This window comes from Anthonomus grandis, chromosome 2, assembly GCF_022605725.1.
Source record: "Anthonomus grandis grandis chromosome 2, icAntGran1.3, whole genome shotgun sequence".
Lineage (NCBI taxonomy): Eukaryota > Metazoa > Arthropoda > Insecta > Coleoptera > Curculionidae > Anthonomus > Anthonomus grandis.
Window position 1 is genome coordinate 28,875,622 of NC_065547.1, and position 225,022 is coordinate 29,100,643.

The following is a 225,022-nucleotide window of genomic DNA, read 5'->3' on the forward strand; positions in this document are numbered from 1 at the left end:
CAAAATTGCATTCCTTGGATATTTTATTTAGAGAAGCTACATTCTTGCAAGTAAATCAAATTTATTGAAAGCAGTGGTTAGTCTTCTGTGTAAGAATCTGCACTACTTGCATTTCATATCTTTCATATCATATATAGGCAATCTCATCTTTGAGCAAAGAAGTCAACACTTTCTTTCATGTTTGAAGGTTAAGTGGCAGTCTATTAGCTTCATCAGCAATAGTAGAAACTTATTGCCAATACTCATGGAAGTATCATTAATAAAAAAAAATAAGTAAGTATTAAAGATAAGCTTTTTATTGACAATAAGTGCAAATTAAGATCATGAACAGATTCACAATTTTGGAAGTATGGTATCATAACACCAAAATCAATTTCACTGTTGAGAAAAGAAATCAGCACTTTCTTACAAGTATGAAGGACTTTCATGTCATCAGCAAATAGTAGAAACTTACTGCCAATACTCATAGAAATATCACCGATAAAAATTAAAAACAAAAATGGAGCAATATCAGGGAGCACCACTTCTAATATATAGGAGATCATCAAGTTGACATATAGTAGAAAACAAGAAACAATGTTAAACCTGGCAGTCTCCTTATTTTTTAGGTTTTTTTAGGGATAAAAATACATCCACATTATTTTATTCATTGCATATGAATATTTTAAGAATCAAATTGTACATGACTGGAATAGGCAGATTGGCATGAACTTGTTAAATGCACCAAAGAAATCTGCAAAAGTATTCACAATTTGCAGAGGAGTAGACAAACAATCTTTATTGTAGTTAAAAATATTAATAAATATTATTCATGTTATATAATATTTTCAATAGTTATTATATAAACCATATATGCTCGCAGGGCTTTATAAGCATTGTACATCAACTAGTGATTTAGTTCTTTTCCACCTATTATAGAACTTGTACTTTTCCTTAAGAGCTGCAACAATATGGGCAGTATATGAGCTGAGATAGTAATATACAATGATATACAATGTCTATAATGAGAAACTGATACAAAAAAAAATATCATCCAAAACTCCATAGAAACTGGAAACCATCCCATTAACATCATCATGTTATAATAATTTGTATAAAAAGTATATAAATAATTTTTTAGATTCAACATGTGAATCAGGTTGAGCCATTAAAACTAGAACTCATCAAATTTGTTTTTTAGATAGTATATCAAATAACTTGAAGAGTAAGAAGTTAACAGTTGTGTTTAAGATACCAATACAGAAAGCATAACACCCACTATAAGCTCAATATAGGATTGGTATTTCATAGTAAATACACATTATTTTTATTTGAATCAATCTTTGCTTGTTGTCTTTTTAAAAAAAAAAGATCCTATTATTCTATAATTGTTTAGAGTTTTACCCAACTTCCCTTGTATTCCCTCCATAATACTTGTCCACATACATAATATCAAAACAAGAGAAATTGAGCAATAAAAGGTGAATAAACCAGACTGATAACAAAGTAAAATATTACCTAATAAAAGGATACAGTTTTAATGAGATAAATTAGATTAGTTTTGTACGAATAAAGCCAAAAATATTGGTTAAATGGAAAAACAACATAATTCCTACCTTAGCATCAAAACTCAACGTAACAGCGCTTTACGGTGTTGAGGTAGGACAGGCAGGATTTTCGTTAGTGTAGCACTTTTAATATAATCCCTACTGTTTGTAAAACTAATTAATTATCGTCAATAACACCAATAATCGCTTTTCCGACGGAAGAATCGTTATTTTTGTTAAACAATTAACATTTCTCGCGAAGAAAAACAGGGACGCTTACATATCGCAAAATTCAGTAATAGTCTACCGTCAATGACAAGTGACGGATGTCAATGTCACCGTCACCAAAAGTGACGGATGGTAATTATCAGCAATGGCAACGTTGCCATATGCAAGAAATGCACCTTAATTTACGTAACATAATGAAGTAATTTGTTTTTACACATAAGAATGAGTAAAAGCTAAATATGTAGTTTACTCGACATACCATTAATAAAAAAATGTCTACGTTACTGCTGTCGATCGGTTATCCCAATCCTAATAATAATATTGGGAGCAAAAAGACTAGATTAAGGAGAGCTATCTTGCCAGTGCTGAGTAGGCCAAAACCTATTAGCCTGTGCAAGCGTTAGTGTACACACACAAAGAAAGCAGGTTTCCTGCTTACTGGCAGTCGACGCCTATAAGCGCCGATAATTAAGTGTACTTTTAAATTTGCCCACACATAGAAAAAGCCGGCCGGAGCTTGTTGCAAGCGTGAATCGGCACCGACTATTTTACCGGAATGAATTTTTAATTCTTGGTCGCTTATTATCGGAGTCAGAAGTGCGGTTTTAGTAGAGTTTTTGATTTATTTTATAATAATAGATGTCGAAATTTTTATATCTGCTGTATGTACAAGACCTGCGCTGTGGAACAAACGCCTAAAGTCTCACAGCAATAGGAACGTGACCCAAAGTTTGTGGAATGAGATAGCAGCTGAAATGGGGATCAATGGTAAGTTTTTATTATTAATAATAAAAGCCTGTTTATTTCTATTATTTAACAAAAACTACAATACTGTAAGTATAGATACCTCTATATTACTCAAATACACAAATGAGACAAGAAGAAATTACGGATATGCTTACATTGTTTAATTACGATAACTTAGTGGATTATTAGAGAAAAAGTGGGTAAATATATCTCTAATTGTTTTAGCTGTATTTGGTGGTCTCCCAGCACCATGATTTTCATGATTTCTTTGAGCAATTTCTACGTTAGTTAGGTGTCTCTCAAAACCTTCTCTATTAAGAATCGTGTTATGTAGAATACAAATACATGTAATAATATTGTCAGCAACACGTATATCCGTTTCGATGGGTTTGAACAAGATACGCCATTTTGCAGTTAGTATCCCAAAAGTGCATTCGACTGTTTTTCGAGCTCTGGAGAGTCTGCTGTTAAAGCACTCATGATCCAGAGGCAAATTTATTCCGCCGTAAGGTTTGAGTAAAAAATCTAAAAGTGGATAGGCTTCATCACCTATAAAAACATACGGTGACTTCGTATTTGTCCCTGGAAGATTAGAGGGTTCAGGTATTTCAATTTCCTTGGTAGTTAATAGTTTATAGAAATCTGAGGACTGGAAAGTGCCGCCGTCACTTTGCTTTCCATAACCACCTACGTCTATAGCAATAAGTTTGTAATTGGCGTCTGAAATCCCTTGTACAACGTACAACAGAGAAATATTTTTTATAGTTAAAAAACATAGATCCAGAATTTTTTGGACAAATAGCACGGACATGTTTTCCATCAATAGCACCTATTACGTGGGGAAAGTTTCATATATTGTAAAACTCTTCAGAGATTTTTTTGTTGGAATAGGCATATGTTCGGGCTATAACTCTTGCCATATTACTACTACAGTTTCGGCTATAATATTCCCTACAGTCGAGGCTCCCATTCGAAAAGAAAATCCCAGAGACTTAAATGAACACCCTGTAGCTAAATACCTGAAACAAATAATAAACGTTAATCAATTCCAACACAAACATTTAAGCAAATTTTATTTTTCAGAAAATGTGTTACGAAAAAAATGGAAGTATTTGCGTGACCAGTTTGCAGTGGAGTTAGAAAAATTCCAAAGATAGATAAGTAAGATATATAGATAATAAGATAACGCTATCCCAAAAACAAATTAAATAAATGACGCCGAAGCAAACAATGGTGGAAACAAAACAGAACGCCAAGAAGCATTAAACAAAAAAAAACAAAATCAATTAAAAGAAAACGGGAAACTGAAAGTTGGAATGAACAAATGATAAAAATTGAGAAACAAAAATTGGAATATTTACAAGAAAAGACTAAGCGACCACGAGTGATGGAGAAGGAGGATGATGATCACATCTGTTTTTTTAAAAGTTTGCTTCCTTATGTACGACAAATTCCAGTAAACAAAATACTATCATTTAGAGGGCGCGTTCAACAAATTGTCGAAGAATATGCATATTATGGACATGAATCACCTTTTGTACCAAATTATATATATATATATATATATATATATATATATATATATATATATATATATATATATATATATATATATATATATATATATATATATATATAAATATATCTGGCGGTTACACCGATGACGTCTCTCAGTAAATACCAATGTCACTTGTATGAAGCGGTAATTACTTTTGGTTTTAATCACCCTTCGCTTGGACAGGCTATATATGAAAAGTTCGCCCCCACAATGCCATTCTCGAACAGGGATTTGCGCAGTAACGTAGTGCGTAACGACCGCCCGGCAAATGTAAATACAAATTAACACGTAAACCAGCGCCAAACATGAAGAGGGAGAACATGTGAAAGCGAAATTAACAATGATACATGGGAGGGAAAGAGTTAGAGGATGACACGCAAGCGAAAGTGAGGGAAAAATTTTGGAAAAGAAATTATCGATTTCATCAGGAATTTACATGCAAGGTTCTAAATTTATATAACCTGTATATTATTTGTCAGCAAGATAATTATTCTGAAAACGTTTAGACTCATCGTCATTTTACCACGCTACGTCAATAGATATTAAATTACATAAAAGGTTTAATAACGTAATAAATATTAAAACTTAAATAATCTTTAATAAACAATAATCCAATGAATCTAAGGATTAAAATGTAAGCAGCTTAGCTCGGCTTAGTTGGTTTGTATAGAAAAAAACTGTATGGCTTCATACTTCCCTTCCAAATTTGTTGTTAAATGTGGAATGGGGGAACGAATCCATATTATTAAATGAGGTGCAATAAAAAGAGTTAAATATGCCTTTTTAACTCTTTTTATAATAATTCTTCAAATTGAAATAGATTTTAGATTTAGAATTTTCCCTCACTGTCAATTTTTTTCCATCGATACGACTTATACCCTCCTATGTAATATTAGACCAAACCCAAAAAGACTGAAAGGAGGAGAAATATCTTGCCTGTGATATGTGTGCCATACAGGATGGCAAGTTCGGTACGGACAATATGAGATGCGTTTGAGAGTGGCGGAAACAAGGTGTTTCCTGTAGTCGGCTCCAGCGGGATGCATGGAGCAAGCATAGGAGATACCGCTCCTCTCTCCAGTCTTCTTGGCCAGGCCTTTTTTTTAAATCGAAACTGAGTTGCCGGATTGGGAGATTTATCTGAAATCCACTTCCAGATTTCAGTTTGTGTTTTTCTTTAAAGAATTATGGGTGTTTAAAACGCCTTCTTTAAAAATATATAATTAAAATTTATTATTATATATAGTTTGCCTACTTAAAGCCGCTTTCAGACGGGTCGGTATGGCAGCGGTACAACAGCCGTGCGGTAGACGTTCAGTATGCAGAGCAAATGTCGCTTCTATATAACCAAATGTTTAACTGCACACGAGTCGACGCAACAAGATTTCGGCAGGACATGCTTTGCTACATGCTGCTTATTTGCAAGTTTTTAGGTGGTAAATGGTTTATACCGCATGTATGTTTGATTATTTACGTTTGTGTTTGGAAGTTGAAAATGTCGAACGAAAAAATAGTAATAAATTTAGTAATAAATTTAGTACAAGAAATAGAAAAATATGACTGTATCTATAACTACAAAATTTCAGAATATTCGCAGAAAGATATTACGGATAAAGCATGGGAAAGAGTGGCAAAAAAAACAAACCTCTCAGGTAATAAACATTTTTTATATTAATCTTATAAACAATAGTTATACTGCCATGGGATGCTACCATTTGGCTTGATAAAATAATTTGCTAAATAATTACGAACAGTAGCTCCAAAAGATGCAGGGTTTATGCGAATAATCTCTTCTAGCAAATTATAGTTTTGAACTGCGATATTCAGTCGATGTTCGGATGTTGGTGTCGAATACCACGTCCCGTCTTTAATTCGTATAAAATTATGTAAAACACAAACACATTTTATTATATTTATAATATTTGAGATTTTTGTACACCTTATGGGGGTTAGCAACACTTGAAATTTTTGCGTTACCATGCCAAAACTAGATTCTATGGTTTTTTGTCCCCTGCTCAACCTGTAGTTAAATATACGTTTCTTATTATCCAGTGTTTGTATAGGGAATGGTCTCATTAAATATCGTTTTAAGGGAAACGCGTTATCTCCTACGAAGAAATATGGTACTTTTTCCTGGCTCTCATTATGTGGCAAACAAGCACTAGCGGGCAGATTTAGACCATTTCTTTCCAACCACTGACCTAAATTTGATGCACGAAAAATTCATCCATCATTATTTCTGCCTGCATAGCCGGTTTCTATCATTGTGAATAAGCCATCTGCATCACAAACCGCAAGTAAAACAATTGAATGGTAGTGTTTGTAGTTGTAATTTGTTGATCCAGAGTTGGGAATTTTTTGTATTCTAACGTGCTTGCCATCAATTGCTCCTAAGCAGTTAGGTAAGTTCCATAATTCGTAAAAGCGATTTGCTATTTCTTTCCACTTCTCGTTAGAGGGAATTTTCATATACATATTGTAAAGAGTTTTCCAAATAGCTAATGTTGTTTCATTTACTATATACGATACTGTCGTAACTCCTCTTGCAAAATATAAGGCCAGAGCAGAATAAGTGCATCCCGTGGCAAGATACCTAGAATTAATAAGAAATAATCAAACATATACCTTTTGTATTTCTACAAATTGATTTGTTTTTATTTTATTTCAGTTCAGGAGTGTAAGGAAAAATGGCGCAACATCAGGTCTTCATTTCTTCGAAGTATGAAGACCCCTCCAAGTGGTTCTAAACCAAAAAAACCGTATTACCTCAAGGATTATTTGCAATTTATACTGCCTTATGTAAAACCAGTAAATACTTCCGAAAATAATGGCAATGTCCCAGAACCTATTCCTGATGAAGACCGTAGTTGTGAAAATCTAGCAACAGAAAACTCACCTTCAAATGAAAGTTTTAATGAAAATTCTCGGAATGACGACTTTAATTTAACAGAAGAAACAAATCGACCTGCATCATTAGCAAAACAGAAAACAACACAACATTTATCAGCGACGCCAGCATCTACCTCAAGGAGTACCGTTCGATGTCGTAAACGTTACAATACAGAAGGTGAGCAAACATTTGTCAACTACTTAAAAGTAAAAACAAGAAAAGTTCAAGATGTGGAGGACTCTGAAAATAAAGAAAAAATCAGCCACATGCATCACTTCTTACTAAGCATGCTACCTGACCTGGAAAGTGTGACAGAAGAACAACAAAGGAAATTTAAAATCAAACTGATGATCCTTGTTGATGAAATAAAATCGCAAAATGTTCAACCTACATTCAATCCATCCTCCTCATCTTCATTCGAAAGACCATCTACCAGCCACTCTGTACTAACACCTTTAGTGTCTCCTGATCGACCGATTCACTCTCCAGAAGAAACTTATTACAATGAAATTCCGACAGCGCAATCAGGGTCAGCCGTAGCACCAAATGTTTACTCTTTTTTCTCGAATTTCAATACAGATAATGTAGAGTAGTGTGTGTTGTTTTATTCATAGTACTTACCGCAAAGTTATTAAAATCCTTTCTCCAGCACTTACACATTCTCTCATGTTCGTATTTTGTCTACGAATAATTGGACTAATAAGTTGTTCAAGTTCTTGGAATTGACTGAAATTTTCCATCCATTTAAAGTTAATTCTTGAGCGGCAACAAATAACCTACAGTTAATGTTTCTTTCAATGTATGGATGCACCCAATATTTTCATTTTTTTTTCTCTGTTGTAATCTCTTAAAATACATATATAACACCATGTCCTCTTCATCACTAGACGACGACATGTTCACTACACTGCTGTGGAACATGTTGCCTCATGTAAATAGATAATGCGGCAGAGCATCGTTACGGTAATTGCTGCGCCGCTACCAGACCGCTGCTACACCGACCCGTGTGAAAGCGGCCTAAGTTGGCAACATAACGAAAACTTTTTTATTATTAGTTTTATGGAGAAAGTTATTGTTTAAAAAGTTATAGATGGTTCAAAACCTAAAATGCAATAATTAAATATCATTTTTTATTAGTTGTTTAGAAGGTTTGTCAAAAAATGTGAACTTTGCTCAAGACTAAATACCTTCATTTTTGACCATACCCAAAATTGTTATAAAGAGAAAATGATCAGAACTAAAAACGATGTCAAATATGCAATTACATTCTGATAAACAATTTTTTTTTCTCAAATTATCTAGGGATACCGAACATTTAAATCTTTTATTTATTACAAACAGGATAACCTTTCTATTGAGAAACTAATGAGCAAATTTTCACAAAACAAAATAATTCACTATACAAAGAAATCTTAATTTTTAGTGAAACCTGTTGCACTTATAACCTTTTCATTAATTAATGTCTATCTTGTAACACTTTAGAGATGCATGTAAATGAATAAATGCATAATAATTGTAATAATTTGAACGAACACACTAAAGAAAACATGCGAGAATGATGAAAGGATGCCAAGGATCTTGAAGAAAAATAGTCATAAAAGAGGAAAACAGTCAAAAAACTAAATATTTATTGTCACAACGCTGGTGGTGTCAAGACTTTAATATCTTTAGAATGCAATTTATAAGCTGATGTAGATAGTAGTTTTTGTGGTCAGTAAATAATGGTTTGAAGCTTAATATTAAGAAATGCTCAAGCATTTATTTTCGTCGTTCCCTAAGATCGGATGTACAGATTACACAATAAATGGCTTGGTTCTCAAATCTGATACTACTGTTACAGAGTTAGAGACCTATGTAAGTTACTGGACAGTAAATTGAAATGGATTCCTCATTGCGATGAGATCGTCAATAAGGGTATGCGTAATCTAGTTTTGTTGTAACTCTGATAAAATATCTTTTCTTTCAAGATGTTCTACTATTTAATTATTCGTTCGGGGCTTGAATATGCCTCACCTGTATGATCAGTTTTTTATTCTAACCATGTGAAAGCAATTGAAGCCGTTCAGAAGGCATTTCTTCGTTCCCTATGCTTTAAGGCTCATATTTTACCACCATTTTTATATTAATTATAAGATAATGCGATGGCTTAGAACCATAGTGACGTAACTACAAAAAAACACAATTTTGAATAAAGCAAAAAATAGCATTTCAAAACAATATTCTAGCTAACTGTTTAATATTGAATGATAGCATATCAATCAAAAGCAGTTTTTCTTATGAACTAACATTATAATAAATAGGATTAACAGTAAAATGTGTGTTTTCTTTTTTTTTGTAAAATTGGTATAGGTTTTTGTTACTCCTATAAGTAGTTACGTTTTTGTTGCACTAAAAAATGTAGATATGTGTACTGTTGGATACTTTTATTAATATAAAAAATTAGGAAACACTTATGAAATAAACAGTATTTTATTCAGTTTAATCACCATCTTCATGGTCGCTGAAGTTTTCAGTCTCCTCTGTTTCATGAGATTGATTTAAAGATGTATAAAAAGCATGATACGTCTTAGGAATAATATCTTGACAGAGCTCCATAAGATTTTTGTGTTTTTCGGCGGAGATAGCAATAGTACTTGTATACATTTTTCCAAGACTTTCAACTTCTTCCACTTTTTGCTCTTTTCGTAACCTTCGTCTTACAGGCATCATCGAGATTTCAAACTCTAGGAAGGTTTCCGAATCCATTTCGTATTTAAAAAACACTGTCTTTGGGCTCTCTTTTTTGAACTGAAACCAAACGATTTTGAGGCAATTTATTTTGTTTCCATTTTTATCTAGTTTTCTATTATGTATTGTTTTCTTTGTCAAACTATTAAAATCTAGAAAAGCTGATTGATCCATTTCAATTACTTCATACTTTAACTTTTTGGAAGCTGTCCTTATAATAGTGTACCAACCAGATGGATGAAAAATTTCTACATTTTTACTTTGTTTTTCAATTTGCGCATGGACAGAATCGCATTCCATCATGGAATGACCAGGCTCAAAGAAAAACTGATTAATTATAAAAATGTTGGCAAACATATTCACATTTCGATGGCAACCATATTCACATTTCGATTTTGCCCACTGCATGTGTCTGAAAAAAAATTAAATCCCTATGCTGCTGGTTTCCAGATAAATATTTCCAGATACAGGAAGCAATCTCTACGGAACCGCGTTTAGCCATTCCTTCATGCCAAACATAATTGTTTGCCTGCCTGGAAGCAACATTAAAAACTGTTAAGTTATAGACAGCCAATCTGCGTTTATAAAATATTTTTTTGCATTAGTTTATGGGCAATAGCGTACAGCGTCTAGGTCAAATTCGGCTAATGAACAATCACCAGCAAGTGCCTTTTCTTTTATAGAGTTCTTCATGTTTCTGGCTAATGTTTTTCTTTTTAAATAACTGTCGTACTCATTCTGTTTTATGACTTGTTGGTCTTCGGACAAGTGATCAAATGTGAAACATTTGTCACACATATCCTTTCTGGGAGTATGAAATGACAAGTTAAACTCGGTTTTGAAAATATTTCTGTAATACCAGAGCTTTTCTGGAATAAGGTTTTTTTTTGAGCAGTCGTCTTTATAGAGGTCATACATAATTTGAACATTTAAATCGGAAGCCAGATATTCCTAAGGGTGTCCTTTCGGCAGTAGTGAGATGGTACTCGAGGAAATAAATTGATGTGATCAATAATATTTTGTTTAACATTTTCAGGGCGTTTATTTCTAGGTACATGATGACCTCTTTTGTCAGGTTGTACTATATGCTCCTGAGTCCGTTTAAATACGTTTCCTTACAAAAGTGTCAGATATGTCTAGGGTTTAAAGAAAAAATCCTTGACATACTGAAATTTTTTTCCTTCCTTAACAAAACTGTAAATAATAGTAATATACCGTCTGGATACTTCTGCTTCAGTTCGTTTGAATTTCGTTTTTATAACGTCTATCAATGAGCTGATGTATTGACGCTGCTTCTCAATATCTCCAATATTCCAAAAAGCCTTATGAAGTTCGCCCCTTGTCTCTGGACTAAAATTTGTGTTACACTTTTTTGGGCACTTACTGCAGTCTTTGTCCTTTACTTTTTTCGCAGACATATTTTTTCCACGAACAGAAACGTAGGCTTCACCTTTTTGTCGTTTAATTTTTTTTTGATTTTTTTTCCACATTGCAGGCTCCGCAATCATTCTCCTTTTTTTTCGTTCCCCAGTGACTGTCTGCGATGATTGAATGTTATTTATATCTATTTCCTCAAGTTCTTCATTTCCAGTTTCATCGAAAATAAAAAGCTTTTAAAACACCTCTAATAAAAAACATTAGTGCTTATTTTTAACCTGAGTCTGAACTGGTCGGATCAAAATCTGGATCAGCTAAGAAGTCATCGAAATCCATGATATTATCAGTTAACCCTCGAAAGCGCCAACAGTTGTTGAAGATTCAGCTTCAACCATTATATTGCCATCTGTCGTTATCTCAGATTCTGCTCTAATATGCAGATGTTTCTTTATATCCATGTTTCGTGCATTTTCTAACAAGAAAATAGTGATTTTTTTTATATTAAAAGAATATTTTCTTAATAGGCTTTTAGATTCAGATAGTTAATTTGTAACTTTTTTTAATGTAATTCTTTTTTTTTTTGTAAAAACATTTTAAGCAAGCAAACAACTTCTAACACCTCCTTCCATGGAATCTTTAGAACTTACGAAAATGCATAAATATAAAAGGTATTTAATTTTTTTACTAAAAAACCGTTCGTCGGACAGAAAAAAATAAAGAATTTATTTTTATTAGAAATTAATGAGAGGTTATGAAAATAATTTGTATACTTTAAAAAAAGCAGTGGCGTATCGTTTTTTAGTTCGATTACCATATGGCATTTTTCACTTTCAACACCCTGTATCTTGAAAATGGAGCATTTCAGGACCTATGTTTATGTGAACTTTTCATCTTAAAACTACTCATAGAATCAGCTCCTGGGGTTTGGACACGTACTTAAATAATACCCTGTATACTATATTATACGTCGATCTGCGTAGGAATAATAATAATTATCTTAATATTTATAATATTAATAACTTCCGGTTATACCGGATGTTAATGTCAACTTGCTTATTTTAAATGGAACACCCTATTTATTATCACACTTTAGCTACTTTTAACTTACCGTCGGTGTCGCTGCATACCAAAACAGTTGAATTTGAATTATGAAGCTGTTCCAAGGTACTGCCATCAAACAAATCCGTGGGAACTTCTATCCCAACGTCTATATGACTGTTTCTTATATTATCTTCAACTAGGAGAGTGTTTTCTAAAAAATTTGGTTAGTGAGACTTTTTACAATTTTTAAGTAAATTTAAGAGTAAAAAAAAGTTTTGGAAGATAACAATTTAGACAAGAGCAGTTTAAAATCACAGTAAAGTATTTGAAATTAATATAACAATTATTATTATTTATATTTTACATAGTAAATATTTTATAGTTGTTATGCAAATTAAATACTAATATTTATATTTGAAGAAGTATACTTACGATTTTTAAGAACCATATCCACTAATTTTTTTCCTCTTGACATGTTAAATTATAGTTGTTTATTAGTTATTCTTTTATAATTAACTTGGTATATAAGCACAACAACACTTAACAGCACTTTTCTACTACTTACAATACCTACTACTTAATATTATATTAAAATTTACAGGTTAGAACAGCTAGCGCGCAAGGTAAACATTTCGCAAGGGACGGTTAGAGCCAAAAGAATGTATCGCCGCTTACGTGCTAGCTGAAAAATATTTAATTAGATCCCAAATGACTTAAGCGCTGTTGCTTCACTATGGCTCCAAACAAAAATGTTTTTTTGTATTTACGCATGACGGCAACTTCTTTAATATTAATAATAACTCTTCCGTTTCTTTGGCACTAAACTCTTGAAGAATTGAACATCCGTTTGGGTATATTAACTCAATTTCGCCAATTTTGTAGTTACGTCACTATGGTTCTAAGCCATCGAATGGAGGATATATTGAATATCGGTAGTCTTCAAGCAATGAGGACTCACATTATATAAAATATGAAATGGAATTTTTTATTGCCCTGATATTTTGGAAAATATACGATTTAATGTCAATATCAATAATACATGTCAGAATCCTGCTATGCTTCGTTTGCCTTTCCCTAATGTTAATTGCGGTTTCTTTTATCCAATTATCAGCTGATAAGAGCATTTAATGAGCTTCATCTTGACCCCTCCGTACATAAATCTGTTAATTCATATCAATTAAAACTTAAAAAAATATGAAAGATGCCAATCCACAGGCAAACCTGAGTTAACTACAGTGCAGATTTTTTGAATCTCAGCCTCGTCATAAACAACGTTATCTTGTGACCACAACTGGGACTCCCCCTTAGAACATTGAAAGGCCTCCCCATACAGCCCAGTTGGATCCTCTTACCATTTAGACCGACACAACTGTTTTGGTGAACAACCACGGGAAGGAAGTTCCTCAATTTTCCTTGCGCTGTATCCAACTCAATACGATCGACGAATCGCTCCAAAAATAAATTGGAATTAATTGATTCGACAAAATCAAGGTCTTCCTTTAAAGAGGCAAACAAACTAGCAAACAAACCTAGCTCCAATCAAGGCTGCTCAACAGTTCCAAACGCGAGATCGAAATCTTTTTAAAAAGAGATAAAATCCTAGACTTAGCTGCTAGTAATTTAATGAAAACTTGATCTTCTACAACATCCATCAAGAACATTAGTGCAGCACAAGCATTCTTACTCGCATCGCAAAAAATTTTAAAACTTCCCTGGTCAAAATTAGAACTCTCTTTGGGAATCCATCTTGATATTTTAATCTCTGGTAAGACATGCAATTCGCTTAACCAATGACGAACCTCAATCTCTATATCAGCATCTACTGGAGCATCCCAAGTTAATTTTTCTCCCATGTCTTCTGTAACAACAACTTAGGCAGTAACCTGAAAGGAGCTGTAAAACCTATAGGATCGAATATTCTCTGGGCTAAAGAAACCATTACTCTCTTACCAATGGGTTTGTTCACAAGTTAATTTGCTCCTTTAAGACAAGCTTCATTTACCCTCAAACTGTGCTTTTGTTTATTCCAAATCATTCCCAGAACAAAAGTGCCCGGTGAAGCATCAGATATATCACAGACCTGACTGGTAAACTCCCACCCTCTTAAATCAAATTCTGCTTCATTCATAAGAACTGTCGACTTTCTAATAAATCTTTGAGGCTCCTTCTCGTCCGATAAACTTGTAACACAATTGTCGACATAGAAGCTTTTTTGTAGCTTCAAAACTGTCACTTTACCATAAGCTGCATTTCCATTACTAGTGCATGTTTTCAACGACTCTGTAAGGTGGTATTTAATAGTTGCCCCTAGCAAAAATAGGCTACTACTTTATCCGAACCCCATACGTTTATGTCTAAAAATCCTTTATCGGCCATTGGGATCTAGCCACAAAAAACGCAAGACATTTCGGTCCGTTTCATTAAAACTGATGTGTAGGAGAGTTTTTCGAATATCTGACACCCCTATTTCGTTTAACCTAAATCTCATCAAAATATTCGGAATTAACTCGGAAATAATGTTCGGACCCTTGTCCAAGCATTGATTATGGAAGGGATTTTTCTTGATCCTGGCTGACGCATTAAAAACGGTCTGATTCTAGTGGTACTACCCTCCTTAACTACTGTTCGATATGGCAAAAAGTTAACATTAATCATCAAAAGTTTTTTTTTTCTTAAAAAAGTTTTTTCTTTCATTAAACCATCTTTTTCTAATTTATGGACAGTATTTTGCAGCCTAGATTTAGTAATGCCAAAAAAATTGGGTAAGGGTGGATGACCCTCTAACCATCGTAATCGAACCTCATACCTTCCCTCATTATTGATGTCGACAGTCTCTAAGAACAGTGTTTTAGTCGCTAGGGCTAATTCTTCCCGTGACTTCCTCTCGACCGGATCTTTGATACGCAAAGTGTCCATTTCCCAAAGCTGAGGCAATGACAGCAATCCTTATTAAAAAGGGCTATAAGATTCATAGAGGTACTATAATGCTTCAATAGCAGATTCTTGCCAATCTTCTGTGGAACCTTGGAACAGATGATAGACTGGTCTAAAACTTCGAAGACAAATTAAAATCACCATTTCTCAATTTGATATAAAAACAGTCATGACACTGGTCGGACAAAGAAGCTCCAAAAAGACCATCTATTATTTTCTCGCTGAGCGGATGTTTTTGTTGGTTATTAGATAAGACCATTGACATTTCCATCTGTCACATATTTGGGAAAATAACAAATACATCCCAGAAAACCTAAATCAAATACAGGGTGTTTCAGAACTATGGGATCAAACTTCTAGGGGTTGTTCAGTGCAACAGTAGAATCCATTTGAGTATAGGAACCCATGTCCGGAAATGTGTCACTACGCCACTACGGCCCTAAGACGCGTTTAAATTTAGAAAAAATATTAATTACTTAAATAGGATCTGATGCATTTATTTTTACCTTTTGTATATGATACCATCACAACAATTGTTCAAAATGTCTTTCTCCAACCTCAATGCACCGATTTAAACGCCGCACATGAATTCGGCGGACTACGGCAGACTAAAAATTTGATCCTCGTTTTGAATAATTTCAAATGCTGCTGTTATTCGTCCAAATAAGTCTAACTCTGATTCTACTGGAGTTTCGTAGACTAAAGACTTTACATGTTCCCACAAGAAAAAATCGAGCGACGTTAAATCGGGTTTCTTAGGAGGCCAAGAAACTGCTCCACCTCTGGCAATCCAACGGTACCCAAACCGCTGAGCCAAATACTTGCGTACTTGTACAGCAAAGTGAACCGGCGTTCCATCATGCTGAAACCGCATTTGCTGTGTAACGTTTAGTGGAACATTTTCAAGGAGTTCTGGAGAACTTCCTCCAAGAAACGTAGATAAATAGGTCCTGGGGGATAGGTCCTATTTAAAAAATTAATCAATGATTCTGATGTTTTCTTGGAAAAATTGCATAAGGATTTTCTTCGTCCCAAACATGGCTATTCCTACTATTAAAAATACCGTCTCTTGTGAAAGAGGCTTTATCGGTCTACAAAACATATCGTAAAAAATTTGGTTGTGCAATGATGTGATCCAGAAGCCATCGACAAAATTGAACTCTAGGATGATAATCGGCTGCAGTCATACCTTGAACTTTCTGGAAGTGGTAAGGATCGAGTTGTTGCTCGTGTAGTACCCGTCAGACAGAAGCGTTTCTCGTATTCATATTCTTAGCGTCGTCACGTGTGCTATTTGATGGTTCATCGGCAACTCGCTAAAGCACCTCTTGAGCCGCCGATGAACCGCAATAAACTTTTTGTATCCAGGATGCTGTCGTTCGGGATAACGTTCATGATACAACCGTGATGCTGCTCGTGCATTGCAGTTTGTTGCTCCGTATGCCAAATGCGTATCCGCCAATTCTTGATTGGTAAAGTTTTCCATTAGCAATAAATGTTTAAAAATAGTACGCTATAAAATTTTTAAACATGACATTGAGAATTGTCATTGATAAGCGTTGATTTTAAACAATTGTTGTTATGGTAACATGTACAAAAGGTAAAAATAAATGCAGCAGATTCTATTTAGGTAATTAATGTTTTTTATAAATTTTAACGCGTTTTAGAGCCGTAGTGGCGTAGTGACGCATTTCCGGACATGGGTTCCTATACTCAAACAGATTCTTCTGTTGCACTGAACAACCCCCAGAAGTTTGATCCCATAGTTCTGAAACACCCTGTAGAATAAAACGAGTTTAACCTACGATTGAAATTTAAATAGAGGTTGAGTCATGATTTTAATCCCTGTGCATATTCTAAATTAAAAATTATGTGCCAGAGATAAATAGAACTCCATATTGTTGAAATGGGTATAATAAAAACTAAATGATATATGGTTTCAGTAACCTTTGTTTTTAACTATAAGTTTATTAAGTAAACACACAAGCAAAAATTTAAATAGAGATAATTATTTTCATGATATTAGGATTTGTAAGATTCAAGTTTATGAGAATAATAAGAACATATTTTAAAGTGCAAAAATCTATCAAGTTAATTGAAACTTTGTTTCATTTTAGGTGAGGATTACATTCTTTCATAAATTTTAACGAAATTTTTATGAAAGTACTAGAAAAATCTCAAATCTAACGCAACTATCTTAAATTCCTAACTAAATGTAACTTTACATTTTCTTTTTAAACATAACCTCCCAAAAACCTTAATTGTTTTGTTTCCCTACAATTGGCACCACTGAAATTTGTCAGCGTGTCCAATATCTAAAGGACACAATCACGTAAAATGGCGGCCACCTAGTAGCGGTCATTTACTTTTTGATAGATTGGCTATCCAAGTATATTGATTATGTTCATGCTTTCTTCCTAAAAGACTTGGTATGGTCCAACATTTACGGATGCGATTTGTTCTTGTAAAATAATTACAATTGCAGCTGCCTTTCAATCTTCCTCGCACCAAATTCTTCAGAAACTATGAAACACTGCACTGACTGCTCTCGTGTAGACACACGTTTTCTGTTGCAGCAATAAAACGAAACATTCACAAGAATGACCTACCTTTGTGTGGACCTGTGTTCACCGATTAATCGAGAAAGTGTGTTTTTGCAGTCAACATTGCCAAAACTAAATACTATTGGTACGAATTATAATGAGAAAAATAATATTTAAAACTACTCAGAAAATCACATTTATACATTTTTAAAGCGTTTTTATGTGACGACCATTTTAATTAATTCAGCAAAGCCGATTTGCCGATGCGCAACATTCACTATGACATCTGTCAAAACTGACAACCCTCTTCAGTTAGGCCTTCCCTTTTACATCAAACTAATGTAGCCACGTTAAAAAAATTAAAAAGGAAGCACTTTACGGCAATACATACGACTGATCTGGCAACACTGAAACAATTACTTAAAATAACAAAGACGGTCGCTATAATAATCGGTACAATGTCACTGTCGGATACGTTATGATATCTCAGTCAATATGACATGTGCTTTACAAAATATGCTACAAAATAATTCATAATTCCAAGTGCTTTTCGTTAACCAGCGCGCGCTTAGAAACTCAAACAGAATAAGCTCTATATTTTAGTATATCGATTTGGCCTACACAATCCTATTTAAAATATTGAAATGTCGGAAAAAGTTCCGATACCTTCATCTCTAATATATAGGCGAAGATAGGGTTGCCAAGTTGGAGAATTTGTCAAATCTAAAGGTTAACGCGGCAGTCCATTCCATTGTAGACTTCTGCGTCACCTTTTCACCTAGTCAACAACGTCGTTGTTCTTTGTCCTTACCTTTCCTTATGAACCAATTCCCAAATCCCTTCCAACCCCTAGCCGGTGGTTAACTTATCTCATTCAGGCCCAATGATTCAGGATGCGTCGTGGGAGAAGAACCCTTAACCTCACTATACAGTGGAGCGTGGCCCGTGGGGGTAAAAGAATGAATAGAACCCCTCGCTCAGTACATAGAGAAATTAATAAAAATAGAAGGTTCAACTTGGTGCGCGGTAGTTGGCACAGTTTGCTTATAGCGACTGCAGCGATTCCGAGCGTGTTCTTGAACTAACAGGAAACGGAAACGTCAAAAAATTAGCGGGGGATTTAAATTTATTTAGTGGTGGAATATTTAAATGTATCAAAAATAAATTTCGCTGAAATCTATTGATCTAAAATATTTGGAAGCAAACAGAAATATCCTTTTTTTTAAAAGGTCAATTAAATAACTGAAATCAATAATTTTTGGTACCAAATTAAGTAAATTCTAAATGAGAAGTTAAAATGTTATCATAATATATTATTTATGTTTTATTGTATTATATGATTATGTAAGTTATAATGGAAAAGGAACATTTTATTTTCCAACCTTATAAAATGGTTGGTTTGCATTCAAAGTATTCTAGAAAGTCCCCAGAAATACAATTTAGAAATTTTAAGAAAAATTTGAAATTTTGAAGGGAAAAAATATTTATTTTTCTTTCTTAGTCACAAAGCACCAAGCATCGCTTTTGTGATATCTAAATTTTTTATATTTGAGATGTATTTTTATAACTAGAGAGGTATATAGTTTTTTTATTTCTCGATGTTAAATTTTGGAGTCCGGTTTCATTGATTTTTCCTAAAATACCTAATTTACTTCTTTTAACTTTTAAGTTCTCAGTACTATTATGTGCACCACTTCGTTTTTGTGAAATGTGTAGTTTTTATATTAGTAGGTAAATCCAAACGTTCAAACCATTTCTTTCGTTTTTCGTGATCAGTTGGAAATTTAAAAAAAGTTTTTTATTTCTGTAATTTTTTGCACCACAATAGTAATAAGTATTTGAGCAGCTTGGAGCCATAAATGGGTTGTTGGGAAACGACATATGCTGCGTTCTCGATTTGGTCGCTGTATATCGAACGGACGCTAGCTCCACACACATGCGAAAATATCTAAAGAAAAACACAAAGTGGCAATACGTGCATTCTAAACATATGAGATATTCTACGTTGCCAAGCTGTTTTTTTTTCATTAACTTTTTTGTTAAGAATATTTTTTTTAGTTTGTTGGTTATAAATAATTAATCTAAAGATATATATTAGTAGTTCAATACAAAATAGAAAGTTACATATAGGTAAGAATTTAAGATAGTTACGTTAGATCTGTGATTTTTCTAGTACTTCTTTAAGAATTTCGTTAAAATTTATGAAAGAAAGTAATCCTCACCTAAAATGAGACAAAGTTTCAATCAACTTAGAATAGATGCGTGCACTTTAAAATATTTGTTTTATGATTCTGATAATCTTGAATCTTATAAATCCTAATATCATGAAAATCATGATATTCATTTAAATTTTTGCTTGTATTTACTTAACAAATTTAAAACACTTAAAACACTTATTTTCTTTCTATTTTTACTATTACTAGTTTTACTTTCCTTCCATGTACAGTGTTTCCACATTAATAGGTACAACCATATATAAGAATCCAAATATAGATGATTTTATGAGGGTTTATAATTATAAAGGGTTTATATAGAAAAAATATATTATTCTGTCAACAACTCAATATATTATTCTAATATAAACAACACAGACGGACAAGTCACAATAACTCGGTTTTGAGAAACTGAAGTAACTGAACCAAATGCCTTTAAATAAAGATGGTGATACAATATTCACGTATTAAAAAAAGAGAAAGATACATCGCCTGTTCCAGACGATATACCCAAGCGTCGTTTACAAATCGTCAAAAACTAGGCAATCCGCTATACTCACACGTCAAATGTCAACTTCATTACCGTTATTTAATATATTTTTGTTGGCAACACCAAAAATTTTCAGAGTGACCAACATCAAAAGGACACAACCACTACAAAAATGGCGGCCACCATGCTGTGGTCATTTTTGGGTATCGTGGCCATATGCATTAGCAGTCCAGGGCTGGGATTCTAAAATCACGACTCGATCTCGATACGATCACGACTTCGAATTCGATCGCGACCCAGTCGTGACGACAAGGGTGATTCTAAATTTCAATCGTCTGCTAAACTCGTTTTATTCGATTTGATTTAGGTTTCTTGGGATATATTTGTTATTTTCCCTAATATTTGACAGATGGAAGCGTCAATTGTCTTTTCTATTGATAAACACAAGAGTTTTCATTTATTTTGTTAATTTTTTTCGCCTTCGTGTTTTTTTATTTCAATATATGCCTATATTATTTCTTTAAAATAAAAAATTGTCGTCACTATCCATTGGAAAATCATAATTGAATTCATGGAAAATCACAAAAACTTGTTGTGTTGATCCACTTTTGGTATGTTTAAACGTTTTAATATGGCAACATGTATGCAATCAATAGGACCTAGAACACCAGGGAAATTGGATCTCTCTATAAATGTTAATTTAATAATTTCTCTAATCGCTTATATTTGAAAAATTAATGAATCGGTCAGCAAGGTGACAGCAATAATTTCAGTAATTTTATGGATCCAATGACTTGTAGTAGTTTCGCTAATTTCAAATTTAAAATCTTGTCCAATGCTTCTTTAGTAATAATATGTGGCATAAAATCTTGATATATGTACTAAAACTGCCCATTCAATGGTAACTCTATTTCCTACGCCTCTATTATTAACAGAAGGTTGTGGAAAATAGGGTCGAATTAAATCTATTAGTTGTTGTGTTTAAGAAAGCTTCTTGATATACTAATAAAAACCTGGTATCATAGATAATATAATAACTAAAAATGCCTGGTATGACTATTGGTAAACAATAAATGAAACAAATACGTTTAAAAAAGGATGCTGCTACATTATGCACGTATTAAAAAAGGAAAAAGCTATATCGTCTGGTGTATACGATATATCCAAGCGTGTCGTCGAGAAATCGTTAAAAACTAGGCAATCCGCAAGACACTTACGACTGAAACGTTTATTTAGAATCAGTCATATCGAGTAATCGTGTCGAATCGTGATTTTAGAATCCCAGTGCAGGGCTGGGATTCTAAAATCACGACTCGATCTCGATACGATCACAACTTCGAATTCGATCGCGACCCAGTCGTGACGACAAGGGTGATTCTAAATTCCAATCGTCGGCTAAACTCGTTTTATTCGATTTGATTTAGGTTTCTTGGGATATATTTGTTATTTTCCCTAATATTTGACAGATGGAAGCGTCAATTGTCTTTTCTATTGATAAACACAAGAGTTTTCATTTATTTTGTTAATTTTTTTCGCCTTCGTGTTTTTTTATTTCAATATATGCCTATATTATTTCTTTAAAATAAAAAATTGTCGTTTAAAACCATCACTATCCATTGGAAAATCATAATTGAATTCATGGAAAATCACAAAAACTTGTTGTGTTCATCCACTTTTGGTATGTTTAAACGTTTTAATATGGCAACATGTGTGCAATCAATAGGACCTAGAACACCAGGGAAATTGGATCTCTCTATAAATGTTAATTTAATAATTTTTCTAATCTCTTATATTTGAAAAATTAATGAATCACCTTGAATTGACAATCACCTTGCTGACCAGCAAGGTGATTTTCAATAATTTCAGTAATTTTATGGATCCAAAGACTTGTAGTAGTTTCGCTAATTTCAAATTTAAAATCTTGTCCAATGCTTCTTTGGTAATAATATGTGGCATAAAATCTTGATATATGTACCAAAACTGCCCATTCAATGGTAACTCTATTTCCTCTGCCTCTATTATTAACAGAAGGTTGTGAAAAATAGGGTCGAATTAAATCTATTAGTTGTTGTGTTTAAGAAAGCTTCTTGATATATTAATGAAAACTTGGTATCATAGATAATATATATAATAACTAAAAATGTCTGGTATGACTATTGGTAAACAATAAATGAAACAAATACGTTTAAAAAAGGATGCTGCTACATTATGCACGTATTAAAAAAGGAAGAAGCTATATCGTCTGGTGTATACGATATATCCAAACGTGTCGTCGACAAATCGTTAAAAACTAGGCAATCCGCAAGACACTCGCGACTGAAAATTTTATTTAGAATCAGTCATATCGAGTAATCGTGTCGAGTCGTGATTTTAGAATCCCAGTGCAGGGCTGGGATTCTAAAATCGCGACTCGATCTCGATACGATCACGACTTCGAATTCGATCGCGACTCAGTCGTGACGACAAGGGTGATTCTAAATTTCAATCGTCGGCTAAACTCGTTTTATTCGATTTGATTTAGGTTTCTTGGTATATATTTGTTATTTTCCCTAATATTTGACAGATGGTCAATTGTCTTTTCTATTGATAAACAGTAAACACTAAGAATTTTCATTTATTTTGTTAATTTTTTTCGCCTTCGTGTTTTTTTATTTAAATATATGTCTATATTATTTCTTTAAAATAAAAAAATGTCGTTTAAAACTACCACTATCCATTGGAAAATAATAATTAAATTCATGAAAAATCACAAAAACTTATTGTGTTCATCCACTTTTGGTTTATATATGGCAACATGGGTGCAATCAATAGGACCTATAACACCAGGGAAATTGGATCTCTCTATAAATGTTAATTTATTAATTTCTCTCATCTCTTATATTTGAAAAATTAATCGGTCAGCAAGGTGATGTCAATAATTTCAGTAATTTTATGGATTCAACGACTTGCAGTAGTTTCGCTAATTCCAAACTTAAAATCTTGTCCAATGCTTCTTTGGTAATAATCCGTGGTATAAAATCTTGACATACGAAAACTGCCCATTCATTGATAACTCTACTTCCTCTGCCTGTATTATTAACAGAAGGTTGTGGAAAATAGGGTCGAATTAAATCTATTAGTTGTTGTGTTTAAGAAAGCTTCTTGATATACTAATGAAAACCAGCTGGTATGACTATTGGTAAACAATAAATGAAACAAATACGTTTAAAAAGGGATGCTGTCACATTATGCACGTATTAAAAAAGGAAGAAGCTATATCGTCTGGTGTATACGATATACTCAAGCGTGTCGTCGACAAATCGTTAAAAACTAGGCAATCCGCAAGACACTCACGACTGAAAATTTTATTTAGAATCAGTCATATCGAGTAATCGTGTCGAATCGTGATTTTAGAATCCCAGCCCAGGTATATTTTTAAGTTCGTGGATTAACCTTATACCATTAGTTTTGTCAACTAATAGGTGACAACTGAGTTGAGGTTAGGTGTGGTGTTGCCAGTTTTGTTGCGTTTTGTCACTCTGTAGCTAAAGCCTTGTCTCCTGTCTGGCTTTCTCTAAAGTGGAGAATTCACTCTGTATTTGAATCCCATTCCATTCCATCAACTTACCATATCACTACCTCAACTTACATAATCAAGGAGCTTACGCTCCCCGTTGGGTGTTGATGAACTCTTTTTGTTGAGTTCATCGTTGTTGATGAATTCTTGGGTGTTAATAAACCTTCCAACGGGGAGCGTAAGCTCCCCGTTGGGAGTAGGTAGGTAGGTTTGGCTTGGGCTGGGTTGGTTTGGTTCGGCTTGGGTTGGGTTGATTTGGGTTGGAGTGGGTTGGGTTGGTTTGGGTTGGGTTGGGTTGCGTTGAGCTGGGTTGGGTATATCTATGGTCTGTGCGCAGCGCCTTATGTTCCCCTCGCGGTGATAGAGAAACGGAACAAATCAAAACACTGCACACATACTCCCAGAGTCGACCACCCACCAAGGAAAGGTAAAAACAGTTTTTGTGAATTTATTTTACGCATAATACCTAACATTTCACGTGACTAAAAAATATAGAGTGAATTCGCCACTTTAGAGAAGGCACTCATGAGTCAGCCACACTGGGGACAAGGCTGAAGCTACAGAGTGACAAAACACAGTAGACGACAGAACTGGCAACACCACACCTAACCTCACCTTAGTTGTAACCTATTTGTTGTCAAAACTAATCGAATACAGGGTTATTCTAATGACGTTATTCTATTCATGTCCCAAAGTGAGTGATTTAGTGCGCGATAACACCCTCTTCGTGATAAAATTTGGCTTTCCGCCACTCTTAGTGAAAAATATAAATCCAAATAAATCCAAAAATAAATCCATTTTGCAAAAAACCCGACCATTTTTCGTTAGTTTTAACAAAAGCCGCTAAACTGCAGAATTACCATAAAATCAGATCAGGATTACGCAGCCCGTATATCTTCCAAGCAAAAGACAGCAAAAACCAAAATTATAACATATTTAAAACATAGAATTCGGGACGCAATTTATTCTATGTACGCCAGAAAAGAATATGTAATATTGGCAACAATAAGAGAAAAGTTCAGGGAAGAAATTGAATATTTTGAGTTTTCCATTGACGCCTTAACAAGATGGATCAATAGTATAGGCTTCAAGTGGAAAAAATCAAATAACAGAAAATATTTGATGGACTTGCCAAATATTGTTCATAAAAGAATCAATTTTTTAAGGGAGTATATCAAAAATAGAAATGTAGGTCCGGAAGGTTTTACTCCAGTTTTCATTGACGAGACGTGGATTTTTAGCAAGGGATCATTTCGTAGTAGCTGGCAAGATGACACCAAGCACATGGATTCAAGGAAAAACAGTGAAGGTAAAAATTATCTGGTTATCTTTTTAGATTTTTTTTGAATAAAAACTATTGCCGTTGTAAGGGCCCTCAAACTTCATGATTTCATCTGTTTCATAGTTTCATATAATTTCTCTCTATAAGACAATATGAGGGAATTTAACTCCATACACTACTCGTATGTGCATGAAACATTACTTATTAATTATATTAAATTTATGTTCTGGAAGAATGATTTCTAAAAGAAGAGAATTGAATTATCTTTTATTTTTAAGGTCCTCATTATATCGTGGTCCACGCCAGAGCCAAAGATGGCTCCATCAAGGGTGCAAATTTAATATTCAAGAGTGGATTAAAGACGGGAGATTATCATGACAATATGAACAGGAAAAACTTGAAAACGAAAACTGGTTTAAAACTAAGCTGGTTTCCAAATCTTCCCCCAAAGTCATTTATAATCATGGACAATGCAAGTTACCATTCTGGTTTATTCTAAGAAATCCCAAGAAAATCTTGGACAAAGCAGAGACTGACCGAATGGTTGAAGAAAAAGAATATTGGCTTTCCAGAAAAAGCCACGAAAGATAAAATATGAAGTATTGCATGCAGAAACTGCCCTAGTGAAAAAAAGTACTTCCTTGATGAATATGTTAAACCTTTAGGACACAAAATTTTGCGACTGCCACCATATCATTGCCAGTTTAATGCAATTGAAATGGTATGGTCGGAATGTAAACGAAAATATGATCAATATATTTCCAATTTTAAGGGGTCACCTTCAGAAGTTCTGACTACATGGGAAAGGGTAATAAACGAAATTTCTATAGATCATTGGCAAAAATATGTTTTACATCCAGAAAAGGTAATTGAAAAGGCTTGGGAGGCAATCCAAGTGTGTGATGCCTATGACATTCTGCCACTTGTGATTACGACTGACGAAGACGACGATGACGAAGACAATATCTCTGATTTCAGTTCTGACTCTGACAATACTGACGAGATTGATTAAGCTTTTTTTGTTCTAGCAAATTTTATTTTATGATCGTCGTTTAAGTATTCAATCATATCGTTGCAATTTCATTAACTTGGTAATGCAATATAGCGTGTTTTTTTTTGAGTTTGTATGTTTTATTTTTTGGAATGGTATTTTCATTTTAATGTGTTAACATATTCCTTCAAGCAGCATTTTTTTTCATGAACAAGTAAATTAAATTGTCAGTATTTACATTTTTCCCAGTGAGTTAAAATAATTTTATACCGTTACTCACAATTTTTGTAAGCTCGGTTTTGTTACGTCTACTGCTCGTGCCGAATTCTACTTTTCAAATATGTTGTAGATTTGGTTTTTGCGGTCTTTTTGCGTGGAAAATATATGAGCAGCGTAATCCTGATCTGATTTTATCCCATTCTTCTTTATATTTGCGATCGTTGTTGTGCTCAATTTTGTTGCATCTGCGGCTCGATCTATCACATTCTCAATTTGAAGTGCAATTCCGTTTCGGACTTGTTGTTTATGGCCCATTATTTATGATTAATTATAATAATATTTGTTAATTGTTAAGTTTGTTAATAATACAATAAATACTACAAGATTTTTTTAAATTTTTTGGGAATGAAAGTATATACACGAATATAAAAATATAATAATATGCTGCTAAAATAAATCATTTGTTAATTTCTGAACGTATAAAAATACATAGCAGACTATTAATTTCTAAAGGCGATGGTAAAGTTTCTAACCTAATATTGATTGGCAAAAATATCTACGTCATACGTTTTTTCTCACCTGAATGACGTAACTTACAAATGGGTATAATTTCGACTTTAGACCGATTTTCCACTAAGAAAACATTGGTTTACTACGTAGGAACAATTATCGGGCAAAAAGAAGATAAATATATCATTAAATTTTTAAGGAAAAAAGGACGGAAATTTTATTATCCCGTAGTCGAAGATATAAGCACAGTAGCGGCTATGGATGTAATTAAGAAATTACCTGTTTCGCATCAAAAAGGTACTGAGAGGACATCTTCATTACTGGAGTTTAAGCTGCAATTTAATAAATTTAATTTAAGATTTTTTGTAATAAAAATCAATAAAACTTCCAATATATATCTACTGTTTGTTTGTGCCCCTTTGCCTGTTCAAATATACCCCACAGCTGGGGTACATTTGAACAGTATTACATTTATTGTTTATTTGCGTGTCAAACAAAACACACTAAAATTTCAATAGTTTTTTCAGTCCGAGCTTAAAGTAAACATATTCTACATCTGGAAAAGCTGTTCCTTACATTAATTTTGGAATTTAGATTTTTTCAGGACTTGAATTTTAGGAAATATGTTCAAAAGTGCCCCCTTCTCCCCTACTTCGTGACTCCAACAGCCCCTACGTAATTGTTAGGATGCGGAAAATTAGGCCATTTAATCCCACACAATTATATTATTATTATTATTATTATTATTATTATTATTATTATCAAATCAAATTTACTCGTAACGTTGCGTACCTAAAAAAAGTAAATCTCCTGTTATAAAAGAAGGAATGGCAACACCGGATTTTTATGACGACCATCCTTATTATCTTGTAATATTTATCAGTGTTGCCATGTCTGTCGGATAGATTTCTTTAGAATGTACTTGTACATAATATACTTAGAATTAAGTTGAATGCCTAGAATAAGCCTAACTGCAAACATAGGCTAACGAGAGAATAGACGCGTAATCTTACCACAGAATAAACGATCTCAGAATAAACGAGATTGTTTATTCTGTGATTCTGTTACCAAGGGACGTGGCGCACGCCGCACTTGGCGCTGTCATCGGCCGGCCTTATTAAATTGGAAATTTTTAAAATCGCGCCGGTTTGTTTCGACGGAGCGATCAAGCGGATTGCCGGATTGTGCTAAATTTAACAAAATTAAACTACTGCTACAGATGAATGATCAGAAATTCGCCCAGTAAGATATTTTTATCTGTATTAGCGCGTATTTTTTTGTAGAGTAGATTATTTGATTAGTTTTATTTTTATTTACGTTTATAGTGGAAATCATATAGTTTAGGTATTAAGGTTTTTAAGATATTTAGATACTACATTTTATTAAATAAAATCTAAATTGTTGAGGCGAATTCATGTTATACAGAAATTTATTTTATTGCGTAGTATTGCGCCTTCTAAAAAATGGTTAATAGAAAATTATCAAATTCCTACAAATATCTCACAGTTTCAAAAAATGTTTAGAGAGAAGATGAAGAGAAGATGGAATGAGGAAGTTGCATCAATTTTTTTTATTTTTGATTTTGATAGGGAATGAAAAATAAATAAACACGTGTTTTTTCTTTTTTTCATAGTTCCAAAATTGACAGGGTTACAGCGGTTTGAAATGTGCCTGTGACGTCACAAGACGATAGTTCAATGTCGTCACTCCATGCTTTGTATATCTATATATACAAAACTAAAAACTCGAATATCTTTTGAAATAATCGGATTTAAGCAAAATAAAAAAATACGTATTGATTATTTTACTTTGTTCTTCGGTTTTTAATACTAAAAAACCGATTTTGTTTTTCATGCAACTTCGTCATTGCACACTTATTCAAATATATGTACATATATGATGTTTAGCAAACTTAAAACCTAAGTGATTTAAACCCTTGATTTTAGTAATTTTGCTATTATTATTGATACTTTTTATTGGCTATTAGGTAATTCTTGGCTTTATGGGTAGAACGTATAAATAAAAAAAAGATAGGGTAAATTTTGAGCGGTTTTATATTGCAAAAAAAAACTATTTTATTCGGTGAGGAACATTCAAAATTTTTGCTTTTTATTTTTTTACATAAAAAATAAGAATAACATAATAGAACAGTTTAACCAATCGAATAATGTTTTATTAGGCATAGGTATGTGTCTACTAATAAACAAATAGACGCTAGTGGATAAACAATAATATTAAAGTCTGATTAATCATTCTGGGGGATTTAATCTTTAATAATGAAACCAAGGTTATGAAATTGTTTGGTGCCCTCATTATGACGTGTTGTAATCCTTCAGGGTGGTTGGTCAGAGTCATGAAATTCTACCTCTGTTTTTACAATTTTGGTATACTATTTTCCACACCACCCCTAAGGTAGAGTTCACGGCGCGTTTTTTTTAGGTGGTTTCTCCTAGAGGCCTAGTCCACAAATTAAGTTCGATTATTTAAAAATTTAAAATAAATGAAATTTTCTATTTAATAATAATTTCTGAGCGACTCTCTTTAAATTCTGAGGCACTGCTATAATAAAAATTGGTTTATGAAATTGCTTCATTCAACCAATTCGAAGATAAACTCATTTGTTTAAAATTATAAATATCAAGATCAATAAAATAGAACCACACTGCAAAAATGCCGATAAGATAATTATAATACTAGTGCGTATTTAATGCCCCAACTGTGATGGAATAATGCGAAATTAATTTAAACAAAGCAAATTTTCATTCTATAATAAAATTATTATATTTAGAAAATATATAGAATTCAATAAAAAAAATCTAAAGAAATAGAAACTAAAAGTAATAAAATTCTTCTTACTTCGGACTGTATTTTACTAGAAACTCAAAATTCACTTTTTCTAGGTATTTTATATAAAAACATTAACATCAAGAAACAGTTTTACTTTACATAATAAATAAATCGCTAAAATGGCCCCCTAACCTCTTTATAATTAATATTTTGGTTTTAATATTTTAGTTCTTGACCATTTGCAAAATTTAAATAGGCTTATCTGAACCAATTTATTAATTAAAAATAGCTTATGAGGATAGCACTCATCGCTGTTAAGACCCAACCAAATCATGTTTTTCGAAATTACTTTATTTTTAATTTTTGTAGCTACTAGTTCTTGATGCTTATATTTATTGTAATAAATATTAAATGTGGCCATTGATCTGATAATAACTTGCTCGAGTTCGGGGCTTGGAATAATGAGTGATGTCCTTTCTTGCCCAGTGAAGCTCTTATTAAGGAGAAATGATTGTGAAGGCTCTGACAAATTTATATTAGTCTGGAAATTAAGTTTGCATTTTGAACACTTAAATTGTTCTATAACACGTCTTACTAAATATCCAGCATAATAATGATTTGCAGATTGTTCTAAACTAATTTTTGATGTTACAGCTTCTCCTATTTTGGCAACCTCCATTGATTCATTGGACATATCATCATTGGAATTATCCTCATCCATGTGTATGTTAGTCTCGTTAGGGTTAGAGGTGTCAATATTGGTGTTTTTAGACAAATTTGTGGTTCTTGTCAACTCCGTTAATAAAAGGTCTGTGCCTGTGTCTTCTTCGCAATTGGATAAAGTAGAGGGTGCTAATAAACCTGTTATACTTTTGATTCTAAAAAATAATCTAAAAGATTTAGCAGTTGGGTGTAAATTCCACCCTCCCCGTTGTCTAGCCATGGAAAATTAATTTTCTAAAAAGTCTTGATTTAGTCTAATCGTGAGTATAAACTGGATCTTATCCCGCTTTTCGCTATTAAAAAGTTGTTCTATTGCATTAATAGTCTGTACCATACCATTGAAACAAGGAGGCCTTGTTTCAAAAATGCCGGACTTACCCTTTTTACGCCCCAGAACAATTTTTTAGACAAAACAAAATTTAGATAAAGAACCAAAAACAGATTTCCCTTGTTCTAAAATAAGGTTTACATAATTATGTGCTATGCTCATTTAGGGCGCAACTGTAAGGATTCTTTGTAAAAGGGCGCTTGCTGTTCAATGCATCAAATAAATTGAAAACATCTTGTCGGACTTGCATTGTCTTATTTATTTAATGTAACACGACGTTTCGGTTGGTAAGTATCTCCAACCGTTATCAAGTGTAAACTGACAGCAAACTACTATTCTATAGGCTTATATACTAGATGTGTGCAGCGATGTGGAAGGGTGGGGGGAGGGGGGGAAAGTCATCCGTGAAAAGAGTTGGGGGGGACGGGGGGGGGCACGCGTCTCTCTAGATCCTACACTGTCCTGAGAGTAGAGGCTTCCAGATGTTGGGTATATCGACGCTTGGCTGGCTGAAGATCCTCTGATTCTGTGAAATGAAAGCTGCCTCTACGAACTTCCTCTTCCGCCAGTGCTGTTACTTGTGCAGAATCTTGGCTTCTGACCAATGGATATTGTGTCCATTATGCCACGCGTGCTCTGCTATTCCGGATTTGGAAACCTCTCCTCTTTGGGTCCAGCTGCGATGTTCCTTCGCTCTGATTTCTAGGGGGCGCTTCGTTTCACCTATGTATGAGTCACCGCACTCACATGGGATCCGGTAGACGCAATTTTTGGTATCCACCATGCCATCTGGTTTGGTCTTTGAAACCACGCTTCTGATAGTGGTGCTAGATCTAAAGGCAGTTCTAATATTGTACTTGCTGGCAATGCGTCGGATTTGTTCCGATGTACCCCTAATGTAAGGTATGGGTAGAAGTCTGGTTGTCGTGGTGGCCTCGTCTCTGATTTGATTTGGACGCGTCCTTTGGATGGTCCTACTTATTAGCTTCTTTGGATATCCATTCTGTTGTAGGTCTTTGTAGATGGTATCCACTTCAGTCTTGAGATCCTCGTCGTTTCTACAGATGGTTCGAGCTCTATTGTAGAGGGATCTTATGATGCCTACTTTGGTGGTTGCAGGATGGTTGGACTCATAGTGCAGATACTGGCCCGTGTGTGTTGGTTTTCTATAAACTGAAGTTCGTAGATTTCCGCCGACCTTTTTAACGAGGACATCTAGGAAAGGTAGAGCTGAGTCCTTTTCTGTCTCCATCGTGAACTTGATTGTTGGTCTGAAACTGTTGAGGTGAAGCAGACAATCCTGAAGTGCTTTTTCCTCTTTGTCCCAGATGATGAAGATGTCATCCACATATCGAAGCCAGAGCTTGGGTTTGCAACGGGAGGCATCTATTGCATGTTCCTCGAACCATTCCATGAAGATGTTTGCTATTACTGGGGAAAGAGATGAACCCATCGGAAGTCCTTCGTCTTGGGCGTAGAATCTATCCTTGACCTGAAAGTAAGAATTACGAAGACAGATCTCCAAAAGTTCCATCACCCCGTCCAGAGGCAGTGTGGTCCGAGTTGAGAAAGCTGCATCCTTGCTTACTCCTTGCCTGCGTCTCGGATGATGTTAAGAGACTCTCCTATGGGTACATTGGTGTAGAGACTTTCGACATCAAAACTCACCAATCTGTCATTGGTCTCGACTTCGATCCCTCCAAGAAGGTCTACAAAGTGGGCAGAGTTTCGCACAAAAGACGCTGCATTTCCCTGGATCGGTCAAATGATTTCCAAAAGGAATTTCGAGAGTTCTGATGTCGGCGAATTTCTAGAGCTCGTGATGAGCCGCAGAGGCATTTGCTCCTTATGAATCTTGGGTAGTCCGTATAGGTGTGGAGGTTTGCTGTAATGTGGTGTCAGCCTAAAGCGTACCGCATCCGACAATGTTGAGGAGTACTTTTTAAGTGCTCTGTAAATTCGACCTTCTATGGTTGTCGTCGGATCCTTAGATAGTAGCCTGTATTCGCCTTTGTTCAAAACTTCCTCAACCTTGTTTTCGTAGATTTCCAGGTCCATAATCACAGTTGCATTGCCCTTATCTGCAGGAAGAATTTTGATGTTCTTTTCTTAACTTCTGAGGTTCCTGAGAGCTGTTTCTTCTTCTTTGCTGATGTTCTGCGAAGGTTTCTGTTTTTTAAGTGAGTCTAGCACTTCAGGATTTTCTGCTTCACCTCAACAGTTTCAGACCAACAATCAAGTTCACGATGGAGACAGAAAAGGACTCAGCTCTACCTTTCCTAGATGTCCTCGTTAAAAAGGTCGGCGGAAATCTACGAACTTCAGTTTATAGAAAACCAACACACACGGGCCAGTATCTGCACTATGAGTCCAACCATCCTGCAACCACCAAAGTAGGCATCATAAGATCCCTCTACAATAGAGCTCGAACCATCTGTAGAAACGACGAGGATCTCAAGACTGAAGTGGATACCATCTACAAAGACCTACAACAGAATGGATATCCAAAGAAGCTAATAAGTAGGACCATCCAAAGGACGCGTCCAAATCAAATCAGAGACGAGGCCACCACGACAACCAGACTTCTACCCATACCTTACATTAGGGGTACATCGGAACAAATCCGACGCATTGCCAGCAAGTACAATATTAGAACTGCCTTTAGATCTAGCACCACTATCAGAAGCGTGGTATCAAAGACCAAACCAGATGGCATGGTGGATACCAAAAATTGCGTCTACCGGATCCCATGTGAGTGCGGTGACTCATACATAGGTGAAACGAAGCGCCCCCTAGAAATCAGAGCGAAGGAACATCGCAGCTGGACCCAAAGAGGAGAGGTTTCCAAATCCGGAATAGCAGAGCACGCGTGGCATAATGGACACAATATCCATTGGTCAGAAGCCAAGATTCTGCACAAGGAACAGCACTGGCGGAAGCGGAAGTTCGTAGAGGCAGCTTTCATTTCACATAATCAGAGGATCTTCAGCCAGCCAAGCGTCGATATACCCAACATCTGGAAGCCTCTACTCTCAGGACAGTGTAGGATCTAGAGAGACGCGTGCCCCCCCCCCCAACTCTTTTCACGGATGACTTTCCCCCCTCCCCCCACCCTTCCACATCGCTGCACACATCTAGTATATAAGCCTATAGAATAGTAGTTTGCTGTCAGTTTACACTTGATAACGGTTGGAGATACTTACCAACCGAAACGTCGTGTTACATTAAATAAATAAGACAATGCAAGTCCGACAAGATGTTTTCACTGTACCATTGTCTACCACCTTCAAAAACAGATCAAATAAATTGTTCATTAACTCTACAAACTCCGCTGTATGAAGGCCTACTTTTTTAGGTATCAATCCCTTATCCACGCAAGTTTTTATGGCAGCCGCCATAGTTTTGGAAAATACTTGTAGAGCCAATGAGCAAGACATTTTCTCGAAAGCGTTGGGGTTTATATGCCTGTCCGTAATTTTGGGAAGTGTTCTAGCAGTCAGAGAACATTTGTCAATTTCGTACGTTTTTCTAATTACGTTAAAAGCTATGCTTTTTTGTGATGGCAATTTAAAAGTCCCTGATATCAAATTATTTCTTACGCTTTTAAAAAGATGTGGGGCATCAAACAAAACAAAAATTTGAGAATCATTAAAATGGAAATAGGGTTGTTCTTTCGTAGCCTTCAATAATTTATATGCTGCCCTGTTCGAAGTACCTTGGTCACAGACTAACGCTTTTGGTATAAATCCTATTTATTAATATAGTTAATGTTTTAAGAATATACAAAATTAAACGCTATAGATTTTTGCCAGTTGTCGCTGAATGAGAGAAAAAGTAGGCCAGGGGATGCTTCCAAGATGAATATATACGTCGAATTGAAAAAACTAAAACATGTGAAGCCTCTTTTGGCTGAGGACCCAAAGGACCTAAGTCTTCGAAACCTTCAACAACGTCAAGTTTTTTATTATTTTTTATTCGAGGCATTTTTTTTATTAACATTTCATCAAAAGCCACCAGACATTTTTCTTTTTTATCCATGCCATCGCATTTTAGTTTAAGACAGGTTTTTATATTGTCATCAACACCAGTCTTGAATGTATTTTGTCCAATCCATTTTTGAATGGTTGACGTAGATGGTAATATGACGCCTTTTTTTCTCAAAAATTTATAACAAGATGGCGATTACAGTATAGAGATATTGCCAACTGTTTTTCGAATTGAGAATATAGAGTGCGTCGTTTACCTCTTATTTGCATAACTACAAATTTTTTAAGCTTCAAGGTAATGGGAGAAGTTTTACTAGATGGAAGGTCGATATTTTCATCTATAAAATCAGATTCCTCATGTTCAAATATGATAGGGCTATTGCACGGAGTAGCGCAAGGACTATTTGATGTTATTGTCGGTCCATCATAATTCCTTGTGTTAGCATAAGCCTTTTTAGGAGTCAAAACGTGTAAAGTGCCATCATTATTTAATAAAGACTTATAATGGACGGGGACCGCATTATCTTTTAACCTATGTTTTTTTAAAGTTTTCAAGTCATGGTCAGTAAAATGATTTGCGCAAATATGCTTGTTTTTTAACAAGTCTTCGGTTAGACCGACTGGTTGTGAATTTCCTAAAAAAAAATAGATCTAAACAAAGCAAAAAGTATGATCTTTCAAATAAAACTGCAAATAAAAAGTTTCTCTACATCACTTCAGATATTTTTTAACTGTTAGCAAAATTGATAAAATAAAGTATGTACCTACATATTGTTGCATTTAGAAGAATACCAGGTTACTTCATTTCTAAAATTCTTAAGAGTCATGCTAAGAATGAATTGAAATATGTATATTGAAATTTTATATTTTTGTAAACATAACCTCTCAAAAACTTAATTGTTTTGTTTCCCTACAATTGGTACAACTAAAATTTGTCAGAGTGACCAACATCGAAAGGACACAATCACGCAAAATGGCGGCCCCCTAGTAGTGGTCATTTACTTTTCATTGAATTGGCAGTCTAGGTATATTTATAAGTTCGTGGGTTAATCTAATGATTAATCGCGTCCTATAGTGAGTGATAACACCCTCTTCGTGATAAAATTTGGCTTTCCGCCACTCTTAGTGAAAAATATATATCGAAATCTACCTACTTTGCAAAAAACCCGACCATTTTTCGTTAGTTTTGACAAAAGCCGCTAAACTGCAGAATTACCAAGAATTTAGAATTTGGCCTGTATTCGTCTAAATTTTTTGCAGTTTTTACTGTGAGGAAGTGTGTTATTTATTTGTGTTTGTGGATTTGTTTTGGTATTATCACAGATTTAACTAGCTAGCGTAGCTAGTTAAATCTGTGGTATTATACCTAAAGACTTTAAAATGTTTCGACCCTGGGAAAATAGGAAAAAAGTGTTTGTGCGGGCTTATGGAGACCGTGGGTGTACAAGAAAGACAATAACATTTGTGATAAAAACAATAAGAGTGATCTGGACAGTGATTTAGACTTACATAGTTCTAATAGTTAATTTTCTAGAATTGAGGAAGCAAAAAGAAGCAAGGGAAGTAGAAGCTACAGAGGAAATCAAGCAGTTTTAAAACGTAATTGTTTAAAACTGCTTGTTAAAGTACAGACGCCAAACAAATTTATCTAAATATTTATAACAATCTAAGGAATGATCCTCAGTTCACAAATGATTGTAGTGCTTTGCAAAAAACAGCGTTTTTAACAGGGGTTCCCTATAGTACAATATGCCTGTAAAAAAAAAGATTAAAGACAGAATAAAAAGGAAAGATGCAGGACAATCAAAGGGACTTGACACGGATATTGCCAAATTGCCAAGGAAAGGTGTGTATTCTAAATACAAAAACAATGAGGTTCTGACCATAGAGACATCTTATCGGCAAGGGACAAACATTTCTCAGTCTCAACCTTGCGGAGATACCTGATAAAACTTGGATTTAAGCTTAAGATGGTTAACAAAAGAGCTGCTGTAATGAAATTGTCAGGTGGTTTATAGAATATTTGAGGAAAATTTAAAAAAATTGGGAGGAAGAAAGATCCATATATTATTTAGCCGAAACATGATATGATACATTTATGTATTTTTATTTTAGTATAAGCATTTATTTTTGTTAATTTTTATCTAATCTCTCCTAATATGCATAATAACTAAATACGAGGCAAACAAATTAATAAATATTACATTCAGGATGCAAAGTGTGTTTTTTTTTATAAGTAAAACTTGTGTCTTTTAAACGCATAAAGTTTAGACAGCTAGTTGATTTTTAATGTAAAAGTTTATTTTAAAAAATATACTTCCAATTTTCTGACTGACCTGACATAATTACTTTTTATTCAAAGAAGTTGGTACCAAATATAGAGATGGGGGGTTTTCATGAGTATATTATTATAATATATCATAATATGTATTAATTAAAAAAACTATAATAAAGGACATTGAATATGGCAGCCACAATCCCCATTAATAATCACCACCATGTAAAAATAAATCTCAATTCCAAAAAAAAGGAAATATATAAAATTTGAAGACAAACCAAAACATTTTACACTTTTGTGTCAAAAAGTAACTATTTAATGCCTTAATCCAGAGAATAAATGGGCCTAAGTAATTCGTATCACCTATTCTCTCATCAAACTCAAAAATGCTTTATTGTCAATATAAACGTAGAAGTTGTAGACAAAGCCAATAGACTGTACATTAAAGGAATAAAAACGAGAAACTAATTTAAAATAAAATAAAATTATATAAAACTTTGAAAAATACTTAAATGCTAATCATTAAAAAATTCACCTAAACTATAGTACGCTTTACTAGCAAGAAATATTTTCGTCCTTGTACGTAGGCTTTTTTCAGTCTTAAGTTGTCTTATTTCTAGTGGAAGTTTATTAAACAGCTTTCTACCTCCATATATGATAGAGCTACGGACAAGTTCAAAATGAGGAATGGGTAGCCTTAACAAATAATTTTGTCGCGTATTATAGTGGCTTCCTAAGTGGAGTTCCTGTTTATATTTTCTAAAAACTAAGCAAACTGTTTCCAAAATAAAAATACAACACAGGGTTAAAATATTATGACTTACAAAAAGCGGGCGACATGAGCCACGAGGCTTTGCCCCACATAGATATCTAATGGCCCTTTTCTGGAGTACAAACACTGAACTAAAAAGTGAATTTGAACATGAACCCCAAAAGCAAATTCCATATCGAAGGTGCGACTCGATAATCGGTCGAAGTATGCAGATCTGGCGATGGAGAAATTAAGACTGGTGGCAATAACCCTTAGGGCGTAGCAGCCTGATAAGACTTTTCTACATACATTCACAATATGGTCTTCAAATTTAAGGAACTTGTCTATGGAAAGACCCAAAAACTTACTGAACGGTGGCATTGTGATGGCTTCATTATTTAAACATATATCTTTTGTATTACATTTAAAATTAAGGATATTTGTTTTGGAAACATTAAATGTCAAAAAATTTGCATCACACCAGTCTTTTATTTTTAACAAATTTGCACGTATATTGGCCTCCATTTGAGAAACATCAGAGTCGTGCCAGAAGATGGTGGTATCATCGGCAAACAATGTAAATTTGCCAGTTACCTGCAGTTGCGGCAGATCGTTCACATAAATGAGAAAAAGTAAAGGACCCAAGTACTGATCCTTGCGGAACACCCACATTTATATTAAGTGTTCCTTAGAGATACCACCATTAAATTTGACAGCCTGGACACAATTTGATAAGTAGGAACGAAACCACTCAAGGGCAGTTCCTCTGAAACCATAGAGCTCCAGTTTCATCAGCAGCACTCTGTGACTCACGCAGTCAAATGCCTTGGACAACTCACAGAATACCGCTGCTGCAACTTCACCAACATTCAGTCGGTTGTACAGGTGCTCTAGAAAGCTAAAGATAGCATAGATTCGGCTACTACCACATTGCTGAGATAGCTCCTGGGATCTATTTTTTGTAAGAGATTAGCTGCAAGGTTACTAGCAATATCACAGTAGAAGAAATTAAGGACATTGGAATCTAAGGTACTTGGAATAACCAAGACACTATTTTTGCCCCTAAGCTCATTTAAAATCTTCCAAGACTCTTTTGCTCTGTTGGAGGAATTATTTATCCTCCTTTGAAAGTAGGTCCACTTAGCCGTTCTGATTGAGTTTCTGTAAATCTTGCGGTATCTGTTATAATAATTTAAAAATGTTGCATTGTTCATAGCGTATTTCCTAATGTAAAAAAGCGCATATTTTTCCCAGATACTCGTAAACCCTTAGTATATCAAGGTTTTCTATTTCGTTTCGTAATATTGACAACAGGAAAAGCAGTGTTAAAACTGTTTAATACTATTTGATGAAAGCTATGCAGTGGGTTAACAGTAGTCAATACATTATTCCAACTTGACATATTGCAAAGCAAAGAGACTTGACTTGTTATAAGGGACTGATGGCGCTAAAAACTAAACTTATGAAATTAAAATTTTTGGTTAAACTCATTTAACGTACTTAAATCTTATATTTAAATTAAATATTATCTTGCTATCAACTATCCTGAATTTCTAACTTAATAAAACTAAACTCAAAAATCCCGAATAATAAAGTTTTAAATACAAATAAATTTTAAGGTCAGGCGTTTAACAAAATAGTACGTGGGCGCATGTAGTCACATTTTACGAATCAAATGTATAAATTCTTAAAAAAATGCTTAAAACATTTATTTATTTAATGAAATGATTAAATATCGCTTAGAATATTACTTTATGACTCTTTCCACATAAAATTTTGCGACTTAAATATGCATGTCATGTGACAATACAAGCAACACCGGCACACGGACTATTTTCGGTACATCAAAGATTCTAATAGATCTCTGAACTGAACTATACCTAGAATCATGACGCATTAGGAGCACAAAACTCTTCCAAGTACAACAGCGCTTAAAGATCCTAGACATATGTCACGTAGTTTTTTCTAAAATAAAAAAAAACCTGAAACCATAAAAAAATTATTATTTTATTTATTTAAAATACAGCCACAGCCAGATTCTTAGCAATACTACTAATGCTAATAAACATCGCCAAAAATTAACACATTTACTTATCCAAATCGAAATTCCCATCCATTTTCCCAAAGATGCTGGTCATATGTCTTTATAAAAAGCAACAACACAAAATTATGCTGTAGATAATATGGTACTTTAGTAACTATCAATTTTTGGACTAGATAACCTTATACAAAGTTAACCTTATTTTTAATTATCTTTATGAAAAAATTATAAAAATAAGGGGTTTCCATTTACAAAAATTGACTTTTAATGATTTTTTCATTTTAATTTTTAATGCTAGTTTTTGAGCCCCCTGTATCTTTTTTTTAGCCAAATATTAAAATAGTCTTTTAAAGTGGTCATTCCTCTAAAATAAAACCAAAACTAATCAATAAATAAAGGCTACTAAAAGGGAGTAATCGGTTATTATGTTAGGGCTTATAAACATAGTTTTTCACATGAAATTAAAAATATGTCAAAAACGCTTACACTTAGGTATAGGACATTATACATAAAATATACTTAGAATTTCACGTAAAAGCCAAAAATGTAAAAATATACAGGGTGTTCCATTTAAAATAACGAAGTTGACACCTACTTCCGGTATAACCGGAAATGTCACAATTGTCAAAATATTTTAGTTGTGTAGCCCCCATCGACTGTGCCATGTTGCCAAATTTTCAAAATTTTTGAAAAATTAGTTGCCAAGATATCGATCGCGTCTATTCGTCGTGAGACACCCTGTATAGTCAAGGAGTCTCTAGGTAAAATATAAATACACACCTGCAGCCAATTTTCCTTTAAATGAATTTGGATTTAAGTGAATTAATTTTTTTATAGAATTTCAAAGTTAAGATTTAAGGTTGACTGAAAACTGTTCAGTTAGAGTTTTCACTAGGTATTCACCCTAATTAACGTTTTTTCACAAGCCTGTATTTTATTTTCCTATTTCAATATTCTGTAAAATTATGCCAATCTCGTTAATCTGTTTTATATTGGTATGATTCCCCGGATAAGATGTGTATTTTCCCATCCCCAGCTTTTTAGTAGTAATTTTTATTTTTGGCTGTTTTCTGTCCCGTAGCTAAAAAGAATATAAAAATAAAAAAGTAATTTCCTGGTTTTCAACGTCAACCATAAACCATAATATTGTACTCTTTTATTGACCCGTCCTCCTGTCGACGCAAATATTCATCTGGCAACGTTGTAACAATCGATCCCATCTGTCAGTATCGGATTTGTTATGGTGTTGCAATCATTATGAAAATGTACTTTCCAAAATATGCCACAAACTTAAAAATTGCCAGTGATTTTCCTTAATAACAAGCGACAGATTAGTGACTCGATTACATCCACAAGCGAACTGCACCTGAGGTACTTGATTTAAAACCGATGAAATTCCGTTATGTCTATTCCCGTCCTTTGTCCCAGTTCAATTCTCAAGGAAACAAGTTTTAATTTTAGGTCTACGGAGCCCGAGTGATGTTTAGACATTTACTTTACATGTCCGGACTAAGCTCTAGCTGCAATAGAGACTGTTCTGGACGGGGAGAGTGTTGGAATGGCACCTGTATGTGCAATATCAGGTTTACGGGGGAGCTCTGTGATGACCCCAACTTACCTTACCACACTGGAATTGGTGGAGTGTTTTTCTTTATAGGTTTGATTTTTTGTTTATTTTTGATATTAAGTTATTTTTGTTGTTTTTATAGCTTTGGTATGTGCTGTACAGCTGATTATGTGTTGCATCTCAGAATATCAGAGATTGAAGGCCCCCACATTTTTCAAGGCATGCAAAATCACCACTCAAAAAATGATTTATTTGGTTATTTTCCTGGCCAGTTTGATTCGAGGGGCCTATTTTATTTTCCCGGTAAGTACATGTGATTTTTTGATTAATTTGTTTTCTTTTTATGGCCTTGTATTGTCTCTGATAAAGACTGATGTAAATAAAGATTATAAGTGCAAAACTTTAAGTGCACATGTACTTAGATTATCTATTAGTAATGTTAGTGCATTGTTCAATTACTAGTTAATATTGTATAAAGAAAATGCTGGTGATGACCTCATTCGCCACATGATACTTTAATTATACAGTTATGACAATTGTTTTGTTAAGGGCATAAATTTAATTTTTCCTACCAAAACAGTTTTATTACATCAATTATTCATTAGGTTTGTTTTGCGTCAGATTTAGTCTTTATTGGTATTCAAAGTTTTTTTCTTAATTAACTATTTTATAATTAATGAAGCAATTATTCAGGGCATAATGATGTAATATATAGCTTGGAAAAAAATTTAATAGGCACTTTGATTACAATTTTAAGAATTGAGACTTATTTACTTGGAAATTAAATATATAGCAATATATTTCTTTAGTATGCCCTAATTAGGGTGTTAGGTATGTATGTGGCAAAACTTGAAGAGGTGTGTTCTTCAGGTGCTTTTAATATGAAAAAGTACTCATTCATAGAACAATTTATCCCTCTAAAGAATTACAAAACTTTTAATTTTCTGTCTTAGTTTTTTCAGAATTTTGCCTTTTGAAAAACAAATTCTTAGGAAATTTAAAATTAGGGGGTTAAAGTTGTAATATGAGCTTTTTGTGTCCTTATATCACTGTGATATTTTAAGAGATGCTTTTTATGAACAGTACATTCCATCTGTATCCAAAGTGATCCAAAGTATTTTTAGTAATTTATTCAAAGTAAGAGATGCATTTCTAAAATGACCTATAAGAAGGTTGACTAGGATATTAAGGACACAGCAAATATGTTTGCTCAATGCTTTTCAATGACATACTCAGATGAACAGCTCAATAGTATGAGCTTATACCTTTTTTTTATTTTGAAAATTCAATTAATTTCAGTACTGTATCTTTGTCTATAGCAGCGGTATATGATGTTATTGCTTTCTCTAAGAATAGGATGTATTCTGGACTAGATAGAATCCCACCATTTTTGGAAACAATGCTTGTATACAATTGCAAGACCAATATATATTATTTTTAATTCATCTCGTAGTTCAAGTTGTTTTTCTGCCTTAAGGAAAAAAAAATATTTTTTTTCCCAGAAGGAATAGAAGTGATATATATAATATAGAAATTATACAACTCAAACCGGAAGGACCAACTATTGCACTATATGTAACCAATCAGAGTTACCAAAATTGATTTCTTATTAAGAGATTAAGGTCCAGTTCAAGAACTGTTTTTAATCTGGAACAATTTGGACTTATAAAGAGCAGATCTAGTAATGTCAATTTGATTTTGTATGTTATTCACATCAGAATAAATTGTTTTTGTGTTTTATAATAAAATCTATGATTCACTATTCAAATGTAATGTTTATGTAGAATAGGATTTCACTTTTTGCCACGCAGATGGCCGGATCCGAAAATTGATTATGATATTGACTAACTCAATCCAAAGAGGTTAAGCATAAAATTAATAAAAGTTGTAAGTAAAAGCTTCAGTTTTAAATTATTTTGCTTCTTACAAGCAAGACTACCAGACTATCTAAAGAAGGTTTTCTTATATCTGTTGTATATAAAAAGGGTATCGGCAGGATCTTTGCAATTTTTTTGTTGGCCGTAATTTCAAAGTTTATTGACACAACTATGACATTAAAAGTGCTTAGTTTTTTTGGGGACAGTGGCAGTTTTTTGACAAGTCAGTTTGGGTTCTCTGATAGCAGGAGTGCAATTACTGTTTTGTGGCCTTTTTAAAGTGTTCTTCTGTTTTGACTCTCAGCTCTTGACATGAAATTTGACAAATTTTCAAAAGGGAGCTTAGAAGTATTAAAATTGTATCTATCTGACACAGAGAGTCATATATACATACAGGAGCACTACAAGGTTCAATCTTGGGCCTATTCTTTTCCTCATATACATAAGCAACCTGCCTTCACAGATCTTTGCAGATGACTCCACCACATGTCTGTCAGCAAGCAGTAGAGAGGTTGAGGGTTGTACAGGCAAGTCCTGAGGGCTTGGTTTGATATAAATAGGCTGTTGCTGAATGGTGAGAAAACTAAGACTGAGTTCAACAACTAGGATGAAATTCTTGATTGTTGCCCTCAGGAATATGGAAAATGTTAATGTATATCAATACTCTCAAGTAAGACTCTCATATTGATGAACTTAGAAAAAAGTGAAGAGGCTTCCTGTCTGCCCTCTGTACTCTTTCAGAATGCTTAACTCTTTGTGCATTAAAAACTGCATATCATGTCCTCTTCCACTCAAGCATAACATATGCTGTATTGGCTTGCCGCCTCTCACTGGGAGAGTCTTCAGTCTGCAGAGAAAAGCTGGGCTGGGGCATAGCTAGGGTTGAAGATGGGCATTTGTGAATCTTAAATTCGAGACATTGCCATATCAATATATCCTTGTTTCTCTTCTGCACATTATTGCTATGACACTAGAGAGAGAAAACTTATTGTGCCAGCATATCGACGGCTGAAAAGATGTCAACGTGTCCCAAACGGCCTTGGAATTAAATAAAGTTATATTGAACTTTAAGTAGTTTACAATAAGTATCTAACAGTAGTATAATAATTTAAAAACATTTCTTTTACAAAAATAATTAATGGGTAACAATTACAGCATTGGTAACTTAACTATGAGTATGAATGTTAACTTAATATTTAATGATCAGTCATATTTAATGTGTAAAGCTTAGATACATACACTTAACCATTTAATACACAAGTAATTATATAATTTATGTGCATACATCCCCTTGCAAATTTATGTGCTCACTTAAATCCGTACTACGTATTATGTTGCTGAATCGCCAGCGTAATCGATTTATGAATATTGACTGTACTATATCTCTAATCTCTAAGGATCTCTTCAACAGAACTGTTCTGTGAAAGGGTATTTATAATATATTCTCATTTCCTGTATTAAACCTTCTTTTAAGTAGGCTTGGCAGATGAAGCATTCTTACTAACTAAATTTTAATATCTCTGAAGCCAATAAAATGCATCAAAAATTTGATAAGATCAATAGTTTATTGAAAAAAAAATATACAGTGTTTTTTTAGGTAAAATATTGTTTTCAAGGCCCTAGAATCCTACAAAGAACACTTTGTCACATTGGTGGTATGAACGAATATTAATAAACAACGTTGATTTTTCAGGAATCCTTTGAATACGGGTGGTCAAGCAGTTTATTATCCTCCTACTACCCACTTCTAATGTCAAGTGCATCTTTAATTGTTTGCTTTTGGGCGGAGGTAAGTAAAATTTATTTATTTTAAAATTATTCTAATTATATGACGGAAATTAATATAGCAAAACGATATACTTTCTCATTTTTCATTTTTGGGTATTAAATCATTTTTTAACACTTATCTTTTTAAGAAACTCTCATAAAGATCAGATCAACTTAATTTCCAACTCAGATATACTGCCTATATAATATACAGGGTTACTGGTAATTCGACACATTCTTTTGGAGATGTGATAGGGGAGGGGGTAAGAAGTAAATTGAACCCTAATATGTATTATGCAAAAGTTGATAGTTTTCGACATATTAAATTTTTTCTGTTTTTCTTCAAAATGTAGACCTTAGTGGTTTAAAAGGCAGTTTCCAGAAAATCCGCTGTATATTTTTTTAACTTTTTAGGCAAAATACATGCTCAACACAATAGTGTTACGTTTGTAATGGCAAAAGTCCCGCAAATAGTTGTAACCATAGGTAAATTCTTGATGCAAAGTGTAATTTTTTTTTCTTAATTAAAATACTACACTTTCTAGTGGATATTTTTTGAAAAAAAATTATGCTACATTCTTCAAAATTTCCTTAAACTTCCTTATTACCTAAGCTAGCTCACAGGATACAAATGCTTAAAAGTTAGGTGACATGGTTTTGTATTTTTATTATAAATTGTAAAGTAACGCATTTATCAGTATTTACCTTCACAAATCTTGTTCAAAATGAGAGTCTCTATTGCGAATACAGGCTCGGCAGCGCCTTCTCATTTCAGTCTTTGTTGTTCTAGTTGTTATGGTATTCCTGATCTGCTGGGCAGCGTTGGCTATTCTTTAGATAAAATCTTCCCGGGTAATTATTGGGGTTGCATAAACCAGTGCTTTCATTTGGCTCCATATGCTATAATCAAGCGGGGTTAAGTCAGGGCTTCGTGCTGGCCAAGCTATTGGACCTGACCTACCAATCCAACGATTCGGGAAACGTTCATCCAGGAACTGCCGAACTGACCGCCGAAAATGAGCTGGACAGCCGTTATGTTGAAATGTCATTCGAAATGAAAAGATGAAAACTGGTTTCTCTTGTTAAACGGGGATTTTCTTCGGCCCAAAAATGAAGGTTATGAAAATTTGTAATGCCCTCATGACTAAACTTTGACTCGTCCGTCCACAAAATGTCGGTTAAAAAAGTTCTATTGTCTGCATCAGAATTTATAATAAATCTGCAGAATTCTACCCTTCTTGTCGGGTCCCCTTCTTCCAATCCTTGGACAGGCGTATAATGGTAAGGATGGCTTCCCATTTGCCGAATCGTGGACCAAACTTTCCATTGCGATGATCCTGTTTGCTGCGCTACGGCATTAGTGGATGTGGTTGGATCGTCTTCAAAATGTCTTAATATTTCCTCCTCATCTTCTGCTCGATATACGCGAGGAGCGCCAGCGTCACTTCACGTCTTCTTGGTTTTACGGATCCAGTTTCAGCGATAGCTCGGTAGGTCGAAGCGAAAACACGGACATTTGGAATGCGGCGGTTCGGAAAGCGACGTTGGTATTCTCGGCGAGACTCCGCGGCATTACCATTGCAAAACCCATAAACAAACATAATATCTGCATATTCAGCGTTTGTAAACGTGGCCATAGCGCAGAAACCAATAGAATACCTTCTTTGAAAACATGAGAAAAATAAACTCGAAACTCGTAATTTAACTACTTTCCACAACAATTATTGCTGTCAGACTATCTACACATCAAATTTTTAACAATAAAATTAAAAAAACAAATTGTTGCTATAGTACTTAAATACCATAGAAGTAAATCCCACTTGGCATTTTTCAAGTGCGTTCTTACTATTAATAATAAAAATACAAAATTCTGTTAAAATTTTTGGTAGCATTTATAGCCTATGAGTTAGCTTAGATAATAAAAAAGTTTTACGTAAATTTTGAAGAATGTAGCATAATTTTTTTTCAAAAAATATCCACTAGAAAGTGTAGTATTTTATTTAAGAAAAAAAAATTACACTTTGAATCGAGACTTTACCTATGGTTACAACTATTTGCGGGACTTTTGCCATTACAAACGTAACACTATTGTGTTGAGCATGTATTTTGCCTAAAAAGTTAAAAAAATATACAGCGGATTTTCTGGAAACTGCCTTTTAAACCACTAAGGTCTACATTTTGAAGAAAAACAGAAAAAATTAAATATGTCGTCAACTTTTGCATAATACATATTAGGGTTCAATTTACTTCTTACCCCCTCCCCTATCACATCTCCAAAGGAATGTATCGAATTACCAGTAACCCTGTATATACTTATATATAATAATAATAATAATAATAATTCAATCAATTTTATCAGTAATAACACCAATTTATCTCTTCACAGTTCTACAATACACCTAACAATTATTACTACAAAAGTGTGTTTAAGACAGTAAAACTGATTTTAAACAAACTCCATTATAATTCAGTAATACAGCTGCAGCTGTAAACTAGAAAAAACTGAAGTAAAATTGATTCAATGTTAGAACAGTACCAAGTAATATTACTAAATTTTAACAAAAATTTAATAAGTAAGCTTGCACGTTCCCAAAATACAGGCAACCATACCAAAAATAGATAAATAAGATTTAACTGGATATGAGTAATTTATTTTTGTAAACATACTTGAATCTCATGACTTTCAAGAGAAATTAGCATATATAACAAGTAAATATTGTGATATATGTAAGAGAATGGTTTCGTAAATAGAGTAGTTTTTTTTGTAAAGGAGGAGATAACAAGCTGCTAAATCTTAAGTTCAAGGTGTGAACATTGCTGTAAACTTTATTGTATTGTATAAGTATGATGGACTCTTATTAATTATTATTCTATAAAAGAAGACATCCAAATGAAGCTTATGAGTAACTGGCTCAAACTTTGTTACGCCGAATGCAAATTGCAAGCAAGACCTGTCCTAAGTTATTTAACCCAAGGGCTTCTGACAATTTAAGTTTTAGTTTTTAACTCAATGCCCGTTGATGTGGATACAACCACTTTTAATTTGCATACACCCTCTGAACACATGCAGATACATATTCATGAAACCTTAATTAAGTCTTTATCTAAAACTAACTTTAAGTCTCTAGCTTTCTTTTAACAAATGATAGTTCTGCATAATTTAAATTTCATTTTTAGGATTTTAGGTTTTAATATAAAATAATGTTTTTCTGAGTTTTCACCAGTTGATTAAAATGTGATGGTGAGCTTGACTATATGGTGGTATTCTTGACTACTATTGTAAAGTAATTGTTTGTCATCAGCAAAACTATAGTCAGTGCAGTGTTCAAGTGAACGTGCAAGATACCAATTATACCAGCAAAATAGTAATGAGGATAGCTCAAAGCTAAGTAGAATACCACAAAAAAGCGTTCTCTAATTTTGAACCCCGTTAAATAATTAGCATTTTATTAAATCTATGGCGCTTTGTGACAGTCAGATAGGCAATAATAATAAGTGAGAATCTGGTGAATAATCTTATTGAACGCCCTTGTGTACTCTAAAATTACTAAACTTTATGAGTTTTCTGAATCCATACTGGATACTGTTGAATCACTAAGGTCAATGCTGTACAACATGTTTATATATTTTCTTCTTGTAATTCACTTTAATTCAAATTCTTACAAGAGCCAACTTAATTTTAATCTGTTTCTTGCTTCATGGATCTAAGTTTAAAATTAGACATTTGATTTTATTATAAATGGAAATAAGTTTAAGGTTTAGTGGAGGAATATCTGACTGCCATGGAAAAAGGTTATGATCAGCTAAGCTTAATTTCAAAATCAACATTTATTAAAATAAAAGTCAAATTATTATTCTTATTCTCTACCTACTATAAGCAGCATTGTGTTTTTTTATTACAGCATAATAATGTTTTTTAAGGTTTTCGTTAACTTAAATATGGTATATCACCTTCAAACCTCCATTAAAAGATTAATATTTTTTTGGTAAATTTAATGTTCTCACTGTGCAATAAAATGCTTACTTCTATTGTCTACCATGGCACTAATTTTATAACATAACAATATATCATATTTACCAAAGAATCATTCTAAATATCTTGCTAAAAATTTATGTTTGCTTGTCATAATGTACCCAAAATATGTAGATTATGCATGCAGTTGAAGGTCTGACTTTGACCACAAACTCATTAAATATTATCAGTAATTGAATAATTTTATGTTAAATACATTCATTGGGTTTTCGATTTTTATTATGCATTACATAACATAATTTCATAAAGTACATAAATAGGTAATAAGCACTCACATAAATTTGAATATCTGGTGGGGCTGTTACTACCAAAGTCTAATGTTTCTTGAAATTCTTAACATGCTAATACTTATCGAATTGTATTAAATGAGGGCGAGTTTCTACATTTAGTAAGAATCCATGGTAAATGGTAGCAATATATATCGGAATTCACAGCAATATAATCAAAGGTTTACATACAGGGTGTTCATTTGAAAACTTCCCACCACGGATTTATCGAAAACCACTGTTAAATAAAACGACGAAATACGTCAAAAGGTTTGTCAAGTGGAACAACTTTCTAACCTAAAATTACTTCACCCTCTTTCACCAATTGCCCCCTAGGGTCATCCCCTTCAAAATTTTAAATGGCAAGGGGTATCGAGTAATAGCTTGTCTAAAAGGTCTTTCGAAGTCTTTTATTTTGACGTTTGATTTTTTTAAATCGGTCGATTCGTTTTCGAGAAAATTAGAAAAATCTTTGTTTATCTTAATTTGTTCAGATAGAAAACAAAAACATGAAAATATCAGTTTTTATTTCAATAAGAAGTGTTCAAAATGTTGCCCGTTTTTGGCCAAACAATGATATAGGCGATGTTCAAATTCCTGACGGACATTTTCAAAAACATGTTGTGGGATACTGTCGATGATGCGTTGACGAAGTTCATGCAAACTTTCAGGTTGGGGAGTAAAAACAATAGATTTCAAATGAGCCCATAGAAAAAAGTCTAACGGCGTTATATCACGAGATCTAGCAGGCCATTCTATAGGCCCTCTTCGACCTATCCATTTATCTGGAAACTCGTCATCTAGCCATTGCCGAACAGGAAGAACCTAGTGAGGAGGAGCGCCGTCTTACTGGAAATATATTTCAGCCTCATCAAGCATAGGATGTCCATCATCATCGATTTGGTTTTCAATGGATTCAGTGACAAGCAGACTGATGGTATTTTCCAACATATCCAAATAAATGTCTCCATTTAAATTTCCGTTAATAAATAATGGCCCAATCACTTTATTTCCTACAATGCCTGCCCACACATTAATTTTTTGAGGGTACTGGGTATGCCCTTCTACAAATGCATGAGGATTTTCATTGCTCCAATATCTACAGTTATGCTTATTAACAAATCCATTTAGATAAAATGTGCATTCATCGCTGAAGCAGATATTCTTTACATGAATAGTATTATCACAGCATAAAGAAACCAGCAGTCGCACTCCGCTCGAAAATGTAAGCGAACTAATAGCATCCTTAGCCATGCCGCAGCCATGTTCTCCGGATGCCGAGCTCACTGTTTATCGAACTGTGTTCCTAGGTGTATCGCCTAGTTCAGCGCCGTACTTAGTGACTATTTTGATAGCGTTTTTACAAAGCGTAGCGTTTTTTATAAAAACTTTTGTGATTTTGATTAAAATTACTCAAAGAATGGTCTCTTAAATTTACGGTACATACCTAATTAACTTCCTGCAGGTATTCTTCTATATCGTCGTTGTTAGATGTAGAAATGCGATGTTTATTTTTGTTTAAATATTTTGTTAATGTATGGACTTTATTAATATTAAAAAATAAATATTTGTACTATGTAGGTATTTTTATTTTACAAGATAATAATATCTAAAAAAATGTTTAAGTCCGGCTCTAGCCAAGGCAAAAGCTGCGTCGACCGTAGCGAGTGTCAGCGGCATCCCTACTATAAGCAAATATGCCGCTCCTGCGTTAGTACACATGCACCGAACTCGCTTATTCAAGCCAATGTATTTTTATTGAAGTGCGACTGCTGGTTTCTTTATGCTGTGGTATTATCATTAATCGCTTCAGTCATTTTTTCACAAAATTCAACTCGCCTATCGAAATCGTCTTCGAACTCTTGCAATATTTTCATTTTGAATGGATGAAATTTATGAAGTTTGGTAACTGTGTGAACAGAGCCTAAGAAATATCAGTGGCAGCAACAATTTTGCGTAATGAAGTATTAGGATTTATTCCAAAATGACCCCAAACTTCAACTTGGCGGCTTCATCCAAAATTCGCCGATGATCACGTTTTTTATTTGCAACAGGTCTAGTTTCAGTAAACTTAGTAACAAGGTTCAAAACATACCTATGCGAAGTTATCTTCTCCGGATGTCTGGCGTTAAACGTGACGGCAGTTTGCCGAGCACATTGATTTTGGGCACCATAAATTAGAATAATTTCTCACTTTGCTCACTCGGCTAGTGTGTAAACCATTTTAGAAGTAAAATCTTCAATTCAACAAATAAATTTTCACTATTCCAAGACTGTCACAAATGTAACTGACGGCAAAATAAATTCTTTATTTTCCTTAGCAACTATAAATAACTAAGCAGGTATAACAATAAATACAGTTCGCCCAGGATATCTGTGTTGATGAAAAGAATGCGGAAAAAAAATTCAGGTTGTTTAGTTTTTTCCACGTCTAATCTTCGGAATTGCTGTTTATGTTGGTAGTTTCCTTTTTAAATTATAAACGAATTGTGGATTTGGCAAACCCTAACGGGCAACATTTTGAACACGTATTGAAATTGAAAGAAACTGATATTCTCATGTTTTTGTTTTCTATCTGAACAAATTAAGATAAACAAAGATTTTTCTAATTTTCTCGAAAACGAATCGACCGATTAAAAAAAATCAAACCTCAAAATAAAAGACTTCGAAAGACCTTTTAAACAAGCTATTACTCGATACCCCTTGCCATTTAAAATTTTTAAGGAGATGACCCTGGGGGGCTGACGGTGAAAGGGGGTGAAGTAATTTTAGGTTAGAAAGTTGTCCCCCTTGACAAACCTTTAGACGTATTGCGGCGTTTTTTTTTTTTTAAACAGTGGTTTTCGATAAATCCGTGGTGGGAAGTTTTCAAATGAACACCCTGTATAACAAAAATAGGATCATTCTGAAGGACATTGGTGATCAAGAGGAAAACATGCCTTGTGTCTTTCCTGCAAACGAGAAAAGTGGAAAGATAGATGTGCCAGAATTGGCTATCTGTTTTGTTATTAATGAGCTTCTACGAAAAACTGACTAAGTGAAGTTGTACGTGGAGCCGGAGATTCACCCCAAAAACAGCTTAATTAATGCCCTGCCCTGGGTAAGTTCCATCCTCCCAGTAAGCCAAATACATAAGAAATCTCTAACCCTACTCAAAGAACTGGCCTGAATTTCAAACAATTGAGCCATATTTAAGCCATGATCTAACAATCCTATAAAAGAGATGCTTAATTGCTGAAAGAGCATTAATAGGCGGCAACTCCGTATTACAAAAACCAACATTCTGGAAGCTTCTGAAACAACTTCCACAATTCCAACAAATGTGAGTTTGCTATCAAATATAACGCCAAGATGAAATTTTGGACTTTTTCTCGACTGAAATATTACCAATTGGGATCATTAATCATAATATTCAGCTGTTTTACTTCTATGATACGATACAACGCAACATTTTGTCACATTTAAGCTATGAACCTGCTACAAAAAATCACAGTCATCAATAGTGGCAATACTCTAATATAAAAAAAATCTTCGGTGTAGGCGCCAATCTGTAGCAAGAAATATTGTTTACAAGATCATTAACAAATCAAGGTTAATAAGAAGTGGTCCAACATTAGAAACCTGGGGTATATTAGAAATTGTGTTAGAGCTGTGTCATTTAAATTAATCAATTTCTATAAATTGCGTTCAATCAATAAAATATAATTAGAACAATTTGAATTAAGCATACGATGCAATTTGAATTACGTTTTTTATGATCAACTTGGCCAAAGGTTTAGCTAAAGTCTGTGTAAATAGCCTCTAGTTGACCTCTTTCATTTAAAACTTTGGAAACATAAGAAAAAAAGCAAAGATTGGTTATACAAGATTTCAGATTCAAGACTCAGAAAAGAATCTCTACTGATAAACTGAAAGAGGTTTAGAAAAGTTACAATGAATTGATATAGGTCGATAATTTTCAATTAAGCTGGAATCTCCCTTCTTCCACCTGTCAGAAAACACTCCAGTTTTAAATATCAGATTAAAAATTTGGGACAAAGATGGTAAAAGTATGTCAGCACAATCCTTTACAACAAAACTAGCAGTGCCATTTGAACTAGCAGTGCTTATGGTGATGTGACATCTTAGAAGTAATTAATTGTAGGGGTTGCTTGATGAAATTGGATTCAGAATTTATATTAAAGTCCTGCGGTGGTAAATCCAGCAAGTCGAGGTAAACGCCGTTGAAAAATTCAAGTAAATTCCATAGCCATTTGTTGTAGACCTTGATAGGTACCAAATGCATCACTTATTATAGCATGAATTCTTGATTACATTCACTTGATCTGAATGAATGACCGAAATGTTGAGATTCCGTTGGGCCTATTTAATATATGGACCCCTATTTCTCTCAAAATCATCTATGGCGGTGCCGCTTTAATCTTGGTGAATCGGTTCCGCGTGCTTTCTGGCTTGCTGATTTGATGGTACCTACCTCATAAAGGAAATTTATCATCACCCACTCATTACTGGGCTACCTCAATCCATATTCGTTGCACCTAAGAAGAAATATCTTATTTGTAAAATGTTGTACGAATTACCATGATCTCTACATTAAATGTGAAAATCTTCAAAAGATCTTTTAAGGACAGATTATGGTCATAATTTATCCTGCACAAAATTCATGATTCTCAATTTGGCGGGAAAGCACATTAAATGTAATTTTGGAAAGAATGTATGGATAATCTGATTAAATATTAATAATCTTAACTGTTGTCTGTTAAAATATCAGACCTTTCCTTATTTAGCTCCAGATCACTAAAATGTGAAATCTTTATATGTATACGTAAGACATTAAAAGACATAATAGTCCAATATCCAACTTGACATCTTCATGAGCCAAAAAATGCTGAAAATTTTAAATGCCTTGTACGTAATAAATATTCATACAAACATATGTATGTCACTGTCATTAACTTTGATTCTTTAAAATTGTATCTACAGACCTCTCTCTAGCCGATACTTGCCATCATGCTGACTGCTCGATAGTGATCCATGCAATAATTGCATATTTAAAATCCGAATGGATTAAGGGAAAGTATCATGTGCGAAGTGCCTTATCAGAATCATTTTTGAGAAGGCCATGAAGAACATATAGACTTTTTCCAAACTTCTTAGTAAGAACACTTGCATGTTTTCCCCATTGCAGTTGAGGTCCAAAATAAGACCCAAAAACATAACCTCACTGTCAGTGTGAATATTTACTTCTCTCATTGACATTAAGATTTATTGAGTTTCAGCATCAATAAGAAAAAACTTATTGAAGGCAAACCATTGTTCTGCTCTTGTTTGGGTTTCTTTACATAAGCCGACGACTTCTGTTAGGGATTCGTGGGATGTGGAGATTGTGGTGTCATCCGCGGAAGGGGTATATTTTACAAGGGTTTGATGGTATGAGAGGGATTTATGTAAATAAAATGGGTCCTAAGCTTGAACCTTAAGGAACTTTTACTGAAATCTTCCTTGTTGTCATCAAAACGATCTGACTCCACTATCTGATGTCCATTTTGATGATACAATTCTGGAAGCTGGATACTGCCTGGAAAAAAAACTATTAAAAAAAACAGTTTTTAAAATGATGTCGAAATCTTTACTCAAGTCACAGAATAGAAATGAACTAAATTGAAATGAGGTCTAAAATGGCATGAAGTGGTATTTTTATAATTTTGGAAACCAAATGGACTGCCAGTAAAGAGCTTATTGTACTCAACAAATATTGTGATTTGTAGAACCATGCATTTTCTATGATTTTTGACAGCTGAATTGCTAAACTTGCGGTCTGTCTCAGTGGCGAAGCGTACGAGTAGACAAGGTAGACACTGTCTACCCAAAATTATCCAGTTATTTGTCATTAATTTATCACGTAATTATTTCATGTAATTGTTGAATTAAAATTAAAAAAAAAAATTAACACAGAACGTAGTCGCTATCCTTACTATTATTATATAGTATCTAAACATGATGATTAATCCGAAGGCGCGCTCCGCCTGCCGCACCGATTAAGATAAAAATACAGGGCTGACACCCAATTAATGTATATGAGCCCCAGGAAGACACATTGATATTTTGTCTTCCGAAATTTGGAGCATCTAATCGAACCAAATACGCATCAAGCAGGCTACAGAGGTCCGGCCGCATTCAGCCTATTACGTATGCAAAATTTACTCGCGGAGAAGACATTCGAGCTTTTGTCTATCAAAGTCGACCAGCTATTTTATTATGCTGTTGAGGGTGTTATTGTTTATGGACACGCTTGATCTGGTTGGCCGCAATACATCTTCAGTTTTGTTTTGATGAATCTGCATTTGGTGGGGGCGCGTGCTATAGTAATTTAATAATTAGTATTTTTATTTTTGGGTGTATAGAAAAGGTTTTTTTAGTGGTTATTTATGAACGACTGTTCGATATTGGTAAATTTTATTTTAGTTGTGTTTTTTTGTAAGTAGTAATTATTTTTATCTATCTATCTTTTTATGCTAGTAGTAATTATTTATTTCGTTTTTATATCACTACATAATTTTTCTCTTTGAGTTAATATTTCATGCGCTTTCATTCTGTATTTCATTAAAGTGAATAATATTAAATACACAATTTTTTCTAATTAACGATTTTTATTGTTTGTCTACCCGAAAAAAAAGTTCACGCTTCGCCACTGGTCTGTCTATAATTTTCCAGTAATGCATTCCTTGACGGTTTCAATTAAGCTTACATTTAGCCCATATATGTCACAACTAGGTTTAAAAATCTGTCTGTGGAATTTTCTGCCAGATATGTAGGGCTATATTAGTAAAGAAGCGAATAAATTCATTACATAAAATGTAATTTTTTTTTGTTTGTGTTTTTTTTTTACCTCAAGAAGCATTGATAATTTAACACATCGTTTTTGCTGGGTTTGGATAATTGAGAATAATGCGATTATTATTATTTTTGTTTGCCCCTTATGATTTTGAGGAAAAGCTGCATGGTATGCATCCAATTTATCTGATATAACAGCGGACTCACTATGTTGTAAAATAAAAATCTTTTCTTTTTGGTGATTTTATTTTCAACTTACTGATCCATCTGACAAATAAGTCAAAAAATTTTACAGCATACCGCTATAGAATTAACAATAAAACTATAGTGTCCTACTGGCTTTATATCATGTATTACAAAATTAACAATTTATGAATAAACAATTTTTCGAAGAAATCTCTCAAGCTTTTAAAAAAAACGTTGCACAGTAAAGATAAACTTATTTTATTTAATTGATTAAAACATTTCTACTATTTTTTTATATCTAAACCTGTTGGTGGCAAACCTCCCAATAATTATACTCCATATATATCACAAAAAAACAGTAACTTACATTTCCTAATAATTACTAATACACCATATGAATATAAAAACCGTAATTGTTTTTTCGCCAAAAGAAGAACTTACTCAAGGTTATAAAGTGTATTTGTTGTTCTCTCTGCACCAGTAGTATATTTAGCAAAAATTCCTGCTGTTGTACATTATTAAAAGTGCACAATCAGTGATTAATTTCAGTTTTATAATGAACAATACCCCATTAGTTAAATTGATAAAACGTTTTCTTCGATAGGTTTTCCACTTGCAAGGAATCCGTTACGAAAAACCCCAGTTCATATCAAAGTCATTTCTGGGATTCATCACCTTCAACATAATCTCTTACGGATTACTATTCGCCGAATTTATCACCACTCAACTGGCTGAGCCTCCGGCAGGCGATCCAGGATTCTACAATCACCTTTTTAACGGCTGTTATGCGGTGCTGATGTTCATTGTGGTTATTTTTTTTTTAATTTACGGCGTCGAGGTGTATTTTAAGGTAAGCAAAATAGTTCTTTACTTCGTTAAGTTAAATGTTGATGAGTCTGGGGTTTTAGGTGAGAGGCGGATTTGTATCGAAACCTCTTCAGATTGCCAACACAGCGCAGGAATCTGAACCGCTGAAGAACGTAAACGACTTGAGGCCTCAGATTAATGTGTCTCAACTGCATCAATCCAGAATTGGTAAGAATTTTTCTAGCAATTATATTTGTGATAATTCTACATAGTTACAATCCCAAAAGTTATGTCTAAATTCATTTAAAATTCAGGGGTGTGTTTGAAAAAAAAACGCTCGGACCCGTCAATTTTTATTTCAAGTTGCGCATTTTTGTCGTGAAGTGTGTATATACAGGGTTGCTCAAAAATAAATTACGACCATCAACTTAATTTTTTCAAATGAAAGCACATGTTTTTTATTTAATTTTTGAATTTCGTGTGGAATTCTACGTATGTTTTATGCATCATGTCCTATACCTAAAGACAATAGTTATCGAAAAAAAGACGACCAAACATTATTATTGCAGTGCACCTTACGAGTCACCTTATCTCTGAGAATTTTTATACAGAGCAAAATTCCATTCATTCGTGTTTTTTTATTGTTGGCTGGTGACCATGTATTTTCATAGAAACTGTATGACAGTTGTACGCCAAACAGATATTGTGAAGTGTACGAGCAAAGTTGCGGTTTTCACAATGGTAAAGTTAACGAAACGAGAAAAAATAGAAATTCTGTGCATGGTTGGGTTTGGTGATAGAACACGTACTCGAAGAGAAGCTGCTCAATTATTCAATGAAATCCATCCTGATCGTCTTCCGATATGTCAAGAGGTGGTGAGTAGAATAGAGGCTAAATTTAGAGAATTCGGTCATGTTAGAGATCTGCCGAAATCTGGTCGTCCTGCTCGAGATGAAAATTAACAACTTGACGTTTTGCTTTCTTTGGAAGAAAATCCATGCACTCCTCTGTCGCAGATTGGGGCAAATTTACACATGGCGAAATCTATAATTCACCGAATAGTTAAAAAGTACAAATATCACCCCTACAAAGTTATTCCTGTGCAAGAGTTATTTGATGACGATTTCGATAGGCGAAATGAGCTTTGTGAACGCTTACAAAACATGTGCAATCTAAATAATAACTAAGTAACAAATATTATTTTTTCCGATGAAGCCACGTTCTGTTTAAATGGAAGTGTGAACAGACAAAATTGTCGATATTGGCAATAGAAAATCCGCATTGGATGATGGAGGTAAATATCCAGTACCCTCAAAAACTAAATGTGTGGTGTGGAATAGTACGCGGAAGAGTAATAGGTCCCTTTTTCTTTGAACAGACTTTAACGGGACAAGTGTATCTCGATTTTCTCCAATTTGAATTAGTTCCAGCATTACTAGCTTTATTTCCAAATCCATTTGACCCATACTATCCTGACGAAGAACTAATTTTCCAGCAAGATGGCACTCCTCCGCACTATACTGCCATTGTGCATACATTTTTGGATGAAACCTTTCCCAATCGGTGGATAGGAAGGAGAGGACCCATCGAATGGCCTGCTAGGTCGCCTGACCTAACACCAATGGACTTTTTTTTGTGGGGATGCCTCAAGTCGAAGGTATTTGTTAATAGGCCAAATAATCTAGACGACTTGAAAGAGAGAATTCGCAAAGAAGTGCGCGCCATAACTCCGGAAATGATTGAAAATGTGCAACGAGACTTTATTGATCGCCTTGGATATTGTCAAGCCGTGAATGGCAACCATTTTGAACATTTAACTTAATTTTTGTTCTTTTTTTATTTGTTATATGAATCGTCTTTTTTTCGAGAACTGTTGACTTTAGGTATAGGACATGATGCATGAAACATACGTAGAATTCCACGCGAAATTCAAAGGTGAAATAAGAAAATGTGCTTTCATTTGAAAAAATGAAGTTGATGGTCGTTATTTATTTTTGAGCAACGCTGTATATACAAAATTCACGTACAAAAATGCGCAACTTGAAATAAAAATCGACGGGTCCGAGCCTTTTTTTTTCGAACACACCCCTGAATTTTAAATGAATTTAGACATAACTTTTGGGATGCACTGTATATTTTCAATAATATTTCAAGCGTATAGGACATAACAAGAATATTCTAACCTAATGAGCACCTAGGGCGACTTAACACAGATGCCCCAATCAAAAACCAATTTCTAATCAGTTCCTAAGATAGATATTGAAATATAAATAATTATTTAGGGGACGACCTGGTGCAATATTAAGCCTGATACCAATTACTTTTAGAAATTTAGGTTAGAGGTGACTATTATTTCGGTAGATAAATAAACGATTTTTAATTTTTCACCACCTGTTGTCTTAAAAGGGGACTAAGGTCAACAAAAGCACACTTTCTTTACTAATATACTATGATCCACTTTGTGTTTCGCTGCAAATTAATGTAGATTGAACCAACTTGAAATCTGTTCTTGAGTTAATCCTTCCAAGACCAGTGTCATATGGCAAGGTTTTTTTGAAATTTTATTTGGTTTTGTTTACATTATTTTTTAGGTCTCATGATGTTCACGAGGAGCGAAACACTTGTCACCACTTTGACTAATAAAATTAATTTTTTGAGACCGAGACTTTGTGTTGTTGTTTTTTGATTTATTTATATCAAGATCTCTTTGAGAATATGGACGACTCCTTTCAATTATAATATAGTTAGGTAGTTATAAAAAAGGATAACTCTGAATGTACAAGCTGTTTTTACGGCAACTTATGTGAAAAATGAGTTCTTTTTTACTAAATGGTCGTAAAAAAAGGACGATTTCAAATTTTGGTTTATTTTAAAAGGTATATTTGGAGGAATAATATTTTATTGGAGCCCAATTTTTGTATGGCATCTTTGATACAAAATAAACAAAAAATTCCGCATTGGGGTTGTGATGAGTAACATAAAATTTTTTTTTAATCGTACAAATTAAAATATTTCCTGAAATATAGGGATTATTATTAAAAGGTAATGGTGTTTTTTAGATAACCAATAAGATAGGGAAGATTTTTTGATTTCGGTCACTTTGATTCTATGCCTGTATACTTTATTTTTCCTATTTCCGAGATATTTTTTGTGACTCAGTTGGTACTCATTTACTGAAATCTACTGATTACAGCACATGAACAGAAAAAAATTGTTTATTTATTTATGAAATCATAGACATGTGATATTTATTGTAGGATTGCTCAGTCAAGCTCTGATGCTCATTGTGATAGCCGGCTTCCTATTCTCCGAAACCCTAAGTGAATTCTGGAAAACTAAGGTGCCCATCAACTCAAGAAATCTGCACGATGTCATATTTAGAGTAGTCGAAATCGGTGTAGCTATATGGTAATTATTTCACATTTCCACCTTATCTAAACAACTGAATCCACCTTTTGTCCTTGCCTCAGGTTTCCGGCTGTATTGTGGAATTGCATGCATCCATCAGAATTATGGATTTTGAACCCGAGAAAGCTTTTGGCTAAGTTCGACCAGCAGAAAGGTCCGGAAACCGAACTATCACAAGTCGATGGGAAATCAACGGCCGGTAATAAAAAACTATTTTTAAATGAAATCGAGTGTATTTTTTATATTTTTTTATTAACATTTTAGGATGCGAAGATGACGAAGCTTTCCTGGACAAGCGAGAATGCTGGATTTGTTATGATGGGGACAAATGCGAGCCCCTTATTCAGCCCTGTGACTGTACCGGTGACGTGTCTAGTGTGCATCACGAATGTCTTAGAAGGTAATAAGTTTTATATTATGATGTCATCATCATCAGGCTTTTGTTTGCTTGTTCGAATAGACCATAATTCATTCGATAATTCCATATTAAATAATTAAATAAAGGCGGCTCGTAAATTTCGGAAGAGGTGAAGCGCAGAATCCAAAATGTACTATAAGCCGCAAAAACAACATATTAAATGATATGATGAAAAATAATCTCTAATATTTGAGAAGTACTTACGTACATTTATTTTTACATCTGAGGCAGTATCTATTTACTTTTTGAAGATAAGGTCTATTCTTCGGTCTTTCAAAGCAGCAAATTTATCGATGATATCGCAATGAAATGGTTCTATCCTTTAAGTTCATTTAAAAGTTTCTTTTCAATAGAAATTTTTATCAAGTTAGTAAGCTTGTTGTGTCATTAAGTTCCGCAGATATGGATGACAACCTGAACCCTGAAGTTGACCCTGTTTCTCACATTGAAAAAACCGAAGTTTTATATTTAGATATGCACTAAGCTGGTAACTTTCATTTGAGAATTACAAGTTAAGCTGGAAAGTCAGCTTCAGTTCAGGTCATGGTCAAACCTGAAAGTTTATCTGAAATAAGTCTCTTGAAAGCACATATTTTTACTAATAGGGAGGAGTCTTAAAACATTGAATGGTGTGGTGTCATAGGTGAGGTGTTTGAGTTTACCATCTCTTAGACAATGATGAACCGCTTGGCGGGGGTTGCAACCGCCCTCAAAATCTTAAATAGGAGTGGTGTCAAGTGAGCTTATTTTAAAGGTCTTTTTATTCTAGTTACAACTGCCAAGTTTGAAATTGCTAACTTGAGTTTTCGCAATATGACAGCTTGTCAAAGATTTTGAAACAATACTATTGTTTAATACTTTTAGCGCTAGTTTTTAGAGGTTCTTGATTTACAAAACAAAAGCGCTCGCACTCGTCGATTTTTGATTTTAAAAGAACGATTTTTTGTTTAAATTTTTAACCCCACAACTTCAACCCCTTAGCGGGGGCGACATTCACCCTTGTTGTTTAAATGGGAAGGGGTATGTTGTGATACATCTTTTGAAAGGGCATTCAATTTTCTTTCCAATAGCGCTTTGTTTTAATTTGAGCTACGCATCGCCAAGCTATGGAATTTCAAGCATTTTACTGAATATTTTAGGTGTGTGTAAAAAATTGTTTTTAAACTATCAAAAATCAGTCAACAATCCGACTGTATTTTCAGTAAACAAGTTGATGTGAATTAGTTATTTCTGTGCTTTTCTTTGGATTCGATAAAAATTGTTTCGATAAAAAAGTTATTGAATTATATTTTATAAACAATTAATGTGCAAGACTAATGGCAACTTTGTTTAATGAGCAATATGCAGATAAACACGTACATCATGGTTACGTTCTAGAGTTAGTGGCAAAATTTCGGTAAAATGGTTCGGTGGCAAATAAAAAACGGAATATTGAAGATCCAGTGACAAATAAGGCAGTAGAAGTCGGTGTTCTCGGTGAAGTTAGTATGAACCCTACATTAAGTACCAGAAAACTTTCTGATGTACCGGGAGTCTCGCGGACCACTGTACAAAGAATTCTAAAACATAATAAATGGCACCCATATAAAATTCAACTTCTTCAAGAATTAAATGAAGATGATAACGACCGCCGTTTACAGTTTTGTGAAATAATGTCAAAAACTAATTTCAAATAATCCCAACTATCTTTTAAATGTTTGCTTCTCAAACGAATGTTCATTTTTTCTCAATGGCACTGTCAACCGTCATAATTTGTCGGTACTGGTCCGACACGAATCCAAGGATCTACCATGAGGTTCATACTCAACACCCTCAAAAATTAAACGTTTGGGTTGGTATTTTTGGTGATCACATAATTGAACCATTTTTCTTACCGGGAAATTTAAATAGAGATACGTACTTAGACCTTTTGGCGAATGCCGTTAACCCAGCTTGAAATTATAGAAAACGACCAACGCTACCATCAAGAAAATGCGATATTTCAGCAAGACGGGGCTCTTCTCCATTATGCATTACCAGTACGGCAGTTTCTGGATGAAACGTTTCGTGGTAGATGGATTGTGAGAAGGGGTGCTATCGGATCGCCCGCGAGATCACCCGATTTATCTCCTCTTGATTTCTTTTTGTAGGAATGGACATCTGAAATGGAAAATGTATGCCACCCAACCTGAATCGTTAGAAGATTTACGGAACCGCATCATTGCGGTGTATCACAATACAGCTCTTCCCATAAAAAAATAAGGGTGAATGTCGTCCCCGCTAAGGGGTTGAAGTTGTGGGGTTAAACATTTAAAAAAAATCGTTTTTCAAAAATCAAAAATTGACGGGTGCGAGCGTTTTTGTTTTGTAAATCAAGAATTTCAAAAAATTTGCGCTAAAAGTATTAAACAATGGCATTATTTCAAAATCTTTGACAAGCTGTCATACTGTAAAAACTCAAGTTAACAATTTCAAACTTGGTAGTTGTAACTAGAATAAAAAGACCTTTAAAATAAGCATCACTTGACTCCCACTCCTATTTAAGATTTTGAAGGTGGTTGCAACCCTCGCCAAGAAAAAAAAATTCCCCCTAAAATCAAAAATCGACAGGTACGAGCATTTTTTTAATTTTTGGGAATTCCAGAAGAACGGACTATCGATTAAATATCAGCGGACGCGGACTATAAATAGATTGCTGGCAAACTACATATACTGCGTTCTTGATTTAGTTGTTGGATATCGACGGAACACTAGCCTCACACACATTTTTTTGCAGCGTTTACCTGTTCGAATAAGCGAAAAATTTTCCAGGCTATAGCAATATACTTAAATATATGTGTACATTGTTATTGATATTTTTTATTATAAAAAAATTAAGGAAAAAGCTTGATTATGGTATCCAATTCTCAATAGATACTTCACAAATATGTCATCTTTTATGATATTGTAACCCATAAGGAATTAACCTAACTCGCCTGTAAAAGAAACGATTTGAATATACCTTTTTCCCAATATATTTATTATATACTTCAAACTTCTTTATCATTTTTCAGCAAAAGGGACGTTTTTAATTTTATTACTAGTTAAAAAAACGCAGTAACATCACTAAAAATACCATTTTAATACTAATACTATACGAAAGGTACACCATCCAAACGTAAGCAAAGAGCGTACTTGCCAAATACCTTTATCGAGAGAATATTTCCGGGCGAAATTTTCTTTCTTTCCGATCTGTGTGGAAATTTGGCGATTTAAAGGATCCAAATTAAAAATATTAATTATTATTAGTGATTAGTACAAATATAGTTCAAATTGGTTTTGAGTATTAAACGAATTTCGTTGTTTATTTTGCTTTATAATAAAGAATGTCATTTAGTTTTTGCTAATTGCAATAATTTATTAAATAACTTTATTAGATTTTTATTTTTTTCTTATGTTAAAATTGAGTAAATCACTGGCAACATGTAAAATATCTCCTCTGCCTTCCGTGTAGATGTTGCACTTAATCCAAAACAGCCAATGTTTATTATAGTGTATTCAGTGTTCTAAGGGAGGAGTCCAACTTGAGGAAGGAGTCAATAATATAATTGATATTAAATGAATACATCAAACTTCGACAAGTTCGACTTTTTTCAAACCCGTACAATAATTTTTTTCCGGTTGCTTGGTTTTTATTCTTTTGAATTATACTCCACTTAGAAAAAAATAGGTATAGATTATGAGCTAATACCTCTGAAAAGAATATCGTCAACATTAATAAACCTCACAGGATTTACTTTTGTCCATCAATATCAGAACAGCAAACATTAAAATGACAGTCAATAAAACCGCTCTACAAAAAGAAAAATCTTAATAACACAATAAGCAAAAACATAGCACAAACAAATACCAAGTAAATTTTTTGACCGATGATCATACGTACCGGCGCGATAACTCATAGTTCATAACGATACGTAAGGATAACTCGTTTCGGACCTGGTTAGATTATAACTGAATTCATTAATTAAATTTAGAAAAAAAAAATTAAAAAATAGTTACTAAGGCCAGACTGTAGTAAATAGGGACGCTGCTCCAACATAGTGAAATGAAGGGACTATTCCTGGATGAAAGACGCACTCTTAGCGATTACGTACCATGAAATTATGTAGAATAACGGAACAAAATGCAATTAATGAAATAATTAAAGAAAAAATGTAAAGTACATGAGGAGAAAGTACTCCACTCCCTTAGTAGTATTAGTGACTAGATTCACAGGATGTGAAGCAAAGGAAACATCTCAATTAACTCTGTTGTATCGGGGGCTATACACGTGACGTATCGTATTTAGGCGTATTTATTTTACAAAATTTACTTAGTGCTTGATAGATTCTGCACTACTGGTTCAATCGGTACTGCTCACCGGTTTATAGCTCACTCCTCTTGGCCCGGGTCCGATAAGGAGAGTCCATAAGTTAATAATAATTATAGATAATCCAGAGTCCATAAGGTGAAGTAGGATGCAAGATATAAGGTTTAGGAAAGGAGCATGGGAGTAAAAGGGTAATGAAATGTAACATATGTAGGTCGAGTAAAATATGAATAATGTATTAAAAAACACATGTGTTATACCACGCAATCTTTCTTGGAAATCAAGTAGACTAAATGGTGTGTAAATTATTATAACAAAATAAAGATAAATTATTAGGTATTAATATAGTTTATGACTAATTAAATTACAAAAAAAAATATAGACAGATACCCCTGTAATCGAAATTCGTAAAAACGGTTTAAGTTTGCAACGCCCTCATAATATTTTTCTTTAATAATTTCTAGATGGTTGATGGAAAGCAGCTCCGCCTCTAACGAGCCCCTTCGTTGCAAGGTGTGCAATTGCGAGTACGAGATTTGCGAAAACAGCGAACTGAAGTGGGACAAGGGCTTCACCCCGAAACACTGGGGAAGCACCGCGATGATCGTCACTTTTATGTGTGTGACGGTGGCGTGCGCCTGGATACTGATCCAATTGTACGACAATTCATACATTAGGATGGTGGCGGCTAGTGTCGCTTTGATCATTATTTATGTGTGCATTAGGTAAGTGAAAAAAGAGATCTTATCAACTTGAATGAATGGAGAACAGCCTTCTTTTCACTGGTAGACCCTATCCAATACATCTAAGACAATGGAAAAATATTTCTTGGTTAACTAAATATCAAATCAAATATATTAGATTAAAAATTTTAAAAAAGCAGATAATATATGCAATATATAACATAAATAAAAAAAAAACAATTAAGCAAAAATATTATTAATTATATATTATACAGGGTGATTGATGGTCAATGGTACGTTAGCTGTATATGGAAAACGGAACGTAGCATTTTTCTGAAAATTTGGTAGCTATGGTAATAGACAATGCTCTATCGCTCTAAAATATTTTCATTACTTCAGCGTTGCGTTTATATAGAAAAATGGCAACACCTTTGACTTTTTAAATATACCACCCTATATATTTTTAGATATTTTGATTCCCTGTTTGGTTTTGAGTTTTTTTTAAATCATACTTCCGTACATCTACCTCTAGCGGTTTTCGAGAAAAATAGTTATTTATGTAACAAGTGTGTAAAATGATCCTTTTTTTATGAATGGGAAACTTGACATTTGCCTAAGGCTCATGCGACAATTCCCTTAAACAAAAAAAGGGCATTTTACTTACGTGTAACATACAACATTTTTTCTACTTCCGAAGAAAACATAAAAAAAATTAAAAATATCAAATTACTTTATGCACTTAAACGACTTTACGGTAAAAAAAACGTCGTACTAGTGCGTAAAAAAGTGAAACTTTACACATCCTGGGAAGTGTGTAAAGTGAGCACTTTACGCACGGTAGTAGGAAAAAATCATTTTGCGTGTTTTTTTTTGAAACCAAGGGATAACTAATTGTTTATTTCTCAGTTATTTAAGTTCCTAAAAAGCTCAAATTTTAAATACTTTAAAAGACCATCTTTCTTTCCATTGCCTGATTTAATCAGTATTATACAGAGTCGTCGAAAATTACATTAAAATTTTTCATTAACTAAAATGGCGAAGTCTTTTTTTTTTAATGGCACACTTTTAGGACAGTATTTTAACTGTCTTTTCTAATACACAATTGAAATACCTTTAATTTAATATAACACATTAAGTAATTTTGAACTTTGTTTTTAAATTACTTGATGAAAATCTCAAAATGGTTTAATAAATAACAGTGACTCTTAAGTTATAGTATTACCATTATGTTTTATAATAAACTTAATTTAAAAAAAAAATTATAATGAAGTACCATCGGTTGTCAATCACCGTCTATACTATGTATACCGGAAAAGTAATAGACTCTATAGTGCTTTCATTTCAAAACGAACCATTCTTAACTTCTTAAAAAAAAATACGCCAATTTAGAAATACAGGAAATTTAATTTTATATTTGACAAAGGTCTGTCAGTCACCTCCAGCTAACATCACTTTGATATGTCAAATTGGAACCTCCGTTGTGTAACACATCATTGTAAGCAGCATTAAAATGTCTATTTAATAGGTACCAAGAAAATTAAATTGATTGACGTACCAGCGAATAGGGACCAAAAATGTCTGGGAATAATGAGAATAAAAATAAACTTTTGTATTTCAAATACCTACCCTAAGTGTGATACATCATTTTAAAGGGAATACAATCTCCTATCCAACCAGGCCGAAAAAAAACAACATCGGTTGACGTATCAGCGAATAGTAAGCAAAAATGTGTGGTAATAAAAGAAGAAAAAACTTGGTAGGGCAAATTATTAGCTGTTGCCTCATAGTGTCACACATTATTTTAAATGACAAACAATTTTCCATCTTACTTTATCAAAAACATTGATGCAAGTTGAAACTATTTACCAGTAAAAGTGTATGATAAACAGTTCATCGATTCCAAATACTTTTGTGTTGATGAAATGGTGAAAGATGGAGCTTCCCATCACTAAGCTTTGACAGTTCAAGAGTGGCTTAATGAACACTATGAACAGTTTCCAGGGATGTGGCGTGGTGCAATTGAATGGCCCGCACGGTCGCCAGATATAATACCACTAGATTTTTTCCTTTGGAGGGTATGTAAAAAGTAAAGTTTATAAAACTCCACCTGAAAATAGTAAAGATTTAAATGATCGAATTAGTCGCGAATATAGAGATATTAGCGAACAAACATGTGGGGAGGATTTTTACTGCCCCAATCACTTGTAGCGCTCTCCTATGTAAGGAGAGACCTTACTTACAAATTTAAGGATTTAAGAAGAACTGCTCCACCATGGGGGCCGATTACTGCTTCACTCAACCGCCTTCAATTTCTGCAGCGGTTTTTTGTTGTAAAGTTAAATTAGTTCAAGAGAAAACAACAAAGTTCAATTTTGAATTGCTGCGAGCGTGTCTTTCATCTTACAACTGAACGGAGACGATACCGCGAGACGGCTCAAAGGCGACTCGCTGAGAGGTAACGAGCGACTGGCACAAAGACGCCGCGCTGGTGGCGGTTATTTATAGAACATCAAAAAACTGGTAGCGGCATGGTAGAAAAGCGACGTTGCCGCGGATTAACTTATTTTAAATTGTGTTCAGTTTTAGATTTTACAGTTTTTATCCGTTGTAGAATTACAACAAAACACTTGCCAATGTTGAATTTGGTGAGTGAGGAATTTCAAAACAAACTTTATTAATATCTTGCGAATAACGAAGCACATTTTAAGCACTTTATAAAAGCATTTTTGTGAACTAATTAAATTGTTTATTTTTTAAACACCTTTTTACACTCTTACTATTTATAGGTCTATAAACTCACATTTTTTATACACCGCTGGGTGGTAGATTGTATGCCCTTTAAAATTATGTATCACACTATACTCTATAGGATAGCCTTAGGATATTTTTTAACCACTTCAAGAACAATACCACCTTATATCCTACATTCCCCAATTTTAGCATTAATCGTTTTGAATGCATAGTTTCAAAAGCCTTTCTGAAATCTAAAAAGATTTGAATGACATGTTTTGTTTTTTTCACAGATTTTTAGGGCAAAACACACTGAGCGCCTACCAAAGGGCAAAAGTAGCCGCCCTTAGTATCGGCAACCATGTGACCACCATAAGCGGCAACGTGGATCCGAAAGACCCCAGTGATGGCCACGTGGCCCCGGCTGCCGAAGCTAGTCTTTAAGTCCTTTTCCTTTTTTTATCTTGGAGGATCTCTTCGTATTTATTTCGTTGTATATATTTTACAATTTATTAACTTGGATAGTTATATTCTTTGTATTTTTGTTTGCATTTGATGCAGCCGGGTAGTTTAAAAAACCCATTTTTTTTATTTATCACATAAATAAGCTCAAAAAACTGTTCTCTTTAGGATGCAAACGTGTTAAAATTATAGTGTCAAAGTACTAATGTAATATTAGGGTAAACTAGCATGTAGGTTTGATTGTTAGTTAATTATTAGGTACATCACCACAATATATATAGGGCAGAAATTAGAAAAGGGCAAGTTGGGCTTCTTCTAAGGATGTTTTTGATAATTGACCCCTTTTTCAATAATGTGATATTGTTTCTAGAAAGACTGCGCGCGGTATATTTTTGATATTTTCAATGAAATTTGAAAGTTAATATTTCAACCCTTTTAGGCGAAATTTCAAGGTTTGAATATCAACCAGTTTCAACTAAAAGTTCTGAAGTAATCATCTTCTTGATGAACTAATGGATTTGTAATGAGTCTAATGATTCCAGTATTATGTTTTGTTTGTAAGTAATCGAACGTTTAGTTGGTCGAAATTTGTGCGGTTTCGCGAAAGAACACATGGTTTAGCCAAAATCTTGACGTACTTTATACATATAAGAACTATAAGAACCGCTTTGTATATAATTAAGCTTTAAAAATCAATAAAAGACAAGTAAATATTATGTTGGATTTTTTATTTTACTTATTCACTAAGTACATAAGATAACTTAGTATTTTTAATGTTTTCTTCGACAGAAGAAAAAAATGCGTATGTTATTCCTGTGAATTATATACTTTGTTGTGAAATACTCGTTTCAAAAAATTATATTTAAGTTTAAAAAAACAGACTGATATAACGTTAGGCATAACAAGGAATGAAAAATAAAATTACATATATTTATAAGTTTATAAAAGCTAATCTAGTACAATGGAAGGTCGCTGCTAAGTAAGTAATACTGGGCGTTATGTACCCATCTAACTTGTGTAAAATATCCTTTTTTATTAATGTCTAGGAGACAAGGAAAGAGGCGTTTTATTTTTAGTCACTAAAATTTGTCGATAAATTGTGTTTATTATTTGTTGTAAATTTATTTGAACAGACCTTATTACATTTGAATTTTTTTTATTGTGCGTGCGATACAGGGTGGCACATGAACATCCGCAAGGTCGCCGAACCTCTAAACTCTACCAAGAGCATTATAGGAAGGTTGTGCCAGAGATTTGAAGAGACTGGTGATGTGAAATGAATCAAGGTTTCGTTTAGGTTCTGATTCAAGAAGTTAAGGATATGGCGGCGGTCGAACCGCGTCTCGCCTGCAGACCATTCAACAATCTGACAGTTAAAGTAAAGTTTCGATACGTTTTTGGACTAATCTGTTTAACAGCAAACGAATATCGGGATCAAATTTTGGATTCAATTATTCATCCATGGGTTGCAGAGTTTGGTGACAATTTAGTATTAACTAATCACGTCCGCATGTTGCAGAAACCCCTAAAAACTTTTGGAGCAGCACAATATTCAGGTGACACAATATCCATGGCCTTCACTGTCTTTTAAGGCACGTTTGAGATATGTTGAAAAGTCGTGTTTTCAAATCAAAGTGAATAGTGTTCTACACAAAAAAAGAGTTGCTAAACTCTATGCAAGAGCAATGGCTACAAATTGAGCAAAACGACGTTGACATTTTAATCGCATGCCAAATAGATATCATACATACATAGATGTCATACATCACTAGCAAGTAGTTTTTCTTTTCTATTAACTCTTTCTAAAGTTTGTTATTTCTAATTTTCGATATTTATTTTATTACTTCTATAAATTGACATACATTATTAATCCCCCGCTATATTTCGATGTTTTTTGTTTTTTTTTTGGTAAATTATTGTTCGAAAAATATTGTTTTGAAAATGAATCAGATGTTTTTATTTCTAATATTTTCTAAACTTTAATTTAATTGTCTTTTAATACTTTTGCTCCTTAGACCTATTTGATGTGTGTATATATTTTAATAATATTATAAATATCAAAATTTTAAATTGTAAGTATTTGTTTTTCTCATTGTTGTAATTTCTGTTTTTTTTCGTCTATATTATAAATGTGTGTATAGCGTTGGTTGTACTATAATTATATAAGTCAATTTTATTTATAATTACATTTTAATGTAGTTAAAATTGTACAAACTCTTTTTTTGTTGTCTTAGTTATTATTATTATATTTTAGCGTCCTGAAGGTGAACGATATATTTATCATATATTTTGTGAAACGTCGGTTAGTTTAAATAGAATTTTTATTTTTGCTGATCCGTAAACATAACAATATTACAAACCAGATAATCATATTTTAGAAAGTCGATAATACTCAAAGGGCTGATAGAACAACTGCCAAGCGTCCAGAAAAACATACAATGGACCGTTTCAAGTTATTTCAAGATATTGGCATTTCAATGAAATTCATCAAAATCGCGTTCTTGGATAGAGATAAGGATTTCCAAACGCATAAAATTCTAAATTTTGCAGGTTCATAAAGAAGCCGTTCTAAATACTACGTACTCTTATCCGATCCTCTTAAACATTCTGCAGTAAAACCGTAGACATGGCTCGTAGTCCCGATATAGGTGATATTAAAATCGCCTAGTGGTCTCATTCGGGTATCCCTGTTCGCCTTTCGATTGCTCGTGACGACGTAAGTAGTCGAGTCATTTTCAATTTCTTATAAAACTTGGTCAACACAATCAATGCTCCCCTCTCGAACAGGAGCGTAAGAGATCACGTCATCATTTCCTCTGCATTTTTCGTATATGACAAGCATGTTTGCAATCTCCAAAACCAAAAATCGAATTCGTAAGGTAACGGACAAGTACGGATATAAGTTGTTAACTTATACTCGTGGAACCAATATGGACCATCAAAAAACCAAAGAAACTCTTTCTCCCCTTCGTTTCCCCTCCACTATGGCGGGCTCTGATACATCAGCTTTCAGCCCACCTTTCCTTCAGCTCCTGTTGCGGGCCTTTCCTCTGATGGGCCCGCACATTCTCCCACCCCTAGGGCTCTGTCTCTGCAGGGAACCCGGTAATCCCCGACGTCAACATTGACGATCTAGCTGGAGCTCTCAAAAGGGCACAGCTGAAAAGAAAGAACCTCTGCGGTTCTGACAAAAAAGAAGGAGAAGGAAGGCTAGGGCTGCAGAAGAGGCCAAGGGCTCCCTGGGCTCGGCTTCCGCGGCGGCCCTGGCACCTACTCCCTTAGAGGCTTGCAAGCCTGGGGCTTCCACTAAGGAGGGACCAGGCACCAAAAGGCTCAGAACACCCGGGTCTACGCCTACTGAGCGCGCTGGCAGGGCTAAGAGACCGTCCTTGAGTTCCGGCCTCAAGTCAGCTATGCGCGATCGGTCGGCAGCGCCAAGCTGCAGCTGGCAGGGTGCCGAACGGGACAGCCCGAAGTCGGTTTCACTGGCGAACAGCTGCTACAATTCGTGGACTCGGTGACTGAGGCCATACTGCGGACTTCGTCCGGCAGTGAGGCACAGTCACTGCAATTCCATCCACCGCGGCTGATCAGGAACCACATTCTGTTAACGGCCGCGAACCAGGAAAGTCTGGAGTGGCTCCGTCGGGCACTCCCAAGTCTTTCCCCTTGGGAGGGGGTCACGCTGACAACAGTGGATCCCTCCACGCTTCGCTTACGCCGGGCCATCTTAAGGATCCCGGATATTAGACATAAGTCTGACAAGGACACCCTGAGGCTTCTGGAGCTTCAAAATCCTGGCCTCCCGTGCTCCCAGTGGAGAGTGTGGGAGCGCAAGGAAGAGGCTAAGAACCTCAGGCTGGTGGTGGGGGTGGATGAGGGATCGGCCAATAAGGGAGAGCCAGGGCTCGCTATTTTATAGCATCACCAGGGCTTCTATCTCCCTTATCGACAGCAAGAAAGCGGCTGATGACACCAGGGTGGCTACTTCCACAGTGGCCTCTGGGCCCTCGGCCGCCGACTTAGAAAAGGTCACTACTGCTGACACCGCAGCTTCCGAGGGGCCAGGGCTATCCGTAGACGATGGCCCTTCCAGCTCCAAGGACTAAGCGTGCTGGCAGTCACCTATCCCCACACCATACAGCATGCCTTTCTGCAGGCGAATCTACAGCATGGAAAAGCGTCCACCGCTGTTCTGTGCAAAAGGCTCAGGTCTCTGTACAAGGGACCTACTAGCCATCAAACTGTCAATGGACACGGGAAAGGATCTGGTAGTCTGCTCTGCCTACTTTCCCATCGAAATTGAATCACTCCCCCCCCTCCCGGCCCTCCCTGCGGTGGTCAAATACTGTGAATACTTGGGTCTTCCGCTTCTTATGGGCTGCGATTCGAATTCACATCACGGCCTTTGGGGATGCGGAGATGAGAACCCAAGGGGCCGCTCGCTCCCTGGTTGACTTCCTGTGCTCAAATGGCCTAGAACTACTCAACAGTGTCCGAACGAGTCAGTGTCCCAACTTTCTACTGCAATAGGGGTCAATCAATTATTGACCTTACTATCTGTTCACCTAGTACTGTGAACCTTTTCAGGTCATGGAGAGTGTCCCTTGAGGTCACAATGTCGGACCACAGGTACATTCTTTTTGAATTAAAGAAGCAGGCTCGGTGCGATACCCCAGCCTACAGAAACCCAAGGTGCACTGACTGGGACAACTTTCGAGAGGAACTAGTCGGTGGTCTTGCGGACATGCCGGCAAGGTACACACTTCCGGCCGACACAGAGATCGGGACTGTCAATCTGAATCGTGCGATAGTCGCGGCATTCGAGGGAGCTGTCCCCTCAGACGGAGACCCGCCAATGCCAAGAATGCCTGGTGGAACAGGAACACGGAAAAGCACCGTGACACTACGCGTCGGCTCCTTCGCAGGGCTGACCGCACTAAGCTTGCCACTGACTGGGATGCGTTCCACGCAGCTCAAAGGCAATAGAAAAAGACACTCAGGGACTCCAAAAGACAGTGCTGGAGGCGGTTCTGCGATGATGTTGAAAACACACCATCCGCAGCACGACTGTGCAAAGTACTGTCCAAGGAACCTGGAACTAAATTGGGGTCGCTGTCACTTCCAGATGGCGGCTTTACTACCAATGAGCGGGAGTCACTGGAGGTCATGCTACGCACTCACTTCCCAGACTCCACCTCATCTCGCGATCCTCCTAGCTGTTCTCGGGCTCCGATTCGCTTAGAGTTCGAGACTGCTAGAAGAATAATTGCCTACGAGAGGGTGAAATGGGCAATCAAGACATTCCCCCCTTTCAAATATCCGGGCATGGATGGATTATATCCATGCCTTTTGCAAAACGGGTTAGAAGTACTAACCCCACACATAGTCAGACTATTCAGGTCGTCCCTTGCTCAGGGCTACGTCCCAAAGTTATGGCGTCAAGTGAAAGTCGTCTTCATTCCGAAACCCGGAAAAAGCGATTTTACAGATCCCAAATCGTACCGACCTATCAGCCTTACCAGCTTTATGCTGAAGGCGATGGAGAGGCTGATTGATCGATACCTTAAGGAAAGCATCCTGGTCAACAAACCACTGCATGTGCACCAATACGCCTATCAGGCGGGCAAATCCACGGACCTGCCCCTACACCACCTCGTTAGGAAGGTGGAGGGTGCTCTGGGTAGTGGCAATGCCTGTCTGGGTGCGTTTCTAGACATTGAAGGGGCGTTCGACAATACCCCTTTTGCATTAATCTGCCAAGCACTCGAGAGCCGCGGCTCAGAACCCTGTTTGGTTAGCTGGATAGAGGCCATGCTCTCGAAACGTCATGTATCTGCCCAGCTCAACAACGAGATTGTCGAAACGTTGGCGGCTGGGGGCTGCCCGCAGGGAGGAGTATTGTTCCCTACCTTGTGGTCGACAGCCTGATAAATCTTTTAAACAATGCTGGCCTATACACACAGGCCTACGCTGATGATCTGGTAATCCTTTGCCCAGGGAAAGACGCCATCTCAATGCGGGGCCATATGATGAGAGCCCTGGGTATAGTGGACATATGGTGCCTCTCGGGGGGTCTCAGGATTAACCCTAAAAAAGCAGAGCTCCTACTATTCACGAGGAGACGTAACTTTGGCACGTCCCCTGTTATATCTCTAGGTGGCGTGCAGCTGCAGACCAGGACAGTTCGATTTCTGGAAATCAAGTTGGATCCCAAACTCTCCTGGCACGATCATGCAAACATCAGAATGAAGAAGGCCACCTGCGCGCTATGGGCCTGCAGGCGGGCTTTCGGCAATGCCTGGGGTCTGTCTCCTAAGATCCTCCACTGGATCTACTCGCGCATTGTGAGACCTCTTCTCACATACGTTTGGTGGCCATGTACGGAGAAAGCGAAAATTCGTGCTCAACTGGACAGAGTCCAACGTCTTGCATGTCTCAGCATAACGGGTCCATGCGGACGGCGCCAACTAGAGCGCTTGAGACTCTGCTGAGCCTTCCGCCTCTGGATCTCGTTGTGCAATTCGTGGCAATGAGGACTGCGTACAGGCTATACGTCCTCGACGAATTACGTGCTGGCGAGACCGGTCACGCAAAAATTTGGTCACGGGCCATATAGGAATGTCCTCTCCTTCTGATGGGCAGTGACTGCATGGCTCCAGTGACTGTGGACTGCGAGGGATTCGCGACGCACATTGCAGGCAGAGAGGAGTGGCAGCATTCCAACAGACCTGCATTCGTATAGTCGTCATGCCTACAGTCGTATCAATATGCTCGGATAGCAGAGCTGCCATTAAGGCTATCACGGCCGCAAAGGTAAGCTCCAAGCTTGTACTAGAGTGCATAAAAGTCCTGGAAAAACTGGTACAGGTTGGATGCAGGATCCAGCTCGTCTGGATACCTGGCCACGCAGGTAATGAGGAAGCGGACTCTCTTGCCAGACTGGGATCCGCGAATGTGCGGATGGGGCCGGAACCGGTATCGCCAAATGCGTTGCGGTCGCGTCAATGAAGGGTCTGCTGGACAAGTCACCCACCGAAGATGGACTGCGTCCCCTGGTATGAGACAGGCCAAAGCGCACATAGGTGGGCCCTCTGCCTGTCTCACCAAAAATCTACTACGCCTAAAAAGAGGCGAAATTCGGCTAGTGACAGGTTTTTTAACCGGTCACTGGCACTTAAGAAGCCATCTCCATACTATCGGTATTGCGGACAACCCGGAATGCCGATGGTTCTGTGAGGATGAAACCGTTGACCATGTAGTCGGGGAGTGCTCAGCACTCACGCGCGCCAGGTTCAAATACTTGGGTAACACTTTCAGTGTACCGAGCGACTTTAAGTCCTTCAGACCAGAGAGCCTTATCGGTTTCTCTAAGGTCGTTGGGCTCTGGTAACCCCCGGTGGGGCATGACGGGTCCATCAGGAGACCTATATGCACAACTGCCTTGGCAGCCCACTGTTTCGTCAATTCCAATTCGTTAACTTATAATTAGTACTAATGTGAAGCAATGCAAAGCACTTGGAGTAGTCTAAACAAACTAAGTGCCAAAATTATTTTTTGGTCGGTGATAAAAATAAATCTGTTGTTTTTTATTCTTCTTTAAGTCAAATAAAAACTTTTTGTTGAATAAACATAACTTAATTCTTATGTATCTCCTTCACTGTAGGATAATAAGAGTAAACTGTTAATTATTACAAATAATAGCTTTAAAAAGCAAATTAAATGAACAAACTTTCTTAGGCTCTTAATTGAGGAATTGAAAATAAAAGTCATACTTCCTTTAAAATAGAGTTCTTATTAAAAGTTTTGACGGTTTAAAAAAACACATCAACTGCTCATTAAAAAAGTTTATTCACTACAACTTTACCTTGCAGCAATGTATAACTGCACCAAAATGCGCTATAGGTATATCCTAAATTTTATATAAAATGTTTTATCACTTTTAAGTTACAATTTCAGGATAATTTGTGCTAAAAATATACATACAATTAACATAAAGATAAAAAACATCCTAAAATCAAGAATATAGCACCTCGATTTAAAAAGTCACAATTGGGTGCCGGAACAATCTCAATTTAAGCATAAAAACAATATATACAAATGGTTAAAAAAAAACATTTACTAAATTACCTAAATCTAAAATGTATACTTAATCATAACTTAAAATCCAATTACTGCAACGTTGTCTCACCATCTTCTCTACGTCCTGCTATAAATAGTATAAAGAGTTACTATGATGCGAAAAGGGCAGATGTATATTACTTACAAAATAAAGTGTAAACTCAGATCGAATAATGCAATTTTTATTGTTGTATCGTAATATCCCATTTTCCAGTAAATGTACTAAAAAAAGCCATGAAAATATCTAAAGAAGAAGAAAAGAGAGGCGAAATCCACCTTTTTCCGACTCGATGAAACATTCTTTATATTTGCCACTATAGTACTATATACTAGTTTAGTACGTACATACTAGCTTTATCGGATGTAGTTTTTAAATGTTGATTACAGACAGATAAATTTAACATTAAACACAGACATTGAAATTTGTTCAAATCACAAATAAACAATTTAACTTATTATTATTTTAAAAGGTTTTGAGGGTAGTCTTATAGTTGTTGCGACATAAAGATTTTGTCATTTTTTCCTGGACGAGGTGAAGCTGGTCCTTATAGGTAGGCAGGCATGTTTAAATTTATTTAAATGAATCAATAATATAAGTGTTACAGGAGTCAATAATATAAGTATAACAAGGTCCCAGAAAGAGTTTAAGGGCTAAAAGGAATGAATGAAGAGTCTGCTGCTGACAAGTGGAACCTCCGGAGATGGACGGAAGCGTCTGACTAAGCCACATATAGAGTTACCACTCAAGGCTCGGAGATAATTACGAAAAAAAAAGTTAAACGGTTGCAAGTAAATTTCCAATTGCCCTATATTGAACATAATAAGCAAGAGCCGACCAAGATTTAAGAGTTACCAAAAAGAGTCTCCATTATAAATAAAATTTACGAATCTAAAATTTAATATTAAAATCTAATATTTACAAAAAAAAAAACAGGTAGGGCCCATGATAATCTCTCTTGTTCTGTATATACGGTGCATTCACGACGAAAGGAACAAATTAATTTAAAATTCAGGTTTTTTTTTTCTTCATTTATTTTTTAGACACATCGATTAATATTGTTACTTGCGTGTTTTTTGAAATAAAAAATTGCTATACAGGATGCTCGAGTGGAAATTATGGCGTCAACATTTTAAATAGAACACTCTCCATATAATGACGTTTTACAATAATTCTATGATATAGTCTGAATACTTTTTGTATAGCCAACCATATGCCTAAAGTAAATAGCTTACCAAATATGACCAACAGACTAACGAAACATATAAAATGAAAACATAAAAATTTATTCTATATTTATTGCAACTAATGTTTAATTTGTTGTCCACTTGACTCAATGCGTCCTTTGCAATAAAAATAAGAGAAAATGTGGATTAATAATAATTATTATCCCCATATTGCAATTAGTACAATTTGTTACTAGTGACGGTGGCAAAAATACTTCGCGAAAACTAGTATCACCCTTATAAAGTACAACTGATACATGAATTGTTAGAAGACGATTTTCACCGCCGAGTGCAGTTTTGTGAGCAGATTCTTGAGGCTAAAAATGAAAACGGAAATTTCATTCGAAATATTATTTTTTCTGATGGGCCAATCGTTACGTGACCATTTACCACGTTAACAGGCAAATTTGGACATTGGGCAACCGAAAATCCTCATTGCATCCAAGAATACCACACAAAGCGCCCTTAAAAAATGAATGTATGGGTAGGTATTGTGAAATATCGAATCCTTGGACCCTTTTTTTTTCGAAGAAACATTAAACGGAGAGCGTTACTTGGACTTTCTACTATTTGAACCTATCCCTGCTTTAGTTATTTTATTCCCTGATCCACAAGAGGTTGACATACCTAGTAAAGAGGTATGGTTTCAACAAGACTGGGCACCTCCTTAGCCATCGCCGTTCGACGATTTCTTGATGCACCTTTTCGTAACAGATGCATTGGAGGAAGAGGACCGATTGAGTGACCACCAAGGACACCAGATATAACCCCATCACATTTTTTCTTATGGGGCTATATTTCTAAAGTTAATGAGAAAGACCAAATAATGTTGATTTAAAGCAAGGAATTCGACAAGAAATTAGGCAAATCGATCCACATCCAGTGATTGAAAATGTGCAATTGGCAGTTATTTACTGCCTTAAAAAAACATTGAAGTAAATGGACAACAAATTGAATCAGTTGTATCAGTTATATAAAAAATATTGTATAAATTTTTATTTACGTTACGTAAAATTTGACAAACTGCTGACTTTAGGCATATGGTTCGCTATACAAAAAGTATTGAGAAAATATCGTAAAATTAGAAACTCTCAAGATATATAGGGTGTTTCAATTAAGACAATTAACTTTTCCGCTATAGTTTCTACTTGAGGTACCCTGTATAGACGATTTTTATTGCAAAAAACGCGTGAAGTGACAAAGCTAATCGACGTGTCCGCAAAATAAAAGAAAAAAACACCGGAATTGTAAATGAAGTTGTTGATTTCATTGTGAATGCACTGTATTTACTTATACAGACGGTACGATGTAAAACAAACCTTAAAATATTCTGACGGTGTCAGATATTCTACGACCCACTAGACATACTTAAAGTAGTGATTGGGGACACCTAGGTATTCAAGAATTGAGCCCTTAAGTTGATTAGTATAGCTTTATTGCGAATAACGGTGGTAACGAGAAACACCGGTGGTTTTGTTAATTTTGTATAAATAACAAGCCTCTAGCTTCGTCAATAGTTGTAATCGTAATAATTTTCATGGCATAATACCCTAGTATAACTAAGACGATATGAAGTTAAATTAAGTCTTAAATAATTGCTACTAACAGTGAGATTGGTCTTCCACTGGCAAAATTTGCAAATTCAAATGAATTTTTTGACCTGCGCATCATATCTATTCGACCTAAAGCTTCAATTTCACAACTTTATGAATTTATGAATATTTTCAATCTAAAGACTTATTATTATTTTTACTAATATAATTTATTTTGAATATGTCCTTAAGTGTGCAACATGGGTAGAGGTCTATAAGGAAAATAATTTTAAAGTTAAATTTGACTTATTTTATTCGCCATACTTATGGTATTTTAATTTATTAAAATCGTGGGTAACAGATTGGATTAGAAAATCCAGTAAAAATTCAAAATAATTACACCGGCGACGACGTGTGATCCCGGAATTGGAAACGACGTATAATAGGAGTAAAGGTGCTAGACATAAAATATGAATCAATCATAGTAAAAAACAGTTAGCAAGAAAATATCGTATAGCGTTTGAGTTTAGTGTAGAGAATAATGGTTTATTAATTAGAATTATTTTACAAGTGCTATAGAAGCAGCTAATTATTTTAATAAATCTTTTATTGAAAAACCTAAAAATATTTCTTTTGCATGTTTTTTGTATAGTCGTATAGTGTCTTTTAGTGAGCCTAAAGTCCTAAATTGTAAGATTATTCCTGTTTTTAAAAAAGAGGATCCTAATTTGATTGACAACTATAGGCCTGTAGCACTCCCAATTAAGTAGATCTACCTTGTCTGCTTTTATATTTTCTGTTTTTATATGTGGTTATCTACGCACTTGATATCTTTTGTAATCTAAGCAATCACACGGTATTAGGAGTGTCGTCTTAAATTGGTTCGCCTCCTCTTTACTCAATCAGACACAATACGTGGAAATAAGGAATGAATCAGGTTCATATTATTCCCACAAGCTTCGCAGTAACTTGGGAGTATCTCAAGGTGAGCTCAGGCCTGTGTTATTTCTTAAATTTATAAATATTTTGTCCACAGGTTTACTGCAAGTCGCGTTACATATGTACGCGGATGATACGTCAGCCCTTGTAACAAAAAAAAAACATTACATGAGCTAAACAATTGGTTTAAAGGAACTTCTTAATATCAAGAAAACAAATGTATGATTTTTCGCACCAGTCAATTAAATCTTGATCTTACCATGCGTATTTAAGAATGGTAGTTTCTTGCAACGTCAACAAATAGGGGAAATATGCCTATGATGGATCCCTGCCCATGATGGACCACTAGTTAAATATTTAAATTTACCGCGCAAAATACATTTTCGTCGCATTGGTTAGGTTGATTTAAGCTTTTCTTTAGTTGTTTATATGTACTCGTGCAAATATAAAGTGATTTTATGAAAATAAACAGAAAAGTTAAAATTGGTAAGTACTGATATAACAAAGTAGGTTAACCTAATGTTAGACAACTTTTGTTGTATTATTTGCTAGAATCTATTTTTCTCACTGCTGTTTAGGAAAACTGTTTCGTTTTAACTACCGGGAAAAAATTGAGGTTATGGCAAAGAATTTTTTATTTTTATTTGATTTGTGCTAAACAGCCTATGATGGACCCCTTGAAATTGTCTTATGATAAACAAGGGGTCCGTCATTGGCAACAATATACAAATTTAGTCATTCTATAGATATATTTTTTTCTATTTAGGTTTAAATATGGCATCCAAAAAAAGGCAACAGTGGGATGAGGATGACATGCGGCAGGCTATTAAGAATGTAAGAAATAGCAATATGGGCTTTAAGTTAGCAGCCAAAACCTTCATTGTACCGAAGACAACTTTAAGAAGACGTTTAGCTAAGCGGGACTGTTCTAAAGGATATTTGGGAGGACGAAAAGCAACGTTCTCTAAAGCCATCGAAGAGGAGATTGCCGAACATATTATTGAAATGGAAAAACGATTTTTTGGACTAACTTCTAAAGATTTGCGACGGATGGTATTTGTAGTAGCCAAGAGGAATAATATAAAACATGATTTTAATCGGGAAACAAAAATGGCAGGTTGAAAGTAGGTTAGGCGATTTTTAAGACGTAACCCACGAATATCTTTGCGATGCCCAGAAAGCACGTCATTGGCCAGAGCCCAAGCTTTTAACAAGCCAAATATTCAAGCACTATCTAATACTCTAGAGCAGTTTAACTTTCTTCCGGAAAACACGTCACTGTAGTGTGCGCACTGAATGCCATAGGTACTTATATTCCACCTGCTCTTATTTATCCTCGTCAAAGAATGAATGATGAGCTTATGAATGGTGCTCCCGCTGGTAGCATAGCTTTTGTGCAAGAAAAAGGATGGATGAACACTGACATTTTTTGTAAATGGCTAAAGCACTTTGTAAGGTATTCAAAAGCATCAAATGAGAAAAAGGTTCTTTTACTTTTAGATGGCCACAGTAGCCATAAAAGCCTTGTTTCTAGACAGTTTTCTAAAGAAAACGGGGTTGTAGCATTTTGTTTTCCGGCGCACTGTTCCCATCACGTTCAACCATTAGAGTCAGATTCTTTCGTCCTCTTCACACCTATTTTGACCAGGAAATCCAATTATGGCTGCGTCAAAACCCAGGAAAGGCAGTCACACAATATAAAATAGCAAGCCTTCTTAATCGAGCCTTTTTGAAGAATGCTAATCCATCTAACGCAATAAATTCATTTAAAAAGACGGGAATTCATCCATGAAGATTGGGAGTTTGCGCCAGCTTTAGCAACGGATAGGCAGATTCCATTGGAGGCTCAACTCAGTACCATCGAGTTAGACATTCAAAATCAACCAAGTACTTCTGGTCTTCACACCTCTTCATCTTCAGTTTTAAATGTGTCACTGAAAGAAATTTTACTTCCACCTCAAGCGGTACCTGGGGGCGTTGAAAAAAGAAAATGCAAAACTCGTGCAAAAACTGGTCATTTAAATTCCACTACAGAAATTCAAGAACTCAAAGAAAAAGTTATTGAAAAGGAAACGAAACTAAGAAAACAACAAGGTAGGGCAGTAAAACGGCTACTTGTCATTGAAAATGACAGTTCTGACGAAGATGAGTCTATCTTGGAGGAATTCCTTAAAAAAGGTAAAGAAGACACATATGATGCCAGTTGCATTTACTGCAACGAGTTATTCTCTCACTTACGTAGCAAAGAAAAGTGGATTCGCTGTCAAGTATATAAATCGTGGTGCCACATTGAGTGTGCGGGTGTTAGTTACCGTTGAAAATCATTTATTTGTGAATTATGTACTTAATTTTTTGAGTTTATATGTATATTTTTGTACCCCACAAATTATTTTTTTATTAAAGCTTAAAAAAGAAGTTAATAAGATAAAATAATATTTATTTACAACAGGGGCCAACATGGGCACATAAGGTGCCATTGATGGAACCCTCATATTTTTTTTAAAGGCGTTCATTATTAAAAAAAATATATATATTATTACAAAATTCACTCTTTCCTATATTTGACATCCAGTGAGATTGTTTTTTGTATAAAAAAATGGAAACAACAAAACTAAAGAAATGGTACCAATAATTTCTTAAGGGGTCCATCACAGGCACACTTCCCCTAATAGTCATAACAAAGTTTCTTGGCATGGCTGACACTCTTTCATGGGAGGCTCATTGCCATGATTTGTCATTAAAATTAGGGAGTCTTTGTTATGCCATAAGAAATATTAGATCCTTCATGGATAAAAACCAATTGCTGTGCGTGTACTATGACATAATTCACTCTAGGGTTCTGTATGGGATCCAGTTTTGGGGTTTTTCGGCGTATATCGTAATGTACCATACATCAAACACAAATATTAGATCTGTGGCAGGAGTACCCCTCAAAACTTCCTGCAGATCGCTTTTTAGTCAGTTTGAGATTTTAACTATTCCGTGTACGTATATACTTCAAGTGTGTTTATTTGTTTTTAAAAAATTAGTTTATTTGAGACATAGTTTTTTTCACATCCAACTTTTTCAACAAATATGATTCTGAATTCATTTCCAAATGCCATAAAACATTGCAATAGTTTGTCGCCAGTTAAAAAGGAATTGAAACCTTTTTTGATTTTTAAATATTACTGCTTTATATGCTTAATCGTGCTTCTTAAAATGTAAACTAGGTTTAATAATAGTCTAGTAGTATTAATATAATGTTTGTAACTTTAGCTTCTTTGGACATTGTCTAATTCCATACACTGTATTATGTCAATTTTGAATTATAAATATTTGAATTTTAATTACAAATGGTAATTCAAATTCAAATCGATTTAGATTTAGGGCTTCATTAAGTACATCTACAGCGCTTGCCAAAGTAACTAATCTTTAAAAATAATGCTGCTCGACTACTAAAGCATTGGACACGTTAAACCATAGGCTTCTAGTATCTAAATTGAAATATTCTAGGTTCTCTCAAAAATCATCTTCTTTAAATTAAATTATATATTTATCAAGCAGATAAATATATAACAAACATTTAAGGAATAACATACATTTAAGCAATAACTTTAATGATATTACCCGATCTACAACATTTTGTAAAATTTAGATGTACGTAATTCATGTATTAATTTATACATATTTTTTTTCCTTTTTTAGTATGACATCAATAAATTTGTTGGGTTTGTTTGTATTCTGAAAAATTGGATATATTATTTGGTGTTCCACAAGAGTCTATGTGAGGGATTTTGCTTTTTATTCTTTACACTGCTGTTATCTTTAAAGAATTGTTATATGATGGTTTATGCAAATGAGACGCAGCAATAAATCTCTTTTGAGCCTACTGAAATTAACGCTACCTTTATTGTTGCTGGTATAAATGCTGATTTAAAATTTCTAACTGAGCTCTCATAACATTTACAGAAGCTTACTCTAAATTCGATAAAATCAAATACCACAGTCTTTTTGTGTTAGTTAAATTATGTCTCCTTTTACTAACAGACACTTTTTAAACTTTAAGCTTAAAAAAAATTTTAACCGAATCACTCGTTCCTTCCATTAATTATTGCAATTTTAAATATTCTCCCCTGTCTTGATATTCTTCATAAAAACATAATCTTTGATCTAAAAAACGCGATCACATTTCTAATAAGATTATTAAATTAAAATGGCTTAGAATAGAAAATATTTGGAAACATCACTTATGTAATTTTACACAGAAAATATTAACAAATTATTATCGTAATTTTAATATTTTATGATATGATGTTCTGCATATCCCGTAAATATCAGAAATATGACGAAGTTTTCAATACTGCAATTTCCAATATAGTACACTGCTATTATTTTATTTACTTATTATGATTTTGTTATTTTTTTGTATTGCTTTCTCCCCCATTGATTCATGTATTCCTTTTTAGTTCAGTGTACTGATTCTGTTCCTTTTGATTTCATTTCAGTTTAATATAGTTGTATGTATGGTTAAGTAGAATATCATTTGTTTGCTAAATGAATCAAGATCATTATTTATTTTCAAGAGCAAAGAAAACTGGAAAAAAACTAAATCCTTTTAATTTATTTTTTTTACCATTTTCTTCTGGTATGCTAAATGATTTTGTTATCTTATTTAATGTATACTGTTTTGTTTATAATTTGATGTAGTTTTACAGACGATTGAAACAAATACCAACACCAAGTCTACAGAGGGTTTTTTTTACATGGGCAACAAATATTTAAATATTCCAGTCCGACCTTCTGTAGATACATCTCCATTTTTAGCTCTACTAGCGTATTATGGCAAAAAAAAATTATGCGCAAAGCCACAGGGGCTTGTTATTTATTATTTTTATTTGCAATAAATTCGAAATAACCAATTCTATCGCTCTTTTTTTTTGAACATCTTAGGTGTTACCTATCACCACCTTAAATATCCACAGTGGCACCTAAAAAAACCCGATATGGTTAAAATCTTTAAAACAATAAGTTTCCATGCATTATAAAATTTCCCTATAACCACTCACTCCAATATGTAAATACTGAATATACGCCAACTACCCACCAGTCAAAAAATCCAGCATAGTCGAGACAAACTATTAAAAAAAATTATCTATATCCTAAAAAAATAAAAACACAACAACTAGTTAGCTATAATCATTGTCAAACCTGTCATCGTGCTCCCAACCCTTCTTCATCTTAGGCTGCCCCTTCTTCTTATCCCCCCAATCCTTTCTATTATTCTCAGGTTTTTTCTCTCTCCAATTAGTTTCGTTATCTCCCTTACTCCCTTGGCTCCAATTACTTGAGTTATCATCTTGTTGCTGCTGATGGTGCACTCGGTTCTTCTGAAGCCGCGCGCCCGCACCTAAGATCGGACGTCCAGATTTAATTGTATTATTTAAATTAACCTGATCGTTAGTATCCTTGCCGATGTGACTTATGAAATCGCTCTGGATCCCGCTACTATTATTACTCTGACCCGAAACGTTATTCTGAGCCGATTCAGAAGGCGGATCCGATACTTGAAGTACGTTTATGTGACTTTGGTAGTTCTCTAGTTTTTTACTGTGGACCGGTTGGACGGTTAAAGCGCCGTGGGAGCCCTGGAAAAAAGCCATCGCGTGATCTCCAAGGTGTTCTTGGTAGAAATTGTGTACTTCAGCCGGTAAGAGGGCGAATCTATTGTTGGCCATTTCGATGGCTAAAAGGAGCCAAAGTTTTGACTCGCTGGTGTATTTCTGGTCTGAGGTGAGCATCAGTCTTATTTTTCCTAGGATCTCTGTGACGCGGTCTGGGCATTCTTGTTTGAGGGTGTTGCCATTTAAGTATAACTGAAAAAACATTAGAGATTAATAAGATAAACTAACATAGTTATAAGATATTAGTGAAGTAAAACTAGAAGTAAAACTTCCAGGTTATGGATAATTTAACAACGTTCACATGATGGCAATCTAATCTAAAGAACTATAGGAAGAAGCTTAGAATCACTTCAACTGACTAGAAGAGAAAATTATCTCAAAAACCTGGAAATCATGAAGAATTAATATGTATTTATCATATATCATTTCAAGCACATATTAATAGTAAGGAATAACTATAATAATAATAAACGATACTTGGCTAAGCTTAATCTAAATAGTGGGGCACTATTCCAAAATAGTTTCTCTAGCTGAAGTCTTAATTCTATTTAACAAACTTCCACAAAAATCAAGATCTTTTGCAATCACTAATCACTGTAAAAGCTATTCTGTTAATAGGACTCCTATATAAAATTATTATATAAATAGATTATTCTGCAAAAGAGAATATGGAGAATCACCTAACTTCATGTTGCATAAGAGGTTATATGTAAAGAAAAAAGGTACAGGCATTCTGGATTTCTAGCAATCCCATTCCGAACTTTAAATGCAAAGCAAACTTCAAAGAACTTCTGCTTGATAAGAAGTTAATACTCAAATAGGACACAAACCTGCACTGAATATTTTTAAGTTTGTTAATATGGATCAGAAAATGAGGTGAATTTAAGAAAAGATTTCACTAGGTGTAGCCAAAAGATTTAAATATACAGTGTTCTAAAAGTCTCGGGTTTTTTTATATCATTGATTTTCAGGATTTTCAAAAAATTATGCCTTTTGACATCTTAAAATTTTTCCAGCATATTTTTCACGTTTTTTTTTACATTTGTATTTAGTCTGTAATGTATCCTGAATCTAAAAAAATCAATATCAAGTACAAATAATACCGAAATAATTCGTTTTGAGCTCAAAAAGTTATGAAAGGTAACTTTAACTTGACGCAAAAAAAAACTAAAATCTACCTAGATGTTCAAGTAGTTTTAAAAACATCTCCAGTTAATACTCTTTTCAATGATATACGATATGTAACACAAAGCCGACTAACTTGCCACAATTCATGACTTTAAAGGAAAATAAAGAAAAAAAAAATTTCTTTAAATGTCATGTATTTATTTCAAAATTACAAATTTTGTTGAAACTGCGCTCCCCTGGCTCTTATACATGCCCTACATCGCCGTCGCATTTCTACTGTCGTAAGGCGAAGTCGCATCTCTTCTCTGACGGTTAGAAAAGCGGCATTGATTCTTTGAATTAAGTGGTCTAGATTGTCAATTTCCACCTCGTACACGAGTTCTTTCGCACGTCCCCATACGTAAAAATCGAGAGGGGTTAAATCAGGAGACCGTGGAGGCGATGCGATGGGACCTGCTCTTCCGATCCACGAATTGGGAAAAGTATTGTCCAGAAATTCTCTAACGGCGATCCGATAGTGCGCAGGACACCCGTCACTCTGGAAGACGATTGGCTTTATTAAATATCGGTATATCAGCCAATAATTGTGAGAGATCATTTTGTAAAAAATGTAAGTAATTGTCCCCGTTGAGGTTTCTCGGCAAGTAGTGTGGACCGATGAGGTGTCTCCCAATCACACCTGCCCAAACATTAACACTGAATCTTGTTTGGAAAGACTTGGCTCTGGTGAAATGCGGATTTACATTTTTGTTTTCCTAATAATGTAAATTATGTTGGTTAAATATCCCCGCACGTGTAAATGTTGATTCATCTGTCCATAAGATGCTTTTTAAAAAGTGTCCATTTTCAACGTCTGCATGAAGCAAAAAGCGGCAAAATTGTACCCGTCGCTCATAGTCGGCTTGTTGACCTAGAATAGAGTATCACGATGCTAGTAAAAATTGCGGAATTAAGTTGTTGATGTAGTATGAAATTGCCTTGCACTGGGGTGTAATGGAAAGGGTGCCTTCCTTCTGCCTTGACAACTGACCATGCTTTCCATGTAGAAATGTTCAGATCTGTAGCTACTTTCCTTGTACTAGTGGTGGGATCCTCATCGAATGCGCGAATTACGTTTTCATCTACAGCAACATCATACTGCCTCCGATTGATCCTCGGTTCTTGAAAATTTAGATTGCCTGTTTCTCTTAATTGACGAAAAGTGTTAGCAAAAGTGTTGTGATGAGGCACACGCCTATTGGGCTATTGCTCCTCATAAATTCTTTGTGCTTCTCGCGTATTACCATTGGCTCTTCCATAAGCAAAGACAATATCGGCGTATTCTTCGGTAGTGTATGCAGCCATTGTGGCAATAATGATACGAAAATAAGGAAAGTCACAAAAACAATATAAAAACTCAATTAACAGCAACAATAACAACAGTATTAACAATAACAATAACAACTAAAGAAACGATACAATACTAAATTAACGACTTGGGTACGTAAGAAAGCTAAAAAGTTACACCACGACAAATGACAAATGTCAAATGACAACAACAATATGTAGCACATATTGTTGTTATCACAACAACAATCCCATAACATGTTCCACGATCTCCTTATTTGACCATTCAAATCGATGCCGCTTTTCTAACTATCAGAAAAGAGATGCGGCTTCGTCATACGACAGTGGAAATGCGACGGCGACGTAGGGCATGTATTAGAGCCAGGGGAGCGCAGTTTTAATAAAATTTGTAATTTTGAAATAAATACATAAAATTTAAAAAATATTTTTTTTTACTTTATTGTCCTTTAAAGTCATTAATTGTGGCAAGTTGGTCGGCTTTGTGTTACACATCGTATATCATTAAAAAGAGTATTAACTGGAGATGTTTTTTAGAACATCTTGATAGATTTATTGTATTTGAAATTGATTTTTTTAGATTCAGGATACATTACAGACTAAATACAAATGTAAAAAAAACGTGAAAAATATGCTGAAAAAATTTAAAGATGTCAAAAGACAAAATTTTTTGAAAATCCTGAAAATAACACAAAATCAATGATATAAAAAAACCCGAGACTTTTAGAACACAAGTTTATTAAGAAAATATCTTCTATCTGAGCCTATCTATATGCCCACCAAGTTTGGCTAACCCTCCGCCAAACACCCTGTATAGTTGTTAAAAACAAACAAGTTTGTATGCACTAAACGACCTCGAGTGAATTCATGTTGTTGATCTCTGAAATATCTCTGAATTATTTCCTGAAATATGCCAGACAGAACACCACCACAGAGAGAATTCTAATCTGGCGATAATTAATTTTATTCTTAGATTTAAAAATATGGCAAATGAGATAACTTGCAGTCATCTGGAAAAAAATTCCAGAAGTTAGGGACAGATTAAAAATTTGAAAAAGTGGAAAGAAAAGAAAATGGCAGTACTCTTTTAAAACCCTTTTTGGAATTCCATCGATACCTACTCCTTTCCTGTAATCCAATTTAGCTAATGCTATTTCAATTATAGCAGCGCTAAGGGACGTCTGGTTGATATGCTTAAATTGACACGAGGTGTCAAAACCTCCTGAGGATTGCCTCAGGTGGTTTGGAAGGGTTACTATTCTTGTTAAATACAGATATAAAGTGGATGGCAAAGCAGTTTGTTATAGAAATACCAGTATCAGCCTAGGCCGTATCTAGTAATCTATCTTCTGTATGATTTTTTACGAATAACTAGAAGGATATAAAAAAATCGTCAAATGCCTGGAAGTAGGTATTTTAAATATCTGGACTAAAGCATGAAACACATTTAAAAATAATTATTTTATTATAGTACTGGACAAAATAAAACCTCGACCAAATGACTTAAGGGATCAGGAAGAAATGAAAGTGTCTGAACAAAAATAATACCCGGAAAATACTTGAAATGACAACTACCTGAAATAAAAACATGTAAGGAATTACTTTAAACGCCTGAAAGATATTAGAAAAAAACGATTGAAAAAGCCTGAGCCTTAAAGATAAAATTTAAATATCTTGAAAAATATATAAAACAACAGCAAATGTCCAAAATATGTAGACACGAGTTTATTTTAATTATATCAACCCAACTGAAAAGTAATAGATTGCTAATAACTAAATCATGATTTGTCGTTTTGTAACAAAACTGCAGAGGAGTTATAACAAATTTAAATCTAATTTGCGATTAAATAAAAATGACTTCATCAGTTCGACTGAAACTTGGATAAATGAATTAATATAATATTTCAAGTAGTTTTAATATATGCTAATCCAGTAGTTTTTATTATATATTTTAATCATAGGTTTGAAAATCTCAAGACAGAGGGATATTACTAGGAGTTCAAAATTGCTTTGGTGCAAAATGAAGGCAAAATCTTTGATGTCAAAATAGCACTCACTGTTAAAATTTATACTTAATAGTAGTGTATTTTGTTCCTAATAATACAACTGAAACGTATGAGCAATAAGAGTTGAGGCTTAGTTATCTAACTACTAGTGGTGTAACTAGTGGAGTTTCTGCAGCAGTCTTTTGTAATCTATCAAAGGTACTTGATTGTGTCATAATTCTTACATATCATCATATCTCTTACTTAGGGGGTACCACAAGAAACAGGTGTTAGAGGCCAGTTTTATTTAGTCTACAATCGGTTATCAAGGTGTGTGCTATGCCGATGACACAGTTATGACACAGAGAGGCTGTGGTATACATGTGGGAATAACACCTTTCATGAACCAGAAGAGTGTTTATCAAAAGTTTATTTATGGCTAGATCAGCATCTTTTAACAATTTGTACTTGTTGACTTTGTAAGAAGAAAATTCCGCCAACATTGAATCTTTAGCCTAAATTGCTGGGAAATACTATAGACAGAACTGGAAGAAAACTCCACACTAAGATAGATCTATGCCAGGTCGAAAAAAGATTTTGGAAAACAAAAACGATTTAAAAGAAATAAATCCTGGAAAAACATTTTCACTGAAAAAGCGGATACTTTCATTGGCGAACAGGACCCAGGATGTTCAAAACAAAATTGCAACATGACGTCAAAATTACCGATGGGCTCCCCTGTAGACCTTCTGCAGTGGATAGCAAGAACGAAGCTTGTCGACATACCGAATCTGTTGAGCTGATACAGTTCAAAACACCATCATAGTATTGGCCTTGAGAGGAGATGCTGCTGCCATCCTACCAAGAATGTTCCCTGAAGAACAAGACATCTACCTAGTGAGGCATTTGGAAATGCGTTATGGCCAGTCAGACGTGCAACATGTCTACCACATGCAGTTGAAAAATCGGTGCCAAAAGACACACAAATCATTGCAAGATTTCAAAGGCAATATTGCACGTTTGGTTCGACTGGCATATCTAGATGTTCAGGAAAGGATCATGGAACGTTTGGCAGCCCAAGCATTCCTGAATGGCCTTCGCGATGGTGAAGTGAGTCACATTCACCTAAGGAAGTGTATGCACTAACATGGGCTCTTGAATTTGAAGGTGCCAAGAACATGAACAGAACCCAGGCTCGTGTCCTGCAAATGGTTCCAGGAGAGGAGGACTTATCGAGGGGTCGATACATGTCGACAAAGACAATTATAAAACCCAACATAGTAAGATCTACAGCTAAAATTCGGCAATCAAAATGGCGTATACGATTAGAGACGGCAAATGTCCATAGTGAAACAAACATCACGTTTAACATAGGAAAAGCCACATTTGAACATCCTGTGATAGTGGTTGAGGTTAAGGTAATCATCGGGATCGACATAATGGACACTAAAAGCTTCGAGTAGAGCTTTAAGCAGGAAGACAGATGATGAGGAAGGTGTTTTACATCGTGAAAGGAACTACAGTGTTGGAGTCCAATGAAATAATTATGTACGAATCTGCAATGAACGACGAGTCTGTTGGTCGAGAGGCATTAGCCGAGAACCCATTCTAAAAGAAGAAAGAAGAGCTGCTATCATCGTCGGGCACCGTTCTAAGGCCAGACCAAAGAAGGAGGCTGAGGCATTTGGTCCATAGATATTCAGATATTTTTGATACTGGGGACAAATGTGGTCCTCACTTCAGTACATATTTTAGCACAAAATCAATACAGGAAATTCTCATCTCACCTGACAGACAGTTTAAAGAGACCACAGATTTTACGTAGATTACCGGCAGCCTAAAAACGTTACTAAAAAAGACAGCTATCCTCTTCCTCGGCATATACACTATATATCTGTATAATCTGAATATATTGTATCCTCTTCCTCGCGTTGACGACACTTTGGACACCCCCGCTGGATTGATGAAGATATTTCGCTAGATATGAAGATGTGTTCCTAAGGCTACGAGGTTCTGAATTAAATTTCAGCCCCAAAGAAATTTCATCTGTTTCAAAGATACTGCACAGCTCTTTGAAACAGATGAAATTGGGTCACGTCTTTTCCAGTCAAGAAGTTGCGATTGATAAGGCAAAGCTCCAGATTGTCAAAGATGGGTCGGTTTCCGACAGACAAGCATGAGCTACGCATCTTGGGATTATAGGAGGGATTTGCCACCCATCGCAAGACCATTGACCAGTCTCACAGAAGGAGAACGAACATTCTAATGATTCCAAGACTGTCGGGAAGTCTTCGATCACCTAAAAGAGTCTGTACAAGCGCACCTATCCTGAGCTATCCACTACCTGAAGGAAAATTGGTACTGGATACCCATGCTAGCAATGTGGGCATAGGAGCCTAGCTGTTCATTAGAACTAGAAGTTATTATTAACCAAGTACGCATTTCCATTCAAGATGCCAGTGATCGGACGAAGGATGTATAATAATATGTCAAAGTTAAAGACCTGACGTACAACAACGGTGACTTAGTTTTGCTCTATGACCCTAAGAGATGGAAGATCTGTCACCGAAACTTCAAACATCCTGGGATAGACTATACAGAGTGCTGGATATAACGATGTTCTGTACAGAATATAAAAGCCGCCAAGGGACAAAACTCGAGCCATTCACGTTAACCGACTGGCTCCTTTTTTTGGAAACCATGAAGACGCTGAGCCGGCAAATCCAACCAGAGTCGGATTTGACATTCAATAAATTCATGGCTAATGATTCTAATGCCCGAATGAGTCGGTACGGCGTGACTGCGAAGTGCAGCAAGACCTATATACTGCTCCAGCTAGATATTTCCTGGCATATTGTATAGCTAGAGAATTACAAATGTCTGGAGTAGTGGAATAGCTGAAATTTTTCAGAAGAAAGGTGGGCAGAATTTAGGAGCTGTGTCGGTCTATTCCCGGAACCGGGCAAGCATTCAAGATAACTGATGAAGAGAACGATGGAAAGAATCTTCTATCTAGTTACTAAAGAGGCGTATACCAGAAGTCGACCTATAAGGACGTTTGGGATGCTTTCTGTTCTCTAAAGGAGGAGTTGCTTGCCGAGGATCTGAGAAGCTTAGCAAATCCCAAACTCGCATGCGGGCTGAACCGGGACTGAAGGATGTTTCGCAGCATGTTAAAAGTGGTCTTAAAATTTTGATAGGTAGAGAAATTACAAAGATAAACAAAAAATAAATCAAACCGGATATATTTTGAAAAACTCACCTGAATACCTACTGAATCAAGTTAATCTTCCTTTTAATTTTTAAATACGCTAACTTCATCATCATCCTCATAGACGGAAAGTCAGCAAAGCCATACCATTTACGAACAATTGGTTCTAAACATTATATAAAAAGTTATAGGCCAATTAGCATTAAGTTCCAAAATATTCGGATTGCTAATCATGCCAACATGGTTAATCTCCTTCTGTCCAAATATGCTATGAGGAACAAATCTCAGGAGGATGTTTTTTTTTTAATTCATTTATTGACCTTGTGCTGAGCACATTTAGTCACGACAGCCGTCTATATATAATTTTTTATTTATTTTTAGTATTTAAAACTAAATCGAACATCACAAACGACCATGCCAAGTCTGGGACTCGAACCCAGGGCCACACGACTGCTAGGCAGGTATATACCCACCGCGCTGCTCTGCCCGGCAACAGGAGGATGTTATGCACAACAATATGAAGAAGACATTTGACAGGGTAAGACGTTGCATGATAGTTATGAAAGCTCTATCAGAGTTCTCTATCTTAACCCTACATTAAAATTAAAGAGTGAAAGTCAGCATTCTTTCTTCAGGAGTGCATCTAGGATTCATCAGGGCTCCAATTTCTCTGGTCTCTCCTTTTCTTAGTTGCTATTAATGGCATAATTAGAAATATTGACAATGCAAAAGTTTTACTTTTTGCAGATGATTTTAAATGTTTATCTCTTTGACAGCCTTGTTAATCTTAAACGTTTTTACCTGTTGAGGTAATTTCATGATGCAAAAATGTGAAGAAAATCAATTTTAAAAAACACTCTTTTATGAATTGACTTTTATGATGAATGGCACAATGCATCGACATAATTGCAGATATTGGTCAGATGAAAATCGACACTGGATGCGTGAAACACATACACAGTATTCTAAAAAGGTAAATTTTTGAGCAGATATATTTGGTAATAGGTTGATACGTCCAAAATAATTTAAATGCCACCCGCTACCTGAGTTTGCTGGAAATTCAGAGAGTTCCATAAAAAGGAAGACATGGTAATGCTAAGTTCCATTAAATATGGTTTCAATAAAATGACGCCTCTTCTCTTTTTGGAGTTAATGTAAGAATATTCTTAGATATGACTTTTCCAAAACATTGAATTAGCAGAAGAGGTGAAATTGAATGACCAGCAAGAAACCCTGATCTTACACGCTCAGACAATTTTCTCGGGGGGAATTTAAAAAATAAAGTTTATGAGACAAAGCCGAAAAATATTAAGCTACTACAAGACAGAATTAGCGCAGAATGTTAATTTCAACTCCCGATATTTTAGAAAACGTATGAAATAATTTTTTTAAACCGTTGTATCATTTAATCTGTTTAAGTTAGGTTTAGCATATCTTACATGAAGTTATTAAAATTTTGTGTATAATACATTAAAAAAAATTGCACAAAAAACCATTCTATTTAAAAAAAGGCGACTTTGGTCTCTACTCCATATACATGAGGTATCACAAAGTTATTTTCCTAATGTAGATCTGAAAGAAATCTATAATTTTTATTTGGGACACTTTTTGATTAAAGTACCCATTTACGAATTATTAAAGAGGTTCTGCCTTTTTAACACACAGTATAATATATAATTAATATGACTTTCTTTTCACCATTCTATGGTCTATTCTATAAGGAAATGTGAAGACGGTATTAAATATGAAATAAATAAATACATTTCAGTTTTCCCTAATTTAAATTTAAATTTCGGTTTAATATCAGTTTTTGTATTCCTAGCAGTTTTATTATGTGTAAAATTTAAAAATATGGAAAAATGGCCTGTAGTTTTGCAATTTTATCGGTATTCTAGTAATTAAATTTAACTTGCTATTATTTATATAAAAGAACATTTTCCTTACCTGTGTAGTAAAAAGTTTGAGATCTATACAATCACCAGAATCAAGCAGCATGTCCAAATAAGACAATAATGGAGCCGACATGAACGTAAACTGTTGCCCGTTGGCCATCCTGGCTTTGTTAAAAAATTCCCCCATGAGTTGCACACTATTTCTAAATAAATTTGGGCTGGCGGATTGTAATTGGACGCAAGCTAAAACAAGGTTCCAGTTATAAAAACGACCATTAAAAAAAAAAGTTTTTATACCTACTTTCAAAGCTTTGTTGTAACTTCCGCAGAAACATCATCCTGATATTTTGTTCGTGAATTTCTTGCGACAAAAACGTCCTGGAAGCGATTAGTAGCACTAGTTTGCCGGCTGTTTCTGGATCTGCCAAACTGGCTTCGTAAATTAAATTAAAACTCTGCCTGGAAATGTAAAAATTAGTACTACATTCAATAAATAATATACTGACTAAAAGTCAGTATACTATTTAGTTTTTGTTTATTTTTTTTAGTATGTAAGAAAGTTTTAGGAATGCTAACTATTTAGCGAAAGCATTTATAGTTTAGTCTAGTTCTCCAGAATTTTGAAAAGACTCTTGAACTTAATGGCAAAACCCAATTACATCTTAATGAAAATCAAGGAGGAAAAAGAGCTAATATTTTTGGTGCATGTAAGTGCAAAAGACAGAATTTTATTTTGTTTTTCTAAATATGATTCCCATGTTGTTGAATAAAATAAATGATTGAATAAACGATTACTGAAAAATCATTTATTTGTTCAGCTGTTAGTGTTAACAAGCAAAGCACTGTTACACAAAGAAAAAATATAAAATGCAAACATATATATCTAAAAAATACAATGAAACGTCTAGAACTATTCAAAGCTAAGAACACAACTACACCAATAAGACACAACACAAGACATAAAACAATTGGGTCACAAAGCCAATAAAGTTGAACCGGAGGTACTCCTCAAATGAGTAAAAGACATTTTAAAATAAAGAAAGGAGCAAATTCTTAACAGTCAGGCAGTACATTGAAAAGCCGACTCTATAGGAAGATGTGCCATTACAGGACCTGTAAGGCCTCTGATACCGCAGTACCAATGAGCCATTGTTCATTTATAGTATGAGTGAATATCAGCATGGGTCATAAATTTTTCAGCATTCCTCCTTATAAATCGGAGGCATAGGCAATTATACTTCTGCGTTATAAGGCAAATATTTTAAGCATTTGGGAAGAGTGACCCCGATTAAACAAACACTATACATTATAACATATTAGGAATATACATCTTGATAATTTAGATGAGAGATTCCCGACATGGGTCCGCCAGGTCAATACGTGAGTGACACCAACGAAAATTACAACTTTCTCAAGACTGTTGACCATGACTACAATCTCTAAGAGAAAAAATTATTTTTTTGGTTTTTTTCTGATTTAAGCATAATCAATTTAATACCACTCACTCCCTCAGATCACTGCAAGACTGATCAAGTGTAATATACAGGCTCCTATTAGCAATCAAGGATGTTCTCATCGTCTTAAAGGTGAAATAAAGAAGATTACAGCTGAGAAAATTCCATTTCCATGAAGCACATGCACTCCACATGGAATGAATGTGTTATTTGTTACGATGCGATCTACCCTTAGAACATTGAATACACTAGAATAAACATTGGCTGCTTCGGATTGAGCGCAACATCTACACAGGGGGCAGAGGGGATATTTTGTTGATAAACATGCTAGTGATTACTCAATTTTAACAGAAGAAAATAAAGTGATATAATAAATTGTTATAATTAGCAGAAACTGAGTTGCATTCTTTATTATAAAGGAAACGAAAGAGTAAAACTCGTTTAATAACCAAAACTATTTTGTACTATGTTTACACTAAACACTAATAATAATTAATATTTTTAATTTGGATTCTTTAAATCATTAAATTTCCACACACAACGGCAACGCTGTAGATTTTGCCCAGAAATATTCTCGCGATAAATGTATTTGGCAACTGCGCTCGTTGTTTACTTTTGGATGGTACAGTGTTGCCAACCCTACGGATTTATCCTTAGATCTAAGGGTTTTTGGTTTTGATCTCCGATATACGGATTTTTGAGAATTTTGATATTTCATTAAAAATTGCAGAAAAATAATAAGTCAATTCCTAAATTATAGATAATATCATAAAAAAATTATTTATTCGTCATTTCCTCATAAAATAATTCCAGTTTACGAGTGCGACATCTTGCGCTTTTATCTTGGTGGCTCGATCACTGCTTATATAATTACACACAGAGTTATCTGGATTTGAACTTGAAAAGTTTAGAATTTCATGCCTTAAATTCTATCAAGAGCTGCTAGACCAAATAAAAACTAGAATTTCATTCTCAAGAAAAGGTTTAAAATACATGACTTTCATTATACCCAGTAATATATATAATAAAGTTTCCCAAAGTAAGTAGTACCAGTTTTTCCAATTTAATTACTGAAAATAACTACAATAGCATAGACAGAAAATGGCGCCTTTTGCTCAATGGTTTGGGAGACTTTGAAGAAAAGGATTTTCATCTAATTTAAAAAACGGGAGGGTCAAAAAATATTTCCAAATATTTTAAAGCTTGTGCACCATATTCAAATTTTGCCACATAGTAGTACTTGTGTCGAAAGAGTTTTTTCGGTTATAAATTTAAATAAAACAAGAACTCGAAATAGATTGAGTTCTAATTCTTTATTAGGCATTTTGCACTCAAAAAGATCATTTACCAAAACTTTGACTTGCTTTAATTGAGAAATAGATAAAACAATGGTAACCAATATGGGTACATCTATTTTATATAAACATCAGCGACAGCGTCCAGAAACCGATTCTGTAAATCTAATTTTAGACGAAGAAAAGTGTCTTATGTTTTTTTATTGGCGTGCATGTGTTTTCTATGCTTATTCCTGTTATGTTATTTTTAAAATTAATTAAGTATTTTTTTTCTTAATCAAAACGTCAGTTTATCAAAAGTTTACTTATGTAAGGTTATATTAAAGTAGGACAAAATATATGTATAATCAATAGATATTATATATTATATTTCTTCTATTATTGTTTTATTACTGCGTCGATTTTATGCTACGATTATTATGTTATTCCATTCATACCAGACAATATTTTATGCAAAAATAATTGTTTATATAATTTATTTCCTTGGAAAGCAAGTCGACAACACTGGTGCAACAAATTGAGTGCATTCAGCATAGGTTTATGAATTATCTTTGATTTAGAGAGGGAGGAGTAAGAGTTTTGGGTAGTCAATTATACATAAATAAATTTAATATTATACCCTTAGCAAAAAAATACAACCTTTTGGCTCCACTTAATTTTCTGGTACCAAGAATAAACTCTAGGCATTTTAGGTTATTTTAAGTAAATCCTGCTAGGATTAATATTTTCCTTAAATCCCCTAATATTATAATGTGCAAAATTATAATAATAGTTTTTCTGGTATATAGTCTGCTTTAGCATATAGACAGTTTTTTTTTCATTCCTCTGGATATGCTTAAGTACTTGACATAGTTTTACTTTTATTGCCTCTGTTTTATTTTTTACATCTAATTCTTCCCTGTAAAAGGAGGAGTGAAGAAATTCCTCAAATGAGTAAAAAGTTGTTAATTAAGAAACTTTAACTTTATTTTTGAATATACAAAGTGGCAGAACCCTTACAGAGGCTGGCAGGGCATTAAAAAATTTTACTCTGTAGTGTGAAACCCCAGTTCTTGATGTGGAGAGTCAATTGAAAGGTGGAATTAAGCAGTCATTATTTCTGGTATAATGCCGGTGGGTATCAGTATATGTTGCATAGTCAGTCACATTTTCCCTAACATATAATAGGCACACTAGAATAAATGCATAGGGTAGAGGGAGAATTTTCAATTTCCAGAAGTGGGATTTACAATAGCCAAACAAGCAATCAGCCTCACACATCTTCTTTGCAATGAAAATATCTTAGATATGTGCACTGAGTGCCCACAGCTGATAAGAGAGTATGTCATTATAGAAGAGAATATGCATCTTGAAAATTTGGATGACAACTCTTCAACTTGACTCAGCCAGGTTAAGTCACCATCAAGAGTGACACCAAGGAAATTGACTGTTACATTCAAGAGATACGGGAAAGAACCAAGATCTTGAAGAGAAAAAATAATCTGCTGGGTTTTGGTTTTGTTCAGACATAATCTATTTGAAACAGCCCAGTCTTTCAAGTTTGCACATTTTTGACTCTTGAAATATGCAAGAAATATTCACTTCACCAGCATCAGAAAGAAAGAAAGAAAGAAAATGTGCTATATTACGTAAGAATAATCTTGTGTACAAGCATCCTAAAGCTAAAAAAAAACAAAACAAAAATTGACAAAACAATGAACAAAATTAAACACAAGAAGACAAAACTTTTTGAACATACTTTGAACATACTTGAACACACAGTCAAATGCTTTGGATAGATCACAAAACACTGCCGCCGATGACTCTCCAGAATTCAAGGACATATAGACGCTCTCCAAAAAGGTAAAAACAGCATCATGAGTCCCTTTACCGGCTTGAAATCCAAACTGATTTGCAGACAAAATGCCAATATGATGTAAAAAGGACAAAATTCTGCTTTTTGCAAGTTTTTCAACTATCTCAGAGAGGGCAGACAAAATAGAAAAGGGACGGAAATTACAAGGCTGATCCAAATCTCCACCCATATGAAGAGGGATAACCACTGCCTCTTTTAAACATGAAGGAAAAATGCCAATATGTAAAGAATTGTTTATGGCAGAAACTAAAGCATTTAAGGCTGAATCAGGCAAAAAGAGTAACAACCTCGAAGATATCCCATCAGCTCCAGATGGTTTATGGTTTTTTAGGCGTTTGATTTCATTTTTTACTTCGGTAAGATCGACAGGATGAAAGAAAAATGAATGCTCAACCGACACTTGTTGAAGATAGTGTAAGGGATCAATGTTACTACGAATGCCCTTGAGCAAGATATTAGGTATATCACAATAATAGTCATTTAAAATGTCAGGTCTTAACTCCGGTTCAGATACTTTTCTATGGCAATGTCTAAAATCATTAATAATCGACCAACACTCTCTTTGCCTATTCAATGACATATTTAAACGATCCCTATAATAATTAGATTTTGCTGCTTTAATTGTCTTTCTGTATAGACTACGGTATTTCTGATGATATACAAGGATATTTTCATTTGTGGTATATTTGCACAATTTAGTCAAAAAACGGAGGTTTCTAGCTGAAATTCTAAGGCCTCTTGTAACACATGGTTTTCGTTTCTTAGTTTTAAGCCTCATTTTAGGAAAGCACTGATTGATCTTATCACACAGAACTTAAAAACTTAAAAAAATAAAGTAAGTGGGTCAGAAGCCGTTTCAAGTGCATTCCAATATACCGAAGCTGTAGCAGCAGAAAAAGCAATGAAATTTCTCCTGCTGAAAATTCTTCCCATATAATGAGATCAAGATAATACAGTATTATATGGCATTTTAGCAAGAATAGCTTTATGGTCGGAAATACCAGATGGGAGTACTGAGGCATAAGATGTCATCAAAATTTGTACAGAAATAGTCAATTGTAATTGCAGATGAAGAAGTTATTCGTGTGGGAGAAAGAACATGCATTTTCAAGTCGTAAGAATTTAAAATACTTAAAAGAGAAGTATGTGGCAAGGTTTCATCAGTGTAGTTGATATTAAAGTCACCAGCTGATATTAAAGTCACATACTGACTTCTATCATACAGATAGGACAGAAGTAAATGAAAATTACTGGTGTCAAATTTGTAGTAATTCAATTTTTGTAGAAGAATGTCATGCTCAACACAATCAAAGGCTCTCAATAAATCATAAAATGTGGCATGAGTGTGTAAGCCACCCTTAAAGCCCTTGAGCGCCTTCTCACACAAATCCATAACTGCCAAGCTGGTTGAATGTGATTTCCTAAAGCAGTGCTGTTTTTCATAGAACAATGAATTGAGTTCAAAATACCATTCAATCTGCATCTTAAGCAGAGATTCGAAGATCTTTCCAAATATAGGAATTAGCAAAATAGGGCAATGATTTTCAAGAATAAACTTAGGCTCCTTCTTATGAATAGGAATCGCCTTGGCAGTTTTAAGGCAATTAGGGAAAACTCCTTATTGTTATTATTTATCAATCAGAATGCTCAGAAACTTTTTTATTTATTTATTTACGGGCATTACCCATTTTTACAGAAATAGCATAATTTACAATAACAATAATTTATAACCTCAAACAATTTATACTTAGTATTATTTTATATAATTATCATTTGATATTCACAACCCATCACTATCACAGTCATAGAATAAAACAGGATTAATAAATAATGGCAACAGGAGAACTTAAAAAATATACAACAAAAGAACACAATAAAATTAATTAAATTCAGTTTTCACTCCCTTGAACCCAATTATCACCTCCAAAATTGGTTTAAACCAGCACACAATAGTATGAAGTATGAATAGTATGTACACACAATTAAACAGAATAGCAAAAACCCCACAACAATATACAAAGTCACACATGAAAATCCTCAACAAACTTAGCAAAGCGCCTTGGACTTATATTGAAATCTATGTTCAGAGATGTACTATTATCATCAAATCAAAAAAAAACTTAGTTAATATCAGCTTTTTTTTTTATTCTCTTTACATTTTTTAAAATACTTCTTTAAATTTTATGCTTTAGAAATATGTATTGGTTCTTCTATGAATTTGTAATTTTTTGCTCTAACCTTTAGCAAAGAGTTACCATTTGCAAGCAGACTTGCTATGTCACACCTAAATCCCACAATATGTGTTTCTCTTTGATTAAAAAAAAAAACAATTGGATATGAACCATTCATTAAAATATTCATATAGTTCCTCATGGATTGCTGCAAGAGCTCCCTTGCCTTAACTCCTAATAATATTGATGTATTGTCCGCAAACAGGGTGAATTCTCCAGAGATATTTCAGGTCATTTATATATCCCAAAAACAAGATTGCTCTTAAAATAAATGCCTGTAAGATGTAAATAAATAGATAAAAGCCACAACTGGTTTCTATTGACATTTCTAAGACTTTTGATGGAGTTAACTAAGATAAAGCAACTAATAACAAAAGTAAAAATACTTGGTTTTATTGGAATGAAACCAAATTTCTATTATACTCAATATACAAGGTTTCATTATATGAAATATAAGGTTAGATGAATGAGTGCATTACAATAAACAATTATGAACATGACATTAGAAAGAAGCTCAATTACTGTATAAATTTATATTAATAAATTCTCATAAAATTAACTATTATAATACTTACTCTACTTCAGGTGCATTTTGGCAGTCCTGGTACCAACTCTCAATAATATGCTTGATTTTCTGATTAAACATGATCCCATCATCATTTATATCTAAATGCTTTATTTTGCTCACCAGACTTGAATAATCATTCTGGGCATCTGAGAATGTATCAATTACATTAGAATTAACCTTTGGAGGCGGTAGATTATTCAAAGCGGGAGGGCTCTGAGCATTTTCTGAGCCCGGAGCGTTTATAGTCTGATTCTGAGCCTTCAGGTTAAGCCAACCTCTGCCTCTGCCTATACCGTGCGACATATTGAATATAAAGAAGTGTTTTAATAAAATTTGAAACCTTATGTCCTATGGTACTTCTGCGGGTACTTGTTTCAGATTTATTCTTTAAAGCTTGCTACTTGTTCGAGCGGTATTTATAAAATATTGTTGTTTGTTCCTTGTTTGAACTTTTCTAACCTATGAACTTTTTTGACAGGTAAACGAACTTTTGACAGCTGTTAACTGTCTATTCCGCGTGGTTAGTCAAACAACTGTCTGTATATACGACAAATTTTTATATAAATAAAATCCTTTTTGGAAACGTAAATATCTGAAAATTAAATATTCACTAATAATTTTTAAATAATTAATACAAATATTATTATTTCAAAAAATTAAAATAATTAGATATAATATAAATTAAATTTGACACAACTATGTTTTTGTGCTGCTCTCAATGTTCCAATAGTGAATGTCATAGATAAACAGTTTATAGGGGTTAATGTATACATTAATAATGTCAATCATAATAATAATGTCATCAATAATGGTGAATGTATACATTTTTCAACTAACTTTTGAGAATAAAAAAACATTCTTACAAAAAAGCTAATGAAAAAAATTAACTTGACAACGTAAAAAACTTCATTATTTAACAATGCATGTATCCAATGTTGCCATTTTGTGTTTTTTGTAGCAACCAAAGTCGAGAACGCAGCATATTTATCATTTTCAGCAAAAAGGGAAGTCTTTAATTTTATTATTAATTTAAAAAACGCACTGCAGTCAGTCAAAATATCTATTTTTTAATACTAAGACCACATATTAAATATAATTATTAAAATTTCTTGTGAATTATAGGAGATACGGGCATTATATCGATAAAATAACAGCGGGCGCGGACTATAAATGGGTTGCTGGAAAACGACATATGCTGCGTTCTCAATTTGGTCGTTGGATATCGTCGATCGGACGCTATAGCTTCACACACATTCAAAAATATCTAGAAAAAAACACAAAGTGGCAACATTGGATATATGCGTTGTAAAGATATGAAGTATTTTATGTTGCCAAGTTGCTTTTTTTCATAAACTTTTTCTGTCTGAGAGATGGTGTACTCAAACACCTCCCCTCTGGTTTGCAGGTAGGCTTATTCTAGGCATTCAATGCTCTAAGATTATTACCTAAATAACACCAGATTATGAAATTCTTCGGAAAAATTTAAGTTTGTAGTAATTGAAATGATGTAGACGTTCTATTTTTAATAATAAATGTAGATTGACTTAAGAAATATACATCTTTAAAGAATATTTATTTATTAGTAAAATAAAATCTAAAAGTACCAAAAAATGCAGTAATTTCCGTAAAATCTGGAGAAATTAATTTATACTACCTGGCAACATCGCTACAAATCAACAGCTGAGTTTGACATGTTCTTGACTCGTTCACACCTGTCAAAGCTTCCTTTTTATAAACAATAACAAGAAATGCATTTACCAGGCACCGTATTCACCACTTCTTCTTGTGATATGTAATGTAATCAAACACAGTGATCTAAACATGTCCCTGACCGCACCCGACTGTGATATACCCGAACCAAGACAACAATCAAAAATAAGTGACAAAAATTTAATTTCTTATAATGAGGTGGCCGCCAGGCTGCTCGATGACAAACTGTACCTCACGGCCCTCGAATTGCACTCTGAATTCATCGAGGCCGGCAAGGAACTGAAAATATTATCGAATTTCTTTTCAAATCCCGGAAATTTCGAGGGACAAACCCAAGAGTTTAATTCTCGCCTTTGTAAGCTACTTTGCTAGTTAAGGTAAGGCTGTGTATTATTATGTTATGTTATTTTAGCACGCTCAGGCAGTCAAGCCACTTTGGATAGTTTGGACTTGACAAGATATTCAGAAGATGGAGCTATTGGGGATGAAAGAGTGGCTGTGTTGGAGTTTGAGCTTAGAAAGGCAAAAGATACAATAAATGCCTTGAGAAACAATTTAACTTTTGCAACTGGTACTAGAGACTCTCTTTTTAATTTTGTAAATTATAATATTGAATTCATTTTTAGAATCAGAGACTAGCACCCCCACCAAAGGGTCTTTAAGAAACATAGCAGGAACATCAATAAAGCCACATGAACAAAGGGCATTAAACTTTTTGATAAATGAGTATTTGTTATTGCAAGGATATAAACTCACTTCTATTACCTTTGCAGATGAAAATCAACAGCAGGTAAAAGCTTTAAAAGGATTGTTTTCGGAGATCCAATAATTTAGAAAAAATTATTTTCAAAGGATTTTGATGATTGGGATGATGTAGGGCTCAATATCTCTAAACCACCTGAGCTAGTTTATTTATATAGAGAGGGGCTGAAACAGAGTGGGCAAAATGGGGTTGCAGTTGCCACCCAAACTGACTTTGAAAATGAACAGGAGAACATTATTAGGGAACAGGTGAGTGGAAAAACTATTTAAAGGTTATTTTATTATTGTTATGGTCAATTTTGGACTTTGTGGGTATACAAAACATTGTAAAATTTATTCTATTATAAAATCTCTCTTATTTATCTCTTTTATTACCACACATTTTTGCTTACTATTCACTGGTACTTCAACCAATTTTACTTTTTTTGGCACTGTTGAATACACATTTTAATGCTGTCACACAATGGAGGTTCCCATTTGAGATTCAAAGTCAGGTGACCTGGAGGTGAGGAGGTGATTGACAGAACTTTGTCAAATATAAAATTAAAAGTTCCCCTTTATATGTAGATTGACATGTTTTTTTTTATTTAAGAAGTTATTAAAGGCAGTTTGTTCTGAAATAAAAGAACTGTTATTTATTGTGATTACAGTTGAAAAATAAATCGGGCCAAAAAGCTTGGTAATCTTCTTTGGATAGAATAGTTTGAGTCCAAGGATTAAAAATAATTTCACTATTAAAATAAATAACATCATCAATCTTTCTGTCAGTGAAACTAAAATTTTAGGTATAATATTTGATTCTCAAGTTTCAAAACAACCAAAAAATAGCATACATGTGATTAAAAAAATTATTTAAATTAAAAAACATAGTACCTAATAAAGTAAAATACTACCATGTGTAACCATCGTACCCTTTCTCTACTTGATTACATCAATATAGTTTATTCTGATTCTGCAAAAAGTAAGAAGGCCACTTCCTGAATGTAGAGGGAGAAGACGGTGTGTATGCCCAGCCTAACAAATAATGGGCGACAGGAATCTCTTGGTTTAGCCCCACAGATGTAACGTACAGCACGCTTCTGTAAAACAAGCAGCATTTGTAGAAGGTAGGCAGCTGCATTACCCCAGAAGCAAATGGCATACCTAAGGTGGGATTCAATTAATGAAAAATATACAGATCTTCCAAACTCCATGACAAGCTCCAGAGTAGCCACTCTGCAAAACAACCTGCAGACACCTTTTTGCAAGTACCAAGGATATGCTCTTCAAATCTGAATCTCTGTCAATGAATATACCCAAAAATTTTGTATTATCAAACTGCTGAATTAGAAAAAGGCACATAGTCTAGAGCACACTTAAAACACAATAATTTGGTTTTTTGAGGATTTAGTGACGGCAAGTTTGATTCAAACCAGAGATTTACTGCCTGAAGATCAGTTGCTAATGTAGTTCGCAGAGTATCTGTGTCTCGGCTATGCCAAAGAAGTGTGGTATCATCGGCAAATAGAGTAAATTTCCCCCGTACATTAAGATTGGTAAAATCATTTATGTATAGGAGAAAAAGTATAGGCCCCAAAACTGAACCCTGAGGAACTCCCAAGGTGATAGGATGATAATCGGAGTACTTAGATCCTACAAGCACTCGTTGTTGCCGATCTTGCAGATAGGAAGCAAACCAAGAAGATGAAACTCCCCGAAATCCATAATGAAGCTTCCGCAGCAGAATCCTATGGCAGACGGCAATCGAAAGCCTTCGACAAATCACAAAAAACTGCCGCCGAAACTCCACCATCATTTATCTGGGAGTAAAGCTCATGAAAAAAATTAAACATGACATCATTGGTACTGGTATTTTCACGGAAGCCAAATTGAAGTCTGGTGAGGATGTTTTTGGACTTTAAAAAGGACATTAATCGATTTTTAACCAGTTTTTCGATTACCTTTGATAGCGTAGACAAGAGAGATGCGACGAAAGTTGGAAGGATTATCAAGAGCTCCACCCTTGTGAATTGGGATAACTTTAGCTGATTTTAGGCAAGATGGAAATATCCCCTTGCTCCTAGAAAGGTTAATTATGTCAACTAGTGCTTTTAGAGCCGTTTCTGGAAGGTTGAGAAAAATCTTAGCTGAAAGGTTGTCTTCTCCAGTTGAATTTTTATTTTTTTCAGTATACAGAATATCCTTGAGTTCGTTTAGGCTTGTAGGTATAAAGAAGAAGGAATTTGGAACATGAATGGCTGGCATAAAGGAAAGAGGATCCTCTAAAGGGTTAAAATTTTGCTGAAGTTGTAGAGCAATATTAGAAAAAAAATTGTTATAATCATTGGGAGAGACTTCAGGGCATTGTCTTGACTGCTTACCACAATTGTGATGAATGTCATTAATAATTTTTCAACTCTCCTTATATTTGTTAGATGAACCACTTAAACGGTTGGAGTAGTAAGTTTGCTTAAAGATTCTTATCAGACGACGATATAAGGCTCGGTAAGAATTGAAATAGTTATGAAAAACTGGAGAGTCAGTGAACTTTCTTATTGTGTGAAGAGATCTCAGATTTCTTGAAGATACTTTCAAATCCCTCGTGAACCAAGATTTTATAGGTTTGGATTTAGGTTTGATTTTAATCATTGGGAAGGAAGCATCAAAGACCTTAACAATTTTTGTGTGAAAGGAAGATAAATCGAAAATAGAATTCCAGGACTCAAGAGCTGAAAGTTGACGAAACTTATTAAAGTTATTAATACCAAAAATTCGACCATATTGCTGTGCAGATTCACTACATTCCTTTTGTATATTTGCTATTTTACATAGTATAAACTCATGGTCTGATAAAGCAGAATTGGCGACTGTACACTCCACGGAGTCATCTGGAAAATTAGAACAAATATAGTCAATAGTGGAGCTTGTTGACTGTGTTATACGAGTAGAATCTTTTACATGCATATGTATATTAAATGCCCCCATTAGATGATCGAGGCGCAGAGTAAAGACAGAATTTTTATCATTAAAGTTGATATTAAAGTCTCTTGTAAGAATACGTAAGCCGCCGATGGAATTTCAAATAAAAGTTCCTCTAATTTTAAAAAGAATTCGCTGCAGTCTCCTAGAGGAGATCTATAAATACAAATTACATATAAGTTTATGGATTTGGAGTAAATTACAGTAAATTCAAAAGTCATTTCCTTTAGGAGATGGTTAAATTTATCTACCTGTTGAAAAGAGTTATGTTCTAAAAAGTTTTTATATAATAATATCATACATCCACCATGAGAAGACAAAATCCGACAAAAACTAGACAAAATAACATAATTTGGTAGATCAATAAGCTCACCCGGTTACAAGCCAGTGCTCAGTAAGTAATAATAGTATAACTTTTGATATTTCTAAAAAAATTCAACTACGAAACAGTTATATAAGATTTTTTTATAATATACCTTTCAGGTCACATAAAACCTTATTTTTAAATGAGTGTCAGATATTAAATATGAGTTATCATAGGAAACGTCACATGTACAATTTTATTTTCAAAATTCTAAAATCAGAACAACACCCATATCTGCGGGCTATTTCTAGATTTAGTCACCAGCACACCAGTATAAGGGTATCTCAACACTGATCAAATTACATGCATCAATATTTTTCAGGGTTACAAATGTGGACTAATTAATAATATTATACTCAACTACGTAATACAAAGTTTTGTAAAAAATGGCCAAAAAACCATGGGATAGCCATTTGACGTACCAAAGTTTGGCGTAAATAAAATATTCATTATTTTACGATGGGGGTTCCCATTTGACATATTAAAGTGAGGTTAGCTGGAGGTGAGGAGGTGATTGACAGAACTTCAGTAAATGCATAATTAAACGTCCCCCTGTATATCTAATTTGACATGTTTTTTTTTTTTTTTTTTTTTTTAAGAAAGTTATTAAGGGTGGATCGTTTTGAAATGAAAGCACTGTATAGTTTAAAAATTAAAAAATTTAATAATTAAAATTAAAATTAAAAAATATAATAATTTGGAATTTAAAGGACATAGTGTGTGACTATGCTTATGAAAAATTATAAAACATATTTTTATAATGATGGAAATAGTGTGTCTTCTGGTTAAAAGTATTGTAAAAAATAGACAAAATAAAACAGAATCTTTATTTTTTATTAGTTAATATTAGATTATCAGTATGCGGACAACAGGTTAGTCTTCGTCAGTACTAGGGTAATCGTTATTTTCGAGTTTGTTATGCCTAAGATTCTTATAGAAATCATGACAGTAAGAGTTGGTAAATGGGAGCAATGATCAAAGGTCCTTGTACTTCTGTTCAGTGATATATATCTTTTCCTCTCTCAGTAACAGGTTGAAGTTTTTCTGGTAGATTTACGTCCAATGATCTTGCATTTTTTTGAAGATTTACTTTTCGGAAATCATCCTCAAACTTTGTCTTAAAGTACAAAATTCCAATCTCACCCATTCTCACTTGAAGTTATACTGCATTTGAGATTAGACAGCCTGTTTGTCTGTGTCGATTTTCCTGGCGATAAATGGTGAGTTTTTGAGAGTCCCGTAAAGTTCTTTTTCACGTTAAAAAAATCTTGCACCATATTTTCTACAATGAATTTTGGGGAGCATTGCCTAATGAATTGCTGCCAGTCCCACGGAGTCATAATTTCTAGACCTAATAAATTCTTTTTCTTCCATTCAATAACAGCATGCACTGTGTCTGCCTCCATATGGGTGTGGCCTTTCAATAAAAATTGATGATTAATTACTTAGTTTCATCCCACATATTATCCATCATATTATGCGCCAGACCTGTAGTTGCGTCGTAGATTGTGAAATTCAGTGTCCATAACTTCCTTTTGTAAAAGCTAAGGCCACAAGTAAGAAGAGGAGTGGGTAAACATTTTTGTAAATCTACTGTCAGAATTCTTACATGGTTTTCAGTTTTAGACCTTTCTATGTCATCATGCTTTAGATGGTACCGAATTTTCGATTCCTGTATGTGAGCGTCATGTTGAATCTGCAATTGATTTTTGTCAGTTTCCGATTTGCTTGATGTAATTTTTGCAATTAAGGTATCACAATCATCACATGTGTCATTTTCTGGTGACTTAAAAGATAAATTATATTCTGTGTTGAAAACCTTTGAATAAAACCATTTTTTGGCAACCAATTCCTTTGAAATGTCATGTTCTGTACACCACTCAAGATAAAGCTGGTATAATTTTTCCAGTGTAAGATCGGAGCCCAGATATTTCTTTGCAGTCCGTTCTCTAGAGTAATGACTCTCATAGGATGGTATGCCCTCGATGTGTTGTTTAACATGCAGGCGTATATTTTCAGGTGTTTTATTTCCCGGAATATGTTTACTCCGTTTATCTTCTTCCACCATACCTCCCTCCTGACTTTTTAAAAGTATTAACAACTACTGTATTAGATGTTGCTAATGTGTTCAAAAACATTAGCTTACAAACTTTGATGGTCACATTATTTCTAATAACAAAACTATAGACAAGTGTATTATTCTTTGTTCGGACGCCATCCCTGCTTCTATTACGTTGAGTATTTTTGACTTCAATGCGCATGAACGAATGTATTGTCGTTTAGTATCCACGGACTTTTCCTTGCTCCAGTAAGTTCCAAAAATATTTTGCCTCTCATCTTTTGAAATTATTTCAAAACCTTTCATCCGACATTTGCATGCATCTTTCATTTGTCTTGCTAATACTTCTTTGCCTTTCTTACTGGTATAGGCTTGGCCACTAGCATACCGCTCTTTCCGGATTGATGATTGCCAATTTTCTTTGTGGCGCATCCTTTTACGCCCACTTTGTTTAATAAGAGTTTTTTGTTTTACCTTTCTTTTTTGAGTACTCTCTGACATCGAAATACTTGGGTTTAGATTAGCTGGTGTTGCAGGCAGATTATCCAACTCCTCTGCGATAGATGAACCACATGATGGCGACGAAGTTCGTGGTGAATAATCCCGATCTTCCAAAGAATTGTCGCTATCATAATTGTCCAAATCGTCACCTTCGAGAGTCACATTTGAATTACTTGAAGCTCCTAAAAAATTAATGTCTTTAGTAAGGATAATCCATGTTGTGAAAATGACAAATACAGTAGAACCTCATTAATTCTACATCTTTCTTTAATTACGACATGCGACAGTGAGAAAAACAATTTACAAAAAAAAAAGTATGTCCTTTCTTAAAACTGTTGTAAGTGGCATTTAAAAAAATAAACATTAAATACGTTTTTGGTCATCACCATGGCGTTTGCTCAAATGTGTACGAATTATACTTTTTTCTGTGCAAAACTATTTGAAGCAACTTTTTTGTATACCTTTTAAATTATTTTTTAGTTAATAAACTTACAGGACAAATTAGTTCATAAGTAATTTTATTTTGTACACACTATTTTACTCGTACTTTTTTCATTATACATAATTTGTACAATTTTATTAGGCGTTTTAACGGGGTATGAATTAGCGAGGTTCTATTGTAGTGATTTCTTAAAATATCATACAAATGGTTGGGATACATACCAAAAAGTGGAACTTCTACATTCCTTAGAACCACTAGTGAACCATCAGACTTGATACTCAAATTATCTGTGGTATTAACATCCATGTTTTGCGACTCATTTCTGTTTGTAACTTTAAAATTCACATTTGGATTACTTGACAGTTCTAAAATGATGATACATTAAATAGGCATATACGTAAATACTAAAATTGCGATTAAAAAAAATGAAACATTCATGTGAAAATGAAACTCAGAAACATAGATAGTATTTCTACCTGTAGATAAAACCTTCTCATTTCCTAATAGTGTACAAGATTTTATTTTCTCTCTCATTCGAAATAACATACTCATAACATAACGTTTCGAGTACTTACGGGGTCTGGGATGTATATAATGTAAAAAAATGATTAATAGTTTTTTGGCCAATTTAAAAAATAGCGTTTTTTTTTGATAAATAATAATTAACCTGTTTTTTTCAAAAACCACCTAAATTGGCTAAGCTGTACCATGTAAGCATCTAACTTAAATTTTTGAAAACGGCAAGAATGCCACAAGTTATTCAGGATAAGCTGATGTATATGATGTACTTATAAAACTTTAAAGTTACTTATACCAATAAACACTTATTATTTTTTATGTTTTTAATTATTTTTTTGTTTCCTATTTTATTTGTAAATGGTGTGCATGGTTTTGCAATTTTATAAACTTGATAAAAGTTTACCAGTCTTAACACCATATACTTACCTGCATCATAGGTAGTAACCGTATTTTCTAGACCCAATGATGAAGGAGTCTCTATGCACAGTCTTTGATCAGTAGTGTTCACAGTCGTGGCTGATAAGCATCTATTAGTGGTAGTGCTTAATTGTACCAATTCTAAAATTTAATAAAAATAAAAATGCATCTAAAATGCATAAAAGTTTTACAATAGGTTTTTATAATTTATTAGGAATAGAGCAAACACTAAAAAAATGTCATCATAAAACATTTATATTTTATTATCTATATTATATCCAAAATAATGACATTCAAATTGATTATAATAATTAAAATTTAATTTTTTAGCGACAATCGCGCCAAACAACGCTAGTGTGTGCTCAACCTTACCTCCACAAAAACGTTTGTTATAACCTCACATTTCGACGAATTCATTTACGTTATCTATTACTATTTCTTAAATTAATTTAAAAAAGTAGTCTTGCTTGTCTTGCTTTTCAAGAAGTGACAAGATTCGTTTTCCTCTTGATTCCATTTTTTTAAAGCTCTTTTCCAAACTATTGTAACTAAGAATAATAAACGCAGTCAATAATAAACATAGCACTCTCTAATTTGCCGCCTTGAAAGCCTAAAATCATACTGGCACGTGGCACGCGTTTAACATTATGTGTAATCCCCACCTACTATTTTATAGCTCTACTTAGAGGCATATGACACCAAGTGATTATGGTGTTCTATGCCGCTAAATGAGTTACCAAAGATAGTACTAGAGATTCGAGGCATACAGATATTATTACTTTGGTGTCTTAAGCCTCTGATTAAAAATGCACATAGTGTTAAAACCTTATGATGTTTCTCGGCTATTTTAATTATTTGGACTTGGTGTTGTATGCCCCACAAAAGATTTTAGTTTTCTGCATAAAACTACATAACATACTAATTTTTGGTAAAAATTGGACATAGTGTTCTTTGCCTCCCAGGTACAGATATTATAAATGGTCTTTCAACTAATCAGGATTTATAGTATCTTTATTACACCAAGTTTGTGATATCTTGAATTAATTTGTTTGAATTAATTACGGCATCATCTCTAATTTTTATTGTTTATAATTGATTTGTAATGTGTTGATGCTCATTGGATTGGAAATTTACATTTAAATGATAATAATAATGATTTAATATATTGTGTTTGCGGTTTTCTTGTCTAAAAATTTATTACCAAAAAATAAATGTATTTTTATTTTTTGGTAATAAATAAATTTTATTTAATTTGACTTGACTTGACTTTAAATAATTATAAAAGTTTGTTTTTGAAAGAACAATTGCACAATTAATTTTTTCTGCAAATTTACAAATGTATTTAATTAATTTATTTTTATTTTCTTGCAATTTGTTCCTGGTTTAATTTTGATATTACTACTTATTTATTACAACATTTATAATTGTTATTAAGGTTGAAGCGTAGCTTCATAAAGACATATTTGTTTATTCATAACCATATTGGCACATTCACTTAAAAAAAAAGATCAAAAAAACTACATGTCCTATTTTGTTAAGGTTATGTCACTTTTGATGAATGTAAATGAAAAGGAATCAATAAATCCAATATTTCCAAATGAATTAAGAACATTTTGGCCGCGCCTTAAATGAAATAAAATCCAATCATTACATGGACTCTAATAAAAGCCAAAGACTCAATTCGGCAGATGAGTACAAAAAAACGTTTTTGGTGAAATCCACCATTGTCATAACTTTAGCGACACCCAAATATATAATTGTCAAACAGTTTTAAGGTTATGTCACTGTTTTTATTTCAAGTAAATAAAACATTTATTTATTCTCCTCTTTTCCAAATGAATTAATAATGTTTTGGCCCCTGTTAGCGAAAAAACCCATGAATATATGGGCCCCGTTGAGAGCAAAAGTCTCAATTTGGTCCCCCTTGGCAGAAGCGTTCAATACCCGTCCCATACCGAAAATAAGTTTGCGTAGTAAAGATGTGGGGCTCTTTGGGGTGCCCGAGCTTACCACCCATCACGGTTTTTACGATATAAAAGACAAATGCGTCCAAAAAACAAATAATTTAATAGATGAGGCGTTAAATGGGTCTAGGACTCGTAAAATGGTAGAAATATTTGATGAAATATCAGACAGTTTATGTCAAGTGGCTGATTTAGCTGAATTTATACGGTTGGCACATCCAAATTCCCAGTACAGTTATGCAGCTCAAGTTGCTTGCGGTACAGTTAGTGGTATAGTGGAGAAACTCAACACTAATGTAGAATTATATCAAATATTAAAAACAGCTGTGCGAAGAGGTGATTTGGTAGCAACCACTACCATAGACAACCATGTGGGTGAGTTATTTTTATTTGATTTCGAACAGTGTGGTATACATTTATCCATGGAGAATCGGAATAAAGTGGTAGCACTAAATGATGATATTTTAAATTTGGGACAGCAATTTGTTGCTGGTACTGCAAGCCCTCGCCTCATTAAAAAAGATATTATATCACAAAATATTCGACACCTGTTTATGTTAGATGGAGACACCATTATTATTAATGGTCTCTACACTGACTCTAATAACCCTGTTGCAAGAGAAATGGCTTATAAAATCTTTTTACACCCAGATCCTGACCAAGACAGGCTTTTAACTAATCTATTATTATCCCGAGACCAGCTTGCCAAGCTATGTTGCTTCAATTCCTATGCTGAAAGGGCTTTGAAGGGGGCCACTATTGACACACCCCAAAATGTCAAACAATTCTTAAATAATCTTAACACAGGAATATGGGACAAAGCCCAGAATGATTTTGAACATATGAACAAAATGAAGCAGAATGAAGCTTTTGTTCAAGGAAAATTAGCCTCTTGGGATGTGCCATATTATACACAAACAGCCAAGAAAGAATGGTTTAGGGTCTCGGCCAAGGAATACTCACCATATTTCTCTTTGGGGGCTTGCATGGATGGACTTAACATGCTCTTTCAATCTTTATATGGGATTCAGCTCATTAATACAGAAGTGGCACCAGGGGAGTGTTGGTTTTCTGATGTGTACAAGTTATCAGTGGTACATGAGAAGGAGGGCTTATTAGGTAAGTTCACATAAGTTAGTTTTGGCAGAGTTGGGCTGACTAGGAATTTATTAAGTTTATTTCTTGTGAAGTAATTAATCATTTATGTAATCTACAGTATACAAAATAGGTCATGTAAATTAAGACAAAGCAATGAAGTAAAATGGGTAATATATTCTATTATTATACAGTACACTGTAATGAGGATTTTTTAAAGTAGTTAGGGCTTTCTACAGTACTTTCTGTCAATGCAATATTTTACGGCTCTTTTTGTTTTTAATTCAGATACATTCTCTTGAATTTCCATTAATGTTGACATCATTTCTATTTCATAAAACAGATTTACTATAAATAAAAATGCAGGTAAACTAATGCAAGCCCAGCCCTGTTGGTTTGTTACCCAAAACCACTCAAAAACTATTCTATTATTTACCAACAGGCTACATTTACTGTGATCTCTATGAACGGAGCGGAAAACCCAATCAAGACTGTCATTTTACCATAAGAGGGGGCAAACAACTATCAGATGGTTCCTATCAATTGCCTATAGTGGTTCTAATGCTTAATTTGCCCTCCCCAAGATGGTCCAGCCCCTCATTGCTATCCCCAAATATGGTTGACAACTTATTTCATGAAATGGGACATGCCATGCATTCTATGTTAGGCCGCACCCAGTACCAACACGTTACAGGTAATTGTTTTTATTATAAGTGTGACATAACATAACATGCTCCATTAGTAATTTATTTTATTTAAGCCTTTATTTCCAACAAGCAATTTGACCAATTTGCTTACATGGAAAAATAATGAAACTAAACTTAACCGAAACAAAAACAGAGTAAAAGAAGAGAAAACTCAAATAATATATAGATTTTATTAAAATTTTGAACACAACGGACCAATAAACCCTAATCAAAGTCACGATAATGTACCGGGTGACTCAGTAAGACTAGTCCCCGGCGATATCTCGGGAACCGTTCGTTGTATGACTACATGACGTATACGTACATGTAGAGGTAAAAATAAATTATTAGGTAAATCGGTCATGAACAATCGATGAAAAATGTTTTCAAGTTCTAAAAATATTTATCAGATCGCCTAACTGCCATCTTAAATTTTAAAATTTAATTTTCTTTAAATTTTGCACAACGAATTTTTTTTTCTCATTTTCACAGAGAACCGGTTTATCTATAATTTTCGTAAAGATGGTGGTTGAACGCCCGTTCAATTGTTTTTGCCATAACGTGATTTAACTTCTTAACGGTTTGAACGTTTTTGACGAATTTGGTATGTTTGAAAAGAGCATTCCTTGAGCAGTAATAATCAACCAAAATATAGTGAATTTGGTTAAATTCTTTTCCGCCAGGGGGCTAGTTTTGACATCATGATCCAAAATCCTATATAAATCTGATGGAAATGATATGACTTTTTCTTTATGAAAAAGGACACCAAAAAGCGAGTGAATTTTTAAAATCTCGTTCTTAACCTCAAATAGTGGATAAATGAGATTCACGGATCTTTAAAGGCGAAGGATCACGCAGTAAATTTCCTAAAACTATTAAAAATTTAGAACAATTATAAAAAAATTAAATAAGATGTTCAAGAGGAATTGTGAGTCTAAAAAATATTATCGTCAGAACATTCGTGTCTCTCCAAAGGGTCGAAACGCATTCTGAACTTATTAAGTCTCTTTATTATTATAGGTATAATCGAGGGTATATTATAGTTAGTTTACTGAAGTCTTTTTATGATCTGATCTGTGGCTCTAAGAAAAATCGTTTTTCAATAAAGCGGATGAAAGGGAAAAGAAAGTGATCTGTTGGCGATTGGTTGGGGTGTGCAAAATGGCCCCCGTTATTTTGGATGCACATTGCAGACGCTAATGAGTTGAAAAAAGAGCAGTCTCAATTTCAGCTCTTGTGATGTTCCAGATGACATTCCTAATTCTTGCAATCATCTCTTCGCGGAATATTAGCCTTATTGCAAAGACTATATCCTTAATCCTTCCCCAGAGATACAAATCAAGGCAGGTTAAATCGGGAGAACTAGAAATATTCGTTACAAGTTTTAATATGCGCGCCATTATAAAAATAGAATCATTCCAAAAGGCTACATCTACAAATCTTACAAAAAAAGCAAATCTTGTGTTAAATATTTGCTTTGGAGGCCAAGGGAATAGGTTAGGAATAGGCCGAGCCAATTTTTCGCACAGTAGTTTCAGAATTGATTAATATTAGGACAAGTAAAAGTAGCAGTGGGCACTAATGATTTTATGTACCAGTAAAATGTGAATTTATTTAAAATGTTTTTGTTTAATTTATTGATATGACTGAGCTATTCTTTCGTCATAAATAAAAGTTTTATTGGGCTTTTTAGGATCAAAGGATAGTTGGACAGGGATGATTTTGTGAGGTATTGTTTTACTAACTTTTTTATCATTGTTCTAATTTAATTGAAACTTGGCTCTTAGAATTTCTGTAAGATACAATTAATGAATTTTGACATAATTAGATTTTTTGAAGTTATGTTTATTGTGAATGTTAGTAGTTAAGTTAGGTTGTCAATTATTTGACTGATTTTATTATAACTTAGTATTTAAGGTAAATTTAAGATACAATTTAAGCATTTTTATTTAATTTTGATTTTAAAGTTGTATTTTGATGGAATTTGGGTTTTTAGACTTACTTTTTAAACTAAAGCTAAGAATTCCGAGATTAATATTAAAATAACTTAATATAGGTTTAGGATGCGTTTAATCCCTTTATTCTGATGATATATATTTTTTAATGATTTAGCGTCACAATTGCCTCCAAATTTTTAATAGTTTTAGAAGTTTTACCGCGCTATCTTTGGCCTTTAATGATCTATTAATGTCATTTTCCCAATAAATTTTAGGTTAAGAAGAAGATTTTGGAAACCGGTTTTTACTGGCTTCTTTGGATATTGTTTGGCTATTATTAAAAGTCATACCATTTATTTATTTATTTACGGAATCCATTTACAAAAGTGTTACATAGTATACCGATACAAACATATATATACAGATACAAAACTATCTATAAATCAATGAAAGGTGTTGAATTAATTAATTAAAGACCATTTGCATACTAAAATATTAATGAAAATGTATATTTAAGTATATTCTTATAATCTAATTTTAATAATTGCTTATTCGAACTCGAAATGCCGCAAAATTAATGTGTGCAAAAATGAAGTTAGATTCTTTTTTTTAAATTTCAATAATCTCAAAATTCAATAATTTTTTATCAAAAAAACATTTTGTATCTGCAACTATCTCAAATGCGTTTAGATATTTATTATAGAAAAAAGATTCGTTCAAATCTTTTGGATCTTTTTTCATTTCTTTAACATTCGACTTTTTAAGTTATTTTCACAAAAAAACTTTGGTTTGTTAAGGTTTATAACCACTATAAAATGATTTAGTTATTGATTGTTAATATTTGGACAAAAAAATATTAAAATTCCTTGGGAATTTCAGGAGATATTGATTAAATAACATCGGGCGCGGACTATAAATAGGTTACTGGCAAACGACATATGCTGCATTATAAATTTTGGGTGCTGGATATCGATCGGACGCTAGCTTCACACATATGAAAAAATATCTAGAAAAAAAATGCAAAGTGGCAACATCGGATACTTGCATTTTAAACATAGAGGTATTCTACGTTGCCAAGTTCCTTTTTTTTACTTAACTTTTTTGTCAGGAATCTTTTTTTATTCTGAAAATTTTGTTGATTACCCTCAAAATATATATTATTAGTCAGCAAATAAACAAAACTTTTAAAGAGTACATTTTTTACCGGTTACAAAATACAACACTGTAAAAAAAATATGTAATGGATTAAGAAAATTATATATTGAATGAAAAATCGGAAAGTCGATTTGACATTGTCTGAGAGATGGTGAGCTCAAACAACCTCGCCTATGGTTTGCAGCTAGGCTTATTCTAGGCATTCAATGTTCTAAGGTTAAAATTGATCAAACTGTTAAGAAGTTAAAGCAGATTATTGCAAAAACAATTACACCGACTACCACCATCTTTATTTTTGAAATACCTGATTTTTTTTTTACCAAAATAATAGATGAAAACATGAAAAAAAATAGTTATTAAGCCAAATTTAAAGGAAATTCAATTTGGAAATTTAAGATGGCAGTTACGCTCTATGGTGGTAATTTTTATAATTTGACAATATTTTCCAGCGATCTTCATTACCGATTCACAAAATTTTTTTTTTACCCCTAAGTCATACAAAGAACGGTTCCCGAGATATAGCCGAGGAACAGTCTTATTGGGTCACCCATTATATCGATTATAGCACCATTAATCATATTTATTGGAGAGAGATTTACGTCCCGCAAACGAAACTTCCTTAAATATATCGCACATTTTATATAAAGGGGACTTTAACACCATATTGGAGTGAGGCCTCCGTAAGCAGAAGATTTGAGCTATACAGTGTTAGACTAGGGACCAAGAAAAAAATATATGAGAGGACTGTCTATTAAACCATTAACAAACCACATAAACACTTAACAAAAAAGGTACTTCTTCTCAGACGCAATGGATGAAGACTAAACCGGCCTAATAGCAGAAGTCAACATCCAATTTTGACCTTAGAAAGCAGTGTAGACAAAGACTCCGCAGTAAAGCTCTGAGAGTTTCTAATTAATTATAAACCCAAGTTTCTGCTTGGCTGACATCACAACACTATTAACATGTGGTGTAAAGGCAAATTCGTAATCGAAGGAGATACCTAGATCAGTAATCTAACCAAGTTTGCTCAACATTCTATTGTTGATAGAGTAGTTGGAAGTGATGAGGATCTTTGAAATAAATTGAATTCTGAAGCAATAACCAGTAATTAATACTTTTTTGGATTAAGGAATAGCTTTAAGTCATCGGCAAAAGCGAGGCAGTTGAGTGAGATAATCACAAAATAAATAACGACGGATCTAGGTTTAAACTTTGAGATGAGCCAGATGGAGTATTAAATACTTTGGATCTTATAGTCCACAAACTGCGATCTACCAAGCCTATTAGCCTTAACAAAATATAGAGATCAATTCTGTCAAAGCTTTTTTAATTAATAATCTGTATAATTAACATCAACCTGATACTGGATATCAATGGATTCATAAATATAATTAGAAAGATAATAAAAATTGGTAATATGCTATTCAAAACCTATTTAATTTAGAAAAGAAGAAGTTATTAAGGGTCGTTCTCTTCTTATATGTGTATTCATTAGGTATCGAGAATAATAAGTAGGAAAACTTCATTTTTCGCTTCTGCTTAAATGGCACGCAGCTAACAAATATTCATTATTATTCAATATATCATACTTAACGTTGTTAAAATTGGAGGATAAATACACATCCTGCTTAAAAAATCAACTTGTAGAGGAGATAAAAATTAGCTTTTCTGAAATTGAAGGCAAGAAGAAGTGATTAAGTTCAAAACTGGCAATCAACCGGCTGGCTGGAAAAGGTAAGATCAATTTCAGGTGAATGCAAATCTTCCATGATGAAAGGCACCTCGCTACGAGAAACTGTGCAACGAAAAGTCGAGACAAGTTCTAATAATCTATTATTGCAAATAAGATATATATGCAAGTATAATCAGTTAATATACTGAAAAAGATTTAATGAGATAGCAAAGTTATTTACGACAGCACACTGTCCTATAGGTGAATTGAAATAAAAATCAGATCTGTTCAAATGACCAAGCATGATTGCATTTTGAACGATTCGAAAATAACAGGGTAAATTGATCAAACAAATGTTCAAAAGTTTCGAGATCGTGATTGTTGGTATAATGTAAAATACAAACGATATCAATGATCAATCAAGGAGCAACATTATTGATACCATTTTATCTGCCGCCACGAATGTGCTATTCGTGGCGGCAGATACAACAGCTTAAAATTTACCGTCGGACCGATACCACTAGTAATATAAATTAAGTGAATAATAAAATACAATCACAATGGGGCTTCATCTATTGGTAATGGCAAAATAAATATCATATTCATGTTAATCACTACAAACTTTTATATTTATTAAAAGATTTCAAAGAAATTAGTTTCAACGCCCTATAAAAAGCAAACCAAGAAATTGCCAAGTTATATTAAACTCAAACGCTTATTTCGATGTCAGATGTGGTACCTACATTAACATTTGTCCAATTATTTACGGGACACCCTGTATATTGAAAAGTTAGCCTTTGTGTAGGTGTAAAAATAATTAACCATCTCTGTAATGATTTTAATAAAGTTGTTGTAGATGTATGATTCTACTAAAAATATGATTTTAGGTACCAGATGCAGCACGGACTTCGCAGAAGTACCTTCCATCCTGATGGAGTACTTCGCTTCCGACCACAGGGTTCTAAAACATTTCGCCCGTCATTTCCAAACCAAACAACCGATGACAGACGAGATGTTGGACCGACTGTGCGCCTCCAAGCATTTATTCACTGCTAGCGAGACTCAGTTACAAGTATTTTACGCCGCACTTGACCAAGAGTACCACGGAGGTCATCCTCTAAAAGGTTCCACCATAGATGTACTAGAAACGGTACAAAATCAGTACTATGGATTGCCCTATGTGCCGAACACGGCCTGGCATTTGAGATTTAGTCATTTGGTCGGTTACGGGGCGAAATACTATTCTTACCTGGTGTCCAGAGCGGTGGCTCACCTGATTTGGAAGACTTACTTTGAAGCAGATCCTCTGAGTAGGGCTAGCGGGGAGAAATATAGGAGGGAATGTTTGTCTCATGGGGGCGGGAAGAATCCTAAGAAGCTTGTTGGTGATTTCTTGGGGATTGACCCTACTCCCGACGCGTTCGCAAAGGCGCTTATTGATGAGATTGAACACCATCAGAGTCAGGTTGATTTGGTGGTGAAGCGGTGATCTCGGTTATGAATATGGTTATTTATTATTTATTTTTTAAGTCTTTATTCTAATAAAGCGCTGTAAAGTACGGGTGCCGATGTTTTATTTAGACCTGACAAATTTTCGTTTCAATTTTTTTTATATTGACTTTTGATTGGTTTCTGCAACTACAGTGTCCAAGGAAACATTTTCAACAGAAGAACGTTGTTGGGAAGACCATTATAGAGTCGTGATCACTAGAATATCAATAGAATTGTTGAAATTAATTTTATTTTTGCATTAGCCTAACTATAGTTACATGGGAATTAGGTAGGTTAAGTAAGAGTAGCCACACGGCTAGACTTTGCCTCGCTTATATTCCTATAGAAATGTATGTATGATATAATTCATAGCTGTAAATTATTTGTTTGTTAAATAAAAGACGTTTATTATTATTATATCATTATAGAATTTATTCATATGACAATTTTTTATGAAAATCCTATCGTGTATTGAACCTTAAAACTTCATCATACTGTTTCCCAAATTTCACGAAACTGCTTCGCATATTTTTGGATAAAAAGGAATTAGTATTATAATAACACTCGAACTTGCCACATTGCCGTATGTCGTAAGTTTGAGTGATATACAGGAGTCTCGAGTCGACCGAGGTATCGGACGGTTGACCGCGGATAAGTAACGTCGAGTATTCGGAATACTTTAAAGTACAGTGAATATTTATTTAGTTGCATATTTAAATAGGATTAGAACAAAGACAATAAAAAAAGGCAAACAACAACAGAACGGATTATAATACACAATCGCCCCTACGATGGGGGCGAATATTTGGGAAGATCAGAACAAGGAAGAATGGAAACAGAAGACAGCTTCGAAAGCAAATCCAGTTCAGAGGTCGACAGTAACACCACAAGCAGCGAAAACATCTTGTCGGACTTGCATTGTCTTATTTATTTATTGTAACACGACGTTTCGGTTGGTAAGTATCTCCAACCGTTATCAAGTGTAAACTGGTTAAACAGTTTACACTTGATAACGGTTGGAGATACTTACCAACCGAAACGTCGTGTTACAATAAATAAATAAGACAATGCAAGTCCGACAAGATGTTTTCACTGTACCATTGTCTACCACCTTCAAAAACACCACAAGCAGCAGCATAAGAGAGGGTGACACTACGGAGAAAAAGAGAGTAAAGCAAAGGAAATTTGCAGAAAGAGCAGCACGGGACAAAAAAAGATTAGAGCGGGGTAAGTCTGGGGATCCTATATCCGGGCAGTTCAAAAAACCTATCCAAAAAGACCCTACAACAAGTAAGAACCCCATCAAACCCACTCAAAATCCCATCCCACCCCCTCCACCCGGTAATTCCAAGGGTGTCCGGGGAATTGAGCTTCCGCTCCAACTGGAGAAAATGAAGCAAATGACTATTAATGAATTGGCAATGTTGAGAGGTCACAACCAGAGAGAAGAAGAAAGAGAGAAACTCTAGAAAACGAATGCGCAGCGCGCAAGCCTCCTCACCTGACGTCCCCCAAGGGACGCCAGATGTTGAGATGAGCATACCGTCACAAAATACAAACAAACATTGATGACTTCCCAGCATTGCTAGGCACGAGCCGAGAGTCTAATAGTAACCCTCTTCAAACACCACTTTCCAATCTGTCACTTTCAAACCAAAACAGAGCTAAGCCTAACCAGGATAACAACGCGGTCAAAGTTCCAAAGATAGTATTAAAGGATACGACAAATTGGGTGCAAAAGCACAAACTTATCATGGATAACAAAATCCAGTTGAAAGAAGTGAGAAAGGACAGGATGGGCTTAGCTCTGTTCCCTAAGACATCTCAGGACCAGATACCTTACTAAGCTTCTCAGAGAAAATAACCAAGAGTACCATTCGTTCTTTTTGGAGGATGATCGTAAGCTTAATTTAATATTGAGAGGATTTGATCATAACTTTAATTTGTCTGAAATAGATGACGAATTAAAAGTGCTGGGTTTCACCCCCTGCGAACTGGGCTGGTTTAAGACTGGTCCACGGCGAAGGAGGGAAACCGACTTGATCAGGTTCCTTTTGCCTAAAGAGCAACAAAAAATTAACAAAGTGAGCTCACTCCTAAATATAAGGGTCAGGGTCGAGAACCGTAAGTCAAAAACCCGAGAAGATACCAGACAAATTGGGCAGTGCCATCTTTGTCAGGGGTTCGGTCACTCACTCAGCAATTACAATATTGCGCCAAGGTGCCATAAGTGCAAGGGAGCAGATTTCTACAAGAATTGCGATAAGGAAATGGATAAACCGGCTGAATGTTGCATTTGCGGTGGAGACCACTCTGCAAACTATTGGCAGTTCCCAAAGAACCCAAATTTTGTAAATAGTCAGAAAAAAAGGCTACGGCAGCGTCATACGCGGAAAAAACTCGACCCGACCGCGTTCAGGGGCCAGAGCCAAAGAGGGGGGTGGCCACGTCACCAAACATCGATATCGCGGGGAATAACCCACTTTTCTTTTTATTGAGGCTCCCCGAAAACGAACTGAATCAAAACATCGGTAACCTTCTCAATAAGCTTAACGTCTTAACTTTACTTACTGTCTAACCAGGCTTGAATGTCGGACTTCTTCGTTGCAGACGTTGGGATCTTCTCAAACTTTCTGGTATGATAGGATGCGTTATCAAGCACAATAACGCAATCTTCTGCAAGACGAGGTAAAATTTTTTTGAACCACGCTTCAAAAACTTCAGAATTTATTTCTTCGTGATAGTCCGTGGTCTTTTTGGATTCAAAAAGTAAGCTTCCAGTAAGCCTTCCGGAACAAAACCTTCATCTGAACCGATATGGAGAACTATTAACCTTTTTCCTTTACCAGATGGTGACGTCAGTCCAGTCGACAGTCCTTTGACAAAGGCTTCTCCAGCAGTGGCTATGGTCTCGTCTTTCCATACTTTTTGAACCACATGACCGGCGTTGACCCAGGCTTCATCCAAAAAATAAATGGTTTCATTTTGCTTTCTATATTTCTTAATAGACCGCAAGTAACGTCGTCTCTAGCAATTTAAGCATACAATTTCTACTCCTTGTATAACTGCAATTAAAAAAAAAGCGAAAATTAATAATATGATCAAAAGGGTTTTATCGAGGGTTTTATTTATCTTAAAAGCCATTTAAACTTACCTAAAACCGATTTCTTGTAGTAAGCGTCGAAAGGTGCTTTTTTTAAAAGAAATAGAAATTGCGTCGTTTTCTTCAATTGCGGCTAAAATCTTTTGATCGTTGGCGGTTCATTTCTAAAAAAAAATTCATGGATTGTCCTGCGGATCGCACATTTTGTGTCATCATCTACATGATCCAAAATGGCTCGGGGTCTATTGTACTGTTTTGGCGCTTGAAATTGAGGAGAAACGTCATGTTCCAGAAGAATGTTATAAACACTACTATGACCAACTCCTAAAAAAAAACTTGTGTAAAACGTATATTCTAAAAAAACATAATTTTGAAAGAAAATTAGCTTTCTTTAAAAATTATAATAAATTAATTGGATAGACGCTGTACAGTGTGTCCCAAGATAAGCGAATTTATACGAAAAATGACGAAAAAATTTGTAGTTGAAATTTGACCGTTTGGCATCCAGCCCTGTTTGATTAAAAAATTAAATTTAGCATATTTTTATTTTTTTAAAATCAAACCTTGGTACGAGCATTTTAAAAATTTTATGAGTAGGTAAAGTAGTATTTCTAGACTTGATGTAAAAAAAGTTTATAAGAAAAAGTTGTTTAGAATGCAAAATTATGCCCGAATACCGAATTTCATAACCATAGGCCTACTTTGATTTTTATAAATTTCAATCTCTAATAATTAAATATGAATAAAAAAATTCATTGGTCCACAAAACGTAAAAATCAAAGTAGGTCTATGGTTATGAAATGCGGTATTCGGGCATAATTTTGCATTCTAAACAACTTTTTCTTATAAACTTTTTTTATATCTTGCCTAGAATTAATACTTTACCCTCCACTTTACCTACTTATAAAATTTAAAAAATGTTTGTATCAAGGCAAGGTTCATTTAAAAAAAATAATAATATGCTAAATTTTATTTTTTAATCAAGCAGGGCTGGATGCCAAACGGTCAAATTTTAACCACAACATTTTTTGTCATTTTCACGTATAAATTCGCTCATCCTGGGACACACTGTATACAGGGTGTCCAAGATAAGAATCCTAAGCATGGGGATCTCGGTACCTGTTGGAGATACAGCTTCGGTTAAATCAGGAAAAAGTTGTGCTGTTTGAAGCGGATTTACATGCCGTTGAGAAAATTCAAAAATTTCCATGGCCTGCTGAGATATTTGGAAAAAACGGAAATTTGCCAATATCGATTTTATTTTTTCTTGGCTTTATTTTAAAAGATATCAAAAAACTATTGACACTTTCTCATTGACACTTGTTTGAAATAAAAGCGACTCAAATTTATCTTAATCGGATTTTTATTTCGTTAAAAACACAGACTGTACATCACTGGTTCAATTAACATTTATCACGGTATTAAACACATAAAATGGTAAATTCTGCTGATATAAAATATCATTACAATCCACGACGGCCACGGACTTAAACTTATGTCATCGCAACGAATACTAATCGACAACCAAAACTTAACTAAACTACCAAATACGTACAAATATTATTTTTCAAGCCGGGAAGAAGATACTCGGAAAACCGTCTGGCTCTTTTCGCAAGAAGAAGGAGTTTTCGTACGGTCAAAAATGTATTAAACTTAAATATTATTTAAAGTAGCAAATTTTCTTAACATCCCCCCCGCCTTGAAAGAATCCAGACTTTCAACAAACCACAAAATACTTGTAAGATAATAAACCCTAACACCTAACATATCTTACTTTCTTCTTACATAAAACAGTTGCAAACATGACTATGTTGACATATACTAACATAGTCTCAAAACAACTGTAAACCTAACTAAACGTAATTAAATTAAAATTAACACATTACACAAACAACATGCACCCGTTATTTAATATCTGCTTCGATTGGAAGCGGACACAACTTAGAAAAAGAACGAGTAACTTCACCACGTAAAGTTTTAAGAGTTGCAACACGACTGGTTCCATCGACACCTGGATAAAGCCGTAATACTCGTCCCATTCGCCAATCCAAAGGTGGAATATTGTCCTCCTTGATCAAAACCAAGTCACCCTCCTTTAATTTGTCCTTACTGTGCTTCCACTTGACACGATTTTGAAGTTCAGCCACATATTCCTTACACCACCTAGACCAAAAGCTCTGCTGCATTTGTTGCAGCTTTTCAAAACGCGCTAACCTGTTTTCACTAACACTAAGTAAGTTCTTATCAGGTACCGAGGTAAGCCGCCTACCTATTAAAAAATGTGCAGGGGTAATTACATCCAGATCGCGAGGATCGGATGACATCGGAGTTAAAGGACGTGAATTGACAATGGCCTCTATTTGACACAAAATCGTTGTAAAGTCTTCATAACTTAAATTATGATTGCCAACCACCCTTTTTAAATGATATTTGACAGTTTTGACGCCTGCCTCCCAAAGGCCTCCAAAATGAGGCGAGTAGGCAGGAATGAAATGCCATTCTATACCCTCATCTTTGACCAACCCTTCCAATTTGGATTGATAATCCTCTAAAAAATGACCAAATTCTTTTAATTTTGAAGAGGCTCCCAAAAAGTTTTTACCATTATCAGAGTGAATTTCACTTGGTTTTCCCCTGCGCGAGACAAACCTTCTAAGTGTGGCTATAAAAGCCTCTGTTGACAAACTTGTGACAACTTCTAAGTGTATGGCACGTGTCGTGAAACACACAAATAAACATATATAACCCTTATATAATCTATTACCGCGACCTTGTGCAATCTTTAGATTAAACGGCCCCGCAAAGTCCACCCCTGTAATATTAAAAGGAGGCTGAATCGTTAAACGTGATTTTGGAAGATTGCCCATTTGAATCCCAAGAAATAACGGCTTAACTCGCGCACATACCACACATTCGTAAATTATTTTCTTTACTAAATTTCTCCCCCCAATAGGCCAATACCTTTCTCTTATGGAGCTCAATACCGTCTGAGGACCAGCATGTAGCAATATTTTATGTTCGTGCCTCACAATTAGCCTGGATAAAATATGTTTACTACTTAATAGGGCAGGAAACTTCTTGTCATACTCAAAACCTGACAACATCAACCTACCACCGACTCTCAAAATACCATCTTTGTCAAGAAAAGCATTTAACCCTGACAATTTACCTTTTTTTATGAATTGACCTTTCTTTAGAACAGCCAACTCCTTAGAAAAACTTTCACTTTGAGCAATTTTCACTAATTCCCTCTCAGAATTTCTTAATTCGTCCACAGATAACTCTCCAAAACGACGCAATTTCCCAAGTTTATTGCTCCTACAGTTATCCACAAATCTTTTACACCAAGCAAAAATCCTCTTTAATTTATCAAAATCTGAAACCTTATTAAGTAGCTCAAAGGGAATATTCTCAACACAAACATGAGCCTTGATCTTTTTTCTGGTTTCTGGAAGTTTATCCAAACTCACAATTTCTACATCTTTAACAAAATATTCCAACTGTCCCAACCAATCAGGACCATTAAACCACATCTTGTTGTTTTTTAACTTAGATGGAAAGACACCCCTGGACACCAGATCAGCTGGGTTATCTTCAGATTTTACATATCGCCATTTGTCACAATCTACCAAAGTTTGTATCTGAGCCACTCGATTTGATACGAACTGATTAAACTGATTTGCCGGCGACCTAATCCAACTTAACACTACAGTTGAATCACACCATAAAATCATTTCATCAAAATGTAGCACCTTTGATTCTAAAACCTCCTGAACCAGTTTTGAGAGTAATAATGCAGCTGACAGTTCCAATTTTGGTATAGTTAAAGCTTTTATTGGTGCCACTCTACTTTTAGCACATAGTAATTTAACCTGCAAACAACCTAAACTGTCAACGGTTCTGATATAGACGCAAGCCCCAAATGCATTTTGACTTGCATCAGAAAACCCATGCAATTCCATCCTTTTTGGATTTTCACATGACACAAATCTGGGAATTAAAAGACTATTAAATTCCAACATTTCACTTTTAAACCTTAACCACTCATTCCTTAACTCTATTGGAATTTCATCATCCCACGACAATTTAAGCAACCACAGTTTCTGTAAGATGATTTTAGGAATTATGATACTAGCACTTAGCAAACCCAACGGGTCAAATATCTGAGCAATGTCAGAGAGTATTTTTCTTTTACTTATCACATCATTATTCAACGAAGATCCAATTTTATACGTAAACACGTCCAAAGAACAGTTCCAAAATAGTCCTAATGTTTTGGTTTTTTCACCTTCACCTAGATCCAACACAACATTATGCCCTTCTATATCTGGATTATCTGGACCCATCTGACTCAAAAAAACCTTGTTATTGGAGCAAAACTTTCTTAACTCGAAACCTGCTGATATTAAAATACTAGAAGTCTCTTTACACACCTCTATTGCCTCTTCTAGAGATGACGAACCGGAAATGAGATCATCCACGTAAAAATCAGCATTTATCATTCTAGAAGCATTCGGATGACTCGCCTGGTAGTCCAACGCAAGCTGCTTTAGACACCTGACGGCTAAAAAGGGGCTAGATGTTAAACCAAAAAACACCGTGTTTAAATCATAGATCTCAACCTCTTCAGATGGATCATTTCGCCACAAGACCCTTTGTAATGACCTCTGATCATCCCTCAACCAAATCTGCCTGTACATTTTCGCAATATCTGCGCAAAATGCCACCTTGTTTTGCCTAAATCGTAACAGAATCGACAACAGATTATCCTGTATTTTAGGTCCAATGTATTGTAAGTCATTAATGGAGACGCCACTGCTTGACTGTGCCGACCCATCATACACAACTCTTAATTTTGTTGTAGAGCTGTCCTCTTTAATCACTCCATGATGTGGAAGAAAGAAAGACACCTCATCCTCCTGAAAATCACTAGTCTTAGTCATGTGGCCCACTCTTTCATATTCGGCCATATATTCGCCATATTGCTTACGCAACGACTCACTTTTTTGAAACCTTCTTTCTAAGGAAAATAATCTTTGCAAAGCCATCTGCCTTGAATCTCCAAGTTTATCTACAGAATCTTTCAAAGGAATAGTCACCACAAATCGACCATCCTCCCCACGAGAAGTTGTAGAAACAAACAAATTTTCACACATTACCTCCTCAGAAGACAAATTCTCATTTTTTGTCAATCCTGGTTCCTCCCATTGCCAAAACTTTTGCAACTGATTTTGCACATCCAAATCCATTGCAAAATTACAAATAGTTTTAGAATTTTTCCCACCAGATATATTATTTTGGAACTCTCCAGAAATAATCCAACCCAAACATGTATTTTGGAGGCATGGCATACCATTGCCCAACGATATTTGCCCATCTCGCACGAGTTTCCAAAAAAATCCAGCCCCAATCAGCATATCAATCTCTTCTGGGATATGGAAGCCTGGATTTGCCAGCTGAATATTTCCAGGGATATTCAGTGCCTTCAAATTGACCTCATAAAGTGGAAGTTCCTCACTTATGCTCGGAATTATTAAACATGAGATTGAAGCCTTAAAGTTACCCAAACTAGACAAAAATTCAACCTCACACCTTTTTTTTACATTGCATGCGCTTTGACTAATCCCTACCACAGAAACGTCGACTGGTTTACCCTGCAACCCTAACCTGTTATACATCTTTTCCGTCAGAAAGTTGCTCATCGAACCCGAATCCAATAAAGCCCTGCATTCATGTAGTTCACCATAGACATCCTTAACCTTGACCACCGCTGTTGAGAGCAAAACCTGTTGGCCGCGATACCCACAATTTTTACCGCTACTCGTAGACATAGTGATACTAGTCTGCTCTGTACCTCCACTCGTAGTACTAACAACAACTTCCTGGCCCTTATTTACCTGAGCACTACTCCCCTCTAAGGAGGCCCTAGAGTAGTGTAATAATGTATGATGATCCATACTACATTTTGCACACTTAGGTGCAGTACACTTCATACTAAAATGATTAGAGGAAAAGCAGCACATACAAAGCCTATTTCTTTTTACAATACTAACTCGAATTGGAACAGGGAAATTCAAAAACCTTTTGCAATTTACCAGTTCGTGAAGGTCTTTACACACTGGACACTTCTTACCAACGCTTAAAAATGCCTTTTGTTCCTTGGGTTTACGCCAGTTACCTGAAATGTGATCTTTCTCTACCTTGGGACTCCTAGAATGTTCTAGAGTTTCCAACAGATCAGCCCTACCTTTAATAAACTCTTTAAAATCTGACAACAAAGGAGTTTCATTTTTAACCTTAAGGCTCTCCCACTCTTTTAAACTAATACGATCTAACTTAGAGGCTAAATGATGAATTATTAAATCATCCCAAGATTGCACCGGTCTACCCAAATTTTCTAATGCCCGCAAATGTTTCGACACCGTATCACACAAGTTTCTCAAGCCCTCAGAAGACTCATGTCGCAAAGGAGAAACCTCAAAAATTCCCGAAATGTGGTTTTGGATAAGTATTCTTTTATTATTAAATCTTTTACATAATGACTCCCACGCTATGTTGTAATTTACGGCGCTAAACTCAATAGATTCGATTACTTGCTTAGCAGACCCCAATAACTGCGCCCTCAAATAATGAAATTTCTGTACTTCACTGATACCCTGATTTTTATGGATTAAACTCTCAAATGTGTCTTTAAATTCCAGCCATTTATTATAAGATCCATCAAAAGTTGGAATATTAATTAACGGTATTTTAACACTATTTGAAAGATTTTCCGTAACCACATTGCGAACCGCGTTGTTCACATTTAAACTTGCCCCAGAATTCATGTTTGAGGGTGCCTCAGATACACTCGAAATATCGCTTTTATTATCCCCGTCCTTACGAGATTTTAATATCTTTTTTGCCCTACTCACCGCTTTAAAATAATCATTTTCAAAAGCATCCCTCTCACTAAGCCTCAATTCAAAATCTTCTTCATTAGAATTTAATTCTATCTCAGTTTGATAACCCTCAAACTCCCCAAAGATTTCCTCAATTTTGTTACATCTAGTTTCTAACTCTATAAGAAGGGTTTCATCTAAAAGCTCATTTTCCCCCAAATTAGAAACTTTATCCTCAATTTCTGCCAAATATTTTCTGAAAAGAGTGATTCGCCCCTTCACAGCCCCTCGCTTTTTAATTAACAATTTAAGCTCTTCCTCCATTGTACAATTTTATATAAAAGCCCTGTATCCTAATACGTAACGCAAACACAAATATGCACCAAAATTTATAGTAATATAGAGGCCACAAAATTCTTAACCTATGTTACCTGTTCTTTACATTTTTCACCAAATCTTACTCGCCACACTCCACACTACGAAGCACTGTCCAAAAAAGTCCACTTTTTTAAGCCACTTGCGGCTTAAGAGCCCACCCAATAAGGAATAAGGCCACCAGCACCAGCTACCAACACCTCCTGGGTCCCCACAAATAAACCCTTCAAATAGCGTACAGCTCTTCACAGCGCGTTTAGTATCCACAGCAAAACGCTTAATAAGCCAGCTATTTGTAACTTGCCTCTCACAATAGACAAATTCCCAAATTAAACAAATTCCAAGTCCGGGCCTGACTATTTACGATTGGAAAGTCCACACTGGAATTCACACATCAAATTCACTTTCCAATCCCCAAATTGTGTTTACCAATTTATACCGTTTTATCCAAGAACCAATCGTGCAACACCATGCACGAAAACACTAAAAGTTCACATGGAAGGACCCAAAAATAATAAATCCGAGCTCGAAGACCAAAAATGTTTGAAATAAAAGCGACTCAAATTTATCTTAATCGGATTTTTATTTCGTTAAAAACACAGACTGTACATCACTGGTTCAATTAACATTTATCACGGTATTAAACACATAAAATGGTAAATTCTGCTGATATAAAATATCATTACAATCCACGACGGCCACGGACTTAAACTTATGTCATCGCAACGAATACTAATCGACAACCAAAACTTAACTAAACTACCAAATACGTACAAATATTATTTTTCAAGCCGGGAAGAAGATACTCGGAAAACCGTCTGGCTCTTTTCGCAAGAAGAAGGAGTTTTCGTACGGTCAAAAATGTATTAAACTTAAATATTATTTAAAGTAGCAAATTTTCTTAACAACACTTTTGATGTAGTACGCGATGGCGCTTTTAAATTTTATATCCGACGTTTCGTTTTCGAGAAACCATCATCAACTTTATTTTTTTATATGGCGCGAAAAGAAAGTACACCCTGTATCTGATTCCATTTTTTATTACAAATTCAACGATGTATCACATGTCACATTTTTTTTTGTTAGTTAAAAGGAAAAATACAATTTTTCTTTTTTTTTAACATATAAGTAGGCTTTGGAAACAAATGCTTTGACACTTTGACGTAAATACCTTTTACCCTGTCACAGATTTTTTATTGAATATTAATTGCCGTTGTTGTTACCGTGGTTGTCGAGGTGTTGTTTGTTGAGTAATTATTGTTATTATTATTTACTGTTGTCATTATTATTGCTAAAATTGTGTTATTATCTTCAAATATGCCTGGTGGTCATTATAGTCATGAAGAGAAGTTTGACATGCTGTCGTGCTACATTTTGTGCTACAAAAATACTGTAAATACAGCAGCAATGTATCTTAATAAATTTCCAGATAAAAAGCAACCATGTAAATCCATTTTCTTAGAGTTGGCTCGAAATTTAAAAGAATATGGTTCGTTTAAAAAGCCTGTTTTATCTCGAAAAAAGGAATCTCTTGAAGAAACTCAAAATAATGTTTTACAAGCAGTTATTGAAAACCCCGAGATATCAACCAGGCAAATTGAAAAAAATATAGGAGTGGCCAAATCTACAGCTCAGTTTATTTTACGTAAAAACAGATATCACCCCTACAAATTTAGAATTTGCCAAGGACTTAAACCTGGGGATTTCGAACGACGGCGGCATTTTTGTGAGTGGTATACACGTGCCTGTGAAGAGGATTTTAATTTTCCATCAAAAATAATATGGTCCGACGAAAGTATGGTCACTAATAATGGTATCTTTAACCGCCGCAATAGTCATTACTGGGTCCAACAAAATCCGCGTGTTAAGAAAATATCTAGACATCAACAACGTTTTGGGTTTAATATGTGGTGTGGAATTTTAGGAACCAAAATACTAGGTCCATTTATTTACCATTATTCATTAACAGCAGAACGATATCTTAATTTATTGCAAAATGATTTAGAAGACTGCTTAGATGATTTACCTCTGGCACAAGTCAATAGCTGTTGGTTTCAACAAGACGGGGCTCCTGCACATAATGGGCAAGTTCGACAGTACCTTTCGCAGCGTTTTCCTGAAAAGTGGATTGGAACCTCCAGTGAAGTGTCTTGGCCAGCGCGATCCCCGGACTTAACCCCTTTGGACTTCTTCCTTTGGGGATTTATTAAAAACCGAGTCTATCAACATTCTTTTGGAACTGAGCAGGAGTTACGAGAATGTGTGACGGCCGCTTTTCAAAGTATTACGCCAGAGATATTGCGTGATGTTTTAACTGCTACTGTAAGAAGATCATACTTATGTCTAGGAAATAACGGAAACCTGTTTGAACACCTGTTTTAAATTAAATTTATAAAATGCGTTAATTTATTTGCTTTTTTCGTTATTTTTAAAATGTATTCATTATTTGTTGCATATCGTTAAAAAAATCATAAAACATTTGTCTATTACTGGTTACATTTTTTTATTTATAAGTAGTACAATGTACAATGCAAATAAATGCTTCATTTAGCTTCATCACTCTCTAAATAGATATTAAGAAAAATGTGACAGACTCGGTAACAGGTATTTACATACGTCAAAGCATTTGTTTCCAAAGCTTACTTAAAAAATATGCTAAAAAAATAGAAAATTTGCATTTTTCGTTTCAACTAACAAAAAAAATGTGACATGTGATACATCATTGAATTTGTAATAAAAAATGGAATCAGATACAGGGTGTACTTTCTTTTCGCGCCATATATAAAAATAAAGTTGATGATGGTTTCTCGAAAACAAAACGTCGGATATAAAATTTAAAAGCGCCATCTCGTACTACAAAAGTGTCAATGAGAAAGTGTCAATAGTTTTTTGATATCTTTTAAAATAATTCCAGGAAAAAATAAAATCGATATTGGCAAATTTCCGTTTTTTCCAAATATCTCAGCAGGCCATGTGTATATGGCAATTTTTGAAGTTTCTCAACGGCATCTAAATACGCTTCAAAGTGCACAACTTTTTCCTAGTTTAACCAAAGCTGTATCTCCAACAGGTACCGAGATCCCCATGCTTAGGATCCTTATCTTGGACACCATAAAAAATATTTATTTTCTGTTGTAAACTGGACTTTTTGCACTTTGTTGTATGCTGGATGCTCGTTATCACATGTTTTATATATGTTCATAATCACTTCCTTTTCAGCAATGGTCTTGGGGGGTGACAATGGGGGTGTACGTACTAACAAATTAACAAAAAAATAAACACAATCTCAACTTTTCAATATTGCGAAGATTCAAATATTCGAATAGCAGAAAATTCTACCAAAACGATCTAAAGCCGCTCGACTAATAAAATTAAATAAAACCCTAAGTCATAGGGTTCATGACGAGGCTCTAGGCCACACCTCCGGCGCAGAACGATCACGTGACCACTCCATCTGTTCGGTAACCCAAGTATTATATATATAACCTCTATATATTAACGTTATAAAACCTCTTGATATAGTCCAGTTCAGAGATCTATTAGAATGTTTGATGTGCCGCGAATACTCCGTCTGCCGGTGTTGCTTATATTGTCACATGGCATGCATGTTTAAATCGCAAAATTTTATGTGGAAATAGTCATAAAGTTATATTCTAAGCAATATTTAATCATTCCATTAAATAAATAAATGTTTTAAACATACTTTTTTAAATTTATACATTTGATTCGTAAAATTTGACTTCAGACGTCCACGTACTATTTTGTTAGATGTCTGACCTCAGTCCCAGCCACTCAAGCGTGAAAAGTTTCGCTGGTCCGGCCTTAAAATTTATTTGTATTTAAAATTTTATTATTCTGGATTTTTGGGTTTAGTAAATGGCTAAAAGTGATTGGGCAAGATAATATTTAATTTAAAGATAAGATTTAAGTACGTAAAATCAGTTTAATCGAAAATTTTAATTTAATTTATTGAGTATGGGAGAATAGGTGGTACAAATTATTTAGGCCCATTTATTCTGTGGATTAGCATTAAAGATTTACTTTTTGACACAAAAGGGTAAAATGTTTTGGTTTTCTTCAAATTTTATATATTTGCTTTTTTTGGGTATTGAGATTTATTTTTATTTGGTGGTTATTATTAATGGAGATTTTAGCTGCCACATTCAATGTTCTTTATTATTGTTTTTGTTTTTAATTTTTCTATATTTAGTACCAACATCTTTTGATAAAAAGTAATTATGTAGTCAGAAAAGTGGAAGTATATTTTTTTACATTAAAAATTATCTAGCTGTCTATATCTTATGCGTGTAAAAGACACAATTTTTACTTATAAAAAAAAAACTTTACATCCTGAATGTAATATTTATTACTTTGTTTGCCTCATATTTAGTTATTGTGCATAATAGGAGAGATTAGATGAAAATTAACAAAAATAAGTGCCTATACTAAAAACTAAAAATCTTATACAAAACACATTATACATTTTAAGTATACTGGATCCTAAAACTACAGCGAGGATACTAAATACTTTTATAAATTTAACCACTCATTTGTATCTGGCCCACAGAGTTAATACAATTTTCTAAACTCTGTTTTTTTGCCTTTGTTCTTAAGCAGTTTCTTCCATTAAGGAAGGAAACAGTTTCTCTGTTGCCGCTATGGATTCCAACTTCATCTCGCACTGAAGCATATGGATACTAAAACAGATTTAAAAAGTGTACACGAGTAGCAGAAATAATTTTTAAATTTAATTAATAATAATAAATTTACAATGATTTTTTTTTTATAATTACAACTCAGATGTAAAATAACCTTTTTTCTTTCAGTATCTTATGAAAGAAGTAGTCTTGCCTTTCTGGGACAGGACAAGTGTGGCAATAATTGGAAAAAAATAATTAAACTGGTTTTATAGCGTCTCTATAAGGCAAATCATGGACAAAAAACTGTAAAAAACAAAATTTTAAACTTGTTTTCTTAATAAAATGAGTGTTTTTTTTTATCATAGCAAAAAAGGGTTTTTTCTCAGAGAATGGAGGAAAGGGCAGACTTTATTGTGTCGCCGAAGAACAAACAGGGGCAGTAAGCTGAAAAAAACAAAACTTTAAACTTGTTTTCCTTATAAAAACATGGTTTTCTTACTATGACAAGAAAGAGACTTTTTCCAGAGAATAGAGGAAGAAGCGGTCTTTATTGTGTCACTCAAGGACAAATAGGGCAGTAAGCTGAAAAAAAAAACAAAACTTTAAACTTGTTTAATTAATAAAAACATGGTTTTCTTACTATGACAAAAACAGGACTTTTTCCCAGAGAATGGAGGAAGAGGCAGACTTTATTGTATCGCTGAATGACAACAGGGCAGTAAGTTGTAAAAAACAAAATTTTAAATTTATAAAAATATGGTTTTCTTACTATGGCAAAAAGGGGACTTTTTCCCAGAGAATGGAAATCATACATCAATCATAAATGTATCATACCATGTTTCAGCTAAATAATATATGGATCTTTCTTTCTCCCAAAAATTTTTAATTTTCTCCAAAAATTCTATACGCCACCTGACAATTCCATTACAGCAGCCCTTTTGTTAACCATCTTAAGCTTAAATCCAAGTTTTATCAGGTATCTCCGCAAGGTTGAGACTGAGAAATATTTGTCCCTTGCCGATAAGGTGTCCTTAATCATCTCTATGGTCAGAACCTCATTGTTTTTGTATTTAGAATACACAACTTCCCTTATCAATTTGGCAATATCCGTGTTAAATCCCTTTGATTGTCCTGCATCTTTTCTTTTTTTTCTGTCTTTAATCCCTTTTTTTACAAAATAGCAGATTGTACTATAGGGGATCCCTGTTAAAAACGCTGTTTTTGTAAAGCACTACAATCATTTATAAACTGAGGATCATTCCTTAGATTGTTATAGACAATTAGATAAATTTGTTTGGCGTCCGTACTTAGACAATTACGTTTTAAAACTGCTTGACTTTCCCCTGTAGCTTCTACTTCCCTTGTTTTTCTATTGCTTCCTCAACGCGAGAAAATGAACTATCAGAACTATGTAAGTCTAAATCACTGTCCAGATCACTCTCATTGTTTTCATCACAAATGTTATTGTCTTTCTTGTGCGCCCACGGTCTCCATAAGCCAGCACAAATACTGTCCTCTTCGTTGCCAAATTTTCCTGCCTATTTTCCCAGGGTCGAAACATTTTAAGGTCTTTCGATATAATACCAAAACAAATCCACAAACACAAATAAAAAAAACACACTTCCTCACAGTAAAAACTGCAAAAAATTTAGACGAATAGAGACCAAATTCTAAATTTACCACTTTCATAAACGTGTAAAAAGCAAAACCCATCAAATAATAATAACCTCACATGGCCTCCCTCCCAACTATTAAAGGCGATAGACCCATCCTTAAAGATCTCTTTAAAAACACGACGAAAGTAATACAAAAACAGCCCAAAAATTTATTTGGGTACGGCCCCGTAATCCTCAAAATCAGTGGGATAGAGAGAGATACACAATCACTTGCACAGCCTAAAGTAGGAATCGCCAGAACGCAGGTGTTTTATCTTTGATTAATAGACTGGCTAAAAAAGAGGTGAGAAGTCTGTGAGTGCTGGAAGTGTTTAAAATATTTTGTAAGATGCTTGGATTTTAGTCCACGGTCAATTTTTTGATATTATTTTCTTGTGATATTATTTTCTTTCTAAAAATGGACATTTTCAAAAGAAAAATAAAAAATAGTGTAAAACATGGGGTTTTACGTATATTTAAAATGAATTCATAGATAAACTACATAAAATTTTGCCATTTAAACATGTATATCATGCTACAATAAATACGACATAGGCGCACGGACTAGTTAGTGCGGCATCTGCGACACATCAAAGATTCTAATCGATCTTTGAACTGGACTTGGAGTAAAGATTGGTAAATATTTCTTATTATTTCTTTAGCATCGGAACTTAACTGCTTCCTTCTAAAGGTGTTACTACAGGATGGCCCACTAAATCACTTGCTTATAAGAACAATAGCCACTTAAGTTATCTCGTAAGGAACTTAATTAAAACTAAATTGTTACACTGAATTTCTTTTTATTTATATTAGACCCTAGGTAGGTGCTTTTAGACGTTAAGGTAGGTATAATACTTACAGATCTAACATCGAAAGTTTTAATTCGGACTAAACTACTATTATTGGTGTAGAGCAGCATGGATTTTACAAGGAAAAATGTATTGACACTAACCTTTTTGTTTTCACATAGGCATATGAATAACCGGTCTCAGGTCGATGCCATCTACACTGACTTCAGTAAAGCATTTGACAAGATTATCCATAATATTCTCCTGGCTCGACTCACAGACATCGGTGTGGGTGGCAGCGTCTTGAGATGGGTGGAATCTTACATTAAAAAAAGATCCATGTACGTCTCACTTCAAGGATTTTGTTCTGAGTCTTTTATTCCATCATCTGGGCTCCAGAGCTCCTCATTCCACAGGGCTCCTATTTAGGACCCATTTTTTTATTATATACATTAATAATAAAATCTTGTTTACGTTATATTAAATTTCTATTATACGCCGATGATCTTAAAATCTACCGCACGATATTTAACATCGCCGACTGCCTTGAAATCCAAAGTGATCTGGATCGACTACGAGCCTACTGCAATGAAAATAGTCTCTTTCTTAACATTAAAAAATGTCAAAGTATAACCTTTTTAAGAAATAAAAATAAAATAAATTATCAATATAAATTTAATGATATTTGCTTACCTAAAGTGAACTACATACGCGTTCTGGGAATTACATTGCACTCTAAACTGATGTTTGACATTCATATTGATCTAATAGTAACAGCACTTAGGTTATATTTTTCGTAAATGTGAAATGTTTTCTAGTTCTCGAGCTATTAAATGTTTATTTAATACTTTTATTCTTGGCAAATTGAACTTTGGAAGCATTATTTCGAACTCTAGGTATGGAATTTACATTGATCGATTGGAGAGTATTTAAAACAAATGATTTCTTTCTTTTGAAACCCGCTTCGGTTCATATCATGATGTCAATTCAATTCGAGAGCTTTTTGGCGTGATTTTACTTCTCGACAGACGTTTGATAACTGATGTTTCGTTTTTATATAAAGTAATGAATTGTCAGCTAAACACTCCTCCTATTTTGTCACTTTTTAAATTTAACATTCCTCAAGTCAACATCAGATCGAGCGAATTATTTTTTATTCCATTCAGGAAAACAAATCATGGTCAGAACTCTCCATTATGTAGAATAACAAAAACTTATAATTTGTACTGCCGTTCATTGGACTTTTTTAACATGTCACTTGTACTAAGTCAAAAATACTTTATAACGAAATATTGTCTTTGAAAGTTTATGAGGCTAATGTAGAAATTTAACATTAGAAAGTTGCTTTTTTTTGAGTATATTCTTTATATTCTTTAAGTATATTCTTTTATATTCAAATTATTTTGATTTATGTACTTGACCATTTAGTCTTATTATTACATACCATATTATTCTTAATAAAATAGTATATTTAAGTTAGTTAAGATAAGTTTGTGGATACTTTTTTGGGCTTGTAGCCTGTTGTAAAAACTCGGGTATATACACATATTTAAATTTTTTGCCATTAATCGTACCTGTACTTAATATTTTGCAATGCAGGTAAATATTAAATTTCTAGTCCGGCTCTGACCACAAATAGGATTCTTTTGGGTTTTTTGATGACCCCACAGATAATTAGGGTTTTATTGCGGTCAAAAGATCAACGGCATATCTTTGAGTGAACTATATAATGGTTGATCTACACCTACAGGCCATTTTTAAGTATTCAAATATGTTTTAATGCTAAGAATAGCTCATTTTACTAATTGTTTATTTTAATTTTGGCAATGAACCAATTTATAGTAGCGCTTAGTAACAAAATTGAAATATCTACTAATAAATCGATAGGCTTAACAACATTGGTAAACTGGGCAATTATTTTAAATCATCCACATTCAATAATTCAAGGTGGCATAGTCGCTCAGCGAAATAAACACCGCGTCTCCCCACCGCTTAAATAAGGGGGGATAAAATAAATTAACCGCGTTTCGCAATTTTGACGAGTTGTTTCCCGTTTCATTTTAATATTACTTATTGTATTTAATTGAAAATGAATGTCATCGATGATTTAATAAACGTTAAAAGATTCGTAAACTACACTTATGAGGAAAAAAATCAGTTAAAACAAAATGGCCGTCCATTACCGGAACTGTCGATTGTAAAAGAGGGTGCCAGCCGTGGAAAACAGTACAAAAGACAATTTAATTGTGAAGTGTACTCACGAAACGATTGGATATGCGGGTGTAACAAGAAAAATGCTTTATTCTGTTTTCCTTGTGTTCTTTTGGGTGGGGATAAGTCATGGACGCAAATTGGGGTGACCGATTTAAAACATCTAAATCACAAAATAAAAAAGCACGAATCGAGCCGACACCATTTACATAACGTAATGGAATTCGCTGTATTAGGAACGGTAGATATGAGGCAATAACTAGACCCTGTCTATTGGGTAAATATTCAAACATTTAATGAAAAAGTGGCTAAAAATCGTTACATTTTGTCTAAAATTATTGACTGTGTTAAATTTTGTGAAATATCTAAGTTCGCACTTCAAGAACCCCATGATTCAATAAGTGTCTCAGGAGTTTTGCATGAACTATTAAATTTTAGAGCAGAACTTGACAAAACTTTGTTAAAATATTTAGAAAAATCGACAGCTTTCAAAGGGACTTCTAAAGAAATTCAAAATGACGTTTTAGCTTGTATCTTAGACGTATGCCAGGAGAGAATTTTGGAAGAAATTGCGCAAACTCCCTATTTGGCGTTTATGGTAGATGAAACAGCCGATGTATATGGGAAAATACAGTTAGCCGTAATACTCAGATATACACGAAATGGCGAACCGGTAGAACGGTTCTGGACTTATCTGAACCCTCTTAAGTGCCTCGCGGAAGATATTTTCCAAGTTTTGAATACAATATTACGATATACGCATTCAACTGACAAACTAATAGCTCAAAGCTACGATGGCTCACCAGTGATGAGCGGAGTGCAGGCAAGGATTAAACAAAAGTTTCCATATGCCCATTTTGTTCACGGCTACGCACATCGGTTGGATTTGATAATGTCTAAAGCTGCCTCACAAAATTCGCAGGTCAGACTTTTTTTTGGAAATTTGCAGGAAATACCAGCTTTCTTTAAAAAATCACCCCAATGTGTAGATATGCTGACTGAACTAGTCCACAGAATAATTTCTCAGGATGCACCAACTGACTGGGATTTTAACATCCACACTGTTTCTGAACATCGAGAATCTTTAATATCATGTATGGAGTACATAGAAGAATCTTTTAATAATCAATCCGTTTGTAGTGCCGCATCGTCTCAGAAGAATACTTCTAGATGAAAATTTTACTTTCTGGCTTAGCTTTTTCCATAGTGTCATGTCTCATGTTGATATTTTATTTAACGAGCTACAAACAATAGATCATCTGGAAATAACCAACAAAATTGACATTTTTGAAGAGAATATAATGTGAAATAAGGAAAGCGATACCTGAAGTTAGCGAAGCTTCTTCATTTTGCGCTGATGAGCCCTTGCCCACTAAAAGACTTCGTAACAATCGTGAGTTTGATCATCATATTGCAGCTATAGAAACATGCCATGTAATTTTAAACTGTGCCAAAGATCGATTTGCTTTTAAAGAACATTTATCTGCAGCGACTCTATTTCACTCAAATAAATTTCAAACCTACTGTGGTAATTTTCCTGATGAAATTTTAGATTCAACTTGTTCCGTTTACCCAGACTTAGATAAGGAACATTTGGAAGCTGAATTATCAGTTATTTATTCCAAGGCAGACTGTAGATATATGAAAGGGGCAGTACCATTTTTAAAATTTATAATCGAAAATAATTTATCTCGGTCATTTCAAGAAACTAAAAGGGTATTGGAAATTCTTATAACCATTCCAATGACGACTGCGGAAGCTGAACGATCACTTTCTACCTTAAGGCGCATAAAGTCTTTTTTACGTAATTCTATGTGTGAGGATCGTTTAGTGGCTTTATCAATGAAAAGAACATGATTCGTGAAATTCCGAACTTTAATGAGAGGGTTATGGATAAATTTGCTGCCAACAAGGACACAAGAATTAACTTAATTTACAAAAAATAGTCTTTTGTGCATTATATGAAAAAATTGTTAATAATGTTAGTGTAGATTGTAGTAACAAATTTTGTAATAATTGTGTTTATAGAAACAAAGTTATATGATTATTTTTTAACTATGGTAAGTCTACATATTTAAAAAAATAAAACTCAAATATCAAAAAAAAACAAATCTTTGAGAAAGAAAAAACAAATTTCATTCATTATTACAATGTTACAATTACGATGTTAATTTTAACAAAACCTAAACGTTAATGTAACACGTTAACCCTTAAATGCGTAACTTTTTTGTTTTGGGTTTAAAAATTTTTTAAGCTTAAAACATAGAAAACTGGGCAAAATAATTAAAAAAATATTTAATAAAAAATTACCTTTATTCCAACTTTTTTATTGTTGGTATTTTTTTGCAATATTGTGCCTTTACAGGCAAATTAATTTATTTACTCATGAAATGTTTTAAAACATTTTCTTTAAGCACAATACCACTTTTTCCTCGCACTTTTTAATCACATCGCAGGTCTTTTGTTGGTACGCTATGCCTTAGTTTGAATTGCCCAATCTAATGAAGTTGATAGTGTACCTCTTTTGGCGGTAGAGTTTTCTACATTACAAAAACAATTAGCAACGCAATGCTTGTAAATTTTTATTGTTGCACTATTTCCGACTGCTTTGCGCTCATAACCTTTTTATATAAAAGCCATGCATTTACCATAGCTAAATCGGTCTATTAGGTCAACCTCTTTCATGTAACAATAGTATTGCCGAATAATATTGAAGCACTCTATTTCAAAGTTTTTGCCGTCTTTTTTGTCATTTCTTTTGACAGTACCAAGAGGCTGCTTGCAAACTTAAGTTGACAAGAGGGTAACGCATTTATTGTCCTTCCAAATAACAGAACACAACTCAACCCCGTCGATGGTGGTAACATATTCAACTGAGCTACCACGCTTTTTTTCTTTTTTATTTCATTGGTAGTTTATAATCTGGATTTCTATAACGGCGAACAGTTCCAAGAAAATATATGCCCATTTTAGCAAGATATGTTCTAGAATAGTGAAATAATTATCACAATATAGTCTATAATTCTGCATGGTATAGGTATAACCCGAGATAAATGAACTACGGTATTTGCAGACGCTCCAATATCAGGTTCTTGTCCGGTCTTGTTAGTTGATTATCACTCACACCCGCCAAATCAAAAAGTTTAAAACCCATTTGTAAAATTTCAAGGGCATATGTTGCTTCATAAAATGTCGCATTTTAGTCGGACACATTTGTTCATTTACACATGGGGCTATTTTCAGAGGGATGCTTGAAAATTTTTCATTTAGGTGCTCAATAAATGGACGCAATTGTGAAGTCTATCGTGGTTATGATCGTCAAGATCGTTAAAGATTAGGCTGCTTCCAAATTACGGTTCTTTTTACGGATTCTTATACTTCTTTTGCATTAGATGGCCCGGTGTGACACTCTTTCATTTCAATCCCGTGGTCCATCGCCTCCATCTGCACGTCTGCACCTTATTCCTTCTCAAATAATCTAGGCTCTGCTTGATCCTCATCTGAATCATTCAAAATGTAATTTGGGTCTGCTACGCTATCAGTATCCCAAAAGCCATTCGATCTTCACTATTTAACCAGTTTCCCCATTAGGATTATCACTAAGAATGAAACTCTAATAACAAAAAAAGAAATACATATATTTCTTATAATATAATAGCAGTTTAAAATCGGTATGTTGCATTTTTACAACACAATACATTTAGAAAACTTATATTGTAATAGAAAATATATTGTGGCGTTTTTAATATTCGTTTAGGTGTGAATTAAAACACTCGATGGCTAAAAATAGTCAACTCATTTATTATATACTTCCACACTACTAGAAACATTATTTACCTATTATTTACTACTATTTACCTTGATTTAACAGCCACGCCAATATTCAGATTTAGAGCCAAACTACAAGAGCGGAATAATCGCGGCATATTTCACGCGGCGGGATTTCCGTTGGAATTGGCAGCAAACAGAAAGCGTTTTCTCCGTCGCGGCATCGGGTAGGTACATTCACAGTTAAAAAATGGACCCCAATGTTAGGTTGCGCTGCTGTTGTAAGTGCAAGTTTATATTTAAAAAAAAAGAAAAAAGAAACGACGTTGGTGGGTCCATCCAATATTAAGAGAGAGATTATCAACAGAATATTTCCAGCAAACGTTTCAGCAGCACAGAACGTATCCAGAAAAATTTTACTCATATTATCGAATGTCCATAAAAAGCTTTCATGACCTTTATGGCCTTCTACGCGAAGACTTACAGAAAAATAATACCAACATGCGGGTTGCAATTGGTCCAATGGAAAGACTTGTAATTACATTAAGGTAAGTATGTTTTATTTATTCATTTTCATAGTTTTGTGAGTTTGGATACAAATCAAATGGTGGAGAGTCTTGAGACATATACTTATAAGATGTAGTAGTATTATTTGACACTTGACTTTGTACTGACATTTGCGATTCAAATGCATCCGATGCTGTTGTTGATGGTCTATCTGTAGCACAAGACTGAGGCTCAGCAGGCTGAAGCACTATATAAGAATTAGAAACCTTTGACATCGAGCTTTGTACTGAACTTAGCACTTGGAATGATGCGCCTGATGCTGGTGTTAATGGTCTACTTCTGGATGGAGACTTAAGCCCAGCAAACTGAAGCACCCCAGATGAAGTAGATGTATTTTGCAGCGAATGTTGTACTGGACGCGGAGACCAGTATAATCGAATAGTGTCCATAAAAGACACCCTGCACTCGAACATATTGTCTTCTGACATCGCATCTAAGAATGGCACAAGTGATATTAAAAATGCTTTGTTGCCAAACGTATCTTTCTGGTCTTCTTACTTTGAAGTGCAAAATTGTCAGACAATAGCTTCGTCATTTCCCGAATCTCAGTTACACCCGAAGAATCATTCCTTGGTCTTTTTCTTGTGATTCCCTTAGTTGCGGCTGTAGGTGTCTGAACAGGAAATGAATGCAATGGTGGTGTCTCATCTGGAATAGCCAGCTCAGTATCATCCCTTTGCACTATTGTTACTATTTTATTGCTACTTGTATCATCGCAGAAGTTAGATGCAGTTTCTTTTATATCTAATGTAGGCAATAGAAAAAGGAGGTTATCAAAATAAACATATTTCTTCTTTTTCTTTGCTGATTGCCCACTTTGGGTTAGTTTCATCGCTCTTACCTCTTTTCGAAATTGATCTCGTAACGATTTCCATCGAGTTTGCAGCTCTTTTCCTATAACAATAGAGAATCCGTTTTATTTATTGTTAAAATTTATATCTATTATGCAGTGTGGCCCAATTTTTTTTTCAAAATATTCCAGGAAAATTACAAATAATGGTGCCACATTTTTGTTGGGCCACCCTGTACTTATTAGTGAATAATATTTTACATTACTTAATAAAAACAAGAATTGTTTTACATATGTTTCTATTGTTTTAGGTATATTGCAACGGGAGCAGATTTTGCAGCTTTGGAATATGTATTTCAAGTTTCGAAAAGTGCAATCAGATTGATTGTTCGGCAAACTTGTGTGGCAATATGGAATAAACTACAGCCGTTGAAAATGCCACAGCCCAATACTGAATTGTGAACTAAAATAGCCGAAGAATTTTACAGAAAAAGTAATTTTCCCAATTGTGTGGGAGTCATCGACGGCAAGCACATCAGACTTGCTTGCCCTCCGAATACAGGGACGCAATATTTTAACTACAAAAAATATTTCTCCATTGTTTTATTGGCAGTATGCGATGCAGATTATTGCTTTATCGCAATTTTAATTGACGTGGGAGCTTACGGCAGAGAAGCTGATACTAATATTTTAAAATCTTCGGTTTTCGGTCGAAGATTAGCACAACAGAATCTTGAACTACCAGGAAACAGACCGCTTCCAAACGCCCCAAATATTTCAACCCCTCATGTTTTTGTAGCTGATGAAGCATTTGGTTTGGGTGGAAACGAGAAGAGACCTTATGCACGAAATAATCTGTCAATTGAAAAGAGAGTTTTTAATTATCGATTAACTCGAGCTCGCCGATATGTTGAATGCACTTTTGGTATACTCGCCAATAAGTGGAGGATTTTTCATACCAACATACTGGTTTCTGAAGATTTTGCCACTGACGTTACAAAAGCTGCTTGTGTGTTACACAATTTTGTACGAAGAAGAGATGGAGTTGATTCAAATAACGAATCGAGTTGCTTGATGGAAAAAATTCCAGCCATTGGCACAGGAGGGCCGTCTGTGGGGATTGCGATTAGAGAAAAATTTAAAGATTATTTTGTAAGTCGAGAGGGAGAACTTTTGTATCAGTATGACAAAGTGTAATTACTGCTTTTACCGTAATGTATAAATTATGCAAAAAAAGAATAAAGTATACCTAGCTTGTACCTACCTAAATTATTTCTTTCCTTAACCGGAACTCGTTCCAGTTTTCGTACATAACCATGGCCACTTCTTCTCACATTTTCGCCTTAACATCCCTATTGCTATAGTCTTTGCTTTTCATATCGTAAATTCCAGGCCGTTTTTAAATTTCGCAAATAAACATTTCCATGTCAAACATTGTCTTCGCCTGTACTCTCAACGAATCCGTCGCACGCACCATCACCTCGTCTAGTTTACTTCGTACTGAATAACGTGTTACGTTGCGGCGGCGACGATATGAACGCAATCAAGAGCGTTCTCTACGCTCACCGCCGACGGAGATAAACGCAACACGACGGATTTTCCGTTCGTCTAGTTGCGCTCGTTTGATAGCACGGTTTTAATTACGACGTGCAAATCGCCATGTCCCGCCGCATGAAATACGCCGCGATTATTCCGCTCGTGTAGTTTGGCTCTTAAACTTACCTCCTAGCGGCAAGGGTGCTTATATACTAGCTAGAAGGTTAGCGAATCTTGTTCAGGAAGATTTGCTAAGCTAACCTTCCATGTGTCTCTAGATAGTGCCCACTATGCATGCCATTTCACCACCGAGATGTTTCTCGAATGACGGCGAACAGCTGATATATCGCGGTGGTTTAGATCATTACAATTTCTACATTATTGATTAGTAAACAAGTATCTATCTGATTGTTAGTGGCATGTAATGTTCTATACAATGGAATATAGAAAGTTAAAGTGGAGGACGAAGGCCTAGATAGGATAGAGCATTTATATAGATCTTATTTAAGAGAGTACTACAATAAATATTTCCATGAATTAATTTGTAAATAAATAATATACCAACGCTATTTCTACGACTGCTGAGTGAAGCCAGTGACAACTTGTTGTTAGGAGATAGTTACTATTTATTTTTATTGAAAAAATGTATGCTGCACTATCTCTAACGTATAGAGATGTGACTGATAGAATAGAGACTTAATAACAGAACAATAATAATAATAAGAATAATCGACTTTTATTTAAAAAAAAAACAACAGATTGACAAATATTACAAGTGAAAAAAAAGGCGAAGTCTAGCCTAAGTCTACTTATACTTAACCCTAATAAATAATAAATAAATTTCGGTAATCATGCATAATAATAATAAGAAAAATAATGTAAAGATGAAATATTATAAAGAAATAATTGTTCCCAGCAAAAAAATACTTATACCCTTCTTTATACCCAACACGGGGGAGATATAACACTCACAACCCGCACCAACACAATACTGTACACAAACAAATACCCTTGTATGCAATCGTATATAACCATCATGCTACCTCTGAGGAGGAGTACACGATACTAGTGAGTTGGAAAATAAGAGCTCAACTGTTCTCTAAACAAATACAACCTAAATCCTGACTTCATCATCAAAATTTGGAACAACTTCAGATAAAATATTATCAAAATCTTTCAAAAGAGGACCTATGTTTATATTAGGAGGGCGATACAAACATCAAAAATTACGTTTTTTATGTCAACCTACAAAACATCACCTTTTAACTATTTTTTATTGTCTTTTGTCCCGAAATCTGGAGGTCCACTTTGAGTACTGATATTTTCCCACGGGCGAAACATTTTTAATTTGCAACAAGTAACTTCTTAGCCGCACGAATACAAATATCTCACTGAATTCTAAAATTAACCATTGGCATATAAACCTTTAGTACCTTTTTTATCTACTTATGCCGAATTTTTGAAAATTACGTAGAAAATAAACAATATTTAGTGCAATCCGAACCAAAAATAATTGCAGGTATAATTATCGACTTGTAATTAGGCATTATGTTCTTGACGTGCAGTTAAACCGCTACATATTTAACGTAACTAAAGATAATAATCTCTTATAGTCTATAGAATTTAAAGATAAAATAAAGACAGTAGGGAATATTTAAATGGTGTTATTGTTGTCTTCTACGTCCGTATCTGGACTTCCCAGATGGAGTGGCCGAATTTCACATTTTTTATCATAGGCCCTTATTGCGAAAAGAAATTAGCAAATTACCTTCTTAGATTTATGGTACGACTATATTTGTAATTTTAAAGTGATTCTAGTAATTAATTAACAGTTATTTTCTATATGATGTGTAGTACAAAGATTATGAAGATGGAGCTGCTTGATAAGTGGAAAGTAATGAACAATATTTATTTATGTACTGTGAAGTGTGTGGATGGCTTCTAAAGGCCTGATGATGCTCTAACTAGAGCGAAACACGTGTAGCCCGTTTTATTACATGTTTTGAGACCGTGACTTTGTGTTTTTCGTCAATTTTCGATTGCATGGTTGATACAATATGCAACCAGACGGTATTAACTTCCATAACATCATTATACTGTTTGTTTGATTGTGTCACGTCTATGGTAATACTGCACTCTGCTGCTTTTATCTTTTCCATAATATCCTTCAATGTATTTTTGTAATATTGCTTGAAGTAAGAAGTAGGAAGATTTAGGTATGGTCGTTGTTGACCAATGGTTGGGGCACTCTTGCATGCACGTTGGTGGGGCTCAAGGAGACTGGAACTAAGAACACTGATCTCCGCGTTTCCCAAATTAGAACGCGTATGCAAAATTGAACGATAAAAAGAACTCTGTAAGATTGTTAAGGTTATTTTAGATTTATTTTAGGTTATGTTAGGTTTTTTTTTATCCATCACAAGTTTATTAGCGATACATTCATTGTAGTTTGCTATATTTTTTATTTGCAGGTCTGTTTCCCTTAATGCCTGTTCTGTTTCTTGTTCTCTGCATCCATCATCATGTCTTCATCATGTTAGACATCTCAAAAATATATACAGGAATTTACAGGGAGCTTTGGAAAAAAAAATGAAATATTGGTAATTTTAGCGTTTGGATGTATTTTCACCTAAACATAATGGGTGCGACAGCTTCTTTTTAGAAAGAAAACTCGGCAAGATTTAGTTTAAGTAAATATATTTTAAAAAACACAATTATACTAAAAGATAAATAAAAGAGAAAATGGAAAAGTTTAATGTATACGATTATCTATATGACTTATGACGACGAGCGTTAGTTTGAGAGTGTTATAATATATAAAAACGATCCTATATCAGCACACATAAAAGTAGGTTACATGAAAAAAGGCTGATGCTGATACAACTGAATTTTATTACCGACAAAGACGGTTCTTTTCCGTTCCTCGAAATTAACACGTTTTGTCAATTCGGCTAAACAGCAAATTCGACGCCGGTGAGGCAGTTAAAAATCGTACACATAAACGTAAAAAATAATTGCATGGCTAATGTAATAAATATTAAATATACACATGTATTTTAGTAAAACATCATAATACTTTATATGCATTTTTTATAGTGGCCTGGAGAGTGACAAGGTCTTATATTATTGCTCTAGCATTGTTTGTTTATGTTCTATAATTTCTCGTTTTTGTTGGCATACTTTATAGGGTTTTTTATGGGTCTGGCATATCTGACAACAATATGATGTTCTGTTAGGTGTGGTAGTCCAAGGACCTGGGTAACAGGCACACCTAGCAGACAGCATCATACATGGCACATCATCACTGGACATCCATAAACTGCGCTACTAGGTCTTGTATTTTTTCTCTCCTGTTGTTTATTTTCTATGCTTTCCCAGAAGAAATCATTGGCTATGCATGTTTTATTTGTAAAATTTGGCTATTTTAAAATTAAACTTACGTGAGTATTGACAATGTTTGACATTGACAAAAATCATTCAGCGAGCTCCACCTTGTATACAGCAAGAGATTGAGAGTACCATGAAACAAAAATGTTTACGATTTACTGTACTGACCCATCTAACAAGGATTAAGTTTACTCACCGGGGAACCTCGGTCCCCTTGATTCAGTCATGCCTTCTTTATGTTTGCTAATAATTTACATATATATCTTCTTTCTTCGACGACTAGCTAATGTCCCCTAAAATAGTTAAGGCTACCCCAGACGCTCCACTGCCGCTAAGCAGTAAGCATCTCAACACTCGGACACTAAGATAACATATACCGAGATCTTAGAATCCAAATGAGAATCTTAGAACTCTAGCCATGGACTTATACAACAACAATATAAAACATTACTCACATGTCGACATGATTAACCTGTGCACAAAACAATCACAACCATTCTAATATCCACCTAGTGGACAAACACCACCACACCTGGTCAACTATGACCACTCTATATGCAAGGCTCTTTATAGGCCGAAGTGCTAGCACTCACTGCCTCTTTCCTTTTTTTTCTCTCTCAATCTCTGCTTATATTATTATTTATGTTTAGGGTATAGATTTTCAAGGATGTAATATAATTCTCGGGCGGTTGAGACACTTTTAAACGAATACAGGGTGTTTATAAAATTTACGTTTATTAAATATATTAAATTACCTTAGGATATTTTACACATTATTACTCAATGTCATGCAAAGATCTATTAATTCGGTATCTGTGTTTCTGAGATTTGATGCCCCTTTGTTGTGTTTTCGTGTAGTGTTGTCGATTTTTCAGCTTTGGAGTGCATATGGATTAATAATCATTCTTCTGAAGGGCTAGTTCTATAGTTTATTTTTCTTTGATTTAGTTGCCTCTATTTGCTGTAACTAGGTACAGGGTGTCTTCTTGTATATATCCGTTGAATTGTAATTTCGCCATTTGTGGTATTGTGTAGTCTTCTACTTTTAGTTTGAGCTACTCTTATGCTTGATGGTTTATTGCTATTGCTCGCAGTGCTGCCCTTAATTTTCTTCTCTAGCATTGTCTTCAGATATGTGTAAGTTTTGCCTTCCGCAAGGATTTATCTTCAGTCGTATGAAATTGCTTGTTGCCTCATTTTCCTCTATTTGTAATTTTTTAGTTACGAACGTCATTATTGAGTTCTCTTCCAGCTGGTTTGGGTTCAATTGGAACTGTATACTGTATTTGAACTGCCAGATCTTTCTCTGTGATATTTATGATGACTTCTGGCTTAATAGGAAGTCTATATTAAATATTAAAGGGTATGGTGACTTTTCGATTATCTTCGTTATAAGTTTGCCATGTGAGGTTTTTGGTTTTGCCTTTATTTTTATGGTTATCCGGGTGTCTCCTAGGATTGATATGGAGTGTCCGAGTGCTGTTAGTCTGGACTGCTTCCGTGTTTAGTTAGTGTGTTCCCTTACATTTGCTTGTTCCATTATAGAGAATCTTGAGCAGGTATCTATTGTTGCGGTCATTATGCTGTTGTTGACTTTTGCTGTAATTGTTATGACTTTAGGTTTGATTTCTCTTCTAGGTTTTGCTAGGTCCAGGATGATCGAGGATGCTAATTCAGTCATCCTTGAGAGTTTGGGGAGACATTAATTCTTTTTTAACATATAGCCGCCAGATATTATGGCCTCAGTAAGTAAAGTAAAATGTTATGAGAACTTATCCTTTTATTGTATGGTATGACTCACTCATACCCTGTATCAGGTAAACATCATTTAGCAAAGGATCAGTAGCTCGGGCAACCTTCAGTTGATTAACTCAAGCAAAGCTAAAGAGCAAACTAAGTACAAAAATATATTGCTGTATGTGATTGTATTAAAAAAAATTTAAATCTTTGGTTCACTTGATGCGTCCTGTAGATGGTAGCCAACAGGGCATCTGAACTCATCATTATCAACGCGCATTGGGCAGATGGTAATTATATGGCGGATATTGCAAGGTTACAATGTTAACCAGAAACATTTGCTGATAAAAATGGTGGTATATACACAACAGCCACATAAACTGTATATTATTTGTTTTACACAATACACATTTTTGCTTCACTCTACCTTTGGCAATTTTTAAACAACATAACCGAATCCTGTCATTAACGAAAATAATTACTCCACCTCACTCTATAGATAAATTGCTTAGTATATAATATTAATTAATGCTTTCACTTTAGCAATCCGTGTTAGTTCTTAGAACCTACCTAGTTTTTGTAGTTTCATTTATTATATTATATGAAATGGTTTACTGTTGATATATAAATAAATATGCGGTAAAGGATGAAAAAAATATTAAACCCGTTTTTGAACATGAAAACCCATCTTAGACCCAACAATGATTCTTAGTCTAAGATAATCGTATAGAATGACTGATGTTTAGCGATAATTAAAATATACAAGGTGCATTAGGTTAGTTTATTGTAAAATTAAAAGGTGTTCTTTGCTGCTTGTTTAATTATGTAATTGATATATTTAATATTAAATATTTGTTTTTCAGGACTGCGAACTGGAAAAACTAAAATCCAAAGTGTATTTTCTCGAAGCAGATTTAGCAGAGCTACAAGCCTTAAACGAAAGCTATTTGAAGGACACACCCGACCAGAAAGTCTCCGACTGTAGCGACTCCTCCCCAGAAAAGTTCCAAATAGTCCACGAAACCACATTTAAAAAAACCTACACCGAAGACAATTTCTCCTGCAATAGTCCGAACTGGACCAAAATCAACATAAAAGATAATAACGAATCATTCACCAAACACGTCCACAAGTCATGTTACCTTGATATCAACCCCGCAACCCACTATGACATACATCACTCCTTGACCAATGATATTGACGTCGACAAGCTGATCCATAATCTGACACAATCCTTACTAAAATTAATACCAAACATCATACTAAACAAACGTGAGGAGGCCATTCCATTGTTGATGATGGCCGTGCAGTTGAATACCAAAGCAAGCGAGAGGGATAAATTGTTGCAGCAGTTGTTTCATTTGAAGAAGCGCCCCAATGAAGAGGAACGGGCGGTTATTTTGGCTGGTAAGGGTTTCGAATTGTATTTAGGGTAGATTAGTATAGGTTTCTTTTTTCTAGCTGTCATTGCTATAGCTAAGAACGCTGGAGAACAAATGGTGGAGAATGAAGTTTTGCCGCAGTGCTGGTTGCAGTTGACTCATAAGCACGTGGAGAGACGGCTGTTAGTGGCTGAGGCGTGCACTGTTTTAATACCATACGTTTCCGTAAGTATACATTTTCTTAACACTCTTTTATTATTGGCCGTTTTGATGGGAATATTTAAAGAATAATTCGCTGAATAGCCATTTTCGCGTGTTCTTTTATGATTAAGAAGTCTGGTATTTCTCTATCCGATTTATTTGAAACTGAGTTACAGGCAATTTAGTGGTTCTTTGTTGACAAAATTGTCTAGAATATAGAAATTTTTTGAGGTACAAGAAATGTTGAGTAATAAATGATTAAATTATTAGATAATAAATACACTTTCTTTGAGGAATTTTAGGGAAAATGTGCTCAGAATCATTCGCTAATAATTAAACTGTGTCCACTGATGGATATAAGCATCCCCCATTTTTGTCCATTCCTTTCTGTCTTAAGCTCTTTGTATCCAATTGCCTGCACACCTCTTTAGATCGTCCATTCAACGTGTCTTCATCCTTCCCTTGTTTCGTTTATCCAAGTTATCCAAATTCGTGCCACATGTGCTTCCCACTTCCAACTTAAGGAAGCAAAGCCTTTGCGAATTTGAATCACAGCATCTGTGACGGCAGTTCTGCTTTGTAAATCTTCATTTCTTATATGATAAGCAATAAACACCTCGAGCTTGGAACTTTCCATCTTTCTCTGCGTTACCATAGGTTTCTTAGCAATTAGTGTTAAGGTTTCAACTCCAGAAGTCATGACAGGCAACACGCATGGATCAATATTTTCCTCTTCAAACATTGTACTCCTCCGTATCAAAGGCCTTTTGAAAGTCTACAAAAGCAAGTTCTCGTGATCTATTGTATTCGATGCTTTTTTCAATTACCTTTTTTGATGCTTTGGAGATGGTCATTTGTTCCAAATTTAGCATGGAACCCCGCCTGCCCTAGAGTGATAGAAATACAGTTTTTCGTGTAAAAATAACATTGTGCCATTTGTATGGTATTGTGCTATTGTATATGAATAAGTTCAATAGCACTGTGATCTTTTCTAGTAAAGGTGCACTACCGATTTTTATTGTATCTACAACTACATTGTCTTCTCCGGGAGCTTTGTTATTTTTTGTTCTCCTTATTTCAATATGCATAACAGTGCATGGGCGTTCTAAACCATAACCCCTTCTATATCTTTCTGTTACTATATCCGGTATCTTCTACAATTTTTGAGGATTTCTTTTCTATTTGTTGTTGTTATACCTTGTTTTGTATTAAGTTTGATTACACGTTTTCTCCTGACGTTCTCTCAAGTTTTCTTATCATAACCTTCATAATTCGATCGTTTGTTGGATATGATGTGTGTGGCCGTAATGTCACGTAGTAAGGTTTTCGCCACCTTTTTATTTGCTCCTTTTTCGCTCATTGTTGGCAACCTGAGTCAGTTAGTATTTAGCTTGACTTTGTAGCATGGCACTGGTTAATACATCATTAAGAATGGTGACATCTTCTATGTGTCATCTATAGAGCGGCAGTATCCTTCTATATCTGCTAGTCTCGTCCAAGGTTTATTTAGACCATTTTGTGGCATTCTTTATCGATATCAAAAACCACTTTAGCACGTACGAGTCTGTGGTCGTTTCTAGTAAAGAACTTATTCAATACTGACAATTTTTTTTCTGGTATAATATAATCTATTTCGTTTCTTGTGTGACTGTCTAGGCTTTGTTATGTCCATCTTCTATTTTTAACTTATTAATTTTTGTTTATAAATGCGTTCAACTAAAACAGATAGTTCAGTATTACTTCACCTACCGTGTTTCTGCCTGATGTTCTAAAGTTGGCCAAAAGGATTTGATTCCATTTCAGCATTGAAATCATCCCCATTTCCACATAGAAACTGTCCAGATGACCTTGATGTTGTATCTCGAGGTCAGCTGCAGAACAAGGCAAATTACTCTGTTAGAAATTTTCTTTAAGGAAACTATGTTTGCGTTAAGGCACTTATGTATTAGGAATTTCTCCACTGGACTTGTCATCTTCGCCCGCGTGGTTTAAGTTATATTCTGATTTTAGCTAAGTTATTTACCGGGAGTTCTGCCTTCGCTCAGGTCTATAAGATCTCATTTAATACTCTCAGCTTTAGATTGAAGTTTTCTAGCCGTCCCTATGACAATAGAGATCGTGCGTTTTACGTTGTAATGTGTAGTGTCCGGTTGTAATGTGTAGTGAACCTTTCTCTTCTTCACCCCTTGCCCTCAAAATGCATATGATGGACTGATTATCAGAGATATTCTCCTACTTGCCTGGGGTAATTTAGTTTTAGCAACTAAAGGGGATAACTAGGGGATACTTCCAATCTAGAACAGATGATGTCTTGGTTGACAAAATTGCTTCTCAGAATTTTTTTCAGCTTTCAAAAATAAAACAAGAAACATTTTTGAAAACTAGATAGAAAGTTATCTTTCTTATCCTAAATTCATTTTAAGAATGTTGCAATAAATGGTAAAATCATTATCAAGAATAAATAAGATTCGTTAAGAAAATAAGGCTCCAAATCTTTTGTGGCCAGTGTAGTATCATATTTACAAAATATAATGCAGATGATGGTGCAATCATTATAGCTGAAGATAACTGGAAATATTATTTAAATTATTATTATATTACCATTATTAAAACTGAGAAGACATAGGCAAAGATCAGAAACTGGTTGGACCTTAGTTCATGTGGTTTTTTTTTCATGTTTCATTCCATCAATGTAGATAAAACAAAATTTTTCGATTTAGCCTATAACCTGTTTTTAGAGAAAACTTCCAAAAGATTGCTGTGGTATATTCCACTAGTACATTAGTCTAGACAACGCAAGAACCATCTGTCTGCAATCTGTGTAATAAATAATACACCGTTTTATCAATAAAGTTACTGCTGATTTGGCATAGTATTTACTTAATGGTTGCATTATGTTTAATTGGTGGTCTTTAGAGTCTACACAACAGCCCAAATCTGCTTTAGTTTTGGAACCATCTGAGTAAATGTTAGTAATACCTGCCATTCGATGGTACCAGTCGTGCAGAGTTTTTTAAACACAAAGATTGGCAAACAGAGTCCACTCTAGCCGACTCTTGCATGTCACTTTCTGCATTTATATTCAGTCCTACAGAGCGGAAGCGAGTCATTGTAAGCAAAACTACTTAAAAAATACTAAATTCAAAATAAGAAAACATTTAACCATCATTTAACATGCATGAAAAGGAACGTTAAAAGTGGCATGATATCTAATACTTTGATACGAAACATTAATTGTTATACATAAAAAAAGAGACAACAAAATCAGCTTGTTCAAGGTTGAAGATAAACATTGCACCTCCTAGAACCACGGCAATATGAGACCTACAAGCACAATGTCTCAAAGTTTATGAGTATTGTTATGAATTTGACGATAAGGGAACCATACCACAGAATAGTATTCTAAGACTGGTCTGACCAGGAAACAATAGAGTCTGCTTGCCTCAACAGATGATTATAATTTCTAATATAAAAATCCAGCAATTTGGAAACTCTCACAGCAACATTGTTAATATGCTCCACAAAACACAACCTCTCGTCAAAAGTGACACCCAATTCTGTTATAGACGAGTATACTATCTAAGAGGATGGTTAGGTATTTATTGTATACTCGGAATCTATTCGATTCAATTTACGAGTGAAGGGGGTGAGATCAGGCCTATTTATGTTGCACCAAGTGAAAAGGCTATCCAAGTCATCCCGCAAAAGCTTCCGATTACTAATACTGCTCACCACTCTGCTATAATTTAGATCATCGGAAAAAGACAAAAACTTTCTGTTTTTGAAGCAAGTCGAAAAGTCATTGACAAAAACATTGAAAAACAAAGGAGATGTGTATCCACCCAGAGGAACACCTGAGGTAATTAGGTCACAGAGACAGCTTCCTATCTTGACTCTCGGAACGCGCCCCTTTAATTAACTTTTAAACTAATTAACCAATTGAGTATGAAAACCTAGAGACAATATCTTCTCAAATAAAAGTTTATGATCAACCCGGCATCTACCTGCTTATCTTCCATTAGTAAGTTCATACATTCCTAGTGGTTTGAGAATCCCAATTTTGTTTGCGATCAAGTGCCATACCAAAATACTTGATTTTGAGTTTAGTTTTCTCTTTCTAGTGAATATCAATTTCTTTATTATTTAGAAAACCGCATCCAATCTCAACCAGTGCTCGAATATTTACGCACAGGCAGAATAAATAAATATAGTGGCGATTGTATAGACGATGTTTATTATAATTTTTCGAAAGGTTGTCAAAAGCGCTCTATGTAAATAAATAAAAATATATCACGATAGCTTTTTGGAGATATAGCCAGACATAACTTATTTTGGTGACCTACCAATGAACCTGCTTGAACCTGTGATTGCTAAGGAAAATTGAAGCGGTAAGACAGAAAATGATGTACTTACGTTGGTTTCCTGCATATGAAACATTGGATGCTGTTAATCTATTTCGTTAAAGTTAAACCGAAGAAATTAAGTGAAATTATGTGACTATTTTCCAAAAAATATTTGAACATGTAAGCCAGTATAGGTGCCAAATTGCTTTTCGTGGCCAATCCATCAGGTTGTTGGCATATCCTGTTATGAATGAGAAGAAATCACAATTTGAGTAGATCGATTATAGGTAATTCAGTATTAGGGTTAATCTTACCAGTAATTCTGCACCAGAAAATCTCAATAGTTTCTAACTTAGCCGCGATGGTGTAAAGGTTATAATTACTTCGATGTAGGCTAACAAGTTTTTTAGATTCTTCTATTTACAGATCCATTTTAGAACTATATTGCACTTTCGATCGATCAATCCTTATTATGACATTCTAGGATAACTATAGCTGTTCTAGAATGTCCCCTCAACATTATTATTAAAATCTATATTGAACACTACTTTAGAATCAGCAGCAGAACTTATTTGGATGACTATAAATATTTAATTTTCATATCTGATTCCGTTGCGTTATGCTTTCAAACTTCCATGACGTATTGTAGCTATGCAAATTTAAAGTACAGTAAATTTTAGGGATATTCTAATGCTTACTTATTTAAAATTGGGTTTTTTACATTGAATTTAGTTGAAGGCGACTCAGAACTCAGCCCTATACATTCTTAGTAGCTTTTGAAAAACAAACATAAAGTCAAAGTCTCATTCTCTTTAGAGCATTATCAGGCCTTAACAAACCATGCCTTATCAATTAAATAATGTGAGCGAAACACGGATAGCCACTCATATGCAAGTGAGTCGTTGATTTGCTTTTTTGTTTGTTTTTCAAAAATATTTGTTTCTTTTCTTAGAGAAAATGATCTAATGGTGTAAAATTTTTTACAGGTCTACAAATATTTTGTCCAAGTATATTTATATACAAGGTGTACAAAGAGACAATTTTTTTTCAGGGCCCGATCCGGAACTCCCTGGTGCTCTCTATGCTCCAGCAAATGCTCGAAGATAAAGAGGAAATAGTGAGACAGCAAATTATCAAAGCGTCCGCCCTACTCTTTTGTTACTGTTGCGATCCCGACAAGTATCCACAATGCGAAACGATTGCGTTCAGTAGTTTGAAGGACTATAGCAACGCCGTTACTCATTTGAGTATACAGGTGTTGTTCCCTGTGCTTGCCAAATGGGCATTAAATGATGGTAAATTTATTATTTTTAGATCTTTGTTTGAAAAATATAATTGTAATATGAGGTATTTCAATTAAACATTCATTTATTTATAAGATGCCCAAATTCCAACATAGTACGTTCTTAACGATCTTAACATGAAGTGAATATATCAGCTGTTCGCCGACATTAATCATTTATTCCACCATGCAGACCCGAAGGTGCAACAAGGATAGAGCGGAAAGCACATCTCGCGACATAAACAATAAAAATCTACCCAGGATCAGAGGATATAATGTATTTTTTCTAAATAGAGAAGCCCAAAATAGAAGAGGTGGAGCCTTATATTATAACAACCAGATAAAACCCATTGGACAATATATAGAATTGAAGGATATAGAAAGAGTCTCAATAAAAATAAAAGAAGTCTAAATAAGTGCAGTTTATAATAAACCAAATAATTTAGAATAACACCTGAATGACGAAAAAACAAAGGTGATAGGCGATCTGAACTGTAGAAATACCAAATATATAAATAATCACTATAGAAACCAAAAATAGAAATAATCAATATAATAACAGAATAGTCCTATGGCTGGAACCTTTGGTGAAACATGGCCGAACAAATCTTGAACGCTAACTAAACTATACAATTGACTATAAGGGATTGGACCTTTATCTCTCTTAAGAGTAGCTTTTCTTGATTTTGTAGTAATATTTAAAAATATTATATTCACAGTACATATCAAAGTACAACTAATAAAACCAATTCAGCGAATTAATTATCACAAAGCAGACTGGAACAAATTCAAAAGAGATAAATAAGAACTTAACAATAAATAGAGAACTGAACAACGAAGAAGACATAAACAAGGCAGCCAAAAATCTAACTAAAATAATAACAAAAGCAAAAACAAACTATATACCAGGATATAAAAATAGAAAGGAAGAAGAATTACCAGAAGAACGAATTGTGGAATAATAAACTACAAAAGGTCGCTAGCAGAAATGAATTATGGAAAAATATAAAGAATTACAGAAACAACAACCGAAGATACCCGCCAAAAAAATCGCAGAAGGAAATGACACATAATGGATAAGGGATAATAAGTAAGGAGATAAATTTCCACATCTGAAAAAATATGCAAAAAGTAACAGGACTTGTCAGCCCCTAAAACAAAAGAAAAATAAAGGAAGATTACCAAAATATAATAAACCAACCACCAATCATATTAACGATGGGAAACAGAACAACACCAGAAGAAATAAGGAAAATAATTGGAAAAATAACACCCTATAAAGCTTGTATACATCTAAATTTTTTGGGATTGGGATTTTTCCCAAATGTCTGGGAAGTAGCTACAATAGTCATGATACCTAAACCAGGGAAAATTGACGAATTGACCAACTATCTGTGCTCTTTCTCCAATACTATTTAATATCTTCTTAACGTACCACTCTATACCAACAAATACAATACAGGAACAAAAAAAAATTAAATATATATTGCCAGAACTGAAACTCAATCTAATAATAACACGTACAATCACAAATAATTCAATAATAAGAACATAAGAAGCCTAATAATAGATAATGTAGAAATCTTGTGTCAAGAGGAAGTTAAGTATAGAAAAAACTAAGGATGGCAAGAATTCCTAAGAAACGAAGAAGTACACATCAGAACAAAAACACTAGAAGAAATACTGACAGAAAAAAACAATCAAATTTTATAGAGACAACTAGAAGAAGCCCCCTCACAAGAAATTGGAGAACCTAACATAGACAATATCAACTTCTGAAAAATTAACAGAATTATTAATCAAGCGTTATTGAATTAAAACAAAAAATCTAATAGTGGAAGGAAAAGTGGTGAACCGAGTAGCCCTGGATACTATTAACTTCTGAAAGCAAGATAAGGAAAACCAAGAATGGATAAGAAGACCAAAAAAATTTTTTATAGAAGAAAACCAGGGCAAACAAAACAACCAGGACCATACAGAAATAACCACAATCTTCCGGATGCAAAGCGGAGTTGGACAGAAATCCAGTATTATTTATAGTTTACTGTATATATTAACTATAATTATATGTAATCGAAATTGTAAAGGCTGTACGATAATAAATAAATAAAGGAGGCCAGTTCATGTGTGTCCGACGTATGAGAATATTGGTCCGACTTTTAGATCGAAATAAATATATATGGTGTAAATAAGTGTTTTCAATAATCTTGTCATTATGTTTAGTGTGTACGCGTGTAATAAATCAGTTGACCTTTTTAGTGCATCGAGTGTTTTAATTCACACCTAAACAAACAGTAAAAACGCTACATTGAACTCAGGTGTGGGGTGTGAGTTGAACGTCAGTTAACTGGACATGGTGAAAAATAAATAATAGTCAATAGAAGTAAATTGGATTATGGATATGTGAAAATGGCAATGCTCGTGAAGCTAAAAGTTACCGAGCTGAAATAGACTTCTAGAAAGCCGTTACTGAAGCCACGTATATTGACTGAAGGATGCAGATGGGTTATTCCTTTAGTATTAGAAGATCATCCTTCATTTTTAATCAAGAGAAGAATTGACAGATCAAAATTTGTATTGAGAGTGGAAAATATGTTTAGTAGACTTAGATTTCTATATTACGAATAAGTTCGGAAGTTAGAATCAAAGTTGTTGTTGCTCGAAATGTTTTATTGCCAATGTACAAAATTGAACTTTAGTGTCTTGCCATTCGTCTGCACTAGATTCAGACTAGGGATTAAAACCGCTTGAATATGCGTTTATGTCATAACGTAATTTTTATCTATAACTTACAAAATTTTGTTAATTTTGCTATTTCTCAGATATTATCGAGACTACTACTTTCCAAAAGTTCAAAAGTTGTATATTTTTATATCAAAGTTTCTGGTACATGAATACTTGGGAACAAAGAGGATAGAGATAAGAAGTACATAGTGCAAAATAGAAGATCAAATCATGTCTGATTTAAAGAACATGTAGCTTATGTGAAATATGCAAGAGCTGAAAAGTCAAAATTGGCGGAACATGTTTGAAATCCTGACCCCTTTATAGAAATAGACAACTTAAAATTACTACAAGAAGTTATTAACAATCGAAAATTGTCAATATTCAAACATCAAAAAACCATTATTAATAGGGATAAAATTTCTGAATTCCTTATAGTAGGACTACAAGGAATTTGGATATCCTTAAGACTTCAGTTCACACATAAGGCCAGACACTGGATCATTATACTGATTCAGGATTATACTAGCAGCGTCTCTTCAGGACTTTTAATTTCAATACGTTGACAAGCAAATGTCTCTGGCTGATTTCTTTTAAGATTCCTAAATGAACGATGAGATTTCCTAATATAACGCCGTCCTTAATTTTGCTGTAATATTCTCAATCCAACGTAACTTTGGTTTCATGTGGTCGAATGATCGGATACTTTTTCCATTTGCTGACTCCATTAAGTTTTGTGGTGGTAACATTCTGCAGCGAGCTACAATATTCGACTTCACGAGGGCTTAACTAGTTCCTACCGCGATCTTACATTGCCGACATACATTCTTGGGACTATCTACTTCTTTCCAGGTCGAAGTTATCAGTTTAATCTTAAACTTGTGGTTTGGTAGCATTCAGTCCGCTTGCGCCTTATAAAGGATAAGTTTTCCTGGTTTCCCGATTCTGCCAAAGATTTGCAGCATTGCCATTTAGGATTTCCCCTTTCGTTGCAATTCTTGCAGTGAAATGGCCTTTTACGCAAGCCTTAAGAATAAGGCGGTTCTCGAAGTCACTCTCCGAAGTCCTACTTTGTGTTATGCGGCACTGTGTTCTAGTTGCTTGAAAAACTGCCCCATACGATCGGATGCCATGAGACAAATATTTTACGAAATATTTTTATGACGAGCCATCCTCAGATCATCGATAATATGAGATCTCGAACATATCATTAAAGTAATTTAAAGATATTTGTTCTGTGAACTTGGTTAGAGAGGAAAGATAAGCCACATTTATTCAGTTATTCATATCGGCCTCAGATTGCTGGAGGTGTTAATCAGGTTTTGCTGTGTCGAAGGTGTCAATTTCACCAGGTATAATTGCTGGAACTCGCCGTATCTCATCTGTACCCTAGAGATGAGATACCAGCACGTCGCAGTTTCTTATTATTTCGGTAGCTTTTCCTCTTAGGCACAGTTTAAGATATATTGCTTATACTTATCGGTTTTCATTGGCAGCACTCTCGAAATAATTTAAGTACTTTATACGTGTTTGCCGTCTATTTCATTACTATTGGCATTCCGAGGTTATGATGCACCTATTCATCAAGACCTCGGACCAATCTTTAATTTTATCTTAAGTTCTAGTACCAATCTTTTTTTATATCTGTCGCATTAATTTGCTTCAAGTTGTTTATAATTTGCCCTCGTTTCGTCTCAAGATATTTTCTTACTCGTGAATCTCGTTATTTTTGTTCCTTTCTAAGATCTTTTAAATTCAGTAAGATTTCTTTCATAGTCTTTATCACATATTCTTGTTTTCTATCTCGCTTTTAATTTTTTTTCTTCAGATTATTGCGTACTGTCTTGAACAGTTCTTCTATCTTTTTCGTTCAAGGCAACATTATAACTCGTGCATTAAACGAGTTATGAATGTTGCCTAAAACTGTTAAAGCCTGAGGGTAGCACAAATTTACCAATTCGCGACTTTATTTATTACCCATTATGGTTTAAAATTGTTTTAATTCAATATACATTTGTTTTAGGTCTCCTATGTACGAGCCTTTTAAAGAAACTCCTGCACCAGTTAAACCAACTAGTAAAAAACATTGAATCTCATGCAAAAATCGGCCAGGAAATGGACCAACTGCACCGAATTTTATCCGTAATCGACAATTTGCTACCCTATTTGCTTACGAATATCGCTTACCACGACAACGTGATAAGCAACATTGAAAAAGATGTGATAATACCTATTAGTAAGTAATTTTATGAGGGTATATAGTTTTTCACAGTTGCACTTTTCTTTTAGGATCTGATTTCAAGAATCTCTGCACCGGATTAACCAATCCCGAAATATTTATGAAATCCGAATTAAATTTCGGCACAGTTCTCTCTGAATTTGACAGATACGTCTCTGATAATCCTAATATAAGCTGGCCAGAAATGGATTGGGTCGTCGATGTTATGTAAGTCACCCAAACTAAACATGTAAAACTATTCATGAATATATTTTGGATTTAATTTTTTTTCAGATACGTTTAATACTTAAATATTGTGCCAAATAGTGATTTAAAAAACATTTAAACAGATAACAAGATATACAAAACAAGATACACAAAAAAAGATGCCTATCAACAATGTATTGCAATTCTATAATGAGTCAGTCCCAATAAAAGGTCTTCTAGTTTGTTGACTTGGTCTTATTGACCATATAGCTACTAAGTCCTCTAATAGAGAAGCGACCCTCATACATACACTAGCGTGCAAAGAAATAGGCCCACTGTAAACCTTTGACTTCTTTTTTTAAATTATTCGTCAAATCAATAAAAATAATATGCCGTTTAAGAGGTACTTTAATATGAGTATAAATTTATGAAAAGGTTATTTCTATTTCCCATGTTTAATATAGTAAAATTAAGCCGCTCTTTTACTGCAGCAATAAGTTCTGCGATCAAGTTAGAGTTATGAAGTCTAGCTCAATTCTTTCTTTTAGCTCATCCCATAAATGTTCGATCGGATTTAGGTCAGGGCTGTCTAGCACGCAGCCCTGACCTAAATCCCAACATAACCCGAAAACCAGCTTCTGCAATGTAATCTTGCACGATTTTTGCGGTGTTATGGCCTAAAAACTTGTTTAATAATACCAATAAATAATTTTTATGTTTTCGAAGATCAAATTAGTATAACCCATATATTTATATTAAGGTAAAAACTATGAAAATATAATTTAAAAAAAACTATAAATATTGTTCAAAAACAACACTATTAAATGGTAGCCTCCAGGGCTAAACCATTTTGTTACTTAAGAATTCGTAAAATTATCAGCAGCACTAAAATTTTTAAAGGCGTTTTTCTGCATTTGGCAATTTTTTACTTATACTATTTTGCCCACTCTCGCGATAGCCATATCATAAAGAAAAATATAAAGAGTCCCAAAAAAGTATATTGCTGAATAACCAATATAAATAATTTAGAAAGGAATTCTATATTATTCAAATTTTAATAAACGTAATTTTTTTTCAGGCTTCCAGATCTTCTTAATAACCTCCATCACATCGAGCTGGCCCAACAAACCCTCCTGGAGGGTTTTCTCAACCTTTTCAAACATATTTGCATCGTTTTCGGGCACGGCTTCATCAAATATAAATTGCGCCCTATCCTGCACAAAAAAATCCAAAACTTAGAACAACTGATAAGTAGCTTCAATCAGTTCTGTCCCAGTTTGAACGTGGTGCCCATATACATCACCTTGTTGACCTACATGAAGGATTATGACGAAATATCCACCGTTTTGAGGAAATTTTTATGTGCGTTGCCATTATGTGGAAGTCCTCTGGACTGTTTGGATATTACTGTGAGAAAATTGTGTGAGGAAGGATTACAGGTAAAGCCGTAGACAAGTAGCAAGTTGATCTTAACATAAATACTCTTATCAATTTCTAGGGTATTGTGGTGGATTGTCTGTGGAGCGGTGTGGTACACCAGCGCCCTCTAGTAAAATCCGCCTCGGCAAATTTATTTTGCGCGATTATCAGTAATTGTGGTGAAGAACTGCTTAAGTCAAAGGTGGTCGGTGCTATTGTGACTCTAGCTAATGATAGTGACATGTAAGTGAGCGCCATTTATAGACCAGCTATAGTTGCCTACTTTCTTCAATTTGATAACGTAATAGTTCGGACGCATATGTTCTTTCACTGTAATATATTCAGAACATTAAAATGTAAAAATGTAAATACTAAGAAGGTCCGGAGAATCAAAATCTTCGTTTAAAACAGTGGTTAAGTAGTAGTATCTAGTAAAAAGTGATCTTTTATTAATTTTTTTCATGTTATAATTCAAATTCTCTCAGTGAGTACAAATTACATTATTGCTTAACTTTCTACCAAAACTCTCGTCTTAAGATATGTTAGTTCTCCTTATTATCGGACGTCACGAATATTAGTTATTTTATTTATTCGAAACGAAAATATTCAAAAGTAATAACACGATTAACCAGAGACTTCAACTATTGCAAATTCCTAATATAATAATAATAATAATATTTCAATTATAAAAATACAGATATTTAAGGTATTTGTCCTAAAAGGCTCTTCAGACACCTGACAGTACAAGTAATGTAAGGTACTGCTTAAGCCTACAAACAAGAGAGATTAAATAAGTTAAAACAATATATTAGGTTCACATACTTAAAAAGTAATAACTAAAACTAAAATAAGAACTAACTAGGTGCACTTACAAGCTAAAAGATAAATAAATTACAGAAATGACAAAAGCCAACCTGTATTTTAAAATACAGTCTGAAAAATATTATAATAAGAATAATTTCAGTTGTAGTTCTAAATGTATTTTGTTTTAACACACAGAGCAAGCAAAGGTTATTAAGTAACAGAGCAGTAAAAAGTACTTCGCATGTTAATACAAAACAATTCTGGCATTCACAAAATTTATTTTTAAGACAAATTGTTGAGCAATCAGGCTTTGCTCAAGTTTTTTCTTAAAACTGGCCAGTGAAGTACTTAAAAGATATGGTGAAAAAGACTTGATAGTTTTTGTGGCAAGATAAGAAAAAGACGTTTTAAATATGTCTGGGTATGGACACTCTATTATTAAAACGTAGAGGGCGACTGTGAGCATCAATTCTGAATTCTAGTTTTTCCAAAACATATTTTGGAGATCTTTTTAGCTTGGTTCGGACCGCAACTATTCCAGCTCTGGGTCGCCTAATAACCAACTGCAACGTCAAAGAAATCCAGGACAAATCGTACATGCAACTTCAAACCCTATTAAACGATTCGACGTTGAAGGACAACCACACGTTATCCAGACAACTGATCGTTACTCTGGGGAATATTTTCGTTAGTAGTAACAGCAGCTTTAGAAACGATGGTAAGGATAGTGGCGGAAAAGATCAGTCAAGAGGTAGCGCTAAACTGTATTTGTGTGTGTTGAACTATCATTCTCACAATAGTGATTACGAGAATATTAAGGGGCCTTAGAGTCTAAGATAGTTGGATGTGTTACGGCTCTCAGTATGTGTTCCGGATGAATTTCAGAAATCGTGAGTTTAAGGTAAGGGAAAGTAGAGAAAACCCTTAATAAAACTATTACTAACATTTCTTTCCACTTTGAAGTTAATTCAATATATAAGTTACTGTATTTGATTATATACATTGTAGATGTCATGATATAGTTTTGTTCCTTGTTGAAAGATCAAAAAATTAAAAACCCCGTTAATCGGAGTTGATAGTTTAACCTCTCTTAATTACATGGTAATATCAGAATTTACTCAGCAATGAAGTATGGTTTGTAAGATAGGGATAGACTGAAACACTTAAAAATAAATTGTGTAACATTGACAACAGTTCAGCGCCACTTCTTGGTTTTTGGTTTTCGTAAGTAGGACATGCAAATCTTGTAATTAAAATATTCTCTTTTAGTAATCCTTCCTCAGCTGACGACTTACGCCATGTTCATGTCACAAATGTCAAATCACACCAGAAAAATCGATATGGCGCTCGCGCTGGTCGAAGCGTTTACTCACGTGGTCTACAGTCCATTGATGAGTATCAATAATGTCGTCAAGCCTGGATTAAAGTAAGAATATTTTCAATTTATGACTTTAGTATAGTTGTTGTTAACGATAATCTATCTAGGCGGAATAGTCCGGACTAAGCCGCTATATATTAAAGCTTATACTAAGCCATTTTCTGTGTCCTCGTCCCTAGTATACTGAGCGAGTCATTCTATTTCAATCTTTTACACCTATGTCTCACTTTGCAGTGCAGTTGGGGATTCTCAGTGTTTTGCCTCCTAAATCCTTGAATTTTTGGACGCCAAGACTAATTTTTAAAGCAGTTTTGAGTTTTAGAGTAGGGCAAATATTTTATTTCGTGTAGTTTTTTTAGTTTTGCATTTTTACTCTTGGCTTTTGAATCCCTGTACTCAAAGATAATGTTTTAAAGTATTTTTGGATATCCAGTCCTGGCTGTTAAATCCTTAGGTTTTTAGACGCCAAGACAAATTTTTCATTTTTAATCTTGGATCATGAATTCTTAGATGCCAAGGCTAAATTTCTAATTCCGTGAAGTATATTTTTTTAGATTTTGGATTTTTGACCCTTTGGACTTAAGGGATTCTTGCATTTTTCTCGGATCTTCAATCTTTAAATTATTGTATTCTATGACAGATTTTTTTTAAAGATTCTTAAATTTCTAGTCCTGGTTAAACCCTTGGATTTTCGGACACCAAGGCTAAATTTGTTAATTTTAGTCTTTTAGGCTTTGGAATCATTGTACTCAACAATTTTTTTAATATTCTTGAATTTCTAGTCCTGGCTCGCAAATCCGTCAATTTTCCTAATTTTGTATAGTTTATTTTTTCAATTTTGTTTTTTTAGCCTTGGCTTTTGAATGTCTGGATTATTGGTAATTAGGAATATTTTATTAATCATCTGAAACTCTAATTGCTTAAGCATTTTTTAAATTATTAGTGTCGACTCTTGAAACCTTCATTAATTGCACTTCAAGGCTAATTTATTAAGTATTCTTGCGTTTTTAATTTTAGACTGGCTTGACTGTACTTGGATTTTTGGACGCCAAGACTATTTTTTAACTACTTTTGAGTTTTAGTCTTAGCACATGAATCCTTGGATGCCACGGCAAATTTTTTAATTCCGTAGAATCTTTTTATTTTTAATTTTGAATTTTAAAACCCTGAACTAAAAATCTGAAATACTCCTCAGTTCTCAAATTTATTTCTTATTTCCTCTCGACATCATCTTGGAAGTTAGTGATAAGATGTCTTACGACCTCAACTCACTTGCAGAGGCTTCAAGTGGCCCCTGCTTAAGTTTAAAGTCAAATGTAAAGTTCTTCTTCTTCTTCTTTTAGTAGGATGCAGTCTAGCAAAACCTAGAAATTTTTTCGGTTTATGTAGTGTGGCTTAAAATCCTGGAATACTATTAGAGGTGTGAAAAAGTCTCTCATCAACCTGATGCTACTTTACAGTCAGAAGCAGCTTCTTAATAAAGATCTAAGAAATGTTTTATGTGATGGTCTTTTGTTGTTTTATTTAACTTATCGTAATGTTGTCTGTGCCTTCTAGCAAGTGATTCAAGACAGGTCCAGTGTATTTAAAATTGTTGCGTAAGATTTATAAATAGCATAAGGAAATTTGATAGATGTATGAGTAGTGAAATGCACCATGAAGTGGTTAAATTTCACTGAAAGAAGGTTACTGCGTAATCTTAAAAGTCATCTTTAAAAAATGCCCCAATTATTTTTTCCTGAAAATTAATTTAAAATATGATATTCTTGATTTACTCTTGATCATTTCAACCTTTTTTTTAAGGCATTTAGAGTCTGTAATCGCTGAGAACCCCTCCCTTTCCGTACACCACGAGACGGTTTTGTCGATGATTAAAGAATGCGATAACAAATCGAGCGGGAGCGGACCTGCGTCGCCCGTGGGTCTCAATGCAAACCAGGGAGTGGAGGACATGCGCCAAAGGATGAGCAAAATTTTCAATAAGCCCAACGTGCACACAAACTTACAAGGGATCTTTAAAAAGAAGTAGTTGTCTAAGCTTTATGTAGTTTAAGCTCAAAATGATATACGAGTTATTTTTTTAAAGTTTATTAATGCGGTTGTGAATATTGTTGCATTTTAGAGGTTTGGATAATGCCTAGTATTGTGGCACCCGAATTTCACCACTGTAAAAGTCTTTATATTTGCTTTATGAAATTATCAGATGTACTTAACTATTTTTTACTTATTATTATTAAACGGTTATATAGTTACCTCTTTTATTTTTGTTTTATTTATACTCCCTCTGAGTAGACATTTTAACATGATAACGGCTCGATGTAAATGTGTTTTCTTCTATCACAAAAGTAATATTTGAATCGCATTCTCTATGCAATGATAAAAGGTCTTCCCAGTCATGCTGGGGTACAGCGGACTTCGAGCCACACCTAAAAAATGTCTTTTAACGTTCCCCTGTACCGAGAAAGCAGCCAGGCCGTATTCGCTTGCAAAAGATGATTTGTGTGTCGTAAATTTGTCCGATCGCTGGTTTTCCTTCACTACTCTGTCCCGGAACCGAGCTGTTCAGAGCATTCTTGCACTGTTGCGCCAGTTTGGAACTGGTTATGTGCGCTTGGCCTTTAAGGCATCTGACTGTCTTGAGTGAATTATAACGTCCTTTTCCTGTTCTCTTTTAACTTCCTCTCTTGTGGCTATGTCTTTGAAGATGCCGCCTCCTAATGGCTTCTCGGCCTTTTAGATTAGGTTCCCAACGTCCGATCCGCTTTTATCAGCGTATGCTACCCACTTAGAAGCCAATTCGTCGATTTTCTTATTCTTTGCGGTAACCAGAAAAAGCTCTGCCTCGGTTTTTCCTAAGTTTTTGAGGCGGAAATACGTTGAGTGTCGTTTTTAGCTCTTAGAAAATATGTCTTCTTTTTCTTAGGGGCTTGGGTTCCTCTGTGGCACTAGAAGTAGTTTCCAATCTATTAATTAGAAGGACGGTTAGATTACATTCTAAAGGACCCAGTCAGTTCCCGGGGATTACTGGAGAGGGACTTTTAGACTCACCCGGTGACCTTTGGTCCTCTTAAATTGCTGCGATTTGACGGAAGGATGCAATTTTTGTCTTTGAGAAAACTAATCTGTTACCATAATACCCCCTCCTTAAATTAACCATTAACTTGCTTAGTACTGTATTAAGAGCAACTCCTTGTATAATAGAATACATTTCAAAATTGACGCCAGAGGCGATTTTCAATGAACATCAATTTTCTATAATTTCTATGCATTTCAAAACCTATTTTTTCAAATAAGTAACTTTGTGCATGTGCTTAGACGCATAAAAGACACGTGATGTCATCCATTACCGATAGGGCGGACTTTGCAAACTTCATTCTAATTTCAGTTTTAGCGCAGTCAAACGTTACTGTTTACAAACTCACGCGTAAATACGATAATAAAGAAAGATTTTTGTAAAATAAAGTGTTGTTTATTACTGATGGTAAGTACAAACTGTAAGGTAGTTGGTTACATAAAGTCGTTGGTGTATGAAACTCCTGTAAGCACCCAAGAAGTATTACTAAGAAAAGTGATGGCCGCCTGTCATCACATACAGTAAAAGCCGCCTTTTTTTTAAACGAGTATGCCACTCCTTGAGGCGAAAAATGAATTACGTAACCGGGTTGGAAGTCGTCATTTTGAACCGTTATTATAAGTTTTATATTATTAAAGTACTAAGATATTGACGTTTTTTATATTTAAGCAGTAACAACTTTTTAAGCGAAAAATTACTTTGTAGCCAAAACGGATGATTGTTGACTAAGAGTACCTATCCAATTATTGTTCACAATAATGTCCCAAACAACCCCCTTAAGTTTAGCGCCATCTTTTTGGAACACGGTATAAGTAGCCATCAGCCCCAGGCGGCCCTGTTCTCTCTGTTTGTCTAAATATTGCCGCGACTTTTAAATCGAAATAAATAGTAGAAAATTATTACAGTGTAAATAAATGCTTATGGTAGTGTTTCCGCGTAACTGAAACGAAACAATTAAATTGGAAGAAATTGATTGTATTATAATAAGACTTACCGATCTGCTGTTGTTGCTACTTTCTACCTGCTTTCTTGACACTCCAGAACAAAAAGGGGTTTAAGGACAAGGGTGGGAAATAGGATAACCGGGAGGGAGGGGGTAACAACCACGAACAGTTGATTTTAGATAAATTAAATAAATTTATAAAACTTTTTATTTGCTTCGTGTAATTCTGAGCGACCGTATAAAAAAGCTTTACTAAAAGGAATTTTTATATGAATACCGACTTGATTAGTTTTTTTTCTACTAGCCGTACAACCTTGAGTAATTTTAGGAGAAATAATTCTGGGCATATTATGCGTGTTATCACCTTTAATCCCTAAATTTCCTTTAAAATGGAAATAGCGCAGGTAGTCTTAAAGTCATTGAATGTATACGTGTTTCATAAAACTGCGTTTCAAGCGTGCAACAAATCAGTTGATTATTTTCGGTATCTACCTAAGCTAGTAAACGCACTAACACGGGCCCTTCAATTTAAAACTGCCAGGAACACGGAACAAGTCCGGCAAGTGATTCCAAGACTACCTTGAGGATTCGATCAGGTGGATCATTAGAAAAGGTAATGAAGGGAAATGTGGCAAAGCAGGTCAAATAAGACACTGTACAGAGAATTTAAACCATTATCAGTGGGCTGAGCAGAGATATTCATTTGTTAAGAATCATCATAGTCAACGATATTTGGCAAAACGAGAATTTATAAAAATAATGGACAAATTTACTTATGCCTCCTTTCCTATTAACTTTTTCCACTTCATATCTCTCATTGGGAAACACTGTTATGACTGTATATGGTCCCCTAAAATTACTATCTTATTTTGATAAACAAAATAACCTACAACAAAAGATTTAATTTTGTCTTTATCCTCATTAAACATTTGCTCATGATTTTTACTTACTTCATCGCTTATTTTGAATAAAGAAGACTAGTATTATCACCATTTAAAAATTAAGATATCAAAGTATTTAATTGCATTGAGTTGTTCTTGCGGTGGTTTTATGTCTTGAACTATTTTAAATTGAATGTTTTATTATTAACCAAGCCATCGAACGCTGGATACCAGAGTTGCAATTTTAGAAACACTTAATATAGACTGTTGAAAGGATGAAGCTTAGCCTAAAAACTAATGAACTTATATACGACTTTTGGGAAATTGCAAATAGCTAAGCGCAGAAAGTTTAAGTGTTTGGACAAATCTCACCACTTCGAATCAGATATCCTAGGTACTAAACTTCACTTGATTTTTTGATTTCAAATGAATATTCGGCATCTGCTAAAACCGATAAAACAATTTCTAAACGATATATCCGCTCAGAAATTAAAGCAGAAGGAATTAGCGTACCGTAAAACCCCAAAACATTGAACACTTTTCGACTTTCGTCTTTTGCAGATTCTTAACAATATACAATAGAGAAATAGTATTGTAGTATTGGGGGCACCAACAATACCTTTAAATATATAGAATAAAATGTTTACATTTAGGCAAGTAACACCCTTTTTTTTTAAAAATAGGGTGTTCAATGTTATGGGTACAGAGACATAACTTTGAACGAAGCTTTAAAATCACTTTAATGTTCAATTTATTGCGCCGTAATTGTTTCATTGAACAAAAAAAAGCATATATGTGTTAATATTTTGTGTATCTACATAAAAAAAACTTGCAATGAAATTAAACACTCATAAAATTATTAATAGATATTTATTGAAATAAACAAATAAACGAATTGTTTAATAAAACGCAAATGAACAAATAAAAGGTGCATAGGTTAGATATTATCTAAAGATACAAAAGATTAGGTATTAATTAAACATAATCATAACATTTTTTTTTTTTGTTAACAAAAAATAACAAATACCCGTAAATACCACTCACGCCAACTAAATCTTAATTATTCATATATTACCTAAAAAAATAGCATAAATAGGTATTACCTAGGTTAGATACTAATTAAAAGGAAACAAATTTTCTTTTTTCGGCAGAGGGCAGGTTGAGATCAGAAGTGAAAGGACCTGTAAGAAAAATTATAGCAGTAATAAAATTATATCCAAAAAGGTAATAAAAATAGTAATACCTATTAAATATTTCCTAAATCTTCATTGAAAGTAAAATGCCCCCTAAACTCTGTAGGATTTCTTAATGTGCATTTTATTTAGCTACAATCAATAGAAGATATGTCTTCCACTTGAGGGAAAATAAAAGTTGAGGGTTTTTGCCCATATCGTCGAAGACAACTCACTTTAAAGCCGCTTTCATCCTTGGAAATGATTTTTGAGACGAACACTTTTTTTGCCTCCTTTTTTGTTCCTTCGTTGTATATAAATTCGGCCAATACAAAATTGTAGACAGGAAAATCAGAAACTGTTTGAAAAGAAGGGCTGTAGGTTGAAGTCTCTAATAGAGCGCAAACCTTTGATGTCTGCCCAGGGGACTTCGGTGAAACAGAAGCTAAAGAAGCACTTTCTTCAGAGCTGCTTAAGCACAAGGTTTCTTGTTTCTCTTGTCCTTCTGGACAATGGTAAGAAGATCTTCTTCCGACGAGTCCATATACACAATATTGTTAGAATCGCTGCTATCGCTTTCTTCTGACGAGACTGACGATCGGTTATAATTTTTTAAAGATTGCTTTTTGTTTTCCAAAGTTTTTCTGGCAGCTCCTTTGCTGGTTGATGGGATGTTATTCTGTGGGGTGAGATCTTCAAAGGCGATACTTTTTCCAGGAGCTACGTCTATTTTAGACCTTTTTCTGGCAGGGGCATTGGTATTTTTTTCTCCGTATCTCATGTTCATTAACATATTTAAAACGACATCCGAAACCACCTGAGAACTACTAGGATCATTATTTTTACTGGGCTTTCTCGGAAACCGACCTAATACTTCCTCAGGGTTCCATGGATAAATCCCGCACTTCTTGAATCCGGATACCAAGTTATCGGACTTGCAATCTGGTGCAACAGCATCACATAACGATTTCAATAATCGAGGAAATATTTATTTTGGTAACACTTGCGACTTTTTTTTAGCGACTGTTTCCATGTATCTAATATGGATCTCCACTTTCGCTTTAAAGGCCCATAAAAGGCAACATCTAGCGGCTGAGTGATGTGGGTAGAATTTTTGGGAAGACAACAAAATGAAATATTGTTTTCTTAAACTGCTCGCATTACCTCTTCAGAGAAATGACTTGAGAGATTATCTCCTATGAGCACGACTCGCCCTTCAATGTTTTTTCGAAAAGGTATAAATGAATTTAGGAACCAATCGGCAAAAATAACTGCTTCAAACCAACCGCTCTTACTGCAATTATATCGGGTATTTTTTGGTCCTCCTTCAGTCCAGGTTTGCCACAAATTTTCAGCCTTATATACTACGTACGGTGGGAGTATACGTCCATCCGCAGATCCACAGAACATTACGGAAATGCTACTTTTCGATGAATCTCTGATGCGTTCGGGGTATTTTATGCCTCTTGGAAAAATACATTTTTTCGTCCCCGAGTCATCTGACAAATTTGGCTCATCATAATTAAATATCCTGTTTGGAGGTAAAAGCTCACCGTTTTCAAAAACTATTTCTTTTAAATTGGAAAAGTATTGCGTCATTTTCCCAGGTGTTATGCTTGCCTTAGATTTTTTCAAATTTTGACAAATTCTTAAAGTGAGATAATTTTTGTGTCTTCTAATAAATCTGAGACACCACTTCTTACTGGGCAACTTATTTTCAGGCAGTTGAGGAGCATCTATTCCGTGCTTAAGGATTAGTTGCTGTACCAAGTGAGACAAATCTGTATAATCAAATGGAAAACCCCATTCACTTACAAGTAGGACGTGTTGCACAATAGCATTTTCCAATTCTACCGGAAGGACAAATGGTTTTCCAATTTTTCCAGTGTGGCGGTTGTTTAACTTATTGGACAATGTGCCTTTTGGAAAACCGTATTGTTTACTCGCCTGACAAAAGCTAATTCTTTTATTTTTTATCATATTCAGCACCTTTTCAAGATTTTCTTTATCTTCGGCATTATTATAGCGCCGGTATTTAAGTTTTAGATTTTCCGCCGACATTAATGCCGTTCAAAGTTATGGGCAGTTTTTGAAATTTAGAGGTTCGGTTAAAAAATGTAACTTTAAAAATATTATACCCCAAAATTCAAGTTTACCCATATACTTACCTTTTTTACTTACTTCTATACTTACCGGTTTTATAAGACCCTAGAGCTCCCAGCAAATACAAAAAAAAAGTGTTTACAACAACTGTGTGGTCAGATACAAGTTAAAGTTTTCGCACTACAAATTTACCGGCATTTTTAGACAAATCGTTCAATGTTTTTAGGATGAATAATATAAATCGAAACGTCCAATGCGCTGAAGGAATGTATTCGTGTAGGATTGGTCTAACGTATCGACCAGTATTTGTCGATATTATAAATTGTCTAGGCGTGATGTTAGAGATAATATGTTTTTATGGCTTTTTGTTCAAAGTTATATGACCGTTCAAAGTAATAGGGTTTTACGGTATACTATCGATACAGACAGCAGCAAATTTGATTTGTAGATCTTCAAGAGCTTTATCAATAGGCCTTCAATAAACAGAAGGATCATTGGCAAGTCCAAATGGTATAGTCAAGAACTCGTATTGACAATCTGGAGTTACAAAATTCGTTTTCTCAATACTATTTGGCCTAACATCAGCTATTATATGGTAAAAACTTGAAACCATATCAAGAGGCGAAAAGATAAAGGCCATTATTGTGACTAATTTTTTAATGGTAATGTGCGTGAATTGAATAAATAATACACCATTGAATATATAACTTGTTCGGAATACGATTTTGATTGAGCTCACGAAAATCGCAAAATATTCTATTAGACCTTAGAGCCATCTTTCTTTCTTACCAATATAATGGGACATGGGACTCATAAGTAGATCATCTGGGTCGAATATTATTGGCTTAAATAATAATTCTAAAATCTTAGAACGAACAATTTTAACTTCAACTAGTGCCAAGCAATAAGATCTAGGCTTAACATATCCCAGTCAAGATAAGTCGATTCCTTGGACGTCCAATTGACACATATTAAATTCCACGGACGTGCCGTTAAATCTCGTGAAGTCTATGGGACGTCCTATGGACATGCTTTTGGAACAGTACGGGCCATAAATAGGATCATCCCAGCTTCTGCTTAAAATTTAGTTAAACTATAACCCTAGCTTGTCAAGCTAGAATTATTACTAAGTAATAATTTTTAATTCCTCAAATAGCACGTAGACACATAGACACCCTTTGGATAGTACCATAAACGTACAGGAGATTTATTTAGGCTGCCCAATAGATGTTTATGGGACAACGATATTTACGTTTCTCGGATATTTATAGGATATAAAAGGGATGGTAAAAAAACTATACAAAGAGAAAAATTTTAGAAAAAAAATTATTTTAATAATAACAATAAGCAATCATTTTTATTTTCCCCTTTCAGCCTTTTAGAGGCGTAGGGGAGAAGGGGGCACTTTTGAACATATTTACTAAAATACAAGTCCTGAAAAAATCTAAATTCCAATATAAAAGTGAGGAACAGCTTTGCCAGATGTAGAATATGTTTACTTTAAGCTCGGACTGAAAAAACTATTGAAATTTTAGTGTGTTTTGTTTGACACGCAAATAAACAATAAATGTCATACTGTTCAAATGTAGCCCAGCTGTGGGGTATATTTGATCAGGCAAAGGGGCACAAATAAACAGTACATATATATTGGAAGTTTTATTGATTTTAATTGCAAAAAATCTATCGTAAATTAAATTTATTAAATTGCAGGTTAAACTCCAGTAATGAAGATGTCCTCTCAGTACCTTTTTGATGCGGAACAGGTAATTTCTTAATTACATCCATAGACGCTACTGTTCTTATATCTTATACTATCGACTGCGGGATAATAACATTTCCGTCCTTTTTTTCTTAAAAATTTAATGATATATTCATCTTCTTTTTGCCCGATAATTTTTCCTACGTAGTGAACCAATGTTTTCTTAGTGCAAAATCGGACTACAACATATATACAATCGTCAATTTGTACATCCGACGACAAATTTGGCGAATCTTCATTTTCATCAGATGACCTTGACAGCTCGAACTCATTTTCAGAATCATCTTGTAGGGATGTGGCATCATCACATGATGAGTCACTTGGCTTCTTGGCTACCGTTTGTACTCTTTTCTTAGCTTCCCGAGCAACTGCTTCGGCTTCAATGGCATCTTTAATCATTGTATCTGTAAGACACAGAGACTTTTTTGTTTTGCGACTTTGGCGACGCTTTTTGGAAGTCGAACAAATATCGGGAAATGGTCTGACCACCTCAGGAGATATATCAGGACTTCAGGTTCAATTAATAAGGTCGTGGAAGCTGATGCTACAGAAGTGATCCGAGCTGCAGATAAAGTAGACGGTAGAGAGTCATTTTGTTCCTTTGGTATTTCAGCAACATCATTAGTAGATGTTTTTCCTGCTCCAACAAAGTCACTATCTGAAAAAATATTTCTATTTAACGGCCAGATCCCTGTTTTTTGAAACCCAGATATTATGTTTTTTGGAGTATCATTCACTCCAACTCCTTGAATAGCTCTATATCTGCCAGCCCAGTCAGGCCAAGGATTGTTATGGCTTTTCCGAGATTCGAAATTAAATAATCATGTTGCGCTATTTTTAATTTAGCCTTAAAAGAAGCCATTATTGGAACGTCCAGTAACTGAAGGCGATTACTACAATGAGGCGGTATAGTGACCACCTCCAAGCCATTTTCTTTTGCAAGTTTAATGATATTTAGCGAGCAGTGGGATTCGTGGTTGTCCATTATTATTAAAATTTTTTCATTTTGGGTACATTTTGTAAAAGATTTTATATGTTCTAGAACTTTTATAAATAACGATTTTGTCATCCAACCGCTAGGAGGATTGTTTATTAGTCCTATGCTTCCAGCTGGAGCACCTGTGAGGAAACTGCTCGTGGGAATATAAAAACTGGTGGTAAACTATTTCCATCTGCACTCACGATGGCATACATAGTTACAAGAGTGCCCCTTTCCGCGGAAGTAACTTGACCCACTTGCTTAGTTCCCTTGTCAGCAATAATGTTTACATCTTGCATTGGCGCATCTACAACAGTGGTTATACCCGTTTCATCCAAGTTAAACATTTTATGTGCAGGAAAATTGTATTTTTCGTAACAGCTCACAAGATTATCTTGAAACTCTGTTAATGCAGTTTGGTTAAATGCCGTAACACGTGACATACTCGCGTTTTCAGGCCTTTGCAGACTAAGATTTTGATGGCGTTTCATAAACCCTTGAACCCAATCTAACCCTGCCATTTTGTTATTATCCCAACTAGGTGGATATTTTATAGACATAGTGGTCCGTCCACATTTAGTTTGTGAACGTCCAAATAGTTTAGATTTTTTCTTTTTATAATATTTATTTGTTTTGCTCTCCAAATTAAAACTACCATTTCAATTAATTTAATTTTCTCCTTTATTACCAAGTTAATTAATATTTTCTAAGTCTTAACAACAACAGATCTACGCGTGTACGATAGCCTTTAAATTTCTGAATTCCTTTGGTTTGTGCCGAACGGAGACCAGAGAGAAGACGACTTCCTTGTTAGCACTTGATCATCGCGCATTGATTCCAGTGTCGTGATCTATACATTTTTTCCGCAACTGTTGTCTTAATCTTACCGCATCACAGATCGTGATTTACTTATCAAACCCGCAACCACTCTTAGTGATTAAACCCGAATTAGAAGACCCAAGAAGTCCAGAGCAGGCCTGCTGAAGCCGGATACAGACACCTCAAGGTAAGGATCTTTAAAGGCTGGTTTTTCGACCTTTCCACATTTACTTTTATTCACACAAATACAGTCCACTTTAAATCTCTCACTGAATTGTCTAAGTCCACCTTGTGCTTAAATAAAAAATATAAGTTACAATTTTAATTAAAAAAAAAAAAAAAAAAAATTGGTTTTCTAAACGACCACACATAGCTTTTACATAATCAAATGCCAATACCTTCAGATTTTTATACGATAAGCCATATTGTAGTTTAGAACACGTTAAAATATATTTTACCAACATAAGTTCTTCATTATTATTAAACACTTGTCTGAATGTATGCTTAGAGGAAAACACCTGCTCCCTGGGTTGTTTTTTCAAGCGGTAAAACAAATCAGTATGTTTTACGCCGTAAACCTTTTTTTGCAAATCTGGAAAAACAATGCTCCTTAGAAACATTTTTTACTACTAATGGGGTACCTTTGAACAATGTTCAACAGTGCCCCATTTTAAAGTTCAAAGACACCCCTTGTGCTTACACTCGAATTCAACCACGTTTGCTAAAACTATCCTAACCTCAAAAGTCACATATTTTCACAAAACGATTTACATACCTAGTCTAGTTGACGACGTATTGCAGACTAAATGTCCTCTTTATAAAGTTTAGTGTTGAGCCTAATTTGTTGAAGTAGGAAATATTACAAGAAAAAAGTTGAATAACAAGGTTTATTCGTATTTGCGATACAACAAGTCGTGGAAGCCGCTGCACAATACAGTTGCCTTCTTGCACTAGTTACTTCAACCACGTGCCGTTTTTAAACGATTATCGCGCCAGAGGCGGGAAATTTGAATGAAGTTCAAATGTGCCCCACGTTCAAACGTGCCCCCTTCTCCCCTACCACCACATAAGTAATTCAAGCTCAATATCTTTTCGAGCAACTTGTAGTTTTGGTTTAACCATTAATCCTTCCAAAATAAAAAAAATATTACTTAGTACAATAATAATTAGGATGGTCATAATACGACACGGAGTATCTATCACAAAAGGCACCTATAGTGTGCAAGGGACTTAAACGAATACGAATACAGTTAACGTATCATCTTTATTTCTTTAAACTTTAAGAAATTTTCTGCATTTTAAACTTACCATTTACTACCTCACAAACTCTCAAAGCCTTTCCTCCCCTATTTGCCCTTCCATCTTTTACTGGAAGCATTGTTGATAAATATTCTGGATATAGACCTACTTGCAATACGATACTGTGACACTGTAGAATAAAACTGAAGTACAGATGCCATTCGAAAACCTTCAAGTTAAAATCACTTTTGCTTAGCGTCGCAACTAACACAGATATAGCGACGAAATCGAAAGTCTCAAAATTAGTTATGACGAAAAAGCATGGAATCCACTAGGTCTCAAACGTCCTAAATCAAAAACGAAAATACAGGACGGAAAACATCAGTCACAACAACGCTAGGAACTGTACATCCCCAATGTGCAATAACAACTTGGGGACGCGCCTTTCACTTACACGCAAGCCTTAGTGTGCCCACAGAGTGGACGCGAGATTCTCGCATACCGGTGACTCGCGTCATCTCGCGTTTATCGCTTTAAGAATTATTTCGAATGTTTATATGAACGTATACACAGTTAAAACCGGTTAAAGCAGGTCCGCGCAGATAACCTGCTAGCCAGCGTTTAAAGTAATAAAAATTTAGTTTATTTCCGCGCTTGTCGTACGCGTGTCCACGTGTTTTGCCATGGATAAGGAACTACTTATTGCTGCGGTTTTTGAAAGGACAGCTATTTGGAACAAGAGGGATAAATTACATTGCAATCGCAATGTGATTGACAAATACTGGAAGAAAATAAGCGTTGAAATGAAACAAGATGGTAAGTACTTAAGAAGTATGTTTACTACACCATTATTTCTTAACATTATTTTGCAGTATTATTATTTAATAAGATTAATTTAGGTTTTGTATAATAAAGGATACTGAGAAAAATACGTCATAAAAACATTGCGAATATTTTTTGCTTCATTTGGAGGTCTTTCCGTCGTCTTTTTCCTGGCATTTTCTGAGCCATTTTCAATAGATACTTCACTAAGATGTTTTTCAAAACCTTCCTTATCAATCATTGTGTTATGTAAAACGCAAATACCTTTAATAATATTGTCTGCTGTTGTAATATTGGTTTCAATGGATTTTGAGACTATACGCCATTTTGAAGTAATTATACCAAGCGTACATTCTACACATTTTCTAGCACGAGATAAGCGTTTATTAAAACATTCCTCTTCAATACTTAAATTTTTTCCACCAAAAGGTTTTAAGAGGAAAGGCAAGAAGCACTTATTAGTACAAAAGGCACCTTTATTGTTGTTTGGGATAAATAAGATGGTGGCGGGATTTTTAATATGTCATTTTTTAATTGACGATATAGTTCAGAGACCTGAAATGAACCACCGTCGCTCTGTTTACCGTAACCGCCAATTTCTACAGCAATAAATTTGTAATTAGCGTCGACTACACCCTGTAAAACTACAGAAAAATAGTGCTTATAGTTATAGAACATTGATCCTGAGTTTTTGGGACAAACAATTCGAACGTGTTTCCCATCAATGGCTCCGATACAGTGCGGAAAATTCCAAATAGTATTAAATTCTTCTGATATCCTTTGAAAATCTTTCTCATTTGGAGTTGGCATATGAATGGGTTGTTAAACATCCCATATTATACACACTGTTTCTCGAACTATTTGTCCTACAGTTTGTATGAATCTGCAATTTGTATGAATGATGATCCTGTTGCCAAATATCTGAAACAAAATCAGAAAAAAGTAAAAAAAAATATTAATTGCTTCATTACAATTTGATCGTCATGAATTTAATTTTTGTAAACTGTAATAAAATGGAATAAAAATATATATAAAAAAGTATAGCTTGTATTTTTATTTTTTAGAGTCCAAGATCAGAGAGCAATGGAAATATTTGCGGGGCCAATTCTCTGTTGAATTGGGAAAATACCCTCCATCAAGATCTGGAGACGCTGCTGAGGATGTGCCCACATCCAAGTTGCCATATTTCGAACAACTTCGTTTCCTAAAGGACGTTATCAATCTTTGGACGAGAATAGCGATAAAGAGAAATCTTCTCAAGCTAGTCAAAGTTGCGTGATACTACCTACTCGTATTTTAGGGCAGACTAATCCTATTTTGGCACCTAGTAAATCACAGAGAAGAAAAAGAACTACTGATGCATATTAGGAATCAATTCTGGAAATAGAAAAACGCAAAGTCGAGTATCTGGAAAATAAAGCCAAAAAAAGTTGCACTGATCAAGATGACGAACATCTGTAATTTTTTAAAAGTTTGCTTCCACATGTAAGGGAAATACCTGAAAACAGAGTATTATCTTTTCGTTGCCGCTAGCAAGAATTAGTGGATCAATATTCCTACCATCATAATACTTTCCTCGTTCCTCCTCCTTTATCTTCTACATCGTCCCATTCTAGTGGACATTCTTTTGGCGATCCTAACTATTATACCATACATGAAAACACCCACTCTTCCATTCCCTTAAACCCATCAATCACGTTCCAAAGGCTTTCTGCTAATGTTCCTACACCTATTTATAATAACCAGGAGGAAAACTCAACAAAAGTAATAAAACAATTTTATAACCTAAAAATAAGTTTGTTTTATATTGGAAATGTATACTACTATCTTTCATTTATACCACTAAATACCTACGATTTAAACTAAATTAGAAGAAAATTGTACTATTAAAAGTAATTTAAATTATTTAATAAAACTTACCTTAGGGTTATAACAAGTCTTTCTTCTGGTAAAATAGGCTGCTTATGTAGATTGCACCAATTTTTGGTTAAACGACATTTCACTTTTTCTATAATATAATTAAAAGTGTCCTGACTCATTCTCATATATTGGAAGAATCTTTCATTATCATTCTTTAAATTTGGAAATAAATGATGGTATTCCCCGTAAGTTTTTCTTTCACGATTAATAGAATGAATTCCAACTTTTTTTCTGTTTAGTTTGGTAAAAATAAACTCCGTAGCAATAAAATCATCATCAGACGACGACATCTTGCTAGCAGTTGTAAAACGAAACTGGCGAATTTTAAAACAAAACTCGCTTTTACCGGTATTAACTGTGTGTATCTCTCCGCGCGAGAAAACGGCGCACATCGGCTTTCAGTACCGGAAGCGAGAATCTCGCGTCTACTCTGTGGGCACACTTAAGGTCCCCCACTAAGTTTAGATTTGTAAGATTCAAGATTATCAGAATAATAAAACAAATATTTTAAAGTACATGCACCTATCTCAAGTTAATTGAAACTTTATCTCATTTTAGGTGAGGATTACTTCCTTTCATAAACTTTAACGAAATTCTTAAAGAAGTACAAGAAAAATCACAGATCTAAGGCAACTCTCTTAAATTCTTAACTGAATGTAACTTTCTATTTTGTATTTGTAAACATAACCTCTCAAAAACTTTAATTGTTTTGTTTTCCTACAATTGGCACTATTGAAATTTGTCAGAGTGACCAACATCGAAAGGACACAATCATGCAAAATGGCGGCCGCCTAGTAGTGGTCATTTACTTTTTATTGAATTGCCAGTCCAGATATATTTATTAAGTTCGTGCATGCAATACAGTTGGCAACCTTACTAGTTTGTACCTTCAATTAATAATATAGTTAGTTAAGAAACGCTTATGTATGTGATATCCAGCATCCCCACAAAATGTCGACAACAGCGACCTCTCCATGTCGTGGAGTAGAACTAACCGGAAACTAAGTTTGACTGTGAATCCAAAATAAGACGTCAAATTGAATTTGAATTTTATTCTATAGTAGCATGCGCTTAAAATTAGTTGCAAATGTATGGCTCTTATAGGGAAATTACGGTAGATGTACCATAGATAAAATGTTACATGGAGGCCATTTCATGCATGTTTGGTGTCCTATTTATTTCTATATCAATTTGAATTTATATCAATTTGAATGTTAAAATGTTTCTAAAAATCACAAAATGTTGGAAACACTGTAATATGTACATTCGCGATTATTGCTTAACTAACATTCAAGATTAAAAAACAAAAAGTTTTTAGATTCTATAATGATATACATATATTTAATTAGGGATATAAACATAAATATATCCAAGAAACTTTATGTTCCACTCTATCTTTATTTGGACCATCATACGCAGGACATTTGCGACCAATATAGTACGTCCCCAGGACAGTTAGTGGAGCCCCTTAATTACTTAAATCTGTATCGATTTGTTCAATATTAGCCGCACGGTTTTTGAAAGCCAATACACAATTTTTACGGGATATAATTAAACCTTTGTTGCTAAAAAAAATTGCAAAGATTTTACTTATTAAATCTCTCAATAAAACATCAAAGGAAATGCAATTAATCATTAAATTCAAATAAATATTTTAATTAATCAAAAAACAGAAATGAATCAGACAGAAAAGGAATAATTTTACCATTTGTGGTTTTCACTTTGCCTCGCGGCAATTCCTGCACCTGCACGAAATAGACTTGCCTTTATTCATATCTGTATTTGCTAATAAAAGCTTATTTTCTTTTATCAGGATAACAAGTTAAAATTTGCTCTGGTTTCCACAAGAACGCATAACAGGCATCGTGGCCTTTATTCATAGATGCAAAATTCACTCAATACTACATACAACAAGTCTTTCTGTCCAGTGTTGCCTCAGACACGACACTTGCCCATAAATGGTTGTTTTTTTCCTGCAGAGTAAAATCATGACGCTTCAAACTAATTCGATCATAAGTTGGAAGTAGCGCCGACTGTTTGCCTGTAGAACCTCTTCATGCCAGGCAAAAATCCCATAACTTTTGCATTTTAACAAACTCATCAACCAAACAGCAGCAGCCTTCCGGATCTGTCACATTTGCTTCTGTTTCAGGCTCATTTGTCAGGATATTTTCAGTAAATTGTAAGTGGGCCGATCCCAATTCTAATAGTGATCGGAGAATCACGATTATTTGTGAGATTTTTTCCAATAAAATAATGTCAAACTATCGACCCGTAAAGATATGAATCTGCGATCCGTAGCGGGTTACCGATCTCGACCAATTCTCTTTAGAAACTGTCAGCCCTTGCCCTTAAACTCAATAAGTCTGAATATTCGCGACTTTTAATTCGAAATAAATACAGTGTAAATATATGTTCCTAGTAGACATTGTGTTTAGAGTGTAACAATTGTGTGTAATTAATCAGTTAACTATTTTTCTGTATCGAATGTTTTAATTCACACCTAAATGAACAGTAAAATCGCTGCAATATTCTAATTAACAGGTGCGTCTGTATTTTCTTACTAGGCTCTTGATAAATTGTACATTAACAAAAAAGTTGGTATAAGAAAATTTGGACTAGAAACACCGGAAGTATATTTTCCGAAGCACGTCTATGGGGATCCCAAATAAAACCATCACTAATAATGAATTGTATACTTTAAGAGATTCAATGTACATTGTATATATTTTTCAGTATAATTTAAATACAAATTAAATGGTTGGTGCTCTACAAAATATATAGATACATACGCATCTACATAATTATAACTAACTATTTTGTATAACTTTCGGGACCGGTGTATGTCTCGTGGCGACTACAATTTTTTTTTCACTAAAAAACTACTCAAAAATAGGAATTGGAAGCCTTCACATTGTCTTGATGTTACTTTACGCATATAAAAACGACTAAAATGCGACGGTGGTTTTTGGCAAGTGCGTTCAGCGGCTAAATTTAGATTTTGATTTATGCGGTTTTGGAAATCAATATACGAATATACCTTAAACTGAATTTTATGTCTTGGGAGTGGGTCAAACGATATTAGCTTAAAGGGATTTAATATAACTTGCTTTTAGGGTGTCATTACGAAAAAGATTTATAGTGGTGTCCCTGGACTGACAAAAAAAATAATAATAATTATAAGCCAGTGGAATATTCCTGAAATCGCCATAGATGTTCCTAGGATATTCTGCAGTGCATGCCATATGATGGTTTGAATGTTCGATGTATGCTGGAATATTTTGATAAGAGTGTTTTGTTTGAATTTATCCGGGATATAGGAATAAAATGTTATAAGTGATTTTCAAAGGTGGCTCACCCTTAGTCTAAAATGAATAGTTTTATGCCAAGTTTACCACGTTGGCATTTTTTTCAATCTAATAAAAAAATTATAGAGGTTAGACCTTTTAATATTCACCAGGTCAATATTAATAGTAAAATTCATTATTGAATTTTTTTGTGATTTTTAAATATGAATTTTAATTTTAACCATAATATTTTTAGTATACTTTTTTAATCTGGAAATTTTTAGAAATATCATAGAATTATAGAGATTTTTTTTATTAATTGTATACAAAATTCGAAGAAAAAATTAAAATTCGGTTAAAATTAAAAAAATTTGCTTTTTTTTCAATTTCTTACAGACTGCCTTTTATGCAATAAATGTTTTTAAAAATTATTTATAAAAAGCAAAACGAAGCATTTAAATTCATTAACAAAAGGTATTTTAACTTTTAATTTTTTTTTGTTACATCTCGTCTGCTTAAATATTTTAATTCTAAAGAAAAATGGTTTTAGAATTGTATTTTATAGAAGCACACGGATTTTATTTTAATTCCGCTTTTTTAAGGTTTTCAAATTTATCCTTTATATAATTTATACGTTACATTTTCCCAAATTTTATAAAATAAAAAATTAATTGTCAAAATATCTTCTATAATTCTTATTACTTATTAGCATATATATATATATATATATATATTTTAAAGTATATAAAAATTATTTAATTCAAGTATGTATAAAAAATCGCAAGAAAAAATAAAAACTAAGTGGGAACTAAAAAATTTCATTTTGATTCAAAATAAACAAATAATTTAAGTCTTAAAAAAAATCCGTAAATTTTTTATAAAATACAAATTTAAGACAATTTTTAATTAGAATTAAAATAAAACATAGGAAGTGTAACAAATAAATAATTAAAAGTAACAGCTTTTGACCATAAATTTTAAGGGTTCTGTTCTGCTTTTTAGAAATAATTAAAATTCAAAATAAAAAAAATCATCATTGCATAAAAGCTCCTCTATAAGAAACTCAGAAATTATATAAAAAACTAGCGGAATTAAAGACGGTTCTGCAAAATTAAATAAAAAACAACTTAGGGATTTAGGGGAGTGTAAGGCAAAATGACATACTTTCCCATTCTACTGAGATTTTAAATATATTCGGCAACACTGTACCCAATTACTATAAGCTTACTCGCGGATGCGACTATTAGTATATTAGTAATGATCCGGCTATCAAACAGGGTTGTAGTGCTTGTCAAAAAAAGTTTTTGTTTACACGTGTTGGAGCAGGCAGAAAAGATTAAGGTAGGTATGTTATTACGTTTTTGTCGCTTTTTGGCTAAATATAAATAAAACTGTTGACATTTGCATATAGTTTTGCAACCATTAAAGGGTTGTATTTAATGTAGTGAAGTAGTTTTTTAATAGTGTTTTGTTTCAATAGATTTTAATGAAATAATTTAAAAAATGTTACCAAGAGGCAAAATGACATATCCCTTTGGCACGGCAGACATGCAAAAGGCAATTGAGGCAGTTCGAGAAAAAAGAGTGGGTTGGTTAAGGGCTTCTAAGGCATTCAATGTTCCACCGGCAACCCTGCGAAGGCATTATAATAACAAGAATTTGTACGCTCGTGAAGGGAAGAAAAGTCTGGGAAGATTTAGAAAATCCTTAAATGAAGAAATGGAAAAAGCTTTATTAGAGCCCTTTTTGGATTTAGAGTCAACATTTTTTGGGTTAACACAAATAGAGCTCCGTACGGTTGCATACGAGCTTGCCGATCGTAGTGGTATGCCACACCATTTTAACAAAGTGAAAAAAATAGTTACTAGAGGGTGGTTTCGTGATTTTATGTCAAGACATCCAACAATATCGCTCAGAAGGCCAGAAGCAACGTCGGCAGCACGGGCCCGGGCCTTCAATAAAGAAGAATAATAAACCCGACGATGATTTATAACATGGATGAAAGTGGAATACCCAATGTCCAAAAAACTCAAAAGATTGTTGTTCAAAAAGGCAAGAAGCAAGTAGGGTCACTAACAAGTGGAGAACGCGGATTTCATACAACTGCTGTGATTTGCGTAAGCAGCATTGGTAACTATATCCCTCCAGCTTTAATTTTTCCTACCACAAAGAAAAATAAACTACTTTATGATGGAGCACCTCAAGGAACGCTTAAATTAACCTATATAATAAACCTGCCTATATGATAAAACCATTATTTTTTAAATGGATTAAACATTTTGTTCAATATGTTAGACCCACTTTCGATAATAAAGCCCTGCTAATTTTGGATGGGCATACAAGTCACAAAGATTATAGTGCCCTAAAATATGCAAAAGAAAATTATGTAGTGGTTTTTTGTTTACCAGCGCATTGTACCCATAGACTTCAACCACTAGGTGTGTCATTTTTTGGACCTCTGGGATCCTATTATGATCAAGAAGTAACGAACTGGTTAAAAGCAAATCCTGGGAGGACAGTGTCGATGTATCACATTTCTTTACTGTTTGAAAAGGCGTACAATAAAGCAGCCACTGTAGGAATTGCTGTTAGTGGTTTTAGAGCAACCGGTATTTGCCCACTAAATCCACAAATTTTTCCGGATCGTCTTTTTGCCCCCAGTTTAGTAACATCACTGGTTGAGGATACCGAAAACACGGATATTGAAAATGCAGGTAAAAATTCACCTAACAAACCTAATGATGATAAGGATGACAATAACCAACCCGGATGCTCGAAGGACAGTGGCTGTTCAACTTTCGGTAAGGTCCCTACTTCGAATAATAACGGAAATAAAATGGCAAATATATCGAAAATAGATAAAATTTTAGAAGAAATACACCCCAAACCTGTAGCTAAGATAGCAATAAAAAAATCAAGAAAGTAGTCTCAAAGTGTCTTAACAATTTCTCCATTTATTAACGAGTTAAAAGAATTCGAAATAAAAAAAAGAGAAAAAGAAGTCAGGAAAAGTAATCGAGCCCGGGTTACCAAACAAGTTTTTCATGATTCAGATGAAGAACTTGAACCTTTTGGAAATGAATCAGAGGACGAGGATGATCCAGCGTGCATCTACTGCAATGAAGTTTTCAGTAGATCTAGGTCCAAGGAGCAATGGATAAAATGCCAACTCTGCAAAATGTGGGCTCACACTGACTGTGCAGATGTGTCAAAAAAAACCAAGCAATTTATTTGTGATGCATGCAAAGATTAGTTTAAGCAAATGTATTTTTTGAAGAGTGGGATCTTTAGAATAATGTTTTCCTTTTGTTCTTTATGATTTTATTTGTTTTCATTAAAAGTTTACTTTATATACATTTGTTTAATAAATGTTTTAAACCGTACATATTTTTTGTTTTGAAATTTGAGGTCATTATGAATATGTATGTCATTTTGCCTACCTGCCTATGTTATCTTGCCTCCACATTGGTGGGCAAAATGACACTTTGAGGTATTTGTTAAATACTTATTTTATTTCTGGTGAACATGACCTGCTTTTAGTCTTAAACTTTTTTATATATAGTTTACATACACCAATAATATTTTAAACATTAGAATAATGCGTTTAACATTTTTTGAAAAAAAATTATGCGGTCTTAAACACAAAGTATGCCATTTTGCCTTACACTCCCCTAATTTGAATTAAGGTTTTGAAAATAAGCATATCATTAAAATCATGAAATCTTAAACCTAAAAAAGTTCTTATTTTTCTTTTAATAATGAGTATTCAATTAAAATACGTATAAAACACAATTTTAGCAACAGTATTTCAGATAGACAAATTAATATATTAAATCTTAAGTTTAAAATAAAATTTTAATGCTGAAAAAAAATTATAGCCTGTACAAAATACAATTATTTTAATCAGAAGTGAAATACTTAAAACAACAAACTGTAATATTTTGTTTTATAATTTAAATTGTTTTTAAATGAAAAAAGGAAATGAGCAAAAAATTGTTTCTTAATAGTTTTCGAATACAAATTTTAATTTTGTGTGTAAATGTTTGGATTTATGTCGAATTTGGAACTCCCTAGAGATTAAAATGTATTTATTTGGGTAGTGGGTAGGTAGACTCTGTGGTCCTGATCTACTTCAGGGATGTGAAACTGCCTAGGCGAAAGGGAGACATTATCTAGAACTGGAGATACTCGGGTCTTAAAGAAGTGAAACTATACTGCGTTAGTCCGCCCCAAGAAATATCATGAATGAAATGAGCTATCAGGAGAGTAATATGCCTTGCAACCCAACTAACAGTTGGCGTTTGGAGTCCGCATCTGTAAAAACAGGCAAGTGGAACGTTCTTGGTCTGCTGGAAACAGGGAAGCTGAACGTACTGGAAAAAGTAATAAAATCAGATGGAATCGTAGTTTTATCCAAAACCAATATATAACCAATCCAAAAATGCCATGGCAGTAGTAGTTAACAAAGATATTAAACATAGTGTAAAAGAATACGTAACAGTCAGTGGTCGTATCACTGTTGTAATTCAAGGCCAGTCCAGTTAAGCTGAATGTAGTCCAAATATATGCTCCAATAAGCAAAGCGAAAGAAGAAGAGATTTATGCGTTCTATAATAAATAACAAGACGCGAGAAAAACTACCAAATAGAGAAATGTTGTTAGTTCGAGGTGATTTTAATGCTAAGCTTACTGTTTATATACCTGGAAACATACATGCATCAGATAGATTACATTCTAATAAATCTCGCTGGAAAACTAGTCAAAGACGTGAAGACCTATCTGGGTATAGATTGCAACAGCGATCATCAACTTTTATCAACGGACCTAGAGATAAAACAGTTTTGAAAAAGAACTTGACATACTTAGAACTGAAGTTGAAATAGCAATAAGAAGACAAAAGAGCCATAAAGCCACTGGTATAGATAATATACCCATCGAAATAATTTGGGCTCTAGATGACATCGAGGTCGAAATAATGCACTGAATCTGCCGACAAAATATAAGAGAAATGCACGTGGCCTGGACTGGAATACCAATCCGAATTAATAAACATGAAGCAGGAAGAATTTATCTTGACATCAGGAAAATGAAAATCGATAACGTGGGTGGGAAATTTAATTGGCTTAGGCGTTCCAAGTATTTATTTTTTTATTAAGAAGCTCTCTAAAAGACGATGTTGCTTTTTATGAGATATTTATTGCAAAAACTTCGCGAAAGGAAAGTCGATCTGGTTACGCAAGTGACGACTCCGATTTTTTTTTTGGGTAGTTTCAATGAACATTTCACCCTCGCTGATTAGGCAAAAATTTACACATAGAAAGAGAGCGGCAAAATAAATCTGCAGAAAAAAAATTGGAATTATATAAGGAAAGCATACGACTTAACGGTGAATTCCTTGCTACATTGATTCTATACAAACAAACTGGAAACAAATAAGAATTTCGAAAATTTCGCTGAGGTATATGAAAAGGTATTTGGGATATTAGATAACTCGAGTCAATCTGATAGTTAATTATTTTATAGAGAAAGAACAAGTCTGTGTGAGAGCGGCGTGTTTCAAGAGAATATAATTAATATTTAACTCTAAGTTCTATTAAATTAGCATGTAAGTTAAATATAGGGGAAAGGCTGGCAAGATGGGGTAGGCGGGCAAAACGGGATGCCGTGATTATTTTTAGTACAGCCAGCTCCATCTATCCGAAAGTTCGTACAGCTTAGTTTAAGACGATCCTGATCGATGGCAAAAAGCGCTGTCACTTCAGAAGCTGCGTGAATATCGATCAGTCGAGCGGTGTTTGTTTTAGAGGTGCAGGTATATTTTATGCTGTAATAGCAGTATTATATGGCAAAATGGGGTACTACAGAGCATCTACCAGTTTTATGTGCCTCAATCTACATTAAAGCGCCACGTTAAAAAAGCTAGGGAAAATCCTGGGTATGTTGTTACTAAATCTTTGGGACGATTTAAGGCAATATTCACTCCTGAACAGAAACAAGACCTTGCAAATTATTTAATGCACATGGAAAAAAGATTGTTTGGATTAACGATGACTGAATGCAGGCCGATCATCCGTTTAACAAAGAACTTGCCATGGCTGGGAAGGATTGGATGCAGAGTTTTTTGCGTCGACATCCAGAAATTTCAATCAGAACACCAGAAGCAACATCTGGAGCTCGAGCAATGGGGTTTAATAAAGTGGCTGTAGGTAATTTTTTTAACTTACTTATCGAAACTGTTGATAAATATCAACTGACAGCCGATAAAATCTATAATGTGGACGAAACCGGAGTGTCAGTTAATCCAAAGGGAATATCTAAAATTATTGCCACTAAAGGGAAAAGACAAGTCGGAGCGTTGACGTAAGAGGAGAAGGCTGAGACCGTCACTGTTGAAATATGCTTTTCGGCTTTTATGGATGGAATTGTTCCTGGCGGTTGGGTAGAGCTAAATGCGAGTGGGTGGATGGATAAAAATTTATTCTTTATTTGGTTCAAAAAATTTGTTGAATTTGCTAAGCCCTCAAAAGACCGACTAATTCTGCTTCTTTTGGATGGACATTCATCCCACACAAAAAACATGGAAGTTATTAATTACGCCAGGGAACATGGAGTTATTTTGATCTGCTACCCTTCCCATTGCACCCATCGGCTACAAGCCCTAGATGTAGCTTTAATGAAACCAATAAGTGCCTATTACGCTGAAGAAGTACGCAAATGGCTTAGAGCTAATCCTGGTCGTGTATTTACCTTACAACAAATAACTAAATTATTTTGTGTAGCTTACCTCAGAGTAGCTACACCGCTTACTGCCATGAATGGATTTTTAAAAACTGGAGTTTGGCCAGTTAATAAGGATGTTTTCACTGATGCAGACTTTTTGCCTTCCGAAACAACAAATATTGAACAAAATGAAAACTTACCACCTAAAAACAATAATAGTGAAACTATGAATGAAACACAACTATCGTAAATTAATTTAGTTAAAGGAAAAACTCCAGACCCAATTGATATTTCCAAACCAGGTACATCAAAAGATTCAGAGGTAAGCCTTAAGATTGTTAGTCCTGAGGGTATAATTCCAATCCCTAAAATAAAACAAACTGAGAAAAGAGTTTCTCGTAAAAGAGAAAAGACTGCAACTTTATCGTCTTCGCCTTACAAAAACGAGCTAGAGGAAGCTGAGCAAAAAAAGAATAAGAATTCTAGAGGGAAAACTCTTGTGAAGAAAAACCTTGCACCATCACCAAAAAAGAAAAAAATTACTAAAGCCTCCACTATTCTGAAAAATAAATGACTCAAGTGACAGTGAAGTTAGTGATGCGGAGTGCCTCTACTGTGGAGATTTTTACTGTTCGTCAACGGAAGGATTGATAGCATGCTCAATGTGTCACCACTGGACCCATAACTCATGCGCAGGATTTGAAGACGAAGATGACGAAGCCGTTTTAGTTTGTGAGTTATGCAAGTAAGGTCCAATCCCATTTTGCCCGACCGTGCGGGCAAAACAGGGTAATTTGCATTGTTTTGCTAAAATTACTGTAACAAAAAACTTGTATATTTTTTATTTTATTTTAAGCTCTTAGGCATGATATATATGTAGAACTTATTTTTTCGTTAATTAAAGTTTCTGTGTCAATTAATACTAAAGTTATCTTTATTTGGCGAGAAACTACCCCATTTTGCCCGCCTTTCCCCTACCAGTATTTTTATAGCCCAAAAATCTTAAAAATGTATTTTGTATTGTTTCCAATCTGTTAGCATGCACCGCATATTGCGGAGCCCAGAGGACAGAGGCAAAACTCATAAGACTATAAATATAGGCAAAATAAGATGCTTTTAGAGGTTAGTAGCCTACTGTTTCTTTCAATTAAGATTTAAAAAATCAGTAGATTTAAAAAATTATAGATGCTTATAAATCGGATCGCTCACAAAAATTAATAAAAAGAGGCGAGGCTTCCTGGAAGGTGGCCAGCTAGAAAACCCAATCTATAAAAAAATTTGATCGCTACAATGATGTGTGCTACACATCACCGTCACTGGAGTGCTAAGGACTGAAACAAAATTTTATTTAGTGACGAGGCTAAGTTTGATATTTTTGGAAGTGATGGAGTTCGTGCATCTTCCAGTAAATAAAAGACTTGATCCAAAATATGTTTCTGGTACCGTTAAGCACTGAGGCGGCAATATAATGGTTTGGGGTTGTGTTTCGGGTTATGGAACGGGGTCCAATCTACGAAGTTGATGGCACTATGGATCGATTTAAGTATCGTACTATATTGGAAGATGTAATGTTGCCTTACGCCAAATGGGAAATGCCGCTAAGGTTTACATTCCAACATGATAACGACCCCAAACATACTGCCAAACTGGTGAAGGAATGGTTTGTGAAAATAAAATATGAGTTTGAAAATGGCCACATCACAATCTCCGAACTTAAAAACCCAATTGAGAATTTGCGGGAGAATTGAGAAATGGAAATCCGGTTGTTATTTCCAATCTCATTGGCTCGATGCCAAAAAGTTATTGAGAACAAACGGTACTGGACGAAGTATTAGTTTACGAGGGCGGTACAGATATGATGGAGACAAATAATGTAGATGGCGCGCATGTATGTTTTGAAGGTCGTGGCTCGAGTATGTGACAGGTGGGTCCCTTACGAACACAATGGAATGATTTTCGTCGGGAACGCATGTTTTACGCGCATGCTAACGACCATGAGTGAACGTCAAGTACCGACTGCCGTTGCGCAACGTATTGTTATTATATTTTAGTGTGGAGGCAATAAGACAATAAAAACACGAACATTTTTCTGCATTTCCGAAATCAGTTCGGCAGTGAGTGGCTTCGTAGAGCTGCTGGGTCTAAATGGACCAAAGCATTTAAAGATGGCCGCGAAATCATCGATAATGAGCCGCATGATCGTCGACCGCGAAGAAGCATCACATCGGGCAGCATTCGCCGCGTAGAACAACTCATTTTGCAGAATAACGCGCTCCCTTATAGTGCGCGTCTCACGCTCCCATACAATATCGAAATTAGGGTGGGAGGTACTGGAACACCCCCTCTACAGCCCAGATTTCACGGTGCAACTACCACATGTTTGGATCACTCAAAGCAGCCCTCGGAGGTTAAAGCTTCAACACCGACGACGAGGTAAAGGAGTTCGTGCACACATGGCTGTTGCCCAAGGAATTCTTCGATATCGGCATCAAAAAGCTTCTAGAAAGGTGAACAAAATGCATAACTAGGGTGGTGAGGTACCTAAAAAAACTGTAATTTTTTTCGCTGGTAAGTAAACGTGTCAGAGCATTTGTCTCGATCATATTTGAACCACCCTCGTAGTTTCATTAGTATACGAAACAAATATATTTTAATTTTTTTTTCTTTTTTGGTCTCAAAGAATTTGTTTTCTTTTTTCTCATAAATCTTAGGAAACAATGTTTTTTAATTTATTTTAATGGCATTTTAAATTATTTATTATAGACATAATAAGAATTCCATACATTTTCGTATTGCATGAAAGTCATAATTAGTCCAGTCTCTCTAAATTTGTCCGATACTGTATGCCTCAATAAAAATAATAATTAGTATCTTTATAAAAACCTTTATTTCCCTACAAGATTTGAACAAACCAAATTTTACCATTTTCTCTATCGAGTGACGTACACTGATTGGCTTCTAACCCTCCAAAAATTTCATGATTGATTGAATAGAAAACAGGATTTTTCAATAATGAGAAATCCTATTATATGAGCCCCGGAATCGGCAATAAATGCCTTTAGGTGGGTTTTTTTTTAAATGTAATTATTTTTAAAACTGGGGATTGCTTTTACTATGCAATTCATCATTTTCTTGTACAAACTCAGATTTCAAGTCCTATATATCTTTGTATAAATGCCTTTAGCCTATAAAGTGCATTAGGGTCATTTTTAATTTGCATCATTCAAAATAAAACTAAAAGAAATTAGAAGCAAAATAATACAAAAGTGAAATAAGAAAACTGAGAAAACTTCGAGCAAAAAACTTAATAAATGATAATCCTTACAGCGACGCTAGTTAATTCTACTAAATTCCATAAAAAATAACTTTATTGAGTACTCAAGGTTCTTTCTTTTTTAAATTTCCTAAAAATGAATAAAAAAAACATTCAATTGAACATTAGAAGAGCCACATGATCATTAAATTTATTATTTTTCAAAAAAATAGTATTGCCTAAAAAAAATAAAATTTCATCAGATCGACTTCTGAAAACGTTGCACGCGCATAAGGTTTAAGTGTGTCCCTATTTTTGAACAGTTTTACCGTACGATTTCTAACATAAATAAAACAAAAAAAATAAATTACTAATAACCACAAACAATAAATTAAAGGCAGCCTAAGAGGGACGTTATATTGTCTATAAAACACATACATCACAAGTTCATCTATGAGTTATATCTATGTACAGGCCCTATAAGTTGGTCGAAATTAAACAGTAATAATAAGGCGACAACGCAATTAATTTTCTCTTGACAATTTTTTTTTTATGGAAAGCAAAAACTAAAATATAAAAATAAATAAAAAAATTCAGTCACCTACAGAGAGCTGCGCCTCGCATTTATTATTTAACCACGGGTGTTTCAGACATTCGGCCGCCGTGGCCCTTTTATCCGGATCGAAATCCAACATCGGTTTCAAAAACGCGGCGAAATCGGCGGCATCTTTACGCGACCAATCGTACTTTTCCTGTAACACCTCCTCCAATCCCCACGGTTTCAAACCGTTTATGTGCCGAAGCTCATTCTTCTTATTAAAGAAAAACTTGGAATTGGTGCCGCTCTGAGCGATTTTCTTCGGAATGTTGCCTAGGAGCTCGATGATGTGGGCCAAATGATCCTCGTCCCGGCAATAATCTTCGCCGGAATGCGGTTCGAACAAGTAATCACCGGTAGCAAGTTCGAAGGCCATGCAAGCGGTGCTCCATATATCCGCCGACGTGTTATAGCCCGCTCCTAAAAGCACTTCTAAGCTCCTATACTGTCTCGTTTGGATGTCTTCAGTGAAATGCTTGTCCACCCAGCAAGCGTTTCCCAAATCCGCTATTTTCACATCGAAATCGCATTCGACAAACGAGGGATCCAGCTCCATTTTGCTCTCACTTTTCGAGGTTAAACTCGGGGAGTCGTCCTCTGACATCACCACCACGGGATCGGAAATGTTATTCGGTTCATCGCATGGGACGATGCTCTCGCCTCCTCCAAGCTCGTCAATTCCGTTGCTGAGTTTCTCCGATGGTTCGCCCATGTCTTCTGGACTGGTACCGTTACAATCGAGGTCCCCGTTCACGTCTCCGTTCTCTTTCACCTTCTTTTTTTCCTCGATCTCGATTATTTGCTCCATTTGGCGTTTAAGTAACTCATTTTGTCTTTTTGCCTTCTTTTTCAGTTTTTTCTTTTTGTTTTTGCTCATTTTTTGCGGCTGGGCTTCTTGGGGGGGCGCCGTGCTGATCAGTGAGGTGGGCAGTTTGACGCCGAGTTGATGCATCTCGGTCGCTTCGCAGGCGAGCCTTCTTATGTAGTCTTCTGAAATGGGAGAAATTTATTTAATTATTTTTTGTTTTTATTTTAATATGTATTAAACACTATACGCAAAATGATCCGGATCATCTTAAAAGTTCATGAACTAAATGATCAAGATTTAGTTTATGAATATCTTTGCATGTATATACAAGGGGGCATTACAACAAAGGTATAGAGACAGGTTGACTTTTTTTACGTAATTCTGGTCTATGCCATCATTGTTATGTCCCCTACAGGCTATGCCCACAAAAAGATGTTCTGGTCTTATACCAATTGTGGCTCATATGATCCGAATTCAAATTCAAAAAGTAGTTTTATTGTCCCAGAGTTATTGACAAAGCCTTATTAAATCTAAATCAGTAAAACTTAGTACTAATAGATATCAGAAAGCAAATAGAGTTACAATAATTTTTTCTCAAATCACAGATACATATTTGGTAATCAGGACAAAACAACATTAAAAAACTCATCTAATGTATAATATGCCTTATTAACTAACAACCTTTTTAAATCTAATATAAGAGTTAAGTTTTCTTATATGAAGAGAAAGGTGACTGAAAATTTTTTTACCCATGTAAATAAAACAACTTCTCCCTTGCTCTGAATGTGGAATGGGCAATTGAAGGGTGTATGTAAGACGAGTTCCCAACGAACTGCCTCCTACAATTTCCTGCTGATGACCATAGTTATTGTTTTCAGTATATATAAGCAAGCAACAAAGGGTCAAAGTTCTATTTTGCACAAAAAGATACACGACACCTCACTCCACAAAGGGCTCTAATTGCTCTTTTTTGCAGAACAAATACTGTATTAAATAGATAGTGGGCACATGATCCCCAGAAACAAATCCCATAACGAAGATGTGGCTCCACAAGGGCATGATAAGCATTTTTTGCAATGGAAACATCTAAGTTCTTAGAAATTATTCAAAGGGCATAGCAACCTGATGACACCCTACTGCACACTTTAATTATGTGTTCCTGGAATTTGAGTCTGCAATCAATTGTCAATCCTAAGAACCTGCAACACTGTGGAGATGAAATCGGCTCCTCATTAAAAAATTCGTATCATTCATATTAAAACAAAGCCGATTTGCATTGCACCATTCCCTTAATCATAAGCAAGTCAGCATCCAGAAACATTTTCATTTAGTCAATGTGTCTTCCATGGCAAATGATGGGGGTGTCATCTGCAAACATAGTAAGCCTACCCTTTATGGGGAGCAAAGGAAGGTCGTCAATCGAACCTTGGAGAACCCCTGTAGTAGTCGGTAGTTTTTCAAAGCAATGACTACCAAAGTTAGCCCTTTGGACACGACCCGATAGATAGGAGCTGAACCAACCCAAAGAAGACCCCACTAAAACCATATCTCTCCCATCTTTCAACAGTATTCTGTGATCCACACAGTCAAAAGCCTTGGATATGTCACAGAACACTGCTGCAGCAACTTCACCAGAATCAAGTGTGCTATAAAAAAATTGAAGAAGATCAAAAATAGCATCACCCGTGCTCTTGGCCTCTTGGAACCCAAACTGTACTGTGCTTAGAATGTTAAATCTTACATCTGAAAAAAGATATTCTCACCTTCCCCAATCCTTCCATCACTCTTAAGATATATATAATGAGATATAGTAGGGAGGAGGGCTATTGGTCGAAAATTAGAAGGACTGTTGCAGTCTCCTCCCTTATGAACTTGAATAATAATTGGGTTTTTAAGGTAATTGGGAATTGTATTTGAAGTGAAAGATTCATTTAATGAATCTACAAATGCCTGAAGGGTGTTGAGTGGTCTTGCCGAGAATACCGTTAAAGAGACATGATCCTAACCTGCTGATGTTTTATTTTTTTCTCATAACATCTCTAACACCTTGGTGACTCATCAATTCTCCTACGATAGTATAAAGCTTTAGAAACAGCAATAGTGTTCCTGCAAATCCTCCTATAATTATTGAAATAGATCCCAAATTAATAATTGTCCGTGGCAAATTTACGTATGTGATGCAAGGCTTTCATATTTTTTCCTGAAACTTTTAAGCCTCTTGTAAACCATGGCTTGTTTCTTCTAATTTTTTTATTAACAATTGGGAAGGCTTCATTGAATTTGATCGAAATAGAAAAGTGCAAATTTTTTAGTTTATTATCCACATCCAAAACTCTATTCCAGGTTCCTTGGCAGAGACCCAAACTTTGTAAAATTACTCTTAGTATAAAGTCTACCACGTCTTTAAACACTGACATATAAAATGAGACAGCTTCATGGACAGATAGTCCTGCATTTATACAGTGACAAATAATTTATTTATTTATTTAAACTGCAATCAAAACACATAAATAATTTAATTACAATAAAGAAGTACCTGCCAACTAATAAAACAAAAACAAACTTAGCTAATAAAAAAAAAAATATTATGAAACTATAGGGAAGTTACAGGTCAATAAAGACCAAGATACATACATATTACTAAGATACATACCAAAATAAAATAAGATCGAGTTTAATAATAAAGACTAGAACAGCTGATTATAAAATTAATTTAATTCCATGCTAAGTAGTTTTAAGAGTTAAAATATTCATATTAAAAATATCTATATCACAGAGTTTGATCACTTTGTTGCACTTAGTTAGCATGATTTTAAGAGGTGATAGACTAACCAAATTCACATTAAATAATTTAGTGTTTGTAGGTCTAAGTGCTACCTTGGGGACATTAAAATCTATTCTACTGATTAAATTCAGATTATTATATTTTTTGTTGTTCGCCATATTATATATAAAAATAACAGACTGGGAATCTCTCCTTTGCCTTAAAGATACTATGTTGAAATCAGTCAACATACTTCTGTAAGACACCATATGTGTATACATATTATATTGTTTTACATAAAGATACCTTAAAAAACGCTTCTGAATTTTTTCAACATTGTTACAATGAACCTTTTCTTGGGGTGACCATATTATAGCTGCATACTCAAGGTGAGGTCGAACTATTGCATTGAACTGTCTAAATACAGTATCTATTTTAAACTACCTTGAGTTTCTAATAAGAAAACCCAGTGCCCTATATGATTTTTTAATAATTATAACCTGGTGCTTATTAAATTTTAGGTTTGACTGCAAATAAACCCCCAAGTCTTGGCATTCAGTCTTTCTACTTATTACAATACTATTTAATTTATGGTCATATAATATAGAGCAATTTTTTCGGGTAAAGCTGATTACATGACGCTGAGATTAACACAAATTTTATGGTCCACAAACCATTTGTTGATATTATGTAAATCCTTCTGTAAATCTTTAGAATCATTAAGAGAACTAATTTGTTTCAATATTTTAAAATCATCAGCAAAAACTAGGTTTTGGGAAAATTAAACACACTCAGGTAGATTGTTGACTGCATAAAGCCACATGCCAATTCAGAAACGCCAATTGCACATAATTTATCAATTAATGACCCATGATCAACCCTGTCAAATGCCTTCGCACAATCAGTCATAACAACATCCAGTTAAGCCTTATTATTACAAACTGCTTCTGAGGCAATATTGGTGAATATGCAAAGCTTTGTTACAGTGGATCTGCTAGTAATAACTCATGTGTTGATGAATAGCAAATTTGTCATTAAAAGCTTGTAATATATCATTAAATAAAATATTTCTAAAAATTGTTGCTATTACACACAATTTTGCACTGAATTTATATCACCAGAACATCTATAAATTGGAGTAATGACTGCGGTCTTAAGTTCATTAGAAAATTGATTATTTTTAACTGCATTATTAAAAATTTTGGCCAAACACACAATAATCAACAAAAATCACACACACAATATATGTGGGTATGTTGTCAATACCTGTGGCTTTTTTTAAATTTTAATATCTTTATACTATTTCTTATTTCATCTTCTGTACTGTAGGAAAAATTGAAACTGCAATAAAAATTATTTTTTTAGGCATACCTAACTGAGTAGAAACAGATGCAAAATACTGAGCAAAGGCATCCGACACAGCTTGGGATTCCTCAAAAATTGCAGAACCACTTTTCACCTCATCCAGAATGCCCCCAGCAGATTTTTTTTACATAAAAAAATGCCAGAAATTATAAGAATTGTTGCAAATGTTGCTTTCAATATTCTTATTGTATACACGAAATTCATATTTAGTTTGGGATTTGATATCTGATTTTAACTCCAAATGAACCTGTGGGGAAGCACTCTTAATATTTTTATGTAATCTGTTTTTTTTTTCTGTATTTTTTTAAATAAATTTCTAATTAAATATTGAGGGTACTTTTTCATTTTATTATTACTAAAATATTTCTATGGTACTGATCAATACTAGAATACAATTTACTATGGAATATTTGAAAATATTCATCAACATTATCACAATTAAAATTTATATTGTTCCAGTCTATATTAGCTATCAACTCATACAACAAATAATAGCAGCCCTTTAAGTAATCATACACATGTACTGGTGTCAAGTTGTAACTTTCACATGAGTCATTACATTTGACTGAAATATCAAAACTGAGAGATTGCTTGCCAAAGTGTTTGCTTGGTGTAAATCCTCTTTTACAAGAGAATCCTTACAGTGTCTTAAATTGTTGATAGTAACATTAGAAAGTAGTCCAGTTTTCTTTGCATATGATTAGAAATAACATTTTGCTATTTCAGGCCATAAAGTTCAAGAAAGTTTAAGAAATTAGAGCAAAAGAATACCCTTATCACAGTTCCGTATCCGATAAAGTGGTATATTAAAATGGGTATAATAATATTACCACTACCCAAATTTGAGCAAACATCAAAATTGAGTAGACAGGATGACTGACCTGTAATGCATGTTGGTTGATCAACATATCCCCTGCATAACTTGCCTGCTCTCTCAGCAGATTACAGCTGTCGGGCGTCTGCTCCTCCTATTTCCGCTCCTAGCACGAGTGTCACGGTCGCGCCAATCGACGAAGCTATCCTAAGTGAGCTGCATGAGCGCCAGAAAAGGGCCAACAACATTATACTTTTTAACTTTGATTCGAAAGAAGACAGAGCTGATGTTGTCCAGACTAAGAAGCTGCTGACTGACTTGTGCGAAACTACCGTCAATGTGCTGGCTGTTAGTAAATTTGGGAAGCCGAATCGTAACGGGCGTCAGGCTGTTAGGGTGATCCTTGGTAGTACAGACGATGTTAGGCTTGTTTTGAAGAACAAATTGAAGACTGTCGGTAAATTCTTCATCGAGACGGACATGACACCTCGGCAGCGCAATGAGCTTAAGGCAGCCAAATCGGAGTTAAAGCGACGCAAAGAGGAAGGAGAAAATAATCTTTATATAAGATACATCAATGGTTCCCCCAGAATTGTAGCAAAAAACTAGATTCGCCTTTATTTTCACATGCTAGTGATGCCCACTTAACTTGTTTTTATCAAAATGTTCGTGGTCTTAACACTAAAACCGAGACTTTTTTTCTTGCCGCCATTGCTCAGGATTTTCACACCATATGCATCACCGAGACATGGTTGAAGCCAGAGATATCTAGTGGTGAAATATTTCCAAAGACTTGAATCCGTTATTGCCACACGTGGTGGCGGAGTTCTCTGTGGAGTTTCTAAAAACATTGTGTCTGAAAAAATTAGTTTGTCTGATTTTTGCAACAGTATTGCGCCCTCTATCGATGTTGTTGGCTGTAAATTTACTATTAGGTTACAGATATTTTACATGATTGTTTTGTATATCCCACCATCTATCACATCTGTAATTTTCAAGCAATTTCTGGATCAGTTTACACTTTTAATATCAAAGCTAAACCATAATGTAATAATAGTGGGCGATTTCAACGTGTCTGATTTCTCTATTAACTCACCTACAGGTATAATCATGTTAGTCAAAAGTCTATTGCTGTGAATAATTTTGCTAACACTTTTAATCTTGTTCAGTGTAATCACATCCTAAACTATAATAACAGACTATTGGATCTTGTTTTATCCAACTTCACCTGTACTGTTTCGCGTAGTGACGTGCCTTTTGTCTTGGAGGATTTGCATCACCCTGCACTGGAAATTGATTTTACTGTCTCAGGCCAACGTATCCATAATTTTCAGCTTAATAAAAACTTATCTCATTCTTTTAATTTTAGAAAGGCCAACTTCCATCTCCTTTATGGGTCAATCCTTGAAGCTGACTGGTCTACTGTGTATTTATCCTCTAACGTTAATGATGCATGTGGAGCCCTATATGATATATTGAATGGCATATTTGCAGCAACGTAAAAGAAGATTTCCAAATTATTATTCTCGAGAGCTGATTAAGAACATTTATAGGAAAGAAAAGGCTTTCAAGGACTTTAAAATGTACAATTCTCCATTCTTTTAAAATAAATTCCATTCTCTTAGTCGCCTTATCAAACTACAAATACGCAATGAATATAAGTTGTATATATCAAACACCAAAAGGAATATTTCTTTGGACCCATCTAGCTTTTGGAATTTTATTGGTTCTAAGAAGGCTGGCCCCAGGATTCCTGGTATGATGAGGCTACCCGATGACGAGGTAATTAAAGACCCACAAGACATAGTTGATGCTTTTGCACTGTTCTTTGGTGAGGCATTTATACAATCAAATTTCATTAACCATTCGTCGACGTCTAATAATGTGCCCCACTTTGACATTTCCAACGTTGATGCTTCCCAGATTATTTTGGCTAGTAAAAAACTCAAAAATAAGTTAACATCTGGTGTAGACGATGTATCTAGCTTCTTGGTCAAAGATTGCATTGGTGTCCTGGCTGATCCGCTGACCTACATTATCAACTTAATACTGTCAACAGAACAAATTTCTGAAATTTGGAAGACTGCTAAAATAATACCTATTTTAAAAGCTGGGGACTCTGATCAAATCGTGAACTACAGGCCAATCTCATTACTCTGTAACTTCTCAAAAATTTTCGAAATTATCCTGAATCGGTCGATATTTAGTCACGCAAAAGCACTCATCTCTGTAGACCAGCATGGATTTTTTAGCGGGCGATCTTGTGTTACTAACTTATCCTGTCTGTCTAGCCACATCTGTGAATTACTTGATGTTAATACTCAAGTCGATGTTATTTATACCGACTTCCAAAAAGCCTTTGATCGGATAGATCACTATATTTTGCTGCATAAATTAACTCAGTATGGTTTTTCAGGGAGATTATTTAGTTTATTTAATTCCTACTTGATTGGTAGATCTCAATATGTGGAATATGAGGGCTTTAAATCGAAACTTTTTAACGTAACGTCGGGTGTGCCACAGGGCTCGAACCTGGGTCCGCTCCTGTTTAGTTTTTTTATAAATGACTTGATTGAGTCACTCACTTGTCAGTCACTTGGCTGGCTTTTGCCGATGATTTGAAGCTATATTTAAATGTTTATGGTTTGGAGGATTGTGTTTTTCTTCAGAACTGTCTAAATACATTGGAGGTATGGTGCGCTGTTAACAGGTTAGGCTTGAATGCGGCTAAATGTAGTGTGGTCAGTTACTCTAGATCAAAAACATCCTTCAATTTTAATTACTTTATTAATGATTCTATTTTGAGTAGATTAGAGCAAATTACTGATCTTGGTATTACCTTTGACTCTGAATTTACATCGTTCCACACTTCAACAACATAGTCAAGTCAGCCCTGAGAAGGCTTGGGTTCATAACTAGAAGTTCTCAGAGTTTTACTTTGGAATCTACATTAAGACTGCTTTTCTGTTGCTTTGTGAGATCAAAACTGGAGTTTGGCTGTATTATATGGAACCCGCTCTATCAGAATCATGTTGGTCTCCTTGAATCTGTTCAGCGTAGATTTGCTAAGTTTTTGGCCTTCAGGCAGGATGGCATATATCCGGTAAGAGGGTTTGATCATCGGCAACTATTGGAACGCTTCAATCTACATCCATTACATCTCAGAAGAATGATCTTCTCTGTAAAATTCCTGCATGGGTTACTGAATGGATTCATTGATAGTCCTGTACTTCTTTCTGGTGTACGTTTCATGGTGCCTAGGCTTAATGCTAGCCATCCCCTAACATTCTTTCTGCCAAGGCCTCATACTAACATCCTGTTGAAATCGCCACTATATACAATATGCGCTATATTTAATCAGATCTGTCACAAGTGCGATATAAATTTCTCTCCGGTTCATGCGATTGTCGATATCTTGGTGGATCATTACTCGTGGGATTAAGACCCATGTGTTTAAGTTATAGTTAGTAGGTATATTGCAGTTAATTTAATTTAGTTTTGTTGAATATGTGATTATCTTGTTAAACTTTTATAATTGGGTTTTTATATCATATTAATAGTTATTTATTCTAATTTATTGGATAACTTTTGAGATTGTGACTTTACTTTACTTTTTTCTTTTCTTTTCATTCTTTTAGGTTTGTTTGTGTGTGTTTTTTTTAACTATATTTTTCATTGTTTTGTAACTGTTTCCTGTTATTGGGCAAGTTGCCTGTTGGAAATAAAGGCTTATTATTATTATTATCATTATTATATCGTGCTCAAATCAATTGACTTACCTTTTAAGGTCTTATAGTTTAAATGTTGTAGTTAATAATCCAACTAGAATAACTTCTAACTCTACCACTCAAATTGACTGTGTGCACCAACATAGATGCAAATGATTTTAATTGTAATGTTATAAATTCAGGGCTCTCTGACCATGAGGCTATTGCATGTGATTTTTGCATAGGTCACAAGTTGAGTCAAATGAGGGGAAAGAGAAGGGGCAGAATTTATAGCAAAAAAAACTAGAGTAGCTTCTTGCAACTGGGTAGATCAGAGGATTGGCAGCGCGTTTTGTCTACTGCAAGCCCTTTAGTCATTTCACACAATTATTTGTGAAAATTTTAATAAATGTTTTCCGATAAAAACCTTAAAAATGAAAACAAAAAAAATTGTATTACCAAGGGTCTTAAGGTGTCTGCTTAGGTCTGCTTTAAAGTTGCTTAGGTAATTCAAATAATGTTTAGGGGAAGGCTTGGAAGATAGTAAATGGACTAAGAGGTAAACGGGGCAACATTGTAAAGGTAAATATTGAACCTGATAGGCTGAATAACTTCTACTGTACCATAGGTAGTAACATAGCAAGTCAAATTCAGTGTTTTTCCAACTATGAACAGTTTTTTGAGTATAGGGCTGGACCAGATTCTTTCTTCTTTTTGCCAACTGATCTAGTTGAGCTTAACTCTACTCTAAAGGAGATAAAAGAAGAAAAATACGTCTGGCTATGATCAACTTAATGTACGGTTATTTTTCAATTTACCTGATTCGGCACTGGAGGTACTTGTATCTGCAATTAATCATTCTTTCAATAATGGCCAATTTCCCCATTGTCTTAAAGTAGCCAGAATCATGCCTTTGTTTAAGAGGGGAGCTTCAGAATCACCCTCTTCTTACAGACATATAGCATTGCTTTCCACCCTCTCAAAAATCATTGAGAAATTGGTTAAAAAGCGACTTATGTCATATTTAGCTGAAAAGCAAATTATAAGATCGGAGCAATTTGGGTTTCAAAGTGCCAAGGGAACATCAGATGCAATCTTTTCATTCTTTGAGTCTTATTTTTGAACTTGAACAGTGGTGATATTGCTGCAGCACTGTTTTGTGACTTGACCAAAGTATTTGACTGTGTTAGTCACGAAATACTGCTGTGGAAGCTTGAGCGGTATGGATTCAGAGGTCTGGCTCTTCAGTGGTTTGGGTCTTATTTGCATACTAGAATGCAGAGTGTTTCTGTAAATGGTGCCCTTTCAAGAGAGCAGCTTGTGACTCATGGTGTTCCTTAGGGTTCAGTTCTTGGGCCACTTCTATTCCTCATTTATATTAATGACATGGCCAATCTTAGGATCTCAGGTAAATTCATTCAGTTTGTGGATGATTCAACAATTTTATGGCATGACACGAGTGCGATGAATCTAAATACCACAGTGAACAGAGATATTGTTGAAATTAAGAAATGGTGTGATTCCAACAAACTGTGTTTAAATATTTCAAAAACTAATCTGTTTTTGGCGAATCACATTCTAAACAACTTAGACGAAAATACATTTTTAGGCTTATTTATTGATAATAAACTAAAATTTGAGGGCCATATCACGCAATTGTGTAGAAAAATATCAGCAAGTTGTTATGCTCTTAAAGTGGTCGCAGGAGAGGTTGATTTTGACATAGCGAGAAATGTTTATTTTTTTTTAATTGAGTCCCATTTAAGGTATGGTTTGTGTTTCTGGGGTGCATGCACACATTACTTATTTAATAGTGATTTTGTTTTGCAAAAGAGAGCGATCCGACGTCTGTGTAATGTGAGTATGAGAGAGTCTTGCAAACAGCTATTTATCCCACATAAAATCCTAACCCTTCCTGCCTTATTTATATTGGAATCTGTTTGCCTCGTTCATAAGAAATTTAGAAATGTGAACACAACTGATAGGCATGAATATAGCAGTCGACGAGCTAATGATGTGCCTATGCCTACAAGTTCACCAATCAAAAGAACTTTTATATTTGATGGTAAAAAACTCTTTAATCATCTTCCTGCAGATTTGAAAGGTATAGGTAGCTGGAAACTTTTTAGAAAATGTGTTTAAAAACTCTTCTCAACTTGCTTAGTTGCAAAGGGCTATTATGAAATAACTGAATTTTTGTCAGATAGATTTTAGTCATTTTTACCTTTTTCTTGCAGGACTTTAGGTATATTCTTTATATTTTTTACACCATATCATTTCGCCTATTTCATTCTTTTTTTTTACAGTTTTACATTTAATAAAATTGTATATTTCGGGAGTGAATAATATCTGTTTGTGTTATACAGATTGATACTCTTGACATTACATTAGCTTTGTATGTTTTGGTTCAGTCTTGGAGGAGTATTCCTGAAGAATGGGGATGTTGTTAGTTTTACCGGTATAGGTAAACCATATTCATGGAAGCAGAATGCCTTTAGGATGATGGACCATAGCATGCTAAATAACCTTTTTACATGTTTGTGTATATGTTTTTCTTTTTTACAGCTTTGTCAACAAATTTACTTTTATGACAATAAAGCATATATTGATTGATTGATTGAAATTAAAGTCCCGCAAAAGATTGCACAATGACATGGTGTGATTACTGTACTGATTCAGAAAGTATGTTAAAATCACCTAAAACAACAATATTAGCATTGACTGTAATAAAGTTATAGTCAATCCATTATCCCAGTTTAAACATTTCCTATCTATCGATGAAAGATGAAATACTCTTTAGCATCAAACATTATTAAAAACCAGCATGACAGCAAAGAAGGATATTGTAGTGTTTTATAATCAGAGTGCACCTCTGTTGGATTATGAAAGCAAGTCATTAATAAAAATTTAAATAAATAGTAACCAAAGTTGAGCCCAGTAGAATATGGATAATTATACAATGGTTGATATAGTCAAAAGCCATGCTGAAATCGAAAAGCAAGACTGAGGAGTTCTGTAATTCATTTATCTTATAAATCATATATTGAATATATGTTTTATGAGATTCAAAATGCTATATAAACAATACAATCATTTAAAAAAATCCCATAAAGAGGTTTATTGATATTACAAAAATTAGTGTTTCATTTAGGAATTAAAGGAATGAGCCCTTAATTATTATGTAATTCTTAAAAACTTATTGTAAAAGTTAGTGGATAACAGTCCGGTCCTCGTGAAATGACTGACAACAGTAAAATTTGCAGAAATGTATAATAAGTATACTACAAGTCTATGCACCTCTGTACTTTAGTTTGGGCAACTGGTTGAAAATTATCAGAAAAAAAATGTTGGACCCTCTTAAACCTAGAGCACCTAATATTGCCTAGTTTTTACTTGCAAATTTTTCAATTCCAAAAAACTTGCTGATTAATAGTAACAGTAAGAAAGCTGACCAATTCCTGTTGCATCAGAGAATTTCCATTCCCTAACATCAAGTTTGCATGATGATTCGCCCTAACAGAGGTTTACACCTAGTCTGTTTTTATGACAATGGAGAGTGGTTTTCTCTAATCATATGTTTGCTTTCAGCATGAATGAATATAATCTGCAAATGAGAGCTATATAGGTCTCATTGAAAAAAGAGTAGCAAAAAGAAAAGGGGTCATAGGACGAAATAATGACACCCCCATCTTTACTTCTAACCACCTGAACAGGATATACAGCTTGTTTAAGAGAATTCCATGACCCCAGCAAACTTCAACTTCCCTTTAAGATTTTCAAGAACTTCCAGATATCATACTGTTTTGGGATTCAAAATTTCAATGTTGTAAAAAAGTAAAAAAGATTACTGAAAAAGGATTGTCAGAGCTTGTGAGACTGCAACGTCATGGGTCTATAGTTGATATTTCCATATCCATACTACCAACTTTGAATTCTTTATTTTTTAAGTGACCATGAATAAAGAATAAATTGGTAAATTTTAAAAGTTTCTGCCTCAGTTGATAAGCCTCAGAAATATACATAGACATGTTTTATATGATATATTATGATATATTAAGTCTTTCACCTCAGGTATTTTTTTGATACTTTAATATCTCTCCTTTATAAGGAAGTTTTTCAACAAAGAGAAATATACTGTCTTTTTTATCCACAAGATAGGGCTAGTGTAGTTGCTCTGGACAATCTAGTCATATATACTACCCCACACATGTTTTATGGCATGACATACCACCTCCAATCCTACAACATCATTTTGTGGAACAAACTAGGAATGTGTTGGACTAAGGTGACTGAGATGATTAATCCTTGGACTAAGTATTTAGGATACTTGTAGGGAGGTTTTGAAGAGAGGGTAACTGAAAGACATGGCATTCTACGATAGTTTGTATTATTATAGAAAGGAAATCTTTGTATTCTGGCTGTCCTTAAGCAGATCAAGACAATTTTTCACTTTTAATAAATATAAATTAATTTTTAATTGAAATGCTATTCATAATAAAAACTTCACTTATTCAATTGCCCCATAATTTTCCTGTATTGTAGTGGTAGATTTCATTGGTTGTTGTAAAGTATGTAATATAAATATTGTTTTTTATCAGCATTACTCTAAATTCTTTGTAGCATATGTATTAGGTAAACTGGAAGAATTTTCCAGTGTGGCAGATTTTTTTCAGAGGTGACAATTTAATAAACAAGATCTACTGTCTAAAGTATCAGACAAGTAATGTAAATACCCTTTTAAAAGTCTCTTATCAGGAACTTCCTGTACTTGCATGAAGTACAAAGCCCATAATCATAACTGAGATGATTTGAGAACAATATTGCTTAAAAGTTTAGTTGGAAGGTTATTGGAACTAATGATCAATACCCTTTTTATGGTAAGATGAATCAATCTTTCTACTGTTCTCATAGAAGGTTACTTATTACATTTTTTTAGATTAAAAACAAATTATTTTAAATGCACTCTACTCAACTAGCTAGTTAATTTCCCTCTGCAATAAAACTTGGTCAAAATATCATGAAAATTTTGTAATCAGGTTGGCTTTACAAAAAGCTTGAGAATCATAGATGCCGTGAATTCTTCAGCTTCAGATATTGTGACATTATGAATAAAAATAAAAACTCTTCATAAATCTCACAAAGGCATGTGAGATTGTTCCTCACCAAAAGCTTCTTGGTGTATTTTCACATTTATGGAACCTGGGGTACAGTGTTAGATCTTTTTTAAAACTAATTTTTGTAAAAGAAATCAATGCTTGAGGTTAATTGGATCCCTCAGCCAACCATAAGCAATTCAAATAGGTGTTCCCCAAGTATTATATTTATAAAATATATAAATAATAAAAAATATACATATATGATTTTGATAGTGCATACAAATGACTTGGTACATTTATTTTTATTTATCAACAGAATTCATGTATATAATAATTCTAAAAATATAATAAGTTACACCCTAATTTAGTTAAGTATTACACTCTATATCACTTAATATAAAAACTCCAGATATCACTCAAAATTGCAACAACTGAAGACAGTCTATAGCTGTATTTATTACTTTATGTTGAGGACATAGAATCTAGAATTTTTCTTACTCTACTACCCACACTCCTAAATGCAGCAATTGTCACAAATTTAATCTGGATTTTTTGAAGCTGCTCAATTTAACAATTTTAAGCTGGGGATCAAACAGACTCATACTCCCAAGTTGATCTAACAAAAGAGCAATAAAGCAATCTGAGAGTAAGCATAGACAAGTCAATACTTGACCGCTGAATGAAACCAATCACCTTCATTGCCCTATTTGTTACATAATTGATCTGAGAGCAAGATCAATTATGTAACAAATAACAATGATTTTGAGCCCATCCGGATTCCCAAGTTTCTAATTTCTGTTTTAGAGCTAATTGTAACATTACTTATTGAGTAAACAAATTGAAAAAGTAATTTGATGGTATTTATTAATATTGACATCCTGTTTAAATCACACCAATTAATAAATGATCCTTAAAGCTATTAAGGAAAGGCAGCACACTAAAATTTTAAAAAAATGTCACCAAATCAGTTAAAAGGCAAAGCAAAAGAGGACCACAATGAGAACCTTACTGTACAACTGAATGAACAAATATTTCATCAGATAATAAGCCTGCAAGATTATCACTTGAGTTCTCCCTCCAACAAACTCAGGTATCAACTAAGAAGATGATCTGCAATACTAAAGCCTCAATTTTTCTAAGAGGACTCCCATGCCAATTGAAAGCTTTAGGAAAATCAAGTCAACCTGGGATCTCCCCTTCAAACATATAATGTGAGTAACTTACAAAACCAAAATGGACACATCACTAGATCTGCCCTTCATAAATCTAAATTGTTCCAGATTACAGACAGTCTTAAAACTCTAGCTTAATCTCTTACTAACAAGACAATCTAGTAATTTTGCTAATTCCCACAATGGTTGGGATTCATGAAAATAATACATATACAACGGAGAACAATGACCTTCCTCTGGAATTCCAAAGTAGTTTAAAGAATTTAACTTGACCTGTTATAACAAACTCATGCCTGCTAAAACTTGCCAAACAAAGAATCGGCAAATAAGGCCAGTAAACTCCGAGAGAAACCAAAAAGATTTGAATTCTCCATCAAATATTGTAATAAGTGATAAATTCTGTTGAATGCCTTAAATAAATGCATCACTCACAGATGTTATGGTAGCCTTAAATTATTTAATGGATTGGTGCTTATGAAGCTGAAATACAATTAATAATTTAAGTTGGTTTCCACCATAGGGTCTTTGGATCAATCGAACTAAGGATGTACGAGGAAGGTTTCTAAAATATTTCAATTCACCTTATGGTTGGATTCAACAATTAGTGTCTATTAACTATCTTCTATTTCAAAATCTCATGAAAATTTTAGAATATGAATATCTTTTTGCAATTTACAAACTGTTAAGGAATTCCACCTGATGTTGGTTTAAAACTGTCATTTGCAGTGAATATCGTGCTGTACATTTTCCAAGAAGCATTTTACTTAAAAGTAGGTCAGTGAATCACCTTTTTAATTGTTATGCTCTCTTGCCAGCCCTCACATTAATGTTTAAGCATCAAATCCTTAATTCATCTCATTTTGGATTGCAAGTCTGTAAAAACAATAGTGATGTCATATTTCAAGTGGTTGAACAATTATACAGTGCTTTAATTTCAAAAAGAAGTGAGCTAAAATATCTGGAAATAATGAATATTTTATTGACAACATACTTTGGTATGTTAAATGGCTATCCTATAGTGTGATACATCATTTTAAAGGGCACTCTAGCACCCAATAATGTATGAAAAATGTAAGTTTATAGACTTATTAGCAGTAAGGGTATAAAAATAAACAATTTAATCAGTTCACAAAATTATATTACATCAACCAATTTAATTTTTTTGGCACTGTTAAATAGACATTTTAATGCTGCTTGCAATAACATATCAAAGTGAGGTTAGCTGTAGGTGAGGAGGTGATTGACAGAACTTTGTCAAATATAAAATTACATGTTCCCCTGTATATCCTTTTGATTGATGTGTGTTTCTTTTTAAAAGGTAAAGATTCTTTTTAAAATGTTTTAAAATGAAAGCACTGTATATTAGCCTTAATCAAGAAGACTATCTTTTGTGATTTTTCTAAAACATTTGCTTTATAGGTAATACTGGTTTCAGTCTTATCTGTCTGACAGAACCAGATTGTATGTTTTCAGAATTCAATCTTTAGCTTGTTTGAGAATTCTTCCAGTGATCCCCAAGGTTTTATATTTCTTTAGTTGTTAAATATGGTCTAGTAGCTGCATTTGCTGATGACGTCTTATACCAGTAATTGTATTACTTAATTACGTTACACATAAACAGCCATCACAAGTCGTTTACAAATACTTCTTAGATTTGTCTAGTCAAGAAATATAGGGCACTTGAATGTCATGAAATTGCAGATTCAATTCAGATATTATCAAATTAAGGTATGGTTTGGACCCAGGAATTTTTAATGTTTAAACTCCTTTAAAGTATTTTTTGATATTTATTATATTTTCTGTGTATAATTTTTGTCTGCTTTATTTATTTATTTATTACCCAAGCATCAACAGCTATAGATACTTACAAGTTGCTTAAAAATGCATACATTGTTATACATTAGGATAAGATGTAATTAGGTTATATATAAATATAATGAAAATAGAGTAAATAGAACAAAATATTACATACATTATTACAAACTAAAGTACACAAATAATTCACATTAGTACATGTAAATAAATCATGATAAAATTATGAAATATAACAGCAGTTTTCTATTGGATTACCAGAACGCTATTACCTCTTGCTATTACCAGAACGCCCGCGGCCTGCGCTCCAAGACCAATACCTGCTTTAGTGCTGCGTCTACTTCTGGCTATGATATTATTTCCATCACAGAAACTTGGCTCCAAAATGATATACTTGATGGTGAAATCCTTCCCAACTCATACGTAATGTACCGTTCTGACAGAAGAATTGACCTTGTTGCTGCTTCAAGGGGTGGTGGTGTTTTACTGGGGATTCTGAACCACCTCTCCTCGGAAGCCCTCGACCTCTCTGCGATCAGCCAAGAAATACCGGAAATCGATCTGGTAGGATGTAAAGTCAAATTTAATCATTTCATACTGTATATTTTTGTATTGTACGTTCCTCCTTCCATCGACTCCGTGCAATTAGAACGTTTTCTCGAAGCCTTTTCCATGGTTAATGTAATCTATTCTGAACATGTGATTATCCTGGGAGACTTTAATGTCCCCACTTATATTGAACACTCGGTATCTCCCAATAGTAAACGTCAACTTCTAAGTAATTTTTTTGATTTCCTAAACTATAAGCAATTCAATAACGTGGTAAATAACAATCTTCGCTATTTGGATTTAATCTTTGCAAGCTTTAATATCTCTGTACTTAACAGTGGTGCATCTCTTGTCCCGGAGGATACCTACCATCCTTCTTTGTCATTTGAATTCCATGCAGGCCTTATCTCTCTCAATAACCTACCCCTTAATAAATCTGAAATAAAGGAATTTAATTTTAGAAAGGCTAACTTTCCGCTTTTGTATCAGCTGCTACTAGATACTGATTGGTCGCCTATCATGGTGCAGCAGGACGTCAACTCCGCATGTGATGTTTTTTATGATATACTGAACAACACTTTCGCTAGAGCGGTACCCTTCAAGGTAAAACGTAAAAGACGTTTCCCTCCCTGGTTTTCGGCGGACATAATTCGTAATATATATAAAAAGGAAAGAGCATTTCGTGATTTTAAGATTTCCAAGTCTAAACATCATCTAGAGATATTTAGATCTCTGCGCAAGACAATTAAAGCTCTAACTGCACAAGCCTACAAAATGTACATCCATAGTATTGAGAACAAAATAACCTCCGATCCGAGTGAATTTTGGTCTTTTATTCGAAGCAAACGTAATCAGTCTCAAATCCCCGGCTCAATGAAGCTTTCTAACCAATCATACAATACGCCTGACAGCATTGTGTCCGCTTTTGGAGATTATTTCAGGAGTGTATACACGAACTCACTTCCTAGCGATCATCCTGTCGTCTCTGAACCTCCCTTAACTTGGATAGACGTCGTCGCGCTCGCGGCGACCGACATTATAATGGCGAGCAAGTGTCTCAAAAGCAAAATGACCTCTGGCCCAGATCTAATTCCTAGTTTTTTAGCTAAGGACTGCTCTGTTGCACTTACAGACCCTCTGCTCCACATTTTTAATCTGATCCTTAACACAGGTATTTTTCCCAATATCTGGAAGCAAGCTAAAGTTTGCCCTATCTTTAAAAAGGGCGATGCTGGAACAATAGAGAATTACCGCCCTATATCCATTCTGTGCAATTTCTCAAAGTTATTTGAGTTGGCTCTCTATAAATTAATTTTTCCCAAGGTTAAGTCCATGCTGGCCAACGATCAACATGGCTTTGTTTCTGGCCGCTCATGTACTACAAACCTAGCATTCTTCTCTCAGTTTGTGTGCGAAGCACTTAATGATAGAAGTCAAATCGATGTTATCTTTAGATGTTATCTTTTATTATTTTTTTTACACAGACTTTCAAAAGGCTTTTGACCAGATTGACCACTTCATCCTATTAAATAAGCTTGAACGCCAGTTTGGATTCTCCGATCGCTTGATAAAGCTCCTTAACTCCTATTTAGTTGACCGCTCTCAGTTTGTAGTGGTTGAAGGCTTTAGATCTGCTTGTTTTTCATCCACCTCTGGAGTTCCTCAGGGCTCTAACTTGGGCCCCCTTCTCTTTAACGTTTTCGCTAATGACTTGATCTCCACCCTCAATTGCTCTCGGTTAGCATATGCTGATGACCTAAAGCTTTTCCATAGGATTGACTCTATAGCAGATTGTGGTCTACTGCAAGAGAACATGAATGCTGTACACCATTGGTGCACTTTGAATTGGCTTAACCTTAATGTTTCCAAGTGTAATGTGGCCAGCTACTTTCGTATCAAAAGTCCAATTGCCTTTAATTACTCAGTTAATGGAGAGTCTCTGGCAAGGTCTACCTGTTTCAAGGATCTTGGAGTCACCTTTGACCAAAAATTTTCTTTTATCCCTCACATCGAAGATACTGTTTCTAGAGCTACTCGCATGCTAGGCTTTATTATTAGAAATTGCAAACTTTTTTTGAACACTGCCACTGCCAAAACGCTCTACTATGCATTTGTTAGATCCAGGCTGGACTACTGCTCCCTCGTTTGGTCTCCCATTTACAACCAGCACATTCACCTATTAGAATCAGTCCAACGGCGATTCCTTAAATGTTTGGCATTTAAGGATGATAGAGTCTATCCTTCAAGGGGTTTTGACCATAACCTGCTGCTCTCTAGATATACTGAACGGTCACTTGCGAAGAGGAGAGAAATGCATTCGGTGAAATTCTTGTTTAATTTACTTAACCATAAAATTGACTGCCCATCCCTTTTGCAAAGGATTTGCTTTTATATACCACGCCTAGGATCCAGACAGTGTCCAGCTTTTAACTTGGACACAGCCAGGTCCAACATTCTGTACCAGAGTCCTATTCACTTTATGTGTCAAAACTTTAACACTATTGCTGATTCTTGTGACATTCACCATAATGATTTGGCACTTAGCTTGAATCACCTGCGTATGGTCAGTGGGGGAGGCTAGGTCATTTAGTTTTTGGTTATTTAGTTTTTAGCTTGAATACATTTATTTACTAATTTTTTTTTTTTTTTTTTTGGTCTTTTGATTTAAATTAATTCTTGATTCTTATCCTAATTTAGTGTTGATTTTTTATTATTTATTTTCTCAAGTTCACTACTTTTTTTTTTTTTATTATATAGCAATTCTTTTATAGTTCTTTTATAGTTTAGTTGCATGAATCTAAAACAATTCATGCATTCGTACATTTATATATTTAATTGATTTTCCTGTAACTGGGTATATGTAACCTGTTGGAAATAAAGCTTATTATTATTATTATTGGATGATTGATTTTAATTTGTATATGATTGTTTTATTAAACAAACCGAAGCATGCTATAACTTCACAATACAAGGAGTATTTGTTGAAGGTTGCCTTGGCAACGGATCCCAAGTATTTTTAGGGTATTATCAAGACACATAGGAATGAGTCTGAAATCCCTGCAACTTTAAATTACAATAACGTATCTTACACAGAATCTCAAAAAATTGCCAACATTTCTGCTATCTATTTTGGTGATACCTTTTTTAATCCTGAATATCTTTCTTGGAAGCTTAATGCTTATTTTAACTAATTTTATTATGAGCCTATATTAGAGAATGAAGTTATCAGTGGAATAAATACATTAAAGGGAAGTAGGGCTATTATCTTTGATGGTGTTCCAGAAATTTTAGAGTATACCTATAGACTGTGGTGACCTATTAACTTATTAACTGACATTTATGTTTAATCTTTGTCTTAGAGCATAAATCTTCCCCTGTGAATGGAAAATTAGTAAAATAAACCTTATTTTTAAGGGTGGTTCTAAACAGAAGATGGTAAACTATAGACCAATTTCAATTCTTAATCCTATTTCTAAAGTGTTCTAGATTATTGTTTGTGAAAAGCTTGGATATTGGACATCATATATCCAAGATCCAAGCAACAACAAGGTTTCCTACCCCAATAATCTATTTAATTGAACTTGATTTTCTCTCAGTATATGCATAATTCACTAAACAAAGGATTGTATTCATTTTATTGTTGATGTTGTATTTACCAACTTTAAAAAAACTTTTGAAAAGTCAAAAACAATGCCCTGCAACAAATGAATGTAGTTGTTGATTTTATTTGTCAGAGAGGCAAAATATTGTAGCAGTCAGTGGATTTATTCTTCATCCTACTGATTCAGGTGTTCCCCAAGGATCAAATTTGGAACCATTACTTATTATTGTAAAAATATACAAATATTCTAACGCACTTTTGCTTGTTGGCAACTTCAGTTATCTTTAAAAATTGAGATCTTTTACAGGATGAGAGTTAATAGAGTGGTTTAGTGGTGTGCAGAAAATAATTTTGTCTGCAATACATAGAAATTCAAAATAAAATAAAAATGTTCGTAGACAATATTAATGTGTTACCTATTGCCAGAAAGACTAATCTGTAATATTTCATTCTCGTTTAACATTTGACAATCATATTGGTACTAAAGTTGAAAGAAAAAAAAAGAGAAACTATAAAAATATGTTGAAGTTGGTACTTCAGCACATGCAAAGCAGGAAAGAAAAAAGAAAATAACAAAATATGTATAAAAATGGAAAATAAAAATGCTTAACATTCTATGAACTTAAACAGACTATCTATATACATGCTAGAAAGACTCTGCATCACCTATATACTTCATTCTTTCTATAATGAACCTTAAACTGTCAACAAAAATATCGCACTAATCATGTAAATTATTATTAATATAACTCTGACACATAATATTAATAGGGGATTTAAACAAAATATTAGTCCGAGCGGGATTTATTTGAAGAAGCATATACATTGATTCAAAAACTAGTTTTATTATCACAAATAGATTTGTTCACAAAGCCTTGCTATAAGGTTTTTGTATATGTTATTAAAAACATTAAGAATTTTATTCAAAGCTAGAATATAGGTTTACTATATGGTGACAGCAATGTGATACTTTGCTGAACTGTTGAAAATGTATCCAAAGAAAGTTCCAAAACTGTTTCTACCTGGTTTTCTCTGGCATTTATAGGTAGTTACATAATTTACATTCTTACTGTACCTTTATATAATTTTTAATGTACTGTTGTATTTCATATTTTGTATCTGTAATTGACTATCATTGCTGACTATCATATTGCTTGACTATCATACTGCATCAAATAAATAAAGTTCAAGTATAAATTTATTTTTTTCTTTTTATACTTATAAAATAATATCTTTTTATGTTTTTAAACAGAAGATATGCCATTTATTTTAAATTATCCTATGAGCAAATGAATATTTTTTCTGTTGAAAAGTATTTCAGCCTGAGACAAATACATGCATAATGTAATAACCATCAAAACAACAATAATAGTACTACATAACAATGCTCAATAAAAATTTCACATTCAGGCATACCTAATTTTTAAATACACATTAGTTTTTAAACACCTAAAACCTCTATTTTGCAAATCTATCAATAAAAAACTGAAAAATAAATTTAAACTTACCTGTTACACAAACTAAAACATTCTCAGGCTTAATATCTGTGTGGATAATCTTGCATTTGGTATGTAAATAATCAAGCCCCTCCAACACTTGTCTCATAATGGTCCGGACATTCGCCAAAGGTATTCCATGGTAATTAGACTTAATGATGAGCTTAAGCAGGTTATGACCGAGAACCTCAAACACCATACAGACATGTACCCCGTTAACACCGCTGATCTTAAAATCATTCAACAGCTGCACAGTTTTATTCCTTTTGGGATCAGTCGGATCAGAGTCGCGAACTGATTTCAATATTTTGATTTCATCCAGGGCAGTTTCGGTAAAATGACCCGCGGATTTAACGATTTTCAGAGCGACAAATCGTTTATCTTCCAAGTCCCAGCACAGCCATACAGTAGAGAAGTGGCCCCAACCCAATTTCCTAGTGACATGGTATCTACCCAAAAACAGGTCACCTATTTTCACAGGGTGGTAGCCACCCTTCCGGTAATCGGTGCTATCCTCTTGTTCCTCCTCCTCGCTGGTGTACGGGGTATCCGGATCCTCGATAGTCTCATTACTCGAGCTGTGCGAGGGTTCGTTCTTCGAGTGATGAATTCGATTTTCGCCGTTCATATTATCGCCCTTGCCTTTCTTCTTGCCGGGCTTGTGTCGCTTTTTCTTTGCCTGGATAGCGAGCACGCGCCTATTTACGTCTGATTTCGCGCTCATCTCTATTACTATTACGGAAAAATGGTATTTTTAATGAGAAATGTGCTTGTTTTAAACGAAAAAAAAATGTCAAATGCCCGTCATCATCACTTCTTTCGCGAAAAAACACTTTTGTTTGATTATGGCCGTCCGATCGAGAGAGCTTCGAACGGTGGAGAGAGACGTTACAGATGGCGCTGAACCGTCATCACTGTCATTATATAGAAACCTGTAATCAGGTTTTTTTCTACAGAAACCTTTTTTATTTTATTATTCATCGTAAATGCGTTGATTGAATATTTGATTGGCAAAAATATCTACGCCATACGTTTTTTCTCACCTGGATGACGTAACTACAAATGGGTATAATTTCGACTTTACTGTCAGCTGTTTGCACTTATAAAAACTTAAAAAGATAATTTAGTGATGAATGCTCAACTTTACTATAATTATTATTTACGAAGATATTATTATGTAATTTTTTAAATTCGTATGTTTCATAAAAACGGTAGACCTCCCACCCCCTGGAGTCTCATCGTCAGTCTGCTGTACCTGAAAATGTTGGCACAGAGTGCTAATTTTGACAATTTTACAAATGTCACAATAAATCTACAAAACACCAGAAATTATTATTTATGGCCTTACATAATGTACTTTATGTTACTCAAGTATCACCGTCTAGGTCTTCGTATTCCATTATTGATTATTGTTCCTGTACTTTATAATTAACGTTAGTTTTTGCACAGAGCTCACACACCACAAAACAAATGATTAAAGCCTTTGAATAAAAAACAACCGTTTGTTGTTTTCTATTTAAAGATTAAAAATAAACAAATCATAACATAAAAAAGAAAAAAGTGACAATTAATTTGATAATGCTCTTGTTATACCAATGTGTTATT

General features: G+C 34.4%; 6 protein-coding genes and 2 long non-coding RNA genes across 12 annotated transcripts in view; 3 read left to right on the forward strand and 5 right to left on the reverse strand.

Annotated features, from left to right (window-relative positions):
* Nucleotides 1-18,400, reverse strand: part of LOC126750174 (sister chromatid cohesion protein PDS5 homolog B) — an 89,670-nt gene extending 71,270 nt beyond the window's left edge. The window contains exon 1 of one of the 2 annotated variants that reach the window (XM_050459700.1): nt 18,383-18,400. The gene's annotated coding sequence lies outside the window, so the exon portion shown is untranslated. Of the gene's footprint in view, nt 1-1,595; nt 1,838-18,382 lie in introns of those variants that run through there. The other variant, XM_050459699.1, reaches the window with a different exon arrangement.
* A 22,530-nt stretch (nt 18,401-40,930) lies between these two features.
* On the forward strand, nt 40,931-69,808 carry LOC126733422 (uncharacterized). The gene is made up of 11 exons (XM_050436732.1): nt 40,931-41,097; nt 41,188-41,383; nt 41,436-41,596; nt 44,864-44,959; nt 56,861-57,106; nt 57,165-57,291; nt 60,322-60,472; nt 60,535-60,671; nt 60,737-60,872; nt 65,682-65,942; nt 68,924-69,808. The coding sequence occupies exons 2-11, from the start codon at nt 41,206-41,208 to the stop codon at nt 69,072-69,074; spliced, it is 1,644 nt and encodes a 547-aa protein (XP_050292689.1). The 5' UTR covers nt 40,931-41,097; nt 41,188-41,205; the 3' UTR covers nt 69,075-69,808.
* Nucleotides 69,809-76,924: 7,116 nt separating this feature from the next.
* LOC126733423 (uncharacterized) lies at nt 76,925-104,067 on the reverse strand. 4 transcript variants are annotated; one of them, XM_050436735.1, is made up of 5 exons: nt 103,542-104,067; nt 96,433-96,590; nt 96,184-96,374; nt 86,361-86,763; nt 76,925-86,297 (listed from the first exon to the last, which is right to left on the reverse strand). In XM_050436735.1, the coding sequence occupies exons 1-5, from the start codon at nt 103,835-103,837 to the stop codon at nt 86,077-86,079; spliced, it is 1,269 nt and encodes a 422-aa protein (XP_050292692.1). In that variant the 5' UTR covers nt 103,838-104,067; the 3' UTR covers nt 76,925-86,076. The 4 variants fall into 4 exon arrangements, with proteins under 4 accessions (XP_050292692.1, XP_050292691.1, XP_050292693.1 ...); XM_050436734.1 differs by having other exon boundaries at nt 76,925-77,301; nt 86,099-86,763; nt 103,542-104,066; XM_050436736.1 differs by having other exon boundaries at nt 76,925-86,763; nt 103,542-103,821; nt 103,875-104,063.
* A 1,175-nt stretch (nt 104,068-105,242) lies between these two features.
* LOC126750741 (RAB11-binding protein RELCH homolog) lies at nt 105,243-172,924 on the forward strand. Its single transcript, XM_050460457.1, has 14 exons — nt 105,243-105,599; nt 105,657-105,815; nt 105,871-106,034; nt 106,097-106,255; nt 155,571-156,114; nt 156,169-156,314; nt 161,685-161,928; nt 166,663-166,875; nt 166,929-167,085; nt 168,143-168,503; nt 168,563-168,726; nt 169,803-170,005; nt 170,557-170,713; nt 172,469-172,924. The coding sequence occupies exons 1-14, from the start codon at nt 105,356-105,358 to the stop codon at nt 172,692-172,694; spliced, it is 3,141 nt and encodes a 1,046-aa protein (XP_050316414.1). The 5' UTR covers nt 105,243-105,355; the 3' UTR covers nt 172,695-172,924.
* Nucleotides 110,522-112,858, reverse strand: LOC126733434 (uncharacterized). The gene is made up of 3 exons (XR_007659707.1): nt 112,807-112,858; nt 112,552-112,695; nt 110,522-112,070 (listed from the first exon to the last, which is right to left on the reverse strand). It is a non-coding gene; the product is annotated as an uncharacterized LOC126733434 (long non-coding RNA).
* On the forward strand, nt 115,019-123,339 carry LOC126750742 (mitochondrial intermediate peptidase). Its single transcript, XM_050460458.1, has 3 exons — nt 115,019-116,349; nt 116,768-117,019; nt 122,666-123,339. The coding sequence occupies exons 1-3, from the start codon at nt 115,113-115,115 to the stop codon at nt 123,265-123,267; spliced, it is 2,091 nt and encodes a 696-aa protein (XP_050316415.1). The 5' UTR covers nt 115,019-115,112; the 3' UTR covers nt 123,268-123,339.
* A 3,491-nt stretch (nt 172,925-176,415) lies between the features above and the next one.
* LOC126733437 (uncharacterized) lies at nt 176,416-178,788 on the reverse strand. The gene is made up of 2 exons (XR_007659710.1): nt 176,806-178,788; nt 176,416-176,743 (listed from the first exon to the last, which is right to left on the reverse strand). It is a non-coding gene; the product is annotated as an uncharacterized LOC126733437 (long non-coding RNA).
* A 21,250-nt stretch (nt 178,789-200,038) lies between these two features.
* LOC126750744 (SRSF protein kinase 2) lies at nt 200,039-224,298 on the reverse strand. The gene is made up of 2 exons (XM_050436731.1): nt 223,430-224,298; nt 200,039-201,223 (listed from the first exon to the last, which is right to left on the reverse strand). The coding sequence occupies exons 1-2, from the start codon at nt 224,139-224,141 to the stop codon at nt 200,229-200,231; spliced, it is 1,707 nt and encodes a 568-aa protein (XP_050292688.1). The 5' UTR covers nt 224,142-224,298; the 3' UTR covers nt 200,039-200,228.
* Nucleotides 224,299-225,022: the final 724 nt, after the last annotated feature.

Bases quoted from the DNA above. Each gene is read 5' to 3' on its own strand.
- LOC126733422 (XM_050436732.1), top strand. From the start codon at position 41,206: ATGTTTAGACATTTACTTTACATGTCCGGACTAAGCTCTAGCTGCAAT. The intron at 41,384-41,435 runs GTTTGATTTTTT...TTGTTTTTATAG, and splicing joins TGGAGTGTTTTTCTTTATAG to CTTTGGTATGTGCTGTACAG. The intron at 60,473-60,534 runs GTAATTATTTCA...TCCTTGCCTCAG, and splicing joins GAAATCGGTGTAGCTATATG to GTTTCCGGCTGTATTGTGGA.
- LOC126733423 (XM_050436733.1), bottom strand. From the start codon at position 103,837: ATGTCGCACGGTATAGGCAGAGGCAGAGGTTGGCTTAACCTGAAGGCT. The intron at 96,591-103,541 runs GTAAGTATTATA...TTACATTTCCAG, and splicing joins CAAAATGCACCTGAAGTAGA to GCAGAGTTTTAATTTAATTT. The intron at 96,375-96,432 runs GTAGGTATAAAA...ACCTTGTTTTAG, and splicing joins GTTACAACAAAGCTTTGAAA to CTTGCGTCCAATTACAATCC.
- LOC126750741 (XM_050460457.1), top strand. From the start codon at position 105,356: ATGTCCCTGACCGCACCCGACTGTGATATACCCGAACCAAGACAACAA. The intron at 106,256-155,570 runs GTGAGTGGAAAA...TTTGTTTTTCAG, and splicing joins AGAACATTATTAGGGAACAG to GACTGCGAACTGGAAAAACT. The intron at 167,086-168,142 runs GTAAGTCACCCA...ATTTTTTTTCAG, and splicing joins GATTGGGTCGTCGATGTTAT to GCTTCCAGATCTTCTTAATA.
- LOC126750742 (XM_050460458.1), top strand. From the start codon at position 115,113: ATGTTTTGGCCCCTGTTAGCGAAAAAACCCATGAATATATGGGCCCCG. The intron at 116,350-116,767 runs GTAAGTTCACAT...ATTTACCAACAG, and splicing joins TGAGAAGGAGGGCTTATTAG to GCTACATTTACTGTGATCTC. The intron at 117,020-122,665 runs GTAATTGTTTTT...ATATGATTTTAG, and splicing joins CCAGTACCAACACGTTACAG to GTACCAGATGCAGCACGGAC.
- LOC126750744 (XM_050436731.1), bottom strand. From the start codon at position 224,141: ATGAGCGCGAAATCAGACGTAAATAGGCGCGTGCTCGCTATCCAGGCA. The intron at 201,224-223,429 runs GTAAGTTTAAAT...CTCCCATTTCAG, and splicing joins TGTTTTAGTTTGTGTAACAG to AAGACTACATAAGAAGGCTC.